The 264927-nt window shown below is 54.3% G+C and overlaps 14 protein-coding genes and 2 long non-coding RNA genes across 29 annotated transcripts; 10 read left to right on the top strand and 6 right to left on the bottom strand.

The window, feature by feature from the left end:
- Window positions 1–95064: 95064 nt before the first annotated feature.
- On the bottom strand, window positions 95065–96171 carry LOC308187150 (olfactory receptor 14C36-like). Its single transcript, XM_080609303.1, has one exon. It carries the CDS (start codon window positions 96072–96074, stop codon window positions 95148–95150), a length of 927 nt encoding a protein of 308 aa, XP_080465429.1. The 5' UTR covers window positions 96075–96171; the 3' UTR covers window positions 95065–95147.
- An 8204-nt stretch (window positions 96172–104375) lies between these two features.
- On the bottom strand, window positions 104376–119733 carry LOC308187138 (ATPase family AAA domain-containing protein 2-like). The gene is given in 14 exon segments (XM_080609292.1): window positions 104376–105941; window positions 107359–107487; window positions 109749–109880; window positions 110219–110881; window positions 111545–111741; window positions 111892–111986; window positions 113747–113930; window positions 115394–115520; window positions 116529–116837; window positions 116840–116842; window positions 117266–117356; window positions 118207–118366; window positions 119170–119277; window positions 119389–119733. Coding segments are annotated over 9 exon segments (1167 nt in total). The 5' UTR covers window positions 119550–119733; the 3' UTR covers window positions 104376–105941; window positions 107359–107487; window positions 109749–109880; window positions 110219–110881; window positions 111545–111741; window positions 111892–111962.
- A 500-nt stretch (window positions 119734–120233) lies between these two features.
- On the top strand, window positions 120234–137768 carry LOC308187139 (uncharacterized protein). 8 transcript variants are annotated; one of them, XM_080609294.1, is made up of 8 exons: window positions 120234–120828; window positions 120934–121179; window positions 123454–123596; window positions 125041–125189; window positions 126518–130658; window positions 130863–130988; window positions 131259–131338; window positions 131664–137768. In XM_080609294.1, the coding sequence occupies exons 6-8, from the start codon at window positions 130878–130880 to the stop codon at window positions 131788–131790; spliced, it is 318 nt and encodes a 105-aa protein (XP_080465420.1). In that variant the 5' UTR covers window positions 120234–120828; window positions 120934–121179; window positions 123454–123596; window positions 125041–125189; window positions 126518–130658; window positions 130863–130877; the 3' UTR covers window positions 131791–137768. The 8 variants fall into 8 exon arrangements, 2 of the variants coding, with proteins under 2 accessions (XP_080465420.1, XP_080465419.1); XM_080609293.1 differs by having other exon boundaries at window positions 126518–130988; XR_013944474.1 differs by having other exon boundaries at window positions 126518–126591; window positions 126780–137768.
- A 4515-nt stretch (window positions 137769–142283) lies between these two features.
- On the bottom strand, window positions 142284–153906 carry LOC308187140. Of its 4 annotated transcripts, none has more exons than XR_013944480.1 (7): window positions 153582–153906; window positions 152845–153158; window positions 151708–151834; window positions 149989–150244; window positions 143693–143787; window positions 143346–143542; window positions 142284–142362 (listed from the first exon to the last, which is right to left on the bottom strand). It is a non-coding gene; the product is annotated as an uncharacterized lncRNA (long non-coding RNA). The 4 variants fall into 4 exon arrangements; XR_013944481.1 differs by having other exon boundaries at window positions 142337–142359; XR_013944483.1 differs by lacking the exon at window positions 142284–142362 and adding an exon at window positions 142413–142682 and having other exon boundaries at window positions 153582–153905.
- Window positions 153907–154782: 876 nt separating this feature from the next.
- On the top strand, window positions 154783–170882 carry LOC308187148. The gene is made up of 3 exons (XR_013944484.1): window positions 154783–154808; window positions 162053–162181; window positions 163599–170882. It is a non-coding gene; the product is annotated as an uncharacterized lncRNA (long non-coding RNA).
- A 3030-nt stretch (window positions 170883–173912) lies between these two features.
- On the bottom strand, window positions 173913–176706 carry LOC308187147 (uncharacterized protein). Its single transcript, XM_080609301.1, has 3 exons — window positions 175219–176706; window positions 174869–174948; window positions 173913–174543 (listed from the first exon to the last, which is right to left on the bottom strand). Exons 1-3 carry the CDS (start codon window positions 175528–175530, stop codon window positions 174417–174419), a joined length of 519 nt encoding a protein of 172 aa, XP_080465427.1. The 5' UTR covers window positions 175531–176706; the 3' UTR covers window positions 173913–174416.
- A 7637-nt stretch (window positions 176707–184343) lies between these two features.
- LOC308187151 (uncharacterized protein) lies at window positions 184344–189270 on the top strand. The gene is made up of 7 exons (XM_080609304.1): window positions 184344–185831; window positions 186090–186169; window positions 186487–186598; window positions 186925–187014; window positions 187838–187942; window positions 188069–188224; window positions 188383–189270. The coding sequence occupies exons 1-7, from the start codon at window positions 185520–185522 to the stop codon at window positions 188548–188550; spliced, it is 1023 nt and encodes a 340-aa protein (XP_080465430.1). The 5' UTR covers window positions 184344–185519; the 3' UTR covers window positions 188551–189270.
- A 241-nt stretch (window positions 189271–189511) lies between these two features.
- Window positions 189512–194313, top strand: LOC308187152 (maestro heat-like repeat-containing protein family member 7). Its single transcript, XM_080609305.1, has 7 exons — window positions 189512–189643; window positions 190030–190206; window positions 190745–190900; window positions 191052–191153; window positions 191557–191659; window positions 191921–191980; window positions 192268–194313. The coding sequence occupies exons 1-7, from the start codon at window positions 189590–189592 to the stop codon at window positions 192429–192431; spliced, it is 816 nt and encodes a 271-aa protein (XP_080465431.1). The 5' UTR covers window positions 189512–189589; the 3' UTR covers window positions 192432–194313.
- A 2514-nt stretch (window positions 194314–196827) lies between these two features.
- Window positions 196828–210390, top strand: LOC308187153 (maestro heat-like repeat-containing protein family member 7). 4 transcript variants are annotated; one of them, XM_080609308.1, is made up of 10 exons: window positions 196828–197261; window positions 197406–197557; window positions 197922–198069; window positions 198526–198663; window positions 199050–199226; window positions 199765–199920; window positions 200072–200173; window positions 200576–200678; window positions 200940–200999; window positions 201287–203366. In XM_080609308.1, exons 1-10 carry the CDS (start codon window positions 197166–197168, stop codon window positions 201448–201450), a joined length of 1296 nt encoding a protein of 431 aa, XP_080465434.1. In that variant the 5' UTR covers window positions 196828–197165; the 3' UTR covers window positions 201451–203366. The 4 variants fall into 4 exon arrangements, 3 of the variants coding, with proteins under 3 accessions (XP_080465434.1, XP_080465432.1, XP_080465433.1); XM_080609306.1 differs by having other exon boundaries at window positions 196828–197557; XM_080609307.1 differs by lacking the exon at window positions 201287–203366 and having other exon boundaries at window positions 196828–197557; window positions 200576–200974.
- On the top strand, window positions 202159–208688 carry LOC308187149 (uncharacterized protein; the record flags this gene model as incomplete). Its single annotated transcript, XM_080609302.1, has 13 exons — window positions 202159–202428; window positions 203185–203344; window positions 203477–203556; window positions 203761–203886; window positions 204145–204224; window positions 204542–204653; window positions 204980–205069; window positions 205902–206006; window positions 206133–206288; window positions 206447–206601; window positions 206964–207111; window positions 207745–207882; window positions 208302–208688. The coding sequence occupies 13 exons, from the start codon at window positions 202159–202161 to the stop codon at window positions 208686–208688; spliced, it is 2007 nt and encodes a 668-aa protein (XP_080465428.1).
- A 5667-nt stretch (window positions 210391–216057) lies between the features above and the next one.
- On the top strand, window positions 216058–223283 carry LOC308187141 (uncharacterized protein; the record flags this gene model as incomplete). Its single annotated transcript, XM_080609295.1, has 17 exons — window positions 216058–216175; window positions 216308–216387; window positions 216592–216717; window positions 216976–217055; window positions 217731–217842; window positions 218001–218090; window positions 218605–218709; window positions 218928–219083; window positions 219228–219379; window positions 219744–219891; window positions 220348–220485; window positions 220872–221048; window positions 221587–221742; window positions 221894–221995; window positions 222399–222501; window positions 222763–222822; window positions 223110–223283. 17 exons carry the CDS (start codon window positions 216058–216060, stop codon window positions 223271–223273), a joined length of 2067 nt encoding a protein of 688 aa, XP_080465421.1. The 3' UTR covers window positions 223274–223283.
- Window positions 223284–223981: 698 nt separating this feature from the next.
- LOC308187142 (uncharacterized protein) lies at window positions 223982–226943 on the top strand (the record flags this gene model as incomplete). The annotated part of the gene is made up of 6 exons (XM_080609296.1): window positions 223982–224251; window positions 225008–225167; window positions 225300–225709; window positions 225968–226047; window positions 226365–226476; window positions 226803–226943. The coding sequence occupies 6 exons, from the start codon at window positions 223982–223984 to the stop codon at window positions 226941–226943; spliced, it is 1173 nt and encodes a 390-aa protein (XP_080465422.1).
- A 20656-nt stretch (window positions 226944–247599) lies between these two features.
- On the top strand, window positions 247600–248559 carry LOC308187145 (olfactory receptor 14C36-like; the record flags this gene model as incomplete). The annotated part of the gene is made up of 1 exon (XM_080609299.1): window positions 247600–248559. The coding sequence occupies one exon, from the start codon at window positions 247600–247602 to the stop codon at window positions 248524–248526; it is 927 nt and encodes a 308-aa protein (XP_080465425.1). The 3' UTR covers window positions 248527–248559.
- A 3935-nt stretch (window positions 248560–252494) lies between these two features.
- Window positions 252495–253564, bottom strand: LOC308187143 (olfactory receptor 14C36-like; the record flags this gene model as incomplete). The annotated part of the gene is made up of 1 exon (XM_080609297.1): window positions 252495–253564. Exon 1 carries the CDS (start codon window positions 253428–253430, stop codon window positions 252495–252497), a length of 936 nt encoding a protein of 311 aa, XP_080465423.1. The 5' UTR covers window positions 253431–253564.
- An 8410-nt stretch (window positions 253565–261974) lies between these two features.
- RNASEH2C (ribonuclease H2 subunit C) lies at window positions 261975–263746 on the top strand. The gene is made up of 4 exons (XM_080609300.1): window positions 261975–262152; window positions 262645–262766; window positions 262873–262992; window positions 263632–263746. The coding sequence occupies exons 1-4, from the start codon at window positions 262011–262013 to the stop codon at window positions 263677–263679; spliced, it is 432 nt and encodes a 143-aa protein (XP_080465426.1). The 5' UTR covers window positions 261975–262010; the 3' UTR covers window positions 263680–263746.
- On the bottom strand, window positions 263744–264872 carry LOC308187144 (histone acetyltransferase KAT5-like; the record flags this gene model as incomplete). The annotated part of the gene is made up of 2 exons (XM_080609298.1): window positions 263744–263952; window positions 264764–264872. Coding segments are annotated over 2 exons (244 nt in total), but the record flags the coding sequence as incomplete, so codon positions are not given.
- Between the last annotated feature and the right edge of the window lie 55 nt (window positions 264873–264927).

The following is a 264927-nucleotide window of genomic DNA, read 5'->3' on the forward strand; positions in this document are numbered from 1 at the left end:
CTCACTGCACTGCATCCCCATTGGTGCCAGTGCACTCTCTGGACTCACTGCACTGCATCCCCACTGGTGTCAGTGCACTCTCTGGACTCACTGCACTGCATCCCCACTGGTGCCAGTGCACTCTCTGGACTCACTGCACTGCATCCCCATTGGTGCCAGTGCACTCTCTGGACTCACTGCACTGCATCCCCACAGGTGCCTGTGCACTCTATGGACTCACTGCACTGCATCCCCAGCAGTGCCAGTGCACTCTCTGGAGTCAGTGCACTGTATCCCCAGTGGTGCAAGTGCACTCTCTGGACTCACTGCACTGCATCCCCAGTGGTGCCAGTGCACTCTCTGGACTCACTGCACTGCAACCCCACTGGTGCCAGTGCACTCTCTGGACTCACTGCACTGCATCCCCACTGGTGCCAGTGCACTCTCTCCACTCACTGCACTGCATCCCCACTGGTGCCAGTACACTCTATGGACTCACTGCACTGCATCCCCAGTGGTGCCCGTGCACTCTCTGGACTCACTGCACTGCATCGCCACTGGTGCCAGTGCACTCTCTGGAGTCACTGCAGTGCATCCCCAGTGGTGCCAGTGCACTCTATAGACTCACTGCACTGCATCCCCACTGGTGACAGTGCACTCTATGGAGTCACAGCACTGCATCCCCACTGGTGCCAGTGCACTCTCTGGAGTCACTGCAGTGCATCACCACTGGTGCCAGTGCACTCTCTGGACTCACTGCACTGCATCCCCAGTGGTGCCCGTGCACTCTCTGGACTCACTGCACTGCATCCCCACTGTTGCCAGTACACTCTCTGGACTCACTGCACTGCATCCCCAATGGTGCCAGTGCACTCTCTGGAGTCACTGCACTGCATCCCCACTGGTGCCAGTGCACTCTCTGGACTCACTGCACTGCATCCCCAGTGGTGCCAGTGCACTCTCTGGAGTCACTGCACTGCATCCCCACAGGTGCCAGTGCACTCTATGGACTCACTGCACTGCATCCCCAGCAGTGCCAGTGCACTCTCTGGAGTCACTACACTGCATCCCCAGTGGAGCCAGTGCACTCTCTGGACTCACTGCAGTGCATCCTCAGTGGTGCCAGTGCACTCTCTGGACTCACTGCACTGCATCCCCAGTGGTACCAGTGCACTCTCTGGAGTCACTGCACTGCATCCCCAGTGGTGCCAGTGCACTCTCTGGACTCACTGCACTGCATCCCCAGTGGTGCCAGTGCACTCTCTGGAGTCACTGCACTGCATCCCCACTGGTGCCAGTGCACTCTCTGGACTCACTGCAGTGCATCCCCACTGGTGCCAGTGCACTCTCTGGATTCACTGCACTGCATCCCCATTGGTGCCAGTGCACTCTCTGGACTCACTGCACTGCATCCCCACTGGTGCCAGTGCACTCTCTGGACTCACTGCACTGCATCCCCACTGGTGCCAGTGCACTCTGTGGACTCACTGCACTGCATCCCCAGTGGTGCCAGTGCACTCTCTGGAGTCACAGCACTGCATCCCCACTGGTGCCAGTGCACTCTCTGGACTCACTAGACTGCATCCCCACTGGTGCCAGTGCACTCTCTGGAGTCACTGCAGTGCATCTCCACTGCTGCCAGTGCACTCTCTGGACTCACTGCAGTGCATCCCCAGTGGTGCCAGTGCACTCTCTGGACTCACTGCACTGCATCCCCACTGGTGCCAGTGCACTCTCTGGACTCACTGCAGTGCATCTCCACTGCTGCTAGTGCACTCTCTGGACTCACTGCACTGCATCCCCACTGGTGCCAGTGCACTCTCTGGACTCACTGCAGTGCATCCCCACTGGTGCCAGTGCACTCTCTGGACTCACTGCACTGCATCCCCACTGGTGCCAGTGCACTCTCTGGAGTCACTGCACTGCATCGCCACTGGTGCCAGTGCACTCTCTGGACTCAGTGCAGTGCATCCCCAGTGGTGCCAGTGCACTCTCTGGACTCACTGCACTGCATCTCCACTGGTGCCAGTGCACTCTCTGGATTCACTGCACTCCATCCCCACTGGTGCCAGTGCACTCTCTGGACTCACTGCACTGGATCCCCCATGGTGCCAGTGCACTCAATGGACTCACTGCACTGCATCCCCAGTGGTGCCAGTGCACTCTCTGGACTCACTGCAGTTCATCCCCAGTGGTGCCAGTGCACTCTATGGACTCACTGCACTGCATCCCCAGTGGTGCCAGTGCACTCTCTGGACTCACTGCACTGCATCCCCAGTGGTGCCAGTGCACTCTCTGGAGTCACTGCACTGCATCCCCAGTGGTGCCAGTGCACTCTCTGGACTCACTGCAGTGCATCCCCACTTGTGTCAGTGCACTCTCTGGACTCACTGCACTGCATCCCCAGTGGTACCAGTGCACTCTCTGGACTCACTGCAGTGCATCCCGACTGGTGCCAGTGCACTCTATGGACTCACTGCAGTGCATCCCCAGTGGTGCCAGTGCACTCTCTGGAGTCACTGCAGTGCATCCCCAGTGGTGCCAGTGCACTCTCTGGACTCACTGCACTGCATCCCCACTGGTGCCAGTGCACTCTCTGGACTCACTTGACTGCATCCCCACAGGTGCCAGTGCACTCTCTGGAGTCACTGCAGTGCATCTCCAGTGCTGCCAGTGCACTCTCTGGACTCACTGCAGTGCATCCCCACTGGTGCCAGTGCACTCTCTGGACTCACTGCACTGCATCCCCACTGGTGCCAGTGCACTCTCTGGACTCACTGCACTGCATCTCCACTGCTGCTAGTGCACTCCCTGGAGTCACTGCAGTGCATCTCCACTGCTGCCAGTGCACTCTCTGGACTCACTGACTGCATCCCCAGAGGTGCCAGTGCACTCTCTGGACTCACTGCACTGCATCCCCAATGGTGCCAGTGCACTCTCTGGACTCACTGCACTGCATCCCCACTGGTGCCAGTGCACTCTCTGGACTCACTGCACTGCATCCCCAGTGGTGCCAGTGCACTCTCTGGAGTCACTGCACTGCATCCCCACAGGTGCCAGTGCACTCTATGGACTCACTGCACTGCATCCCCAGCAGTGCCAGTGCACTCTCTGGAGTCACTACACTGCATCCCCAGTGGAGCCAGTGCACTCTCTGGACTCACTGCAGTGCATCCTCAGTGGTGCCAGTGCACTCTCTGGACTCACTGCACTGCATCCCCAGTGATACCAGTGCACTCTCTGGACTCACTGCAGTGCATCCCGACTGGTGCCAGTGCACTCTATGGACTCACTGCACTGCATCCCCACTGGTGCCAGTGCACTCTCTGGAGTCACTGCACTGCATCCCCACTGGTGCCAGTGCACTCTCTGGACTCACTGCAGTGCATCCCCACTGGTGCCAGTGCACTCTCTGGATTCACTGCACTGCATCCCCATTGGTGCCAGTGCACTCTCTGGACTCACTGCACTGCATCCCCACTGGTGCCAGTGCACTCTCTGGACTCACTGCACTGCATCCCCACTGGTGCCAGTGCACTCTGTGGACTCACTGCAGTGCATCCCCAGTGGTGCCAGTGCACTCTCTGGACTCACTGCACTGCATCCCCACTGGTGCCAGTGCACTCTCTGGACTCACTAGACTGCATCCCCACTGGTGCCAGTGCACTCTCTGGAGTCACTGCAGTGCATCTCCACTGCTGCCAGTGCACTCTCTGGACTCACTGCAGTGCATCCCCACTGGTCCCAGTGCACTCTCTGGACTCACTGCACTGCATCCCCACTGGTGCCAGTGCACTCTCTGGACTCACTGCAGTGCATCTCCACTGCTGCTAGTGCACTCTCTGGACTCACTGCACTGCATCCCCACTGGTGCCAGTGCACTCTCTGGAGTCACTGCAGTGCATCCCCACTGGTGCCAGTGCACTCTCTGGAGTCACTGCACTGCATCCCCAGTGGTGCCCGTGCACTCTCTGGACTCACTGCACTGCATCGCCACTGGTGCCAGTGCACTCTCTGGACTCACTGCAGTGCATCCCCAGTGGTGCCAGTGCACTCTCTGGACTCACTGCACTGCATCTCCACTGGTGCCAGTGCACTCTCTGGATTCACTGCACTCCATCCCCACTGGTGCCAGTGCACTCTCTGGACTCACTGCACTGGATCCCCCGTGGTGCCAGTGCACTCAATGGACTCACTGCACTGCATCCCCAGTGGTGCCAGTGCACTCTCTGGACTCACTGCAGTTCATCCCCAGTGGTGCCAGTGCACTCTATGGACTCACTGCACTGCATCCCCACTGGTGCCAGTGCACTCTCTGGACTCACTGCACTGCATCCCCAGTGGTGCCAGTGCACTCTCTGGAGTCACTGCACTGCATCCCCAGTGGTGCCAGTGCACTCTCTGGACTCACTGCAGTGCATCCCCACTTGTGTCAGTGCACTCTCTGGACTCACTGCACTGCATCCCCAGTGGTACCAGTGCACTCTCTGGACTCACTGCAGTGCATCCCGACTGGTGCCAGTGCACTCTATGGACTCACTGCAGTGCATCCCCAGTGGTGCCAGTGCACTCTCTGGACTCACTAGACTGCATCACCACAGGTGCCAGTGCACTCCCTGGAGTCACTGCAGTGCATCCCCATTGGTGCCAGTGCACTCTCTGGACTCACTAGACTACATCCCCACTGGTGCCAGTGCACTCTCTGGACTCACTGCAGTGCATCCCCCATGGTGCCAGTGCACTCTCTGGACTCACTGCACTGCATCCACACTGGTGCCAGTGCACTCCCTGGAGTCACTGCACTGCATCCCCACTGGCGCCAGTGCACTCCCTGGAGTCACTGCACTGCATTCCCAGTGGTGCCAGTGCACTCTCTGGATTCACTGCACTGCATCCCCACTGGTGCCAGTGCACTCTCTGGACTCACTGCATTGCATCCCCACTGGTGCCAGTGCACTCTCTGGACTCACTGCCCTGCATCCCCAGTGGTGCCAGTGCACTCTCTGGACTCACTGCACTGCATCCCCACTGGTGCCAGTGCACTCTATGGACTCACTGCACTGCATCCCCACTGGTGCCAGTGCACTCTCTGGAGTCACTGCACTGCATCTCCAGCGGTGCCAGTGCACTCTCTGGACTCACTGCACTGCATCCCCACTGGTGCCAGTGCACTCTCTGGAGTTACTGCACTGCATCCCCACTGGTGCCAGTGCACTCACTGGACTCACTGCACTGCGTCCCCAGTGGTGCCAGTGCACTCTCTGGACTCACAGCACTGCATCCCCACTGGTGCCAGTGCACTCTCTGGACTCACTAGACTGCATCTCCACTGGTGCCAGTGCACTCTCTGGACTCACTGCACTGCATCCCCACTGGTGCCAGTGCACTCTCTAGAGTCACTGCACTGCATACCCAGTGGTGCCAGTGCACTCTCTGGACTCACTGCACTGCATCCCCAGTAGTGCCAGTGCACTCTCTGGACTCACTGCACTGCATCCCCACTGGTGCCAGTGCACTCTATGGACTCACTGCACTGCATCCCCAGCAGTACCAGTGCACTCTCTGGAGTCACTGCACTGTATCCCCAGTGGTGCCAGTGCACTCTCTGGACTCACTGCACTGCATCCCCAGTGGTGCCAGTGCACTCTCTGGACTCACTGCACTGCAACCCCACTGGTGCCAGTGCACTCTCTGGACTCACAGCACTGCATCCCCACTGCTGCCAGTGCACTCTCTGCACTCACTGCACTGCATCTCCACTGGTGCCAGTGCACTCTCTGGACTCACTGCAGTGCATCCCCAGTGGTGCCAGTGCACTCTCTGGAGTTACTGCACTGCATCCCCAGTGGTGCCCGTGCACTCTCTGGACTCACTGCACTGCATCCCAAGTGGTGCCAGTGCACTCTCTGGAGCCACTGCAGTGCATCCCCAGTGCTGTCAGTGAACTCTCTGGAGTCACTGCACTGCATCGCCACTGGTGCCAGTGCACTCTCTGGACTCACTGCACTGCATCCCCACAGGTGCCAGTGCACTCTATAGACTCACTGCACTGCATCCCCACTGGTGCCACTGCACTCTCTGGACTCACTGCACTGCATCCCCAGTGGTGCCAGTGCACTCTCTGGAATTACTGCACTGCATCCCCAGTGGTGCCCGTGCACTCTCTGGACTCACTGCACTGCATCCCCACTGGTGCCAGTGCACTCTCTGGACTCACTGCACTGCATCCCCAGTGGTGTCAGTGAACTCTCTGGAGTCACTGCACTGCATCCCCACTGGTGCCAGTGCACTCTCTGGAGTCACAGCACTGCATCCCCACTGGTACCAGTGCACTCTCTGGAGTCACTGCACTGCATCCCCAGTGGTGCCAGTGCACTCTCTGGCGTCACTGCACTGCATCTCCAGTGGTACCCGTGCACTCTCTGGACTCACAGCACTGCATCCCCACTGCTGCAAGTACACTCTCTGGACTCACTGCACTGCATCCCCAATGGTGCCAGTGCACTCTCTGGAGTCACTGCACTGCATCCCCACTGGTGCCAGTGCACTCTCTGGAGTCACTGCACTGCATCCCCACTGGTGCCAGTGCACTCTCTGGACTCACTGCACTGCATCCCCACAGGTGCCAGTGCACTCTCTGGACTCACTGCACTGCATCCCCAGCAGTGCCAGTGCACTCTCTGGAGTCACTGCACTGCATCCCCAGTGGAGCCAGTGCACTCTCTGGACTCACTGCAGTGCATGCCCACTGGTGCCAGTGCACTCTCTGGACTCACTGCACTGCATCCCCAGTGGTACCAGTGCACTCTCTGGACTCACTGCAGTGCATCCCCAGTGCTGCCAGTGCACTCTCTGGACTCACTGCACTGCATCCCCACTGGTGCCAGTGCACTCTCTGGAGTCACTGCAGTGCATCTCCACTGGTGCCAGTGCACTCTCTGGACTCACTGCACTGCATCCCCAGTGGTGCCAGTGCACTCTCTGGAGTTACTGCACTGCATCCCCAGTGGTGCCCGTGCACTCCCTGGACTCACTGCACTGCATCCCAAGTGGTGCCAGTGCACTCTCTGGAGCCACTGCAGTGCATCCCCAGTGGTGTCAGTGCACTGTCTGGAGTCACTGCACTGCATCGCCACTGGTGCCAGTGCACTCTCTGGAGTCACTGCACTGCATCCCCACAGGTGCCAGTGCACTCTATAGACTCACTGCACTGCATCCCCACTGGTGCCAGTGCACTCTCTGGACTCACTGCACTGCATCCCCAGTGGTGCCAGTGCACTCTCTGGAGTTACTGCACTGCATCCCCAGTGGTGCCCGTGCACTCTCTGGACTCACTGCACTGCATCCCCAATGGTGCCAGTGCACTCTCTGGAGCCACTGCAGTGCATCCCCAGTGGTGTCAGTGAACTCTCTGGAGTCACTGCACTGCATCCCCACTGGTGCCAGTGCACTCTCTGGAGTCACTGCACTGCATCCCCAAAGGTGCCAGTGCACTCTATAGACTCACTGCACTGCATCCCCACTGGTGCCAGTGCACTCTCTGGAGTCACAGCACTGCATCCCCACTGGTACCAGTGCACTCTCTGGAGTCACTGCACTGCATCCCCAGTGGTGCCAGTGCACTCTCTGGCGTCACTGCACTGCATCCCCAGTGGTGCCAGTGCACTCTCTGGTCTCACAGCACTGCATCCCCACTGCTGCCAGTACACTCTCTGGACTCACTGCACTGCATCCCCAATGGTGCCAGTGCACTCTCTGGAGTCACTGCACTGCATCCCCACTGGTTCCAGTGCACTCTCTGGAGTCACTGCACTGCATCCCCAGTGGTGCTAGTGCACTCTCTGGACTCACTGCACTGCATCCCCACTGGTGCCAGTGCACTCTCTGGAGTCACTGCACTGCATCCCCAGCAGTGCCAGTGCACTCTCTGGAGTCACTGCACTGCATCCCCAGTGGAGCCAGTGCACTCTCTGGACTCACTGCAGTGCATCCCCACTGGTGCCAGTGCACTCTCTGGACTCACTGCACTGCATCCCCAGTGGTACCAGTGCACTCTCTGGACTCACTGCAGTGCATCCCCAGTGCTGCCAGTGCACTCTCTGGACTCACTGCACTGCATCCCCACTGGTGCCAGTGCACTCTCTGGAGTCACTGCACTCCATCCCCAGTGGTGCCAGTGCACTCTCTGGACTCACTGCACTGCATCCCCACTGGTGCCAGTGCACTGTCTGGAGTCACTGCACTGCATATCCACTGGTGCCAGTGCACTCTCTGGACTCAGTGCAGTGCATCCCCAGTGGTGCCAGTGCACTCTCTGCACTCACTGCACTGCATCCCCACTGGTGCCAGTGCACTCTCTGGACTCACTGCACTGCGTCCCCAGTGGTGCCAGTGCACTCTCTGGACTCACTGCACTGCATCCCCACTGGTGCCAGTGCACTCTCTGGACTCACTGCACTGCATATCCACTGGTGCCAGTGCACTCTCTGGACTCACTAGACTGCATCCCCACTGGTGCCAGTGCACTCTCTGGGCTCACTGCACTGCATCTCCACTGCTGCCAGTGCACTCTCTGGACTCACTGCAGTGCATCCCCACTGGTGCCAGTGCACTCTCTGGACTCACTGCAGTGCATCCCCCATGGTGCCAGTGCACTCTCTGGACTCACTGCACTGATCCCCACACGTGCCTGTGCACTCTCTGGAGTCACTGCAGTGCATCCCCACTGGTGCCAGTGCACTCTCTGGAGTCACTGCAGTGCATCTCCACTGGTGCCAGTGCACTCTCTGGACTCACTGCACTGCATCCCCACTGGTGCCAGTGCACTCTCTGGAGTCACTGCACTTCATCCAAAGTGGTGCCAGTGCACTCCCTGGCGTCACTGCACTGCATCCCCAGTGGTGCCAGTGCACTCTCTGGACTCACTGCACTGCATCTCCACTGGTGCCAGTGCACTCTCTGGATTGACTGCACTGTGTCCCCCCTGGTGCCAGTGCACTCTCTGGACTCACTGCACTGCATCCCCACTGGTGCCAGTGCACTCTCTGGAGTCAGTGCACTGCATCCCCAGTGGTGCCAGTGCACTCTCTGGACTCACTGCACTGCATCCCCAGTGGTGCCAGTGCACTCTCTGGACTCACTGCACTGCATCCCCACTGGTGCCAGTGCACTCTCTGGACTCACTGCACTTCATCCCCACTGGTGCCAGTGCACTCTATGGACTCACTGCACTGCATCCCCAGCAGTACCAGTGCACTCTCTGGAGTCACTGCACTGTATCCCCAGTGGTGCCAGTGCACTCTCTGGACTCACTGCACTGCATCCCCAGTGGTGCCAGTGCACTCTCTGGAGTCACTGCACTGCAACCCCACTGGTGCCAGTGCACTCTCTGGACTCACTGCACTGCATCCCCACTGGTGCCAGTGCACTCTCTGCACTCACTGCACTGCATCTCCACTGGTGCCAGTGCACTCTCTGGACTCACTGCACTGCATCCCCATTGGTGCCAGTGCACTCTCTGGAGTTACTGCACTGCATCCCCAGTGGTGCCCGTGCACTCTCTGGACTCACTGCACTGCATCCCAAGTGGTGCCAGTGCACTCTCTGGAGCCACTGCAGTGCATCCCCAGTGGTGTCAGTGCACTGTCTGGAGTCACTGCACTGCATCGCCACTGGTGCCAGTGCACTCTCTGGAGTCACTGCACTGCATCCCCACAGGTGCCAGTGCACTCTATAGACTCACTGCACTGCATCCCCACTGGTGCCAGTGCACTCTCTGGACTCACTGCACTGCATCCCCAGTGGTGCCAGTGCACTCTCTGGAGTTACTGCACTGCATCCCCAGTGGTGCCCGTGCACTCTCTGGACTCACTGCACTGCATCCCCAATGGTGCCAGTGCACTCTCTGGAGCCACTGCAGTGCATCCCCAGTGGTGTCAGTGAACTCTCTGGAGTCACTGCACTGCATCCCCACTGGTGCCAGTGCACTCTCTGGAGTCACTGCACTGCATCCCCAAAGGTGCCAGTGCACTCTATAGACTCACTGCACTGCATCCCCACTGGTGCCAGTGCACTCTCTGGAGTCACAGCACTGCATCCCCACTGGTACCAGTGCACTCTCTGGAGTCACTGCACTGCATCCCCAGTGGTGCCAGTGCACTCTCTGGCGTCACTGCACTGCATCCCCAGTGGTGCCAGTGCACTCTCTGGACTCACAGCACTGCATCCCCACTGCTGCCAGTACACTCTCTGGACTCACTGCACTGCATCCCCAATGGTGCCAGTGCACTCTCTGGAGTCACTGCACTGCATCCCCACTGGTGCCAGTGCACTCTCTGGAGTCACTGCACTGCATCCCCAGTGGTGCCAGTGCACTCTCTGGACTCACTGCACTGCATCCCCACTGGTGCCAGTGCACTCTCTGGAGTCACTGCACTGCATCCCCAGCAGTGCCAGTGCACTCTCTGGAGTCACTGCACTGCATCCCCAGTGGAGCCAGTGCACTCTCTGGACTCACTGCAGTGCATCCCCACTGGTGCCAGTGCACTCTCTGGACTCACTGCACTGCATCCCCAGTGGTACCAGTGCACTCTCTGGACTCACTGCAGTGCATCCCCAGTGCTGCCAGTGCACTCTCTGGACTCACTGCACTGCATCCCCACTGGTGCCAGTGCACTCTCTGGACTCACTGCAGTGCATCCCCACTGGTGCCAGTGCACTCTCTGGAGTCACTGCACTGCATCCCCACTGGTGCCAGTGCACTGTCTGGAGTCACTGCACTGCATATCCACTGGTGCCAGTGCACTCTCTGGACTCAGTGCAGTGCATCCCCAGTGGTGCCAGTGCACTCTCTGCACTCACTGCACTGCATCCCCACTGGTGCCAGTGCACTCTCTGGAGTCACTGCACTGCATCCCCACTGGTGCCAGTGCACACTCTGGACTCACTGCAGTGCATCCCCAGTGGTGCCAGTGCACTCTCTGGACTCACTGCACTGCATATCCACTGGTGCCAGTGCACTCTCTGGACTCACTAGACTGCATCCCCACTGGTGCCAGTGCACTCTCTGGGCTCACTGCACTGCATCTCCACTGCTGCCAGTGCACTCTCTGGACTCACTGCAGTGCATCCCCACTGGTGCCAGTGCACTCTCTGGACTCACTGCACTGCATCCCCACTGGTGCCAGTGCACTCTCTGGAGTCACTGCAGTGCATCCCCCATGGTGCCAGTGCACTCTCTGGACTCACTGCACTGATCCCCACAGGTGCCTGTGCACTCTCTGGAGTCACTGCAGTGCATCCCCACTGGTGCCAGTGCACTCTCTGGAGTCACTGCAGTGCATCTCCACTGGTGCCAGTGCACTCTCTGGACTCACTGCACTGCATCCCCACTGGTGCCAGTGCACTCTCTGGAGTCACTGCACTTCATCCAAAGTGGTGCCAGTGCACTCTCTGGCGTCACTGCACCGCATCCCCAGTGGTGCCAGTGCACTCTCTGGACTCACTGCACTGCATCTCCACTGGTGCCAGTGCACTCTGTGGATTGACTGTACTGTGTCCCCCCTGGTGCCAGTGCACTCTCTGGACTCACTGCACTGCATCCCCACTGGTGCCAGTGCACTCTCTGGAGTCAGTGCACTGCATCCCCAGTGGTGCCAGTGCACTCTCTGGACTCACTGCACTGCATCCCCAGTGGTGCCAGTGCACTCTCTGGACTCACTGCACTGCATCCCCACTGGTGCCAGTGCACTCTCTGGACTCACTAGACTGCATCCCCAGTGGTGCCAGTGCACTCACTGGACTCACTGCACTGCATCCCCACTGGTGCCAGTGCACTCTCTGGACTCACTGCAGTGCATCCCCCCTGGTGCCAGTGCACTCTCTGGACTTCCTGCACTGCATCCCCACTGGTGCCAGTATACTCTCTGGACTCACTGCACTGCATCCCCACTGGTGCCAGTGCACTCTCTGGACTCACTGCACTGCGTCCCCAGTGGTGCCAGTGCACTCTCTGGACTCACTGCACTGCATCCCCACTGGTGCCAGTTCACTGTCTGGACTCACTGCACTGCATATCCACTGGTGCCAGTGCACTCTCTGGACTCAGTGCACTGCATCCCCACTGGTGCCAGTGCACTCTCTGCACTCACTGCACTGCATCCCCACTGGTGCCAGTGCACTCTCTGGACTCACTGCACTGCATCCCCAGTGGTGCCAGTGCACTCTCTGGACTCACTGCACTGCATCCCCAGTGGTGCCAGTGCACTCTCTAGACTCACTGCACTGAATCCCCACAGGTGCCAGTGCACTCTCTGGAGTCACTGCAGTGCATCTCCACTGCTGCCACTGCACTCTCTGGGCTCACTACACTGCATCCCCACTGGTGCCAGTGCACTCTCTGGAGTCACTGCACTTCATCCAAAGTGGTGCCAGTGCACTCACTGGACTCACTGCACTGCATCCCCACTGGTGCCAGTGCACTCTCTGGACTCACTGCTGTGCATCCCCCCTGGTGCCAGTGCACTCTCTGGACTCACTGCACTGCATCCCCACTGGTGCCAGTGCACTGTCTGGACTCACTGCACTGCATCCCCACTGGTGCCAGTGCACTCTCTGGAGTCACTGCACTTCATCCCCACTGTTGCCAGTGCACTCTCTGGACTCACTGCAGTGCATCCCCACTGGTGCCAGTGCACTCTCTGGACTCACTGCACTGCATTCCCACTTATGCCAGTGCACTGTCTGGAGTCACTGCACTGCATCCCCACTGGTGCCAGTGCACTCTCTGGACTCACTGCAGTGCATCCCCAGAAGTGCCAGTGCACTCTCTGGACTCACTGCACTGCATCCCCACTGGTTCCAGTGCACTCTCTGGACTCACTGCACTGCATCCCCACTGCTGCCAGTGCACTCTCTGGAGTCACTGCAGTGCATCCCCACTGGTGCCAGTGCACTCTCTGGAGTCACTGCACTTCAACCCCAGTGGTGCCAGTGCACTCTCTGGACTCACTGCACTGCATCCCCACTGGTGCCAGTGCACTGTCTGGACTCACTGCACTGCATATCCACTAGTGCCAGTGCACTCTCTGGACTCACTGCACTGCATCCCCACTGGTGCCAGTGTACTCTCTGGACTCACTGCACTGCATCCCCACTGGTGCCAGTGCACTCTCTGGACTCACTGCACTGCATCCCCAGTGGTGCCAGTGCACTCTCTGGAGTTACTGCACTGCATCCCCACTGGTGCCAGTGCACTCTCTGGAGTCACTGCACTGCATCCCCACTGGTGGCAGTGCACTCTCTGGAGTCACTGCACTGCATCCCCAGTGGTGCCAGTGCACTCTATAGACTCACTGCACTGCATCCCCACTGGTGCCAGTGCACTCTCTGGAGTCACTGCACTGCATCCCCACTGGTGGCAGTGCACTCTCTGGAGTCACTGCACTGCATCCCCACAGGTGCCAGTGCACTCTATAGACTCACTGCACTGCATCCCCACTGGTGCCAGTGCACTCACTGGACTCACTGCACTGCATTCCCAGTGGTGCCAGTGCACTCTCTGGACTCACTGCACTGCATCCCCCATGGTGCCAGTGCACTCCCTGGAGTCACTGCAGTGCATCCCCATTGGTGCCAGTGCACTCTCTGGACTCACTAGACTACATCCCCACTGGTGCCAGTGCACTCTCTGGACTCACTGCAGTGCATCCCCCATGGTGCCAGTGCACTCTCTGGACTCACTGCACTGCATCCACACTGGTGCCAGTGCACTCCCGGGAGTCACTGCACTGCATCCCCACTGGCGCCAGTGCACTCCCTGGAGTCACTGCACTGCATTCCCAGTGGTGCCAGTGCACTCTCTGGATTCACTGCACTGCATCCCCACTAGTGCCAGTGCACTCTCTGGACTCACTGCATTGCATCCCCACTGGTGCCAGTGCACTCTCTGGACTCACTGCCCTGCATCCCCAGTGGTGCCAGTGCACTCTCTGGACTCACTGCACTGCATCCCCACTGGTGCCAGTGCACTCTATGGACTCACTGCACTGCATCCCCACTGGTGCCAGTGCACTCTCTGGAGTCACTGCACTGCATCCCCAGCGGTGCCAGTGCACTCTCTGGACTCACTGCATTGCATCCCCACTGGTGCCAGTGCACTCTCTGGACTCACTGCACTGCATCCCCAGTGGTGCCAGTGCACTCTCTGGAGTTACTGCACTGCATCCCCACTGGTGCCAGTGCACTCACTGGACTCACTGCACTGCGTCCCTAGTGGTGCCAGTGCACTCTCTGGACTCACTGCACTGCATCCCCACTGGTGCCAGTGCACTCTCTGGACTCACTGCACTGCATCCCCAGTGGTGCCAGTGCACTCTCTGGACTCACTGCACTGCATCCCCACTGGTGCCAGTGCACTCTCTAGAGTCACTGCACTGCATACCCAGTGGTGCCAGTGCACTCTCTGGACTCACTGCACTGCATCCCCAGTAGTGCCACTGCACTCTCTGGACTCACTGCACTGCATCCCCACTGGTGCCAGTGCACTCTATGGACTCACTGCACTGCATCCCCAGCAGTACCAGTGCACTCTCTGGAGTCACTGCACTGTATCCCCACTGGTGCCAGTGCACTCTCTGGACTCACTGCACTGCATCCCCAGTGGTGCCAGTGAACTCTATGGACTCACTGCACTGCAACCCCACTGGTGCCAGTGCACTCTCTGGACTCACAGCACTGCATCCCCACTGCTGCCAGTGCACTCTCTGCACTCACTGCACTGCATCTCCACTGGTGCCAGTGCACTCTCTGGACTCACTGCACTGCATCCCCACTGGTGCCAGTGCACTCTCTGGAGTTACTGCACTGCATCCCCAGTGGTGCCCGTGCACTCTCTGGACTCACTGCACTGCATCCCCACTGGTGCCAGTGCACTCTCTGGAGCCACTGCAGTGCATCCCCAGTGGTGTCAGTGAACTCTCTGGAGTCACTGCACTGCATCCCCACTGGTGCCAGTGCACTCTCTGGAGTCACTGCACTGCATCCCCACAGGTGCCAGTGCACTCTATAGACTCACTGCACTGCATCCCCACTGGTGCCAGTGCACTCTCTGGAGTCACAGCACTGCATCCCCCCTGGTACCAGTGCACTCTCTGGAGTCACTGCACTGCATCCCCAGTGCTGCCAGTGCACTCTCTGGCGTCACTGCACTGCATCCCCAGTGGTACCCGTGCACTCTCTGGACTCACAGCACTGCATCCCCACTGCTGCAAGTACACTCTCTGGACTCACTGCACTGCATCCCCAATGGTGCCAGTGCACTCTCTGGAGTCACTGCACTGCATCCCCACTGGTGCCAGTGCACTCTCTGGAGTCACTGCACTGCATCCCCACTGGTGCCAGTGCACTCTCTGGACTCACTGCACTGCATCCCCACAGGTGCCAGTGCACTCTCTGCAGTCACTGCACTGCATCCCCAGTGGAGCCAGTGCACTCTCTGGACTCACTGCAGTGCATGCCCACTGGTGCCAGTGCACTCTCTGGACTCACTGCACTGCATCCCCAGTGATACCAGTGCACTCTCTGGACTCACTGCAGTGCATCCCCAGTGCTGCCAGTGCACTCTCTGGAGTCACTGCACTGCATCCCCAGTGGTGCCAGTGCACTCTCTGGAGTCACTGCACTGCATCCCCAGTGGTGCCAGTGCACTCTCTGGAGTCACTGCACTGCATCCCCACTGGTGCCAGTGCACTCTCTGGACTCACTGCACTGCATCCCCACTGGTGCCAGTGCACTCTCTGGAGTCACTGCACTGCATCCCCACTGGTGCCACTGCACTCCCTGGAGTCACTGCAGTGCATCCCCAGTGGTGCCAGTGCACTCTCTGGAGTCACTGCACTGCATCCCCAGTGGTGCCAGTGCACTCTCTGGAAACAGTGCACTGCATCCCCAGTGGTACCAGTGCACTCTCTGGACTCACTGCACTGCATCCCCACTGGTGCCAGTGCACTCTCTGGACTCACTGCCGTGCATCCCCAGTGGTGCCAGTGCACTCTCTGGAGTCACTGCACTGCATCCCCACTGGTGCCAGTGCACTCTCTGGAGTCACTGCAGTGCATCTCCACTGGTGCCAGTGCACTCTCTGGACTCACTGCAGTGCATCCCCAGTGGTGCCAGTGCACTCTCTGGACTCACTGCACTGCATCCCCAGTGGTGCCAGTGCACTCTCTGGACTCACTGCACTGCATCCCCACTGGTGCCAGTGCACTCCCTGGAGTCACTGCAGTGCATCCCCAGTGGTGCCAGTGCACTCTCTGGACTCACTGCACTGCATCCCCACTGGTGCCACTGCACTCCCTGGAGTCACTGCAGTGCATCCCCAGTGGTGCCAGTGCACTCTCTGGACTCACTGCACTGCATATCCACTGGTGCCAGTGCACTCTCTGGACTCAGTGCAGTGCATCCCCAGTGGTGCCAGTGCACTCTCTGGACTCACTGCACTGCATCCCCAGTGGTGCCAGTGCACTCTCTGGACTCACTGCACTGCATCCCCACTGGTGCCAGTGCACTCTCTGGACTCACTGCACTGCATCCCCAGTGGTGCCAGTGCACTCTCTGGAGTCACTGCACTGCATATCCACTGGTGCCAGTGCACTCTCTGGACTCACTGCACTGCATCCCCACTGGTGCCAGTGCACTCTCTGGAGTCACTGCACTGCATCTCCAGTGGTGCCAGTGCACTCTCTGGAGTCACTGCACTGCATCCCCACTGGTGCCAGTGCACTCTCTGGACTCACTGCACTGCATCCCCACTGGTGCCAGTGCACTCTCTGGACTTACTGCAGTGCATCCCCACTGGTGCCAGTGCACTCTCTGGACTAACAGCAGTGCATCCCCAGTGGTCCCAGTGCACTCTCTGGACTCACTGCAGTGCATCCCCAGTGGTGCCAGTGCACTCTCTGGACTCACTGCACTGCATCCCCAGTGGTGCCAGTGCACTCTCTGGACTCACTGCACTGCATCCCCACTGGTGCCAGTGCACTCTCTGGAGTCACTGCACTGCATCCCCACTGGTGCCACTGCACTCCCTGGAGTCACTGCAGTGCATCCCCAGTGGTGCCAGTGCACTCTCTGGAGTCACTGCACTGCATCCCCAGTGGTGCCAGTGCACTCTCTGGAAACAGTGCACTGCATCCCCAGTGGTGCCAGTGCACTCTCTGGACTCACTGCACTGCATCCCCACTGGTGCCAGTGCACTCTCTGGACTCACTGCCGTGCATCCCCAGTGGTGCCAGTGCACTCTCTGGAGTCACTGCACTGCATCCCCAGTGGTGCCAGTGCACTCTCTGGAGTCACTGCAGTGCATCTCCACTGGTGCCAGTGCACTCTCTGGACTCACTGCAGTGCATCCCCAGTGGTGCCAGTGCACTCTCTGGACTCACTGCACTGCATCCCCAGTGGTGCCAGTGCACTCTCTGGACTCACTGCACTGCATCCCCACTGGTGCCAGTGCACTCCCTGGAGTCACTGCAGTGCATCCCCAGTGGTGCCAGTGCACTCTCTGGACTCACTGCACTGCATCCCCACTGCTGCCAGTGCACTCCCTGGAGTCACTGCAGTGCATCCCCAGTGGTGCCAGTGCACTCTCTGGAGTCACTGCACTGCATCCCCAGTGGTGCCAGTGCACTCTCTGGACTCACTGCACTGCATCCCCACTGGTGCCAGTGCACTCTCTGGACTCACTACCGTGCATCCCCAGTGGTGCCAGTGCACTCTCTGGAGTCACTGCACTGCATCCCCAGTGGTGCCAGTGCACTCTCTGGAGTCACTGCAGTGCATCTCCACTGGTGCCAGTGCACTCTCTGGACTCACTGCAGTGCATCCCCAGTGGTGCCAGTGCACTCTCTGGACTCACTGCACTGCATCCCCAGTGGTGCCAGTGCACTCTCTGGACTCACTGCACTGCATCCCCAGTGGTGCCAGTGCACTCTCTGGACTCACTGCACTGCATCCCCACTGGTGCCAGTGCACTCTATGGACTCACTGCACTGCATCCCCAGCAGTACCAGTGCACTCTCTGGACTCACTGCACTGCATCCCCAGTGGTGCCAGTGCACTCTCTGGACTCACTGCACTGCATCCCCACTGTTGCCAGTGCACTCTCTGGACTCACTGCAGTGCATCCCGACTGGTGCCAGTGAACTCTATGGACTCACTGCACTTCATCCCCACTGGTGCGAGTGCACTCTCTGAAGTCACTGCACTGCATCCCCAGTGGTGCCAGTGCACTCTCTGGACTCACTGCACTGCATCCCCACTGGTGCCAGTGCACTGTCTGGACTCACTGCACTGCATATCCACTGGTGCCAGTGCACTCTCTGGACTCACTGCACTGCATCCCCACTGGTGCCAGTGCACTCTCTGGACTCACTGCACTGCATCCCCACTGGTGCCAGTGCACTCCCTGGAGTCACTGCAGTGCATCTCCAGTGGTGCCAGTGCACTCTCTGGAGTCACTGCACTGCATCCCCAGTGGTGCCAGTGCACTCTCTGGACTCACTGCACTGCATCCCCACTGGTGCCAGTGCACTCTCTGGACTCACTAGACTGCATCCCCACTGGTGCCAGTGCACTCTCTGGAGTCACTGCAGTGCATCTCCTCTGCTGCCAGTGCACTCTCTGGACTCACTGCAGTGCATCCCCACTGGTGCCAGTGCACTCTATGGACTCACTGCACTGCATCAGCACTGGTGCCAGTGCACTCTCTGGACTCACTGCACTGCATCTCCACTGCTGCTAGTGCACTCTCTGGACTCACTGCAGTGCATCCCCACTGGTGCCAGTGCACTCTCTGGACTCACTGCACTGCATCCCCAGTGGTGCCAGTGCACTCTCTGGAGTCACTGCAGTGCATCTCCACTGGTGCCAGTGCACTCCCTGGAGTCACTGCAGTGCATCCCCAGTGGTGCCAGTGCACTCTCTGGAGTCACTGCACTGCATCCCCAGTGGTGCCAGTGCACTCTCTGGACTCACTGCACTGCATCCCCAGTGGTGCCAGTGCACTCTCTGGAGTCACTGCACTGCAACCCCACTGGTGCCAGTGCACTCTCTGGACTCACAGCACTGCATCCCCACTGGTGCCAGTGCACTCTCTGCACTCACTGCACTGCATCTCCACTGGTGCCAGTGCACTCTCTGGACTCACTGCACTGCATCCCCAGTGGTGCCAGTGCACTCTCTGGAGTTACTGCACTGCATCCCCAGTGGTGCCCGTGCACTCTCTGGACTCACTGCACTGAATCCCAAGTGGTGCCAGTGCACTCTCTGGAGCCACTGCAGTGCATCCCCAGTGGTGTCAGTGCACTGTCTGGAGTCACTGCACTGCATCGCCACTGGTGCCAGTGCACTCTCTGGAGTCATTGCACTGCATCCCCACAGGTGCCAGTGCACTCTATAGACTCACTGCACTGCATCCCCAGTGGTGCCAGTGCACTCTCTGGACTCACTGCACTGCATCCCCAGTGGTGCCAGTGCACTCTCTGGAGTTACTGCACTGCATCCCCAGTGGTGCCCGTGCACTCTCTGGACTCACTGCACTGCATCCCCAATGGTGCCAGTGCACTCTCTGGAGCCACTGCAGAGCATCCCCAGTGGTGTCAGTGAACTCTCTGGAGTCACTGCACTGCATCCCCACTGGTGCCAGTGCACTCTCTGGAGTCACAGCACTGCATCCCCACTGGTACCAGTGCACTCTCTGGAGTCACTGCACTGCATCCCCAGTGGTGCCAGTGCACTCTCTGGCGTCACTGCACTGCATCCCCAGTGGTGCCAGTGCACTCTCTGGCGTCACTGCACTGCATCTCCAGTGGTACCCGTGCACTCTCTGGACTCACAGCACTGCATCCCCACTGCTGCAAGTACACTCTCTGGACTCACTGCACTGCATCCCCAATGGTGCCAGTGCACTCTCTGGAGTCACTGCACTGCATCCCCACTGGTGCCAGTGCACTCTCTGGAGTCACTGCACTGCATCCCCACTGGTGCCAGTGCACTCTCTGGAGTCACAGCACTGCATCCCCACTGGTACCAGTGCACTCTCTGGAGTCACTGCACTGCATCCCCAGTGGTGCCAGTGCACTCTCTGGCGTCACTGCACTGCATCCCCAGTGGTGCCAGTGCACTCTCTGGCGTCACTGCACTGCATCTCCAGTGGTACCCGTGCACTCTCTGGACTCACAGCACTGCATCCCCACTGCTGCAAGTACACTCTCTGGACTCACTGCACTGCATCCCCAATGGTGCCAGTGCACTCTCTGGAGTCACTGCACTGCATCCCCACTGGTGCCAGTGCACTCTCTGGAGTCACTGCACTGCATCCCCACTGGTGCCAGTGCACTCTCTGGACTCACTGCACTGCATCCCCACAGGTGCCAGTGCACTCTCTGGACTCACTGCACTGCATCCCCAGCAGTGCCAGTGCACTCTCTGGAGTCACTGCACTGCATCCCCAGTGGAGCCAGTGCACTCTCTGGACTCACTGCAGTGCATGCCCACTGGTGCCAGTGCACTCTCTGGACTCACTGCACTGCATCCCCAGTGGTACCAGTGCACTCTCTGGACTCACTGCAGTGCATCCCCAGTGCTGCCAGTGCACTCTCTGGACTCACTGCACTGCATCCCCACTGGTGCCAGTGCACTCTCTGGAGTCACTGCAGTGCATCTCCACTGGTGCCAGTGCACTCTCTGGACTCACTGCACTGCATCCCCAGTGGTGCCAGTGCACTCTCTGGAGTTACTGCACTGCATCCCCAGTGGTGCCCGTGCACTCCCTGGACTCACTGCACTGCATCCCAAGTGGTGCCAGTGCACTCTCTGGAGCCACTGCAGTGCATCCCCAGTGGTGTCAGTGCACTGTCTGGAGTCACTGCACTGCATCGCCACTGGTGCCAGTGCACTCTCTGGAGTCACTGCACTGCATCCCCACAGGTGCCAGTGCACTCTATAGACTCACTGCACTGCATCCCCACTGGTGCCAGTGCACTCTCTGGACTCACTGCACTGCATCCCCAGTGGTGCCAGTGCACTCTCTGGAGTTACTGCACTGCATCCCCAGTGGTGCCCGTGCACTCTCTGGACTCACTGCACTGCATCCCCAATGGTGCCAGTGCACTCTCTGGAGCCACTGCAGTGCATCCCCAGTGGTGTCAGTGAACTCTCTGGAGTCACTGCACTGCATCCCCACTGGTGCCAGTGCACTCTCTGGAGTCACTGCACTGCATCCCCAAAGGTGCCAGTGCACTCTATAGACTCACTGCACTGCATCCCCACTGGTGCCAGTGCACTCTCTGGAGTCACAGCACTGCATCCCCACTGGTACCAGTGCACTCTCTGGAGTCACTGCACTGCATCCCCAGTGGTGCCAGTGCACTCTCTGGCGTCACTGCACTGCATCCCCAGTGGTGCCAGTGCACTCTCTGGTCTCACAGCACTGCATCCCCACTGCTGCCAGTACACTCTCTGGACTCACTGCACTGCATCCCCAATGGTGCCAGTGCACTCTCTGGAGTCACTGCACTGCATCCCCACTGGTTCCAGTGCACTCTCTGGAGTCACTGCACTGCATCCCCAGTGGTGCTAGTGCACTCTCTGGACTCACTGCACTGCATCCCCACTGGTGCCAGTGCACTCTCTGGAGTCACTGCACTGCATCCCCAGCAGTGCCAGTGCACTCTCTGGAGTCACTGCACTGCATCCCCAGTGGAGCCAGTGCACTCTCTGGACTCACTGCAGTGCATCCCCACTGGTGCCAGTGCACTCTCTGGACTCACTGCACTGCATCCCCAGTGGTACCAGTGCACTCTCTGGACTCACTGCAGTGCATCCCCAGTGCTGCCAGTGCACTCTCTGGACTCACTGCACTGCATCCCCACTGGTGCCAGTGCACTCTCTGGAGTCACTGCACTCCATCCCCAGTGGTGCCAGTGCACTCTCTGGACTCACTGCACTGCATCCCCACTGGTGCCAGTGCACTGTCTGGAGTCACTGCACTGCATATCCACTGGTGCCAGTGCACTCTCTGGACTCAGTGCAGTGCATCCCCAGTGGTGCCAGTGCACTCTCTGCACTCACTGCACTGCATCCCCACTGGTGCCAGTGCACTCTCTGGACTCACTGCACTGCGTCCCCAGTGGTGCCAGTGCACTCTCTGGACTCACTGCACTGCATCCCCACTGGTGCCAGTGCACTCTCTGGACTCACTGCACTGCATATCCACTGGTGCCAGTGCACTCTCTGGACTCACTAGACTGCATCCCCACTGGTGCCAGTGCACTCTCTGGGCTCACTGCACTGCATCTCCACTGCTGCCAGTGCACTCTCTGGACTCACTGCAGTGCATCCCCACTGGTGCCAGTGCACTCTCTGGACTCACTGCAGTGCATCCCCCATGGTGCCAGTGCACTCTCTGGACTCACTGCACTGATCCCCACACGTGCCTGTGCACTCTCTGGAGTCACTGCAGTGCATCCCCACTGGTGCCAGTGCACTCTCTGGAGTCACTGCAGTGCATCTCCACTGGTGCCAGTGCACTCTCTGGACTCACTGCACTGCATCCCCACTGGTGCCAGTGCACTCTCTGGAGTCACTGCACTTCATCCAAAGTGGTGCCAGTGCACTCCCTGGCGTCACTGCACTGCATCCCCAGTGGTGCCAGTGCACTCTCTGGACTCACTGCACTGCATCTCCACTGGTGCCAGTGCACTCTCTGGATTGACTGCACTGTGTCCCCCCTGGTGCCAGTGCACTCTCTGGACTCACTGCACTGCATCCCCACTGGTGCCAGTGCACTCTCTGGAGTCAGTGCACTGCATCCCCAGTGGTGCCAGTGCACTCTCTGGACTCACTGCACTGCATCCCCAGTGGTGCCAGTGCACTCTCTGGACTCACTGCACTGCATCCCCACTGGTGCCAGTGCACTCTCTGGACTCACTGCACTTCATCCCCACTGGTGCCAGTGCACTCTATGGACTCACTGCACTGCATCCCCAGCAGTACCAGTGCACTCTCTGGAGTCACTGCACTGTATCCCCAGTGGTGCCAGTGCACTCTCTGGACTCACTGCACTGCATCCCCAGTGGTGCCAGTGCACTCTCTGGAGTCACTGCACTGCAACCCCACTGGTGCCAGTGCACTCTCTGGACTCACTGCACTGCATCCCCACTGGTGCCAGTGCACTCTCTGCACTCACTGCACTGCATCTCCACTGGTGCCAGTGCACTCTCTGGACTCACTGCACTGCATCCCCATTGGTGCCAGTGCACTCTCTGGAGTTACTGCACTGCATCCCCAGTGGTGCCCGTGCACTCTCTGGACTCACTGCACTGCATCCCAAGTGGTGCCAGTGCACTCTCTGGAGCCACTGCAGTGCATCCCCAGTGGTGTCAGTGCACTGTCTGGAGTCACTGCACTGCATCGCCACTGGTGCCAGTGCACTCTCTGGAGTCACTGCACTGCATCCCCACAGGTGCCAGTGCACTCTATAGACTCACTGCACTGCATCCCCACTGGTGCCAGTGCACTCTCTGGACTCACTGCACTGCATCCCCAGTGGTGCCAGTGCACTCTCTGGAGTTACTGCACTGCATCCCCAGTGGTGCCCGTGCACTCTCTGGACTCACTGCACTGCATCCCCAATGGTGCCAGTGCACTCTCTGGAGCCACTGCAGTGCATCCCCAGTGGTGTCAGTGAACTCTCTGGAGTCACTGCACTGCATCCCCACTGGTGCCAGTGCACTCTCTGGAGTCACTGCACTGCATCCCCAAAGGTGCCAGTGCACTCTATAGACTCACTGCACTGCATCCCCACTGGTGCCAGTGCACTCTCTGGAGTCACAGCACTGCATCCCCACTGGTACCAGTGCACTCTCTGGAGTCACTGCACTGCATCCCCAGTGGTGCCAGTGCACTCTCTGGCGTCACTGCACTGCATCCCCAGTGGTGCCAGTGCACTCTCTGGACTCACAGCACTGCATCCCCACTGCTGCCAGTACACTCTCTGGACTCACTGCACTGCATCCCCAATGGTGCCAGTGCACTCTCTGGAGTCACTGCACTGCATCCCCACTGGTGCCAGTGCACTCTCTGGAGTCACTGCACTGCATCCCCAGTGGTGCCAGTGCACTCTCTGGACTCACTGCACTGCATCCCCACTGGTGCCAGTGCACTCTCTGGAGTCACTGCACTGCATCCCCAGCAGTGCCAGTGCACTCTCTGGAGTCACTGCACTGCATCCCCAGTGGAGCCAGTGCACTCTCTGGACTCACTGCAGTGCATCCCCACTGGTGCCAGTGCACTCTCTGGACTCACTGCACTGCATCCCCAGTGGTACCAGTGCACTCTCTGGACTCACTGCAGTGCATCCCCAGTGCTGCCAGTGCACTCTCTGGACTCACTGCACTGCATCCCCACTGGTGCCAGTGCACTCTCTGGACTCACTGCAGTGCATCCCCACTGGTGCCAGTGCACTCTCTGGAGTCACTGCACTGCATCCCCACTGGTGCCAGTGCACTGTCTGGAGTCACTGCACTGCATATCCACTGGTGCCAGTGCACTCTCTGGACTCAGTGCAGTGCATCCCCAGTGGTGCCAGTGCACTCTCTGCACTCACTGCACTGCATCCCCACTGGTGCCAGTGCACTCTCTGGAGTCACTGCACTGCATCCCCACTGGTGCCAGTGCACACTCTGGACTCACTGCAGTGCATCCCCAGTGGTGCCAGTGCACTCTCTGGACTCACTGCACTGCATATCCACTGGTGCCAGTGCACTCTCTGGACTCACTAGACTGCATCCCCACTGGTGCCAGTGCACTCTCTGGGCTCACTGCACTGCATCTCCACTGCTGCCAGTGCACTCTCTGGACTCACTGCAGTGCATCCCCACTGGTGCCAGTGCACTCTCTGGACTCACTGCACTGCATCCCCACTGGTGCCAGTGCACTCTCTGGAGTCACTGCAGTGCATCCCCCATGGTGCCAGTGCACTCTCTGGACTCACTGCACTGATCCCCACAGGTGCCTGTGCACTCTCTGGAGTCACTGCAGTGCATCCCCACTGGTGCCAGTGCACTCTCTGGAGTCACTGCAGTGCATCTCCACTGGTGCCAGTGCACTCTCTGGACTCACTGCACTGCATCCCCACTGGTGCCAGTGCACTCTCTGGAGTCACTGCACTTCATCCAAAGTGGTGCCAGTGCACTCTCTGGCGTCACTGCACCGCATCCCCAGTGGTGCCAGTGCACTCTCTGGACTCACTGCACTGCATCTCCACTGGTGCCAGTGCACTCTGTGGATTGACTGTACTGTGTCCCCCCTGGTGCCAGTGCACTCTCTGGACTCACTGCACTGCATCCCCACTGGTGCCAGTGCACTCTCTGGAGTCAGTGCACTGCATCCCCAGTGGTGCCAGTGCACTCTCTGGACTCACTGCACTGCATCCCCAGTGGTGCCAGTGCACTCTCTGGACTCACTGCACTGCATCCCCACTGGTGCCAGTGCACTCTCTGGACTCACTAGACTGCATCCCCAGTGGTGCCAGTGCACTCACTGGACTCACTGCACTGCATCCCCACTGGTGCCAGTGCACTCTCTGGACTCACTGCAGTGCATCCCCCCTGGTGCCAGTGCACTCTCTGGACTTCCTGCACTGCATCCCCACTGGTGCCAGTGCACTCTCTGGACTCACTGCACTGCATCCCCACTGGTGCCAGTGCACTCTCTGGACTCACTGCACTGCGTCCCCAGTGGTGCCAGTGCACTCTCTGGACTCACTGCACTGCATCCCCACTGGTGCCAGTTCACTGTCTGGACTCACTGCACTGCATATCCACTGGTGCCAGTGCACTCTCTGGACTCAGTGCACTGCATCCCCACTGGTGCCAGTGCACTCTCTGCACTCACTGCACTGCATCCCCACTGGTGCCAGTGCACTCTCTGGACTCACTGCACTGCATCCCCAGTGGTGCCAGTGCACTCTCTGGACTCACTGCACTGCATACCCAGTGGTGCCAGTGCACTATCTGGACTCACTGCACTGCATATCCACTGGTGCCAGTGCACTCTCTGGACTCACTAGACTGCATCCCCACTGGTGCCAGTGCACTCTCTGGACTCACTGCACTGCATCTCCACTGCTGCCAGTGCACTCTCTGGACTCACTGCAGTGCATCCCTACTGGTGCCAGTGCACTCTCTGGACTCACTGCACTGCATCCCCACTGGTGCCAGTGCACTCTCTGGACTCACTGCAGTGCATCCCCCATGGTGCCAGTGCACTCTCTAGACTCACTGCACTGAATCCCCACAGGTGCCAGTGCACTCTCTGGAGTCACTGCAGTGCATCTCCACTGCTGCCACTGCACTCTCTGGGCTCACTACACTGCATCCCCACTGGTGCCAGTGCACTCTCTGGAGTCACTGCACTTCATCCAAAGTGGTGCCAGTGCACTCACTGGACTCACTGCACTGCATCCCCACTGGTGCCAGTGCACTCTCTGGACTCACTGCTGTGCATCCCCCCTGGTGCCAGTGCACTCTCTGGACTCACTGCACTGCATCCCCACTGGTGCCAGTGCACTGTCTGGACTCACTGCACTGCATCCCCACTGGTGCCAGTGCACTCTCTGGAGTCACTGCACTTCATCCCCACTGTTGCCAGTGCACTCTCTGGACTCACTGCAGTGCATCCCCACTGGTGCCAGTGCACTCTCTGGACTCACTGCACTGCATTCCCACTTATGCCAGTGCACTGTCTGGAGTCACTGCACTGCATCCCCACTGGTGCCAGTGCACTCTCTGGACTCACTGCAGTGCATCCCCAGAAGTGCCAGTGCACTCTCTGGACTCACTGCACTGCATCCCCACTGGTTCCAGTGCACTCTCTGGACTCACTGCACTGCATCCCCACTGCTGCCAGTGCACTCTCTGGAGTCACTGCAGTGCATCCCCACTGGTGCCAGTGCACTCTCTGGAGTCACTGCACTTCAACCCCAGTGGTGCCAGTGCACTCTCTGGACTCACTGCACTGCATCCCCACTGGTGCCAGTGCACTGTCTGGACTCACTGCACTGCATATCCACTAGTGCCAGTGCACTCTCTGGACTCACTGCACTGCATCCCCACTGGTGCCAGTGTACTCTCTGGACTCACTGCACTGCATCCCCACTGGTGCCAGTGCACTCTCTGGACTCACTGCACTGCATCCCCAGTGGTGCCAGTGCACTCTCTGGACTCACTGCACTGCATCCCCACTGGTGCCAGTGCACTCTCTGGAGTCACTGCACTGCATCCCCACTGGTGGCAGTGCACTCTCTGGAGTCACTGCACTGCATCCCCAGTGGTGCCAGTGCACTCTATAGACTCACTGCACTGCATCCCCACTGGTGCCAGTGCACTCTCTGGAGTCACTGCACTGCATCCCCACTGGTGGCAGTGCACTCTCTGGAGTCACTGCACTGCATCCCCACAGGTGCCAGTGCACTCTATAGACTCACTGCACTGCATCCCCACTGGTGCCAGTGCACTCTCTGGAGTCACAGCACTGCATCCCCACTGGTACCAGTGCACTCTCTGGAGTCACTGCACTGCATCCCCAGTGGTGCCAGTGCACTCTCTGGCGTCACTGCACTGCATCCCCAGTGGTACCCGTGCACTCTCTGGACTCACAGCACTGCATCCCCCCTGGTGCCAGTGCACTCTCTGGAGTCACTGCAGTGCATCCCCATTGGTGCCAGTGCACTCTCTGGACTCACTAGACTACATCCCCACTGGTGCCAGTGCACTCTCTGGACTCACTGCAGTGCATCCCCCATGGTGCCAGTGCACTCTCTGGACTCACTGCACTGCATCCACACTGGTGCCAGTGCACTCCCGGGAGTCACTGCACTGCATCCCCACTGGCGCCAGTGCACTCCCTGGAGTCACTGCACTGCATTCCCAGTGGTGCCAGTGCACTCTCTGGATTCACTGCACTGCATCCCCACTGGTGCCAGTGCACTCTCTGGACTCACTGCATTGCATCCCCACTGGTGCCAGTGCACTCTCTGGACTCACTGCCCTGCATCCCCAGTGGTGCCAGTGCACTCTCTGGACTCACTGCACTGCATCCCCACTGGTGCCAGTGCACTCTATGGACTCACTGCACTGCATCCCCACTGGTGCCAGTGCACTCTCTGGAGTCACTGCACTGCATCCCCAGCGGTGCCAGTGCACTCTCTGGACTCACTGCATTGCATCCCCACTGGTGCCAGTGCACTCTCTGGACTCACTGCACTGCATCCCCAGTGGTGCCAGTGCACTCTCTGGAGTTACTGCACTGCATCCCCACTGGTGCCAGTGCACTCACTGGACTCACTGCACTGCGTCCCCAGTGGTGCCAGTGCACTCTCTGGACTCACTGCACTGCATCCCCACTGGTGCCAGTGCACTCTCTGGACTCACTGCACTGCATCCCCAGTGGTGCCAGTGCACTCTCTGGACTCACTGCACTGCATCCCCACTGGTGCCAGTGCACTCTCTAGAGTCACTGCACTGCATACCCAGTGGTGCCAGTGCACTCTCTGGACTCACTGCACTGCATCCCCAGTAGTGCCACTGCACTCTCTGGACTCACTGCACTGCATCCCCACTGGTGCCAGTGCACTCTATGGACTCACTGCACTGCATCCCCAGCAGTACCAGTGCACTCTCTGGAGTCACTGCACTGTATCCCCACTGGTGCCAGTGCACTCTCTGGACTCACTGCACTGCATCCCCAGTGGTGCCAGTGCACTCTCTGGACTCACTGCACTGCAACCCCACTGGTGCCAGTGCACTCTCTGGACTCACAGCACTGCATCCCCACTGGTGCCAGTGCACTCTCTGGACTCACTGCACTGCATCTCCACTGGTGCCAGTGCACTCTCTGGACTCACTGCACTGCATCCCCACTGGTGCCAGTGCACTCTCTGGAGTTACTGCACTGCATCCCCAGTGGTGCCCGTGCACTCTCTGGACTCACTGCACTGCATCCCCACTGGTGCCAGTGCACTCTCTGGAGCCACTGCAGTGCATCCCCAGTGGTGTCAGTGAACTCTCTGGAGTCACTGCACTGCATCCCCACTGGTGCCAGTGCACTCTCTGGAGTCACTGCACTGCATCCCCACAGGTGCCAGTGCACTCTATAGACTCACTGCACTGCATCCCCACTGGTGCCAGTGCACTCTCTGGAGTCACAGCACTGCATCCCCCCTGGTACCAGTGCACTCTCTGGAGTCACTGCACTGCATCCCCAGTGCTGCCAGTGCACTCTCTGGCGTCACTGCACTGCATCCCCAGTGGTACCCGTGCACTCTCTGGACTCACAGCACTGCATCCCCACTGCTGCAAGTACACTCTCTGGACTCACTGCACTGCATCCCCAATGGTGCCAGTGCACTCTCTGGAGTCACTGCACTGCATCCCCACTGGTGCCAGTGCACTCTCTGGAGTCACTGCACTGCATCCCCACTGGTGCCAGTGCACTCTCTGGACTCACTGCACTGCATCCCCACAGGTGCCAGTGCACTCTCTGCAGTCACTGCACTGCATCCCCAGTGGAGCCAGTGCACTCTCTGGACTCACTGCAGTGCATGCCCACTGGTGCCAGTGCACTCTCTGGACTCACTGCACTGCATCCCCAGTGATACCAGTGCACTCTCTGGACTCACTGCAGTGCATCCCCAGTGCTGCCAGTGCACTCTCTGGAGTCACTGCACTGCATCCCCACTGGTGCCAGTGCACTCTCTGGAGTCACTGCACTGCATCCCCAGTGGTGCCAGTGCACTCTCTGGAGTCACTGCACTGCATCCCCACTGGTGCCAGTGCACTCTCTGGACTCACTGCACTGCATCCCCACTGGTGCCAGTGCACTCTCTGGAGTCACTGCACTGCATCCCCACTGGTGCCACTGCACTCCCTGGAGTCACTGCAGTGCATCCCCAGTGGTGCCAGTGCACTCTCTGGAGTCACTGCACTGCATCCCCAGTGGTGCCAGTGCACTCTCTGGAAACAGTGCACTGCATCCCCAGTGGTACCAGTGCACTCTCTGGACTCACTGCACTGCATCCCCACTGGTGCCAGTGCACTCTCTGGACTCACTGCCGTGCATCCCCAGTGGTGCCAGTGCACTCTCTGGAGTCACTGCACTGCATCCCCAGTGGTGCCAGTGCACTCTCTGGAGTCACTGCAGTGCATCTCCACTGGTGCCAGTGCACTCTCTGGACTCACTGCAGTGCATCCCCAGTGGTGCCAGTGCACTCTCTGGACTCACTGCACTGCATCCCCAGTGGTGCCAGTGCACTCTCTGGACTCACTGCACTGCATCCCCACTGGTGCCAGTGCACTCCCTGGAGTCACTGCAGTGCATCCCCAGTGGTGCCAGTGCACTCTCTGGACTCACTGCACTGCATCCCCACTGGTGCCACTGCACTCCCTGGAGTCACTGCAGTGCATCCCCAGTGGTGCCAGTGCACTCTCTGGACTCACTGCACTGCATATCCACTGGTGCCAGTGCACTCTCTGGACTCAGTGCAGTGCATCCCCAGTGGTGCCAGTGCACTCTCTGGACTCACTGCACTGCATCCCCAGTGGTGCCAGTGCACTCTCTGGACTCACTGCACTGCATCCCCACTGGTGCCAGTGCACTCTCTGGACTCACTGCACTGCATCCCCAGTGGTGCCAGTGCACTCTCTGGAGTCACTGCACTGCATATCCACTGGTGCCAGTGCACTCTCTGGACTCACTGCACTGCATCCCCACTGGTGCCAGTGCACTCTCTGGAGTCACTGCACTGCATCTCCAGTGGTGCCAGTGCACTCTCTGGAGTCACTGCACTGCATCCCCACTGGTGCCAGTGCACTCTCTGGACTCACTGCACTGCATCCCCACTGGTGCCAGTGCACTCTCTGGACTTACTGCAGTGCATCCCCACTGGTGCCAGTGCACTCTCTGGACTAACAGCAGTGCATCCCCAGTGGTCCCAGTGCACTCTCTGGACTCACTGCAGTGCATCCCCAGTGGTGCCAGTGCACTCTCTGGACTCACTGCACTGCATCCCCAGTGGTGCCAGTGCACTCTCTGGACTCACTGCACTGCATCCCCACTGGTGCCAGTGCACTCTCTGGAGTCACTGCACTGCATCCCCACTGGTGCCACTGCACTCCCTGGAGTCACTGCAGTGCATCCCCAGTGGTGCCAGTGCACTCTCTGGAGTCACTGCACTGCATCCCCAGTGGTGCCAGTGCACTCTCTGGAAACAGTGCACTGCATCCCCAGTGGTGCCAGTGCACTCTCTGGACTCACTGCACTGCATCCCCACTGGTGCCAGTGCACTCTCTGGACTCACTGCCGTGCATCCCCAGTGGTGCCAGTGCACTCTCTGGAGTCACTGCACTGCATCCCCACTGGTGCCAGTGCACTCTCTGGAGTCACTGCAGTGCATCTCCACTGGTGCCAGTGCACTCTCTGGACTCACTGCAGTGCATCCCCAGTGGTGCCAGTGCACTCTCTGGACTCACTGCACTGCATCCCCAGTGGTGCCAGTGCACTCTCTGGACTCACTGCACTGCATCCCCACTGGTGCCAGTGCACTCTCTGGACTCACTGCACTGCATCCCCAGTGGTGCCAGTGCACTCTCTGGACTCACTGCACTGCATCCCCACTGCTGCCAGTGCACTCCCTGGAGTCACTGCAGTGCATCCCCAGTGGTGCCAGTGCACTCTCTGGAGTCACTGCACTGCATCCCCAGTGGTGCCAGTGCACTCTCTGGACTCACTGCACTGCATCCCCACTGGTGCCAGTGCACTCTCTGGACTCACTACCGTGCATCCCCAGTGGTGCCAGTGCACTCTCTGGAGTCACTGCACTGCATCCCCAGTGGTGCCAGTGCACTCTCTGGAGTCACTGCAGTGCATCTCCACTGGTGCCAGTGCACTCTCTGGACTCACTGCAGTGCATCCCCAGTGGTGCCAGTGCACTCTCTGGACTCACTGCACTGCATCCCCAGTGGTGCCAGTGCACTCTCTGGACTCACTGCACTGCATCCCCAGTGGTGCCAGTGCACTCTCTGGACTCACTGCACTGCATCCCCACTGGTGCCAGTGCACTCTATGGACTCACTGCACTGCATCCCCAGCAGTACCAGTGCACTCTCTGGACTCACTGCACTGCATCCCCAGTGGTGCCAGTGCACTCTCTGGACTCACTGCACTGCATCCCCACTGTTGCCAGTGCACTCTCTGGACTCACTGCAGTGCATCCCGACTGGTGCCAGTGAACTCTATGGACTCACTGCACTTCATCCCCACTGGTGCGAGTGCACTCTCTGAAGTCACTGCACTGCATCCCCAGTGGTGCCAGTGCACTCTCTGGACTCACTGCACTGCATCCCCACTGGTGCCAGTGCACTGTCTGGACTCACTGCACTGCATATCCACTGGTGCCAGTGCACTCTCTGGACTCACTGCACTGCATCCCCACTGGTGCCAGTGCACTCTCTGGACTCACTGCACTGCATCCCCACTGGTGCCAGTGCACTCCCTGGAGTCACTGCAGTGCATCTCCAGTGGTGCCAGTGCACTCTCTGGAGTCACTGCACTGCATCCCCAGTGGTGCCAGTGCACTCTCTGGACTCACTGCACTGCATCCCCACTGGTGCCAGTGCACTCTCTGGACTCACTAGACTGCATCCCCACTGGTGCCAGTGCACTCTCTGGAGTCACTGCAGTGCATCTCCTCTGCTGCCAGTGCACTCTCTGGACTCACTGCAGTGCATCCCCACTGGTGCCAGTGCACTCTATGGACTCACTGCACTGCATCAGCACTGGTGCCAGTGCACTCTCTGGACTCACTGCACTGCATCTCCACTGCTGCTAGTGCACTCTCTGGACTCACTGCAGTGCATCCCCACTGGTGCCAGTGCACTCTCTGGACTCACTGCACTGCATCCCCAGTGGTGCCAGTGCACTCTCTGGAGTCACTGCAGTGCATCTCCACTGGTGCCAGTGCACTCCCTGGAGTCACTGCAGTGCATCCCCAGTGGTGCCAGTGCACTCTCTGGAGTCACTGCACTGCATCCCCAGTGGTGCCAGTGCACTCTCTGGACTCACTGCACTGCATCCCCAGTGGTGCCAGTGCACTCTCTGGAGTCACTGCACTGCAACCCCACTGGTGCCAGTGCACTCTCTGGACTCACAGCACTGCATCCCCACTGGTGCCAGTGCACTCTCTGCACTCACTGCACTGCATCTCCACTGGTGCCAGTGCACTCTCTGGACTCACTGCACTGCATCCCCAGTGGTGCCAGTGCACTCTCTGGAGTTACTGCACTGCATCCCCAGTGGTGCCCGTGCACTCTCTGGACTCACTGCACTGAATCCCAAGTGGTGCCAGTGCACTCTCTGGAGCCACTGCAGTGCATCCCCAGTGGTGTCAGTGCACTGTCTGGAGTCACTGCACTGCATCGCCACTGGTGCCAGTGCACTCTCTGGAGTCATTGCACTACATCCCCACAGGTGCCAGTGCACTCTATAGACTCACTGCACTGCATCCCCAGTGGTGCCAGTGCACTCTCTGGACTCACTGCACTGCATCCCCAGTGGTGCCAGTGCACTCTCTGGAGTTACTGCACTGCATCCCCAGTGGTGCCCGTGCACTCTCTGGACTCACTGCACTGCATCCCCAATGGTGCCAGTGCACTCCCTGGAGCCACTGCAGAGCATCCCCAGTGGTGTCAGTGAACTCTCTGGAGTCACTGCACTGCATCCCCACTGGTGCCAGTGCACTCTCTGGAGTCACAGCACTGCATCCCCACTGGTACCAGTGCACTCTCTGGAGTCACTGCACTGCATCCCCAGTGGTGCCAGTGCACTCTCTGGCGTCACTGCACTGCATCCCCAGTGGTGCCAGTGCACTCTCTGGACTCACAGCACTGCATCCCCACTGCTGCCAGTACACTCTCTGGACTCACTGCACTGCATCCCCAATGGTGCCAGTGCACTCTCTGGAGTCACTGCACTGCATCCCCACTGGTGCCAGTGCACTCTCTGGACTCACTGCACTGCATCCCCGCTGGTGCCAGTGCACTTTCTGGACTCACTGCACTGCATCCCCACTGGTGCCAGTGCACTCTCTGGAGTCACTGCACTGCATCCCCAGCAGTGCCAGTGCACTCTCTGGAGTCACTGCACTGCATCCCCAGTGGAGCCAGTGCACTCTCTGGACTCACTGCAGTGCATCCCCACTGGTGCCAGTGCACTCTCTGGACTCACTGCACTGCATCCCCACTGGTGCCAGTGCACTCTCTGGACTCACTGCAGTGCATCCCCCATGGTGCCAGTGCACTCTCTGGACTCACTGCACTGATCCCCACAGGTGCCTGTGCACTCTCTGGAGTCACTGCAGTGCATCCCCACTGGTGCCAGTGCACTCTCTGGAGTCACTGCAGTGCATCTCCACTGGTGCCAGTGCACTCTCTGGACTCACTGCACTGCATCTCCACTGGTGCCAGTGCACTCTCTGGATTGACTGCACTGTGTCCCCCCTGGTGCCAGTGCACTCTCTGGACTCACTGCACTGCATCCCCACTGGTGCCAGTGCACTCTCTGGAGTCAGTGCACTGCATCCCCAGTGGTGCCAGTGCACTCTCTGGACTCACTGCACTGCATCACCAGTGGTGCCAGTGCACTCTCTGCACTCACTGCACTGCATCCCCAGTGGTGCCAGTGCACTCTCTGGACTCACTAGACTGCATCCCCAGTGGTGCCAGTGCACTCACTGGACTCACTGCACTGCATCCCCACTGGTGCCAGTGCACTCTCTGGACTCACTGCACTGCATCCCCCCTGGTGCCAGTGCACTCTCTGGACTTCCTGCACTGCATCCCCACTGGTGCCAGTATACTCTCTGGACTCACTGCACTGCATCCCCACTGGTGCCAGTGCACTCTCTGGACTCACTGCACTGCGTCCCCAGTGGTGCCAGTGCACTCTCTGGACTCACTGCACTGCATCCCCACTGGTGCCAGTGCACTGTCTGGACTCACTGCACTGCATCTCCACTGGTGCCAGTGCACTCTCCGGACTCAGTGCACTGCATCCCCACTGCTGCCAGTGCACTCTCTGCACTCACTGCACTGCATCCCCACTGGTGCCAGTGCACTCTCTGGAGTCACTGCACTGCATCCCCAGTGGTGCCAGTGCACTCTCTGGACTCACTGCACTGCATACCCAGTGGTGCCAGTGCACTCTCTGGACTCACTGCACTGCATCCCCACTGGTGCCAGTGCACTCCCTGGACTCACTGCACTGCATCCCCAGAGGTGCCAGTGCACTCTCTGGACTCACTGCACTGCATCTCCACTGCTGCCAGTGCACTCTATGGACTCACTGCAGTGCATCCCCACTGGTGCCAGTGCACTCTCTGGACTCACTGCACTGCATCCCCACTGGTGCCAGTGCACTCTCTGGACTCACTGCAGTGCATCCCCCATGGTGCCAGTGCACTCTCTGGACTCACTGCACTGAATCCCCACAGGTGCCAGTGCACTCTCTGGAGTCACTGCAGTGCATCTCCACTGCTGCCAGTGCACTCTCTGGGCTCACTACACTGCATCCCCACTGGTGCCAGTGCACTCTCTGGAGTCACTGCACTTCATCCAAAGTGGTGCCAGTGCACTCACTGGACTCACTGCACTGCATCCCCACTGGTGCCAGTGCACTCTCTGGACTCACTCCTGTGCATCCCCCCTGGTGCCAGTGCACTCTCTGGACTCACTGCACTGCATCCCCACTGGTGCCAGTGCACTGTCTGGACTCACTAGACTGCATCCACTCTGGTGCCAGTGCACTCTCTGGAGTCACTGCACTTCATCCCCACTGTTGCCAGTGCACTCTCTGGACTCACTGCAGTGCATCCCCACTGGTGCCAGTGCACTCTCTGGACTCACTGCACTGCATCCCCACTAATGCCAGTGCACTCTCTGGAGTCACTGCACTGCATCCCCACTGGTGCCAGTGCACTCTCTGGACTCACTGCAGTGCATCCCCAGAAGTGCCAGTGCACTCTCTGGACTCACTGCACTGCATCCCCACTGGTTCCAGTGCACTCTCTGGACTCACTGCACTGCATCCCCACTGCTGCCAGTGCACTCTCTGGAGTCACTGCAGTGCATCCCCACGGGTGCCAGTGCACTCTCTGGAGTCACTGCACTTCAACCCCAGTGGTGCCAGTGCACTCTCTGGACTCACTGCACTGCATCCCCACTGGTGCCAGTGCACTCTCTGGACTCACTGCACTGCATCCCCAGTGGTGCCAGTGCACTCTCTGCACTCACTGCACTGCATCCCCACTGGTGCCAGTGCACTCTCTGGGGTCACTGCATTGCATCCCCACTGGTGTCAGTGCACTCTCTGGACTAACTGCATTGCATCCCCAGTGGTGCCAGTGCACTCTCTGCACTCACTGCACTGCATCCCCACTGGTGCCAGTGCACTCTCTGGAGTCACTGCACTGCATCCCCAGTGGTGCCAGTGCACTCTCTGGACTCACTGCACTGCATCCCCGCTGGTGCAAGTGCACTCTCTGGACTCACTGCACTGCATCTCCAGTGGTGCCAGTGCACTCTCTGGACTCACTGCACTGCATCCCCACTGGTGCCAGTGCACTGTCTGGACTCACTGCACTGCATCCCCACTGGTGCCAGTGCACTCTCTGGACTTACTGCAGTGCATCCCCACTGGTGCCAGTGCACTCTCTGGACTAACAGCAGTGCATCCCCAGTGGTCCCAGTGCACTCTCTGGACTCACTGCAGTGCATCCCCAGTGGTGCCAGTGCACTCTCTGGACTCACTGCACTGCATCCCCAGTGGTGCCAGTGCACTCTCTGGACTCACTGCACTGCATCCCCACTGGTGCTAGTGCACTCTCTGGACTCACTGCACTGCATCCCCACTGGTGCCACTGCACTCCCTGGAGTCACTGCAGTGCATCCCCAGTGGTGCCAGTGCACTCTCTGGAGTCACTGCACTGCATCCCCAGTGGTGCCAGTGCACTCTCTGGACTCAGTGCACTGCATCCCCAGTGGTGCCAGTGCACTCTCTGGACTCACTGCACTGCATCCCCACTGGTGCCAGTGCACTCTCTGGACTCACTGCCGTGCATCCCCAGTGGTGCCAGTGCACTCTCTGGAGTCACTGCACTGCATCCCCACTGGTGCCAGTGCACTCTCTGGAGTCACTGCAGTGCATCTCCACTGGTGCCAGTGCACTCTCTGGACTCACTGCACTGCATCCCCACTGGTGCCAGTGCACTCTCTGGAGTCACTGCACTGCATCCCCAGTGGTGCCAGTGCACTCTCTGGACTCCCTGCACTGCATCCCCACAGGTGCCAGTGCACTCCATGGACTCACTGCACTGCATCCCCAGCAGTGCCAATGCACTCTCTGGAGTCACTGCAGTGCACCCCCACTGGTGCCAGTGCACTCTCTGGACTCACTGCAGTGCATCCCCAGTGGTGCCAGTGCACTCTCTGGACTCACTGCACTGCATCCCCACTGGTGCCAGTGCACTCTCTGGACTCACTGCACTGCATCCCCAGTGGTGCCAGTGCACTCTCTGCACTCACTGCACTGCATCCCCACTGGTGCCAGTGCACTCTCTGTGGTCACTGCATTGCATCCCCACTGGTGTCAGTGCACTCTCTGGACTCACTGCACTGCATCCCCACTGGTGCCAGTGCACTCTCTCGACTCACTGTACTGCATCCCCACTGGTGCCAGTGCACTCTCTGGAGTCACTGCACTGCATCCCCAGTGGTGCCAGTGCACTCTCTGGACTCACTGCACTGCATCCCCGCTGGTGCAAGTGCACTCTCTGGACTCACTGCACTGCATCTCCAGTGGTGCCAGTGCACTCTCTGGACTCACTTCACTGCATCCCCACTGGTGCCAGTGCACTGTCTGGACTCATTGCACTGCATCCCCAGTGGTGCCAGTGCACTCTCTGGACTTACTGCAGTGCATCCCCACTGGTGCCAGTGCACTCTCTGGACTAACAGCAGTGCATCCCCAGTGGTCCCAGTGCACTCTCTGGACTCACTGCAGTGCATCCCCAGTGGTGCCAGTGCACTCTCTGGACTCACTGCACTGCATCCCCAGTGGTGCCAGTGCACTCTCTGGACTCACTGCACTGCATCCCCACTGGTGCCAGTGCACTCTCTGGAGTCACTGCACTGCATCCCCACTGGTGCCACTGCACTCCCTGGAGTCACTGCAGTGCATCCCCAGTGGTGCCAGTGCACTCTCTGGAGTCACTGCACTGCATCCCCAGTGGTGCCAGTGCACTCTCTGGACTCAGTGCACTGCATCCCCAGTGGTGCCAGTGCACTCTCTGGACTCACTGCACTGCATCCCCACTGGTGCCAGTGCACTCTCTGGACTCACTGCCGTGCATCCCCAGTGGTGCCAGTGCACTCTCTGGAGTCACTGCACTGCATCCCCAGTGGTGCCAGTGCACTCTCTGGAGTCACTGAAGTGCATCTCCACTGGTGCCAGTGCACTCTCTGGACTCACTGCACTGCATCCCCACTGGTGCCAGTGTACTCTCTGGAGTCACTGCACTGCATCCCCAGTGGTGCCAGTGCACTCTCTGGACTCCCTGCACTGCATCCCCACAGGTGCCAGTGCACTCCATGGACTCACTGCACTGCATCCCCAGCAGTGCCAGTGCACTCTCTGGAGTCACTGCACTACATCCACAGTGGAGCCAGTGCACTCTCTGGACTCACTGCACTGCATCCCCACTGGTGCCAGTGCACTCTCTGGACTCACTGCACTGCATCCCCACAGGTGCCAGTGCACTCTCTGGACTCACTGCAGTGCATCCCGACTGGTGCCAGTGCACTCTATGGACTCACTGCACTTCATCCCCACTGGTGCCAGTGCACTCTCTGAAGTCACTGCACTGCATCCCCAGTGGTGCCAGTGCACTCTCTGGACTCACTGCACTGCATCCCCAGTGGTGCCAGTGCACTCTCTGGACTCACTGCACTGCATATCCACTGGTGCCAGTGCACTCTCTGGACTCACTGCACTGCATCCCCAGTGGTGCCAGTGTACTCTCTGGACTCACTGCACTGCATCCCCACTGGTGCCAGTGCACTCTATGGACTCACTGCACTGCATCCCCAGTGGTGCCAGTGCACTCTCTGGACTCACCAGAGTGCATTCCCAGTGGTGCCAGTGCACTCTCTGGAGTCACTGCACTGCATCCCCACTGGTGGCAGTGCACTCTCTGGACTCAGTGCACTGCATTCCCAGTGGTGCCAGTGCACTCTCTGGACTCACTGCACTGCATCACCACTGGTGCCAGTGCACTCTCTGGAGTCACTGCAGTGCACCCCCACTGGTGCCAGTGCACTCTCTGGACTCACTGCAGTGCATCCCCAGTGGTGCCAGTGCACTCTCTGGAGTCACTGCACTGCATCCCCAGTGGTGCCAGTGCACTCTCTGGACTCACTGCACTGCATCCCCAGTGGTGCCAGTGCACTCTCTGCACTCACTGCACTGCATCCTCACTGGTGCCAGTGCACTCTCTGGGGTCACTGCATTGCATCCCCACTGGTGTCAGTGCACTCTCTGGACTCACTGCACTGCATCCCCAGTGGTGCCAGTGCACTCTCTGGACTCACTGCACTGCATCCCCACTGGTGCCAGTGCACTCTCTGGAGTCACTGCACTGCATCCCCAGTGGTGCCAGTGCACTCTCTGGACTCACTGCACTGCATCCCCGCTGGTGCAAGTGCACTCTCTGGACTCACTGCACTGCATCTCCAGTGGTGCCAGTGCACTCTCTGGACTCACTGCACTGCATCCCCACTGGTGCCAGTGCACTCTATGGACTCACTGCACTGCATCCCCACTGGTGCCAGTGCACTCTCTGGACTTACTGCAGTGCATCCCCACTGGTGCCAGTGCACTCTCTGGACTAACAGCAGTGCATCCCCAGTGGTCCCAGTGCACTCTCTGGACTCACTGCAGTGCATCCCCAGTGGTGCCAGTGCACTCTCTGGACTCACTGCACTGCATCCCCAGTGGTGCCAGTGCACTCTCTGGACTCACTGCACTGCATCCCCACTGGTGCCAGTGCACTCTCTGGAGTCACTGCACTGCATCCCCACTGGTGCCACTGCACTCCCTGGAGTCACTGCAGTGCATCCCGAGTGGTGCCAGTGCACTCTCTGGAGTCACTGCACTGCATCCCCAGTGGTGCCAGTGCACTCTCTGGACTCAGTGCACTGCATCCCCAGTGGTGCCAGTGCACTCTCTGGACTCACTGCACTGCATCCCCACTGGTGCCAGTGCACTCTCTGGACTCACTGCCGTGCATCCCCAGTGGTGCCAGTGCATTCTCTGGAGTCACTGCACTGCATCCCCAGTGGTGCCAGTGCACTCTCTGGAGTCACTGCAGTGCATCTCCACTGGTGCCAGTGCACTCTCTGGACTCACTGCACTGCATCCCCACTGGTGCCAGTGCACTCTCTGGAGTCACTGCACTGCATCCCCAGTGGTGCCAGTGCACTCTCTGGACTCCCTGCACTGCATCCCCACAGGTGCCAGTGCACTCCATGGACTCACTGCACTGCATCCCCAGCAGTGCCAGTGCACTCTCTGGACTCACTGCAGTGCATCCCGACTGGTGCCAATGCACTCTATGGACTCACTGCACTTCATCCCCACTGGTGCCAGTGCACTCTCTGAAGTCACTGCACTGCATCCGCAGTGGTGCCAGTGCACTCTCTGGACTTACTGCAGTGCATCCCCACTGGTGCCAGTGCACTCTCTGGACTAACAGCAGTGCATCCCCAGTGGTCCCAGTGCACTCTCTGGACTCACTGCAGTGCATCCCCAGTGGTGCCAGTGCACTCTCTGGACTCACTGCACTGCATCCCCAGTGGTGCCAGTGCACTCTCTGGACTCACTGCACTGCATCCCCACTGGTGCCAGTGCACTCTCTGGAGTCACTGCACTGCATCCCCACTGGTGCCAGTGCACTCTCTGGACTCACTGCACTGCATCCCCAGTGGTGCCAGTGCACTCTCTGGACTCACTGCACTGCATCCCCACTGGTGCCAGTGCACTCTCTGGAGTCACTGCACTGCATCCCCACAGGTGCCAGTGCACTCTCTGGACTCACTGCACTGCATCCCCACTGGTGCCAGTGCACTCTCTGGACTCACTGCCGTGCATCCCCAGTGGTGCCAGTGCATTCTCTGGAGTCACTGCACTGCATCCCCAGTGGTGCCAGTGCCCTCTCTGGAGTCACTGCAGTGCATCTCCACTGGTGCCAGTGCACTCTCTGGACTCACTGCACTGCATCCCCACTGGTGCCAGTGCACTCTCTGGAGTCACTGCACTGCATCCCCACTGGTGCCAGTGCACTCCCTGGAGTCACTGCAGTGCATCTCCAGTGGTGCCAGTGCACTCTCTGGAGTCACTGCACTGCATCCCCAGTGGTGCCAGTGCACTCTCTGGACTCACTGCACTGCATCCCCACTGGTGCCAGTGCACTCTCTGGACTCACTAGACTGCATCCCCACTGGTGCCAGTGCACTCTCTGGAGTCACTGCAGTGCATCTCCTCTGCTGCCAGTGCACTCTCTGGACTCACTGCAGTGCATCCCCACTGGTGCCAGTGCACTCTATGGACTCACTGCAGTGCATCCCCACTGGTGCCAGTGCACTCTCTGCACTCACTGCACTGCATCCCCACTGGTGCCAGTGCACTCTCTGGGGTCACTGCATTGCATCCCCACTGGTGTCAGTGCACTCTCTGGACTCACTGCACTGCATCCCCAGTGGTGCCAGTGCACTCTCTGGACTCACTGCACTGCATCCCCACTGGTGCCAGTGCACTCTCTGGACTCACTGCACTGCATCCCCAGTGGTGCCAGTGCACTCTCTGGACTCACTGCACTGCATCCCCGCTGGTGCAAGTGCACTCTCTGGACTCACTGCACTGCATCTCCAGTGGTGCCAGTGCACTCTCTGGACTCACTGCACTGCATCCCCACTGGTGCCAGTGCACTCTCTGGACTCACTGCACTGCATCCCCACTGGTGCCAGTGCACTCTCTGGACTTACTGCAGTGCATCCCCACTGGTGCCAGTGCACTCTCTGGACTAACAGCAGTGCATCCCCAGTGGTCCCAGTGCACTCTCTGGACTCACTGCAGTGCATCCCCAGTGGTGCCAGTGCACTCTCTGGACTCACTGCACTGCATCCCCAGTGGTGCCAGTGCACTCTCTGGACTCACTGCACTGCATCCCCACTGGTGCCAGTGCACTCTCTGGACTCACTGCACTGCATCCCCACTGGTGCCACTGCACTCCCTGGAGTCACTGCAGTGCATCCCGAGTGGTGCCAGTGCACTCTCTGAAGTCACTGCAGTGCATCTCCACTGGTGCCAGTGCACTCCCTGGAGTCACTGCAGTGCATCCCCAGTGGTGCCAGTGCACTCTCTGGAGTCACTGCACTGGATCCCCACTGGTGCCAGTGCTCTCCCTGGAGTCACTGCACTGCATCCCCAGTGGTGCCAGTGCACTCTCTGGAGTCACTGCAGTGCATCCCCAGTGGTGCCAGTGCACTCTCTGGACTCACTGCACTGCATCCCCAGTGGTGCCAGTGCACTCTCTGGACTCACTGCACTGCATCCCCACTGGTGCCAGTGCACTCTCTGGACTCACTGCACTGCATCCCCATTGGTGCCAGTGCACTCTCTGGACTCACTAGACTGTATCCCCACTGGTGCCAGTGCACTCTCTGGAGTCACTGCACTGCATCCCCACTGGTGCCAGTGCACTCTCTGGACTCACTGCACTGCATCCCCACAGGTGCCAGTGCACTCCCTGGAGTCACTGCACTGCATTCCCAGTGGTGCCAGTGCACTCTCTGGACTCACTGCACTGCATCCCCACTGGTGCCAGTGCACTCTCTGGAGTCACTGCACTGCATCCCCACTGGTGCCACTGCACTCCCTGGAGTCACTGCAGTGCATCCCCAGTGGTGCCAGTGCACTCTCTGGAATCACTGCACTGCATCCCCAGTGGTGCCAGTGCACTCTCTGGACTCACTGCACAGGATCCCCCATGGTGCCAGTGCACTCACTGGACTCACTGCACTGCATCGCCACTGGTGCCAGTGCACACTGTGGACTCACTGCACTGCATCCCCACTGGTGCCAGTGCACTCTATGGACTCACTACACTGCATCCCCACTGGTGCCAGTGCACTCTCTGGACTCACTGCACTGCATATCCACTGGTGCCAGTGCACTCTCTGGACTCACAGCACTGCATCCCCACTGCTGCCAGTGCACTCTCTGGAGTCACTGCACTGCATCCCCAGTGGTGCCAGTGCACTCTCTGGCGTCACTGCACTGCATCCCCAGTGGTGCCAGTGCACTCTCTGGAGTTACTGCACTGCATCCCCACTGGTGCCAGTGCACTCACTGGACTCACTGCACTGCGTCCCCAGTGGTGCCAGTGCACTCTCTGGAGTCACTGCAGTGCATCCCCACTGGTGCCAGTGCACTCTCTGGACTCACTGCACTGCATCCCCACAGGTGCCAGTGCACTCTCTGGACTCACTGCACTGCATCCCCACTGGTGCCAGTGCACTCTCTGGACTCACTAGACTGCATCCCCACTGGTGCCAGTGCACTCTCTGGACTCACAGCACTGCATCCCCAGTGGTGCCAGTGCACTCTCTGGACTCACTGCACTGCATCCCCACTGGTGCCAGTGCACTCTCTGGACTCACTGCACTGCATCCCCACTGGTGCCAGTGCAATCTGTGGACTCACTGCACTGCATCCCCAGTGGTGCCAGTGCACTCTATGGACTCACTGCAGTGCATCCCCATTGTTGCCAGTGCACTCTCTGGACTCACTGCACTGCATCCCCACAGGTGCCTGTGCACTCTATGGACTCACTGCACTGCATCCCCAGCAGTGCCAGTGCACTCTCTGGAGTCACTGCACTGTATCCCCAGCAGTGCCAGTGCACTCTCTGGAGTCACTGCACTGCATCCCCACTGGTGCCACTGCACTCCCTGGAGTCACTGCAGTGCATCCCCAGTGGTGCCAGTGCACTCTCTGGAATCACTGCACTGCATCCCCAGTGGTGCCAGTGCACTCTCTGGACTCACTGCACAGGATCCCCATTGGTGCCAGTGCACTCACTGGACTCACTGCACTGCATCGCCACTGGTGCCAGTGCACACTGTGGACTCACTGCACTGCATCCCCACTGGTGCCAGTGCACTCTATGGACTCACTACACTGCATCCCCACTGGTGCCAGTGCACTCTCTGGAGTCACTGCACTGCATATCCACTGGTGCCAGTGCACTCTCTGGACTCACAGCACTGCATCCCCACTGCTGCCAGTGCACTCTCTGGAGTCACTGCACTGCATCCCCAGTGGTGCCAGTGCACTCTCTGGCGTCACTGCACTGCATCCCCAGTGGTGCCAGTGCACTCTCTGGAGTTACTGCACTGCATCCCCACTGGTGCCAGTGCACTCACTGGACTCAGTGCACTGCGTCCCCAGTGGTGCCAGTGCACTCTCTGGAGTCACTGCAGTGCATCCCCACTGGTGCCAGTGCACTCTCTGGACTCACTGCACTGCATCCCCACAGGTGCCAGTGCACTCTCTGGACTCACTGCACTGCATCCCCACTGGTGCCAGTGCACTCTCTGGACTCACTAGACTGCATCCCCACTGGTGCCAGTGCACTCTCTGGACTCACAGCACTGCATCCCCAGTGGTGCCAGTGCACTCTCTGGACTCACTGCACTGCATCCCCACTGGTGCCAGTGCACTCTCTGGACTCACTGCACTGCATCCCCACTGGTGCCAGTGCAATCTGTGGACTCACTGCACTGCATCCCCAGTGGTGCCAGTGCACTCTATGGACTCACTGCAGTGCATCCCCATTGTTGCCAGTGCACTCTCTGGACTCACTGCACTGCATCCCCACAGGTGCCTGTGCACTCTATGGACTCACTGCACTGCATCCCCAGCAGTGCCAGTGCACTCTCTGGAGTCACTGCACTGTATCCCCAGCAGTGCCAGTGCACTCTCTGGACTCACTGCACTGCAACCCCACTGGTGCCAGTGCACTCTCTGGACTCACTGCACTGCATCCCCACTGGTGCCACTGCACTCTCTGCACTCACTGCACTGCATCCCCAGTGGTGCCAGTGCACTCTATGGACTCACTGCACTGCATCCCCAGTGGTGCCAGTGCACTCTCTGGACTCACTGCACTGCATCGCCACTGGTGCCAGTGCACTCTCTGGAGTCACTGCACTGCATCCCCACAGGTGCCAGTGCACTCTATAGACTCACTGCACTGCATCCCCACTGGTGCCAGTGCACTCTCTGGACTCACTGCACTGCATCCCCACTGGTGCCAGTGCACTCTCTGGAGTCACTGCAGTGCATCCCCAGTGGTGCCAGTGCACTCTCTGGACTCACTGCACTGCATCCCCAGTGGTGCCCGTGCACTCTCTGGACTCACTGCACTGCATCCCCACTGTTGCCAGTGCACTCTCTGGACTCACTGCACTGCATCCCCACTGGTGCCAGTGCACTCTCTGGAGTCACTGCACTGCATCCCCAGTGGTGCCAGTGCACTCTCTGGACTCACTGCACTGCATCCCCACAGGTGCCAGTGCACTCTCTGGACTCACTGCACTGCATCCCCAGTGGAGCCAGTGCACTCTCTGGACTCACTGCAGTGCATCCCCAGTGGTGCCAGTGCACTCTCTGGACTCACTGCACTGCATCCCCAGTGGTGCCAGTGCACTCTCTGGACTCACTGCAGTGCATCCCGACTGGTGCCAGTGCACTCTATGGACTCACTGCACTGCATCCCCACTGGTGCCAGTGCACTCTCTGGAGTCACTGCACTGCATCCCCAGTGGTGCCAGTGCACTCTCTGGACTCACTGCACTGCATATCCACTGGTGCCAGTGCACTCTCTGGACTCAGTGCAGTGCATCCCCATTGGTGCCAGTGCACTCTCTGGAGTCACTGCACTGCATCCCCACTGGTGCCAGTGCACTCTCTGGAGTCACTGCAGTGCATCACCACTGGTGCCAGTGCACTCTGTGGACTCACTGCAGTGCATCCCCAGTGGTGACAGTGCACTCTCTGGACTCACTGCACTGCATCCCCACTGGTGCCAGTGCACTCTCTGGACTCACTAGACTGCATCCCCACTGGTGCCAGTGCACTCTCTGGAGTCACTGCAGTGCATCTCCACTGCTGCCAGTGCACTCTCTGGACTCACTGCAGTGCATCCCCACTGGTCCCAGTGCACTCTCTGGACTCACTGCAGTGCATCTCCACTGCTGCTAGTGCACTCTCTGGAGTCACTGCAGTGCATCCCCACTGGTGCCAGTGCACTCTCTGGACTCACTACACTGCATTCCCTGTGGTACCAGTGCACTCCCTGGAGTCACTGCACTGCATCGCCACTGGTGCCAGTGCACTCTCTGGACTCAGTGCAGTGCATCCCCAGTGGTGCCAGTGCACTCTCTAGACTCACTGCACTGCATCCCCACTGGCGCCAGTGCACTCCCTGGAGTCACTGGACTGCATTCCCAGTGGTGCCAGTGCACTCTCTGGACTCACTGCACTGGATCCCCCGTGGTGCCAGTGCACTCTCTGGACTCACTGCACTGCATCCCCAGTGGTGCCAGTGTACTCTCTGGAGTCACTGCACTGCATCCCCAGTGGTGCCAGTGCACTCTATGGACTCACTGCACTGCATCCCCACTGGTGCCAGTGCACTCTCTGGACTCACTGCACTGCATCCCCAGTGGTGCCAGTGCACTCTCTGGAGTCACTGCATTGCATCTCCACTGGTGCCAGTGCACTCTCTGGACTCACTGCACTGCATCCCCACTGGTGCCAGTGCACTCTCTGGAGTCACTGCACTGCATCCCCACTGCTGCCAGTGCACTCTCTGGAGTCACTGCACTGCATCCCCGCTGCTGCCAGCGCACTCTCTGGAGTCACTGCACTGCATCCCCAGTGGTGCCAGTGCACTCTCTGGACTCACTGCACTGCATCCCCACTGGTGCCAGTGCACTCTCTGGAGTTACTGCACTGCATCCCCAGTGGTGCCAGTGCACTCACTGGACTCAATGAACTGCGTCCCCAGTGGTGCCAGTGCACTCTCTGGAGTCACTGCACTGCATCCCCACTGGTGCCAGTGCACTCTCTGGAGTCACTGAACGGCATCCCCACTGGTGCCAGTGCACTCTCTGGACTCACTGCACTGCATCCCCAGTGGTGCCTCTGCACTCCCTGGAGTCACTGCAGTGCATCCCCACTGGTGCCACTGCACTCCCTGGAGTCACTGCAGTGCATCTCCACTGCTGCCAGTGCACTCTCTGGACTCACTGCACTGCATCCCCACTGGTGCCAGTGCACTCTCTGGAGTCACTGCACTTCATAACCAGTGGTGCCAGTGCACTCTTTGGTGTCACTGCACTGCATCCCCACTGGTGCCAGTGCACTCTCTGGACTCACTGAAGTGCATCCCCAGTGGTGCCAGTGCACTCTCTGGACTCACTGCACTGCATCCCCAGTAGTGCCAGTGCACTCTCTGGACTCACTGCACTGCATCTCCACTGGTGCCAGTGCACTCTCTGGAGTCACTGCACTGCATCCCCACAGGTGCCAGTGCACTCTATAGACTCACTGCACTGCATCCCCACTGGTGCCAGTGCACTCTCTGGAGTCACTGCACTGCATCCCCACTGGTACCAGTGCACTCTCTGGAGTCACTGCACTGCATCCCCAGTGGTGCCAGTGCACTCTCTGGCGTCACTGCACTGCATCCCCAGTGGTGCCAGTGCACTCTCTGGACTCACAGCACTGCATCCCCACTGCTGCCAGTACACTCTCTGGACTCACTGCACTGCATCCCCAATGGTGCCAGTGCACTCTCTGGAGTCACTGCACTGCATCCCCACTGGTGCCAGTGCACTCTCTGGACTCACTGCACTGCATCCCCAGTGGTGCCAGTGCACTCTCTGGACTCACTGCAGTGCATCCCCACTGGTGCCAGTGCACTCTATGGACTCACTGCACTGCATCCCCAGCAGTGCCAGTGCACTCTCTGGAGTCACTGCACTGCATCCCCAGTGGAGCCAGTGCACTCTCTGGACTCACTGCAGTGCATGCCCACTGGTGCCAGTGCACTCTCTGGACTCACTGCACTGCATCCCCAGTGGTACCAGTGCACTCTCTGGACTCACTGCAGTGCATCCCCAGTGCTGCCAGTGCACTCTCTGGACTCACTGCACTGCATCCCCACTGGTGCCAGTGCACTCTCTGGAGTCACTGCACTCCATCCCCAGTGGTGCCAGTGCACTCTCTGGACTCACTGCACTGCATCCCCACTGGTGCCAGTGCACTGTCTGGACTCACTGCACTGCATATCCACTGGTGCCAGTGCACTCTCTGCACTCAGTGCAGTGCATCCCCAGTGGTGCCAGTGCACTCTCTGCACTCACTGCACTGCATCCCCACTGGTGCCAGTGCACTCTCTGGAGTCACTGCACTGCATCCCCACTGGTGCCAGTGCACACTCTGGACTCACTGCAGTGCATCCCCAGTGGTGCCAGTGCACTCTCTGGACTCACTGCACTGCATATCCACTGGTGCCAGTGCACTCTCTGGACTCACTAGACTGCATCCCCACTGGTGCCAGTGCACTCTCTGGGCTCACTGCACTGCATCTCCACTGCTGCCAGTGCACTCTCTGGACTCACTGCAGTGCATCCCCACTGGTGCCAGTGCACTCCCTGGACTCACTGCACTGCATCCCCACTGGTGCCAGTGCACTCTCTGGACTCACTGCAGTGCATCCCCCATGGTGCCAGTGCACTCTCTGGACTCACTGCACTGATCCCCACAGGTGCCTGTGCACTCTCTGGAGTCACTGCAGTGCATCCCCACTGGTGCCAGTGCACTCTCTGGAGTCACTGCAGTGCATCTCCACTGGTGCCAGTGCACTCTCTGGACTCACTGCAGTGCATCCCCACTGGTGCCAGTGCACTCTCTGGAGTCACTGCACTTCATCCAAAGTGGTGCCAGTGCACTCTCTGGCGTCACTGCACTGCATCCCCAGTGGTGCCAGTGCACTCTCTGGACTCACTGCACTGCATCTCCACTGGTGCCAGTGCACTCTCTGGATTGACTGCACTGTGTCCCCCCTGGTGCCAGTGCACTCTCTGGACTCACTGCACTGCATCCCCACTGGTGCCAGTGCACTCTCTGGAGTCAGTGCACTGCATCCCCAGTGGTGCCAGTGCACTCTCTGGACTCACTGCACTGCATCCCCAGTGGTGCCAGTGCACTCTCTGGACTCACTGCACTGCATCCCCACTGGTGCCAGTGCACTCTCTGGACTCACTAGACTGCATCCCCAGTGGTGCCAGTGCACTCACTGGACTCACTGCACTGCATCCCCACTGGTGCCAGTGCACTCTCTGGACTCACTGCAGTGCATCCCCCCTGGTGCCAGTGCACTCTCTGGACTTCCTGCACTGCATCCCCACTGGTGCCAGTATACTCTCTGGACTCACTGCACTGCATCCCCACTGGTGCCAGTGCACTCTCTGGACTCACTGCACTGCATCCCCAGTGGTGCCAGTGCACTCTCTGGACTCACTGCACTGCATCCCCACTGGTGCCAGTGCACTGTCTGGACTCACTGCACTGCATATCCACTGGTGCCAGTGCACTCTCTGGACTCAGTGCAGTGCATCCCCAGTGGTGCCAGTGCACTCTCTGCACTCACTGCACTGCATCCCCACTGGTGCCAGTGCACTCTCTGGAGTCACTGCACTGCATCCCCAGTGGTGCCAGTGCACTCTCTGGACTCACTGCACTGCATACCCAGTGGTGCCAGTGCACTCTCTGGACTCACTGCACTGCATATCCACTGGTGCCAGTGCACTCTCTGGACTCACTAGACTGCATCCCCACTGGTGCCAGCGCACTCTCTGGACTCACTGCACTGCATCTCCACTGCTGCCAGTGCACTCTCTGGACTCACTGCAGTGCATCCCCACTGGTGCCAGTGCACTCTCTGGACTCACTGCACTGCATCCCCACTGCTGCCAGTGCACTCTCTGGACTCACTGCAGTGCATCCCCCATGGTGCCAGTGCACTCTCTGGACTCACTGCACTGAATCCCCACAGGTGCCAGTGCACTCTCTGGAGTCACTGCAGTGCATCTCCACTGCTGCCAGTGCACTCTCTGGGCTCACTACACTGCATCCCCACTGGTGCCAGTGCACTCTCTGGAGTCACTGCACTTCATCCAAAGTGGTGCCAGTGCACTCACTGGACTCACTGCACTGCATCCCCACTGGTGCCAGTGCACTCTCTGGACTCACTGCTGTGCATCCCCCCTGGTGCCAGTGCACTCTCTGGACTCACTGCACTGCATCCCCACTGGTGCCAGTGCACTGTCTGGACTCACTGCACTGCATCCCCACTGGTGCCAGTGCACTCACTGGACTCACTGCACTGCGTCCCCAGTGGTGCCAGTGCACTCTCTGGACTTGCCGGGGTGCATCCCCAGTGGTGCCAGTGCACTCTCTCGACTCACTGCACTGCATCCCCAGTGGTGCCAGTGCACTCTCTGGACTCACTGCACTGCATCCCCACTGATGCCAGTGCACTCTCTGGACTCACTGCACTGCATCCCCACTGGTGCCAGTGCACTCTCTGGAGTCACTGCAGTGCATCCCCACTGGTGCCAGTGCACTCTCTGGACTCACTGCACTGCATCCCCACTGGTTCCAGTGCACTCTCTGGACTCACTGCACTGCATCCCCACTGCTGCCAGTGCACTCTCTGGAGTAACTGCACTGCATCCCCACTGGTGCCAGTGCACTCTCTGGAGTCACTGCACTTCAACCCCAGTGGTGCCAGTGCACTCTCTGGACTCACTGCACTGCATCCCCACTGGTGCCAGTGCACTGTCTGGACTCACTGCACTGCATATCCACTGGTGCCAGTGCACTCTCTGGACTCACTGCACTGCATCCCCACTGGTGCCAGTGTACTCTCTGGACTCACTGCACTGCATCCCCACTGGTGCCAGTGCACTCTATGGACTCACTGCACTGCATCCCCAGTGGTGCCAGTGCACTCTCTGGACTCACCAGAGTGCATTCCCAGTGGTGCCAGTGCACTCTCTGGAGTCACTGCACTGCATCCCCACTGGTGGCAGTGCACTCTCTGGACTCACTGCAGTGCATCCCCAGTGGTGTCAGTGCACTCTCTGGACTCAGTGCACTGCATTCCCAGTGGTGCCAGTGCACTCTCTGGACTCACTGCACTGCATCACCACTGGTGCCAGTGCACTCTCTGGAGTCACTGCAGTGCACCCCCACTGGTGCCAGTGCACTCTCTGGACTCACTGCAGTGCATCCCCAGTGGTGCCAGTGCACTCTCTGGACTCACTGCACTGCATCCCCACTGGTGCCAGTGCACTCTCTGGACTCACTGCACTGCATCCCCAGTGGTGCCAGTGCACTCTCTGCACTCACTGCACTGCATCCCCACTGGTGCCAGTGCACTCTCTGGGGTCACTGCATTGCATCCCCACTGGTGTCAGTGCACTCTCTGGACTCACTGCACTGCATCCCTAGTGGTGCCAGTGCACTCTCTGGACTCACTGCACTGCATCCCCACTGGTGCCAGTGCACTCTCTGGAGTCACTGCACTGCATCCCCAGTGGTGCCAGTGCACTCTCTGGACTCACTGCACTGCATCCCCGCTGGTGCAAGTGCACTCTCTGGACTCACTGCACTGCATCTCCAGTGGTGCCAGTGCACTCTCTGGACTCACTGCACTGCATCCCCACTGGTGCCAGTGCACTCTCTGGACTCACTGCACTGCATCCCCACTGGTGCCAGTGCACTCTCTGGACTTACTGCAGTGCATCCCCACTGGTGCCAGTGCACTCTCTGGACTAACAGCAGTGCATCCCCAGTGGTCCCAGTGCACTCTCTGGACTCACTGCAGTGCATCCCCAGTGGTGCCAGTGCACTCTCTGGACTCACTGCACTGCATCCCCACTGGTGCCAGTGCACTCTCTGGAGTCACTGCACTGCATCCCCACTGGTGCCACTGCACTCCCTGGAGTCACTGCAGTGCATCCCCAGTGGTGCCAGTGCACTCTCTGGAGTCACTGCACTGCATCCCCAGTGGTGCCAGTGCACTCACTGGACTCAGTGCACTGCATCCCCAGTGGTGCCAGTGCACTCTCTGGACTCACTGCACTGCATCCCCACTGGTGCCAGTGCACTCTCTGGACTCACTGCCGTGCATCCCCAGTGGTGCCAGTGCACTCTCTGGAGTCACTGCACTGCATCCCCAGTGGTGCCAGTGCACTCTCTGGAGTCACTGCAGTGCATCTCCACTGGTGCCAGTGCACTCTCTGGACTCACTGCAGTGCATCCCCACTGGTGCCAGTGCACTCTCTGGAGTCACTGCACTGCATCCCCAGTGGTGCCAGTGCACTCTCTGGAGTCACTGCACTGCATCCCCACAGGTGCCAGTGCACTCCATGGACTCACTGCACTGCATCCCCAGCAGTGCCAGTGCACTCTCTGGAGTCACTGCAGTGCACCCCCACTGGTGCCAGTGCACTCTCTGGACTCGCTGCAGTGCATCCCCAGTGGTGCCAGTGCACTCTCTGGACTCACTGCACTGCATCCCCACTGGTGCCAGTGCACTCTCTGCACTCACTGCACTGCATCCCCAGTGGTGCCAGTGCACTCTCTGGACTCACTGCACTGCATCCCCGCTGGTGCAAGTGCACTCTTTGGACTCACTGCACTGCATCTCCAGTGGTGCCAGTGCACTCTCTGGACTCACTGCACTGCATCCCCACTGCTGCCAGTGCACTGTCTGGACTCACTGCACTGCATCCCCACTGGTGCCAGTGCACTCTCTGGACTTACTGCAGTGCATCCCCACTGGTGCCAGTGCACTCTCTGGACTAACAGCAGTGCATCCCCAGTGGTCCCAGTGCACTCTCTGGACTCACTGCAGTGCATCCCCAGTGGTGCCAGTGCACTCTCTGGACTCACTGCACTGCATCCCCAGTGGTGCCAGTGCACTCTCTGGCGTCACTGCACTGCATCCCCACTGGTGCCAGTGCACTCTCTGGAGTCACTGCACTGCATCCCCACTGGTGCCACTGCACTCCCTGGAGTCACTGCAGTGCATCCCCAGTGGTGCCAGTGCACTCTCTGGAGTCACTGCACTGCATCCCCAGTGGTGCCAGTGCACTCTCTGGACTCATTCCACTGCATCCCCAGTGGTGCCAGTGCACTCTCTGGACTCACTGCACTGCATCCCCACTGGTGCCAGTGCACTCTCTGGACTCACTGCCGTGCATACCCAGTGGTGCCAGTGCACTCTCTGGAGTCACTGCACTGCATCCCCAGTGGTGCCAGTGCACTCTCTGGACTCACTGCAGTGCATCTCCACTGGTGCCAGTGCACTCTCTGGACTCACTGCACTGCATCCCCACTGGTGCCAGTGCACTCTCTGGAGTCACTGCACTGCATCCCCAGTGGTGCCAGTGCACTCTCTGGACTCCCTGCACTGCATCCCCACAGGTGCCAGTGCACTCCATGGACTCACTGCACTGCATCCCCAGCAGTGCCAGTGCACTCTCTGGAGTCACTGCACTACATCCACAGTGGAGCCAGTGCACTCTCTGGACTCACTGCACTGCATCCCCACTGGTGCCAGTGCACTCTCTGGACTCACTGCACTGCATCCCCAGTGGTACCAGTGCACTCTCTGGACTCACTGCAGTGCATCCCGACTGGTGCCAGTGCACTCTATGGACTCACTGCACTTCATCCCCACTGGTGCCAGTGCACTCTCTGAAGTCACTGCACTGCATCCCCAGTGGTGCCAGTGCACTCTCTGGACTCACTGCACTGCATCCCCACTGGTGCCAGTGCACTCTATGGACTCACTGCACTGCATCCCCAGTGGTGCCAGTGCACTCTCTGGACTCACCAGAGTGCATTCCCAGTGGTGCCAGTGCACTCTCTGGAGTCACTGCACTGCATCCCCACTGGTGGCAGTGCACTCTCTGGACTCACTGCAGTGCATCCCCAGTGGTGTCAGTGCACTCTCTGGACTCAGTGCACTGCATTCCCAGTGGTGCCAGTGCACTCTCTGGACTCCCTGCACTGCATCACCACTGGTGCCAGTGCACTCTCTGGAGTCACTGCAGTGCACCCCCACTGGTGCCAGTGCACTCTCTGGACTCACTGCAGTGCATCCCCAGTGGTGCCAGTGCACTCTCTGGACTCACTGCACTGCATCCCCTCTGGTGCCAGTGCACTCTCTGGACTCACTGCACTGCATCCCCAGTGGTGCCAGTGCACTCTCTGCACTCACTGCACTGCATCCCCACTGGTGCCAGTGCACTCTCTGGGGTCACTGCATTGCATCCCCACTGGTGTCAGTGCACTCTCTGGACTCACTGCACTGCATCCCCAGTGGTGCCAGTGCACTCTCTGGACTCACTGCACTGCATCCCCACTGGTGCCAGTGCACTCTCTGGAGTCACTGCACTGCATCCCCAGTGGTGCCAGTGCACTCTCTGGACTCACTGCACTGCATCCCCGCTGGTGCAAGTGCACTCTCTGGACTCACTGCACTGCATCTCCAGTGGTGCCAGTGCACTCTCTGGACTCACTGCACTGCATCCCCACTGGTGCCAGTGCACTGTCTGGACTCACTGCACTGCATCCCCACTGGTGCCAGTGCACTCTCTGGACTTACTGCAGTGCATCCCCACTGGTGCCAGTGCACTCTCTGGACTAACAGCAGTGCATCCCCAGTGGTCCCAGTGCACTCTCTGGACTCACTGCAGTGCATCCCCAGTGGTGCCAGTGCAATCTCTGGACTCACTGCACTGCATCCCCAGTGGTGCCAGTGCACTCTCTGGACTCACTGCACTGCATCCCCACTGGTGCCAGTGCACTCTCTGGAGTCACTGCACTGCATCCCCACTGGTGCCACTGCACTCCCTGGAGTCACTGCAGTGCATCCCCAGTGGTGCCAGTGCACTCTCTGGAGTCACTGCACTGCATCCCCAGTGGTGCCAGTGCACTCTCTGGACTCAGTGCACTGCATCCCCAGTGGTGCCAGTGCACTCTCTGGACTCACTGCACTGCATCCCCACTGGTGCCAGTGCACTCTCTGGACTCACTGCCGTGCATCCCCAGTGGTGCCAGTGCACTCTCTGGAGTCACTGCACTGCATCCCCAGTGGTGCCAGTGCACTCTCTGGACTCCCTGCACTGCATCCCCACTGGTGCCAGTGCACTCTCTGGAGTCACTGCACTGCATCCCCAGTGGTGCCAGTGCACTCTCTGGACTCCCTGCACTGCATCCCCACTGGTGCCAGTCCACTGTCTGGACTCACTGCACTGCATATCCACTGGTGCCAGTGCACTCTCTGGACTCACTGCACTGCATCCCCACTGGTGCCAGTGTACTCTCTGTACTCACTGCACTGCATCCCCACTGGTGCCAGTGCACTCTATGGACTCACTGCACTGCATCCCCAGTGGTGCCAGTGCACTCTCTGGACTCACCAGAGTGCATTCCCAGTGGTGCCAGTGCACTCTCTGGAGTCACTGCACTGCATCCCCACTGGTGGCAGTGCACTCTCTGGACTCACTGCAGTGCATCCCCAGTGGTGTCAGTGCACTCTCTGGACTCAGTGCACTGCATTCCCAGTGGTGCCAGTGCACTCTCTGGACTCACTGCACTGCATCACCACTGGTGCCAGTGCACTCTCTGGAGTCACTGCAGTGCACCCCCACTGGTGCCAGTGCACTCTCTGGACTCACTGCAGTGCATCCCCAGTGGTGCCAGTGCACTCTCTGGACTCACTGCACTGCATCTCCACTGGTGCCAGTGCACTCTCTGGACTCACTGCACTGCATCCCCAGTGGTGCCAGTGCACTCTCTGGACTCACTGCACTGCATCTCCTCTGCTGCTAGTGCACTCTCTGGACTCACTGCAGTGCATCCCCACTGGTGCCAGTGCACTCTCTGGACTCACTGCACTGCATCCCCACTGGTGCCAGTGCACTCTCTGGAGTCACTGCAGTGCATCTCCACTGGTGCCAGTGCACTCCCTGGAGTCACTGCAGTGCATCCCCAGTGGTGCCAGTGCACTCTCTGGAGTCACTGCACTGGATCCCCACTGGTGCCAGTGCACTCCCTGGAGTCACTGCACTGCATCTCCAGTGGTGCCAGTGCACTCTCTGGAGTCACTGCAGTGCATCCCCAGTGGTGCCAGTGCACTCTCTGGACTCACTGCACTGCATCCCCAGTGGTGCCAGTGCACTCTCTGGACTCACTGCACTGCATCACCAGTAGAGCCAGTGCACTCTCTGGAGTCACTGCACTGCATCTCCACTGGTGCCAGTGCACTCTCTGGATTGACTGCACTGTGTCCCCCCTGGTGCCAGTGCACTCTCTGGACTCACTGCAGTGCATCCCCACTGGTGCCAGTGCACTCACTGGACTCACTGCACTGCATCCCCAGTGGTGCCAGTGCACTCTCTGGACTCACTGCACTGCATCCCCAGTGGTGCCAGTGCACTCTCTGGACTCACTGCACTGCATCCCCATTGGTGCCAGTGCACTCTCTGGACTCACTAGACTGTATCCCCACTGGTGCCAGTGCACTCTCTGGAGTCACTGCACTGCATCCCCACTGGTGCCAGTGCACTCTCTGGACTCACTGCACTGCATCCCCACAGGTGCCAGTGCACTCTCTGCACTCACTGCACTGCATTCCCAGTGGTGCCAGTGCACTCTCTGGACTCACTGCACTGCATCCCCACAGGTGCCAGTGCACTCTCTGGACTCACTGCACTGCATTCCCAGTGGTGCCAGTGCACTCTCTGGAGTAACTGCACTGCATCTCCACTGGTGCCAGTGCACTCTCTGGAATCACTGCACTGCATCCCCAGTGGTGCCAGTGCACTCTCTGGACTCACTGCAGTGCATCCCCCATGGTGCCAGTGCACTCACTGGACTCACTGCACTGCATCGCCACTGGTGCCAGTGCACACTGTGGACTCACTGCACTGCATCCCCACTGGTGCCAGTGCACTCTATGGACTCACTACACTGCATCCCCACTGGTGCCAGTGCACTCTCTGGAGTCACTGCACTGCATATCCACTGGTGCCAGTGCACTCTCTGGACTCACTGCACTGCATCCCCACTGCTGCCAGTGCACTCTCTGGACTCACTGCAGTGCATCCCCAGTGGTGCCAGTGCACTCTCTGGCGTCACTGCACTGCATCCCCAGTGGTGCCAGTGCACTCTCTGGAGTTACTGCACTGCATCCCCACTGGTGCCAGTGCACTCTCTGGACTCACTGCACTGCGTCCCCAGTGGTGCCAGTGCACTCTCTGGAGTCACTGCAGTGCATCCCCACTGGTGCCAGTGCACTCTCTGGACTCACTGCACTTCATCCCCACTGGTGCCAGTGCACTCTCTGGACTCACTAGACTGCATCCCCACTGGTGCCAGTGCACTCTCTGGACTCACAGCACTGCATCCCCAGTGGTGCCAGTGCACTCTCTGGACTCACTGCACTGCATCCCCACTGGTGCCAGTGCACTCTCTGGACTCACTGCACTGCATCCCCACTGGTGCCAGTGCACTCTCTGGACTCACAGCACTGCATCCCCAGTGGTGCCAGTGCACTCTCTGGACTCACTGCACTGCATCCCCACTGGTGCCAGTGCACTCTCTGGACTCACTGCACTGCATCCCCACTGGTGCCAGTGCACTCACTGGACTCACTGCACTGCGTCCCCAGTGGTGCCAGTGCACTCTCTGGAGTCACTGCAGTGCATCCCCACTGGTGCCAGTGCACTCTCTGGACTCACTGCACTGCATCCCCACTGGTGCCAGTGCACTCTCTGGACTCACTAGACTGCATCCCCACTGGTGCCAGTGCACTCTCTGGACTCACAGCACTGCATCCCCAGTGGTGCCAGTGCACTCTCTGGACTCACTGCACTGCATCCCCACTGGTGCCAGTGCACTCTCTGGACTCACTGCACTGCATCCCCACTGGTGCCAGTGCAATCTGTGGACTCACTGCACTGCATCCCCAGTGGTGCCAGTGCACTCTCTGGACTCACTGCAGTGCATCCCCATTGTTGCCAGTGCACTCTCTGGACTCACTGCACTGCATCCCCACAGGTGCCTGTGCACTCTATGGACTCACTGCACTGCATCCCCAGCAGTGCCAGTGCACTCTCTGGAGTCACTGCACTGTATCCCCAGCAGTGCCAGTGCACTCTCTGGACTCACTGCACTGCAACCCCACTGGTGCCAGTGCACTCTCTGCACTCACTGCACTGCATCCCCACTGGTGCCAGTGCACTCTCTGCACTCACTGCACTGCATCCCCAGTGGTGCCAGTGCACTCTATGGACTCACTGCACTGCATCCCCAGTGGTGCCCGTGCACTCTCTGGACTCACTGCACTGCATCCCCACTGGTGCCAGTGCACTCTCTGGAGTCACTGCACTGCATCCCCACAAGTGCCTGTGCACTCTATAGACTCACTGCACTGCATCCCCACTGGTGCCAGCGCACTCTCTGGAGTCACAGCACTGCATCCCCACTGGTGCCAGTGCACTCTCTGGAGTCACTGCAGTGCATCCCCAGTGGTGCCAGTGCACTCTCTGGACTCACTGCACTGCATCCCCAGTGGTGCCCGTGCACTCTCTGGACTCACTGCACTGCATCCCCACTGTTGCCAGTGCACTCTCTGGACTCACTGCACTGCATCCCCACTGGTGCCAGTGCACTCTCTGGACTCACTGCACTGCATCCCCAGTGGTGCCAGTGCACTCTCTGGACTCACTGCACTGCATCCCCACTGGTGCCAGTGCACTCTCTGGAGTCACTGCACTGCATCCCCAGTGGTGCCAGTGCACTCTCTGGACTCCCTGCACTGCATCCCCACAGGTGCCAGTGCACTCCATGGACTCACTGCACTGCATCCCCAGCAGTGCCAGTGCACTCTCTGGACTCACTGCAGTGCATCCCGACTGGTGCCAGTGCACTCTATGGACTCACTGCACTTCATCCCCACTGGTGCCAGTGCACTCTCTGGACTCACTGCACTGCATCCCCAGTGGTGCCAGTGCACTCTCTGGACTCACTGCACTGCATCCCCAGTGGTACCAGTGCACTCTCTGGACTCACTGCAGTGCATCCCGACTGGTGCCAGTGCACTCTATGGACTCACTGCACTTCATCCCCACTGGTGCCAGTGCACTCTCTGAAGTCACTGCACTGCATCCCCAGTGGTGCCAGTGCACTCTCTGGACTCACTGCACTGCATCCCCACTGGTGCCAGTCCACTGTCTGGACTCACTGCACTGCATATCCACTGGTGCCAGTGCACTCTCTGGACTCACTGCACTGCATCCCCACTGGTGCCAGTGTACTCTCTGGACTCACTGCACTGCATCCCCACTGGTGCCAGTGCACTCTATGGACTCACTGCACTGCATCCCCAGTGGTGCCAGTGCACTCTCTGGACTCACCAGAGTGCATTCCCAGTGGTGCCAGTGCACTCTCTGGAGTCACTGCACTGCATCCCCACTGGTGGCAGTGCACTCTCTGGACTCACTGCAGTGCATCCCCAGTGGTGTCAGTGCACTCTCTGGACTCAGTGCACTGCATTCCCAGTGGTGCCAGTGCACTCTCTGGACTCACTGCACTGCATCACCACTGGTGCCAGTGCACTCTCTGGAGTCACTGCAGTGCACCCCCACTGGTGCCAGTGCACTCTCTGGACTCACTGCAGTGCATCCCCAGTGGTGCCAGTGCACTCTCTGGACTCACTGCACTGCATCTCCACTGGTGCCAGTGCACTCTCTGGACTCACTGCACTGCATCCCCAGTGGTGCCAGTGCACTCTCTGCACTCACTGCACTGCATCCCCACTGGTGCCAGTGCACTCTCTGGGGTCACTGCATTGCATGCCCACTGGTGTCAGTGCACTCTCTGGACTCACTGCACTGCATCCCCAGTGGTGCCAGTGCACTCTCTGGACTCACTGCACTGCATCCCCACTGGTGCCAGTGCACTCTCTGGAGTCACTGCACTGCATCCCCAGTGGTGCCAGTGCACTCTCTGGACTCACTGCACTGCATCCCCGCTGGTGCAAGTGCACTCTCTGGACTCACTGCACTGCATCTCCAGTGGTGCCAGTGCACTGTCTGGACTCACTGCACTGCATCCCCACTGGTGCCAGTGCACTCTCTGGACTTACTGCAGTGCATCCCCACTGGTGCCAGTGCACTCTCTGGACTAACAGCAGTGCATCCCCAGTGGTCCCAGTGCACTCTCTGGACTCACTGCAGTGCATCCCCAGTGGTGCCAGTGCAATCTCTGGACTCACTGCACTGCATCCCCAGTGGTGCCAGTGCACTCTCTGGACTCACTGCACTGCATCCCCACTGGTGCCAGTGCACTCTCTGGAGTCACTGCACTGCATCCCCACTGGTGCCACTGCACTCCCTGGAGTCACTGCAGTGCATCCCCAGTGGCGCCAGTGCACTCTCTGGAGTCATTGCACTGCATCCCCAGTGGTGCCAGTGCACTCTCTGGACTCAGTGCACTGCATCCCCAGTGGTGCCAGTGCACTCTCTGGACTCACTGCACTGCATCCCCACTGGTGCCAGTGCACTCTCTGGACTCACTGCCGTGCATCCCCAGTGGTGCCAGTGCACTCTCTGGAGTCACTGCACTGCATCCCCAGTGGTGCCAGTGCACTCTCTGGACTCCCTGCACTGCATCCCCACTGGTGCCAGTGCACTCTCTGGAGTCACTGCACTGCATCCCCAGTGGTGCCAGTGCACTCTCTGGACTCCCTGCACTGCATCCCCACAGGTGCCAGTGCACTCCATGGACTCACTGCACTGCATCCCCAGCAGTGCCAGTGCACTCTCTGGACTCACTGCAGTGCATCCCGACTGGTGCCAGTGCACTCTATGGACTCACTGCACTTCATCCCCACTGGTGCCAGTGCACTCTCTGCACTCACTGCACTGCATCCCCATTGGTGCCAGTGCACTCTCTGGACTCACTAGACTGCATCCCCACTGGTGCCAGTGCACTCTCTGGACTCACTGCACTGCATCTCCTCTGCTGCCAGTGCACTCTCTGGACTCACTGCAGTGCATCCCCACTGGTGCCAGTGCACTCTATGGACTCACTGCACTGCATCCCCACTGGTGCCAGTGCACTCTCTGGACTCACTGCACTGCATCTCCTCTGCTGCTAGTGCACTCTCTGGACTCACTGCAGTGCATCCCCACTGGTGCCAGTGCACTCTCTGGACTCACTGCACTGCATCCCCACTGGTGCCAGTGCACTCTCTGGAGTCACTGCAGTGCATCTCCACTGGTGCCAGTGCACTCCCTGGAGTCACTGCAGTGCATCCCCAGTGGTGCCAGTGCACTCTCTGGAGTCACTGCACTGGATCCCCACTGGTGCCAGTGCACTCCCTGGAGTCACTGCACTGCATCCCCAGTGGTGCCAGTGCACTCTCTGGAGTCACTGCAGTGCATCCCCAGTGGTGCCAGTGCACTCTCTGGACTCACTGCACTGCATCCCCAGTGGTGCCAGTGCACTCTCTGGACTCACTGCACTGCATCACCAGTAGAGCCAGTGCACTCTCTGGAGTCACTGCACTGCATCTCCACTGGTGCCAGTGCACTCTCTGGATTGACTGCACTGTGTCCCCCCTGGTGCCAGTGCACTCTCTGGACTCACTGCAGTGCATCCCCACTGGTGCCAGTGCACTCACTGGACTCACTGCACTGCATCCCCAGTGGTGCCAGTGCACTCTCTGGACTCACTGCACTGCATCCCCAGTGGTGCCAGTGCACTCTCTGGACTCACTGCACTGCATCCCCATTGGTGCCAGTGCACTCTCTGGACTCACTAGACTGTATCCCCACTGGTGCCAGTGCACTCTCTGGAGTCACTGCACTGCATCCCCACTGGTGCCAGTGCACTCTCTGGACTCACTGCACTGCATCCCCACAGGTGCCAGTGCACTCTCTGCACTCACTGCACTGCATTCCCAGTGGTGCCAGTGCACTCTCTGGACTCACTGCACTGCATCCCCACTGGTGCCAGTGCACTCTCTGGACTCACTGCACTGCATTCCCAGTGGTGCCAGTGCACTCTCTGGAGTAACTGCACTGCATCTCCACTGGTGCCAGTGCACTCTCTGGAATCACTGCACTGCATCCCCAGTGGTGCCAGTGCACTCTCTGGACTCACTGCAGTGCATCCCCCATGGTGCCAGTGCACTCACTGCACTCACTGCACTGCATCGCCACTGGTGCCAGTGCACACTGTGGACTCACTGCACTGCATCCCCACTGGTGCCAGTGCACTCTATGGACTCACTACACTGCATCCCCACTGGTGCCAGTGCACTCTCTGGAGTCACTGCACTGCATATCCACTGGTGCCAGTGCACTCTCTGGACTCACTGCACTGCATCCCCACTGCTGCCAGTGCACTCTCTGGACTCACTGCAGTGCATCCCCAGTGGTGCCAGTGCACTCTCTGGCGTCACTGCACTGCATCCCCAGTGGTGCCAGTGCATTCTCTGGAGTTACTGCACTGCATCCCCACTGGTGCCAGTGCACTCTCTGGACTCACTGCACTGCGTCCCCAGTGGTGCCAGTGCACTCTCTGGAGTCACTGCAGTGCATCCCCACTGGTGCCAGTGCACTCTCTGGACTCACTGCACTTCATCCCCACTGGTGCCAGTGCACTCTCTGGACTCACTAGACTGCATCCCCACTGGTGCCAGTGCACTCTCTGGACTCACAGCACTGCATCCCCAGTGGTGCCAGTGCACTCTCTGGACTCACTGCACTGCATCCCCACTGGTGCCAGTGCACTCTCTGGACTCACTGCACTGCATCCCCACTGGTGCCAGTGCACTCTCTGGACTCACTAGACTGCATCCCCACTGGTGCCAGTGCACTCTCTGGACTCACAGCACTGCATCCCCAGTGGTGCCAGTGCACTCTCTGGACTCACTGCACTGCATCCCCACTGGTGCCAGTGCACTCTCTGGACTCACTGCACTGCATCCCCACTGGTGCCAGTGCACTCTCTGGACTCACAGCACTGCATCCCCAGTGGTGCCAGTGCACTCTCTGGACTCACTGCACTGCATCCCCACTGGTGCCAGTGCACTCTCTGGAGTTACTGCACTGCATCCCCACTGGTGCCAGTGCACTCACTGGACTCACTGCACTGCGTCCCCAGTGGTGCCAGTGCACTCTCTGGAGTCACTGCAGTGCATCCCCACTGGTGCCAGTGCACTCTCTGGACTCACTGCACTGCATCCCCACTGGTGCCAGTGCACTCTCTGGACTCACTAGACTGCATCCCCACTGGTGCCAGTGCACTCTCTGGACTCACAGCACTGCATCCCCAGTGGTGCCAGTGCACTCTCTGGACTCACTGCACTGCATCCCCACTGGTGCCAGTGCACTCTCTGGACTCACTGCACTGCATCCCCACTGGTGCCAGTGCAATCTGTGGACTCACTGCACTGCATCCCCAGTGGTGCCAGTGCACTCTCTGGACTCACTGCAGTGCATCCCCATTGTTGCCAGTGCACTCTCTGGACTCACTGCACTGCATCCCCACAGGTGCCTGTGCACTCTATGGACTCACTGCACTGCATCCCCAGCAGTGCCAGTGCACTCTCTGGAGTCACTGCACTGTATCCCCAGCAGTGCCAGTGCACTCTCTGGACTCACTGCACTGCAACCCCACTGGTGCCAGTGCACTCTCTGCACTCACTGCACTGCATCCCCACTGGTGCCAGTGCACTCTCTGCACTCACTGCACTGCATCCCCAGTGGTGCCAGTGCACTCTATGGACTCACTGCACTGCATCCCCAGTGGTGCCCGTGCACTCTCTGGACTCACTGCACTGCATCCCCACTGGTGCCAGTGCACTCTCTGGAGTCACTGCACTGCATCCCCACAAGTGCCTGTGCACTCTATAGACTCACTGCACTGCATCCCCACTGGTGCCAGCGCACTCTCTGGAGTCACAGCACTGCATCCCCACTGGTGCCAGTGCACTCTCTGGAGTCACTGCAGTGCATCCCCAGTGGTGCCAGTGCACTCTCTGGACTCACTGCACTGCATCCCCAGTGGTGCCCGTGCACTCTCTGGACTCACTGCACTGCATCCCCACTGTTGCCAGTGCACTCTCTGGACTCACTGCACTGCATCCCCACTGGTGCCAGTGCACTCTCTGGACTCACTGCACTGCATCCCCAGTGGTGCCAGTGCACTCTCTGGACTCACTGCACTGCATCCCCACTGGTGCCAGTGCACTCTCTGGAGTCACTGCACTGCATCCCCAGTGGAGCCAGTGCACTCTCTGGACTCACTGCAGTGCATCCCCAGTGGTGCCAGTGCACTCTCTGGACTCACTGCACTGCATCCCCAGTGGTGCCAGTGCACTCTCTGGACTCACTGCAGTGCATCCCGACTGGTGCCAGTGCACTCTCTGGACTCACTGCACTGCATCCCCACTGGTGCCAGTGCACTCTCTGGAGTCACTGCACTGCATCCCCAGTGGTGCCAGTGCACTCTCTGGACTCACTGCACTGCATCCCCACTGGTGCCAGTGCACTCTCTGGACTCAGTGCAGTGCATCCCCATTGGTGCCAGTGCACTCTCTGGACTCACTGCACTGCATCCCCACTGGTGCCAGTGCACTCTCTGGAGTCACTGCAGTGCATCACCACTGGTGCCAGTGCACTCTGTGGACTCACTGCAGTGCATCCCCAGTGGTGCCAGTGCACTCTCTGGACTCACTGCACTGCATCCCCACTGGTGCCAGTGCACTCTCTGGACTCACTAGACTGCATCCCCACTGGTGCCAGTGCACTCTCTGGAGTCACTGCAGTGCATCTCCACTGCTGCCAGTGCACTCTCTGGACTCACTGCAGTGCATCCCCACTGGTCCCAGTGCACTCTCTGGACTCACTGCAGTGCATCTCCACTGCTGCTAGTGCACTCTCTGGAGTCACTGCAGTGCATCCCCACTGGTGCCAGTGCACTCTCTGGACTCACTGCACTGCATTCCCTGTGGTACCAGTGCACTCTCTGGAGTCACTGCATTGCATCTCCACTGGTGCCAGTGCACTCTCTGGAGTCACTGCACTGCATCCCCTCTGCTGCCAGTGCACTCTCTGGAGTCACTGCACTGCATCCCCGCTGCTGCCAGTGCACTCTCTGGAGTCACTGCACTGCATCCCCAGTGGTGCCAGTGCACTCTCTGGACTCACTGCACTGCATCCCCACTGGTGCCAGTGCACTCTCTGGAGTTACTGCACTGCATCCCCAGTGGTGCCAGTGCACTCACTGGACTCAATGAACTGCGTCCCCAGTGGTGCCAGTGCACTCTCTGGAGTCACTGCACTGCATCCCCACTGGTGCCAGTGCACTCTCTGGAGTCACTGAACGGCATCCCCACTGGTGCCAGTGCACTCTCTGGACTCACTGCACTGCATCCCCAGTGGTGCCTCTGCACTCCCTGGAGTCACTGCAGTGCATCCCCACTGGTGCCAGTGCACTCTCTGGAGTCACTGCAGTGCATCTCCACTGCTGCCAGTGCACTCTCTGGACTCACTGCACTGCATCCCCACTGGTGCCAGTGCACTCTCTGGAGTCACTGCACTTCATCCCCAGTGGTGCCAGTGCACTCTTCGGCGTCACTGCACTGCATCCCCACTGGTGCCAGTGCACTCTCTGGACTCACTGAAGTGCATCCCCAGTGGTGCCAGTGCACTCTCTGGACTCACTGCACTGCATCCCCAGTAGTGCAAGTGCACTCTCTGGACTCACTGCACTGCATCTCCACTGGTGCCAGTGCACTCTCTGGATTGACTGCACTGTGTCCCCCCGGTGCCAGTGCACTCTCTGGACTCACTGCACTGCATCCCCACTGGTGCCAGTGCACTCTCTGGAGTCACTGCACTGCATCCCCACTGGTGCCAGCGCACTCTCTGGACTCACTGCACTGCATCCGCACTGGTGCCAGTGCACTCTCTGGACTCACTAGACTGCATCCCCACTGGTGCCAGTGCACTCACTGGACTCACTGCACTGCATCCCCACTGGTGCCAGTGCACTCACTGGACTCACTGCACTGCATCCCCAGTGGTGCCAGTGCACTCTCTGGACTTCCTGCACTGCATCCCCACTGGTACCAGTGCACTCCCTGGAGTCACTGCACTGCATTCCCAGTGGTGCCAGTGCACTCTCTGGACTCACTGCACTGCATCCCCAGTGGTGCCAGTGCACTCTCTGCACTCACTGCACTGCATCCCCGCTGGTGCCAGTGCACTCTCTGGACTCACTGCACTGGATACCCCGTGGTGCCAGTGCACTCACTGGACTCACTGCACTGCATCCCCAGTGGTGCCAGTGCACTCTCTGGACTCACTGCACTGCATCCCCAGTGGTCCAGTGCACTCTCTGGACTCACTGCAGTGCATCCCCACTGGTCCCAGTGCACTCTCTGGACTCACTGCAGTGCATCTCCACTGCTGCTAGTGCACTCTCTGGAGTCACTGCAGTGCATCCCCAGTGGTGCCAGTGCACTCTCTGGACTCACTGCACTGCATTCCCTGTGGTACCAGTGCACTCTCTGGAGTCACTGCATTCCATCTCCACTGGTGCCAGTGCACTCTCTGGAGTCACTGCACTGCATCCCCACTGCTGCCAGTGCACTCTCTGGACTCACTGCACTGCATCCCCGCTGCTGCCAGTGCACTCTCTGGAGTCACTGCACTGCATCCCCAGTGGTGCCAGTACACTCTCTGCACTCACTGCACTGCATCCCCACTGGTGCCAGTGCACTCTCTGGAGTTACTGCACTGCATCCCCAGTGGTGCCAGTGCACTCACTGGACTCAATGAACTCCGTCCCCAGTGGTGCCAGTGCACTCTCTGGAGTCACTGCACTGCATCCCCACTGGTGCCAGTGCACTCTCTGGAGTCACTGAACGGCATCCCCACTGGTGCCAGTGCACTCTCTGGACTCACTGCACTGCATCCCCAGTGGTGCCTCTACACTCCCTGGAGTCACTGCAGTGCATCCCCACTGGTGCCAGTGCACTCTCTGGAGTCACTGCAGTGCATCTCCACTGCTGCCAGTGCACTCTCTGGACTCACTGCACTGCATCCCCACTGGTGCCAGTGCACTCTCTGGAGTCACTGCACTTCATCCCCAGTGGTGCCAGTGCACTCTTTGGCGTCACTGCACTGCATCCCCACTGGTGCCAGTGCACTCTCTGGACTCACTGAAGTGCATCCCCAGTGGTGCCAGTGCACTCTCTGGACTCACTGCACTGCATCCCCAGTAGTGCCAGTGCACTCTCTGGACTCACTGCACTGCATCTCCACTGGTGCCAGTGCACTCTCTGGATTGACTGCACTGTGTCCCCCCGGTGCCAGTGCACTCTCTGGACTCACTGCACTGCATCCCCACTGCTGCCAGTGCACTCTCTGGAGTCACTGCACTGCATCCCCACTGGTGCCAGCGCACTCTCTGGACTCACTGCACTGCATCCGCACTGGTGCCAGTGCACTCTCTGGACTCACTAGACTGCATCCCCACTGGTGCCAGTGCACTCTCTGGAGTCACTGCACTGCATCCCCGCTGCTGCCAGTGCACTCTCTGGAGTCACTGCACTCCATCCCCAGTGGTGCCAGTGCACTCTCTGAACTCACTGCACTGCATCCCCACTGGTGCCAGTGCACTCTCTGGAGTCACTGCACTGCATCACCAGTGGTGCCAGTGCACTCTCTGGACTCACTGCACTGCATCCCCACTGCTGCCAGTGCACTCTCTGGACTCACTGCACTGCGTCCCCACTGGTGCCAGTGCACTCTCTGGAGTCACTGCACTGCATCCCCACTGCTGCCAGTGCACTCTCTGCACTCACTGCACTGCATCCCCAGTGGTGCCAGTGCACTCTCTGGAGTTACTGCACTGCATCCCCGCTGCTGCCAGTGCACTCTATGGACTCACTGCACTGTGTCCCCAGTGGTGCCAGTGCACTCTCTGGACTCACTGCACTGCATCCCCACTGGCGCCAGTGCACTCTCTGGAGTCACTGCACTGCATCCCCACTAGTGCCAGTGCACTCTCTGGACTCACTACACTGCATCCCCACGTGTGCCAGTGCACTCTCTGGACTCACTGCACTGCATCCCCACTGGTACCAGTGCACTCTCTGGAGTCAGTGCACTGCATCCCCAGTGGTGCCAGTGCACTCTCTGGACTCAGTGCACTGCATCCCCACTGTTGCCAGTGCACTCTCTGGACTCACTGCACTGCATCCCCACTGGTGCCAGTGCACTCTCTGGAGTCACTGCACTTCATCCCCACTGTTGCCAGTGCACTCTCTGGAGTCACTGCACTGCATCTCCACTGCTGCCAGCGCACTCTCTGGACTCACTGCACTGCATCCCCACTGGTGCCAGTGCACTCTCTGGAGTCACTGCAGTGCATCCCCACTGGTGCCAGCGCACTCTCTGGACTCACTGCACTGCATCCCCGCTGGTGCCAGTGCACTCTCTGGACTCACTGCAGTGCATCCCCACTGGTGCCAGTGCACTCTCTGGACTCACTGCAGTGCATCCCCAGTGGTGCCAGTGCACTCTCTGGACTCACTGCACTTCATCCCCACTGTTGCCAGTGCACTCTCTGGAGTCACTGCACTTCAACCCCAGTGGTGCCAGTGCACTCTATGGACTCACTGCAGTGCATCCCCACTGGTGCCAGTGCACTCTCTGCACTCACTGCACTGCATCCCCAGTGGTGCCAGTGCACTCTCTGGACTCACTGCACTGCATCTCCACTGCTGCCAGTGCACTCTCTGGATTCACTGCACTGCGTCCCCACTGGTGCCAGTGCACTCTCTGCACTCACTGCACTGCATCCCCACTGGTGCCAGTGCACTCTCTGGACTCACTGCACTGCATCCCCACTGGTGCCAGTGCACTCTCTGGACTCACTGCACTTCATCCCCACTGTTGCCAGTGCACTCTCTGGAGTCACTGCACTGCATCCCCACTGGTGCCAGCGCACTCTCTGCACTCACTGCACTGCATCCCCACTGGTGCCAGTGCACTCTCTGGAGTCACTGCACTGCATCCCCACTGGTGCCAGTGCACTCTCTGCACTCACTGCACTGCAACACCAGTGGTGCCAGTGCACTCTATGGACTCACTGCACTGCATCCCCAGTGGTGCCAGTGCACTCACTGGACTCACTGCACTGCGTCCCCAGTGGTGCCAGTGCACTCACTGGAGTCACTGCACTGCATCCCCAGTGGTGCCAGTGCACTCTCTGGACTCACTGCACTGCATCCCCACTGGTGCCAGTGCACTCTCTGGAGTTACTGCACTGCATCCTCAGTGGTGCCAGTGCACTCACTGGACTCACTGAACTGCGTCCCCAGTGGTGCCAGTGCACTCTCTGGAGTCACTGCAGTGCATCCCCACTGGTGCCACTGCACTCCCTGGAGTCACTGCACTGCATCCCCAGTGGTGCCAGCACACTCTCTGGACTCACTGCAGTGCATCCCCAGTGTTGCCAGTGCACTCTCTGGAGTCACTGCACTGCATCCCCACTGGTGCCAGTGCACTCTCTGGAGTCACTGCACTGCATCCCCACTGGTGCCAGTGCACTCTCTGGAGTCACTGCACTGCATCCCCACTGGTGCCAGTGCACTCTCTGGAGTCACTGCACTGCATCCCCACTGGTGCCAGTGCACTCTCTGGACTCACTGCACTGCATCCCCACTGGTGCCAGTGCACTCTCTGGAGTCACTGCACTTCATCCCCACTGTTGCCATTGCACTCTCTGGAGTCACTGCAGTTCATCCCCACTGGTGCCAGCGCACTCTCTGGACTCACTGCACTGCATCCCCACTGGTGCCAGTGCACTCTCTGGACTCACTGCACTGCATCCCCAGTGGTGCCAGTGCACTCTCTGGACTCACTGCACTGCATCCCCACTGCTGCCAGTGCACTCTCTGGAGTCACTGCACTGCATCCCCACAGGTGCCAGTGCACTCTCTGGAGTCACTGCACTGCATCCCCAGTGGTGCCAGTGCACTCTCTGGACTCACTGCACTGCATCCCCACTGCTGCCAGTGCACTCTCTGGAGTCACTGCACTGCATCCCCACAGGTGCCAGTGCACTCTCTGGAGTCACTGCACTGCATCCCCAGTGGTGCCAGTGCACTCTCTGGACTCACTGTACTGCATCCCCACTGGTGCCAGTGCACTCTCTGGACTCACTGTACTGCATCCCCACTGGTGCCAGTGCACTCTCTGGAGTCACTGCACTGCATCCCCACTGCTGCCAGTGCACTCTCTGCACTCACTGCACTGCATCCCCAGTGGTGCCAGTGCACTCTCTGGAGTTACTGCACTGCATCCCCAGTGGTGCCAGTGCACTCACTGGACTCACTGCACTGCGTCCCCAGTGGTGCCAGTGCACTCTCTGGACTCACTGCACTGCATCCCCACTGGTGCCAGTGCACTCTCTGGACTTACTGCAGTGCATCCCCACTGGTGCCAGTGCACTCTCTGGACTCAGTGCACTGCATCCCCACTGGTGCCAGTGCACTCTCTGGACTCACTGCACTGCATCCCCACTGGTGCCAGTGCACTCTCTGGAGTCACTGCACTTCATCCCCACTGTTGCCAGTGCACTCTCTGGAGTCACTGCACTGCATCCCCACTGGTGCCAGCGCACTCTCTGGAGTCACTGCACTGCATCCCCACTGGTGCCAGTGCACTCTCTGGAGTCACTGCACTGCATCCCCACTGGTGCCAGCGCACTCTCTGGACTCACTGCACTGCATCCCCAGTGGTGCCAGTGCACTCTCTGGAGTCACTGCACTGCATCCCCACTGGTGCCAGTGTACTCTCTGGACTCACTGCAGTGCATCCCCAGTGGTGCCAGTGCACTCTCTGGACTCACTGCACTTCATCCCCACTGTTGCCAGTGCACTCTCTGGAGTCACTGCACTTCAACCCCAGTGGTGCCAGTGCACTCTCTGGAGTCACTGCAGTGCATCCCCACTGGTGCCAGTGCACTCTCTGGACTCATTGCACTACATCCCCCTGGTGCCAGTGCACTCTCTGGACTCACTGCACTGCATCCCCACTGGTGCCAGTGCACTCACTTGACTCACTGCACTGCATCCCCACTGGTGCCAGTGCACTCTCTGGACTCACTGCACTGCATCCCCACTGGTGCCAGTGCACTCACTTGACTCACTGCACTGCATCCCCACTGGTGCCAGTGCACTCTCTGGACTCACTGCACTGCATCCCCACTGGTGCCAGTGCACTCTCTGGACTCACTGCACTGCATCCCCACTGGTGCCAGTGCACTCTCTGGAGTCACTGCACTGCATCTCCACTGCTGCCAGTGCACTCTCTGGACTCACTGCACTGCATCCCCACTGGTGCCAGTGCACTCTCTGGACTCACTGCACTGCATCCCCAGTGGTGCCAGTGCACTCTCTGGAGTCACTGCACTGCATCCCCACAGGTGCCAGTGCACTCTCTGGACTCACTGCACTGCATCCCCACTGGTGCCAGTGCACTCTCTGGAGTCACTGCACTTCAACCCCAGTGGTGCCAGTGCACTCTCTGGAGTCACTGCACTACATCCCCACTGGTGCCAGTGCACTCTCTGGAGTCACTGCACTGCATCCCCACTGGTGCCAGTGCACTCTCTGGACTCACTGCCGTGCATCCCCAGTGGTGCCAGTGCACTCTCTGGAGTCACTGCACTGCATCCCCACTGGTGCCAATGCACTCTCTGGATTCACTGCACTGCGTCCCCACTGGTGCCAGTGCACTCTCTGGAGTCACTGCACTGCATCCCCACTGGTGCCAGTACACTCTCCGGACTCACTACACTGCATCCCCAGTGGTGCCAGTGCACTCTCTGCACTCACTGCACTGCATCCCCAGTGGTGCCAGTGCACTCTCTGGACTCACTGCACTGCATCCCCACTGGTGCCAGTGTACTCTATGGCCTCACAACACTGCATCCCCACTGGTGCCAGTGCACTCTCTGGAGTCACTGCAGTGCATCCCCAGTGGTGCCAGTGCACTCTCTGGACTCACTGCATTGCATCTCCACTGGTGCCAGTGCACTCTCTGGACTCACTGCACTGCATCCCCACTGGTGCCAGTGCACTCTCTGGAGTCACTGCACTTCATCCCCAGTGGAGCCAGTGCACTCTCTGGAGTCACTGCACTGCATCCCAACTGCTTCCAGTGCACTCTCTGCACTCACTGCACTGCATCCCCAGTGGTCCCAGTGCACTCTCTGGACTTCCTGCACTGCATCCCCACTGGTGCCAGTGCACTCTCTGGACTCACTGCACTGCATCCCCACTTGTTCCAGTGCACTCTCTGGACTCACTGCACTGCATCCCCACTGGTGCCAGTGCACTCTCTGGAGTCACTGCACTGCATCCCCACTGGTGCCAGTGCACTCTCTGCACTCACTGCACTGCATCCCCAGTGGTGCCAGTGCACTCTCTGGAGTTACTGCACTGCATCCCCAGTGGTGCCAGTGCACTCACTGGACTCACTGCACTGCGTCCCCAGTGGTGCCAGTGCACTCTCTGGACTCACTGCACTGCATCCCCACTGGTGCCAGTGCACTCTCTGGAGTCACTGCACTTCATCCCCACTGTTGCCAGTGCACTCTCTGGAGTCACTGCACTGCATCCCCACTGGTGCCAGCGCACTCTCTGGAGTCACTGCACTGCATCCCCACTGGTGCCAGTGCACTCTCTGGAGTCACTGCAGTGCATCCCCACTGGTGCCAGCGCACTCTCTGGACTCACTGCACTGCATCCCCAGTGGTGCCAGTGCACTCTCTGGAGTCACTGCACTGCATCCCCACTGGTGCCAGTGTACTCTCTGGACTCACTGCAGTGCATCCCCAGTGGTGCCAGTGCACTCTCTGGACTCACTGCACTTCATCCCCACTGTTGCCAGTGCACTCTCTGGAGTCACTGCACTTCAACCCCAGTGGTGCCAGTGCACTCTCTGGAGTCACTGCAGTGCATCCCCACTGGTGCCAGTGCACTCTCTGGACTCATTGCACTACATCCCCACTGGTGCCAGTGCACTCTCTGGACTCACTGCACTGCATCCCCACTGGTGCCAGTGCACTCACTTGACTCACTGCACTGCATCCCCACTGGTGCCAGTGCACTCTCTGGACTCACTGCACTGCATCCCCACTGGTGCCAGTGCACTCTCTGGACTCACTGCACTGCATCCCCACTGGTGCCAGTGCACTCTCTGGACTCACTGCACTGCATCCCCACTGGTGCCAGTGCACTCTCTGGAGTCACTGCACTGCATCTCCACTGCTGCCAGTGCACTCTCTGGACTCACTGCACTGCATCCCCACTGGTGCCAGTGCACTCTCTGGACTCACTGCACTGCATCCCCAGTGGTGCCAGTGCACTCTCTGGAGTCACTGCACTGCATCCCCACAGGTGCCAGTGCACTCACTGGACTCACTGCACTGCATCCCCACTGGTGCCAGTGCACTCTCTGGAGTCACTGCACTTCAACCCCAGTGGTGCCAGTGCACTCTCTGGAGTCACTGCACTGCATCCCCACTGGTGCCAGTGCACTCTCTGGAGTCACTGCACTGCATCCCCACTGGTGCCAGTGCACTCTCTGGACTCACTGCCGTGCATCCCCAGTGGTGCCAGTGCACTCTCTGGAGTCACTGCACTGCATCCCCACTGGTGCCAATGCACTCTCTGGATTCACTGCACTGCGTCCCCACTGGTGCCAGTGCACTCTCTGGAGTCACTGCACTGCATCCCCACTGGTGCCAGTACACTCTCCGGACTCACTACACTGCATCCCCAGTGGTGCCAGTGCACTCTCTGCACTCACTGCACTGCATCCCCAGTGGTGCCAGTGCACTCTCTGGACTCACTGCACTGCATCCCCACTGGTGCCAGTGTACTCTATGGCCTCACAACACTGCATCCCCACTGGTGCCAGTGCACTCTCTGGAGTCACTGCAGTGCATCCCCACTTGTTCCAGTGCACTCTCTGGACTCACTGCACTGCATCCCCACTGGTGCCAGTGCACTCTCTGGAGTCACTGCACTGCATCCCCACTGGTGCCAGTGCACTCTCTGCACTCACTGCACTGCATCCCCAGTGGTGCCAGTGCACTCTCTGGAGTTACTGCACTGCTTCCCCAATGGTGCCAGTGCACTCACTGGACTCACTGCACTGCGTCCCCAGTGGTGCCAGTGCACTCTCTGGACTCACTGCACTGCATCCCCACTGCTGCCAGTGCACTCTCTGCACTCACTGCACTGCATCCCCAGTGGTGCCAGTGCACTCTCTGGAGTTACTGCACTGCATCCCCAGTGGTGCCAGTGCACTCTCTGGACTCACTGCACTGCATCCCCACTGGTGCCAGTGCACTCTCTGGAGTCACTGCACTGCATCCGCACTGGTGCCAGTGCACTCTCTGGAGTCAGTGCACTGCATCCCCAGTGGTGCCAGTGCACTCTATGGACTCAGTGCACTGCATCCCCAGTGGTGCCAGTGCACTCTCTGGACTCACTGCACTGCATCCCCACTGGTGCCAGTGCACTCTCTGGAGTCACTGCACTTCATCCCCACTGTTGCCAGTGCACTATCTGGACTCACTGCAGTGCATCCCCACTGGTGCCAGCGCACTCTCTGGACTCACTGCACTGCATCCCCACTGGTGCCAGTGCACTCTCTGGAGTCACTGAACGGCATCCCCACTGGTGCCAGTGCACTCTCTGGACTCACTGCACTGCATCCCCAGTGGTGCCTCTGCACTCCCTGGAGTCACTGCAGTGCATCCCCACTGGTGCCAGTGCACTCTCTGGAGTCACTGCAGTGCATCTCCACTGCTGCCAGTGCACTCTCTGGACTCACTGCACTGCATCCCCACTGGTGCCAGTGCACTCTCTGGAGTCACTGCACTTCATCCCCAGTGGTGCCAGTGCACTCTTTGGCGTCACTGCACTGCATCCCCACTGGTGCCAGTGCACTCTCTGGACTCACTGAAGTGCATCCCCAGTGGTGCCAGTGCACTCTCTGGACTCACTGCACTGCATCTCCACTGCTGCCAGTGCACTCTCTGGACTCACTGCACTGCATCTCCACTGGTACCAGTGCACTCTCTGGAGTCACTACACTTCATCCCCACTGTTGCCAGTGCACTCTCTGGAGTCACTGCACTGCATCTCCACTGCTGCCAGCGCACTCTCTGGACTCACTGCACTGCATCCCCAGTGGTGCCAGTGCACTCTCTGGAGTCACTGCAGTGCATCCCCACTGGTGCCAGTGCACTCTCTGGACTCACTGCACTGCATCCCCACTGGTGCCAGCGCACTCTCTGGACTCACTGCACTTCAACCCCAGTGGTGCCAGTGCACTCTCTGGAGTCACTGCACTGCATCCCCAGTGGTGCCAGTGCACTCTCTGGACTCACTGCACTGCATCCCCACTGGTGCCAGTGCACTCTCTGGAGTCACTACACTTCATCCCCACTGTTGCCAGTGCACTCTCTGGAGTCACTGCACTGCATCTCCACTGCTGCCAGCGCACTCTCTGGACTCACTGCACTGCATCCCCAGTGGTGCCAGTGCACTCTCTGGAGTCACTGCAGTGCATCCCCACTGGTGCCAGCGCACTCTCTGGACTCACTGCACTGCATCCCCACTGGTGCCAGTGCACTCTCTGGACTCACTGCAGTGCATCCCCACTGGTGCCAGTGCACTCTCTGGACTCACTGCAGTGCATCCCCAGTGGTGCCAGTGCACTCTCTAGACTCACTGCACTTCATCCCCACTGTTGCCAGTGCACTCTCTGGAGTCACTGCACTTCAACCCCAGTGGTGCCAGTGCACTCTCTGGACTCACTGCAGTGCATCCCCACTGGTGCCAGTGCACTCTCTGCACTCACTGCACTGCATCCCCAGTGGTGCCAGTGCACTCTCTGGACTCACTGCACTGCATCTCCACTGCTGCCAGTGCACTCTCTGGATTCACTGCACTGCGTCCCCACTGGTGCCAGTGCACTCTCTGCACTCACTGCACTGCATCCCCAGTGGTGCCAGTGCACTCTCTGGACTCACTGCACTGCATCCCCACTGGTGCCAGTGCACTCTCTGGACTCACTGCACTTCATCCCCACTGTTGCCAGTGCACTCTCTGGAGTCACTGCACTGCATCCCCACTGGTGCCAGCGTACTCTCTGCACTCACTGCACTGCATCCCCACTGGTGCCAGTGCACTCTCTGGACTCACTGCACTGCATCCCCACTGCTGCCAGTGCACTCTCTGGACTCACTGCACTGCATCCCCACTGGTGCCAGTGCACTCTCTGGAGTCACTGCACTGCATCCCCAGTGGTGCCAGTGCACTCTCTGGAGTCACTGCACTGCATCTCCACTGGTGCCAGTGCACTCTCTGGACTCACTGCACTGCATCCCCACTGGTGCCAGTGCACTCTCTGGACTCACTGCACTTCATCCCCACTGGTGCCAGTACACTCTCTGGACTCACTGCACTGCATCCCCACTGGTGCTAGTGCACCCTCTGGAGTCACTGCACTGCATCCCCGCTGCTGCCAGTGCACTCTCTGGAGTCACTGCAGTGCATCCCCACTGGTGCCAGTGCACTCTCTGCACTCACTGCACTGCAACACCAGTGGTGCCAGTGCACTCTATGGACTCACTGCACTGCATCCCCACTGGTGCCAGTGCACTCACTGGACTCACTGCACTGCGTCCCCAGTGGTGCCAGTGCACTCACTGGACTCACTGCACTGGATCCCCACTGGTGCCAGTGCACTCTCTGGAGTCACTGCACTGCATCCCCACTGGTGCCAGTGCACTCTCTGGAGTCACCGCACTGCATCCCCAGTGGTGCCAGTGCACTCTCTGGACTCACTGCACTGCATCCCCACTGGTGTCAGTGCACTCTCTGGAGTTACTGCACTGCATCCTCAGTGGTGCCAGTGCACTCACTGGACTCACTGAACTGCGTCCCCAGTGGTGCCAGTGCACTCTCTGGACTCACTGCACTGCATCCCCAGTGGTGCCACTGCACTCCCTGAAGTCACTGCACTGCATCCCCAGTGGTGCCAGCGCACTCTCTGGACTCACTGCACTGCATCCCCACTGGTGCCAGCGCACTCTCTGGAGTCACTGCACTGCATCCCCACTGGTGCCAGTGCACTCTATGGACTCACTGCAGTGCATCCCCAGTGGTGCCAGTGCACTCTCTGGAGTCACTGCACTGCATCCCCACAGGTGCCAGTGCACTCTCTGGAGTCACTGCACTGCATCCCCAGTGGTGCCAGTGCACTCTCTGGACTCACTGTACTGCATCCCCACTGGTGCCAGTGCACTCTCTGGACTCACTGCACTGCATCCGCACTGGTGCCAGTGCACTCTCTGGAGTCACTGCACTGCATCCCCACTGGTGCCAGTGCACTCTCTGCACTCACTGCACTGCATCCCCAGTGGTGCCAGTGCACTCTCTGGAGTTACTGCACTGCATCCCCAGTGGTGCCAGTGCACTCACTGGACTCACTGCACTGCGTCCCCAGTGGTGCCAGTGCACTCTCTGGACTCACTGCACTGCATCCCCACTGGTGCCAGTGCACTCTCTGGAGTCACTGCACTGCATCCCCAGTGGTGCCAGTGCACTCTCTGGACTCACTGCACTGCATCCCCACTGGTGCCAGTGCACTCTCTGGACTCACTGCACTGCATCCCCACTGGTGCCAGTGCACTCTCTGGACTCAGTGCACTGCATCCCCACTGGTGCCAGTGCACTCTCTGGAGTCACTGCACTGCATCCCCACTGGTGCCAGTGCACTCTCTGGAGTCACTGCACTTCATCCCCACTGTTGCCAGTGCACTCTCTGGAGTCACTGCACTGCATCCCCACTGGTGCCAGCGCACTCTCTGGAGTCACTGCACTGCATCCCCACTGGTGCCAGTGCACTCTCTGGAGTCACTGCACTGCATCCCCACTGGTGCCAGCGCACTCTCTGGACTCACTGCACTGCATCCCCAGTGGTGCCAGTGCACTCTCTGGAGTCACTGCACTGCATCCCCACTGGTGCCAGTGTACTCTCTGGACTCACTGCAGTGCATCCCCAGTGGTGCCAGTGCACTCTCTGGACTCACTGCACTTCATCCCCACTGTTACCAGTGCACTCTCTGGAGTCACTGCACTTCAACCCCAGTGGTGCCAGTGCACTCTCTGGAGTCACTGCAGTGCATCCCCACTGGTGCCAGTGCACTCTCTGGACTCATTGCACTACATCCCCCTGGTGCCAGTGCACTCTCTGGACTCACTGCACTGCATCCCCACTGGTGCCAGTGCACTCACTTGACTCACTGCACTGCATCCCCACTGGTGCCAGTGCACTCTCTGGACTCACTGCACTGCATCCCCACTGGTGCCAGTGCACTCACTTGACTCACTGCACTGCATCCCCACTGGTGCCAGTGCACTCTCTGGACTCACTGCACTGCATCCCCACTGGTGCCAGTGCACTCTCTGGACTCACTAGACTGCATCCCCACTGGTGCCAGTGCACTCTCTGGAGTCACTGCACTGCATCTCCACTGCTGCCAGTGCACTCTCTGGACTCACTGCACTGCATCCCCACTGGTGCCAGTGCACTCTCTGGACTCACTGCACTGCATCCCCAGTGGTGCCAGTGCACTCTCTGGAGTCACTGCACTGCATCCCCACAGGTGCCAGTGCACTCTCTGGACTCACTGCACTACATCCCCACTGGTGCCAGTGCACTCTCTGGAGTCACTGCACTTCAACCCCAGTGGTGCCAGTGCACTCTCTGGACTCACTGCAGTGCATCCCCACTGGTGCCAGTGCACTCTCTGGAGTCACTGCACTGCATCCCCACTGGTGCCAGTGCACTCTCTGGACTCACTGCCGTGCATCCCCAGTGGTGCCAGTGCACTCTCTGGAGTCACTGCACTGCATCCCCACTGGTGCCAGTGCACTCTCTGGATTCACTGCACTGCGTCCCCACTGGTGCCAGTGCACTCTCTGGAGTCACTGCACTGCATCCCCACTGGTGCCAGTGCACTCTCCGGACTCACTGCACTGCATCCCCAGTGGTGCCAGTGCACTCTCTGCACTCACTGCACTGCATCCCCAGTGGTGCCAGTGCACTCTCTGGACTCACTGCACTGCATCCCCACTGGTGCCAGTGCACTCTATGGACTCACTACACTGCATCCCCACTGGTGCCAGTGCACTCTCTGGAGTCACTGCAGTGCATCCCCAGTGGTGCCAGTGCACTCTCTGGACTCACTGCATTGCATCTCCACTGGTGCCACTGCACTCTCTGGACTCACTGCACTGCATCCCCACTGGTGCCAGTGCACTCTCTGGAGTCACTGCACTGCATCCCCAGTGGAGCCAGTGCACTCTCTGGAGTCACTGCAGTGCATCCCAACTGCTGCCAGTGCACTCTCTGCACTCACTGCACTGCATCCCCAGTGGTGCCAGTGCACTCTCTGGACTCACTGCACTGCATCCCCACTGGTGCCAGTGCACTCTCTGGACTCACTGCACTGCATCCCCACTGCTGCCAGTGCACTCTCTGGAGTCACTGCACTGCATCCCCACAGGTGCCAGTGCACTCTCTGGAGTCACTGCACTGCATCCCCACTGCTGCCAGTGCACTCTCTGGACTCACTGCACGGCATCCCCAGTTGTGCCAGTGCACTCTCTGGAGTTACTGCACTGCATCCCCAGTGGTGCCAGTGCACTCACTGGACTCACTGCACTGCGTCCCCAGTGGTGCCAGTGCACTCTCTGGACTCACTGCACTGCATCCCCACTGGTGCCAGTGCACTCTCTGGACTCACTGCACTGCATCCCCACTGGTGCCAGTGCACTCTCTGGAGTTACTGCACTGCATCCCCAGTGGTGCCAGTGCACTCACTGGACTCACTGCACTTCAAACCCAGTGGTGCCAGTGCACTCTCTGGAGTCACTGCAGTGCATCCCCACTGGTGCCAGTGCACTCTCTGCACTCACTGCACTGCATCCCCACTGGTGCCAGTGCACTCTCTGGACTCACTGCACTGTATCTCCACTGCTGCCAGTGCACTCTCTGGATTCACTGCACTGCGTCCCCACTGGTGCCAGTGCACTCTCTGGAGTCACTGCAGTGCATCCCCACTGGTGCCAGTGCACTCTCCGGACTCACTGCACTGCATCCCCACTGGTGCCAGTGCACTCTCTGGAGTCAGTGCACTGCATCCCCAGTGGTGCCAGTGCACTCTCTGGACTAACTGCAGTGCATCCCGACTGGTGCCTGCGCACTCTCTGGACTCACTGCACTGCATCCCCACTGGTGCCAGTGCACTCTCTGGACTCACTGACTGCATCCCCAGTGGTGCCAGTGCACTCTCTGGACTCACTGCAGTGCATCCCCACTGGTGCCAGTGCACTCTCTGGAGTCACTGCACTGCATCCCCACTGGTGCCAGCGCACTCTCTGGACTCACTGCACTGCATCCCCACTGATGCCAGTGCACTCTCTGGACTCACTGCACTGCATCCCCACTGGTGCCAGTGCACTCTCTGGAGTCACTGTACTGCATCCCCACTGGTGCCAGTGCACTCTCTGGAGTCAGTGCACTGCATCCCCACTGGTGCCAGTGCACTCCCTGGAGTCACTGCACTGCATCCCCACTGGTGCCAGTGCACTCTCTGGACTCACTGCACTGCATCCCCACTGGTGCAAGTGCACTCTCTGGAGTCACTGCACTGCATCCCCACTGGTGCCAGTGCACTCTCTGGACTCACTGCACTGCATCCCCAGTGGTGCCAGTGCACTCTCTGGACTCACTGCACTGCATCCCCACCGGTGCCAGTGCACTCTCTGGACTCACTGCACTGCATCCCCACTGGTGCCAGCGCACTCTCTGCACTCACTGCACTGCATCCCCACTGATGCCAGTGCACTCTCTGGACTCACTGCACTGCATCCCCACTGGTGCCAGTGCACTCTCTGGAGTCACTGTACTGCATCCGCACTGGTGCCAGTGCACTCTCTGGACTCACTGCACTGCATCCCCACTGCTGCCAGTGCACTCTCTGGACTCACTGCACTGCATCTCCACTGGTGCTAGTGCACCCTCTGGAGTCACTGCACGGCATCCCCGCTGCTGCCAGTGCACTCTCTGCACTCACTGCACTGCAACACCAGTGGTGCCAGTGCACTCTCTGGAGTTCCTGCACTGCATCCCCAGTGGTGCCAGTGCACTCACTGGACTCACTGCACTGCGTCCCCACTGGTGCCAGTGCACTCTCTGGACTCACTGCACTGCATCCCCACTGGTGCAAGTGCACTCTCTGGAGTCACTGCACTGCATCCCCACTGGTGCCAGTGCACTCTCTGGACTCACTGCACTGCATCCCCACTGGTGCAAGTGCACTCTCTGGAGTCACTGAACGGCATCCCCACTGGTGCCAGTGCACTCTCTGGAGTCACTGCACTGCATCCCCACTGGTGCCAGCGCACTCTCTGGACTCACTGCACTGCATCCCCACTGATGCCAGTGCACTCTCTGGACTCACTGCACTGCATCCCCACTGGTGCCAGTGCACTCTCTGGAGTCACTGTACTGCATCCGCACTGGTGCCAGTGCACTCTCTGGAGTCAGTGCACTGCATCCCCACTGGTGCCAGTGCACTCCCTGGACTCACTGCAGTGCATCCCCACTGGTGCCAGTGCACTCTCTGGACTCACTGCAGTGCATCCCCAGTAGTGCCAGTGCACTCTCTGGACTCACTGCACTGCATCCCCACTGGTGCCAGTGCACTCTCTGGACTCACTGCAGTGCATCCCCAGTGGTGCCAGTGCACTCTCTGGACTCACTGCACTGCATCCCCACTGGTGCCAGTGCACTCTCTGGAGTCACTGCACTTCATCCCCACTGTTGCCAGTGCACTCTCTGGAGTCACTGCACTGCGTCCCCACTGGTGCCAGTGCACTCTCTGGAGTCACTGCAGTGCATCCCCACTGGTGCCAGTGCACTCTCCGGACTCACTGCACTGCATCCCCAGTGGTGCCAGTGCACTCTCTGGAGTCAGTGCACTGCATCCCCACTGGTGCCAGTGCACTCTCTGGACTCACTGCACTGCATCCCCACTGGTACCAGCGCACTCTCTGGACTCACTGCACTGCATCCCCACTGATGCCAGTGCACTCTCTGGACTCACTGCACTGCATCCCCACTGGTGCCAGTGCACTCTCTGGAGTCACTGTACTGCATCCGCACTGGTGCCAGTGCACTCTCTGGAGTCACTGCATTGCATCTCCACTGGTGCCAGTGCACTCTCTGGAGTCACTGCACTGCATCCCCAGTAGTGCCAGTGCACTCTCTGGACTCACTGCACTGCATCCCCACTGCTGCCAGTGCACTCTCTGGAGTCACTGCAATGCATCCCCACTGTTGCCAGTGCACTCTCTGGACTCACTGCACTGCATCCCCACTGGTGCCAGCGCACTCTCTGCACTCACTGCACTGCATCCCCAGTGGTGCCAGTGCACTCTCTGGACTCACTGCAGTGCATCCCCAGTAGTGCCAGTGCACTCTCTGGACTCACTGCACTGCATCCCCACTGGTGCCAGTGCACTCTCTGGAGTCACTGCATTGCATCTCCACTGGTGCCAGTGCACTCTCTGGACTCACTGCACTGCATCCCCACTGGTACCAGTGCACTCTCTGGAGTCACTGCACTGCATCCCCACTGGTGCCAGTGCACTCTCTGGAGTCACTGCACTGCATCCCCACTGGTGCCAGTGCACTCTCTGGAGTTACTGCACTGCATCCCCACTGGTGCCAGTGCACTCACTGGACTCACTGCACTGCGTCCCCAGTGGTGCCAGTGCACTCTCTGGACTCACTGCACTGCATCCCCAGTGGTGCCAGCGCACTCTCTGGACTCACTGCACTGCATCCCCAGTGGTGCCAGCGCACTCTCTGAAGTCACTGCAGTGCATCCCCAGTGGTGCCAGTGCACTCTCTGGAGTCAGTGCACTGCATCCCCACTGGTGCCAGTGCACTCTCTGGACTCAGTGCACTGCATCCCCACTGCTGCCAGTGCACTCTCTGGACTCACTGCACTGCATCTCCACTGGTGCTAGTGCACCCTCTGGAGTCACTGCACGGCATCCCCGCTGCTGCCAGTGCACTCTCTGCACTCACTGCACTGCAACACCAGTGGTGCCAGTGCACTCTCTGGAGTTCCTGCACTACATCCCCAGTGGTGCCAGTGCACTCACTGGACTCACTGCACTGCGTCCCCACTGGTGCCAGTGCACTCTCTGGACTCACTGCACTGCATCCCCACTGGTGCAAGTGCACTCTCTGGAGTCACTGCACTGCATCCCCACTGGTGCCAGTGCACTCTCTGGACTCACTGCACTGCATCCCCACTGGTGCAAGTGCACTCTCTGGAGTCACTGAACGGCATCCCCACTGGTGCCAGTGCACTCTCTGGAGTCACTGCACTGCATCCCCACTGGTGCCAGCGCACTCTCTGGACTCACTGCACTGCATCCCCACTGATGCCAGTGCACTCTCTGGACTCACTGCACTGCATCCCCACTGGTGCCAGTGCACTCTCTGGAGTCACTGTACTGCATCCGCACTGGTGCCAGTGCACTCTCTGGAGTCAGTGCACTGCATCCCCACTGGTGCCAGTGCACTCCCTGGACTCACTGCAGTGCATCCCCACTGGTGCCAGTGCACTCTCTGGACTCACTGCAGTGCATCCCCAGTAGTGCCAGTGCACTCTCTGGAGTCACTGCACTGCATCCCCACTGGTGCCAGTGCACTCTCTGGAGTCACTGCATTGCATCTCCACTGGTGCCAGTGCACTCTCTGGACTCACTGCACTGCATCCCCACTGGTGCCAGTGCACTCTCTGGACTCACTGCACTGCATCCCCACTGCTGCCAGTGCACTCTCTGGAGTCACTGCACTGCATCCCCACTGGTGCCAGTGCACTCTCTGGAGTCACTGCACTGCATCCCCACTGGTGCCAGTGCACTCTCTGGAGTTACTGCACTGCATCCCCACTGGTGCCAGTGCACTCACTGGACTCACTGCACTGCGTCCCCAGTGGTGCCAGTGCACTCTCTGGACTCACTGCACTGCATCCCCAGTGGTGCCAGCGCACTCTCTGGACTCACTGCACTGCATCCCCAGTGGTGCCAGCGCACTCTCTGAAGTCACTGCAGTGCATCCCCAGTGGTGCCAGTGCACTCTCTGGAGTCAGTGCACTGCATCCCCTGTGGTGCCAGTGCACTCTCTGGACTCAGTGCACTGCATCCCCACTGGTGCCAGTGCACTCTCTGCACTCACTGCACTGCAACACCAGTGGTGTCAGTGCACTCTCTGGAGTTCCTGCACTGCATCCCCAGTGGTGCCAGTGCACTCACTGGACTCACTGCACTGCGTCCCCAGTGGTGCCAGTGCACTCTCTGCACTCACTGCACTGCATTCCCACTGGTGCCAGTGCACTCTCTGGAGTCACTGCACTGCATCCCCAGTGGTGCCAGTGCACTCTCTGGACTCACTGCACTGCATCCCCACTGGTGCCAGTGCACTCTCTGGAGTTACTGCACTGCATCCCCACTGGTGCCAGTGCACTCTCTGGAGTCACTGCAGTGCATCCCCACTGGTGCCAGTGCACTCTCTGGACTCACTGCACTGCATCCCCACTGCTGCCAGTGCACTCTCTGGACTCACTGCACTGCATCCCCACTGGTGCCAGTGCACTCTCTGGAGTCACTGCACTGCATCCCCACTGGTGCCAGTGCACTCTCTGGACTCACTGCACTGCATCCCCACTGGTGCCAGTGCACTCTCTGGACTCACTGCACTGCATCCCCACTGGTGCCAGTGCACTCTCTGGACTCACTGCACTGCATCCCCACTGGTGCCAGTGCACTCACTTGACTCACTGCACTGCATCCCCACTGGTGCCAGTGCACTCTCTGGACTCACTGCACTGCATCCCCACTGGTGCCAGTGCACTCTCTGGACTCACTGCACTTCATCCCCCCTGTTGCCAGTGCACTCTCTGGACTCACTGCACTGCATCCCCAGTGGTGCCAGCGCACTCTCTGGACTCACTGCACTGCATTCCCAGTGGTGCCAGTGCACTCTCTGGACTCACTGCAGTGCATCCCCACTGGTGCCAATGCACTCTCTGGAGTCACTGCACTGCATCCCCACTGGTGCCAGTGCACTCTCTGGACTCACTGCACTGCATCCCCACTGGTGCCAGTGCACTCTCTGCAGTCACTGCACTGCATCCCCACTGGTGCCAGTGCACTCTCTGGACTCACTAGACTGCATCCCCACTGGTGCCAGTGCACTCTCTGGAGTCACTGCACTGCATCTCCACTGCTGCCAGTGCACTCTCTGGACTCACTGCACTGCATCCCCACTGGTGCCAGTGCACTCCCTGGAGTCACTGCACTGCATCCCCACTGGTGCCAGTGCACTCTCTGGACTCACTGCAGTGCATCCCCACTGGTGCCAGTGCACTCTCTGGAGTCACTGCACTTCAACCCCAGTGGTGCCAGTGCACTCTCTGGAGTCACTGCAGTGCATCCCCACTGGTGCCAGTGCACTCTCTGGAGTCACTGCACTGCATCCCCACTGGTGCCAGTGCACTCTCTGCACTCACTGCACTGCATCCCCAGTGGTGCCAGCGCACTCTCTGGACTCACTGCACTGCATCTCCACTGGTGCCAGTGCACTCTCTGGATTCACTGCACTCCATCCCCACTGGTGCCAGTGCACTCTCCGGAGTCACTGCACTGCATCCCCACTGGTGCCAGTGCACTCTCTGGACTCACTGCACTGCATCCCCAGTGGTGCCAGTGCACTCTCTGGACTCACTGACTGCATCCCCACTGGTGCCAGTGCACTCTCTGGACTCACTGTACTGCATCCCCAGTGGTGCCACTGCACTCTCTGGAGTCACTGCACTGCATCACCAGTGGTGCCAGTGCACTCTCTGGACTCACTGCACTGCATCCCCACTGGTGCCAGTGCACTCTCTGGACTCACTGCACTGCATCCCCAGTGGTGCCAGTGTACTCTCTGGACTCACTGCACTGCATCCCCTCTGGTGCCAGTGCACTCTCTGGAGTCACTGCACTGCATCCCCACTGGTGCCAGTGCACTCTCTGGACTCACTGCACTGCATCCCCACTGGTGCCAGTGCACTCTCTGAACTCACTGCAGTGCATCCCCAGTGGTGCCAGTGCACTCTCTGGACTCACTGCAGTGCATCCCCAGTGGTGCATTCCCCTTCTTCTTGGAAGACCCAAGCACCTCTCTATGGAAGAGTAGCATCAACCATGGGCACCCAAGCATCTCCATGGGGCACACAAGAAAATCTTTGCAGGACCCAAGCATCTCCACACAGCAATGAAGTATCTCCTTGGAGAAACCACACAAGCGTCTCCCTGGGGAACGCAAACACCTTCCTGGAGGACCCAAGGATCTCCGTGGAATCCCCAAGCATTTTTCCAGGGCACGCTAGCATCTCCTCGCTTGATCCACGCAACCTTCCTGGAGCACACAAGCATCTTTCTGGAGCACCCAAGCACCACCCCAGCCCATCCATGCACTTTTGTGAGACACCCAGGCTCCTCCCATTGAAGACAAATGTCCCAGGGCACACAAGCACTACTTTGGGCACCCAAGTAATTCCCGGATAACACAAGCATCTCCCAGAGGCACCCAAGTACATTCTGAAAACACCCAAGCATCTATTTGGAGCAATAAAGCACTCACTGGGTCACCCAGGTATGTCTCTGGAGCACCCAGACGTGCCCCTGGGGCACCCAGGCATCTCCTTTGAGCATTTTAACATCTCCGCAGGGTACCCAAGTGCCTCCTGGTACAAACAAAGATTGCCCTGGACACAGAAGCCTTGACATGGAACTCAGAAGCATCTCCCCAGGGTACACAAGCACCTCCAGGGACAGCCAAGATCCCCCATGGGGACCTCCAGCCCCTCCCCATGGTTCACAAATACCTCCCTGGGGTACACAGACATGTCTCTGGAAACCCAGTGCATCTCCATAGAGCATCCAAGGTTCTCTCTGGATCACTAGGAACCTCCCTGGGGTATAAAAGCATTACAGGGGCACCCAAGAACCTCCCTAAGGTACATCCGTCCCCAGGCAGAGCTCCAGGCACTCCAGCTGCTCACTGACAGGGAGGGCGTTGCCCCCTCCTTGTGTCCCCAGCCTGTCCTTCCTAAAGAGCCCGTGTCCTTCCATTCCAACACACCAGTCATGGGAGGCATCCCCCCGCATCTCCTCAGTGCCAAAGAGGTCATTTCATAGCAGCAGGCACAGATGGGGCTGAGGGACTCAGTGCCTTCTTTTTGCTGTAGTCTTTGCCAAAAATCTGCCTCTTCTCTGTGTTCAGGGATATGGGAAAGAATCAGAAAATGGAAAAAAATGTGGGTTGAGGTAAAAACAGTTGAAGAGGACAGAAAAGGAAGGGAGCATAATAACAAAAGAATTGTAACAAGCAAGGACAGCCAGCAGCATCCTGAGCTGTGTGAGCTGGAAATGGCCAGGGGATGCAGGGAAGAGATGATCCAGAAGATGGCATCCAGATTTCAGGTCCCCAGGACAGGAGGGATGTCAGCAAGCTGCAGTGGGTTTAGCACAGGGCCCCCAAGATGCTCTGGAGCAGTCTGCCTGTGAGGAGAGGCTGAGGGTGCTGGGCTTGTCCAGCCTGGAGAAGGGCAGGATGAGGGGGACCTCCTCTGGCTGTATCTCTGAGGGGGTTGTGGAGGATGCAGAGTCAGGATCTTCAGCTGGCTTCAGAGTGGGAGGACAAAAGACAACAGCTGTGAGGGTGAAAGAGGAGAGCTTCAGGCTGGAGAGAAGGCAAAAAGCCTTTTAATCATGAGCTCAACCAGGTGTCACCCAGAGGCTGTGCAGTCTCTGTCTTGCCGGTTTTGCAAAATGCAACAGGATCAAGCCTTGAACAGCCTGTTCTGACCCTGTGCTTGTGACAATGTGGGCTGGAGACCTCCTGAGGTCTCTGCCAACATGCCTTATGGTCCTTTGACCTCAGGCCCAATTTCTGGTGGCGAACGAGGACATGCTATGGGGTCTGAATCTTCCTGTGCTGTAGGGGACCATCTAAAGCCAGGCAGGTGAACTCCTTCTCTTCTCCCTTGGCTATAATTGAAGCCTGGCAGGCACTGCCTCAGCCACCTCTGCATTACACCTCAAGCTCCTATCTTCCAGCTGTAAGCACGTGAAAGTCCATTGTCTGGATGTGCTCTGAGGTGTGGGAAGAAATCTGAACTTTTCTGGGGTGTTAATTCTCTCCTTCTTCATTCTGCTTCTCTTGTAGATTGCTTCGTTTTTCACTTTCTTTCCTACCTGAAGGGAAATGCATACTCTGTGCTGGCCATAAAGCTGAGCAAGTTTTCTACTTTTGCTACATTTCCACATCTCCTGGACTTTTCACCTGGAAAAGTGAACATTGCATAGATTTTCGTGGCCCTGCTTTCCTCCATCTCTGCAGAGAGATCAACATTTCAGTGTGATTTGCTTTATGCAAAGACTGTGAATTGCCATGGACATTCCTGGGCAGATAAGGTTTTTAGGGGGGCACAGGGCTTTGTACAAGACACAGAATAATCTTATTTAATGTTGTTGGCCTAACAGTACTAGAAATGTTTAGAAAAATGTCAATAAAAATGAAAACAAAACAAAACAACAAAACAAAAAAGACAAAGCCAAAGTTCTAAAATATTGATACATTGCTCTCCATGGGAAGCCTGTCCCTCTCCATTGCTCTCAGTGTCTGTGTGCAGACAGTTCTGTGGGGAAAAGGGATGGGAGCTGGTGCAAAGGAGATGTAACATGCAGCTGCAGACCTGAGTGGAGAAGTCTGATGGGAGGAGAAGTGCTGCAAGTCCCAGGTGGCTCCTGAGAGAAATGGTGGGGCTGGGGAGGTGAGCAGCAAGGTTGCCCACAGAGTGCCTAGCCTCAAAGGACTGCTTTTCCAAGCTGACCAGGCCTCCTTAGGAGACCCTCTGGATCAATAGCAATGGGAGAGGGCAGGGAATTGAAATAAATCAATAAAGAATCCAACTTGAAGGGAAAACTCCCTTATTATCAACTGCTCATTGAAATCTGCCTCATTCACTATCCTCCTGAAATCTCCCCAATTAGATGTACAAGCCCTGAAGCCCTGAAGGAACTGCTGGGCAGAAAGAGGGCACAGGAGGGCTCTCTGCATTATAATGAGCCCCAGGGTGTATTTGGTGCTGACTCCATGGGCCTCTGATGCTGAGAGGAGAAGCACAGGCTGTTCAAGAGGTTAAGGCCAGAAGAAACACCGAAGTTTCCTGTAGTGTTAATGGATCCCACTGGGGCCCATTACCACCACAGCTCCCCTATGGACTTGTTAGTGAAGAAAATGGGAGGCAGTGATGTTAGACAGGCAAAGGCAAAGTAAAGGTGGCCCTGACGCCAAGGAAAACTTGATGTGTTTTATCAAAGCAAACACCAAGGCCTGACACCCAGCCTCTGGGAAGAGAGCTTCTGTCCCTCACACTGCTCTTCAAGAGGCAGTGGGATATGGGGTGTGTGATGACAACTAAAGGACAACAGTACAACACTACTGGACGGGGCTGCAAGGAGGCCACATGGTTCCAGTGCCAGGAGCACAATGTGTCATCTCATAGGCCCCAGCGGCAGAGACAACAGCCATAGCCAAGGGGATAAAGACCTCTGCTCTGTCAGGGTCTTCCAGCCCTGTCAGTGCCCTTGGCCATCTCCCCACAGGTTGTCCTATCCTGTACCACGTCTGAATCATTTTCCCTTCATCCTGGAGACATCCAACCTGCTTCCCCACCACAGCACCTCCCTACCCGTACCAGGGACTCCTTGTCCTCACTGCCTTTGACTTGAAACACAAAGCCATGGGCTGAACCAGACTCCCTCTGACTCACCACAGCACTGACTTTGGAGTGGCATTTCCTTCTCCTCATCACCACACTGGACATCCAAAACAGCAGATTATGGTGGCTTTCCTTTCTCATGCTCTTTCTCCCTCCCCAAAATGTGCCATCATCTCTGAAAACAGATTTCCAGCTCTCGGGAGCTCCTACAAGTCTGCCCTGAACCTGTGCTTCACCAGGCCTAAGAAACACAGGTCTCTCAGCCTCCACACACATGACTCCTAGCCCTGTCTTGGCGCACCTTCTCTGAAACCTCTCCTTTCCTCCCTATTCCTTCAGAATAGGAGCCCCACACTGGGAAGCTCTCTACCAGTTAGGGCCACACCAGTGTGGTGTCATGGAAGATGATAAGTTCCTTGCCCGGGTGGTCACACTCCTCCTAGTGCAGCCCAGTGTGGACATGACGATATCTGTGTTTAGCACTGCCGGCTCATATGGCATCCCTAGTTGTGCCCAGGCTCTTTTCCTCCAAGTTGCTCTTCCTGCAGTCCAGTCCAAGCCTGCTGTGATGTATGGAGCTGTTCTGACTCTGATGCAGAGCATCAGAAGATGGGAAAGAGAGGCTCTCTTCTCCTTGGAAGACAGAATGACATTAATTCACCAAATCCCAGTGTTTCACAAGGTCCTCTGCAAGGAAGACTTACCCTTGATGGACGAGTCTCAGGTTAGGAACCATGTAAAGAAACTGGGAACCGTGAGCACGGCAGCCACAAGCCCTGCCTGCCCTCCTCCTGCCACGCTCCGTCAGGCGGCTGCAGCAGAGGGGACCCACATCCAGCCCCTGTCTGGGCTCTGCCACCCACCTCGCCAGTGCCATCACTGCTGCCTTGCAGTGCTCTGTGATGCACTGGGTGACCTCACAAGGCCTGCTGGCCAGCACATCTCCTGGGGGGCAACCAGGCCACACAGCGGCAGGGACCTCACCACCAGGGCCCTTCCAGCCCCCTCCCCTCCCCTCAGCCCCGGCCTTGTCTCTACTGTCAGGAGCGACCTTGGGAGGTGCTTCCTGGCCTCCCCTCAATACTGAGCTGAAAGGACAAATGGTCTCTCCCTTGACAGAACAATGGAGTCAAATTTGAAAAGCTTCATTAGCAGATAGGTGAAACCTTTACTAGGTTTTGTTAGATAGAAGGAAGTTTAGAAATTTTGTATCCCTGATGTTACTTTAGTCACTAATTAGTCAGCTTTATCTATAAGAGCCTACAGACTTGTATCTCAGAATGAGGGCAAGGTGACCCAGGCTTGGAGGATGTGTCAGAAGAAGATTAGGTGAGGAACTCATGCCATGCATATATTCTTGGATGTGTAACTGACTAAACTTTGTATGCATGCCTAATATGAAAGAATAAGAGAAGAAAGATTTAGACGGTTTGAGCCTGGACAAGAACTGGGTTCAACTAGCGAACATAGTGAGGAAGACTACCGATGACCACCAGGGACCCCTGAAAGACAATGAAAACAAATGTGCATGTGTCAGAGACATTTACTTATTTTAATGACTTACAGGAAATAGTATGAATATGTCAACCTTTTTTGGGAAATCTGATTAAAATGTATGTTTTGATAGTATATAACCCCTATAGCTTGAACAGTTCTGTACGCACACTAGGTGGAGTGATCCCCTGTGTATCCAGCACTGCAACAGAAGAATGCATGCTTTCTAAAACTCCAAATTGAGTCTTAGAGAGTTACTTTGACTGGCTTTTACAGTATTACCCTTGCCTGCTGCCAGCTGCTGCCCACTCAGGCTCCTGGCACAAACATGGCCCTGCACTAACACCACCACTTGTACTGCCTTTGCTGCCTTACCCTGACCTCTGCCTCAACTCCTTGTCTCTACTGGGCCCCCCTTTCCACACCCAAACGCATCCCTTTGCTGTCACCATCCTCTCTCCTGTCCCACGGGATGGCATAGCCAGGGCAGGACATGGTACAGTTAGGCCCTGTAGTGTCCATGCAGAACGCTTGTGGCAAAGTGGGAGCTGAGACTGGGCTCTGTGGTGCAGAGGAGGCCCCATGCAGAAAATATGAGGTTAAACAGCAGCTTTGCAGAAGGGGTCTCCATCTTGGTTTGGCACAGGAGGTTTCTGGCCACGAAGGGGCAAGGGATGGGTCAGCCACAACTTCTCTGGGCAACCTGTTCCAGTGACCACCACCCCCAAAGGAAAGAATTTCTTCCTTATATCTAATTTTAAAGTACCCTCTTTTAGTTTTAAGACATTATGTAAAGGCCCCCTTTAGGTACTGGAAGGCTGCTATAGGGTCTCTCCAGGCTGAAGAGAACCAGCTTTCTCAGCCTGTCTTCATTGAAAAGGTGCCCCAGCCTCTCTATCATGTTCTTGGCATCTTCTAGACTCCTTCTAATTCTTCCATGTCCTTCTTGAGTTTGGGGCCCTAGAGTTGAACACAGTACTCCAGAAGGTGTCTCGCGAGAACAGAGTTGAGGGAGAAAATCACCTCCCTCAACCTTTGGGCCAAACTTTGATGCAGCCCAGAATACGGTTGGCTTTCTGGGCTGCAAACTCACATTGCCGGCACAGGTTGAGCTTCTCATCCACCAACACCCCAGGTCCTTTTCCTCAGAGCTGCTCTCTAGCCATTCTCCACCCAGCCAGTATTTGTGCTTGGGGTTGCCCCAGTCCAGTTGCAGGACCTTGCACTTGGCCTTTGTGAACCTCATGAGGTTCTCACAGGAAAATCTCTCAAGCCTGTCCAGGTCCATCTGCATATCATCTCTTCCCTCCAGTGTATTGACTGCACCACCCAGCTTGGTGTCATCAGCATACTCACTGTGACTGCACTCAATCACACTGTCCATGTCACTGACAAAGTGTTAAACAGTGCTGGTCCCAATACTGACCCCTGAGGAACACTACTCTTTACTGATCTCCACTTGGACATTGAGCTGTAGACTCCAGCTCCTTGAGGGTGACCATCTAGCCAATTCCTTACCCACCAGGTGATCCATCCATCACATCCATGTATCTCCAATTTAGAGACAAGGATATCGTGTGGGACAGTGTCAAATGATTTGCACAAGTCAAGATTCATGACACTGAGTTGTTCTTCCCCTCTCCACCAATGTCGTAAGCCCATCGTAGAAGGCCACCAGATTTGTCGGGCACGATATGCCCTTAGTGAAGCCATGTTGGCTGTCACCAACAGCCACCAGTTTGCTGTCACCACCAGACCAGAAGGCAAGGTAGCGTGATGTATCAGAGAGAGGCATTTGCAATGAACCTGTGCAAGGAGGGTGACAGAAATGTCATGTGAACACTGGGGATAATTACTGAGTTCCGCACAGAGAAATGTCAGGGCTCTGTGAGGTGCCCACATCTGAGCTGGCCTTGTGCACTGCTCATCCACACTGGGCTGTTCAGAGACATGAGTCCCTGCCTTGCACACACGCAGGCAGTGCACTGCAGCACTTGCAGGGTCCCTCTGGCTCCTGCAGCCACTGCCAGAGGCTGGGAGGCACCTCAGCCCTGCGGTGCCTCACCCTGCTCTGCCTTCCTCTGAGATGCCCCACGGCATGAAGAATGGTCACAGGGGCCTTGGGGGTTCAAGGAAGCACATCCCAGAGCTGCAATCAGGTCTTGCACTTCGGACTAGATGGTCTCTGAAGGTGCCTTCCACCTGAACTATTCTGTGCTATTCAGGCAGTTGCCCAGTGGTTGTTTCTCTCAGGATGAAGGGACCTGGAGACGATGTCTGCCCCACTGGCCTTCATGACTCCCCCAGGAATAGCTGATGGTCTTTGTGCCCAGTCATCTTCCTCTCTGTGCCTGCTGGCAGCAGCAGCAAAGTGTTTCTGTTCCCATGTCTTCTCTGCACATGGACAGGGCCCTTCTCTTCTCCCGAGACAACCCATCGCCCAGGGAGCCTTTCCCAGGTGAGCACGTCTGTGCTGGCCTGGCCGGCCACTGCTGCAGCCCCTCACCACTCTCCCCACAGCCCCAGCTGGTGGTGCTGCTCTGCAGAGTGAGGGGGCTGTGGTGACTGGGGCACTCTGCAGGGCCATGGTGGGCAGGCTGGGGGGCAGAGCCAGCTGGTGGGGGCCCTGCCACTGACCAGCTCCCACAGCTCTTCTGTGGCCATGGGGTGCTCAGAGGTGCCTGGCCTAGCAGAGCGAGGAGCCTCTTTGGACTTTCTTCCTTCAGCATGTTCTGAGACGTCAGCAGCTCTGAAAGCAGATGTGAGCCTTCAGGCATGGTCCTTTCAGGAGGGAAATGCTGTTCTGGAGGCCAGCTGTGTCACCCAAGTGCCCACTGCCTGTCCCTGCCTGCAGTCCAAGCGTAGCCACACAGCAGCTCTGGCATCAAGCTACAGGAGCAGCCAGGCCTTACACCGCCAGCAGGGCTCAGAAGGAGAGGGTGGCAGTGGCAAGAGAGCAGCTCTGCATGGACCCAGCGCTGGTGCTCCCTGGCTGTGCTGCTGGGCTGGGACTATTTTTCTCTCCACCTCCGCACACGGGCATTGCCCATGCAGAAAAGGTCTCCCAGGAAAGATATACCAAAAAAAAAAAAAAATCACTTTAATTGGATAAAATACACAGACAAAATGCAGAATTATATTTCTTTCTGGACAACTTTTGTAAGAATAAAATTGGGGGGGAAATAATCAGCACAAGAACATAAGACAAGCTTTGCTTGTCATGAGTACTTTTAAGAGTGATTTGCAGAACAGGGCAGGCAGTTTATTGCTTACGAAATATTGCCAGTCATCAATTTCTGCACAGCATCCTTGAGATGCTGGTTCCTCATGCTGTAGATGAGGGGGTTCACTGCTGGAGGCACCAGCAAGTACAGAACTGCCACCACCAGGTTCAGGGAAGGGGAAGAGATGGAGGGGGGCTTCAGGTGGGCAAACATGACTGTGCTGAAATTCAGAGAGACCACGGTCAAGTGAGGGATGCACGTGGAAAAGGCTTTGTGCCGTCCCTGCTGCGAGGGGATCCTCAGCACAGCCCTGAAGATCTGCACATAGGACAGAACAATCAAAACAAAACACCCACAGAGTAGAAAAGCACTAGCCATAGTAATTCGAACTTCCCTTAGGTACAAGTCTGAGCAAGAGAGCTTGAGGATCTGGGGAATTTGACAGAAGAACTGGTCCAGGGCATTGCCACAGCTGAGAGGTAATGAAAATGTATTGGCAGTGTGCAGCACAGCGTGGAGAAAGCCACTGCCCCAGGCAGCTGCTGCCATGGTGGCACAAGCTCTGCTGCCCAGGAGGGTCCCATAGTGCAGGGGCTTGCAGATGGCAACGTAGCGGTCATAGGCCATGACAGTGAGAAGAGAAAATTCTGCTGAAAAGAACAAGATTAGCAAAAAGACCTGTGCAGCACATCCTGCATAGGAAATGGTCTTCATGTTCCAGAGGGCATTGGCCATGGCTTTGGGGAGAGTGGTGGAAATGAAGCCCAGGTCGAGGAGGGCGAGGTTGAGGAGGAAGAAGTACATGGGGGTGTGAAGGCGGTGGTCGCAGGCTACGGCAGTGAGGATGAGGCCGTTGCCCAGGAGGGCAGCCAGGTAGATGCCCAGAAAGAGCCCGAAGTGCAGGAGCTGTAGCTCTCGCGTGTCTGTGAATGCCAGGAGGAGGAACTCATTGTTGGAACTGCTGTTACACATTTACACTGAGCAAGGGAGCCTGACAAAATGAAGAAATGACAGTGCAAAATTTAATTACTTCTCTGACCAAAAGCCATCACATGTCTCAAAGAACACCTTCCCACGCAATAATCTGTGCCTCATTCCTTTCAGGAAGAGCTTTCTGCAGCTCCTTGACTTATCTGTGGTTGGTGCTCTGAGGGTGCCACAACAAAGCAGGGGGCTGTGCTGTGTGCTCTGCAGCAGTCAGTCCTGGTCTACAGCATCATGTAAAAGGGAACCCAGAGTGATCTGAGAAGTCCACTGGCCAGGGACATCTCCCTGTTTGCAGGACATGAGGAGAAAGTCAAATAATTCCTCAAGAAACAACAAAGGTGATGTTGGTACTGTCTGTAGGGTGAGGTTTGTGAAGGGATTTTCTGAGGTGCCTCACGGACGTGTAGCAATGCTCAAGGAGCCTTAGTATCCAATATGGATGTTACTACTCCATTACCATCCCTCTGCCTCAGCACATGGGCGGGAAACTGAAGCAGATTCTAAAAAGTGCATTGCCTTCTGGTAGACCTTGCCTTGCAGTTCTGCTTCAGCTTGGGGATGTGTGGGGCTGTGAGTGGCCTGTCTCAGGCAGCAGGCTCTGGGCAGCAGCAGGACCCTGCCCTGCCCTGCCGGGGGGTCTCCTTCCACCCGCAGCTTCTCCCCACTGCCCCTGGGCAGCTCCCCAGGCAGGCTGAGTGCTGAGCCTGCAGGCGGCAGGGGCCCTGCCCTGGCACACAGCCCCTGGGGTACATTAGGGACCCTGCTCTGCACCACAGCCCTGGGTACCCCAGCCTGCACCCCCAGCTGCACAGCCTGCAGCTGGCCCCAAGAGAAGCGAGTCCTCAGGCCCTGCATGCTGACCCTGCAGCACACAGGCCCTGCGTACCCTTCAACTCCAACACCGAGCATCCTCCTGACAGCTCCCATCAGCTGAGGGATGTGCCAGCTCCAGGAGAGCCTGGCAGGGTGCGCAGCGGCATTGCCCTGCACCCAGAAACTTACTGTGGGGAGGTGGCTGGGAAGATTTCTCCCCAGCGAGCTCTCCTCTGCCTTCCCCTTCCCCGCCCAGGCTGCCCTGAACTTCTCTCCCCCTTCTCTCCTCTCCCCATGCCAGCTGCAGGCAGTGCCCCCAGCCCTGCTGCGCCCTGCAGAGGAGCTGCTCCTGGGCAGAGCTGTCTCTCTGCAGCGCTGCCTGCTTCCCAGGAGCTCCCTCCCTCCATCCCACGAGCCATCACAGCTCAGCAGCACAGGCCCAGCCCAAGGCATTTACTGACCTCCCCCGGTGGGTTTGGGCAGAGCCCAGGAGCCTCAGACACTGAGAGGAAATGGAAGACATTTCTCAAGTAGAGAACGCAGATGCAAACACCAAAGCCTCTCACAGCATCAATGAGTCCCACTGAGGGACATTACTGACAAAGTCTCCCCATGGACTTGTTAGAACAGAAAAGTGCAGGCAGTGATGATGGGGAGACCTAGGCCAAGTAAAGGTGGCCCTGATGCTGAGGAAACCTTCACAGTATCACAGATTTCTAGGTTGGAAGAGACCTCAAGATCATCGAGTCCAACCTTCGACCTAACACTAAGTACTCCACTAAACCATATCGCTGAGCTCTACATCTAAACGTCTTTTAAAGACCTCCAGGGATGGTGACTCCACCACCTCCCTGGGCAGCCCGTTCCAATGCTTAATAACCCTTTCGGTAAAGAAGTACTTCCTAACATCCAACCTAAAACTCCCCTGTCGCAACTTTCGCCCATTCCCCCTCGTCCTGTCACCAGGCACGCAGGAGAACAGACCAACCCCCACCTCTCTACAGCCTCCTTTAAGGTAACTGTAGAGAGCGATAAGGACGCCCCTGAGCCTCCTCTTCTCCAGGCTGAACAAGCCCAGCTCCCTCAGCCGCTCCTCGTAAGACTTGTTCTCCAGACCTCTCACCAGCTTGGTCACCCTTCTCTGGACTCGCTCGAGCACGTCCATGTCCTTCCTGTAGCGAGGGGCCCAAAACTGAACACAGTACTCAAGGTGCGGCCTCACCAGAGCCGAGTACAGGGGCACAATCACTTCCCTAGACCTGCTGGCCACACTGCTCCTTATGCAGGCCAGGATGCTGTTGGCCTTCTTGGCCACCTGGGCACACTGCTGGCTCATATTCAGCCGACTATCAACCAATACTCCCAGGTCCTTCTCGGCCAGGCAGCTTTCCAGCCACTCATCTCCCAGCCTGTAGCTCTGCTTGGGGTTGTTGCGCCCCAGGTGCAGGACCCGGCACTTGGCCTTGTTAACCTTGATGTGTCCCATGAAGTCCAAGAGTTGGGCCCTGACCCCAGCCTCTGGGAAGGGAGATCCTGTCCCTCCATCGGGGTTTAGGGCTCTTCCTGGGTCAGTGCAATGTGGGTAAGGGCAATGCCAAGTACAAGGCTACAGGAGGACAGCTCCTGGAGGGGGATGAGGAGGCATTGAGACCCTATTGCTGTAAGGATGATTTGTTTCCTCATAGGCATCATTGACAAAGACGAGAGTCAGAGATCAGCAGACAAAGGTGTTCCCTCTGTTGGGGACCTTCAGCTGTGCAAAAAAAACTTGACCATAACCACCACACGCTGTCCTATGCTGTCCCATGTCTGCAACTGTTTCCCTGCAGGACTTTGGTATCCACACTGCTTCCCCACCTTGCTCTCACCTGAGCACCTCCCTGCCTTGACTGATGTCTTTCCATCTGCCCTCAGTAATACCTGAAACACAAAGCCAGGGCTCTGGGTGACCTCCATCCTTCAATAAACCTTTCTCTTCCACCTCAGTCTCAGTGCCTGCAGCTGCATTTTGTGATATTCATTCTTTCTCATGCTCTTTTCTACTGGGAGGAAAAGCACCTACATATCTGAAACCACCCCTCAAACAGTCTCTGCGTACTTCTCTACTGCCTGGAGCCTCCATACCCCAGGGCCGAAGGAGCCTAGGTCTCTCAAACTGTCCATCTCATGTGCTTCTCGGCCTTTTGGCTAAGATCAAGTGCAGTATCTATTCTTATCAGTTTAATATCTGATACGTCCTCGATGAGAGGACTTCATATTAAAGGGATTTTTGGACTCAGGAGTTGGATCCGGAGCTTGCTCTTTATCTTCATCTTTTTCCACAAGGAAATGGTTGGCGACCTGCTGCAGCACTTAGATGTACGCAAGTCAATGGGACCGGATAGGATCCACCCGAGGGTACTGAGAGAACTGGCAGAAGAGCTGGCCAAGCCACTTTCCATTATTTATCATAAGTCTTGGCTATCAGGGGAGGTCCCAGTAGACTGGCAGCTAGAAAACGTGATGTCCGTCTACAAGAAGTGCCGGAGGGTAGACCCAGGAAACTATTGGCCTCTTAGTTTGACTTCAGTGCCAGGGAAGCTCATGGAGCAGATTATCTTGAGTGTCATCATGTGGCACTTGCAGGGCAACCAGGCGATCAGGCTCAGTCAGCATGGGTTTATGAAAGGCAGGTCCTGCCTGATGAACCTGATTTCCTTCTATGACAAAGTGACATGCTTGGTGGATGAGGGAAAGGCTGTGGACGTGGTCTACCTTGACTTCAGTAAGGCTTTTGACACTGTTTCCCACAGCATTCTCCTCAAAAAACTGGCTGCTCATGGCTTGGACTGGTGTACGCTTCGTTGGGTTAAAAACTGGCTGGATGGCCGGGCCCAAAGAGTTGTGGTGAATGGAGTCAAATCCAGTTGGAGGCCGGTCACTAGTGGAGTCCCCCAGGGCTCAGTACTGGGGCCAGTCCTCTTCAATATCTTTATCGATGATCTGGATGAGGGGATCGAGTGCACCCTCAGTAAGTTTGCAGATGACACCAAGCTAAGTGCGTGTGTCGATCTGCTCGAGGGCAGGAAGGCTCTGCAGGAGGATCTGGATAGGCTGGAGCGATGGGCTGAGGTCAACTGCATGAAGTTCAACAAGGCCAAGTGCCGGGTCCTGCACCTGGGGCACAACAACCCCAAGCAGAGCTACAGGCTGGGAGGTGAGTGGTTAGAAAGCTGCCTGGCAGAGAAGGACCTGGGATTACTGGTTGATAGTCGGCTGAATATGAGCCAGCAGTGTGCTCAGGTGGCCAAGAAGGCCAACAGCATCCTGGCTTGCATAAGAAACAGTGTGGCCAGCAGGTCTAGGGAAGTGATTGTCCCCCTGTACTCTGCTCTGGTGAGGCCAAACCTCGAGTACTGTGTTCAGCTTTGGGACCCTGTGGTGCAATTGCCTAAAGTAACTAGGAAAATAAAACTAACATTCACATTTTAAAGAAAATGTACAGCATTGAAGAGGCTTTCAGGGTAGGGCGTAGCTGCATTACCTGAGCATTCCCTAGGCTTCCAAGCTTAGATGCTGTCGCACTGGGGGAACCTGGTGTGCTGGCTCTAAGGAACAGTACGGAGCGCAGAGTGGAGTGGAGACACCACGGCTAGGCTCTGTGACCAGGTGGGGACTCAACTGTTCTTGTGCACACCGAGACCGATAAGCTGCACTTTTTGCTACCCTGAGTCAATGACCTGTCATGTTTTGACAAACGCTGTACTCTAGTGTACTTTTGCTCATTATAGTATCATTATAATATCAAAACACACCTCCATCCCAAAAGCTACCCACCTCCAAGGTGCGACTACCCCTCACTGAGTACGCGCTCTGAATTTCTCGGAGCCTATACCTTTAACAGAGACAGGAAAACTTTTCACCAATAATAGCTAAGATATGCTTGACTAGAGTCACTCAAGCTCCACCTAAAAGATAGAAAATAGTATAAATTGGCCTAAGAGAGAGGGGATGTCAAGGGAAGATCCCACCATCAGGGGAGATACCATCATGAGGGCATACACCATCCCGAGGACCTCCTGACTCCTGGGATCAGTCGACGGGCTGAGCCTCTCTTCCCCCCTACTGGAACGCCTTTGGGTGAGATTTGAACACTCGGTTATACAGTGTGTCTCCGAGGAAACTTAGAAATCTCTATAGAGTCTTTGTGCCTTTTAACACGTTAATTTCCAGGCTGCGCACCTGTGTATTTCACGCATGCTAGCTTGCTTTTGCAGACAGTAACTATTGCTGGCAATCTAAAGAACCTGTGTACCTGTTGCTGTAATAAATTGCACTTAACTTCATTGTTCCTAGCTGTGATAGTTCTCACTGAACACGGCTAGAGTAAGGGCGGTTATACGTTATTGGTGAATCCATGACCATGGTAGTTCAGTGCTCTGAATGCGACCAGACCCCTATCGGTTAATGCCTTATTGGTGAATCTGTGATTGTGATAGTTCAGTATCCTGAATCCGACCGGACCCGTAACGGTTAATCGGCTACACCCCTTAACGCAACAGACCCTCACTACAAGAAGGATATGGAGGTGCTTGAGTGTGTCCAGAGAAGGGTAACAAAGCTGGTGAGGGGTCCGGAGAACAAGTCTTACGAGGAGCGGCTGAGGGAGCTGGGATTGTTCAGTCTGGAGAAGAGGAGGCTCAGGGGTGGCCTTGTCACACTCTACAGGTACCTTAAAGGAGGCTGTAGCGAGGTGGGGGTTGGTCTGTTCTCCCATGTGCCTGGTGACAGGACGAGGGGGAATGGGCTAAAGTTGCAACAGGGGAGGTTTAGGTTAGATATTAGGAAGAATTTCTTTACCGAAAGGGTTGTTAGGCATTGGAATGGGCTGACCAGGGAAGTGGTTGAGTCACCATCCCTGGAGGTCTTTAAAAGACATTTAGATGTAGAGCTTAGTGATATGGTTTCGTGGAGGACTTGTTAGTGTTAGGTCAGAGTTTGGACTAGGTGATCTTAGAGGTCTCTTCCAAACTAGATGATTCTGTGATTCTGTGCCCACCTTGGCAGACCTCCCCTCCACACTCTCCAGTTTCTCTGTACTCCTCCAAAACCAGGAGATGCACCCTAGGACACACTGCTCCACAGGTAGCCACAGCAGCACTGAGTCGAGGGGGATGATAACCCAAGTGGTCTAGGTGGCCCCTGCTGCCTCTAGTGCAGCCCTGTAAGGTGCTGCTTCCTGTCAGCATGTCCCACTGGCTCCTACGGTGTCCTCGTAGCACCCAGCCCCTTCTCCTCAGGGTCCCCCCTCAGCTGCTCAGGTCCCACCCTGTCCTGATGGATGCAGGTATTCTGCCCCACGTGCAGCAGTGGCCACTTCTCCTTGGCACCTTCAGGGGGTTTCTGTTGGCTGAAGGCTGGAGATTCTCAATGCTCTGAAGCTCCATTTTGTCACCTGTTCATGGATGGGTGCAGATGGCTCACCCTGATGGTGGTGACTCTCACAAGATAACAGCGTGAGGAGTGTCACGAGTCTACAGGCACTAAGGGACGTAATTTAGAGGAATTTCTGACCCAGGCAAGAATTACCATGAGAACCATCTCTGAAAAAAACAATGACACTATAAAGCAAGCAAAGCCAGGACCAACTGAATGGATGTTGGGCTTGTTCTCTTCTAGGGTATTTTCTGGGAAAACATATACCTCTACAGACACACATGCAATATGGATCCATCCAACAGCTGGACTTGGACCCTCTGTCTAGCCAGGAGCTTGCCCCACGTCCCCTCCCATTCCCTAAACACACAAACCATAATGAGTCTCCCCTGTACAGAATCACCGAACCTTTGATGCTGGGAGGCAGCAAGCTCCAAGCATTATCTGCCTCCTTCTCCCGTTGATTTTGGTCAGGAGTTCTTTTTTCATCTGTGTCAGCCTCCTGCCACTTTGCTTACTTCCTGTGTGTCAGGTTGGATCGTTCATGAGCTTGACGAGGACATGGTAGAAAAAGGAGCGACGGTTTGGATCCCAAAGAAGGGTAGATTTAGATTAGATATGAGGAAGAAATTATTTTCTTATCAGGGTGGTGAGTCCTAGGAAGAGGTTGCCCAGAGAAACTGTGGATGCCCCATCCCAGAAAGCGTTCAAGACCAGGTTGGATGGGGCTTTGAGCAAGCAGGTCTAGCGGAAGGTGTCCCTGCCCATGGCAGGGGGGTTGGAATTAGATGACCTTGATGATCCCTTCCAACCCAGTCCATTCTATCAGTCAATGCTCAAACATCAGCCACCTCCCTGCAGCCCTCCTCTCTACAGGGCAATATCCCAAAGGAATCCTCCAAGCAGGTCCCTCAGCAGGCCCAACTCTGCTCACCTCAAGTTCTCTCCTTTGCCTTGTTCCCCTCTCTCAGCATCCTCAACTCTACGTTCTCACCTCTTTCAAATCCCTGAGCAATTCATGTTGAGTTCTAAGGATGAGGTCCTATAAGGTGCCAGTTGATAAGGAAAGGGACAGGATGTGGGGATGCTGACTCACACAAGGCTGTCTGATTGAGGGGTTCTAAACTGAGATAACAGCAAGAAGTAGCATCAAAAGGGGTAACAAATACAGGACAAAAAAAAAAAAAAAAAAAAGAACAATATGAGTATGAGACGTGAGTGTGCTCAGGTGGCCAATAAGGCCACCAGCATCTTGTCTGGGATCAGAAACAGTGCAGCCATCAGGGCAAGGAAAGTGACCGTCTCCTGTAGTCAGCTCTGGTGAGGCCGCACCTCGAATACTGTGTTCAGTTTGGGGCCCCTCACTGCAGGAAGGACATCGAGGTGTTGCAGCATGTGGAAAGGAGGGCAATAGAGCTGGTAAATGCTCTAGAGAACAAGTTTGATGGGAGAGGCTGAGGGAGCTGGGGTTGTTTAGCCTGGAGAAAAGGAGGCTCGGGGAGACCTTTCCGCTCTCACAACTCCCTCCTAATGGGTTGTAGCAGGATGAGGGTCAGTCTTTCTCCCAAGTAGCAAGCAATAGGAGAAGAGGAAATGGCTTCAAGTTTCACCAGGGGAGGTACGGGATGGGTATGAGGAACAATTTCTTCCCTGAAAGGGTTGTGAGGCCTTGAAAGAGGCTGCCTAGGGAAGGAGTTAAGTCACTGTCCCTGCAGCTATGCAAAAGACGTGTAGATGCGGTGCTTGGGGACGTGGTTTAGTGGTAGACTTGGCAGGGCTGGGTTAGCGCTTGGACTTGATGACCTCAGAGCTCTTTTCCAGTCTAAATGATTCTACGATTCTGTGATAATAAGCAGAAGTGCTGAGACACAGACCTGACCAAGCAAACATAGAGACAAGGACAAGACACAGACCATGAGGATTCTTCTTAACAGAAGAGTAGAGAAAGCAGCTAGAAATAGAAGGTATCTTTGTAAGAGAACTTTCCAAGCTAGAGAAAGAGAAAAGCATATGCATGTAACTTTAATAAGAAAAGGACAAGAAACACGCAAAGAAATAAAAACACCAACACTTTTAATTAGAACTTCAAGAATTATTTGGTATTCATTACCGGTGAGCTTTACAGAAGTTGCCAGAAATATTTTTTTCTGGGGGTGAATCTGACAAATTCTTTTAAATTTTATTTTCACTGACAAACCTGTGAGTGTAAAAAAAGAGATATTGAGTGGTGTCCCAGTAGGTGGGATGGCAGCTGTGGCTGTGTAATCGAGGTGTCACATTGGGCGGGAGGGCAGAGGTGGCTGTGTCACCCAGGTGTTACCGTGGGCAGGAGGGCAGCGGTGGCTGTGTCACCCAGGTGTCACAGCGGGGCCGTGACATGGCAGCCCAGTTGGGATAAAGGGCCAGGGGTGTGGGCAGGCCCCAGCTGGGACAGAAGACCCTGGTAGCAGGCAGCAGAGTGCAGAGCAGGGCAGGACAGGGAGGTGAGTGCGCGATGGAGCAGGGGCTGAAGCCGTGTCTGAGGCTGAGCAGGGCCAGAGTCCCGCTGCAGCCTGAGCAGGGGCTGGAGCTCAGCAGCTGCTCAAGCAGGGGCTGGCTTTGAGCAGCCCCCCCAGCAGAACGGGAACCAAGTGTCTGCTGCAGAAACGGTGTTGCAGACCTTCAGCCCAAGTTTTTGGGTGTCCTGGGAAGATGCTTGGGTATCTTAGGGAGATCCTTGGGTGCTCCACGAAGAGGCATGGGTGCTCCAGGTATAGGTTTTGGTGTCAAGGGAAGTGCTTGCTTGCCCTGAGCAAGACAGTTGGGTGTTCCAGGAAGGTGCTGGATTCCTTGGGGAGATGTCTGCAGGTCCACAAAGATGGGTGGTGTCCCCAGGGAGGTGCTTGTGTGTTCCACCAAGATGTTTTAGGATCTCCAGGGAGATGCCTGAGTGACCAGGGGAGAACCTTGGGTGCAGCAGGGATATGCTTATGTGCTCTGAGGAGGGAGGTGCTTGTGTGCCCTGGGAATGTCCTTGGGCTCTCTAGGAAGATGCTCCTATTAACCTGGGAGATACGTGGGTGCCCCAGGAGGTGCTTGAGTACTGCAGAGAGCAGTTTGTCTCCTCCAGGAAGGGGCCTGATTACTACAAGTGTCGTTGCGTTCCCTGGGCAAGTGCTTGTTTGCCCCGTTAACATGCCTGGGTGCTCCGAGATTGCTGAGTGCTTGAGAACAATACTTGGGTGCTTCAGGGAGATGTATGTGTCCTCAGGTAAGATGCGCTGCTTATCTGGAAACAAGCTTGTTGTTCTAGAAGGGCAGCGGTGGCTGTGTCACCCAGGTGTCACAGTGGGCAGTATGAAGAATTTCCTCCAAAAATCTAATGGAAATGAATCCTCTGTTAGTTTAAGACCACATCCAAGAAGAAGCTTGGGTGCTCCAGAATGGTGATTGAATGCACCGGGAAGATGCTTTGGTGCTCAAACACGGAACTTGTGTTCTCTGGTTATGTGCTTGGGTACCCTGGGATGATGGTTTTTTCTTATTTTTCACTGCCTTGAAACTTGGGTGCCTTGGAGAGTAGAAATCATGTTGAAGATCCCACTACTTGAAATACTGGAAGACTGCGATTCCTTTCTTAATCTCCTAATAAGAAAAACAAAGACAAATTAGCAGCAAGCACAAATGAAAGCTTAAGAACACTTTCTATTACTATAAAAATAAAGACTCTGTCATACAGAGTCAGTAATATTTAGCAAAATAGTGTGCTACCACCATCACAATGACCTATTACCCCTTCTAGCTTCAGATGCATCCTTATGCATCCAAAATAGAGGGTAGGATATAAACTGTATGGACCTGTATCAGCAGTGGTTTCACAACAATTAAGAAGAGTTAGAAACAGTTCCTGAAAAGCCACAACAAGCTCAAGAAGTTAATTTCTAGACTTTGAATAATTACCCGTTAAGTTCTCTCTCTTCCTACAGCAGAGCACGCTCCTGACTAACTTGTACAGTGCCCTCTGAATAGGAGAGATTTGTTTGTTAAAGCTAAAGGAAGAAATAGAAAACCAAGAAAGCTAATTACTTTTAATTTAAGTATTAAAAGTTAAGTTACAAAAGTTCACAGGCCCTGAGATAACAGAAGGGAAGCCCTTCTCAAGCTAAAAGATCTCATTTCTTCAGGAGCGGCCTCCCTGAATCCAAAGAATCCTCTCTCTTTCACAGGCGGAACAGAGCGTCCGTTCTAACTCCTTCTCAGATGTGGAAGAAGAGATCGAGATGACCAGTGCCTGAAAAAAGAGGCACTCTCTTTTTAGGGCAGACAGATAGGCATAACAACTTTTATCTGTTCTCAAGCACAAGCGACCCCAAGACAAATGGGTTCAAGGATCTTGAATCAGAAGACTGAATAGCCAACGTACACTGGGAACACCTGACTTGGACCACGGATGCCTCATGCAGATTTCTGCTGAGTTCTGACAACTCGGAAAGCATCTTTTACAGGAAGAGACCAGAGAATTTGACTCATTAGTGTAAAACTGGCACAGGCAGAAATCTCCCAAATTACAGATGGTCAAGCATATTAGTTAAAAAGAGATTAGAGTGTGACTAGAGAGAAGTCTCAAACTCTTGTTATATACTTCAATTTCTCTCCAAGGATGGAACGACTACGAAGTATTACCATGCCTGACTGGCCGTAGAGGGAGAGAGAGGAAGCGAAAGACTTAGAAAAGCACCTTCCCTTCATGGCCCTCCCGCCCCCAAGAAAAACTACTGACAGACTAAGGTTAACTGCTTTGAAAGGGCTGTGTGGGTGAACCCACTGTCTTCGAGTTCCACCTTTCTCCTGCTGAAACTGCCAACAATTATGCCAAGTACAACAATGGTTTTGCAATACGGATAAACGTCTTCCAGACTGAAACGAAAAAGTCTGACTTGTGTTTTTGTCTGTGCACAGACAACTAAGCAGTAAAGAGCAATGCTAAATTACCGTGATAGCCAGAATGCACAAATACTGCAGAACGGTGACAGAAAGTGCTATAACACAAACCAAAAATTACCTCCACCAAATCGGTTTTGTCATAGTCTTCCCGATGTTTGTAAATACATTGATTAATCGTGCCATATACTTTTTCCAAGTGAAACACGTCAAATCCCCTGGTTAGCTCAATGACAGTGTGCAACAGTTTCTGAAGAAAACAATGGGAAAAAAAACAAAGAACCTTACAAGAGCACGAGATCCTTTGAATACGCTCTTTATGTTTCCAGAGGTTCAACAGTAACAAGTGACATCCTACTTTTCTTACGCTCTTAAATAAAATGTGACGCTTCAGAGAACAGATTAAATATCCCATGTGATTTCAGTGGAGAAAATGAGTTCATTTTTCATACTTCAGAGAAAGGAAAGGCTTACATTTCAGACAATCTTTTATTACTAATCAATCTATCACATCTATGGTCATAATTGCAAGTCAGCTGCTTCCAAAGCAGCAGGGAATGACACGATCCTCTTTGTAGGATAGTTGCTGCCACAGCAAAGCCACTGTTGCATTTCACTAGAGAAGCCGTTGCAGCAGCACAGGGCGCTGTAAAAAGCATGTTTTGAAGCTGGGCTACAGATCTTGTAGATACAGCTGTGCCAGCTGGAGAAGGAAGCATCCTTAGGCGATTCCCTTTACCCTTTAGCCAAATGTGTACCATGCCTACAACTCTGCTGGCAGAACAGATTGCTCAAGCACCCAAAGCAAAGTTAGCCTAGTTAGCTCAATCCTACCTTTCAATTCAGGGCTGGATAAATAGTAGAGACTGCTTGTAGCAATTACCAATCTCTCACACAGTCGTTTCTATTACCAAAGATGCAGAGATGATAATCTCTGGCACAGCCACAGTGACAAGCTAGTGGCAGCACCTTCTTCCACCGCCACAGCTGTTCACTATCGCTGTGAGACTGTGAGTATGTAGCTTTAGAGAGCAGCCATGCCAAACGGAAATACTACTGCGCCCTGGAAATACTGCTGCTCATCATCTTACCATCAAACTCTGCCTCTGCCTGCCTCAGACCACCTAGCACAAAACCTGAGTATTCCCCTCAACTTCATTCTATACAACATGGAGATAAAACACACAGAAAACACCCAGAGCACTTTCAGCTGCAGTAAACACAAAAGGAAAATCTGAGAAAGGTCGAGGTCCCATGTGAAACTGTACCTAACTGCTGCCATGTAGATGGCTGCACGCTGATCAAGAAGTTCATCAAGTTCGAGGACAAAGGAGCAAACAACAACAACAAAAATCCAGCTACTTCTTGAGGTTTACCTAGCTGACTCTGTGAAAAACCTCTATGGCTTTTCCATATATATTGGCAGACACGAACAACAGAGAAACCTGGAATCTGCTTCCTTAGGAACACACCTTTAAAAAGTTAGTATCGCCTCTACAAATTAGGTCACAGCTTAAGGATGTGACAAAAATTGTGTTGACAAGCCCCTTTACCAAAGAGGATTCTTATCTGCTCATAATCTCCCCACACAGGATTCATGCAGCACAGAAACAGCAGTCCTAATCTGTTTTGGGCCAACCTCCATGACTCCTAGCAATTTTCCTAAATTCTAATTTCCTCGTTCTAATTTCTAATTTCCCTCATTCTGCTCTCCCCTCAAGATGGTCCTTACTCATGCCCTCTCCAACTCATGCAAAGGAACCTTTCTCCTCACGTACCTAGGGCCACTCTTACCCATTTCCCCCACTGGAGCCTAGGATAACCACCTTCCTCCCGTGAGGGATTGGCAAACCCTTATTACACTGCAATAGTATGGATGGGAAATATTAATACTGCATTTTGAAGGAATTTCAGAAAAGTAGTCGCTTATCCATGACTAGCTAGTTTATGTCAACCTGCTATCTTCAGGTTTAAAATCATCACTGCAAGAAATAAAGATCCTTTTCAGGTTCCTAATACATCAAAGCATGCAAAAAAAAATTAAATACATAATAAACATCCCCAAAGAAAAGCCCTCAAACCCATCATAAAAATTGTTAAAACAACAATCATAACCAATAGTACTAGCAGCTCATCAGTGCAGTATTTTAAAATTCAACGAGGCCTTTTACCTTAAAAATTAGGCAAAGAAACTGTCTCCTCAGCTACAGTTGACCAAAAGCAAACGGTAGCCTACAGAAATCTACACGAGGTGTGGAAACTAAACAGTCACAGTGCATTATAGGTTGAATTACTTCACAATCTATATGTCCTTCCAATTGTTTTAACTGGCATTGCTTAACAACTGACTTAATTTGCAGTTGTACAGGTCGCAAGAATATGTCCTATTTGAGTATTACAAAAACTTGGAATTAGACATACTTTGAGCTCATAGTGATCCACAATAACTACATTGTCTGGCTCTGTGGAAGCTTCCACAGTGTTCTCAACACTCATCTGTTGCTGTCCTACCTGAGAATGTCCAGTAGGAGTCAGTTGAAGTGTCTAAGAATCTGGAATGACACAAATGTCTTCAGTCAGGTTTTCTGTTTATGTAGAATACAGTCTCAATGAAGTATCCTGTACCTGCAAAACAATCTCTTTCTACAAATACAGAGACAGAATTGTTATCATCTTCACTGAGAAATACTTGGCTTCTCCCTTCTTTCCAGCTAACGTCACTGCTCCATACAAATTTGAAACTGAGACAGAAAACAAACACCCCCCAATCAAACAAAAAGCAGATGTTCCTTGTGAACACTTAGATCCCAATTCCATGCCCAAGTAGCAAAATGCTGAAATATTTACAACTCGGTAAGAAATGTTCTCTGTGGATATCCAAAATCATCTAATCCATCCAAAGGCTACTGTCCGCACACAGCATTTATCCATCTATACATCTGACAGATTTTTTAAACTAGGCATAAAAAGCACATCCTCACCTGCAGGTCTTTGATCTGGGTTGTATTCTAAGGCATTGTTACAGATTAGATCAATATCCTTCAGAAAGTCTCCTGCACTTAGGTATTGGGGCGAGTCAATTTTACTGAGAACTGGTGAAAGGTCCATTGCCTCTTTAATGACTGTTGCATAACCAGGTACCTGCCAATCAAATAGATGTGTTCAGAGGTTTTCTTACACTTGCACGCTGTCTACCAAAATCATTTGGACTTTCAATAAATGTCTTCTTAAAACCCTGAATACTTGTGACGCATCAGAAGATGCTGAAATTAACCACTTCGCTTCTCAAAAACGGAAGGGCTCTTTCAACTGGCGTTACAGCTGCTACGAGAAGAAAAAATGAAGTAGGGAGGTCAGAAGCATAGTAGAGAAGGAACACCGAGGGTGGGAGAGTCATTTCACTTTGCTTCAGAAAAATCACAGCAATGAAATCTGAGTAAGCCATCCGACATTCTCTTTGTCGTTGACATTGAGAAAAAGGCGCACAAATTGCACCTCTGAGGCGTCTATTCCAGGCATCTGCTTTAGAATGAGATAACTGGGCTCAGGGGTGCTCATTTCTTTACTCAGACCGTAAGAGGCGCCTAATGACTAGTTTGCATGAGGACATATGTATTTGTCTAGATGTTTCACACCTCAAGAACCTAGGAGGAAAGGGGAAGAAAAGTCAGCGCATGCCTACGTGAACAGGACTTTGCTGATACGCGGGCATATTCCAGTTACATCTGTCTTTGAAGTATATGCCCCTAGTTTAGACTTTTTGAATACATGAAAGGAGAAAAAGGGACCTAAGCAGCAAATGGGAGGAAAAAGAAAACACACAGCACTTCAGGCTGATCTCATATTGAGGAGTTCCAGATGAAACAGAGAACAGAATCTCAAAACTTCTTTTACAAACTGCTGCTTCTACTCCTGTTCCCACAGAAACTGACAGTCCAATAAAGAGCTTCAGACTTCACTAACATAGTCCTGTAAATACTGTTTGTAATTATAAAGAAAGATCTCTGTGCTTTTCAGTGCTCTAACATGCCTACATATCAAAGCCTTTTCATGAGCAAGCCGTGGTGGCATTTGGTCTGACGGTTTAGAATGAAACCAGGGCTTTCAGCGAATAATCCAATCACAGATATTGGAGAGTCAGCAGAAGTAAAAGCCCTGCCTGCTTCTTGCAAAATCACAACAGTGCACTAGAGCAGTCCTAAAAACAAAGTTAAACCTTCCTTCCCCAAAATGCTGAGAAATACAAACACTGAGAAATTACAAGTACACACAGATAAGATGCTACGCACAGATCAACGCTTGTTTACCTTCTGTGGGTCAACGGGCTTTGTAAATTCCACGAAACGTCTGTCAGTGGCAAGTCTCTGAGTAAGCTCCCTTAAGAAAACTCTAAGTTCACGCAACGTATCCTCCAATTCCTCCTCCAGCAGTCCTACTTCTTCCTCTGTCGGCTCTTGAGGCTCAGCTGGTGATGCTACAGGCAGGACTTCCAATGTCCGGCGAACTTCAATTAACCAGGAAAAATTAGCCAATTCACAGTACTCAAATACAAGCAGATGAAAAATTACCGATAGAAAATGACCAGCAAAGAAAATACCAAAGAGCTAGTAACTTTCAGTTAGGAGGGTTTTAGATGTACTTCTTAGATCCTCACCTGCTTTCTTTACCGGAGGCTTAGCAGTTCCATTTAGAGTTAGGTCCTCAAAAAATTTTGTTCTGTCTTCCTTACTCGTAAACTTCTCCAAATTCCTTAATAAATAATTTTTGGATCGAAAGCAGAAGGAGAAAAAACATTTCAGATTTAAGGCCACAAAGAAATCATACTCTATTCCAAAAAGATGAGTACCTGTTAAAATTACTAATAACCTGAAGAAGACAAACTGAAGTTATCTTCTTGGCCTTAAAAGGCTACATTTTCACAGCTTAGCATGGCAAGTTCAAATATCACCTTTAAGAAACACCTGCAGAATTACATTTCAATGAAAGGATTGTGCAATGATAAAGTAATGGCATTCACCACATCCAAGATCGCTTACTTTGTATTTACTTGCCTTGCTGCCCTTTAGTTAGAACCTTTATGGCTATAGAGGGAAGAGAAAGGCTTCAGTAGACAAGTGAGGGCTTTTTGCTGAGTTTTTATTTCTGTACCAAAAGAAGGTGTCTGAAGTAGCTAGCACTTCTTGGGTTTCCTCCATTATTCAATTTCTAGTATCAAAAGGGAGGTAAGGAATTTCAAGACTTATTTTAGAAGGAATTTAGAACCAGCACACAAACTGCTGCGGAAACTTAAGCACTTTCAAAGCAGTTGACAATAAACACACCTACGTAAGACCCATTCTCTCCCCCAATAACTGAGACAAAATAATCAGAAGGAGAACAGCTTGTTCCTGTTTTGAACACCTTCCTTTAATGTAAACGCTCAGAAGTCATCCAAGTTATGCATGTACTTTTACTACAGTTTGTTTAGGAATACAACTATAAATTGATTTCAAAGTTACTTAAGCAGAAACTGGATCTCGGCTTTCCAGCTTAGAAAGCTTTGGCTCATATGAAGAAAGAAGCTGATTTTTTTATTAAAGCGTTTCAATTCTCTACTAAATTGCATTATTAGCAGTTTACCCAGTACAGCATGAAATGACAGACTGCAGAAGAAATCTCTTCAGTAAAAATATCTTTTTGTCATTTACATTTCAAGCACTGCATATTTTGCACAAATTATGCTGGTGCTGTCTTCTGAGCATTTTGGATCAGCTAGCGAAAAGGAAAGCTTGGAGAAGAAAACTAAAACACTAAAAAAACTAAAACACGTAGAGTAGCCTGTTAAGACACAACTATCCAGTCATGTAACGGGTCTGTCCTTACTTGTATGGCTCACAAATGTTTTTACTAAAGGTGATGTCAAACAACAATTTCCTGCCTAAATGTAAAAACACCAAATCTGCTTATGTTTATTTTTTCGAGTTAAAACCACATCAGTTTGTAAATGAAGCGTTTTGTGAATTTTAATGCTTTGATTGCACATACTGCAACAGCACAAGTTGTATATGTACATGTAAAAACAAAACAAACAGAAGCCCCAGACCTTAGCTGCCTTACAAACAGAATAAAAAACAAGGCTACAAAAAGTACACGACATGCAGTCTGATACAGAGCCATCTACTGAGAGCACACAGTCTTATGAGGCAAGGAAAACTACTTTCTGGATCCCACTGAGACCAGCATTTCTTTCCACAGACAGAGCTCTATTAACAGCACCTCCCAGCTTCCTGAGCTGCTAGCAACATCCTCACTGTAAAATTCGGTATGGAAAATGTGGATGTGTACAACATCCATAATGTTTATGCTTTTCTCTAAAAGAAAAGTGGATTTTCAGACAGAAGCAAACATAACAGCACATGAAAACAAGGCCACCTCCATTACCAATGAATTTTGCTTACCTTACTTGCAACTCAATTGATCCTTTACATACAGTCAATGAATCCTATGAGAAGAAAAAGAAAAGAACATACCACTCTGCATATTTCTTCTGGCGGTGCAATATTAGTAAACAGAATGGATAGGTCCAGGGTGTGAATGGGAAACTTCTCCAAAGCATGCAACACCGCGGGTGCCAAATAAGAAACCTGGCCATATCCTGCTTTTCCTACTATTAGCAGATGAGGCTGACACGATGTTGGTTTGTAGTAAGCACTCCTAGAACAAGAGTCATAAGAAAACAAGTTTAGAAATGAGGTGCTGAATAGACACACAGATGTTCCAAGTACTTTTCCTATATACTTCCCCATCCCCCCTCCCCCCCCCAAATAATCTCCATTTTCCAGCAAGTAATAAGCTGTTCTGTGATCAGGAAGACTATCAAAGCCCATTTTCTTACAATCTTGTGCCATTACTCCCCCTCAGAAATCCCGCCCATCTCTATCGTGTCTGCTGTCCATTTGGCTGGGCTACGTAATGACTCCTCAAGTGTACACATGGACTGTCTAACCAAATACACAGACGACACCTGATCTGCTACCTGATATGGGGGAGCACAGCAACTTTCTCTCTCAGCACACACCAATCTGGATCTCATCACTTCCCATATACACCAGTCTTCAGAAGGTCTCAAGTTGAAGTACCCGAGAGATCTCTACATCTGTCAAGTTTAGCCGAAATGTGGCCCTAGTTACTGGAGAAGGTAGCAAGAAAGGAGCAGAACAGCTTTTCTAGAAAAAAATGGATGTGGGCGCTGAACCACATGGGCCATATCTAAAGCAGCACACAACTGGATTGGTTAAATGACAGCGGTACATTAAACACATGTAAGATTTCCAGTTAATTTATTCAGTCATTCTAATTGTTTCATCTTCTTCCCTTCTGTTTCCTATTCGTTACTAAACCAAGACTGCAAATTAATAGCCTGGCAATCTTGCTTTCCTACTAGGAAATATATTTGCGAGAAGCATTTGCTTTTTTTCCACTACAATAAGGCTGTACCTTTACTGGCTTAAATCAAGGATGCTAGAGAGTTAACTTTGCTCAAAAGGACAGAACATTTCCTGGACAGCACAGCAACAGAAAGTGAGAAAAATAACTGACGCGACTGTGACAACATAATCTAACTTTCCAACCGTGGGCTTACGTGACTTCCACATTAAAATACCAAAAGATAACACAATTTGGTAGCTTAATGGTAACAAATAAAAACACCGTTTGAATTTGTCTCAAGGTGTTTTAACAAGCCATTTCTCAGTTTTCCTTCTGCTACAGAATTCACTACTTGTTTAGCAGTCCTGCAAAACAGAAGGGCAAAAGGTGGCAACACAAATCCAGAAAGTTGCTTATTTTTAGCTGAAAGGACAGACAGCACGTTTATGTGGTCTTGAATCTTTCAAAGAATGCCATGGATTAAGTAGACATGTTCTAGTAGTCTGCGGATCACTTTGGCTCAGGAAGAGAAGCCTGGGCTTTTCACTTTGATCATTTAGAGCAACTTACTTCATTAGAACTTTAGTCCCTTCACACTTTCTTCTTGAGAATACCGAGCACCCCTTCAACACACAAACTTGATGTTCCCCCTTCATCTACCAACCCTCACGCTTTTAAAGGCTGAAACTGTTTACAAAGGCTCAGCAGTCCTAAGAATGTAAACATAATGGGGACCCATCTTTCTTTACCTGCAGAAACAGAGGAATTTTTCCGCTCGTCTGTCAGGCATTTTATCTGGTAGTTCATCTCCAGAGATTGAGGATGCGTCGTCATCACTGTCAAGTATATCATCTTGTAAAATAGGATTTAAATTGTCTGAAAGACAAAAGAGGTTTGTTAACTTTCCTGAATAGCCTGTGCCTCTTTCTCTTGCATTAATACAGCTTCTAAATCAGTGCCAAAACCCTTGCTTCATTTGAGGGCACACACACAATGCTACTTCCTAGAGTTCATCCCACCACAGATCTAAGGAGATGGCACAAGTCTCAATAAAGCTGTCTTATGTCCCACTGATGTGTATGTATAAGGTACGCTACTCTGTTGGTGATTTTTTTCCCCCTTAGAATAAAGAAGATTAGGAACAATTTCTGTAGCTGCTAAATAGCTATAAAAACAAGACCCTTTCTTTCTGGAGGAGGTTCCCACAATGAAAGCACGGGGATTAAGGGTGTGATGGTCACAGAATTCCATTCGTCTAGGACTACTGAGACCTGACAGAGAGACCAATGCATCTTCCATGTAAGGCTCCTTAAAGATCACTGAAGGAGAAGATAGAAGGCAGACAGCAGAGCGGGAGCGCAATTACCAATCCCCTAGCCTCTCTGCTTCCACAATCATTTAAATTAGGAGACTGGTGAAAAATCACGATAGCTAAAACAATATTTAGCTTAAACCAGTTATACTTGTATCCTGGTCCCGATGTTCTTCAGAAAGGAATTAAAAACACCAACCTAAAAATGCTTCCCCTCCACGTATCGGAGTTTTTATTTTTAAAGGAAAAGAGGTGCCTTATACTTCAAACCTTCAGTCAACCTCTACAAATGCTAATTGTCTTAGCTACTGTCAGAAGCAGGATGCTTTAGCAGAGAACGCATAGTCCTCTACCGGGTGTTGGGTCATTCAGAGCTTCCATTTGGCATTGCAGTTTAGAATCCAGAATAAAACCTATGCATTATATTCCAGATATTCCCAAAATAAACACACGCACATGCAAATAATAAAATTCTACCATCACTATGTCTGGAAGGTTTCTGTATGCTGATTGCACAAACCACAAGCTTTCGCTCTGGCAGAATTTTAAAGAAGTGGATGCTACGGTTATACCTTGCTGTCGGTCCTTCTTTAGTGCAAGCTCTGCATGCAGGAATGTCTTCTGCACGGCTTGTAAAATATTTGCTACTGAATTTTCAAAAAGCGGCTTAAAAATGGGTGACAGTGCTTGTCCAGGTGAAGCCACAATCCTGTTTAAAGCTGGAACAACCTTCTTCAGAGCCATAAAAAAAGCCTTTGCTTTTATTTTCATGGAATTAACGTCTAGTCGCAATTTCTCCCCACTTGCACAGATCGGAGGATAGCGTCGACACACAGAGCACAGCGCAGCTTCAGCACATAAGGATTTTATATCTGCACCACATTACCTTAATAAACAAAAACCAAATGTTACATTAGTCAAGGCCCAGGTTTACAATATGCAACATTTAAAGAATTTGTAATGCCAAAACTAAACAGGTTAACAGGGACTTGAAAGTGCTACCGCCCTGCAGGGAAGTTTTGTTATGTTGCTCACTGCCTGATATCCTGTGCTTATTAAGCAGAAGCAGGCCCCTCATCAAAACTGTACTCTTGAGGAAGATGCCCCAAAACCATTCAATGTTCTCAGACAACATGAAGAACGACAACAAAAATAAATAGATGAAAGCACCTGATTGCTACGAAGGCGTGCCAGCTGACTCATGGACTAGTTGTGCAGAAAGGCACAAGAGCTTGGGTACTGCCTGGCACAAGCTAAGATTCTTCAGAACTTAGTCACAAGCATTAATCCATTTTGTTTTCAGTCTTACCAATGCATTTCTCAGCTAGCTCATCAAGCAACAGGTGCGGTGGCTTAGGGATCCGGTCACGAGTATGAATCTTGAAAATTTCTTTTCTAGCCTGGAAACAAAATCATCGCATTTTAGCTTGTCCTAAGTTTTCCTTAAAAACACCCACAAAAACAAACAAACCAAAAATCAAACAAACAAAAAACAGTCTTCCCTCAAAACCCCCCATATATTAATATACTTTTCTTGTTTGCTAAACTTTCAAGTATTGTACAGTTACGTAATATACACTCTGCATTTTCAACCAGGAAATCCAGTATTTCTTAATTTGTTACACTGAACTTTTGATAGGAACCTGCAATGAAAGTAAAGGCATTTATACCTTCTATAATAGGTTTCCAAAATATGAGACCTAATGACCCAGAGGAAAACACTGGAATGAAAAATTTATCCAGAAACAGATCTTTTTTCTCCAAAAAACTTCTCTAAAATTGAGCAAACTTTCATTGTGACAGTCTCATCAGGTCATCAAATTTGCTTTTCAGTCAGTAAAGTCGCAGAAAGCACTTCTAGCGCTGTGTTTCAAGCTGCTACAATTACTATAAAGAAGAAAATAATTATGACTCAAACTACTACCACCGATCCGGGGAACAATCAAATGCAAATACGTCCCCTATCCATTCATAAAGGAAGTACTGAGACCAAGAACACAATGTCAAGATGAAAGCGCCTACGTGGATTAAATAATTAAGCAAACGGGAACAACTTCGGGAATCAAAGATTTGATTACAGAACTAACTACTTGGTGGTATCATCTTGACCATATATACTCAGTACCACATTTGCCGACCACGGTATGACACGGTGTCTCCACATATCACTCTTTTGCTCACGTTGTAAATTTTTTTTCTATAAAGTTGGACTTTGCCACATTAGCATTAATGTTGAATTTAAGTTCTCACCTCTTTATCTGGCAAGTTGAAGAGGAACTCTCTGTCAAAGCGTCCTGGTCTCCGTAAAGCAGGATCTATAGAATCTAGTCTGTTGGTGGCTCCGACTACCACAATCTCCCCTCTGTTGTCCATGTCATCCAGAAGTGTCAGAAGTGTTGAGATAATGGAACTAGTAGAAAAACATAATTTAGACTTACCAGTTCAGTAAATTTTGTTACATTCCACATGACTTTCTACCATGAGTAGTCAAAAAGGACAAGCTTTTTAAGGACAAGATTCATTTTAAGACATAAAAAAATGGGTAAGTTAACACAGACCACGTGCTGATATCTGGCTTAGTGTATTGTTTTCAACTATCGTTTAAAATCACCTTTAGTGACATTGAGTTACGAGTTTTCAGGATAAATTAATGTGTTCACAGGAAATTAAGCAGGTCATCATCCTTTTTTTTATTCCCCAAAAATCAAGCAGATTTTAGGTAGGTGCAAAAATGTACTGCCTATGAATTTGGTCTTGTTTACTGGACTGCACAGGAGCGAGGCCATCTACCTCATCAAAGAATATAACTGAAGGTCGCATCTGATAGGCCCAGAATGAAAACACAGAGTAAAACAGCAGTATTTGAAGAAAAAAATGCACAAAAACATTATGGTTGGAATGTCACCTAAACGCGATTTTTCACTTTAGCATCTGGGACCTCTACTGATAGAGCTAATGGACTATCTGGCATGACTAACAGAAGATGGCAGTCTGTGGCAACCCACTGTTACTGGGCGACACAAAACAAATCAGACCAGTACTTACTACAGCTTTTTGGCTACCATAAAAAAACAAACAAACAAACAAGAAAAAAAAAAAAAACACGAGTCAGAACTTAATTCAATTACAGGTTCGGGAAGCAAGCTTCCTTTATGAATTTAAATAACCATGCTTCCAGCCTGCATCTGTTTCCCTCTCATCCAAAGCCATCACCTCTTGCCTCCTGCAGACTTTTCAGTGGCTGTTTTGGTGGGAGGTAATTTCTTGCTTTGCAAAGATTTCTCGTTTTGTTCCTTCCCCACACAACTCAGTTTCAAGCCCCTGATCCAAAGTAACAAAAAAAGAAAAAAAGAGCAAGTTCTACTTAAAAATGTTGACCATAAAAATGATGGTTTCAACTCTGACAGAATACATTGCACATTTCAACCTTACCTGTCCAAATACCGAGCGAAGCTGACGTTCTGATTCCCCCACCCATTGTCCCAGGCACTCTGAAGCTTTTCTCGTAAAAAACGGTATTTTTCTGTCACCTCGGCTACATTCGTTAGCAAGAGCACGAACAACCAGCGTCTTTCCCGTTCCTGGGGAGCCATAGAACAAACGGCCTCTGCAAGAAAAAAGATTTTCTTTTCAATCCCCCTTGCAGCTTCACCTCCAGCAACACAAACCGGGCCGGGAAGGTCTCCCCGGGGGCTTTAGCTCCGCTTCCAGCTCCCCCTTTCTGGCGCCTCCCTTCCCAGCAGCAGCCGCTTGGGCTCAGGCGGCCCGGGGCGGCCCCACCGGCCGGTACCGGGCCCCGGCCGGCCCCGCCGTGCCCGGGGGAGGTTGCCGTGAGGGGACGCGGCTGGGACGCCCTTTCCTCAATAAATAAATCAATAAATCTCCCAAATCAAATGAAAAAAAGACAAATAAATTTAGAAAACCGACCAAAGCCGCAGCATTCCCACCCCCCCCCAAAAGGGGGGCAGAGCACAAGGCTGAGGAGGGCCTAAGCCTCAGGGCGGGGAGCGGGGCGGCGGCAGAGCCGAGGCACGGAGGGAGGGAGGGAGGAAAGGAGAGGGAGGGGAGGAGAAAGGTGATGAGAAGGAGGCGGGGGGAACCGCAGAGGTGCAGGGCTAAGAACCAGGGTTTAGAATCAGTGTTTAAGTAAAAACGCTTCCTTGGGGGGCTTCATCTGGTTACAACTTTCCTTAAGGTTTTGATGGTTCGGGGGAAAACCCTGCTTTGTTCTTAGGGGCAACCTGCGCGGCTGCAGAGGCCGTCTAGTATTCCACACCGTTTCCAGCTCCGTCTTGCTGCTTCCATCCCCGATCAGCATCACTTGGAGGAGTTGGCTGCTTTAAGCGCAGCTCTCCGGAGCTAAAGCTCTGCTCTTCGCAAGGCAGGCTCCGTGCAGCGGGGCGTCCCGCATAGCCATGGCATGGCAAAGCAGAGCGGATCCGGCCCACAGCTCTTGGGGCGAGCCCTGCCTCCAAGGGGTGCTTTCAGTGCCCTGGGTCTCCGTGCAGCTGAGCTCAGGATTCTCCGTTGTTTGGATTCAGGTTGTGGTTTTGTTTTGTTTGTTTTGCTTTTCTCTTCCCCTCCTCTTTTCAAGACTACTGAGCTAAGAAGGAAGAAGTCCTTGGGGTGGCTTCTCTTTGCAAACAGGCACTGGAGGCTGCGTAAAGATCTCGACTTTGCTTTTGCAGTGTACCCGAGAAGTGGTTGTCAAAGCCTGCAAGGACTTGAGCTGCCTGTGGCACTTGAAGGAAGGCGATACAAAGTTAGGCAGAGAAAACAGCTGGCCCGCTTTCATTGTGGGAACAGGAATGAGGAAGTTAAACGTCAAATTTTCCCTGAAGTGAAAGCAGAATCCTTATTATGAAATGGGTTGTAAGTTTTTGTTTCTTTGTTTTGGTTTCTTTCTTTGTGCTTTTCCCCTCGTTGCAGAACTTTCCCATGCTTCGAGGCACAGAGCCATTCTTGTTTCATTTGTAGGACTGCCAGGCTTTGCCGAAGCACTCAAATTGCGGAGACGTGTGGAAGTGCCCTAGACGACAGAGATGATGATCCTGCACCTAGCTGCGTGTTCAAGTCCTGATGTCTCTTCCCTTACTTTCTGATGCACAAAGACTTGGCAGTAGCAGCTTTTGCAGTTTCCCCGATATCAGCAAGCTGTTTATCTCCAGTTATTCAGCATATTTCCTCCATCTAGGTTAAGAAGCATGCAGCAGAAAGTCTAAGGTAAACTGGAATCTGATGGCTTTATCTTCTCCCAGATCTCCAGTCCCAAGGAGTCCCGTGGCAGACCGTAAGCGGCTGCTGTCCCTGTGGAGGCTGTGCCTCTCTAGCTTTGCAACCCCGGTGTAATTCCTCAGGCCAAACGAGGTGGTTTTATTGTGACCTGTACTTGACACCTGTGTGCTCCAGAGTTCCCTTTTGGTTTGGGCAAAGTGGAAAGTGGCCCTTTTCCGTGCTGAGCCTTCCTAAGTCACCTGTGTAGGGACTCGGCACCAGAGCTCCCAGCCTCGTAGCCTAAACACACTTATCTGTTTGGCTGGCACTTGAGCATCCGCTTACTTCCTTAGAGACACCCAACAGCTAACTTTTCAGAAGCAATTGTTGATCGCTTCTCATAGTAGCAGGAAAGTAAGTTTCAAAATACAAAATAGTTCACAGAATAGTTCACGGAATTCCTTCCTCCAGTTTCCTTGTTGTTCTGCTTTAGCCACTTGCTTCTACTGGATTTCACTTCTTGAGTGCATTTTTTCAACCTTGTACGGTTGATATGGGCTAGTTCTCCTGCTCTGCTGGCAGCTTGCTGCAGTTAACGTAGTGCTTCTCAGTGTCTGCTGTCTCGGTGAGTTGGGATGCCTTTGTAGGAGTGGAGGATGGTCAGAGTTAGCAATGTCCATTGTTCCTGCTTTGGCTGTGCCCTCGTTTGAGACAAGGTGAAGATAAAAGAAGAGCCGATAAAGAATAACACAAGTCCATGGCACTGTGCTTGTTGGAGAGATGTCAACGAACAAATGCATAACTATATGTACAAAGATTTCCCGAGTTACTGCACTTTTTTTCCCCCTACCATCAATACTGGCATTCCCTAAGGGTTTGTTCTTCTTTCAGTCTGGAGTTTAGCTTTCCTCAGATAAGCTCGGGGCCACTTTCAAGAATCACATCGGAGCTGGTTTCTTTCTCCGTTCCCCTCGTACTTTGTGGACTGGAGTCGCACTCCATTTGTGTCAGGGAATGGCGTTTTGTCTGGGGGCTTCCTTCCAGAACTGGGCTGCGTGTGCGGGGCTGCCCAGGCAGCCCACCCTGCGCACCGCCTGAACTGTCCCGGTCCCCGCGGGCCTTTGGCCAGAGCTCAAACCGAAGCAGTCAGAGCTGACCGATGTGCTCGGGTCAGCTGGCAGCTCCTTGCGTTGCATTTCAGCCTGGGGAGCATGGTGTGCAAATAAATGCATTTGAAAATCCTAAGAGGCAGTAAAGTTTTATTAAGTTTAGGCGACGACCGCTGTCATATAAAACAATAAGTTGTAAGGCTTTCTATTCTGATTTCTTTCTTAAGCCTCCCAGAGGAAAAACATCACTGTGACAGACCAGGCTGGCTCTCGTCACGCTTTAGATCTTGTTACATCTCTGCTGGATCTGGGAAACAAAAAATGTCTTCAAGAGTTGTTTCAGGTGCTTGGATTCAAACACGTGCTAGGGCAAGCATCTCATGAGGCCCCTTTCCATCAGCACGGAGAACAGGAGGAAGAAAGGTGCTCTTCCACATGCCCTTGCCAGTGGCCTCTTCTAACAGTCTTCTTCATGCCTTTGCCATTATCTTGAGCAAGCACTAACTAAGCTCTTAGTAAAGTGGGTGCCAAGGAGTAGAAGAATCTTGTCTATTTTCTGACTTTAGACCAAAATTTAGTTTGATATACTCTCAATGAAACTTCATTTTTTAAGCAGAACGAGCGCCCCCCAGGTTTTCACAACTTCCCTCCTGTAGTAAAAATGATAGTAGTCATCCTTGTAGGAGCAGCGATATGACGAAGGTCAACAGCAATAAGAAAGGTTCTAAGCTTTGATATAATGACCCTTGCTCTTTTCTGGAGAGAGCTCCTAATAAACATATTTGGCAAGGTATGGAGATATGGAGATTTTAATTCTAGGATGTATAATGTCAAGCTTGACTGTTCCTCTGACCAATTGAAATTTAAGTGTTTTTTTGTTTGTTTGTTTTTTTCATGAAACACTAAGTTTTTGTGAAAGGTTTTGCTTATCCAAAGAATATATTTTTATCCACGAGAAAACGGTTAGTTTTAAAAGCTGGGTTTTTTCTTTCTTTTTTTTCTCTTCTGTGTTTTTCTTGGGCACAGCAGTGGTTCCATGGTTCAGTGGTTCTACCTGCCATTAGTTGCCCCACTACCAAATCACGAGAGCTAACTAAACCTGCGCGAGGCAGAATTTCTTTATCTGAATCTACGTGGTTCACATAAATAAATCCATATTTCCTTCTTTTCATAGGATTATTCTTCTGGCAGTATTGAATGTTTCAATGGACACTGTTTAAGATCAATGAGAAAAAGCATCCTGCCACATTCAGACTCTAGCTTTGAGGAAAGTATGACAATATTGAGTGAAAATGTCACTAGAGGACACTTTTCAAGGTATTGTATTTCTCTAGGTTCAGTCTCCGTTCAATGTATAGATTGAAAAGCAAGAGTGAAAGCACGTCCAGTGAGTCGTGTCTTGATAAACCTCCAGCTAAAAGCAGCACTGGTTACTGAAGAGGATGGCACTTGGTCACTCCATCTATTTCATTTGGCCCCAGAACCTTCTTAACTCGTCAGCTCGTTCACTCATCAGTGACTTTTCTGTGAAGAGAGGTAGGTGCAAATAGGAGGCTATTTTATGAATTCCTTGAAGGCTTGGGGAGAGAGCAGTGTGAATTCCAGCTTGTTCGTAGGCACAAAGGAATCTGTTCCTTACCTCAGGTTTGTCTATTACGTGGATTTTCTGAAGTCTGCAGGACACAAAATAATTGAAAATTGCTCTTGCAGATAGGAGGGAATACTACAGTGTTACAGTATGCGTAAGTTAACGAGTAATTCAGTGAGGAGATGCACAGAGCCACTGATGTTTGGAAGCTTTCACTGAAGTTGAGCAGTTTGACTTGAAACCAAAGTGCAATGCTAAGTTAACAGGCACGCTTGGTGCGGTGAGGCCACTTGCTGATGGCTGGAAAAATCCCTTAGTTGCAGGTAGTGTCCTAGCAGCTGTGGGCCAAAGGGGGACAAGGGGCCTGAAATACAGCATTTCACATGCTGTAATTCAAATTCTCATTGTGCAAAGTAAATTGTTATTTAGTAAGCTCAAACTTAGTTTTATAGTTGGCAATCAGCAAATTAAATCTTAGCTGTGATGCTACTACCACAGTGGTGTAGCTCTTACCTTCCCCTTGTGCTCTTGGCTATTTTAATGAGAGTGCAAGCAACAAACCTGTGCCAAAGGATGCTGTATGGTAAACAGTGGGCAGAGTTTTTTTCTGAAAAGCAATGGGTTGGGGTTATCTGGTATTTGGGTATCTCTCTTGAAACGGTTCTTATCTCCTTGAGCTGTTAGATCATAATGCAGGAAATGAAAGTGCTGCATGCTTAAACAGGGTAATAAAACATATACACCTTAGGAAGAGACTTACAATGTAATAGTTTCTTTGAACAGTTAGAGTTTTACATAAACGGACTGAAAACACCTTGGAGAAAGGTGTTGATTGTTTTCGCTTTTCCAAAAAAGAAGTAACTGAGGTAAACTTCCCTCCTGCGTGGAACAAAAGTTGCACATTTGTTTTTGCCAGACTAGCTTTCAGTCTATGAAAACGTTTCTCTACAGGTCACGCTTTTAAGTGGATAGTTTAAATGTGCAGAACGATAAATAAGAGGAATGCAGTGGTCATGACAAGGACTTCTAATTTGGTATTTAAAGAAAAATCAGTGCGCTTCAGGGCGTCTTTTTTTTTTTATTTGTTTGTTTACATTTTACAAGAGCAACGGTGAAATCAAGATAATCCCATCTTTACTGTCTCAAAATATTTTATATGTTTCTGCATTTCAGTCACCAGAACGCTGAGGACCAGAGCTGACGCAAAAGCTGCAAGGCGAGCCCATGGAGCAAATGGGAATTTGGAGCCGAAGCTGCAGACTTCGACGAAGTCGTTACCTTACTACAAATCCATCCCTTCTGTTTGACAAACTTATAACAAAGTAAGTCGTCTTTTCTTGCAAACCTACTAAAATGATCCTTCTTAGCAAGCCTTTGTGCTATGGCACGATATTGGCCTCTTTATTGTGACAACAGAGAGGTATTGTCACTCCTGGCATTGAGAGTTCAGTATATTCGGGTGTAGGCTGAGACTTCCTTACGTGCCCCCGTGTATGCGATGCGTTGCTACTGGTAACTACTGGCCACCAGTGACCATTACTGGTCAGGTATCACAGGCTTTTGGAATGTTTGGTCCGAGCATTCCACTGCTTAGCAGTTTTCCTAGCTGGTAAGCGTAGGTGGTGCTCTCTTCATTGCTCTACTGACGGTCACCTCTTTCCTTGGCCTACACTGGTAGCTCATTGCCAAGCTGTTTAACCTGACTTTTTTGGAATTGGGTAGTCATGGCTCGTTAAGTCTGCCTGGACTGAGAGGGTGTGGGAGAGGATGAGCTTGGAAGGTGCTTCATGTCTAAAGAATTTGGGCCCAATTGGTTTAATTTGCCGCTGAGGTTGTAGTTGTGGGACTGCCGTTTGATGAGAGATCTTCATCCTGAGCATCTTTTATATATGGGCCTAGTGGGTTTCTGGGTTGTCTTCTGAACCAAAACGATTACTTTACCTGTGACTTTCATTAGATTTAACTTTCCCCACGCAGCAGTTTTCTTAGTATCAGAAGTGCCTTCATTTTCAATGAACTTTTTGTTCCATACTTACAAAAGGGAATGTAACGTTTGCTTAAGAAACTGAGGACGGTTTGATACAGTCAAAGCAAAGTAGTCCTAGCGATTCCGCGTTTCTGTCTGTGGTTTATTTCTGTTTCTGAAGCCACAATTGTTTTCTGCTTCAGAATTCCCTTTCCTTTTGTTTCATTGTTTTCTACAACATGAAACTTAGATTACTATTAAGAGAAGAGCAAACAGCCTTTCCTCGGTTAACAAAAAATGACTTAATGCTACTGTGCAGAGCAACTTAAGTAGTATTAAAAGCTGACATAAATTCTTTCTAATGTCTTACTATGTTATTCAGAATTCTTATTTTCCTCCTGCATTTAAATATATGTATTTTTTAATGTGCTCAGTAAGAGGGAAAACAAACCTGAAAACAGTGTATGTTTGCAAATCCTCAAACGTTTGTTCTTAAATCTCCCTCAAAAATAAAGATTTGACCTAATTTTTTGGTAGCGTCTAAAATCTTGGCTAAGTATCAATGACTTTTGCTTTGTGTGTACTATATTAAAATGTCCTATTGATGATGTGTAGTATTTTAATTTTTTTCATCCATGCCTAACTTTGCTCTTCTATGTCAACTTTTTAATCTTCGTACTGCAGAAGTTGTGTTGCCAAAAATGGATGAAATGGAGAAGGTCCATAGATGCCAAATCTTGAATTTGGAAGATGTTGAGGTGCGCAGCAACCCAGAAGCAAATACTCCTTTATTTTGCCATTTTTGTTTAAGTAGAGTATTTCACCTAGGGAAGTAATGTAGTTGTAATTTTAATTGAACTGAAATGGCTTCCTTCCAAAGAATAGTGTGGTCTAAAGTAACATACAGTCTTGCTCTCTAATTCTAACTTCATGTCTTGTTGTCCAGATATCTTTTAAGAGTGGAGGAAGTATCTTCTGCAGAAGACGTGAGATAACAGGGAGATGCTGGAATGCATGTCTTCTATTCCAGTTTCTGAATTGCCTTCTGCTTTTTGAATGGACACTGTTTACAAACAGCTGTTTTGGACTTGGGTTTTTACTCCAAATCTTACTAAAAGCTCTGACTGGGGGACTGAATATGCCAAAAGACTGGTGCTTTCCATCACCTTGACAGTTTAAGCTGTTTATCTTTTTATCCTTAGCTCCTAAATCATATTTCTCATCCTGCTCAGGAACACATTTCCTTGGAAAGCTTAATAAAAGTTAGTGCATAGCTGCCTGTGTTTGTCACTCACTCAAATTTTCATTCCTGTTAACATGTTTTTTTTCTTGATAGCTCACAAAGAATCTCCAGTATCATTGGTGAGCAATTGGCTGACAGGCAGGGCTCAAAGGGTTATGGTAAATGGGGCCACATCAGGCTGGCAGACGGTCACCAGTGGGGTCCCCCAAGGCTCCATTTTAGGGCCAGTCCTCTTCATTGCTTTTATAAACGATTTGGATGTAGGACTAGAAGGTGTTTTGAGCAAATTTGCCAATGACATTAAACTCGGAGGAGTTGTGGACTCTGTTGAGGGTGGAAAGGCCTTGCAGAGAGATCTGGACAGATTGGAGAGCTGGGCGATCACCAACCGCATGAAGTTTAACAAGAGCAAGTGCCGGGTCCTGCACCTGGGACGGGGCAACCCTGGCTATACGTACAGACTGGGCGACAAAACAGTGGAGAGCAGCCCCGCAGAGAGGGATCTGGGGGTTGTGGTTGATAGCAAGTTGAATATGAGCCAGCAGTGCGCCCTGGCAGCCAGGAGGGCCAACCGCATCCTGGGGTGCATCAAGCACGGCATCTCTAGTCGGTCGAGGAAAGTGATTGTCCCGCTCTACTCTGCGCTGGTGCGGCCTCACCTCGAGTACTGTGTGCAGTTCTGGGCACCACAGTGAAAAAACGACGTAAAACTGTTGGAGTGTCCAGAGAAGGGCTACAAAGATGGTGAATGGCCTAGAAGGGAAGACGTATGAGGAGCAGGTGAGGTCACTTGGCCTGTTCAGCCTGGAAAAGAGGAGGCTGAGGGGAGACCTCATCATGGCCTGCAGCTTCCTCACAAGGGGGAGTGGAGAGGCAGGCGCCGATCTGTTCTCCTTAATCACCAACGATAGGACCCGCAGGAATGGTGTCAAGCTGAGGCTGGGGAGGTTTAGGCTAGACACCAGGAAGAGGTTCTTCACTGAGAGGGTGGTTGCGCACTGGAACAGGCTCCTCAGGGGAGTAGTCACTGCACCAAGCCTGTCTGAATTTAAGAAGTGTTTGGACTGTGCACTTAGTCACATGGTCTGATTTTTTGGGTAGACTTGTGTGGTGCCAGGAGTTGGACTCGATGATCCTTATGGGTCCCTTCCAACTTGGCATATTCTATGATTCTATGATTCTAAAAGGCTGGCAGAATGCTTGAAAAAGGTGTGGCATCACCCTGGCAATTCCAAAGAGACAAAAAACACTGCAATGTGCTGGAGCTTGGCCTGTGCTCACTGGGTCACAGTCAATGCCACTGCAACGCCTGTGACAGACCCTGCGGCAACTCCAACCCCTGTTACAGTCCCTGTGCCATACAACACAATTCTGAAAACAAACACAGGAAACCCAACATAAAAAAAAATCAACCTTTTGATCGGCAACTATTAAACTGATCTAATGCTTGTAAGAAATTCCTTTTAACACACTCAACCTTTCAGGCTCCGCATTGGGTGCCAGAAAGGACTGTTGTGGTTTAACTTGGCAGGAAGCTCAGCACCACACAGCCGTTCGCTCACCCTCCTCCCAACCCTGTGGAATGGGGAAGAGAATCGGGAAAAGAAAGAAACAAAGAGGAAAAAACAAAACTTGTGGGTTGAAATAAAAACAGTGTAGTAGGCCAAAAAGGGAAGGAATAATGATGATGATGATGATGATGATGATAGTGAAGAAGAAAATGATAAGAATAAGAATAATCAAATGTACAAAGCACTGCTCTAGAAGCCTGCCCTTATCCTCCCACACTCCCTGCCACTCATAACTATCCTGCCTCAGGACAGATCTCTGGATGGCATTCTTAAGCAGTTGTTTAATTTTAAACGAAACACAAAGTGCATTCAGGAGACATAAGAATAAGAACACGCTGGTCTGAACATCCCAAGGATTGTCAAAGTTTTGAAGAGCCATCGTAACTAGCTCTTCAAGTAGAAGGGAAAGTGAAGGAGAAAGGCAGAGTGAAGAGGGAGGAAAAGTATTCCTCCCTTATACCCCCTCCCAGCCCCCCCATTGGCTCCTTGAGGAGAAAAGGTAAAAGTGTAATTATTAATAGTTTCTGAGATATGGTTTTGTAAGTATGGTGTTACTGTAAAAGTCAGTCAAAGAAACTCTCTAGTAATCAGTTTGGAATTTTAGAAACCAGGCATTCTGTAATTGCGGCGCCAGATGCACAGGGGATCACTCCACCCAGTGTGCGTGCTGACTTTTTCAAGCTACGAGGGTTATATACAATAAAAACATGCATATTCATCAGCTTGCTAAGAAATAGTTAACATATCCATACTATTTCCCATAACTCATTAAAATTTGAAAATGTCTCTGGCGCATGCACATTTGTTTCCACTGGTGGTGTTTTGGGGGTCTCTGGTGGTCATCGGTAGTCTTCCTCACTGTGTTCTGACACACGGAAAAGAAACTTTACAACTCAAGGAGAGTTATAAAGCAGGTATGTTTATTGCAGCGCTGGGTGCAAGGGGGATCGTTCCACCTAGCTTGTGCACCAAGGCTTACTACCAGGGTGCTTATACTGATAGGATATATACATATTCATTTCAGTTCCCCCGTAAGTCTCTTGCATATTCATTAGGTATCGGAAGAATCATTAACATAGGTTCCCGCCCCTATTTGCATGTGCGCTGGAGTCCTCGGGTGGTCGTCCAGCGTACTCTGTTGGTCTTTTGATGAAGGCCAGAAGTCTTCCTTGCTGCTAAACTTTAGTTACCGGGGCAGCTGGTAAATCGCGCAGAGATCAGCTGTCAAGCTGATCTTAAGCTGGTCTAAAACAGAAAATTAAGTCTATCCTAGCTGAAACCAAGACAACCTGGCTGGAAATGGCTGTGCAAACTACGCAAACAGGCAGGAGCTGGTGGATGCAGGAGTCAGGAAGCCACAGGTGACAGTGGCTGCGCAGTGATCTTGAGCCCTTCCTGGCCATTCTGTCTGCACTGTTGTTGCTCTTGCTGTGCCCCAGCAGTGCTGCCCCACCGAGTGGGGGCGTGAGGTCACAGAGAGGCCCTTTGTGACACAGGCCGGTGTCACCTGGCAATAGCTGGTGCTGGCACAGTGGCCCCGCACTGTCCGTCAGGACAGCGAGGGGACAGGGCAGGAGCGAGTGGGACTGGCGAGGAGCCCCCGAGTGCAGCCCACGTCTTTCCCCACTGCCCGTGGCAGTCCCGAGCCTGCCCCCTCCTGACCCTCACCCCTCATCACTCAATGGAGCAGAGACCCCCAAGCCGCCCCAGGGTGGCCTGGGAAGAGGATGAGAGCTCCCAGGAGAGCAGCTCTCTAATGGAGCCCATCGAGGTGTGCGAGGTGGAGCCGCTGCAGCCTGGTGAGCGAGGGTCTGCGCTGGGGTGGGCAGGGCTGGGGCCAGCCGCGCCCCCTGCTTGAAGCCAGGGCCCCCTTCCCTTGCTTCATCCTTAAGCCCCTCTCTACAGCAATGCTTGCTCTCCTTCTGTCTTAGACGCTATCTGGCTACCTGTGTATGAAGAGGAAGAGGAAGCTGTGGTCTTCATCGAGGCCTACGTCAGAAACCTGGAAAGGGTAAGAGCAGCCCTTTCCATGGCGGCTGTGCCTGCATGTCCTGGCCGTGCCCCGGCTCTGCTGCCAGGCTGCTGGAGGGCTGCTGGCTGGGCAGAGCTGCTGCCCTCCAGGCGTCCCGCACAGCTCCGCACCCCGCAATGCTGCGGTCCTGCTGGCTGTGGCTCCCCCCCTCACGCTCCCTCTTGGTATCTCTGTGGCTGCCAGGATGAGGTGCAGAAGATGAAGTTCCTGAGGAACATCGTCACTGTGTGCACAACTGCCCAACAGAAGGGCTTGTTAGAGGGCCTGGACATCTTCTGCAGCAGAAATAAGCTGGCACAGAACATCCAGGTGAGGGGACGTCTGGCGGGCTGGGGAAGGGAGCGAGGCTCCCTGGGCATTGGGCAGGGGTGACTGGGGGCCAAATGCATGGACGCCAAGCTGCTCCCAGTGAGATTGTGGATGCTGCTGGGACCTCAGTGTTGGAAGGTGCAGGGGACACTCTGGGTGCCGGTGCTGGGCTGGGGCCACCAGGGCTCCTCTGGTCCTGCCCAGCAGTGCTGGCTCTGCTGGTGCTGAGTATCAGCGGCTGCCAGGTCCTATCCCGGTTGTGCTCTGCAGGTGCTGCTGGAGGACGAGCCCAAGGACAAGCTGTTCACAGCGGTGCGGCAGCAAGCCATGCTTGCTGTCTCTGCCTTGAGGTACGTGCCCTGTCCTTGGCTCAGCTGGCATATCCCTAGGGCATGGTCCTGGCAGATCTGACCCTGGCAAGGAGGCATTCACCATCCAGGCAGGGCCTCTGCTCTCCCCTGCTCGGGGCTTGTCCAGAGGACAAAGGGAGCACTGAAGCTTTCTGCTGGGAGGTGTCAGGACCGTCCTCTGGCCCAGGCCAGCCTCATGGAGAAGGACACTGATCCCAGCAGGGCTCCCCAGCCCTCCCTTCGAGTTCTGCCTATGGGAGGTCTGTGTCCACCTCCCTTTGTCATGGAGGCACTGCTGCCAGCACCAGTGTCTCTCTCTTTGCAGCACAGTGGAGATGGCGGTGGAGGATGAAATGACGTTTCTGTTACTTGCATCCTTCAAGAGCATCTTCTTCCTTCCTCCGGAAGAGGAACTCAACATTCGCCTCTACAGTATGGTATGTGCTGTGTGAGCAACAGGAGCGCCCATATCTCTTTGAGCTACCTCCTGGCTTGCCTGTATTTACAGATGACTGAAGATCCTTGCTGGGCAGGGTCTCAGCCTTGCTTCACCCCATCACGTCCCTCTCACCCTTTGCATCTGCCTGGCTGTATCCAATGCTTGAGGCCTGGTCTGCACACAGCACCTTTTCTGCCCTGAGGCCTCCCGTGGGCAGCGCACAGAGCTGCAGCTGTCCTTCCTTGGCAGTAAGGGATGTGGTGGTTTTGCCCTGCAGGACATCTGAGTTCCACCACAACTGCTCTCTCACTTTCCCTCCCCAAAGGGAAAGGTGGAGAAAATATGATGGAAAGGGCTCAAGGGTTGAGCTAAGGACAGGGAGATCCCTCAACAACTATCATCAAGGGCAAAACAGGCTCAGAGCAGGGAGATTAGTAACATTTATTACCTATTTCTAACAAGCTAGAGCAGTGAGTAACTCAAAAAAAAAAAAGGAAACACCTTCCCCCATCCACCCTATTTGACGTCCTCCCCTCCAGGGGAACGGGGGAATGGGGGTTGCAGTCAGTCTATAACACTTTGTCTCCACCGCTCCTTCACGGTCCCTCTCTGCCCCTGCTCCGGTGTGGGGTCCCTCCCATGGGATGCCGTCCTTCACAAAGTGATCCTGTGTGGGCTTCCCACAGGCAGCAGCTCTTCAAAAACTGCTCCAGTATGGGTCCGTACCATGGGGTCCATCTGTCAGGAGCAAACTGTTCCAACATATGTCTCCCATAGGTAGCAGATGCCCCCACATCAACTGCTCCTGCGTGGGCTCCTCTCCACAGGCTGCAGCTCCGGCCCAGGGCCTGCTCCTGCGGGGGCTCTCCATGGGCCGCAGCCTCCTCCAGGCCACATCCACCTGCTCCACCGGGGGCTCCTCCACGGGCTGCAGCGTGGAGATCTGCTCCGTGTGGGACCCGTGGGCTGCAGGGGGACAGCCTGCTCCACCAGGGGCCTCTCCCCAGGCCGCAGGGGAACTTCAGTTCTTGCACCTGGAGCACCTCCTGCCCTCCTGCTGCACTGACCTTGGTGTCTGCAGGGCCGCTTCTCACTCCTTGCTCTCCCAGCTGCTGTTGTGCAGCTATATGTATATATATATATATATATTTAATCCACCCTGTCTTAAGAATGCTCTCACAGAGGCATTTCAACATTGCTTATTAGCCTGGCTCTGGGCAGCGAGGGGGTCCCCTTGGAGCTGGTTGAAACAGGCCCTTATCTAACAAGGGGCTGCTTCTGAATTCTACTCACAGAGGCCCACCCTGCAGCCCCCCAAAACCTTGCTATGTAAACCCAGTACAAGGGGGAGTTCAGCACAGTCTCATAGAGCTTTGAAGGACCACTGAAAGCCTGCCACCACAACAATTTGTCCTTCTTGCAGACCCTGAAAAGTATGGACAACATGCTGCAGATGTTGCTGATCAGCCCTCCTGCCTCCAGCTTCGAGGAGAATTTGCATAAGATCTTGCAGGTTTGTCATTTTCACAGTGTGGGCTTCACAGTGGCTGTTCCTCACCCTAGAGGGAGGTGACATATAATAGTGGAGAGTGCCCCCTGTGCCGTGCACAGAGACCATAGTGCCTGCCGGGAGTGTGCCCAGCACGCTCAGGGGAGCCAGGGGCTGCCCACCAAGCTCTTCTAGGGCCCCAGTGTCCCCTGGCTGCTGTCAACGTCCCTTGCCCTCCACAGGTCCTTCCTGTGTCACAGCACAGCTTCCCCCCAGCACTTCTGGGCCTCCTCTGCCCCCAGAGCTCTCCTTGCAGCAAAGCAGTGGCAGAATTTGAGCCCTGTCCTTGTGCACCGCACTGGCAGCATCTGGAGCTGCCATCGCCCTGCTTCCCTGGTGCCCCGTGCTTTCCTTGCCAGGTGTGAATGGGGCAGAGTTCTCCTGGGACCTGCCCGTCCTGCACAGGAGCCCAGCCCCGAAACTCTGTTCTGGCCTCCTGGAGGACATATCACTGTGGCACTGCATAAACCCAGGCCATTTCTGCCTGTTGTGGTTTAACCCAGCCGGCAGCCCAGCACCACATAGCAGTTCACTCACCCTCCCCACGCCTTCTTTGGGATGAGGGAGAGAATCAGAAAAAATGAAGCCTGCGGGTTGAGATAAAGCCAGTTTATCAGGACAGAAAAGAAAGGAAGATAATAATAATAATGATTATAGTACTACTAATAATACACAATGCAATTGCTCACCACCTGCTGACCGATGCCCAGCCTATCCCCGAGCACCCGGTCCCCCCAGCCCAGCCAGCCCCCCCATATAATTGTTCAGCATGACATCAGATGGCATGGAATCCCCCTTTGGCCAGTTTGGGTCAGCTGTCCTGGGTCTGTCTCCTCCCAGCTCCCGCTGCACCCCCAGCCTGCTCGCTGGCAGGACAGAGCGAGAAGCTGAAAAGTCCTTGGCTTGGTGTAAGCACTGCTCTGCGACAATTAAAACATCAGTGTGTTACCAACATTATTCTCACCCTAACTGCAAAACACAGCACCACACCAGCTACCAGGAGGAAAATTAACTCTATCCCAGCTGAAACCAGGACATTGCTCCAAAAGCCAGCCTTCATGGAGAGGGGACAGGGAACTGTGTTCTGGGGGCGGGAATGGGAAGGAGCTAGGGCTTCCCTGGGATGGCATCTGCCTACTTGCCTGGCTACAGGGTTGGCCTTGGGATTTGTGTGAAGGGACCCCATGGCTCAGTGACCCACTGAGGGCTTTGCTCCAGCTCTGGGAATCCCTAATGAACATCGTGACTCCAGCTAGGAGTTCAGCAGTGCTGCTTCTGCTGGAGCAGTTGTCAGCTCCCAGAGCAGACCAGCAGCTTTGCTTCCTGCAGGTGCTGCTACGCTTTGCGAACTCTCAGAACAAACTTGCAAAGGAGAGAGCCATGGAAAGGATCTGGAGGCTGACTGGTTTCATTTTTAGCTGTTCTGATCAGGAGGTAAGGACGCAGGCACCCTCCAGCCAGGCCATCTCCCCTTCCCTGTGTTCCAGAGCAGCCTGCAGCTCAGGGGTGCCTGCGAGGCAAAGCTGGGCACAGGTGGGGGCTGTCAGCACAGCTCTGCCCTGAAGGGAGGGTCTTTCTTCCTCCTTTCCCCTGATCTTCCCTCCCCAGGCGCTGCTCTCTGACTCAATGTGTCATGTCTTCCTTCCTTCCTTCCTTCCTTCCGTAGCCATTTGGAAAATACCTCCAGCCTCCTCAGAGGACAGCCATCGTCCTCAGGACACTTGAGACCATGAGAGACTGCTGCATCGATAACAAGAAGAACCAGTGGGCCAAGTTCATGGTGGAAGTGGCCGTGAGAGACTCTGCCTCTTGGCTGATGGAAGTAAGCAGCCCGTGGCTGGATTGCCCTGCCCCTGAGCCCTTTCAAGCCTTGCTCACATCCTGCCTCGCACACCCAGCAGCAATTTCAGCGGCAGCTGGGCAACTGGCTGCAGTCCAGTGGCAGCTACATTCTCTTCTGTGTCCCCTCCAGGTGCAAAAGATTCTGAGATTCCTCCATGAAAACCTAAAAAAGAGCAACAGCACATCTTTACTCCGGCAGAGCTTCTTCTTAGTACTGAAGGCACTGACTAACCAGTTTCCCAGGGAAGCTCTCAGAAGTGTGCTGACCAGCCTTCCGTCACTTGACAGGTACCAGCCCCAACAGTTCCCTAAGCACGGGGTGGGTCAGGGCCAGGGCTGCAGGATAGCCTGGGACCTGCGGGGCTTGTCTGGGTCACAGCTCTGCGGGCGGGGCAGCCCTGCCAACAGAGTGTTCTGGGCTTGCAGCACTACGCTGGACATCTGGAAGGCGATGCTTTCCCTTCCAATGACTTCAGGGAAGATCTTGCAAGAGCTACAGAACGTTCTCCAGGACGAACGGGTGTGCTGGTCTTTGCACGTCCAGACAGAGCACACCAGCCTTCTTAACCTGGCTGTGAGTAACCAGAGGACACACCTTGCTCCTCTTCAGGGCTGTGTGCTCTCCTCCAGGAAAGAGGCACAGGCCTTTCCCCGCCCCATCTTCCCCAAACTGTCACTTCTTCCAGGACTCATAGACACAGCCCCTTAGGGCCAGCACCAGCCCCCCTACATCAACCGTATGGGGTCCCTGTGCACGAAGACGAAGCCTACCCCTTTATACGCAGTGCTCACTTTTCGCCATCTTCGGCACCCCCCTACCTTGCCCTTCAGACTGGAAACCTGTGGCAGTGGCAGGGCCAGGGGTATTGTCACAGCAACGGCTGGGGCTGGGGCGGAGCCATGGTCTTTGCACAGTCTGGGCAGGCTGTGAGACCGGGCACAAGTAGCACCTGTAGCCACCTGCTTCCAGTGCCTGCTTTGTGCCAGTTCATGCTGGTCTGTTGCTCCTCAGAGGCATGGCAGCAAGAGGCTGCGGACAGCCAGAGGGCAGGAGGAGCAGGCAAAGAAAAGGTGCTGCGTGGTGCCACGCACAGGGCACAGAAGGGCCCTGTTTTCTTCTGCAGGCACAGCTGCCCCAGGACGGGCACCTGGACGGGCACCAGGGTTTGTGTCCCCTGCATCCTGCCCTGAGCTGCCAGGGGAGCCAGGAGCTGCAGGGTGACGGGCATGCTGCAGGCTCTGCCCATCTCTCACGGCTGTGTTCATTTCAGATGATGTGTCCAACTGAACGTGTACTAGCGGATTTATGTGACACAGAAAAGCTCCTGCTGCTTCTGAGTCTTGACAACCTGCCGATTCTCTGGCTGGTGCTCAGAGCCCTCGTCATGTTGTCAGAGAGATCTGAGATGGTGAGTCGCACTTTGCCAAGCAAAGCCCTGTTGGCAGCCTGGTGCTGGGACAGGAGGCACCGCCATGGCTTGTCATTAGCTGGGAGTCAGGAGGTGGGGTGATGGTGGTGGTGGGGCCTGGTGTCTGCCTGTGGAGGATCCCAGGAGCTTTCCAGATGGCTTCCCTGGGGGACATTTGCAAAAGGGGCGACTCGGTGGGGGAAACGGAGCCCTTGCTCTCATCACCTCCCTTCCCCGTGCCCTGCTCTCCCAGCTACTTAATCACCACACTCATGGCCATTGCCTGACGGAAGGTTGTTGGTGAGATTCCCATGGCAGCTGCCAGGAAGCGAGCAGGATGATGGTGCTCTGTAACCAGAGCATCTTGGCTAAGGTGGCCATTTTCTTCACTAAAAGCAATGGTGTCTTTCTGTACAGGTGAGGGTAGTGCAGCTCCTGCTGCCAGAAGTCATGGAGACTCTGCAGTATGACAACACACACATCACTGAGAAGGCCCTGACTGTCTTTGAAAACGTGATCGGTCATCTGGAGAAGAGGGAGGCCAGCCCCATCGCTCTGGCACTGGCTGAGAGACTCCTGCCTCTTTTTAACAACGTAAGGCTGCTGTGGGTGACTGAGCCCTGCAGACGGGCACTCCGCAATGGCGTTGCCCTTCAGCCCAGGCCTGTGGGCAGCACTCGGGCAGGGCCTTCTTCTCTCTCTGCTCCTCTGGGCACTTGTGGGCTGTCTTCTGGGCTCTGCAGTCCAACAGGGCTTCTCCCTGTCAGGTTGACAACTCAGCACAGTCAAAAGTTCCCTGTGCTGAGGCAGAAAGGCAGAAGCTGAGGAGACAGAGTGTGCCCCAGAAGCCTTATCGAAGGCCAGCCATATATCCTCCTCAGCCCTTTCCCTGGGTGAGCTGTACTTTGACATGGCTGGTGCAGCTAGTAGTAAAAGTGGGCTGGCTTGGAGCACACTCTACGGTACAGGCACCCCGTGCAGGAAACCTGTTAGTTTGCCTTGTGTGGGCCTCCAGCTCCTTTGTTCGCAATACAAGGCTTCACCCTTCACATCAGCCACCCTACGGCCCTTGCTCCCCATGGGCAGGGGAGGCTGGCAGTTGCTGAAATCCTCCTTTTGTCCTCCTTAGCAGGTGTCCAGTGAGGTGCGGGAGCGCTCCATGCTCCTCTTCAAAGACCTGATGGAGTCTGTGGTGTGGTGGAAAAAAGGAGCAATGAAAACGACCGTGCGCAGGGCCCTTATTCCACTGTTGTTCCGGATGAGTGACGAGACTCAGAGCGTGGCCAAGGTACAGATTTCACACCTGGCCGTTGATGTGGGCACTGGGTGTGCTGACACCAGAGGGGTATTCTGGGCATGGGGGGGGGCAGGGCAGCAGGCAATCAGACACTTTAGAGATGTGTGTGCGGTGCCACCTCCCTGCCTCTGCTTCTCCACAGGCCTCTGCAGTAGTCCTACTTGCCTGTGCAAAGTTCCTGAAGTGGAAACAGCTTGAGCAGCTGACTCAGACTGAGGACATCTGGAGGATTTGGGAGTACTTGGTAAGGAGAACCGCCCAGCCCCAACCCCAGATGGACAAGCCTGCCCGACATGCCCAGGCTGCTGCAGCCCAGAGCCCACCACTTGCAGCTGCATTGTGGCTCCCTTCCCTCCAGCACAGAGCCCCGGGGGGGCTCTTCTGCAGGCCCCTTGACCCTCCCCTCCCCCGATGCTGGAGGAGACCCTAGCCCATCTGGGCCTTGGCAGCGGGACAGAAGGGTCTCCTAACTCTCTCCAAACCTCGGCCCCACAGAGCTCCTGGCTGGGAGCTGGGGATGGCCTGGGGGAAAGGGGGAGGGGGGTGCTGGCAGGAGGGACTGGTCCGGCTGGCTGGGGAGGGTATGTGAGCCCCGCGCCCTTGTGCTTTCTCCAGCTCAAGCGGAAGATCAGCAGGGTGGAAGGATGCCTGCCATACCTGGAGGATGCTCAGGCCAACTTGCGACAGGAGGCTGTCAAATTCATCGGTGAGCCCAGGCCCCACTTCCCTGTCTGGGCCCTGCCCTGGCAGCAAGGCGCAGCCCTGTGGGCCCTGAAGCCCCTGATTGTAGCCCCAGGAGCCCTGTGCCTCCCTCAGCCCCCTGCCCATGCAGGTGGGCCTGGTGTGTGCCTTGCTCAGGTTCCTCCTTGGGCACCGTGCTTGCAGGGGTGCTGGGGGCAGGGGGGGAGGGCACAGCCCTGTCTATACCAGGGGCTGTAATGGGGAGCAGGATCTGACTGGTGCTCTTTTCCTAGCGTTTGCTGCATTGCACTCCGGGGACCTAGACAAAGAGAAGCTGCGTATGATCATCACCTGTGAGTGAGGGCAGTGCTGGGGGTACTGGGACCAAGTGACAGGGGGCACAGCCCCTGCAGTCTGCAGCTCCATGCCTTGACCTGCTCCAAGGAGATGCTGCAGGGGCAAAGGGACATGCTAGTCTGACCTGTTCCTGCTGGCCCTAGAAGTATATGATGGGGTTGGCATGGTCCAGAGTGATGCTGGATGGTCTCTGTAGGTCAACGGGTTTCATCTCTGCTCTGTGTCTTTCTGTCGCAGACCTCCAAATTCATTCGGAATACGACATCCATCCATCGATCCGTCACCTGGCAGCTGGGACCATAGAGATCCTGCAACGTCAAGTACAGCAGCAACCCGCATCAAGATGGGCTAGGCTGGCAGCACTGCGCTGCTGGCCCTGAACAGCCAGGGAGCCACAGAGCTTCCCTGGGGAAGATCTCTCTGAATAAAACTCGAACTACAAGACCAGTCCCCTTGGTGTCCTTCTGGATGTCTTATGTGGCAAGGTTTTGATAGGGGGGTTCTGCAGGGGCAGCTTGTGTGAGAAGAGCCCAGGAGATGCCGCAAGGCAAGCAAGAACCATCCCCAGATGGCTCCAAAAAGGACCCGCCGCCAGAGGAGCCCATGGAGGAGCAGGTGGATCTGGCCTGAAGGAGGCTGCCGTCCATGGAGAGGCCCCAGAGAAGCAGACTCTGGAGTGGAGCTGCTGCCTGTGGAGAGCAGCCCACAGTGGAGCAGGAGGCCCGGGCCCCCCTTCCCCATTCTCCTGTGCTGCTTGCGGGAAGGAGGTAGAAGAGTGCGTAAGGGAGGAAGGTGTTTCTAGTTTGCTTTTGATTCTCACTGCTGTAGTTTGTTATTGACAGGAATAAAGAGAACAATGTTTGGGTGCTTCGGGGAGATGTATGTTTCCTCAGATGAGAAGCACTGGTTTACTGGAAACAAGCTCGTGTCCCCCTGGGAGGTGCTTGTGGACCGCTTGAGGGTCCCCAGGTCCCCAGGAAGATGTCTGGATGCCCCTGGAGGTGCTTGTGTACCTTGAGGAGATGCTACATTGCACAAAGGAGATGCTTGCGTGCTCCAGAGACATGCCTGGGTGCCCCTGTGTTGTGCTTTCTTGCTCCAAATCTATGCTTGGGTGCTCTGGGCACGTTCTTGTGTGCCTCCAGGAGAAGATGTTGTGCTCCTGGAAGGTGCTCGGATGCCCTGAGGAGATGCCAGCATGCCCTGGGAAAATGCTTGGGTACACCAGGGAGATCCTTGGTCTTCAAGGGAGGTGATTGTGTTCCCCAGCGAGGTGTTTGGCTGTCCCGTGCTGGTTTGCCTTAGGGAGATGCTTGGGTGCTACAAGGATGTTCTTGGGTGCCCCTTTTACACAGCTGGGTGCCCACAGTTGATGCTACTCTTTCCCAGGGAGGTGCTTGGGTCCTCCAAGGAGATGCTTCTTTTCTAAGGGGAGATGCTTTTGGGTAATGCAAAGAGGGGTTGGGATGCAACAGGAGAGATGCCTGAAGGATGTACTTGGGTGCCCAAGGGAGATGATTCGGTGCCTTAGGTAGAATCCTAACTTCTCCAAGGAGATGTTTTTGTGGTGTGGGAGAATTTTTCAGTGCATCCATAGTGAGATGCTTGAGTGCCAATAGGAGATGCATGGGTCCACCAGGAAAATGCTTACGTGCTTGGGTGCCCTGTGGACATACTTGAATGACCCAGGGAGGGGCTCCTGCACCCCACAGAAGCTCTGGGGTTCCAAGGGAGGTGCTTCCCATCTCCAATCAGATACCTGTGTGCCCCAGGTGGTATTTTGGAGCCTTGGGGAGACGGTTGGATTCTCCAGTCAGATGCAGGAGTATCTTGGAGTATGTGACATGCAGGAGATGCTTGCGTGTCCCTGTGAGATATTTGAGTGCTCCTGGGAGGAGCTTGTGACCCAGAGGCACATGGTGGCAGCCTCCAGGGAGGTGCTTAGGTGCCACTTGCGGTGCTTGGGGGCCATGGGGAAATGCTTGCATACCCCGAGAAGCTCCTTGGGTCCTCCAGGAAGGTGCTTGGATTCCCCAGGGAGATGCTTGTGTACCTAGGGAGATGTTTGACTGACCCAGGGCGATGTATGGTTTCTCCAGTGAGGTGTTCCATTGCTGGAGGGAAATTCCTGGGTGCTCCCGAGAGATGATTATGTGCCCCAGGCCATTCTGTGCCCATAGGAGATTCCTGTGTGCCCTTGGAAATGCTTTTCTGCTTCTGTGGACTGCTTGGGTCCTGCAAATATTCATGTTTGGGTGCCCAGCAGTAATGCTTGGGTGGTCCAGGGAGATTCCTGGGGCCTTCAGGGACACGCAAAGTGCCTTAGAATGTTCCTTGGGTGGTCCAGAAACATGCTGGGGACACTGTGGGAGATTTTAGGATCCCCCGGTGACATCCTTACGTGTCCCAAAAAGTTATTTGAGTGTTCCAGGAAGGTGCGTGGATGCTCTGGGGAGATGTTTGGGTTCTGCAGGAATGTGCTTGTATGTCCTGACGGAGATGCTTCTGTCGCCTGGGGAGATACTTGATTGCTGCAGTGGGATTTCTGAATGTTGTGCAGAGACGCTTGCTGCCTCAAGAGAGGTGCTTGTTTCCCTTGGGAAGATGATTGGGTGCCCTGTGGAAATGCCTGGCTACCCCAGGGAGGTCCTTGGCTCCTCAAGGAAGATGCTTGTCTACCCTTTGGATATGCTTTGTTGCTCCAAAGAGATGCCTGAGTGCCCCAGAGACATGCGGTGTGCCAGACCAAGGGGCTCCAGGAGTCCACGGAGGTTTGTGGGTGACCCAGGAAGATCCTTGGGCATCCCAGGGAGATGTGTGTCTTCTCCTGGGAGGTGCTCGATGGCTGTAGGGAGGTGCTTGGGAGCTCCAAGGATGTTCTTGCATGCCCTATGGAGATGCTGGGATAGCTATGAGCAATGCTTTTGTGCCCCGAGGAGGTGCTTGGTTGCCGCAGGCTCTAGCAATTCCCTGTATGCCACAGTCATCTCACTCAGGCAGGCAGGAATTTCCCAGGGAACTCAAGCATCTCCACATTTCTCTGATTCTCTCATCCATGGAGTTGCTTGTTGGCCCCACAGCCATTCTTGGTTTCTCCAGTGTGGACCTTGGGTGTTCCAGGGAGATGCTTGGTGAGTCAGCAAGATTCTAAGCACCCCTGGGGAGGTGTCTGAGTACATCAGGAGGTGCTTGGTTTTCCTGGGGATATGCTTAGGTGCCCAAAGAGGTGCTTGTGTTCCCCTGGAGGAGCTTGGGCGCTCCAGGGCAGGAGCCTGGTTCTTAACGATTGAGTGCTCCAGGAAGATACTTATGTGTGTCCAGGCAGAGAGAGAGTCAGGTGCTGCAGGGAGCTGCTTGGGTGCTCCAGGGTGGTGACGCATCAGAAGATGCTGAAATTAACCACTTCGCTTCTCAAAAACGGAAGGGCTCTTTCAACTGGCGTTACAGCTGCTACGAGAAGAAAAAATGAAGTAGGGAGGTCAGAAGCATAGTAGAGAAGGAACACCGGGGGTGGGAGAGTCATTTCACTTTGCTTCAGAAAAATCACAGCAATGAAATCTGAGTAAGCCATCCGACATTCTCTTTGTCGTTGACATTGAGAAAAAGGCGCACAAATTGCACCTCTGAGGCGTCTATTCCAGGCATCTGCTTTAGAATGAGATAACTGGGCTCAGGGGTGCTCATTTCTTTACTCAGACCGTAAGAGGCGCCTAATGACTAGTTTGCATGAGGACATATGTATTTGTCTAGATGTTTCACACCTCAAGAACCTAGGAGGAAAGGGGAAGAAAAGTCAGCGCATGCCTACGTGAACAGGACTTTGCTGATACGCGGGCATATTCCAGTTACATCTGTCTTTGAAGTATATGCCCCTAGTTTAGACTTTTTGAATACATGAAAGGAGAAAAAGGGACCTAAGCAGCAAATGGGAGGAAAAAGAAAACACACAGCACTTCAGGCTGATCTCATATTGAGGAGTTCCAGATGAAACAGAGAACAGAATCTCAAAACTTCTTTTACAAACTGCTGCTTCTACTCCTGTTCCCACAGAAACTGACAGTCCAATAAAGAGCTTCAGACTTCACTAACATAGTCCTGTAAATACTGTTTGTAATTATAAAGAAAGATCTCTGTGCTTTTCAGTGCTCTAACATGCCTACATATCAAAGCCTTTTCATGAGCAAGCCGTGGTGGCATTTGGTCTGACGGTTTAGAATGAAACCAGGGCTTTCAGCGAATAATCCAATCACAGATATTGGAGAGTCAGCAGAAGTAAAAGCCCTGCCTGCTTCTTGCAAAATCACAACAGTGCACTAGAGCAGTCCTAAAAACAAAGTTAAACCTTCCTTCCCCAAAATGCTGAGAAATACAAACACTGAGAAATTACAAGTACACACAGATAAGATGCTACGCACAGATCAACGCTTGTTTACCTTCTGTGGGTCAACGGGCTTTGTAAATTCCACGAAACGTCTGTCAGTGGCAAGTCTCTGAGTAAGCTCCCTTAAGAAAACTCTAAGTTCACGCAACGTATCCTCCAATTCCTCCTCCAGCAGTCCTACTTCTTCCTCTGTCGGCTCTTGAGGCTCAGCTGGTGATGCTACAGGCAGGACTTCCAATGTCCGGCGAACTTCAATTAACCAGGAAAAATTAGCCAATTCACAGTACTCAAATACAAGCAGATGAAAAATTACCGATAGAAAATGACCAGCAAAGAAAATACCAAAGAGCTAGTAACTTTCAGTTAGGAGGGTTTTAGATGTACTTCTTAGATCCTCACCTGCTTTCTTTACCGGAGGCTTAACAGTTCCATTTAGAGTTAGGTCCTCAAAAAATTTTGTTCTGTCTTCCTTACTCGTAAACTTCTCCAAATTCCTTAATAAATAATTTTTGGATCGAAAGCAGAAGGAGAAAAAACATTTCAGATTTAAGGCCACAAAGAAATCATACTCTATTCCAAAAAGATGAGTACCTGTTAAAATTACTAATAACCTGAAGAAGACAAACTGAAGTTATCTTCTTGGCCTTAAAAGGCTACATTTTCACAGCTTAGCATGGCAAGTTCAAATATCACCTTTAAGAAACACCTGCAGAATTACATTTCAATGAAAGGATTGTGCAATGATAAAGTAATGGCATTCACCACATCCAAGATCGCTTACTTTGTATTTACTTGCCTTGCTGCCCTTTAGTTAGAACCTTTATGGCTATAGAGGGAAGAGAAAGGCTTCAGTAGACAAGTGAGGGCTTTTTGCTGAGTTTTTATTTCTGTACCAAAAGAAGGTGTCTGAAGTAGCTAGCACTTCTTGGGTTTCCTCCATTATTCAATTTCTAGTATCAAAAGGGAGGTAAGGAATTTCAAGACTTATTTTAGAAGGAATTTAGAACCAGCACACAAACTGCTGCGGAAACTTAAGCACTTTCAAAGCAGTTGACAATAAACACACCTACGTAAGACCCATTCTCTCCCCCAATAACTGAGACAAAATAATCAGAAGGAGAACAGCTTGTTCCTGTTTTGAACACCTTCCTTTAATGTAAACGCTCAGAAGTCATCCAAGTTATGCATGTACTTTTACTACAGTTTGTTTAGGAATACAACTATAAATTGATTTCAAAGTTACTTAAGCAGAAACTGGATCTCGGCTTTCCAGCTTAGAAAGCTTTGGCTCATATTTGGCTCGACTTGCTGAGGCGACCGGCTCTGGGGCAGACGTGTGCTGCAGCGGAGCGCGGGATCGGGACAGGCAGGGCTATTTTTCGGGCATCGAGCCTACGTGAGGGAGCCGCCAGGCACCGGCAGCCCTCGTGAGGGAGGCTGACGAGGCGTAGGCGGAGCCAGCAGCGTCAGCGACAGCTCCTCCCCCCGGCCGTTCAAAGGCAGCCCTTAGGGAGCGCGAGCGACCAGGAGCGCGGCGACCAGGGCCGGCAAACAGGGAGTGATGCGGGGGGAGTGACGCGGCAGTTAGCGAGGCAGTGAGCGCGGGCAGGGCGGGCGGGGACCCATCGTCGCTCTGTTGCAGCTGCCTCTCCCTTCGGTGCTTGTAACCTGCTTGCGTAGAACCTGACCATGGTATCAACCAGGCAGAAAACCGTGGCCTCCGCATCTCGTGCGGCATCTCCAGCCACGGTCACCAGGGTGGCTACTCAGACGGAGGGATCCGGGAAACACGCAGCCGTCCAGGTCCTGGGCTGCAGAGTGTGCCCCAGCCTTCTGTCGGTCTCCGACAGCAGTGGTGGGTATGCCTGTGGGAGGTGTGCCGAGGTTGAAGAACTGCTCAGCCAGGTAGCGGTGCTCTGGGAGGAGGTGAACAGGCTCAGGAGCATCAGGGAATCGGAGATGGAAATTGAATGGTGGAGGTGCACTCTACCCTCTCTGAGGCAGGCTCACGAGCCTGCCACAGCACAGGCGTCTCCTGTTATGCAGAAGACGGAGGTTCCCTCCTCCTGCCAGGCAGCGGGAGGAGACCTAGATCAAGGGGAGGAATGGAGGCAGGTGCCTATTCGGGGTGGTAGGCGAGCCCTCTCTCTGCCCACCTCACCTTCTCATCTACCCTTAAATAATCGATATGAAGGACTAGAACAAGACAACCCGAATGACAAAGTAGATAAAAACCCGTCCCAGTTGGAGGGGGCGCCTAAGACAAGGCGACCTACACATCGCATTGCCACATCATCCTTCAAAAAAGAAAGAAGGGCTATTGTTATGGGGGGCTCCCTTCTGAAAGGGACAGAGGGACCGATATGCCGACCGGACCCAACCCGCAGAGAAGTCTGTTGCCTCCCTGGGGCTCGGGTGAGAGACTTCGCCAAGAAAGTCAAGCGCCTGGTACGGCCCACTGACTACTACCCGGTACTGGTCTTTCAGGCTGGTAGCGATGAAGTAGCAACGAGAAGTCCGAAGGCGATCAAAAGAGACTTTAGGGACTTGGGGTGACTACTTAGAGGATCAGGGGCGCAGGTTGTGTTTGCCTCTGTCCTTCCAATAGGGGGGATCGAAGCTGAAAGGCGTGCTGCTCACATAAACTCGTGGCTTCGAGACTGGTGTGACCGGCAGAACTTTGGGTTCTTTGATCACGGGAAGGTCTATGCTACACAGGGCCTGATGGCACCGGATGGGATGTGCCTCTCTCGGAGAGGGGTAAGGATCTTTGGTCAGGAGTTGGCAGGGCTGATAGATAGGGCTTTAAACTAGAGTCGAAGGGGGAAGGGGCTAAAACCAGGCACGCCGGTGAAGACCTAAGGGAAGGTACGCTAGAATCAGAGGGGCTGTGTGCCAGTGAGGTCCTTCGGGCAGATCCACAAGGTGCTGAGTGTAAGGAGACACACCTGAAGTGCTTCTACACGAACGCATGCAGTATGAGGAATAAAATGGATGAGCTAGAAGTCCTGGCCCAGTCCCGCAACTACGACATCATCGGCATAAGCGAAACCTGGTGGGATGAGTCCTGTGACTGGGGTGTTGCAATAGATGGTTACAGGCTCTTCAGGAGGGACAGGCAGGGTAGGCGAGGTGGTGGGGTGGCGATGTATGTGAAGCAGGGGCTGGACTGTGTGGAACTTCAGGTCGGCGATGGCGAAGTTGAGAGCCTCTGGGTAAGGATCAAGGGACGAACGAATAAAGGGGATGTCGTTGTGGGAGTCTATTACAGACCGCCTGGCCAGGACGATAGCGCCGATAAATTATTCTTTACAGAACTAAGAGAGGCCTTGGGATTAACTCCCCTTGTCCTTATGGGGGACTTCAACTTGCCAGACGTTAACTGGGAGTGCCACACGGCTGACACGAGCAAGTCCAGGAGGTTCATGAAGCACCTAGATGATAACTTCTTGGTGCAGGTGCTAACGGAGCCAACTAGGAAAGGTGCCCTCCTAGACCTGTTGCTAGAAAACAGGGAGGGTCTGGTGGGAGATGTGGTGATTGGTGGCCGCCTTGGTCATAGCGACCATGAAGTGGTTGAATTCAAAATTTACGGTGACAGAAGGAAAAGTGCCACCAAAACCTCATCCCTAGATATGGGGAAAGCGGACTTCAGGCTGCTCAGGGAACTAGTCAGCAAGGTCCCCTGGGAAACTGCTCTTGAAGGCCTCGATGTCCACCAGTGCTGGTCATTCTTTAAGCGATGCCTCCTAGAAGCACAAGATCAGGCAATTCCTAAATATCGCAAGTCAGGCAGGCGGGGCAGGAGGCCGGCGTGGCTGACCAGGAACATTCTAATGGAGATTAGGCGGAAACAGAGAGTGTTTCGCTACTGGAAGGAGGGCCAGGTGTCATGGAAAGGATACAGGGATGCTGTTCGTGTTTGTAGGGAGAAAATTCGTGTGGCCAAAGCACACCTAGAGTTGAAGCTGGCTGTGTCTGTGAGAGAAAATAAAAAGGGCTTTTTCAGATATGTGAATGGAAAAAAGAGAACTAAAGAATACATAGGGCCGCTCCTTGATAGGGAAGGTCTCCTCACAGACAATGACATAGGCAAAGCAGAGACGCTTAACGCCTTCTTTGCCTCTGTCTTCAATGCCAATGATGGGCTTCGGGACCCAGGGTGCCCTGAGCTGGAGGACCGGGACAGTGGGGATGACAAACTCCCAACCGACCCTGAACGTGTGCGGGATTTGCTACTCCACCTGGATCCCTACAAATCCATGGGTCCGGATGGGATTCATCCCCGGGTGCTGAAAGAGCTGGCGGACGTCATCGCGGAACCTCTCTCAATTATTTTTCAACGATCCTGGGAATTTGGAGAGGTCCCAGTAGACTGGAAGCTGGCAAATGTTGTGCCGATTTACAAGAAGGGTCAGAAAGAAGACCCTAGCAATTACAGGCCTGTCAGTCTCACGTCAGTGCCTGGTAAAATCATGGAGAAGATGGTTCTCGAACTTATTGAGGTGCACCTGGGGGACAAAGCAGTCATTGGTCCCAGCCAGCATGGGTTTGTGAAGGGTAGGTCCTGCCTAACTAACCTGATTTCCTTTTATGATAAGATCACCCGTATGATGGACCAAGGGAAACCAGCTGATGTGATTTTTTTGGACTTCAGCAAGGCTTTTGACACGGTTTCCCATAGGATCCTACTGGACAAAATGTCCACCATACAGCTAAATAAAAACATCATACGATGGGTGAGCAATTGGCTAACGGGCAGGGCCCAAAGGGTTATGGTAAATGGGGCTGCGTCAGGCTGGCGGGCGGTCACCAGTGGGGTCCCTCAAGGCTCCATTTTAGGGCCGGTACTTTTCAATATTTTTATAAACGATCTGGATGTAGGAATAGAAGGTATTTTGAGCAAGTTTGCTGATGACACCAAACTTGGAGGAGTTGTGGACTCGAATGAGGGTGGAAAGGCCTTGCAGAGGGATCTGGATAGGTTGGAGAGCTGGGCGATCACCAATCGCATGAAGTTCAATAAGAGCAAGTGCCGGGTCCTGCACCTGGGACGGGGAAACCCTGGCTGCACGTACAGACTGGGCGATGAGACGCTGGAGAGCAGCCTAGAAGAGAGGGATCTGGGGGTCGTGGTTGACAGCAAGTTGAATATGAGCCAGCAGTGTGCCCTGGCGGCCAGGAGGGCCAACCGTGTCCTGGGGTGCATCAAGCACGGCATCGCTAGTAGGTCAAGGGAGGTGATTGTCCCGCTCTACTCTGCGCTGGTGCGGCCTCACCTCGAGTACTGTGTGCAGTTCTGGGCACCACAGTATAAAAAGGACATGAAACTGTTGGAGAGTGTACAGAGGAGGGCTACGAAGATGGTGAAAGGCCTGGAGGGGAAGACATACGAGGAACGGCTGAGGTCACTGGGCCTGTTCAGCCTGGAGAAGAGGAGGCTGAGGGGAGACCTCATCACAGTCTACAACTTCCTCGTAAGGGGGTGTCGAGAGGCAGGAGACCTTTTCTCCATTAACACCAGTGACAGGACCCGCGGGAACGGGGTTAAGCTGAGGCAGGGGAAATTTAGGCTTGACATCAGGAGGGGGTTCTTCACAGAGAGGGTGGTTGCACACTGGAACAGGCTCCCCAGGGAAGTGGTCACTGCACCGAGCCTGTCTGAATTTAAGAAGAGATTGGACTGTGCACTTAGTCACATGGTCTGAACTTTTGGGTAGACCTGTGCGGTGTCAAGAGTTGGACTTGATGATCCTTAAGGGTCCCTTCCAACTCAGGATATTCTATGATTCTATGATTCTATGATATGAAGAAAGAAGCTGATTTTTTTATTAAAGCGTTTCAATTCTCTACTAAATTGCATTATTAGCAGTTTACCCAGTACAGCATGAAATGACAGACTGCAGAAGAAATCTCTTCAGTAAAAATATCTTTTTGTCATTTACATTTCAAGCACTGCATATTTTGCACAAATTATGCTGGTGCTGTCTTCTGAGCATTTTGGATCAGCTAGCGAAAAGGAAAGCTTGGAGAAGAAAACTAAAACACTAAAAAAACTAAAACACGTAGAGTAGCCTGTTAAGACACAACTATCCAGTCATGTAACGGGTCTGTCCTTACTTGTATGGCTCACAAATGTTTTTACTAAAGGTGATGTCAAACAACAATTTCCTGCCTAAATGTAAAAACACCAAATCTGCTTATGTTTATTTTTTCGAGTTAAAACCACATCAGTTTGTAAATGAAGCGTTTTGTGAATTTTAATGCTTTGATTGCACATACTGCAACAGCACAAGTTGTATATGTACATGTAAAAACAAAACAAACAGAAGCCCCAGACCTTAGCTGCCTTACAAACAGAATAAAAAACAAGGCTACAAAAAGTACACGACATGCAGTCTGATACAGAGCCATCTACTGAGAGCACACAGTCTTATGAGGCAAGGAAAACTACTTTCTGGATCCCACTGAGACCAGCATTTCTTTCCACAGACAGAGCTCTATTAACAGCACCTCCCAGCTTCCTGAGCTGCTAGCAACATCCTCACTGTAAAATTCGGTATGGAAAATGTGGATGTGTACAACATCCATAATGTTTATGCTTTTCTCTAAAAGAAAAGTGGATTTTCAGACAGAAGCAAACATAACAGCACATGAAAACAAGGCCACCTCCATTACCAATGAATTTTGCTTACCTTACTTGCAACTCAATTGATCCTTTACATACAGTCAATGAATCCTATGAGAAGAAAAAGAAAAGAACATACCACTCTGCATATTTCTTCTGGCGGTGCAATATTAGTAAACAGAATGGATAGGTCCAGGGTGTGAATGGGAAACTTCTCCAAAGCATGCAACACCGCGGGTGCCAAATAAGAAACCTGGCCATATCCTGCTTTTCCTACTATTAGCAGATGAGGCTGACACGATGTTGGTTTGTAGTAAGCACTCCTAGAACAAGAGTCATAAGAAAACAAGTTTAGAAATGAGGTGCTGAATAGACACACAGATGTTCCAAGTACTTTTCCTATATACTTCCCCATCCCCCCTCCCCCCCCCAAATAATCTCCATTTTCCAGCAAGTAATAAGCTGTTCTGTGATCAGGAAGACTATCAAAGCCCATTTTCTTACAATCTTGTGCCATTACTCCCCCTCAGAAATCCCGCCCATCTCTATCGTGTCTGCTGTCCATTTGGCTGGGCTACGTAATGACTCCTCAAGTGTACACATGGACTGTCTAACCAAATACACAGACGACACCTGATCTGCTACCTGATATGGGGGAGCACAGCAACTTTCTCTCTCAGCACACACCAATCTGGATCTCATCACTTCCCATATACACCAGTCTTCAGAAGGTCTCAAGTTGAAGTACCCGAGAGATCTCTACATCTGTCAAGTTTAGCCGAAATGTGGCCCTAGTTACTGGAGAAGGTAGCAAGAAAGGAGCAGAACAGCTTTTCTAGAAAAAAATGGATGTGGGCGCTGAACCACGTGGGCCGTATCTAAAGCAGCACACAACTGGATTGGTTAAATGACAGCGGTACATTAAACACATGTAAGATTTCCAGTTAATTTATTCAGTCATTCTAATTGTTTCATCTTCTTCCCTTCTGTTTCCTATTCGTTACTAAACCAAGACTGCAAATTAATAGCCTGGCAATCTTGCTTTCCTACTAGGAAATATATTTGCGAGAAGCATTTGCTTTTTTTCCACTACAATAAGGCTGTACCTTTACTGGCTTAAATCAAGGATGCTAGAGAGTTAACTTTGCTCAAAAGGACAGAACATTTCCTGGACAGCACAGCAACAGAAAGTGAGAAAAATAACTGACGCGACTGTGACAACATAATCTAACTTTCCAACCGTGGGCTTACGTGACTTCCACATTAAAATGCCAAAAGATAACACAATTTGGTGGCTTAATGGTAACAAATAAAAACACCGTTTGAATTTGTCTCAAGGTGTTTTAACAAGCCATTTCTCAGTTTTCCTTCTGCTACAGAATTCACTACTTGTTTAGCAGTCCTGCAAAACAGAAGGGCAAAAGGTGGCAACACAAATCCAGAAAGTTGCTTATTTTTAGCTGAAAGGACAGACAGCACGTTTATGTGGTCTGGAGTCTTTCAAAGAATGCCATGGATTAAGTAGACATGTTCTAGTAGTCTGCGGATCACTTTGGCTTGGGAGGAGAAGCCTGGGCTTTTCACTTTGATCATTTAGAGCAACTTACTTCATTAGAACTTTAGTCCCTTCACACTTTCTTCTTGAGAATACCGAGCACCCCTTCAACACACAAACTTGATGTTCCCCCTTCCTCGACCAACCCTCACGCTTTTAACGGCTGAAACTGTTTACAAAGACTCAGCAGTCCTAAGAATGTAAACATAATGGGGACCCATCTTTCTTTACCTGCAGAAACAGAGGAATTTTTCCTCTCGTCTGTCAGGCATTTTATCTGGTAGTTCATCTCCAGAGATTGAGGATGCGTCGTCATCACTGTCAAGTATATCATCTTGTAAAATAGGATTTAAATTGTCTGAAAGACAAAAGAGGTTTGTTAACTTTCCTGAATAGCCTGTGCCTCTTTCTCTTGCATTAATACAGCTTCTAAATCAGTGCCAAAACCATTGCTTCATTTGAGGGCACACACACAATGCTACTTCCTAGAGTTCATCCCACCACAGATCTAAGGAGATGGCACAAGTCTCAATAAAGCTGTCTTATGTCCCACTGATGTGTATGTATAAGGTACGCTACTCTGTTGGTGATTTTTTTTTCCCCCTTAGAATAAAGAAGATTAGGAACAATTTCTGTAGCTGCTAAATAGCTATAAAAACAAGACCCTTTCTTTCTGGAGGAGGTTCCCACAATGAAAACACGGGGATTAAGGATGTGATGGTCACAGAATTCCATTCGTCTAGGACTACTGAGACCTGACAGAGAGACCAATGCGTCTTCTACGTAAGGCTCCTTAAAGATCACTGAAGGAGAAGATAGAAGGCAGACAGCAGAGCGGGAGCGCAATTACCAATCCCCTAGCCTCTCTGCTTCCACAATCATTTAAATTAGGAGACTGGTGAAAAATCACGATAGCTAAAACAATATTTAGCTTAAACCAGTTATACTTGTATCCTGGTCCCGATGTTCTTCAGAAAGGAATTAAAAACACCAACCTAAAAATGCTTCCCCTCCACGTATCGGAGTTTTTATTTTTAAAGGAAAAGAGGCGCCTTATACTTCAAACCTTCAGTCAACCTCTACAAATGCTAATTGTCTTAGCTACTGTCAGAAGCAGGATGCTTTAGCAGAGAACGCATAGTCCTCTACCGGGTGTTGGGTCATTCAGAGCTTCTATTTGGCATTGCAGTTTAGAATCCAGAATAAAACCTATGCATTATATTCCAGATATTCCCAAAATAAACACACGCACATGCAAATAATAAAATTCTACCATCACTATGTCTGGAAGGTTTCTGTATGCTGATTGCACAAACCACAAGCTTTCGCTCTGGCAGAATTTTAAAGAAGTGGATGCTACGGTTATACCTTGCTGTCGGTCCTTCTTTAGCGCAAGCTCTGCATGCAGGAATGTCTTCTGCACGGCTTGTAAAATATTCGCTACTGAATTTTCAAAAAGCGGCTTAAAAATGGGTGACAGTGCTTGTCCAGGTGAAGCCACAATCCTGTTTGAAGCTGGAACAACCTTCTTCAGAGCCATAAAAAAAGCCTTTGCTTTTATTTTCATGGAATTAACGTCTAGTCGCAATTTCTCCCCACTTGCATAGATCGGAGGATAGCGTCGACACACAGAGCACAGCGCAGCTTCAGCACATAAGGATTTTATATCTGCACCACATTACCTTAATAAACAAAAATCAAATGTTACATTAGTCAAGGCCCAGGTTTACAATATGCAACATTTAAAGAATTTGTAATGCCAAAACTAAACAGGTTAACAGGGACTTGAAAGTGCTACCGCCCTGCAGGGAAGTTTTGTTATGTTGCTCACTGCCTGATATCCTGTGCTTATTAAGCAGAAGCAGGCCCCTTATCAAAACTGTACTCTTGAGGAAGATGCCCCAAAACCATTCAATGTTCTCAGACAACATGAAGAACGACAACAAAAATAAATAGATGAAAGCACCTGATTGCTACGAAGGCGTGCCAGCTGACTCATGGACTAGTTGTGCAGAAAGGCACAAGAGCTTGGGTACTGCCTGGCACAAGCTAAGATTCTTCAGAACTTAGTCACAAGCATTAATCCATTTTGTTTTCAGTCTTACCAATGCATTTCTCAGCTAGCTCATCAAGCAACAGGTGCGGTGGCTTAGGGATCCGGTCACGAGTATGAATCTTGAAAATTTCTTTTCTAGCATGGAAACAAAATCATCGCATTTTAGCTTGTCCTAAGTTTTCCTTAAAAACACCCACAAAAACAAACAAACCAAAAATCAAACAAACAAAAAACAGTCTTCCCTCAAAACCCCCCATATATTAATATACTTTTCTTGTTTGCTAAACTTTCAAGTATTGTACAGTTACGTAATATACACTCTGCATTTTCAACCAGGAAATCCAGTATTTCTTAATTTGTTACACTGAACTTTTGATAGGAACCTGCAATGAAAGTAAAGGCATTTATACCTTCTATAATAAGTTTCCAAAATATGAGACCTAATGACCCAGAGGAAAACACTGGAATGAAAAATTTATCCAGAAACAGATCTTTTTTCTCCAAAAAACTTCTCTAAAATTGAGCAAACTTTCATTGTGACAGTCTCATCAGTCATCAAATTTGCTTTTCAGTCAGTAAAGTCGCAGAAAGCACTTCTAGCGCTGTGTTTCAAGCTGCTACAATTACTATAAAGAAGAAAATAATTATGACTCAAACTACTACCACCGATCCGGGGAACAATCAAATGCAAATACGTCCCCTATCCATTCATAAAGGAAGTACTGAGACCAAACAAGACTGAGTCTTGTTTACTGGACTGCACAGGAGCGAGGCCATCTACCTCATCAAAGAAAATAACTGAAGGTCGCATCTGATAGGCCCAGAATGAAAACACAGAGTAAAACAGCAGTATTTGAAGAAAAAAATGCACAAAAACATTATGGTTGGAATGTCACCAAAACGCGATTTTTCACTTTAGCATCTGGGACCTCTACTGATAGAGCTAATGGACTATCTGGCATGACTAACAGAAGATGGCAGTCTTCTTGGCAAACAAGAAAAAAAAACCACGAGTCAGAACTTAATTCAATTACAGGTTCGGGAAGCAAGCTTCCTTTATGAATTTAAATAACCATGATTCCAGCCTGCATCTGTTAGATGCTTTCATCTATTTACATTTTGTTGTCGTTCTTCGTGTTGTCTGAGAACATTGAATGGTTTTGGGGCATCTTCCTCAAGAGTATAGTCTTGATGAGGAGTCTGCTTCGGCTTAATAAGCACAGGATATCAGGCAGTGAGCAACATAACAAAACTGACTCCTACTGGACATTCTCAGGTAGGACAGCAACAGATGAGTGTTGAGAACACTGTGGAAGCTTCCACAGAGCCAGACAATGTAGTTATTGTGGATCACTATGAGCTCAAAGTATGTCTAATTCCAACTTTTTGTAATACTCAAATAGGACATATTCTTGCGACCTGTACAACTGCAAATTAAGTCATTTGTTAAGCAATGCCAGTTAAAACAGTTAATTGGAAGGACATTTAGATTGTGAAGTAATTCAACCTATAATGCACCATGACTGTTTAGTTTCCACACCTCGTGTAGATTTCTGTAGGCTACCGTTTGCTTTTGGTCAACTGTAGCTGAGGAGACAGTTTCTTTGCCTAATTTTTAAGGTAAAAGGCCTCGTTGAATTTTAAAATACCGCACTGATGACCTGCTTAGTACTATTGGTTATGATTGTTGTTTTAACAATTTTTATGATGGGTTTGAGGGCTTTTCTTTGGGGATGTTTATTATGTATTTAATTTTTTTTGCATGCTTTGATGTATTAGGAACCTGAAAAGGATCTTTATTTCTTGCAGTGATGATTTTAAACCTGAAGATAGCAGGTTGACATAAACTAGCTAGTCATGGATAAGCGACTACTTTTCTGAAATTCCTTCAAAATGCAGTATTAGGATTTCCCATTGTTGTGGTTTAACCCAGCCGGCAGCTAAACACCACACAGCCGTTCGCTCACCCTCCCCCCTCCCTCTCAGGGCTGGGGGGAGAAACGGGAAAGTGAAGCCTGCGAGTTGAGATAAAGACAGTTTATTAAGACAGGAAAATAAGAATAACAATAATAATAATGATGATAATAGTATTACTAACAATAATGTGTACGAAACAAGTGATGCACTATGCAATTGCTCTCCACCCACTGACCGATGCCCAGCCTATCCCCGAGCAGCCGGCCCCCACCCCGGCCAGCCACCCCTATATATTGTTTAGCATGACGTCAGATGGCATGGAATCCCCCTTTGGCCAGTTTGGGTCAGCTGTCCTGGGTCTGTCCCCTCCCAGCTCCCGCTGCACTCCCAGCCTGCTCGCTGGCAGGACAGAGTGAGAAGCTGAAAAGTCCTTGGCTTGGTGTAAGCACTGCTCTGCGACAATTAAAACATCAGCATGTTATCAGTGCTCTTCTCATCCTAATCCAAAACATAGCACCCTACCAGCTACTAGGAGGAAAATTAACTCTGTCCTAACTGAAACCAGGACACCCATCCATACTATTGCAGTGTAATAAGGGTTTGCCAATCCCTCACGGGAGGAAGGTGGTTATCCTAGGCTCCAGTGGGGGAAATGGGTAAGAGTGGCCCTAGGTACGTGAGGAGAAAGGTTCCTTTGCATGAGTTGGAGAGGGCATGAGTAAGGACCATCTTGAGTGGAGAGCAGAATGAGGGAAATTAGAAATTAGAATGAGGAAATTAGAATTTAGGAAAATTGCTAGGAGTCATGGAGGCTGGCCCAAAACAGATTAGGACTGCTCTTTCTGTGCTGCATGAATCCTGTGTGGGGAGATTATGAGCAGATAAGAATCCTCTTTGGTAAAGGGGCTTGTCAACACAATTTTTGTCCCATCCTTAAGCTGTGACCTAATTTGTAGAGGCGATACTAACTTTTTAAAGGTGTGTTCCTAAGGAAGCAGATTCCAGGTTTCTCTGTTGTTCGTGTCTGCCAATATATATGGAAAAGCCATAGAGGTTTTTCACAGAGTCAGCTAGGTAAACCTCAAGAAGTAGCTGGATTTTTGTTGTTGTTGTTTGCTCCTTTGGCCTCGAACTTGATGAACTTGCCGAGGCGACCGGCTCCGGGGCAGACGCGTGCTGCAGCGGAGCGCGGGATCGGGACAGGCAGGGCTATTTTTCGGGCATCGAGCCTACGTGAGGGAGCCGCCAGGCACCGGCAGCCCTCGTGAGGGAGGCTGACGAGGCGTAGGCGGAGCCAGCAGCGTCAGCGACAGCTCCTCCCCCCGGCCGTTCAAAGGCAGCCCTTAGGGAGCGCGAGCGACCAGGAGCGCGGCGAACAGGGAGTGACACGGGGGGAGTGACGCGGCAGTTAGCGAGGCAGTGGGCGCGGGCAGGGCGGGCAGGAAGGGCGGAGCGCTCACACCCGCCCATAGGGACAACTCCTCCAACGGCACTCTCCCGTCAGCTGGGCTGCGATGGTCTCCACCAGGCACGGTGCTTTCTCTAGGAAGTCAGTGCACACCCAGACCGACTGCCCGTCCAAACGTGCGGCAGTTCAGGTCTCCGGGTGCGGGGAGTGTCTGAGCCTCTTGCTGCCATCGGCGGGAGGCAGAGAGACTGCTTGCGTGAGGTGCGAGCAGGTGGACGACCTGGTCCGCATGGTGGCGGAGCTCAAGGAGGAGGTGCAGAGGTTGAGGGATATCAGGGAGTGCGAGCGGGAGATAGACTGGTGGAGCGACTCCCTGCAGGACCGGAGGGAGAGGGACCAGGGTGAGACGCTCCAAAGGGGGGTGGACCCCCTGCCCTGTCGCCATCGGGCAGAGGGAGGGGACCTGCGAGTTGAGGAGGAATGGAGGCAGGTCCCTGCTCGACCTCGCAGGAGATGCCCTCCCCTTCCGGTGCCGCCTTCCCAGGTGCCCTTGAACAATAGGTTTGAGGCCCTGGAGCTTGAGAGACCGGTGGGTGACGATGAGGTAGGAAGCCTACCCAGGAGGATGCCTGAGGTGAGGAAGTTGACTCCACGCCTCAGGACTGCCTCCACCAAGAAAGAAAGAAGGGTGATTGTTGTGGGCGACTCCCTCCTCAGGGGAACGGAGGGCCCTATTTGTCGGCCTGACCCCACACATAGGGAAGTCTGCTGCCTCCCTGGGGCCAGGGTCAGAGACGTTACCAGGAAGCTTCCAAACGTGGTTCGCCCCTCTGACTATTACCCGCTTTTGATAGTCCAGGCTGGCAGTGACGATGTTGAAAAGAGAAGCCTCAAGGCTATCAAACAGGACTATAGGGGGCTGGGATGATTGGTGGAGGGAGCGGGAGTGCAGGTGGTGTTTTCATCTATCCCTATGCGGGAAGGGAGAGGCACGGAGAGGACACGGAAAGCTCGCGTGGTTAATAGGTGGCTCAGAGGCTGGTGCCAGCACAGAAATTTTGTTTTTTTTCACCATGGGGAGCTTTACTCGGCACCTGGCCTGATGGCCCCAGACGGGTCCCTATCTCCAAGGGGAAAACGGATCCTAGGCCAGGAGCTGGCGGGGCTCATAGAGAGCGCTTTAAACTAGGGAAGAAGGGGGACGGGGCTCAAACAAGGCTTGTTGGAGCTGTGCCAGGGGAAACAATGGCTAGGCCGGGGAAGAAGGCGATGGCCCAGCTGAAGTGCATCTACACTAATGCACGCAGCATGGGTAACAAACAGGAGGAGCTGGAAGCCATCGTGCAGCAGGCAGGCTACGACTTGGTTGCCATCATGGAGACGTGGTGGGACCGCTCCCACGACTGGAGTGCTGCAATGCCTGGCTATCGGCTCTTCAGGAGGGACAGGCAGCACAGAGGGGGTGGTGGCGTGGCTCTCTACATTAGAGAATCTTTCGATGTTGTGGAACTCCAGGCTGGAAATGATAAGGTTGAATCCCTGTGGGTTAGGATCCGCGGGAAGGCCGGCAAGGCTAGCATCCTGGTCGGGGTCTGTTACAGACCGCCGAACTAGGATGAGGAGACGGATGAGGAGTTTTATAGGCAACTGACAGAAGTTGCAAAATCGTCGGCGCTTGTCCTCGTGGGGGACTTCAACTTCCCGGACATATCCTGGAAACACAACACGGCACAGAGAAAGAAGTCTAGGAGGTTTCTGGAGAGCGTGGGAGATAGCTTCCTGACGCAGCTGGTCAGTGAACCTACCAGGGGTGGTGCCCCGCTAGACCTTCTCTTCACAAACAGAGAAGGACTGGTGGGAGATGTGGTGGTTGGAAACTGTCTTGGGCAGAGTGACCACGAAATGGTAGAGTTCTCTATTCTTGGCGAGGCCAGGAAGGGGACCAGTAAAACTGCTGTATTGGACTTCCGGAGGGCTGACTTTGAGCTGCTCAGGACGCTGGTTGGCCGAGTCCCTTGGGAGGCGGTTCTGAAGGGCAGAGGAGTCCAGGAAGGCTGGGCGCTCCTCAAGAAGGAAATCGTGATGGCACAGGAGCGGTCCGTCCCCACGTGCCCAAAGACGAGCCGGCGTGGAAGAAGACCGGCCTGGCTCAACAGAGAGTTGCGGCTTGTGCTTAGCAGAAAAAAGAGGGTTTATAATCTTTGGAAAAAAGGGCGGGCCACTGAGGAGGACTACAAGGATGTAGCGAGGCTGTGCAGGGAGAAAATTAGAAAGGCCAAAGCTCATCTGGAGCTCAACCTGGCTACTGCCGTGAAAGACAACAAAAAATCCTTCTACAAATATATCAACGCGAAACGGAGGACTAAGGAGAATCTCCATCCTTTACTGGATGCGAGAGGAAACCTAGTTACTAAGGATGAGGAAAAGGCTGAGGTGCTTAATGCCGCCTTTGCCTCAGTCTTTAGCGGCAATACCGGTTGTTCTCTGGATACCCAGTGCCTTGAGCTGGTGGAAGGGGATGGGGAGCAGGATGTGGCCTTCGCTATCCATGAGGAAATGGTTGGCGACCTGCTACGGAGCTTGGATGTGCGCAAGTCGATGGGACCGGATGGGATGCACCCGAGGGTACTGAAAGAACTGGCGGAGGAGCTGGCCGAGCCGCTTTCCATCATTTATCGGCAGTCCTGGCTATCAGGGGAGGTCCCAGTTGACTGGCGGCTAGCCAATGTGACGCCCATCTATAAGAAGGGCTGCAGGGCAGACCCGGGGAACTATAGGCCTGTCAGTTTGACCTCAGTGCCAGGAAAGCTCATGGAGCAGATTATCTTGAGGGTCATCACGCGGCACTTGCAGGGCAAGCAGGCGATCAGGCCCAGTCAGCATGGGTTTATGAAAGGCAGGTCCTGCTTGACGAACCTGATCTCCTTCTATGACCAAGTGACGCGCTTGGTGGATGAGGGAAAGGCTGTGGATGTGGTTTACCTTGACCTCAGTAAGGCTTTTGACACAGTTCCCCACAACATTCTCCTCAAGAAACTGGCTGCTCGGGGCTTGGACTGGCGTACGCTTCGCTGGGTTAGAAACTGGCTGGGTGGCCGGGCCCAGAGAGTTGTGGTGAATGGAGTCAAATCTGGTTGGAGGCCGCTCACTAGTGGTGTCCCCCAGGGCTCGGTACTGGGGCCGGCTCTCTTTAATATCTTTATCGATGATCTGGATGAGGGCGTCCAGTGCACCCTCAGTAAGTTTGCAGATGACACCAAGCTAAGTGCGTGTGTCGATCTGCTCGAGGGCAGGAAGGCTCTGCAGGAGGATCTGGATAGGCTGGAGCGATGGGCTGAGGTCAACTGCATGAAGTTCAACAAGGCCAAGTGCCGGGTCCTGCACCTGGGGCGCAACAACCCCAAGCAGAGCTACAGGCTGGGAGATGAGTGGCTGGAAAGCTGCCTGGCCGAGAAGGACCTGGGAGTATTGGTTGATAGTCGGCTGAATATGAGCCAGCAGTGTGCTCAGGTGGCCAAGAAGGCCAACAGCATCCTGGCCTGCATAAGAAGCAGTGTGGCCAGCAGGTCGAGGGAAGTGATTGTGCCCCTGTACTCGGCTCTGGTGAGGCCGCACCTCGAGTACTGTGTTCAGTTTTGGGCCCCTCGCTACAGGAAGGACATGGACGTGCTCGAGCGAGTCCAGAGAAGGGCGACCAAGCTGGTGAGGGGTCTGGAGAACAAGTCTTACGAGGAGCGGCTGAGGGAGCTGGGCTTGTTCAGCCTGGAGAAGAGGAGGCTCAGGGGCGACCTTATCGCTCTCTACAGTTACCTTAAAGGAGGCTGTAGAGAGGTGGGGGTTGGTCTGTTCTCCTGCGTGCCTGGTGACAGGACGAGGGGGAATGGGCGAAAGTTGCGACAGGGGAGTTTTAGGTTGGATGTTAGGAAGTACTTCTTTACCGAAAGGGTTATTAAGCATTGGAACGGGCTGCCCAGGGAGGTGGTGGAGTCACCATCCCTGGAGGTCTTTAAAAGACGTTTAGATGTAGAGCTTAGCGATATGGTTTAGTGGAGTACTTAGTGTTAGGTCGAAGGTTGGACTCGATGATCTTGATGTCTCTTCCAACCTAGAAATCTGTGATACTGTGATACTGTGAACTTCTTGATCAGCGTGCAGCCATCTACATGGCAGCAGTTAGGTACAGTTTCACATGGGACCTCGACCTTTCTCAGATTTTCCTTTTCTGTTTACTGCAGCTGAAAGCGCTCTGGGTGTTTTCCGTGTGTTTTATCTCCATGTTGTATAGAATGAAGTTGAGGGGAATACTCAGGTTTTGTGCTAGGTGGTCTGAGGCAGGCAGAGGCAGAGTTTGATGGTAAGATGATGAGCAGCAGTATTTCCAGGGCGCAGTAGTATTTCCGTTTGGCATGGCTGCTCTCTAAAGCTACATACTCACAGTCTCACAGCAATAGTGAACAGCTGTGGCGGTGGAAGAAGGTGCTGCCACTAGCTTGTCACTGTGGCTGTGCCAGAGATGATCATCTCTGCATCTTTGGTAATAGAAACGACTGTGTGAGAGATTGGTAATTGCTACAAGCAGTCTCTACTATTTATCCAGCCCTGAATTGAAAGGTAGGATTGAGCTAACTAGGCTAACTTTGCTTTGGGTGCTTGAGCAATCTGTTCTGCCAGCAGAGTTGTAGGCATGGTACACATTTGGCTAAAGGGTAAAGGGAATCGCCTAAGGATGCTTCCTTCTCCAGCTGGCACAGCTGTATCTACAAGATCTGTAGCCCAGCTTCAAAACATGCTTTTTACAGCGCCCTGTGCTGCTGCAACGGCTTCTCTAGTGAAATGCAACAGTGGCTTTGCTGTGGCAGCAACTATCCTACAAAGAGGATCGTGTCATTCCCTGCTGCTTTGGAAGCAGCTGACTTGCAATTATGACCATAGATGTGATAGATTGATTAGTAATAAAAGATTGTCTGAAATGTAAGCCTTTCCTTTCTCTGAAGTATGAAAAATGAACTCATTTTCTCCACTGAAATCACATGGGATATTTAATCTGTTCTCTGAAGCGTCACATTTTATTTAAGAGCGTAAGAAAAGTAGGATGTCACTTGTTACTGTTGAACCTCTGGAAACATAAAGAGCGTATTCAAAGGATCTCGTGCTCTTGTAAGGTTCTTTGTTTTTTTCCCCATTGTTTTCTTCAGAAACTGTTGCACACTGTCATTGAGCTAACTAAGGGATTTGACATATTTCACTTGGAAAAAGTATATGGCACGATTAATCAATGTATTTACAAACATCGGGAAGACTATGACAAAACCGATTTGGTGGAGGTAATATTTGGTTTGTGTTATAGCACTTTCTGTCACCGTTCTGCAGTATTTGTGCATTCTGGCTATCATGGTAATTTAGCATTGCTCTTTACTGCTTAGTTGTCTGTGCACAGACAAAAACACAAGTCAGACTTTTTCGTTTCAGTCTGGAAGACGTTTATCCGTATTGCAAAACCATTGTTGTACTTGGCATAATTGTTGGCAGTTTCAGCAGGAGAAAGGTGGACCTCGAAGACAGTGGGTTCACCCACACAGCCCTTTCAAAGCAGTTAACCTTAGTCTGTCAGTAGTTTTTCTTGGGGGCGGGAGGGCCATGAAGGGAAGGTGCTTTTCTAAGTCTTTCGCTTCCTCTCTCTCCCTCTACGGCCAGTCAGGCATGGTAATACTTCGTAGTCGTTCCATCCTTGGAGAGAAATTGAAGTATATAACAAGAGTTTGAGACTTCTCTCTAGTCACACTCTAATCTCTTTTTAACTAACATGCTTGACCATCTGTAATTTGGGAGATTTCTGCCTGTGCCAGTTTTACACTAATGAGTCAAATTCTCTGGTCTCTTCCTGTAAAAGATGCTTTCCGAGTTGTCAGAACTCAGCAGAAATCTGCATGAGGCATCCGTGGTCCAAGTCAGGTGTTCCCAGTGTACGTTGGCTATTCAGTCTTCTGATTCAAGATCCTTGAACCCATTTGTCTTGGGGTCGCTTGTGCTTGAGAACAGATAAAAGTTGTTATGCCTATCTGTCTGCCCTAAAAAGAGAGTGCCTCTTTTTTCAGGCACTGGTCATCTCGATCTCTTCTTCCACATCTGAGAAGGAGTTAGAACGGACGCTCTGTTCCGCCTGTGAAAGAGAGAGGATTCTTTGGATTCAGGGAGGCCGCTCCTGAAAAAATGAGATCTTTTAGCTTGAGAAGGGCTTTCCTTCTGTTATCTCAGGGCCTGTGAACTTTTGTAACTTAACTTGTAATACTTAAATTAAAAGTAATTAGCTTTCTTGGTTTTCTATTTCTTCCTTTAGCTTTAACAAACAAATCTCTCCTATTCAGAGGGCACTGTACAAGTTAGTCAGGAGCGTGCTCTGCTGTAGGAAGAGAGAGAACTTAACGGGTAATTATTCAAAGTCTAGAAATTAACTTCTTGAGCTTGTTGTGGCTTTTCAGGAACTGTTTCTAACTCTTCCTAATTGTTGTGAAACCACTGCTGATACAGGTCCATACAGTTTATATCCTACCCTCTATTTTGGATGCATAAGGATGCATCTGAAGCTAGAAGGGGTAATAGGTCATTGTGATGGTGGTAGCACACTATTTTGCTAAATATTACTGACTCTGTATGACAGAGTCTTTATTTTTATAGTAATAGAAAGTGTTCTTAAGCTTTCATTTGTGCTTGCTGCTAATTTGTCTTTGTTTTTCTTATTAGGAGATTAAGAAAGGAATCGCAGTCTTCCAGTATTTCAAGTAAAGGGGTCTTCAACATACTTGATTTCTACTCTCCAAGGCATCCAAGTTTCAAGGCAGTGAAAAATAAGAAAAAACCATCATCCCAGGGTACCCAAGCACATAACCAGAGAACACAAGCTCCCCGTTTGAGCACTCAAAGCTCATCCAAGTACCTTCCTGGAGCAGCCAAGCAACTTCCTGGGGCACTCAAGCATCTCCCCAGAGAAAGCAAGCAGCTTTATGGATCACACAAAGCACTCAGCGGAGCACTCGTGTATCAGTCCAGGGCACCCCAGCACCTCCAGGGAAAAGAAGGCACCACCCTGGAGCACCCAAGCAGCTCCCTGCAGCACCTGACTCTCTCTCTGCCTGGACACACATAAGTATCTTCCTGGAGCACTCAATCGTTAAGAACCAGGCTCCTGCCCTGGAGCGCCCAAGCTCCTCCAGGGGAACACAAGCACCTCTTTGGGCACCTAAGCATATCCCCAGGAAAACCAAGCACCTCCTGATGTACTCAGACACCTCCCCAGGGGTGCTTAGAATCTTGCTGACTCACCAAGCATCTCCCTGGAACACCCAAGGTCCACACTGGAGAAACCAAGAATGGCTGTGGGGCCAACAAGCAACTCCATGGATGAGAGAATCAGAGAAATGTGGAGATGCTTGAGTTCCCTGGGAAATTCCTGCCTGCCTGAGTGAGATGACTGTGGCATACAGGGAATTGCTAGAGCCTGCGGCAACCAAGCACCTCCTCGGGGCACAAAAGCATTGCTCATAGCTATCCCAGCATCTCCATAGGGCATGCAAGAACATCCTTGGAGCTCCCAAGCACCTCCCTACAGCCATCGAGCACCTCCCAGGAGAAGACACACATCTCCCTGGGATGCCCAAGGATCTTCCTGGGTCACCCACAAACCTCCGTGGACTCCTGGAGCCCCTTGGTCTGGCACACCGCATGTCTCTGGGGCACTCAGGCATCTCTTTGGAGCAACAAAGCATATCCAAAGGGTAGACAAGCATCTTCCTTGAGGAGCCAAGGACCTCCCTGGGGTAGCCAGGCATTTCCACAGGGCACCCAATCATCTTCCCAAGGGAAACAAGCACCTCTCTTGAGGCAGCAAGCGTCTCTGCACAACATTCAGAAATCCCACTGCAGCAATCAAGTATCTCCCCAGGCGACAGAAGCATCTCCGTCAGGACATACAAGCACATTCCTGCAGAACCCAAACATCTCCCCAGAGCATCCACGCACCTTCCTGGAACACTCAAATAACTTTTTGGGACACGTAAGGATGTCACCGGGGGATCCTAAAATCTCCCACAGTGTCCCCAGCATGTTTCTGGACCACCCAAGGAACATTCTAAGGCACTTTGCGTGTCCCTGAAGGCCCCAGGAATCTCCCTGGACCACCCAAGCATTACTGCTGGGCACCCAAACATGAATATTTGCAGGACCCAAGCAGTCCACAGAAGCAGAAAAGCATTTCCAAGGGCACACAGGAATCTCCTATGGGCACAGAATGGCCTGGGGCACATAATCATCTCTCGGGAGCACCCAGGAATTTCCCTCCAGCAATGGAACACCTCACTGGAGAAACCATACATCGCCCTGGGTCAGTCAAACATCTCCCTAGGTACACAAGCATCTCCCTGGGGAATCCAAGCACCTTCCTGGAGGACCCAAGGAGCTTCTCGGGGTATGCAAGCATTTCCCCATGGCCCCCAAGCACCGCAAGTGGCACCTAAGCACCTCCCTGGAGGCTGCCACCACGTGCCTCTGGGTCACAAGCTCCTCCCAGGAGCACTCAAATATCTCACAGGGACACGCAAGCATCTCCTGCATGTCACATACTCCAAGATACTCCTGCATCTGACTGGAGAATCCAACCGTCTCCCCAAGGCTCCAAAATACCACCTGGGGCACACAGGTATCTGATTGGAGATGGGAAGCACCTCCCTTGGAACCCCAGAGCTTCTGTGGGGTGCAGGAGCCCCTCCCTGGGTCATTCAAGTATGTCCACAGGGCACCCAAGCACGTAAGCATTTTCCTGGTGGACCCATGCATCTCCTATTGGCACTCAAGCATCTCACTATGGATGCACTGAAAAATTCTCCCACACCACAAAAACATCTCCTTGGAGAAGTTAGGATTCTACCTAAGGCACCGAATCATCTCCCTTGGGCACCCAAGTACATCCTTCAGGCATCTCTCCTGTTGCATCCCAACCCCTCTTTGCATTACCCAAAAGCATCTCCCCTTAGAAAAGAAGCATCTCCTTGGAGGACCCAAGCACCTCCCTGGGAAAGAGTAGCATCAACTGTGGGCACCCAGCTGTGTAAAAGGGGCACCCAAGAACATCCTTGTAGCACCCAAGCATCTCCCTAAGGCAAACCAGCACGGGACAGCCAAACACCTCGCTGGGGAACACAATCACCTCCCTTGAAGACCAAGGATCTCCCTGGTGTACCCAAGCATTTTCCCAGGGCATGCTGGCATCTCCTCAGGGCATCCGAGCACCTTCCAGGAGCACAACATCTTCTCCTGGAGGCACACAAGAACGTGCCCAGAGCACCCAAGCATAGATTTGGAGCAAGAAAGCACAACACAGGGGCACCCAGGCATGTCTCTGGAGCACGCAAGCATCTCCTTTGTGCAATGTAGCATCTCCTCAAGGTACACAAGCACCTCCAGGGGCATCCAGACATCTTCCTGGGGACCTGGGGACCCTCAAGCGGTCCACAAGCACCTCCCAGGGGGACACGAGCTTGTTTCCAGTAAACCAGTGCTTCTCATCTGAGGAAACATACATCTCCCCGAAGCACCCAAACATTGTTCTCTTTATTCCTGTCAATAACAAACTACAGCAGTGAGAATCAAAAGCAAACTAGAAACACCTTCCTCCCTTACGCACTCTTCTACCTCCTTCCCGCAAGCAGCACAGGAGAATGGGGAAGGGGGGCCCGGGCCTCCTGCTCCACTGTGGGCTGCTCTCCACAGGCAGCAGCTCCACTCCAGAGTCTGCTTCTCTGGGGCCTCTCCATGGACGGCAGCCTCCTTCAGGCCAGATCCACCTGCTCCTCCATGGGCTCCTCTGGCGGCGGGTCCTTTTTGGAGCCATCTGGGGATGGTTCTTGCTTGCCTTGCGGCATCTCCTGGGCTCTTCTCACACAAGCTGCCCCTGCAGAACCCCCCTATCAAAACCTTGCCACATAAGACATCCAGAAGGACACCAAGGGGACTGGTCTTGTAGTTCGAGTTTTATTCAGAGAGATCTTCCCCAGGGAAGCTCTGTGGCTCCCTGGCTGTTCAGGGCCAGCAGCGCAGTGCTGCCAGCCTAGCCCATCTTGATGCGGGTTGCTGCTGTACTTGACGTTGCAGGATCTCTATGGTCCCAGCTGCCAGGTGACGGATCGATGGATGGATGTCGTATTCCGAATGAATTTGGAGGTCTGCGACAGAAAGACACAGAGCAGAGATGAAACCCGTTGACCTACAGAGACCATCCAGCATCACTCTGGACCATGCCAACCCCATCATATACTTCTAGGGCCAGCAGGAACAGGTCAGACTAGCATGTCCCTTTGCCCCTGCAGCATCTCCTTGGAGCAGGTCAAGGCATGGAGCTGCAGACTGCAGGGGCTGTGCCCCCTGTCACTTGGTCCCAGTACCCCCAGCACTGCCCTCACTCACAGGTGATGATCATACGCAGCTTCTCTTTGTCTAGGTCCCCGGAGTGCAATGCAGCAAACGCTAGGAAAAGAGCACCAGTCAGATCCTGCTCCCCATTACAGCCCCTGGTATAGACAGGGCTGTGCCCTCCCCCCCTGCCCCCAGCACCCCTGCAAGCACGGTGCCCAAGGAGGAACCTGAGCAAGGCACACACCAGGCCCACCTGCATGGGCAGGGGGCTGAGGGAGGCACAGGGCTCCTGGGGCTACAATCAGGGGCTTCAGGGCCCACAGGGCTGCGCCTTGCTGCCAGGGCAGGGCCCAGACAGGGAAGTGGGGCCTGGGCTCACCGATGAATTTGACAGCCTCCTGTCGCAAGTTGGCCTGAGCATCCTCCAGGTATGGCAGGCATCCTTCCACCCTGCTGATCTTCCGCTTGAGCTGGAGAAAGCACAAGGGCGCGGGGCTCACATACCCTCCCCAGCCAGCCGGACCAGTCCCTCCTGCCAGCACCCCCCTCCCCCTTTCCCCCAGGCCATCCCCAGCTCCCAGCCAGGAGCTCTGTGGGGCCGAGGTTTGGAGAGAGTTAGGAGACCCTTCTGTCCCGCTGCCAAGGCCCAGATGGGCTAGGGTCTCCTCCAGCATCGGGGAAGGGGAGGGTCAAGGGGCCTGCAGAAGAGCCCCCCCGGGGCTCTGTGCTGGAGGGAAGGGAGCCACAATGCAGCTGCAAGTGGTGGGCTCTGGGCTGCAGCAGCCTGGGCATGTCGGGCAGGCTTGTCCATCTGGGGTTGGGGCTGGGCGGTTCTCCTTACCAAGTACTCCCAAATCCTCCAGATGTCCTCAGTCTGAGTCAGCTGCTCAAGCTGTTTCCACTTCAGGAACTTTGCACAGGCAAGTAGGACTACTGCAGAGGCCTGTGGAGAAGCAGAGGCAGGGAGGTGGCACCGCACACACATCTCTAAAGTGTCTGATTGCCTGCTGCCCTGCCCCCCCCCATGCCCAGAATACCCCTCTGGTGTCAGCACACCCAGTGCCCACATCAACGGCCAGGTGTGAAATCTGTACCTTGGCCACGCTCTGAGTCTCGTCACTCATCCGGAACAACAGTGGAATAAGGGCCCTGCGCACGGTCGTTTTCATTGCTCCTTTTTTCCACCACACCACAGACTCCATCAGGTCTTTGAAGAGGAGCATGGAGCGCTCCCGCACCGCACTGGACACCTGCTAAGGAGGACAAAAGGAGGATTTCAGCAACTGCCAGCCTCCCCTGCCCATGGGGAGCAAGGGCCGTAGGGTGGCTGATGTGAAGGGTGAAGCCTTGTATTGCGAACAAAGGAGCTGGAGGCCCACACAAGGCAAACTAACAGGTTTCCTGCACGGGGTGCCTGTACCGTAGAGTGTGCTCCAAGCCAGCCCACTTTTACTACTAGCTGCACCAGCCATGTCAAAGTACAGCTCACCCAAGGAAAGGGCTGAGGAGGATATATGGCTGGCCTTCGATAAGGCTTCTGGGGCACACTCTGTCTCCTCAGCTTCTGCCTTTCTGCCTCAGCACAGGGAACTTTTGACTGTGCTGAGTTGTCAACCTGACAGGGAGAAGCCCTGTTGGACTGCAGAGCCCAGAAGACAGCCCACAAGTGCCCAGAGGAGCAGAGAGAGAAGAAGGCCCTGCCCGAGTGCTGCCCACAGGCCTGGGCTGAAGGGCAACGCCATTGCGGAGTGCCCATCTGCAGGGCTCAGTCACCCACAGCAGCCTTACGTTGTTAAAAAGAGGCAGGAGTCTCTCAGCCAGTGCCAGAGCGATGGGGCTGGCCTCCCTCTTCTCCAGATGACCGATCACGTTTTCGAAGACAGTCAGGGCCTTCTCAGTGATGTGTGTGTTGTCATACTGCAGAGTCTCCATGACTTCTGGCAGCAGGAGCTGCACTACCCTCACCTGTACAGAAAGACACCATTGCTTTTAGTGAAGAAAATGGCCACCTTAGCCAAGATGCTCTGGTTACAGAGCACCATCATCCTGCTCGCTTCCTGGCAGCTGCCATGGGAATCTCACCAACAACCTTCCGTCAGGCAATGGCCATGAGTGTGGTGATTAAGTAGCTGGGAGAGCAGGGCACGGGGAAGGGAGGTGATGAGAGCAAGGGCTCCGTTTCCCCCACCGAGTCGCCCCCTTTGCAAATGTCCCCCAGGGAAGCCATCTGGAAAGCTCCTGGGATCCTCCACAGGCAGACACCAGGCCCCACCACCACCATCACCCCACCTCCTGACTCCCAGCTAATGACAAGCCATGGCGGTGCCTCCTGTCCCAGCACCAGGCTGCCAACAGGGCTTTGCTTGGCAAAGTGCGACTCACCATCTCAGATCTCTCTGACAACATGACGAGGGCTCTGAGCACCAGCCAGAGAATCGGCAGGTTGTCAAGACTCAGAAGCAGCAGGAGCTTTTCTGTGTCACATAAATCCGCTAGTACACGTTCAGTTGGACACATCATCTGAAATGAACACAGCCGTGAGAGATGGGCAGAGCCTGCAGCATGCCCGTCACCCTGCAGCTCCTGGCTCCCCTGGCAGCTCAGGGCAGGATGCAGGGGACACAAACCCTGGTGCCCGTCCAGGTGCCCGTCCTGGGGCAGCTGTGCCAGAAAACAGGGCCCTTCTGTGCCCTGTGCGTGGCACCACGCAGCACCTTTTCTTTGCCTGCTCCTCCTGCCCTCTGGCTGTCCGCAGCCTCTTGCTGCCATGCCTCTGAGGAGCAACAGACCAGCATGAACTGGCACAAAGCAGGCACTGGAAGCAGGTGGCTACAGGTGCTACTTGTGCCCGGTCTCACAGCCTGCCCAGACTGTGCAAAGACCATGGCTCCGCCCCAGCCCCAGCCGTTGCTGTGACAATACCCCTGGCCCTGCCACTGCCACAGGTTTCCAGTCTGAAGGGCAAGGTAGGGGGGTGCCGAAGATGGCGAAAAGTGAGCACTGCGTATAAAGGGGTAGGCTTCGTCTTCGTGCACAGGGACCCCATACGGTTGATGTAGGGGGGCTGGTGCTGGCCCTAAGGGGCTGTGTCTATGAGTCCTGGAAGAAGTGACAGTTTGGGGAAGATGGGGCGGGGAAAGGCCTGTGCCTCTTTCCTGGAGGAGAGCACACAGCCCTGAAGAGGAGCAAGGTGTGTCCTCTGGTTACTCACAGCCAGGTTAAGAAGGCTGGTGTGCTCTGTCTGGACGTGCAAAGACCAGCACACCCGTTCGTCCTGGAGAACGTTCTGTAGCTCTTGCAAGATCTTCCCTGAAGTCATTGGAAGGGAAAGCATCGCCTTCCAGATGTCCAGCGTAGTGCTGCAAGCCCAGAACACTCTGTTGGCAGGGCTGCCCCGCCCGCAGAGCTGTGACCCAGACAAGCCCCGCAGGTCCCAGGCTATCCTGCAGCCCTGGCCCTGACCCACCCCGTGCTTAGGGAACTGTTGGGGCTGGTACCTGTCAAGTGACGGAAGGCTGGTCAGCACACTTCTGAGAGCTTCCCTGGGAAACTGGTTAGTCAGTGCCTTCAGTACTAAGAAGAAGCTCTGCCGGAGTAAAGATGTGCTGTTGCTCTTTTTTAGGTTTTCATGGAGGAATCTCAGAATCTTTTGCACCTGGAGGGGACACAGAAGAGAATGTAGCTGCCACTGGACTGCAGCCAGTTGCCCAGCTGCCGCTGAAATTGCTGCTGGGTGTGCGAGGCAGGATGTGAGCAAGGCTTGAAAGGGCTCAGGGGCAGGGCAATCCAGCCACGGGCTGCTTACTTCCATCAGCCAAGAGGCAGAGTCTCTCACGGCCACTTCCACCATGAACTTGGCCCACTGGTTCTTCTTGTTATCGATGCAGCAGTCTCTCATGGTCTCAAGTGTCCTGAGGACGATGGCTGTCCTCTGAGGAGGCTGGAGGTATTTTCCAAATGGCTACGGAAGGAAGGAAGGAAGGAAGACATGACACATTGAGTCAGAGAGCAGCGCCTGGGGAGGGAAGATCAGGGGAAAGGAGGAAGAAAGACCCTCCCTTCAGGGCAGAGCTGTGCTGACAGCCCCCACCTGTGCCCAGCTTTGCCTCGCAGGCACCCCTGAGCTGCAGGCTGCTCTGGAACACAGGGAAGGGGAGATGGCCTGGCTGGAGGGTGCCTGCGTCCTTACCTCCTGATCAGAACAGCTAGAAATGAAACCAGTCAGCCTCCAGATCCTTTCCATGGCTCTCTCCTTTGCAAGTTTGTTCTGAGAGTTCGCAAAGCGTAGCAGCACCTGCAGGAAGCAAAGCTGCTGGTCTGCTCTGGGAGCTGACAACTGCTCCAGCAGAAGCAGCACTGCTGAACTCCTGGCTGGAGTCACGATGTTCATTAGGGATTCCCAGAGCTGGAGCAAAGCCCTCAGTGGGTCACTGAGCCATGGGGTCCCTTCACACAAATCCCAAGGCCAACCCTGTAGCCAGGCAAGTAGGCAGATGCCATCCCAGGGAAGCCCTAGCTCCTTCCCATTCCCGCCCCCAGAACACAGTTCCCTGTCCCCTCTCCATGAAGGCTGGCTTTTGGAGCAATGTCCTGGTTTCAGCTGGGATAGAGTTAATTTTCCTCCTGGTAGCTGGTGTGGTGCTGTGTTTTGCAGTTAGGGTGAGAATAATGTTGGTAACACACTGATGTTTTAATTGTCGCAGAGCAGTGCTTACACCAAGCCAAGGACTTTTCAGCTTCTCGCTCTGTCCTGCCAGCGGGCAGGCTGGGGGTGCAGCGGGAGCTGGGAGGAGACAGACCCAGGACAGCTGACCCAAACTGGCCAAAGGGGGATTCCATGCCATCTGATGTCATGCTGAACAATTATATGGGGGGGCTGGCTGGGCTGGGGGGACCGGGTACTCGGGGATAGGCTGGGCATCGGTCAGCAGGTGGTGAGCAATTGCATTGTGTATTATTAGTAGTACTATAATCATTATTATTATTATCTTCCTTTCTTTTCTGTCCTGATAAACTGGCTTTATCTCAACCCGCAGGCTTCATTTTTTCTGATTCTCTCCCTCATCCCAAAGAAGGCGTGGGGAGGGTGAGTGAACTGCTATGTGGTGCTGGGCTGCCGGCTGGGTTAAACCACAACAGGCAGAAATGGCCTGGGTTTATGCAGTGCCACAGTGATATGTCCTCCAGGAGGCCAGAACAGAGTTTCGGGGCTGGGCTCCTGTGCAGGACGGGCAGGTCCCAGGAGAACTCTGCCCCATTCACACCTGGCAAGGAAAGCACGGGGCACCAGGGAAGCAGGGCGATGGCAGCTCCAGATGCTGCCAGTGCGGTGCACAAGGACAGGGCTCAAATTCTGCCACTGCTTTGCTGCAAGGAGAGCTCTGGGGGCAGAGGAGGCCCAGAAGTGCTGGGGGGAAGCTGTGCTGTGACACAGGAAGGACCTGTGGAGGGCAAGGGACGTTGACAGCAGCCAGGGGACACTGGGGCCCTAGAAGAGCTTGGTGGGCAGCCCCTGGCTCCCCTGAGCGTGCTGGGCACACTCCCGGCAGGCACTATGGTCTCTGTGCACGGCACAGGGGGCACTCTCCACTATTATATGTCACCTCCCTCTAGGGTGAGGAACAGCCACTGTGAAGCCCACACTGTGAAAATGACAAACCTGCAAGATCTTATGCAAATTCTCCTCGAAGCTGGAGGCAGGAGGGCTGATCAGCAACATCTGCAGCATGTTGTCCATACTTTTCAGGGTCTGCAAGAAGGACAAATTGTTGTGGTGGCAGGCTTTCAGTGGTCCTTCAAAGCTCTATGAGACTGTGCTGAACTCCCCCTTGTACTGGGTTTACATAGCAAGGTTTTGGGGGGCTGCAGGGTGGGCCTCTGTGAGTAGAATTCAGAAGCAGCCCCTTGTTAGATAAGGGCCTGTTTCAACCAGCTCCAAGGGGACCCCCTCGCTGCCCAGAGCCAGGCTAATAAGCAATGTTGAAATGCCTCTGTGAGAGCATTCTTAAGACAGGGTGGATTAAATATATATATATATACATATAGGTGCACAACAGCAGCTGGGAGAGCAAGGAGTGAGAAGCGGCCCTGCAGACACCAAGGTCAGTGCAGCAGGAGGGCAGGAGGTGCTCCAGGTGCAAGAACTGAAGTTCCCCTGCGGCCTGGGGAGAGGCCCCTGGTGGAGCAGGCTGTCCCCCTGCAGCCCACGGGTCCCACACGGAGCAGATCTCCACGCTGCAGCCCGTGGAGGAGCCCCCGGTGGAGCAGGTGGATGTGGCCTGGAGGAGGCTGCGGCCCATGGAGAGCCCCCGCAGGAGCAGGCCCTGGGCCGGAGCTGCAGCCTGTGGAGAGGAGCCCACGCAGGAGCAGTTGATGTGGGGGCATCTGCTACCTATGGGAGACATATGTTGGAACAGTTTGCTCCTGACAGATGGACCCCATGGTACGGACCCATACTGGAGCAGTTTTTGAAGAGCTGCTGCCTGTGGGAAGCCCACACAGGATCACTTTGTGAAGGACGGCATCCCATGGGAGGGACCCCACACCGGAGCAGGGGCAGAGAGGGACCGTGAAGGAGCGGTGGAGACAAAGTGTTATAGACTGACTGCAACCCCCATTCCCCCGTTCCCCTGGAGGGGAGGACGTCAAATAGGGTGGATGGGGGAAGGTGTTTCCTTTTTTTTTTTTGAGTTACTCACTGCTCTAGCTTGTTAGAAATAGGTAATAAATGTTACTAATCTCCCTGCTCTGAGCCTGTTTTGCCCTTGATGATAGTTGTTGAGGGATCTCCCTGTCCTTAGCTCAACCCTTGAGCCCTTTCCATCATATTTTCTCCACCTTTCCCTTTGGGGAGGGAAAGTGAGAGAGCAGTTGTGGTGGAACTCAGATGTCCTGCAGGGCAAAACCACCACATCCCTTACTGCCAAGGAAGGACAGCTGCAGCTCTGTGCGCTGCCCACGGGAGGCCTCAGGGCAGAAAAGGTGCTGTGTGCAGACCAGGCCTCAAGCATTGGATACAGCCAGGCAGATGCAAAGGGTGAGAGGGACGTGATGGGGTGAAGCAAGGCTGAGACCCTGCCCAGCAAGGATCTTCAGTCATCTGTAAATACAGGCAAGCCAGGAGGTAGCTCAAAGAGATATGGGCGCTCCTGTTGCTCACACAGCACATACCATACTGTAGAGGCGAATGTTGAGTTCCTCTTCCGGAGGAAGGAAGAAGATGCTCTTGAAGGATGCAAGTAACAGAAACGTCATTTCATCCTCCACCGCCATCTCCACTGTGCTGCAAAGAGAGAGACACTGGTGCTGGCAGCAGTGCCTCCATGACAAAGGGAGGTGGACACAGACCTCCCATAGGCAGAACTCGAAGGGAGGGCTGGGGAGCCCTGCTGGGATCAGTGTCCTTCTCCATGAGGCTGGCCTGGGCCAGAGGACGGTCCTGACACCTCCCAGCAGAAAGCTTCAGTGCTCCCTTTGTCCTCTGGACAAGCCCCGAGCAGGGGAGAGCAGAGGCCCTGCCTGGATGGTGAATGCCTCCTTGCCAGGGTCAGATCTGCCAGGACCATGCCCTAGGGATATGCCAGCTGAGCCAAGGACAGGGCACGTACCTCAAGGCAGAGACAGCAAGCATGGCTTGCTGCCGCACCGCTGTGAACAGCTTGTCCTTGGGCTCGTCCTCCAGCAGCACCTGCAGAGCACAACCGGGATAGGACCTGGCAGCCGCTGATACTCAGCACCAGCAGAGCCAGCACTGCTGGGCAGGACCAGAGGAGCCCTGGTGGCCCCAGCCCAGCACCGGCACCCAGAGTGTCCCCTGCACCTTCCAACACTGAGGTCCCAGCAGCATCCACAATCTCACTGGGAGCAGCTTGGCGTCCATGCATTTGGCCCCCAGTCACCCCTGCCCAATGCCCAGGGAGCCTCGCTCCCTTCCCCAGCCCGCCAGACGTCCCCTCACCTGGATGTTCTGTGCCAGCTTATTTCTGCTGCAGAAGATGTCCAGGCCCTCTAACAAGCCCTTCTGTTGGGCAGTTGTGCACACAGTGACGATGTTCCTCAGGAACTTCATCTTCTGCACCTCATCCTGGCAGCCACAGAGATACCAAGAGGGAGCGTGAGGGGGGGAGCCACAGCCAGCAGGACCGCAGCATTGCGGGGTGCGGAGCTGTGCGGGACGCCTGGAGGGCAGCAGCTCTGCCCAGCCAGCAGCCCTCCAGCAGCCTGGCAGCAGAGCCGGGGCACGGCCAGGACATGCAGGCACAGCCGCCATGGAAAGGGCTGCTCTTACCCTTTCCAGGTTTCTGACGTAGGCCTCGATGAAGACCACAGCTTCCTCTTCCTCTTCATACACAGGTAGCCAGATAGCGTCTAAGACAGAAGGAGAGCGAGCATTGCTGTAGAGAGGGGCTTAAGGATGAAGCAAGGGAAGGGGGCCCTGGCTTCAAGCAGGGGGCGCGGCTGGCCCCAGCCCTGCCCACCCCAGCGCAGACCCTCGCTCACCAGGCTGCAGCGGCTCCACCTCGCACACCTCGATGGGCTCCATTAGAGAGCTGCTCTCCTGGGAGCTCTCATCCTCTTCCCAGGCCACCCTGGGGCGGCTTGGGGGTCTCTGCTCCATTGAGTGATGAGGGGTGAGGGTCAGGAGGGGGCAGGCTCGGGACTGCCACGGGCAGTGGGGAAAGACGTGGGCTGCACTCGGGGGCTCCTCGCCAGTCCCACTCGCTCCTGCCCTGTCCCCTCGCTGTCCTGACGGACAGTGCGGGGCCACTGTGCCAGCACCAGCTATTGCCAGGTGACACCGGCCTGTGTCACAAAGGGCCTCTCTGTGACCTCACGCCCCCGGCTGGGTGAGGCTGGCTCGGGGCCCTCCCTTGTGCTCAGCTCCTCTCAGGGCTGCTCTTGCACGCAGGCCCAGAAAATGGCTCCATAAATTTTAATATCGTCTTGCAGTTGATGCTATTTTTTAGGAGCCAAGGAAAATGGGATAAGTTAAGGCATGCTCAAGGGTTTTGCATCTTACTGGGATCAAAAGACCCAAGCTGATTGCGGGCTGAGTCGTGATCATATCATGACATGCATTCAACCGAAATCTAAAGAGAGGCCTGAGCTTCATTATCTCCCCTGAGTGAAAAACAAATCATGACTATTCATGCATATTATTCTCTTTAGAGCCATTTAAAAAGAAAAAAAATCTGTATATTTCACTTGTTTAAATATTTGCGGTAAAGATCTGTGTACTTAAATAATTCTATTTCATGAGGACATAAACCTTCAGCTCTGTGGGAACGCAGATAAATGTTTATGAACTGCCACACTTCAAACAGGACTTTAGTTGATGGATAAACAAACAGCAAAGAATCCATAAACTTTTTTTTTCATTATTTTTTTTTTCTTAGCAAACACTGCTTTTGAAAATGTTTTTGGCTTTTGACATGGAAAGCATGATCCTCATTGTTCATCTTGCACTAGGAGATGTGCTTTTACCCATTATCAGAAATAAGCCTTTGCTCATGTGAAGTATTAAGGCAGCCTTACAGTCCCCATGAAGAAATTCTGACTTTGCACTAAGTAGGTGTTAGAGAATTAACACCTTAGTGAGCATTAGGCTCATACGTAAGCTACCATGCTGATAGTATGATGCCACCATTGCAGTTATTTTCGGTTCATATTCATGGGAAAAGCACTAGTTTCTCACGTCGTGGGGCAGATCACCTGTTGGCACTATGAGCTTCCACGTTGGCCGCCATGCTCTCATGACCCTACAGTGGGCAGAGCCATAGGATGTCGGGGAAAAGAAACCAATGAACTTCACCAGCAATTAAAGGGGTTTTGAAGAATCATTCTTAAGCTCTTTAAAAATCATAGAGATTTACACGACTAATAATAGAATTGTGTGAGGATCTTAAAATTTCATTTAGAAGATTTGTTATCAATATTCCCTAGGATTCTCTTCATTCAGTTTGCAATATATGCTCAGAGCCAGACCAGAGATTTTTCAGTGTTATTTCATGCTGCTTACATTCCGGAAGAGGTTAAATTTTTGAATGTTCTGTAGCCTAGGGGGAAAAATAGCCACTATAAGTACAGTCCTTAAAGCAGTAGTATTTGATTTGCTATAAAGTACATTGTATAAAAGTTTTTGTATTCTTGGTTTCAAACTCTTAGGTTAGTGACTATTCAGCTCATCTTTACCACTCTATTGGGAAAGATAAATTGCAATTGAAGTATTTTGATTTCTGGTGTTTGTACAGTCTGAGCATTTCGAATACAGCATTTGTGCTGCATATTCCTAATGTTCTCAAAAAAATGCGGTGCACAAGGACAGGGCTCAGATTCTCCTAATGTTCTCAAAAAAATATAGATCTTCTGTGAGAGAGCTGAATAAAATTTCCTTTGTTTTTAGATTTGCATATTTTTGTCAATTTTTTTCTATAGAAGTTCATGATTCAGTGGTGTGGCACAACTTATTTGCAATTGCAAATGCAAATTGCAAATGCAAATTGCAAATTGCAAATGCAAATGCAAATGCAATTACTCCCATCCTAAAGAACCAGTATAAGTCACCCCCTCAAATTGTTTCTCCCTCCATTGACTACAGAGTGTCTTTCTTTTTCAATATATGCTTCCCTCTTAAGTGCTCGTAGTAAAGTGAATGAATTAATCTTTGTACACCTAAAGTAGATTGTGCAGACAATCACACATCACTGCAAATCTTATTAGAATTATTTACTCTAGTTGCTGCTTTGTGCTTACTGTGCAAAGCATGTAGTAAGCTTTCAGTACGTTGCACCAAGGTAGCAAAGTTGCCGTTCTTATTTTAAATCTTTTAGTTGCATGAGTTCAATAAGACTTTTTTTTTTTTTTCCCTTCCAAGGAAAATACTAAATCTCAGCACACCATTTTATCCATTCTACCAGAATTGTTTAGCATTTCATGCATTTTTAGCAGACACTGGAGGCAGGTGAAGCTGTGTTTTTTAGAACTGTACACTCTCGGACACACCTCCTATAGACCTGCCCCAACTGCAAAGTGTAATACATCAACTTAGAAACAGTACTTTGAATTTAGGATGGACTTGAACTATGTGCTCAGTAGGTGTGGCCTAGCTGGTGGGAGGTAACTGCTGGGACTCACTTCCTGCATGCAATCTTCCCAGTCCACCAGCTTTGCAGTCTGTTCATGTATGGATATTGCACAACCATATAGCTGCGTTAGAGTTGTTCAAAGATTTTGAATATTGGTCCTCTTGTGCTGTTTCTCCACAACATGAATTTCAACCAAATTTCCAGAAATTATTAGACCCTCTTAACTGAATGTTGAAAATCCCAGTTTGAAACACGGTGATGGAGTGTAGTGTTGGGATTGTTTAATATGCTCACTTGCTCTCTGACTGTACTTAAGCTGCCTGATTTTGAAGCTTGACTTGAGTGTGTGTGTTCAGAAAATGACACCACATGCAGCATTGTGAATAGCTGCTGACATTTCTCATCTGAATGTTTGCTTTGGTTCCTCAGATTAATTTCCCAAACTCCCTCTGAACTATAGGGATCATGAGCTTTGCAGTATAATATGATACAGCAACAGTTTTATTTATTTTTATTCACCAAAGGCAGATCTTGCCTAACCAATCTGGTGGCCTTCTAGGATGGTGTGACGGCATTGGTGGACAAAGGAAGGGCGATGGATATCATCTACCTGGACTTGAGCAAAGCCTTTGATTTGGTCCCTCACCACATTCTTCTCCCTAAATTGGAGAGGTATGGGTTTGAAGGATGGACTGTTAGGTGGATAAAGAATTGGTTGGCTGGTCGCAGCCAAAGGGTTGTGGTCAATGGTTCTATGTCTGGGTGGAGGCCTGTCACAAGTGGTGTCTCTCAGGGGTCGGTCTTGGGTCCAGTGCTCTTCAACATTTTTATCAATGACACAGATGACGGAATCGACCTGGACAGGCTGGAGAAGTGGAGAATGCTGTCAGAAATAGTGTCAAAAGCTTTACTGAAGTCTCCACACAAGTGTCCACGGGGAAAGAAAAAGAAGGTGAAAAGAGGAGGTGAGGAGCATAATTTGATTATGTTGGAAGATTTAGACTCAGAATGATGGAGACCAGGGAATGAAATTCCAGTCTCTAAACCCTGGTTCCTGTTAAGACTGGGGGAGACACAACTGATTTCCTTTTAGACAGTGGCACAACCCATTCAGTAGTGACAACTGTAAAGAACCTTTGCTTGAGGCAAAAATCCCGATTGTTTGTGCTGGAGGGCAACAGGCCCTAAGACCACTCCTGCAGCCAATGGACTGTAAAAGCGGGGGAAGAATGCTAGTACACCAGTTTCTATGTATGCCTGAGTGACCTCTCCCTTTGCTGGGAAGAGACAAATTAAATGTCCAAGTGAGTTTTTCTACAGACAAGATAAAAGTTAAGATTTCACCTGAAAATGCTTGGAAAGCCCAAATTTGCCTGCTGCTAGAGCTGGGAGGGCACCAGTAGGTACCTGAATAGGTTTTAAATGTAGTAACTCAATTTTCCAGGGCAGGAAAACAACCTGGGAGAGCAAAAAAATGTGTCCCCAGTCCAGGTTGAGTTAAATCTGGAGCAATGGCTTTATGGGTACCCCAATATCAAATTAGTTTTGCAGCAAGAAAAGGAGAAGAGCTGTTGATAGACAAGTTTCTATCACATGGATTCATTTGTGCATGCCAGTCCAGCTTTAATGCCCCTATTCCACCGGTGAAGAAACTAAGCACTAGAGAATACAGGTTTGTGCAGGACCTGTGGGCCATAAATAAAATAACCAAAGACATACACCGACTGGTACCTAATCCTGATACTCTTCTGGCGACTATATCTGATGAAGATTCATTTTCTTCAGCATTGGTTCTACAGATATACAGAAGACATCTTCTTCTGTGTACCGTTGGAACCCAACAGTCAGACCACACTTCTTCGTGGAAGTAGTCCAGGGGATCGCCAAAGCACTAGGAGCCAAATAGATTTTATACACCACACAGAGACCACAGGCAAGCAGACGGATGCCTGTTCCCATACACTCAGCAACCCCACAACAGAAGGGTCCTCTGAGAGACCAAGCAACGCAGACAAGTTTTAATGCCCTCTGTCTCCAAGGCATCTGGAGAGGGTAGGAGTGGCTGCAGAGCCTGTCACAGGGGCTGGAATGGCTGCAGGGCCTGTCACAGGGGTTGGAGTTGCTGCAGGGCCACTCCCTGCCACTCATAACTATCCTGCCTCAGGACTGATCTCTGGATGGCATTCTTAAAGTAGTTGTTTAATTTTAAGCAAAACACAAAGTTTTGTTTAACATGATCAGCAGGTGCTGATCACAACCCCAACAGTGCACCGGCAGTGATATTGCACTAGACAGAGACCTGACTTCCATCCATAAGCTGATTTGTCAACTGGAGAGCCAAGGAGTGACCAGCAAGACTCACTCTTTAACAGTCCCATATGGCCACTGCAAAAGTCTAATGGTGAGTGGAGACCTACAGTGGACTACTGAGGCCCAAATCAAGTCAAGCGCTGCAATGCTAGACACGCTCGAACTTCAATATGAACTGGAATCAAAGGCAGCCAAGTGGTATGCCACAATATATATTGTTTTTCTCCACCCCTTTGGCAGCAGAGTGCAGGCCACAGTTTGCTTTCCCTTGGAGGAGCATCTGGTACACCCGGAATCAACTGCCCCAGGGGTGGAAACAGGGGTGGCTGCCTCCTGGCTTTCTTCTATTTACAGACGAGTGAAGATCCTTGCAGGGCAGGGTCTTGGCCTTCCCTTCCCTCTCATCCCTTGCCATCAGCCTGGATGCATCCAGTGCTTGAGGGCTGGTCTGCACACAGCAGCTTTTCTGCCCCGTGGCCTCCCCTGGGTAGCGCACGGAGCTGTGGCTGTCCTTTCTTGGCAGTAAGGGGGAATTCAGAACGCTCTCTTGGAGGGGTGTGGGACTGTTAGCGTTCATGAAGACACATAATCCACAAAGTGATTATATGAAGGTGCTTTATTAGGCGCCGGAAGTTAGGGGCATGCCTGCCCAAATCTAACTTCGTCTGATTTGTTTTCTTAGTTCTCTTTTATCTCCTAAGATACTACATATGCATTAGGTTTCACAACTCATCTATGCATATTCATTTCCTAGCTCCACCTAGCCTCGCTTCGTATGCTAATTATCTTATCAGTCCTTCTGCGCTTGCGTATCACTCTCTGGTGGTCGTCCGGGTGGTCGTCGGGATGAAGTAAGATGTCTTCATCAGAGTTGAACTTTTTAACCTTTCCTTTTCACGCATGCTCTCTGAGCCCTTGGTCTCAGTCCAAACCGCAAGGTTGGTTTGACCCAGTTCCCAGAGTCCAAGAAGCCCCAGTTATCTAGATGTCTTGCAAATTGAGCATTCTTTTAATCCTCCTTACTCCTCATCATGAATTGGTGCATTCTCATGTTACCCTTGCACATATATTTTGTTTCTTCCAAGCGCAGCCTCGGAACAGTACATCGCAAATGTAACATACTAAACAATATTGTATTATTTCTTCTTCTATTGCTAACAGGACCACTGAAATCCTGCCACAACTTCTTGTCCTTCAAGCAGGCCCTGCACAATACAGACAGCATGCTGCAGATGTTGCAGATCAGCCCTCCTGCCTCCAGCCTCTGGGAAAAGTAGCAGAGTTCCTCATTCCGGAGGGAGGTGACACGGTGTGGTGGAGAGTGCCCCCTGTGCCATGCACAGAGACCATAGTGCCTGCCGGGAGTGTGCCCAGCACGCTCAGGGGAGCCAGGGCCTGCCCACCAAGCTCTTCTAGGGACCCAGTGTCCCTTGCCCTCCACAGGTCCTTCCTGTGTCACAGGACAGCTTCCTCCCAGCACTTCTGGGCCTCCTCTGCCCCCAGAGCTCTCCTTGCTCCAAAGCAGTGGGAGAATTTGAGCCCTGTTGAGGTTTAGGCCGGCCCGGCAGCTCAGCACCACACAGCCGTTCGCTCCCCTGAGCCCCTCCTTCTCTGGGATGAGGAAGAGAATCAGAAAAAATTAAGCCTGTGGAAACACAGCCCCACCATTTGCCAGGGACTGCTCCAGTCCTTTTTCTCAGCCAGGTTCTTCCAAATGTTCATTTCTGTCCCACTTTGGGGTATATAAAGCATCTATGCAGCTCAAAGTTATAATCAACAACCACCACAGGGATGTCTAACGGAACCAGTAATCGTTCCTGTATATACCTGAGGAGAGACAATAATACAGGAGACAGAGCAGATATTGACTAACCCAGTTTTCTCCCCTTACATGCATTTGTCTCCCTTCTATCACCAATTCATTCACAGCGTATGGTTTACCATACAATAATTAAAACGGACTAACTTTCTCTTTAGCTCTAGGGGCTATTCTAGTTCTCAGCAAAGCTATTGTCAAGGTCTCCAGCCATTTCACATTTTGGTCAAGATATAATCGCCAGAAGAGTATCAGGATTAGGTACCAGTCGGTGTACTTGTCCCCAGCCTTGCAGACCGCCCAGCCTGTGCAGAGACCATGGCTCTGCCCCTGCCCCAGCCATTGCCACAGGTTTCCAGTCTGAAGGGCAAGGCAGAGGGATGCCGGCAGATGAGAGAAAGAGACCACTGCCTTGAAAGGGGCAGGGATGCCGTCACAGCAGTTGCAACGGCCACAGGGCCCATTGTAGGGGTTAGAGTGGCTGCAGGGCCTGTCACAGCGAATGTAGTGACCACAGGGCCCGTCACAGGGGTTGCAGTGGCCACAGGGACTGTAACAGGGGTTGCAATGGCCACAAGGACTGTAACAGGGGATGGAGTGGCATTGACTGTGGCCCAATGAGCACAGGCCAAGCCCCAGCACGTTGCAGCGTTTTTTGTCTCTTTGGAAGTGCCAGGGTGATGCCACACCTTTTTCAAGCATTCTGCCAGCGTTTTAGAATTTTGCACTTGTTCAGGGGTGAATTTCCAAAGCACTGGAGGTGCCCGCTGCTCTAGAAGCCTGCCCTTATCCTCCCACCATGCGTGCCACTCATAACTATCCTGCCTCAGGACAGATCTCTGGATGGCATTCTTAAGTAGTTGTTTAATTTTAAACAAAACCCGAAGTGCATTCAGGAGACATAACAACAAGAACATGCTGGTCTGAACATCCCAAGGATATTCAGTTTTGAAGAGCTATCATAACTCGCCTGGAGGAGAAGGGGGTAAAGCAGAAAGGGAGAGTGAACAAGTAGGAAAAAATATCTCCCCCTGTCCCCTCCATAGATTGGCTCCCTGAAGAAAAAGGGGAAAAGCTGCAATTATTAATAGTTTCTGAGGTAGGGTTTCCAAAGCATGGAGTTAACGGCAATGCTGAGTACAAATACCAGCTTAGTCTCATGGCCAGTAATTTTATCATATCATAAGCCAGTGTTACGCAGAAGTGATAAACAACACGGCAGAGAACACATACAGTAAGTAATGTGCTATATAACTCGGTTCAGAAAACAGGTATTTAAAATTTAACCTCTTCCGGAATGTAAGCAGCATGAAATAACACTGAAAAATCTCTGGTCTGGCTCTGAGCATATATTGCAAACTGAATGAAGAGAATCCTAGGGAATATTGATAACAAATCTTCTAAATGAAATTTTAAGATCCTCACACAATTCTATTATTAGTCGTGTAAATCTCTATGATTTTTAAAGAGCTTAAGAATGATTCTTCAAAACCCCTTTAATTGCTGGTGAAGTTCATTGGTTTCTTTTCCCCGACATCCTATGGCTCTGCCCACTGTAGGGTCATGAGAGCATGGCGGCCAACGTGGAAGCTCATAGTGCCAACAGGTGATCTGCCCCAGGACGTGAGAAACCAGTGCTTTTCCCATGAATATGAACTGAAAATAACTGCAATGGTGGCATCGTACTATCAGCATGGTAGCTTACGTATGAGCCTAATGCTCATTAAGGTGTTAATTCTCTAACACCTACTTAGTGCAAAGTCAGAATTTCTTCATGGGGACTGTAAGGCTGCCTTAATACTTCACATGAGCAAAGGCTTATTTCTGATAATGGGTAAAAGCACATCTCCTAGTGCAAGATGAACAATGAGGATCATGCTTTCCATGTCAAAAGCCAAAAACATTTTCAAAAGCAGTGTTTGCTAAGAAAAAAAAAATAATGAAAAAAAAAGTTTATGGATTCTTTGCTGTTTGTTTATCCATCAACTAAAGTCCTGTTTGAAGTGTGGCAGTTCATAAACATTTATCTGCGTTCCCACAGAGCTGAAGGTTTATGTCCTCATGAAATAGAATTATTTAAGTACACAGATCTTTACCGCAAATATTTAAACAAGTGAAATATACAGATTTTTTTTCTTTTTAAATGGCTCTAAAGAGAATAATATGCATGAATAGTCATGATTTGTTTTTCACTCAGGGGAGATAATGAAGCTCAGGCCTCTCTTTAGATTTCGGTTGAATGCATGTCATGATATGATCACGACTCAGCCCGCAATCAGCTTGGGTCTTTTGATCCCAGTAAGATGCAAAACCCTTGAGCATGCCTTAACTTATCCCATTTTCCTTGGCTCCTAAAAAATAGCATCAACTGCAAGACGATATTAAAATTTATGGAGCCATTTTCTGGGCCTGCGTGCAAGAGCAGCCCTGAGAGGAGCTGAGCACAAGGGAGGGCCCCGAGCCAGCCTCACCCAGCCGGGGGCGTGAGGTCACAGAGAGGCCCTTTGTGACACAGGCCGGTGTCACCTGGCAATAGCTGGTGCTGGCACAGTGGCCCCGCACTGTCCGTCAGGACAGCGAGGGGACAGGGCAGGAGCGAGTGGGACTGGCGAGGAGCCCCCGAGTGCAGCCCACGTCTTTCCCCACTGCCCGTGGCAGTCCCGAGCCTGCCCCCTCCTGACCCTCACCCCTCATCACTCAATGGAGCAGAGACCCCCAAGCCGCCCCAGGGTGGCCTGGGAAGAGGATGAGAGCTCCCAGGAGAGCAGCTCTCTAATGGAGCCCATCGAGGTGTGCGAGGTGGAGCCGCTGCAGCCTGGTGAGCGAGGGTCTGCGCTGGGGTGGGCAGGGCTGGGGCCAGCCGCGCCCCCTGCTTGAAGCCAGGGCCCCCTTCCCTTGCTTCATCCTTAAGCCCCTCTCTACAGCAATGCTCGCTCTCCTTCTGTCTTAGACGCTATCTGGCTACCTGTGTATGAAGAGGAAGAGGAAGCTGTGGTCTTCATCGAGGCCTACGTCAGAAACCTGGAAAGGGTAAGAGCAGCCCTTTCCATGGCGGCTGTGCCTGCATGTCCTGGCCGTGCCCCGGCTCTGCTGCCAGGCTGCTGGAGGGCTGCTGGCTGGGCAGAGCTGCTGCCCTCCAGGCGTCCCGCACAGCTCCGCACCCCGCAATGCTGCGGTCCTGCTGGCTGTGGCTCCCCCCCTCACGCTCCCTCTTGGTATCTCTGTGGCTGCCAGGATGAGGTGCAGAAGATGAAGTTCCTGAGGAACATCGTCACTGTGTGCACAACCGCCCAACAGAAGGGCTTGTTAGAGGGCCTGGACATCTTCTGCAGCAGAAATAAGCTGGCACAGAACATCCAGGTGAGGGGACGTCTGGCGGGCTGGGGAAGGGAGCGAGGCTCCCTGGGCATTGGGCAGGGGTGATTGGGAGCAAACATACATGGACACCAAGCTTCCCCCAGTGGGATCTCGGGTGCTGCTGGGACCTCAGCATTGCGAGGTGCAGGGGGGCACTCTTGGCGGGGGATACCGGGACTCTGCCAACCCTGCCGACAGTGCTGGCTCTGCTGGCGCTGTGTGCCTGTGGCTGCCAGGTCCCATCCAATTTGTGCTCTCCAGGTGCTGCTGGACGAGGAGCCCAGGGACAAGCTGTGCACAGCGGTGCGGCAGCAAGCCATGCTTGCTATCTATGCCTTAAGGTACGGACCCTGTCCCTGGCTGATCTGGCACTTCCCCAGAGCATGGGCCTGGCAGATCTGGAAAGGAGGCATCCACCATCCAGGCAGGGCCTCTGCTCTGCCCTGCTCGGGGCTTGCCCAGAAGGTGTAGGGAGCACTGAAGCTCTCTGCTGGGAGGTGTCAGGACTGTCCTCTGGCCCAGGCCAGCCTCGCGGAGGAAGATGCTCCTCCCAGCAGGACTCCCCATCCCTTACAGGGAATCTTGCCCACGGGAGGTGCGTGTCCATTTCCCTTTGTCATCGGGGCACTGATCCCAGCACCATTGTCTCTCTTTCCAGCGTGGTGGAGATGGTGTTGGAGGACAAAATGATGTCTCTTGTAGCTGCGTGTTCCAGCAGTGTCTTCTTCCTTCCTCCGGAAGAGGAACTGGACATTCACCTCTACAATATGGTATGTGCTGGGTGAGCCACAGGAGCCCCCATCCCTCTGGCTCCGTGCAGTTTCCCTGTGTTTAGAGATGACTGAAGATCCTTGCAGAGCAGGGTCTCAGCCTTGCTTTACCCCATTCCTTCCCTCTCACCCTTGTCATCCGCCTGGCAGCAGCCAGTGCTTGAGGCCTGGTCTGCACACAGCAGCTTTTCTGCCCTGTGGCGTCCCCTGGGCAGTGCATGGAGCTGCAGCTGTCCTTTCTTGGCAGCAAGGAGAAGTTCAGCACAGTTTCTTAGCAGCGTGAGGAACTGCTGAAAGCCTGTCACAACCTCTTGTTCTTCTTCCAGACCCTGAACAATCTGGACATCATGCTGAGAACATTGCTGATCAGCGCTCCTGCCTCCAGCCTCTGGGACAGGGTGAACATTATCTTTCAGGTCTGCAATTCGCACAGCGTGGGCTTCACAAGGGGCTGTTCCTCACCCTAGAGGGAGGTGACATATAATAGTGGAGAGTGCCCCCTGTGCCGTGCACAGAGACCATAGTGCCTGCCGGGAGTGTGCCCAGCACGCTCAGGGGAGCCAGGGGCTGCCCACCAAGCTCTTCTAGGGCCCCAGTGTCCCCTGGCTGCTGTCAACGTCCCTTGCCCTCCACAGGTCCTTCCTGTGTCACAGCACAGCTTCCCCCCAGCACTTCTGGGCCTCCTCTGCCCCCAGAGCTCTCCTTGCAGCAAAGCAGTGGCAGAATTTGAGCCCTGTCCTTGTGCACCGCACTGGCAGCATCTGGAGCTGCCATCGCCCTGCTTTCCTGGTGCCCCGTGCTTTCCTTGCCAGGTGTGAATGGGGCAGAGTTCTCCTGGGACCTGCCCGTCCTGCACAGGAGCCCAGCCCCGAAACTCTGTTCTCCTGGCCTCCCACTGGCAATATCTCCACCCCACTGCAGACCCCTGCAGGGCAGTTCATGCTCCAGAAGCCAGGCTTCATGGAGAGGGGACAGAGGGCCGTGTTCTGGGGGAGGGCACGGGAAGGGAAAGGAGCTGAGCCTCCACCAGGGGTGGAATGTACCTACTTGCCTGGCTGCAATGTTGGCCACGGGATCTGTGTCAAGGGACCCGGCGGCTTGGTGCCCCACTGAGGGCTTTGCCCCAGCTCTGGGGAATCCCTGATGAACAGTGCAAGTCCAGCCAGGAGTTCAGCAGCGCTGCTTTGGCTGGAGCAGTTGTCAGCTCCCAGAGCAGATCAGCAGCTTTGCTTCCTGCAGGTGCTGCTGCAATTCACCACCTCCGAGACTAAAATTGTAAAGGACAGAGCCATGGAGAGGATCTGGAAGGTTATTTTTTTCCTGTACGTTTTTTCCGGGAAGCAGGTAAGGAGCCAGACACCCTCCAGCCAGGGACTTTGTCCCTCCTTTTCCCCTGATCTTCCCTCCGCAGGCCTTGCTCTCTGACTCAGTGTGACATGTCTTCCTTTCCTTCCTTCCTTTCTCCAATAGATATTTGGAAACTACATCCAGCCTTCTCATAGAAAAGACATTGTCCGCATGACACTTGAGATCATTCGAGAATCCAGCATCGATAACAACAAGAAGCACTGGGCCAATTTCATGCTGGAAGTGGCCATCCAAGACCCTGAAGTCTGGCTGATGGAAGTAAGCAGCCCATGGCTGGATTGCCCTGCCCTCGAGCCCTTTCATCCCTCGCTTGTATCCTGCCTCGCATTCCCAGCACTTGGGCAGCAGTTTCAGTGGCCCCCGGGCAAGTGGCTGCAGTCCAGTGGCGGCTACATTCTCTCCTGTGTCCCCTCCAGGTGCCAAAGATTCTGAGGTTCCTCCATGAAAACCTAAATAGCAACAGCACATCTTTACCCCGGAACATCTTCACTTCAGTACTGCATGCGCTGACCGGCCAGTTTCCCAGACAAGCGGTCATAAGCGTGTTGACTGACCTTCCGTCACTTGACAGGTACCAGCTCTGACAGTCCTCGGGGCCTGTTCCATACTGGGAGAGGGTTCCAGAGACTCTCTGGCTGCCAGAGCCAAGGAAAGCTGCACGACATCCCTGAGATGTGGGCCCCTCCATCGCACGGTGCTCGCCAGCCCTGTTGGGGCAGCCAGGGCCTCAGCATCCAGACCGGACCAAGGCAGCCCAGAGAGCCCGTCACGCTCCCTCCTGCCCCTCCTGCTTGCCCAGCCTGGTCCCCCAGGGCTCCCTAAGCACATGGTGGGGAGGTCCAGGGCTGCAGGACAGCCTGGGGCCTGCGGGGTTGGTCTGGGTCACGGCGCTGTGACCAGGGCAGCCCTGCCAACAGCGTGTTCTGGGCTTGCAGCACTACTCTGGACATCTGGAAGGCGACGCTTTCCCTGCCAATGAATTCAGAGGAGATCTTGCAAGAGCTACAGAATGTTCTCCGGGACAAACGGGTGTGCAGCTTCTTTGAAGTCAACACCGTGGACTTAAGCACCGTTCACTTGGCTGTGAGTAACCAGACAACACACCTTGTTCCCCTTTGGGGCTATGCGTGCTCCTCCAGGAAAACAGGCACAGTCCTCTCCACATCCCATCTTCCCCAAACTGTCACCTCTTCCAGGACACAAGGACACTGTCCCTTAGGGCCAGCACCAGCCCCCCTCCACCAGCCATGCGGGGTCCGTGTGCTCAGACATGAAGCCTGCCCCTTTCCTGGCAGTGCTCTCTTTACCCCGGCTCCTGGCAATGGCTGGGGCAGAGTCAGGACAATGGCTGGGGCTGGGGCAGAGCCATGGCCTCTGCACGGGCTGAGCAAGCTGTGAGGCCAGGGACTAGTGGCACCTGTAGCCACCTGCTTCCAGCGCCTGCTTTGTGCCAGCTCACGCTGGTCACGGAGCCAGGAGCTGCAGGGTGCGGGGTATGCTGCAGGCTCTGCCCATCTCTCACGGCTGTGTTCGTTTCAGATGATGCGCCCCAAGGATCAGGCACTAGTGGAATTATGTGACCCAGAAAGGCTCCAGGTGTGTCTGAGGCTTCAAAGCCTGCCGATGCTCTCTCTGGCGCTCAGAGCCCTCACCATGTTGTCAGAGAGACCTAAGATGGTGAGTGGGACATTGCCAAGTGAAGCCCTGTTGGCAGCCTGGTGCTGGGGCAGGAGGCACCGCCATGGCTTGGCTTGGCTGGGAGGCAGGAGGTGGGGTGGGTCGTGGTGTGGCGGGTTGTGGTGGGGTGGGGTTGTGGCTGCCTGTGGAGCTTTCCAGAAGCTTTCCCGATGGGTTCCCTGGGAGCAGGTGGCAAAGAGGGTGACTCAGCAGGGGATACAGCATCTTTGCTCTCCTGAAGACCCTTCCCTGTGCCCTGCTGTCCCCACAACACCATCAGTGCTAGCAGGAAACAGGGCAGGAGTCTGGTGCTGCGTAATCAGAGTATTTTGGCCAGGGTGGCCATTCACCTCTTGACTAAAAGCAAATGGTGTCGTTCTGTACAGGGAAGAAAATTGTTGGTCCTGCTGCCGGACGTGATGAATACACTGCTGTATGACAACAGGCACATCACTGAGAAGGCCCTGACTGTCTTCGAAAATGTGATCGGTTACCTGGAGAAGACAGAGGCCAGCCCCATCGCTCTGGCACTGGCTGAGAGACTCCTGCCTCTTTTTAACAACGTAAGGCTGCTGTGGGTGACTGAGCCCTGCAGACGGGCACTCCGCAATGGCGTTGCCCTTCAGCCCAGGCCTGTGGGCAGCACTCGGGCAGGGCCTTCTTCTCTCTCTGCTCCTCTGGGCACTTGTGGGCTGTCTTCTGGGCTCTGCAGTCCAACAGGGCTTCTCCCCGTCGAGTTGAGAGCTCTGGGCAGCCAAAGGCTTCTGTTCTGGGGGCAGGAAGATGGAGGCTGAGCAGTCTGAGCATGCCCCAGAGGCATTATCCAGGGCCAGCTACGTCTCCTCTTCAGCCCATTCCCAGGAGAGCTCTGCTTTGACATGGCTTGTGCGGCTGGTAGTAAAAGTGGGTCGGCTGGGACTGCACTCTGAGGCACAGGCACCCCGTGCAGGAAACCTGTTGCTTTGCCTCATGTGGGCCTCCAGCTCCTTTGTTCGCAATACAAGGCTTCACCCTTCACATCAGCCACCCTACGGCCCTTGCTCCCCACGGGCAGGGGGAGGCTGGCAGTTGCTGAAATCCTCCTTTTGTCCTTCCTAACAGGAGTCCAGTGAGGTGCAAGAGCGCTCCATTCTTCTCTTCAAAGACTTGATGGAGTGTGTGGTGTGGTGGAAAAAAGGAGAAATGAAGAAGACCGTGCGCAGGGCCCTTATTCCACTGTTTTTCCGGATGAGTGATGAGACTGAGAGCGTGGCCAAGGTACAGATTTTGGATGTGAACATTGATGTGGGCAGTGGGCGATCTGACACCGCAGGGGTGGTCTGGGCATCAGGGGCCAAGGCAACAGGCAATTAAAGATGCCTGGAATGTGTGTCTGTGGTGCCACCTCCCTGCCTCTGCTTCTCCACAGGCGTCAGCAGTAGTCCTACTTGCTTGTACAATGTTCCTGAAGTGGAAACAGCTTGAGCACCTGGCTCAGAACGAAGACATCACTAGGATTAGGGAGTACTTGGTAAGGAGAACCGCCCAGCCCCAGGCCCCAAATGGACAAGCCTGCCCGATGTGCCCAGGCTGTGGGCTGTGCAGCTGTGCGTGGCCTGCGCTGCTCCAGCCCAGAGTCCACCGCCTGCTGCTGCCCTGTGGCTCCCTTCCCTCCAGCACAGAGCCCCAAGGGCTCTTCTGCAGGCCCCCCTGCCTTCCCCACCCCCAGGATGCGGGAGGAGAGCCTAGCCCATCTGGGCCTTGGCAGCGGGACAGAAGGGTCTCCTAACTCTCTCCAAACCTCGGCCCCACAGAGCTCCTGGCTGGGAGCTGGGGATGGCCTGGGGGAAAGGGGGAGGGGGGTGCTGGCAGGAGGGACTGGTCCGGCTGGCTGGGGAGGGTATGTGAGCCCCGCGCCCTTGTGCTTTCTCCAGCTCAAGCAGAAGAGCAGCAGGGTGGACGAATACCTGCAGCAGAGCCTGCCATACCTGGAGGATGCTCAGGCCAACTTGCGACAGGAGGCTGTCAAATTCATCGGTGAGTCCAGGCCCCGCTTCCCTGTCTGGGCCCTGCCCTGGCAGCAAGGCGCAGCCCTGTGGGCCCTGAAGCCCCTGATTGTAGCCCCAGGAGCCCTGTGCCTCCCTCAGCCCCCTGCCCGTGCAGGTGGGCCTGGTGTGTGCCTTGCTCAAGCCCCCCCTTAGGCTCCGTCCTTGGCGGGGAGCTGGAGGGGACGCAGCCAGGCTGGCTGGACATGGGGCTGTGCTGGGAAGCAGGCTCTGACCGTAACACTGTGCCTAGGGCTTGCTGTCTACCATGCTGGCATCCAGAGTGAGGAGAAGCTGAATGAGCTCATCCAAGGTGAGTGCGGGCGGTGCTGGGGGTGCTGCGCCCAGTGGACAGGGGGCAGAGCCCACGCAGTGTGCAGCCATGCCTTGCCCTGCTCCAGGGAAATGCTGCAGTGGCAGAGGGATGTGGGGGGACATGTGGGATGCTCCTGAGCAGCAGCTTCCAGCTGATCCCTTTATCCCACTTGGTCCCCGTGGCCAGGGAAGGAGACAGGTGGGGCTGGCATGGTCTGGAGGCATGCCGGGGGGGTCTCTGAAGGTCGGTGGGTTTCATCTCTGCTCTGTTTCTTTCTGTTGCAGCCCTCCAACTTGTCACGAAGGATGTCGATTCATCACTCTGTGTTCTGGCAGCTCAGACCATCCTATGCCTGAGAAGTCGAATTAAGAGGCCAATACCTCTATGGGTTCAGCTTGCAGAACTTTTCTGCTGGCCCTGCATAGCCAGGGCATACGGCTCTGTTTGATTAAAGCTGGAACAGCAAATCCAGTCTCGTTGTGTCCTTTACATGGGCAGCAGCCTGAGTGCCGTTCCTGGCCTCTGCCACTGTGGGCTATCTGTCAGCACAGCCTGGCTGCAGGATTGTTTGAGAAGTTCAGCCCTTCATTACGCTTTGCCCTCCAAGTGGCTGAGTTTCTTCACCCGTGTGGAAGTCTTTTATTTCAGGAAACAGAGGGTAAAAGCAGCCTCTGGAGGAATGAGGATTGCCCCAAGAGCTGCCTGATGCCCACGCTTTCCAGCAGCCCATGGCAGCGCAGCATGTACTGGGCCACTGTGCCCTTGCAGCAACCTCCCCTGGCTGCCCTGCTGCACCTTAACACTCCAAGGGGAGGAGGAGAGAAGCTTGGGCCCAGCCTGCCCAAGCCTCCTGAGCCGTCCCAGGGCACACACAGGCACCTGTTGTCTGCCACGGATTTGTGGGCTGCCCGTGATCCCTGCTGCACAGGAAATGTCTTGACTGCTCCAAGCTGGAGATATTGTGGAGAGCCATATGTCTTGTCCTTAGGTCGCTGCCCACTGCGAGCAGGGAGGGGCGACCAGCGCATGCGCACCACCCGCAGCGTGCCGCAGTGTCGGGTGTGGGAGCCCGTGCAGCAGGGCACAGGGATGCTGTCCCTCCTCCCTTTCGAGTCCATCCTATACACGGGCAGTCCCTGTGACCGCAGTTCTTACCATGGTCTCCACCAGGCAGAGAGCTTGCTCCAAAAAGGCTGTGGTGCCCCAAAGGGAGGGCCTGTCCAGAACCGTGGCCGTACAGGTCTCTGGCTGCAGGGAGTGCCAGAGCCTGCGGCTGCCAGGGGAGGGAGGCAGGTATTGCACCTGCGTGAGGTGCAAGCAGGTGGGAGATCTGGTCAGCGTGGTGGCAGAGCTGATCGAGGAGGTTGAGAGACTGAGGGCCATCAGGGACTGTGAGCGGAAGGTCGACTGGTGGAGTAGCTCCCTGGTGTGCCAGAGGGAAAGGCGCCGGGGAGATACCCCACAATTGGTGGTGGACGCCCTGCCCTGCCCCTGTCGGGCAGAGGAGGGGAACCTGAGGGATGGGGAGGGTTGGGAGAGGGCCCCTGCTCAGCATGGTGGGCGACCCCCCCTCTACTTCGCTCACGTCCCCAGGTCCCCCCAAGCAATGGGTTTGTAGCATTGAACATTGAAAGTGGAGGTAAGTGGGGAGGTGCAGGAAGGTTCCCCAAAGAGCTTACCAAGGACGAGGCAGTCGACTCCACGCATTCAGACTGCCTCTGCCAGGAAAGAAAGAAGGGCGGTTGTGGCAGGCGACTCCCTTCTCAGAGGAACGGAGGGCCCCATTTGCAGACCAGATCCGAGCCGTAGGGAAAGTGTGCTGCCTAGCTGGGGCCCGGCTCAAGGACATAACTAGAAAACTCCTGGAGCTGGTTGACCCCACTGATTACTACCCATTGCTCATAGTTCAGGAGGGCAGTGATGAAATCGTTCAGAGAAGCCTGCGAACGATGAAGAGGGATTTCAGGGGTTTGAGAGGAGCTGAGCACAAGGGAGGGCCCCGAACCAGCCTCACCCAGCCGGGGACATGAGGTCATGGACGGATCCTTTGTGGCCCACACTGGTGACACCTTGCCGGTGCTGGCAGTGTCCGTCAGGACAGCGAGGGGACAGGGCAGGAGCGAGTGGGACTGGCGAGGAGCCCCCGAGTGCAGCCCACGTCTTTCCCCACTGCCCGTGGCAGTCCCGAGCCTGCCCCCTCCTGACCCTCACCCCTCATCACTCAATGGAGCAGAGACCCCCAAGCCGCCCCAGGGTGGCCTGGGAAGAGGATGAGAGCTCCCAGGAGAGCAGCTCTCTAGTGGAGCCCATCGAGGTGTGCGAGGTGGAGCCGCTGCAGCCTGGTGAGCGAGGGTCTGCGCTGCAGTGGGCAGGGCTGGGGCCAGCCGCGCCCCCTGCTTGAAGCCAGGGCCCCCTTCCCTTGCTTCATCCTTAAGCCCCTCTCTACAGCAATGCTCGCTCTCCTTCTGTCTTAGACGCTATCTGGCTACCTGTGTATGAAGAGGAAGAGGAAGCTGTGGACTTCATCGAGGCCTACGTCAGAAACCCGGAAAGGGTAAGAGCAGCCCTTTCCATGGCGGCTGTGCCTGCATGTCCTGGCCGTGCCCCGGCTCTGCTGCCAGGCTGCTGGAGGGCTGCTGGCTGGGCAGAGCTGCTGCCCTCCAGGCGTCCCGCACAGCTCCGCACCCCGCAATGCTGCGGTCCTGCTGGCTGTGGCTCCCCCCCTCACGCTCCCTCTTGGTATCTCTGTGGCTGCCAGGATGAGGTGCAGAAGATGAAGTTCCTGAGCAACGTCGTCACTGTGTGCACAACCGCCCAAGAGAAGGGCTTGTTAGAGGGCCTGGACATCTTCTGCAGCAGAAATAAGCTGGCGGAGAACATCCAGGTGAGGGGACGTCTGGCGGGCTGGGGAAGGGAGCGAGGCTCCCTGGGCATTGGGCAGGGGTGATTGGGAGCAAACATACATGGACACCAAGCTTCCCCCAGTGGGATCTCGGGTGCTGCTGGGACCTCAGCATTGCGAGGTGCAGGGGGGCACTCTTGGCGGGGGATACCGGGACTCTGCCAACCCTGCCGACAGTGCTGGCTCTGCTGGCGCTGTGTGCCTGTGGCTGCCAGGTCCCATCCAATTTGTGCTCTCCAGGCGCTGTTGGAAGAGAAGCCTGTGGATTACCTGTGCACAGACGTGTGGCAGGAAGCCTTGCTTGCTACTGCCGCCTTGAGGTACGTGCCCAACCCCGTCCCTGGCTCGGCTAGCACAACCCCAGGGCATGAGCCAGGTGGCCCTGACCCTGGCAAGCATACATCCTCCATCCGGGCAGGCCTTTGCTCTTCCATGCTCGGGACTTGTCCAGAGGGCAGAGGGAGCCTTGCAGCTTCCTGACTCGTCTCAGCCTTTGCCCCAAAGCAGGAGGTGTCAGGACTGTCCTCTGGCCCAGGCCAGCCTTGCGGAAGAGGATGCATCCCCCAGCAGGGCTCCTCATCCCTCCTGTGAAGTCCTGCCCATGGGAGGATGTGGCGTAATGACGACACGGACACCAGGGTTCTTTAAGGGATCAATAACTTCTTTACTGAGGGCATAACTTCCACTCCCTTAGTGAGGCCAGGCTCCCTTCTTATACCGTTCGCTCTACAGCAGTACTTTTCTAATAATTATTCATTGATCAACAACTTTGTCTTAATGGCTGGAGAACAGGCAGTCCGAGCCAGCAAGGCGTCTCCCTTCTTTGTTCCTTCTAAACTCTTTACATTCCTCATGGCCTCATTGTTAAGAGTCCAATGTTATCACCAACCATGGGGCTTGTCAACCCCCATGGCCACGCTTCCACTGGAGGACTGTGTCTATCTCCCGTTGTCATCGAGGCACCGTTCCCACCAACAATGTCTCTCTCTCTGCAGCAATGTGGAGACGGCACTGGAGGGTGAAATGTTGTCTCTCGTTGCTGCATGCATTAGCAGAGTCTTCTTTCTTCTGAGAAATGAGGATCTGGACACTCAGATCACGGTGATGGTATGTGCTGCTGAGCCACAAGAGCCCCCATCCCCTGCACTGCGCGCAGTTTCCTCCTGCTTAGAAACAACTGAAGATCCCTGATGAGGCAGGTCTTGGACTGCTTCCCTCCACCCCTTCCCTCTCACCCTTGCCACAACACTTTGTCCTTCTTGCAGATCCTGGAAAATCTGGACATCATGCTGAAATCATTGCTGATCAGCTCTCCTGGCTCCAGCGTCTGGGAAAAGTTTCAGAGTATCTTGGAGGTCTGCAATTTGCACAGCATCAGCCTTACAGTGGCTGTTCCTCACCCTAGAGGGAGGTGACATGTTATAGCAGAGAGTGCCCCCTGTGCCGTGCACAGAGACCATAGTGCCTGCCGGGAGTGTGCCCAGCACGCTCAGGGGAGCCAGGGGCTGCCCACCAAGCTCTTCTAGGGCCCCAGTGTCCCCTGGCTGCTGTCAACGTCCCTTGCCCTCCACAGGTCCTTCCTGTGTCACAGCACAGCTTCCCCCCAGCACTTCTGGGCCTCCTCTGCCCCCAGAGCTCTCCTTGCAGCAAAGCAGTGGCAGAATTTGAGCCCTGTCCTTGTGCACCGCACTGGCAGCACCTGGAGCTGCCATTGCCCTGCTTTCCTGGTGCCCCGTGCTTTCCTTGCCAAGTGTGAATGGGGCTTTGCTCCAGCTCTGAGGAATTCCATGGTGGACAGTGCGAGTCCAGGCAGTTCTGCTGGAGCAGTTGTCAGCTCCCAGAGCAGACCAGCAGCTTTTCTTCCCGCAGATGCTGCTGTATTTCACCACCTCTTCGAGCATAGTTGTGCAGGCAAACGCCACGGAAAGGATCTGGAAGCTGGTTGGTTTCCTGCACAGCTGTTTCTGTGAAGAGGTAAGGAGCCAGGCACCCACCAGCCAGGCCATCTCCCTTTCCCTTCTCACAGATTCCTGCGAGGCAAACCTGGGCCCAGCACAGGTGGGGGCCATCAGCATGGCTCTGCCCTGAAGGGAAGGGAGGGTCTTTGCTCCTCCTTTCCCCTGACTCAATGTGTCATGTCTTCCTTCCTTCCTTCCTTTCTTCCTTTCTTCCTTCCTTCCTTCCTTTCTTCCTTTCTTCCTTCCTTCCTTCCTTCTGTAGCCATTTGGAAAATACATCCAGCCTTCTCAGAGGACAGCCATCGTCCTCAGGACTCTTGAGATGATGAGAAACTACAGCATGTATGATGATGAGTATGGTTATGCCGAATTCATTCTAGACATAGCCATTCAAGACCCTGCCTCCTGGCTGATGGATGTAAGTAGCCTGTGGCTGGATTGCCCTGCCCTCGAGCCCTTTCATCCCTCGCTCGTATCCTGCCCCGCATTCCCAGCTCTTGGGCAGCAGTTTCAGTGGCCCCTGGGTAAGTGGCAGCTACATTCTCTCCTGTGTCTCCTCCAGGTGCCAAATATCCTGAGGTTCATCCATGAAAGCCTGAGCAATTGCACAACTGCAGAACACCTGAAACTCTTCTCAGTACTTTGCATACTGGCCAACGAGTTTCCTAGGGAACTGCTCATAAGCATCTTGACAGACCTTCCAACACTTGACAGGTACCAGCTCCGAGAGTCCTGGGGGCTTGTTCCATACTGGGAGAGGGTTCCAGAGACTCTCTGGCTGCCAGAGCCAAGGAAAGCTGCACGACATCCCTGAGATGTGGGCCCCTCCATCGCACGGTGCTCGCCAGCCCTGTTGGGGCAGCCAGGGCCTCAGCATCCAGACCGGACCAAGGCAGCCCAGAGAGCCCGTCACGCTCCCTCCTGCCCCTCCTGCTTGCCCAGCCTGGTCCCCCAGGGCTCCCTAAGCACATGGTGGGGAGGTCCAGGGCTGCAGGACAGCCTGGGGCCTGCGGGGTTGGTCTGGGTCACGGCGCTGTGACCAGGGCAGCCCTGCCAACAGCGTGTTCTGGGCTTGCAGCACTACTCTGGACATCTGGAAGGCGACGCTTTCCCTGCCAATGAATTCAGAGGAGATCTTGCAAGAGCTACAGAATGTTCTCCGGGACAAACGGGTGTGCAGCTTCTTTGAAGTCAACACCGTGGACTTAAGCACCGTTCACTTGGCTGTGAGTAACCAGACAACACACCTTGTTCCCCTTTGGGGCTATGCGTGCTCCTCCAGGAAAACAGGCACAGTCCTCTCCACATCCCATCTTCCCCAAACTGTCACCTCTTCCAGGACACAAGGACACTGTCCCTTAGGGCCAGCACCAGCCCCCCTCCACCAGCCATGCGGGGTCCGTGTGCTCAGACATGAAGCCTGCCCCTTTCCTGGCAGTGCTCTCTTTACCCCGGCTCCTGGCAATGGCTGGGGCAGAGTCAGGACAATGGCTGGGGCTGGGGCAGAGCCATGGCCTCTGCACGGGCTGAGCAAGCTGTGAGGCCAGGGACTAGTGGCACCTGTAGCCACCTGCTTCCAGCGCCTGCTTTGTGCCAGCTCACGCTGGTCACGGAGCCAGGAGCTGCAGGGTGCGGGGTATGCTGCAGGCTCTGCCCATCTCTCACGGCTGTGTTCGTTTCAGATGATGCGCCCCAAGGATCAGGCACTAGTGGAATTATGTGACCCAGAAAGGCTCCAGGTGTGTCTGAGGCTTCAAAGCCTGCCGATGCTCTCTCTGGCGCTCAGAGCCCTCACCATGTTGTCAGAGAGACCTAAGATGGTGAGTGGGACATTGCCAAGTGAAGCCCTGTTGGCAGCCTGGTGCTGGGGCAGGAGGCACCGCCATGGCTTGGCTTGGCTGGGAGGCAGGAGGTGGGGTGGGTCGTGGTGTGGCGGGTTGTGGTGGGGTGGGGTTGTGGCTGCCTGTGGAGCTTTCCAGAAGCTTTCCCGATGGGTTCCCTGGGAGCAGGTGGCAAAGAGGGTGACTCAGCAGGGGATACAGCATCTTTGCTCTCCTGAAGACCCTTCCCTGTGCCCTGCTGTCCCCACAACACCATCAGTGCTAGCAGGAAACAGGGCAGGAGTCTGGTGCTGCGTAATCAGAGTATTTTGGCCAGGGTGGCCATTCACCTCTTGACTAAAAGCAAATGGTGTCGTTCTGTACAGGGAAGAAAATTGTTGGTCCTGCTGCCGGACGTGATGAATACACTGCTGTATGACAACAGGCACATCACTGAGAAGGCCCTGACTGTCTTCGAAAATGTGATCGGTTACCTGGAGAAGACAGAGGCCAGCCCCATCGCTCTGGCACTGGCTGAGAGACTCCTGCCTCTTTTTAACAACGTAAGGCTGCTGTGGGTGACTGAGCCCTGCAGACGGGCACTCCGCAATGGCGTTGCCCTTCAGCCCAGGCCTGTGGGCAGCACTCGGGCAGGGCCTTCTCCTATCTCTGCTCCTCTGGGCTCCTGTGGGCTGTCTTCTGGGCTCTGCAGTCCAACAGGGCTTCTCCCCGTCGAGTTGAGAGCTCTGGGCAGCCAAAGGCTTCTGTTCTGGGGGCAGGAAGATGGAGGCTGAGCAGTCTGAGCATGCCCCAGAGGCATTATCCAGGGCCAGCTACGTCTCCTCTTCAGCCCATTCCCAGGAGAGCTCTGCTTTGACATGGCTTGTGCGGCTGGTAGTAAAAGTGGGTCGGCTGGGACTGCACTCTGAGGCACAGGCACCCCGTGCAGGAAACCTGTTGCTTTGCCTCATGTGGGCCTCCAGCTCCTTTGTTCGCAATACAAGGCTTCACCCTTCACATCAGCCACCCTACGGCCCTTGCTCCCCATGGGCAGGGGGAGGCTGGCAGTTGCTGAAATCCTCCTTTTGTCCTTCCTAACAGGAGTCCAGTGAGGTGCAAGAGCGCTCCATTCTTCTCTTCAAAGACTTGATGGAGTGTGTGGTGTGGTGGAAAAAAGGAGAAATGAAGAAGACCGTGCGCAGGGCCCTTATTCCACTGTTGTTCCGGATGAGTGATGAGACTGAGAGCGTGGCCAAGGTACAGATTTTGGATGTGAACATTGATGTGGGCAGTGGGCGATCTGACACCGCAGGGGTGGTCTGGGCATCAGGGGCCAAGGCAACAGGCAATTAAAGATGCCTGGAATGTGTGTCTGTGGTGCCACCTCCCTGCCTCTGCTTCTCCACAGGCGTCAGCAGTAGTCCTACTTGCTTGTACAATGTTCCTGAAGTGGAAACAGCTTGAGCACCTGGCTCAGAACGAAGACATCACTAGGATTAGGGAGTACTTGGTAAGGAGAACCGCCCAGCCCCAGGCCCCAAATGGACAAGCCTGCCCGATGTGCCCAGGCTGTGGGCTGTGCAGCTGTGCGTGGCCTGCGCTGCTCCAGCCCAGAGTCCACCGCCTGCTGCTGCCCTGTGGCTCCCTTCCCTCCAGCACAGAGCCCCAAGGGCTCTTCTGCAGGCCCCCCTGCCTTCCCCACCCCCAGGATGCGGAGGAGAGCCTAGCCCATCTGGGCCTTGGCAGCGGGACAGAAGGGTCTCCTAACTCTCTCCAAACCTCGGCCCCACAGAGCTCCTGGCTGGGAGCTGGGGATGGCCTGGGGGAAAGGGGGAGGGGGGTGCTGGCAGGAGGGACTGGTCCGGCTGGCTGGGGAGGGTATGTGAGCCCCGCGCCCTTGTGCTTTCTCCAGCTCAAGCAGAAGAGCAGAAGGGTGGACGAATACCTGCAGCAGAGCCTGCCATACCTGGAGGATGCTCAGGCCAACTTGCGACAGGAGGCTGTCAAATTCATCGGTGAGTCCAGGCCCCGCTTCCCTGTCTGGGCCCTGCCCTGGCAGCAAGGCACAGCCCTGTGGGCCCTGAAGCCCCTGATTGTAGCCCCAGGAGCCCTGTGCCTCCCTCAGCCCCCTGCCCATGCAGGTGGGCCTGGTGTGTGCCTTGCTCAAGCTCCCCCTTAGGCTCCGTCCTTGGCGGGGAGCTGGAGGGGACGCAGCCAGGCTGGCTGGACATGGGGCTGTGCTGGGAAGCAGGCTCTGACCGTAACACTGTGCCTAGGGCTTGCTGTCTACCATGCTGGCATCCAGAGTGAGGAGAAGCTGAATGAGCTCATCCAAGGTGAGTGCGGGCGGTGCTGGGGGTGCTGCGCCCAGTGGACAGGGGGCAGAGCCCACGCAGTGTGCAGCCATGCCTTGCCCTGCTCCAGGGAAATGCTGCAGTGGCAGAGGGATGTGGGGGGACATGTGGGATGCTCCTGAGCAGCCGCTTCCAGCTGATCCCTTTATCCCACTTGGTCCCCGTGGCCAGGGAAGGAGACAGGTGGGGCTGGCATGGTCTGGAGGCATGCCGGGGGGGTCTCTGAAGGTCGGTGGGTTTCATCTCTGCTCTGTTTCTTTCTGTTGCAGCCCTCCAACTTGTCACGAAGGATGTCGATTCATCACTCTGTGTTCTGGCAGCTCAGACCATCCTATGCCTGAGAAGTCGAATTAAGAGGCCAATACCTCTATGGGTTCAGCTTGCAGAACTTTTCTGCTGGCCCTGCATAGCCAGGGCATACGGCTCTGTTTGATTAAAGCTGGAACAGCAAATCCAGTCTCGTTGTGTCCTTTACATGGGCAGCAGCCTGAGTGCCGTTCCTGGCCTCTGCCACTGTGGGCTATCTGTCAGCACAGCCTGGCTGCAGGATTGTTTGAGAAGTTCAGCCCTTCATTACGCTTTGCCCTCCAAGTGGCTGAGTTTCTTCACCCGTGTGGAAGTCTTTTATTTCAGGAAACAGAGGGTAAAAGCAGCCTCTGGAGGAATGAGGATTGCCCCAAGAGCTGCCTGATGCCCACGCTTTCCAGCAGCCCATGGCAGCGCAGCATGTACTGGGCCACTGTGCCCTTGCAGCAACCTCCCCTGGCTGCCCTGCTGCACCTTAACACTCCAAGGGGAGGAGGAGAGAAGCTTGGGCCCAGCCTGCCCAAGCCTCCTGAGCCGTCCCAGGGCACACACAGGCACCTGTTGTCTGCCACGGATTTGTGGGCTGCCCGTGATCCCTGCTGCACAGGAAATGTCTTGACTGCTCCAAGCTGGAGATATTGTGGAGAGCCATATGTCTTGTCCTTAGGTCGCTGCCCACTGCGAGCAGGGAGGGGCGACCAGCGCATGCGCACCACCCGCAGCGTGCCGCAGTGTCGGGTGTGGGAGCCCGTGCAGCAGGGCACAGGGATGCTGTCCCTCCTCCCTTTCGAGTCCATCCTATACACGGGCAGTCCCTGTGACCGCAGTTCTTACCATGGTCTCCACCAGGCAGAGAGCTTGCTCCAAAAAGGCTGTGGTGCCCCAAAGGGAGGGCCTGTCCAGAACCGTGGCCGTACAGGTCTCTGGCTGCAGGGAGTGCCAGAGCCTGCGGCTGCCAGGGGAGGGAGGCAGGTATTGCACCTGCGTGAGGTGCAAGCAGGTGGGAGATCTGGTCAGCGTGGTGGCAGAGCTGATCGAGGAGGTTGAGAGACTGAGGGCCATCAGGGACTGTGAGCGGAAGGTCGACTGGTGGAGTAGCTCCCTGGTGTGCCAGAGGGAAAGGCGCCGGGGAGATACCCCACAATTGGTGGTGGACGCCCTGCCCTGCCCCTGTCGGGCAGAGGAGGGGAACCTGAGGGATGGGGAGGGTTGGGAGAGGGCCCCTGCTCAGCATGGTGGGCGACCCCCCCTCTGCTTCGCTCACGTCCCCAGGTCCCCCCAAGCAATGGGTTTGTAGCATTGAACATTGAAAGTGGAGGTAAGTGGGGAGGTGCAGGAAGGTTCCCCAAAGAGCTTACCAAGGACGAGGCAGTCGACTCCACGCATTCAGACTGCCTCTGCCAGGAAAGAAAGAAGGGCGGTTGTGGCAGGCGACTCCCTTCTCAGAGGAACGGAGGGCCCCATTTGCAGACCAGATCCGAGCCGTAGGGAAAGTGTGCTGCCTAGCTGGGGCCCGGCTCAAGGACATAACTAGAAAACTCCTGGAGCTGGTTGACCCCACTGATTACTACCCATTGCTCATAGTTCAGGAGGGCAGTGATGAAATCGTTCAGAGAAGCCTGCGAACGATGAAGAGGGATTTCAGGGGTTTGAGAGGAGCTGAGCACAAGGGAGGGCCCCGAACCAGCCTCACCCAGCCGGGGACATGAGGTCATGGACGGATCCTTTGTGGCCCACACTGGTGACACCTTGCCGGTGCTGGCAGTGTCCGTCAGGACAGCGAGGGGACAGGGCAGGAGCGAGTGGGACTGGCGAGGAGCCCCCGAGTGCAGCCCACGTCTTTCCCCACTGCCCGTGGCAGTCCCGAGCCTGCCCCCTCCTGACCCTCACCCCTCATCACTCAATGGAGCAGAGACCCCCAAGCCGCCCCAGGGTGGCCTGGGAAGAGGATGAGAGCTCCCAGGAGAGCAGCTCTCTAGTGGAGCCCATCGAGGTGTGCGAGGTGGAGCCGCTGCAGCCTGGTGAGCGAGGGTCTGCGCTGCGGTGGGCAGGGCTGGGGCCAGCCGCGCCCCCTGCTTGAAGCCAGGGCCCCCTTCCCTTGCTTCATCCTTAAGCCCCTCTCTACAGCAATGCTCGCTCTCCTTCTGTCTTAGACGCTATCTGGCTACCTGTGTATGAAGAGGAAGAGGAAGCTGTGGACTTCATCGAGGCCTACGTCAGAAACCCGGAAAGGGTAAGAGCAGCCCTTTCCATGGCGGCTGTGCCTGCATGTCCTGGCCGTGCCCCGGCTCTGCTGCCAGGCTGCTGGAGGGCTGCTGGCTGGGCAGAGCTGCTGCCCTCCAGGCGTCCCGCACAGCTCCGCACCCCGCAATGCTGCGGTCCTGCTGGCTGTGGCTCCCCCCCTCACGCTCCCTCTTGGTATCTCTGTGGCTGCCAGGATGAGGTGCAGAAGATGAAGTTCCTGAGCAACGTCGTCACTGTGTGCACAACCGCCCAAGAGAAGGGCTTGTTAGAGGGCCTGGACATCTTCTGCTGCAGAAATAAGCTGGCGGAGAACATCCAGGTGAGGGGACGTCTGGCGGGCTGGGGAAGGGAGCGAGGCTCCCTGGGCATTGGGCAGGGGTGATTGGGAGCAAACATACATGGACACCAAGCTTCCCCCAGTGGGATCTCGGGTGCTGCTGGGACCTCAGCATTGCGAGGTGCAGGGGGGCACTCTTGGCGGGGGATACCGGGACTCTGCCAACCCTGCCGACAGTGCTGGCTCTGCTGGCGCTGTGTGCCTGTGGCTGCCAGGTCCCATCCAATTTGTGCTCTCCAGGTGCTGCTGGACGAGGAGCCCAGGGACAAGCTGTGCACAGCGGTGCGGCAGCAAGCCATGCTTGCTATCTATGCCTTAAGGTACGGACCCTGTCCCTGGCTGATCTGGCACTTCCCCAGAGCATGGGCCTGGCAGATCTGGAAAGGAGGCATCCACCATCCAGGCAGGGCCTCTGCTCTGCCCTGCTCGGGGCTTGCCCAGAAGGTGTAGGGAGCACTGAAGCTCTCTGCTGGGAGGTGTCAGGACTGTCCTCTGGCCCAGGCCAGCCTCGCGGAGGAAGATGCTCCTCCCAGCAGGACTCCCCATCCCTTACAGGGAATCTTGCCCACGGGAGGTGCGTGTCCATTTCCCTTTGTCATCGGGGCACTGATCCCAGCACCATTGTCTCTCTTTCCAGCGTGGTGGAGATGGTGTTGGAGGACAAAATGATGTCTCTTGTAGCTGCGTGTTCCAGCAGTGTCTTCTTCCTTCCTCCGGAAGAGGAACTGGACATTCACCTCTACAATATGGTATGTGCTGGGTGAGCCACAGGAGCCCCGATCCCTCTGGCTCCGTGCAGTTTCCCTGTGTTTAGAGATGACTGAAGATCCTTGCAGAGCAGGGTCTCAGCCTTGCTTTACCCCATTCCTTCCCTCTCACCCTTGTCATCCGCCTGGCAGCAGCCAGTGCTTGAGGCCTGGTCTGCACACAGCAGCTTTTCTGCCCTGTGGCGTCCCCTGGGCAGTGCATGGAGCTGCAGCTGTCCTTTCTTGGCAGCAAGGAGAAGTTCAGCACAGTTTCTTAGCAGCGTGAGGAACTGCTGAAAGCCTGTCACAACCTCTTGTTCTTCTTCCAGACCCTGAACAATCTGGACATCATGCTGAGAACATTGCTGATCAGCGCTCCTGCCTCCAGCCTCTGGGACAGGGTGAACATTATCTTTCAGGTCTGCAATTCGCACAGCGTGGGCTTCACAAGGGGCTGTTCCTCACCCTAGAGGGAGGTGACATATAATAGTGGAGAGTGCCCCCTGTGCCGTGCACAGAGACCATAGTGCCTGCCGGGAGTGTGCCCAGCACGCTCAGGGGAGCCAGGGGCTGCCCACCAAGCTCTTCTAGGGCCCCAGTGTCCCCTGGCTGCTGTCAACGTCCCTTGCCCTCCACAGGTCCTTCCTGTGTCACAGCACAGCTTCCCCCCAGCACTTCTGGGCCTCCTCTGCCCCCAGAGCTCTCCTTGCAGCAAAGCAGTGGCAGAATTTGAGCCCTGTCCTTGTGCACCGCACTGGCAGCATCTGGAGCTGCCATCGCCCTGCTTTCCTGGTGCCCCGTGCTTTCCTTGCCAGGTGTGAATGGGGCAGAGTTCTCCTGGGACCTGCCCGTCCTGCACAGGAGCCCAGCCCCGAAACTCTGTTCTCCTGGCCTCCCACTGGCAATATCTCCACCCCACTGCAGACCCCTGCAGGGCAGTTCATGCTCCAGAAGCCAGGCTTCATGGAGAGGGGACAGAGGGCCGTGTTCTGGGGGAGGCAACGGGAAGGGAAAGGAGCTGAAGGAGCTGAGCCTCCACCAGGGGTGGAATGTACCTACTTGCCTGGCTGCAAGGTTGGCCACGGGATCTGTGTCAAGGGACCCGGCGGCTTGGTGCCCCACTGAGGGCTTTGCCCCAGCTCTGGGGAATCCCTGATGAACAGTGCAAGTCCAGCCAGGAGTTCAGCAGCGCTGCTTCGGCTGGAGCAGTTGTCAGCTCCCAGAGCAGATCAGCAGCTTTGCTTCCTGCAGGTGCTGCTGCAATTCACCACCTCCGAGACTAAAATTGTAAAGGACAGAGCCATGGAGAGGATCTGGAAGGTTATTTTTTTCCTGTACGTTTTTTCCGGGAAGCAGGTAAGGAGCCAGACACCCTCCAGCCAGGGACTTTGTCCCTCCTTTTCCCCTGATCTTCCCTCCGCAGGCCTTGCTCTCTGACTCAGTGTGACATGTCTTCCTTTCCTTCCTTCCTTTCTCCAATAGATATTTGGAAACTACATCCAGCCTTCTCATAGAAAAGACATTGTCCGCATGACACTTGAGATCATTCGAGAATCCAGCATCGATAACAACAAGAAGCACTGGGCCAATTTCATGCTGGAAGTGGCCATCCAAGACCCTGAAGTCTGGCTGATGGAAGTAAGCAGCCCATGGCTGGATTGCCCTGCCCTCGAGCCCTTTCATCCCTCGCTTGTATCCTGCCTCGCATTCCCAGCACTTGGGCAGCAGTTTCAGTGGCCCCCGGGCAAGTGGCTGCAGTCCAGTGGCGGCTACATTCTCTCCTGTGTCCCCTCCAGGTGCCAAAGATTCTGAGGTTCCTCCATGAAAACCTAAATAGCAACAGCACATCTTTACCCCGGAACATCTTCACTTCAGTACTGCATGCGCTGACCGGCCAGTTTCCCAGACAAGCGGTCATAAGCGTGTTGACTGACCTTCCGTCACTTGACAGGTACCAGCTCTGACAGTCCTCGGGGCCTGTTCCATACTGGGAGAGGGTTCCAGAGACTCTCTGGCTGCCAGAGCCAAGGAAAGCTGCACGACATCCCTGAGATGTGGGCCCCTCCATCGCACGGTGCTCGCCAGCCCTGTTGGGGCAGCCAGGGCCTCAGCATCCAGACCGGACCAAGGCAGCCCAGAGAGCCCGTCACGCTCCCTCCTGCCCCTCCTGCTTGCCCAGCCTGGTCCCCCAGGGCTCCCTAAGCACATGGTGGGGAGGTCCAGGGCTGCAGGACAGCCTGGGGCCTGCGGGGTTGGTCTGGGTCACGGCGCTGTGACCAGGGCAGCCCTGCCAACAGCGTTTTCATCTTGCAGCACTACCCTGGACATGTGGGAAGAGATGATTTCCCAGGCTAAAATTTCAAGAACCGTCTTGAGGGAGCTGTGCGCTGTGGTCCGTAGTCGAAGGAGCCGCAAGCTTTTCAGAGCCAACACAATCAACAGCAGCATCGTTCATATAATTGTGAGTTACCCTAGCAGGCCTAGCTCCCATCCATGGCCGTGCGTACCCCCCCAGGAAAACCATCACAGCTCTCTGCCTTTCCCATCTTCCTCAACCTGTCACCTCTTCCGGGGTTTATGGACACAGCCCGTTAGGGCCAGCACCAGCACCCCTCCACCAGCCATGTGGGGTCCGTGTGCTCAGACATGAAGCCTGCCCCTTTCCTGGCAGTGCTCTCTTTACCCCGGCTCCTGGCAATGGCTGGGGCAGAGTCAGGACAATGGCTGGGGCTGGGGCAGAGCCATGGCCTCTGCACGGGCTGAGCAAGCTGTGAGGCCAGGGACTAGTGGCACCTGTAGCCACCTGCTTCCAGCGCCTGCTTTGTGCCAGTTCATGCTGGTCTGTTGCTCCTCAGAGGCATGGCAGCAAGAGGCTGCGGACAGCCAGAGGGCAGGAGGAGCAGGCAAAGGAAGGATGCTCTGTGTTGCCAGGCGCAGGGCACGGAGGAGCCACACAGTCCTCTGCAGGCATGGCTGCTCCAGGACAGGCTGCGTGTCCCTCATGCCCTGCCCTGAGCTGCCAGGGGAGCCAGGAGCTGCAGGCTGCGGGGCTTGCTGCGGGTGTACCCACCTCTCCCATTTGTGTTCACTTCAGAGAGTGATCCGTGGGCGTCGAACACCAGAGGATTTCTACGAGTCAAAGTACCTCCAGAGGTGTCTGAGGCTTCAAAGCCTGCCGATGCTCTCTCTGGCGCTCAGAGCCCTTGTCATGGAGTCAGAGAGATGTGAAGCGGTGAGTAGTATTTGGCCAAGTGAAGACCTTTTGGCAGCCTGGTGCTGGGGCAGGAGGCAACGCCATGGCTTGGCTTGGCTGGGAGGCAGGAGGCGGGGTGATGGTGGTGATGGGGCCTGGTGTCTGCCTGTGGAGCTTTCCAGAAGCTTTCCAAGTGGGTTCCTGGGGGCTGTTTGCAAAGGGGCTGACTCGGGAGGGGACGCAGAGCCTTTGCTCTCCTGACCTCCTTTTCCCGTGCCCTGCTCTCCCCACATCCCCATCACTATGTCCATGGCCACTGCCTGCCAGGAGGCTGCTGGTGAGATTCCCATGGCAGCTGCCAGGAAGTGAGCAGGAGGCTGGTGCTCTGTAACCAGAGCGTCCTGGCCGGGGTGGCCATTCACCTCTTGACTAAAAACAAATGGTGTCTTTCTGCACAGGTGAGGGAAGTGCGGGTCCTGCTGCCAGAAGTCATGGAGACTCTGCAGTATGACAACACACACATCACTGTGAAGGCCCTGACTGTCTTCGAAAACGTGATCGGTCATCTGGAGAAGAGGGAGGCCAGCCCCATCGCTCTGGCACTGGCTGAGAGACTCCTGCCTCTTTTTAACAACGTAAGGCTGCTGTGGGTGACTGAGCCCTGCAGACGGGCACTCCGCAATGGCGTTGCCCTTCAGCCCAGGCCTGTGGGCAGCACTCGGGCAGGGCCTTCTTCTCTCTCTGCTCCTCTGGGCACTTGTGGGCTGTCTTCTGGGCTCTGCAGTCCAACAGGGCTTCTCCCTGTCAGGTTGATAGATATGGGTGGTTCGGGGCCCATGTGCTGAGGCCCAGCCCAGCCTCTCAGCAAACCATCTGCCCCCCAAGAGTTGCTTTCAGACCATCAAGTGCTGCCTCCACCACCAGTGCCAGGCAGGACCAGGTGACCTCCCCATGTGCTGAGGCAGAAAGGCAGAGGCTGAACTGGCGGAGCATGCACCAGAGGCCTTACCAAAGGCCAGCCATATATCTCTCCTCATTTGCCTATTCCCAGGAGAGTTGTGCTTTGGTATGACTGGTGCAGCTGGTAGTATATGTGGGCTTGCTGGGAGGCACAGGCACCCGATGCTGGAAACCTGGTGCTTTGCTTTGCATAGGCCCCCATCTCCTTTCTGTAGAAAAGGAGACACATCGCCTTTCACAACTGCCACCCTACGGCCCTTGCTCCCCACGGGCAGAGGGAGGCTGGCAGTTGCTGAAATCCTCCTTTTGTCCTCCCTAACAGGTGTCCAGCGAGGTGCGAGTGTTCTCCATGCTCCTCTTCCAAGACCTGATGGAGTCTGTGGTGTGGTGGAAAAAAGGAGCAATGAAAACAACCGTGCGCAGGGCCCTTATTCCACTGTTTTTCCGGATGAGTGACGAGACTCAGAGCGTGGCCAAGGTACAGATTTCACACCTGGCCGTTGATGTGGGCACTGGGTGTGCTGACACCAGAGCGGTATTCTGGGCATGGGGGGGGGGGCAGGGCAGCAGGCAATCAGACACTTTAGAGATGTGTGTGCGGTGCCATCTCCCTGCCTCTGCTTCTCCACAGGCCTCTGCAGTAGTCCTACTTGCCTGTGCAAAGTTCCTGAAGTGGAAACAGCTTGAGCAGCTGACTCAGACTCAGCAAGCAGAAACCTGTATTACTGGGGAGTACTTGGTAAGGAGAAACATACAGCAACAGCCCAACCCCAGGCCCCAAAGGGACAATACTGCAGCTGCATCGTGGCTCCCTTCCCTCCAGCACAGAGCCCCAAGGGCTCTTCTGCAGGCCCCCCTGCCTTCCCCACCCCCAGGATGCGGGAGGAGAGCCTAGCCCATCTGGGCCTTGGCAGCGGGACAGGAGGGTCTCCTAACTCTCTCCAAACCTCAGCCCCACAGAGCTCCTGGCTGGGAGCTGGGGATGGCCTGGGGGAAAGGGGGAGGGGGGTGCTGGCAGGAGGGACTGGTCCGGCTGGCTGGGGAGGGTATGTGAGCCCCGCGCCCTTGTGCTTTCTCCAGCTCAAGCAGAAGAGCAGCAGGGTGGACGGATACCTGCAGCAGAGCCTGCCATACCTGGAGGATGCTCAGGCCAACTTGCGAAAGAAGGCTGTCAAATTCATCGGTGAGTCCAGGCCCCGCTTCCCTGTCTGGGCCCTGCCCTGGCAGCAAGGCGCAGCCCTGTGGGCCCTGAAGCCCCTGATTGTAGCCCCAGGAGCCCTGTGCCTCCCTCAGCCCCCTGCCCATGCAGGTGGGCCTGGTGTGTGCCTTGCTCAAGCTCCCCCTTAGGCTCCGTCCTTGGCGGGGAGCTGGAGGGGACGCAGCCAGGCTGGCTGGACATGGGGCTGTGCTGGGAAGCAGGCTCTGACCGTAACACTGTGCCTAGGGCTTGCTGTCTACCATGCTGGCATCCAGAGTGAGGAGAAGCTGAATGAGCTCATCCAAGGTGAGTGCGGGCGGTGCTGGGGGTGCTGCGCCCAGTGGACAGGGGGCAGAGCCCACGCAGTGTGCAGCCATGCCTTGCCCTGCTCCAGGGAAATGCTGCAGTGGCAGAGGGATGTGGGGGGACATGTGGGATGCTCCTGAGCAGCCGCTTCCAGCTGATCCCTTTATCCCACTTGCTCCCCGTGGCCAGGGAAGGAGACAGGTGGGGCTGGCATGGTCTGGAGGCATGCCGGGGGGGTCTCTGCCAGTCGATGGGTTTCATCTCTGCTCACTTTCTTACTGTCACAGCCCTCCAGCCTTTGGAAGATGATGCCCATGAGCGGATCCGTCACCTGGCAGCTGGGACCATCGAGATCCTGAGACATCATAGGCAGCAGCCAGCATCACAAAGGACTTGGCTCGCAGCACTGTGCTGCTGGCCCTGAAAAGCCAGGGGTCTGTCGAGCTCCCCTGCAAAAAATGTGTCTTTATAAAACTGTGTAGTGTGTTTACGTGGCAAGGTTTTGGTATCAGTGGACCATAGGGTTGGCTTCTGTGAGAAGAATCTAGATGCCCCATGTTAGATAAGGGCCCTGCTGCTGACCAGAGCCAAGCCAATAAACGATGTTGTTTGTGCCTCTGCAAGAGCATATTTAAGAAAGGGAAGAAAAAAAATGCTGCTACACAGCAGCTGGGAGAGTGAGAGGAGTGAGAAACAGCCTTGCAGGCGCCAAGGTCAGTGAAGAAGGAGGGGGAGAGTATACACTGCTGTGATCTGCACGTGTAGGTAGAAGAGCGTTGGTATCACACCAGTGTTGTGTTTACTGCTGAGCAATACTGGCACTGCATCAGGACTCCCTCTAATCCCCCAAGAGCCAGCAGGCTGGGGATGGGCAAGAGGTGAGGAAGGAACATCACCAGGGCAGCTGACCTAAACCAACCAAAGGGATATTCCATGCCATATGATGTCACACTCAGCAATAAAAGGTGGAAAAAGGAAGGAGAGGCGAGGGGTGGGCTCTCATTGTGGAAACGTCTGTCCTCCCGAATAACAGGAAATTCACCCCTGAACAAGTGCAAAATCCTAAAACGCTGGCAGAATGCTTGAAAAATGTGTGGCATCACCCTGGCACTTCCAAAGAGACAAAAAACACTGCAACGTGCTGGGGCTTGGCCTGTGCTCAATGGGCCACAGTCAATGCCACTGCAACCCCTGTGACAGACCCTGCGGCAACTCCAACCCCTGTTACAGTCCCTGTGGCCACTGCAACCCCTGTGACAGACCCTGCGGCAACTCCAACCCCTGTTACAGTCCCTGTGGCCACTGCAACCCCTGTGACAGACCCTGCGGCCACTCCAACCCCTGCAATGGGCCCTGCGGCCGTTGCAACCGCTTTGATGGGCCCTGTGGCCACTGCGTTCCCTGTGACAGGCCCTGCAGCCACTCCAACCTCTGCAATGGGCCCTGCGGCCGTTGCAACCGCTGTGACGGGCCCTGCAGCCATTCCAACCCCTGTGACAGGCCCTGCGGCCACTCCAACCCCTGCAATGGGCCCTGCGGCCGTTGCAACCGCTGTGACGGGCCCTGCAGCCATTCCAACCCCTGTGACAGGCCCTGCGGCCACTCCAACCCATGTGGCAGTCTCCAAGGCTGGTCCAAGGAAACAAACTGTGCCGGTGTCAGTTGCCCCTGTATCCAAGATGAAACAATGGATGTCAGGTCGTTCAGAAAGCAGAGGAACTCCTACTCAGACGGGGGGGGGGGGGGGGGGGGAAGACAAGACAGGATACTCCAAAGTGGCTGGGCCATCAGAGGAACAGGCATATGAAGAGCAAGACATCATAAGAGCATCAATGACTACCTGATGCCTATCCAATTGTGAGCTACGAGATATGCGAAAAGATTTCAGTCATCGTCCAAGTGAGTACCTTGTCACCTGGCTGCTCCGGTGCTCAGATAGCAGGGCCAATAGCCTGCAATTAGAGGTCAGGGAAGCCAGGCAGCTGGGATCCCTCACTAGGGAAGGGGGCATTGGCAAAGCACAAATGAAAAAAGGAAAAGGAGCACAAATGTTCACCCTCTGGAGGCGACTCCTGTCAGGCATGAAGGAAAGGTATCCCTTCAAGAAAGGTCTTGCATGTCAACTAGGCAAGAGGACCACCGTGGAGAAGGGTTTCCAGCACGTGAGGGTATTAGCCATGCTGGATGTGATTTAGGATGACCTAGACAACGAACAGCTATCCAAAGATCCAGATGAAGTCAAGTGTACGCGACCCATGTGGCGGACGTTTTTACAGAGAGCACCATCATAATATGCCAGCTCATTGGCAGCAATGACCTAGAGAAAACGAGAGGAACCTGTGGTGGACGAATTGACTAGACAATTCCAGCAGTACAAAGAAAGTCTCTCTTCTTCCTGCATCTTGGCTGGGGAGAAACTTTCCCAGGAGGTCGACCAATTTAAAGAGAATATATCTTCCTCCCCACCTATGTGAACCAGTGTCTCAGCTATCAGGAGCAAGCATCCCTCTGTTCAGGAAAGGAGATACAGGGAGTACACGCACCACGTGCTGTCCTGTGGTTTTACCTACGTGACCATGGAGAGGACATGAGAAAATGGGATGGAAAATCTGCCTCGACCCTAGAGGCATGGGTACGTGCAGCCCCCTCATTTGCCAGGGACTGCTCCAGACCGCACTGGAACAGGGGGAGTCTCCTGAACACCTGCAATACATCGATGAGATCATCATGTGGGGTGACACAGCAGAAGTTTCTGAGAAAGGGAAGAAAGTAGCCCAAATCCTTCTGAAAGCTGGCTTTGCCATAGAACAAAATAAAGTCAAGGGACCAGAACAGGAAATCCAGTTTTTAGGAATTAAATGGCAACGGGAACTTATTTGGATCCCAATGGATGTGATCAACAAAGTAACAGCTATGTCTCCTCTAAGTAGAAAAAAGGAAACTCAATCTTTCTGAAGCATTGATGTTTTTTGGAGAATGGACGTTACAAGTTACAGTCTGATTGTAAGCCCGCTCTATCAGGTGACACAGAAGAAGAATGATTTCAAATTGGGGCCGGAGTAACAGCAAGCCTTTGAACAAAGTAAACGGGAGAGAGTTTATGCAGCGGCCTTTGCGCCAGTCCAAGCAGGACAAGAAAAGAAAGTGAAGAAGTGAGGAAAGGATCCCCTCTCGTCTCCCCAGCAGATTTGCTCCCTGAGGAGATAAGATAAAGCGTATAATTCTTAACAGTTTCTGAGAGATGGTTCCGGGAGTATGGAGGTGATGGCCTGATTTGTCTCATGACCAGTAACTGTATCGTATCAGAAGCCAGTGTTACACAGCACAGCAAAATGATAACCTTACAACAGCCCCCCAAAATGATAAACAGCACAACAGGGAACACATAGAGCAAGTAATGTGCCATACAACACAATTCTGAAAACAAACACAGCAAACCCAACATAAAAAAAGAAAAAGTCAACCTCGTGATCGGCAACTATTAAACTGATCTAATGCTTGTAAGAAATTCCTTATAACACACTCAACCTTTCAGGCTCCGCATTGGGTGCCAGAAAGGACTGTTGTGGTTTAACTTGGCAGGAAGCTCAGCACCACACAGCCGTTCGCTCACCCTCCTCCCAACCCTGTGGAATGGGGAAGAGAATCGGGAAAAGAAAGAAACAAAGAGGAAAAAACCAAACTTGTGGGTTGAAATAAAAACAGTGTAGTAGGCCAGAAAGGGAAGGAATAATGATGATGATGATGATGATGATGATAGTGAAGAAGAAAATGATAAGAATAAGAATAATCAAATGTACAAAGCACTGCTCTAGAAGCCTGCCCTTATCCTCCCACACTCCCTGCCACTCATAACTATCCTGCCTCAGGACAGATCTCTGGATGGCATTCTTAAGCAGTTGTTTAATTTTAAACGAAACACAAAGTGCATTCAGGAGACATAAGAATAAGAACACGCTGGTCTGAACATCCCAAGGATTGTCAAAGTTTTGAAGAGCCATCGTAACTAGCTCTTCAAGTAGAAGGGAAAGTGAAGGAGAAAGGCAGAGTGAAGAAGGAGGAAAAGTATTCCTCCCTTATACCCCCTCCCAGCCCCCCCATTGGCTCCTTGAGGAGAAAAGGTAAAAGTGTAATTATTAATAGTTTCTGAGATATGGTTTTGTAAGTATGGTGTTACTGTAAAAGTCAGTCAAAGAAACTCTCTAGTAATCAGTTTGGAATTTTAGAAACCAGGCATTCTGTAATTGCGGCGCCAGATGCACAGGGGATCACTCCACCCAGTGTGCGTGCTGACTTTTTCAAGCTACGAGGGTTATATACAATAAAAACATGCATATTCATCAGCTTGCTAAGAAATAGTTAACATATCCATACTATTTCCTATAACTCATTAAAATTTGAAAATGTCTCTGGCGCATGCACATTTGTTTCCACTGGTGGTGTTTTGGGGGTCTCTGGTGGTCATCGGTAGTCTTCCTCACTGTGTTCTGACACACGGAAAAGAAACTTTACAACTCAAGGAGAGTTATAAAGCAGGTATGTTTATTGCAGCGCTGGGTGCAAGGGGGATCGTTCCACCTAGCTTGTGCACCAAGGCTTACTACCAGGGTGCTTATACTGATAGGATATATACATATTCATTTCAGTTCCCCCGTAAGTCTCTTGCATATTCATTAGGTAGCGGAAGAATCATTAACATAGGTTCCCGCCCCTATTTGCATGTGCGCTGGAGTCCTCGGGTGGTCGTCCAGCGTACTCTGTTGGTCTTTTGATGAAGGCCAGAAGTCTTCCTTGCTGCTAAACTTTAGTTACCGGGGCAGCTGGTAAATCGCGCAGAGACGTCTTGCATGCAGCATAGTCCCCGTAAGGGAGGAGGGTACCCCGCAGGCGTTGAGACAAAATATTGCTGTGAAGTGAGTTACTCCATGAGGAACACGGCCAGGGATGATACAAATAAGTTTGATTATTATTTTAAGTGATACATTCTTGTGGTACTTCGAATATGGCTGTTATTGTGTCAACGAAGAGACCGTTTGTCCTCTCAGCTTGGTATCAACGGAGGTGATGTCAATGCTGAGTACAAATACCAAATGAGTCTCATGACCAGTAATTTTATCATATCAAAAGCCAGTGTTACACAGTACAGCAAAATGATAACCTTAAACCATCCCCCAGAAACAATAAATAGCACAACAGGGACCACGTACAGTAAGTAAAGTGCTGTATAACTCACTTGGGAAAACAAACACAGCAGACCTGAGATTAAAAAAATCAACATTGTGGTCAGCAACTGTCAAGCTGATCTTAGGCTGGTCTAAAACAGAAAATTAAGTCTATCCTAGCTGAAACCAAGACAACCTGGCTGGAAATGGCTGTGCAAACTACGCAAACAGGCAGGAGCTGGTGGATGCAGGAGTCAGGAAGCCACAGGTGACAGTGGCTGCGCAGTGATCTTGAGCCCTTCCTGGCCATTCTGTCTGCACTGTTGTTGCTCTTGCTGTGCCCCAGCAGTGCTGCCCCACCGAGTGGGGGCGTGAGGTCACAGAGAGGCCCTTTGTGACACAGGCCGGTGTCACCTGGCAATAGCTGGTGCTGGCACAGTGGCCCCGCACTGTCCGTCAGGACAGCGAGGGGACAGGGCAGGAGCGAGTGGGACTGGCGAGGAGCCCCCGAGTGCAGCCCACGTCTTTCCCCACTGCCCGTGGCAGTCCCGAGCCTGCCCCCTCCTGACCCTCACCCCTCATCACTCAATGGAGCAGAGACCCCCAAGCCGCCCCAGGGTGGCCTGGGAAGAGGATGAGAGCTCCCAGGAGAGCAGCTCTCTAGTGGAGCCCATCGAGGTGTGCGAGGTGGAGCCGCTGCAGCCTGGTGAGCGAGGGTCTGCGCTGGGGTGGGCAGGGCTGGGGCCAGCCGCGCCCCCTGCTTGAAGCCAGGGCCCCCTTCCCTTGCTTCATCCTTAAGCCCCTCTCTACAGCAATGCTCGCTCTCCTTCTGTCTTAGACGCTATCTGGCTACCTGTGTATGAAGAGGAAGAGGAAGCTGTGGACTTCATCGAGGCCTACGTCAGAAACCTGGAAAGGGTAAGAGCAGCCCTTTCCATGGCGGCTGTGCCTGCATGTCCTGGCCGTGCCCCGGCTCTGCTGCCAGGCTGCTGGAGGGCTGCTGGCTGGGCAGAGCTGCTGCCCTCCAGGCGTCCCGCACAGCTCCGCACCCCGCAATGCTGCGGTCCTGCTGGCTGTGGCTCCCCCCCTCACGCTCCCTCTTGGTATCTCTGTGGCTGCCAGGATGAGGTGCAGAAGATGAAGTTCCTGAGCAACGTCGTCACTGTGTGCACAACTGCCCAAGAGAAGGGCTTGTTAGAGGGCCTGGACATCTTCTGCTGCAGAAATAAGCTGGCGGAGAACATCCAGGTGAGGGGACGTCTGGCGGGCTGGGGAAGGGAGCGAGGCTCCCTGGGCATTGGGCAGGGGTGATTGGGAGCAAACATACATGGACACCAAGCTTCCCCCAGTGGGATCTCGGGTGCTGCTGGGACCTCAGCATTGCGAGGTGCAGGGGGGCACTCTTGGCGGGGGATACCGGGACTCTGCCAACCCTGCCGACAGTGCTGGCTCTGCTGGTGCTGTGTGCCTGTGGCTGCCAGGTCCCATCCAATTTGTGCTCTCCAGGCGCTGTTGGAAGAGAAGCCTGTGGATTACCTGTGCACAGACGTGTGGCAGGAAGCCTTGCTTGCTACTGCCGCCTTGAGGTACGTGCCCAACCCCGTCCCTGGCTCGGCTAGCACAACCCCAGGGCATGAGCCAGGTGGCCCTGACCCTGGCAAGCATACATCCTCCATCCGGGCAGGCCTTTGCTCTTCCATGCTCGGGACTTGTCCAGAGGGCAGAGGGAGCCTTGCAGCTTCCTGACTCGTCTCAGCCTTTGCCCCAAAGCAGGAGGTGTCAGGACTGTCCTCTGGCCCAGGCCAGCCTTGTGGAAGAGGATGCATCCCCCAGCAGGGCTCCTCATCCCTCCTGTGAAGTCCTGCCCATGGGAGGATGTGGCGTAATGACGACACGGACACCAGGGTTCTTTAAGGGATCAATAACTTCTTTACTGAGGGCATAACTTCCACTCCCTTAGTGAGGCCAGGCTCCCTTCTTATACCGTTCGCTCTACAGCAGTACTTTTCTAATAATTATTCATTGATCAACAACTTTGTCTTAATGGCTGGAGAACAGGCAGTCCGAGCCAGCAAGGCGTCTCCCTTCTTTGTTCCTTCTAACCTCTTTACATTCCTCATGGCCTCATTGTTAAGAGTCCAATGTTATCACCAACCATGGGGCTTGTCAACCCCCATGGCCACGCTTCCACTGGAGGACTGTGTCTATCTCCCGTTGTCATCGAGGCACCGTTCCCACCAACAATGTCTCTCTCTCTGCAGCAATGTGGAGACGGCACTGGAGGGTGAAATGTTGTCTCTCGTTGCTGCATGCATTAGCAGAGTCTTCTTTCTTCTGAGAAATGAGGATCTGGACACTCAGATCACGGTGATGGTATGTGCTGCTGAGCCACAAGAGCCCCCATCCCCTGCACTGCGCGCAGTTTCCTCCTGCTTAGAAACAACTGAAGATCCCTGATGAGGCAGGTCTTGGACTGCTTCCCTCCACCCCTTCCCTCTCACCCTTGCCACAACACTTTGTCCTTCTTGCAGATCCTGGAAAATCTGGACATCATGCTGAAATCATTGCTGATCAGCTCTCTTGGCTCCAGCGTCTGGGAAAAGTTTCAGAGTATCTTGGAGGTCTGCAATTTGCACAGCATCAGCCTTACAGTGGCTGTTCCTCACCCTAGAGGGAGGTGACATGTTATAGCAGAGAGTGCCCCCTGTGCCGTGCACAGAGACCATAGTGCCTGCCGGGAGTGTGCCCAGCACGCTCAGGGGAGCCAGGGGCTGCCCACCAAGCTCTTCTAGGGCCCCAGTGTCCCCTGGCTGCTGTCAACGTCCCTTGCCCTCCACAGGTCCTTCCTGTGTCACAGCACAGCTTCCCCCCAGCACTTCTGGGCCTCCTCTGCCCCCAGAGCTCTCCTTGCAGCAAAGCAGTGGCAGAATTTGAGCCCTGTCCTTGTGCACCGCACTGGCAGCACCTGGAGCTGCCATCGCCCTGCTTTCCTGGTGCCCCGTGCTTTCCTTGCCAAGTGTGAATGGGGCTTTGCTCCAGCTCTGAGGAATTCCATGGTGGACAGTGCGAGTCCAGGCAGTTCTGCTGGAGCAGTTGTCAGCTCCCAGAGCAGACCAGCAGCTTTTCTTCCCGCAGATGCTGCTGTATTTCACCACCTCTTCGAGCATAGTTGTGCAGGCAAACGCCACGGAAAGGATCTGGAAGCTGGTTGGTTTCCTGCACAGCTGTTTCTGTGAAGAGGTAAGGAGCCAGGCACCCACCAGCCAGGCCATCTCCCTTTCCCTTCTCACAGATTCCTGCGAGGCAAACCTGGGCCCAGCACAGGTGGGGGCCATCAGCACGGCTCTGCCCTGAAGGGAAGGGAGGGTCTTTGCTCCTCCTTTCCCCTGACTCAATGTGTCATGTCTTCCTTCCTTCCTTCCTTTCTTCCTTTCTTCCTTCCTTCCTTCCTTCTGTAGCCATTTGGAAAATACATCCAGCCTTCTCAGAGGACAGCCATCGTCCTCAGGACTCTTGAGATGATGAGAAACTACAGCATGTATGATGATGAGTATGGTTATGCCGAATTCATTCTAGACATAGCCATTCAAGACCCTGCCTCCTGGCTGATGGATGTAAGTAGCCTGTGGCTGGATTGCCCTGCCCTCGAGCCCTTTCATCCCTCGCTCGTATCCTGCCCCGCATTCCCAGCTCTTGGGCAGCAGTTTCAGTGGCCCCTGGGTAAGTGGCAGCTACATTCTCTCCTGTGTCTCCTCCAGGTGCCAAATATCCTGAGGTTCATCCATGAAAGCCTGAGCAATTGCACAACTGCAGAACACCTGAAACTCTTCTCAGTACTTTGCATACTGGCCAACGAGTTTCCTAGGGAACTGCTCATAAGCATCTTGACAGACCTTCCAACACTTGACAGGTACCAGCTCCGAGAGTCCTGGGGGCTTGTTCCATACTGGGAGAGGGTTCCAGAGACTCTCTGGCTGCCAGAGCCAAGGAAAGCTGCACGACATCCCTGAGATGTGGGCCCCTCCATCGCACGGTGCTCGCCAGCCCTGTTGGGGCAGCCAGGGCCTCAGCATCCAGACCGGACCAAGGCAGCCCAGAGAGCCCGTCACGCTCCCTCCTGCCCCTTCTGCTTGCCCAGCCTGGTCCCCCAGGGCTCCCTAAGCACATGGTGGGGAGGTCCAGGGCTGCAGGACAGCCTGGGGCCTGCGGGGTTGGTCTGGGTCACGGCGCTGTGACCAGGGCAGCCCTGCCAACAGCGTGTTCTGGGCTTGCAGCACTACTCTGGACATCTGGAAGGCGACGCTTTCCCTGCCAATGAATTCAGAGGAGATCTTGCAAGAGCTACAGAATGTTCTCCGGGACAAACGGGTGTGCAGCTTCTTTGAAGTCAACACCGTGGACTTAAGCACCGTTCACTTGGCTGTGAGTAACCAGACAACACACCTTGTTCCCCTTTGGGGCTATGCGTGCTCCTCCAGGAAAACAGGCACAGTCCTCTCCACATCCCATCTTCCCCAAACTGTCACCTCTTCCAGGACACAAGGACACTGTCCCTTAGGGCCAGCACCAGCCCCCCTCCACCAGCCATGCGGGGTCCGTGTGCTCAGACATGAAGCCTGCCCCTTTCCTGGCAGTGCTCTCTTTACCCCGGCTCCTGGCAATGGCTGGGGCAGAGTCAGGACAATGGCTGGGGCTGGGGCAGAGCCATGGCCTCTGCACGGGCTGAGCAAGCTGTGAGGCCAGGGACTAGTGGCACCTGTAGCCACCTGCTTCCAGTGCCTGCTTTGTGCCAGCTCACGCTGGTCACGGAGCCAGGAGCTGCAGGGTGCGGGGTATGCTGCAGGCTCTGCCCATCTCTCACGGCTGTGTTCGTTTCAGATGATGCGCCCCAAGGATCAGGCACTAGTGGAATTATGTGACCCAGAAAGGCTCCAGGTGTGTCTGAGGCTTCAAAGCCTGCCGATGCTCTCTCTGGCGCTCAGAGCCCTCACCATGTTGTCAGAGAGACCTAAGATGGTGAGTGGGACATTGCCAAGTGAAGCCCTGTTGGCAGCCTGGTGCTGGGGCAGGAGGCACCGCCATGGCTTGGCTTGGCTGGGAGGCAGGAGGTGGGGTGGGTCGTGGTGTGGCGGGTTGTGGTGGGGTGGGGTTGTGGCTGCCTGTGGAGCTTTCCAGAAGCTTTCCCGATGGGTTCCCTGGGAGCAGGTGGCAAAGAGGGTGACTCAGCAGGGGATACAGCATCTTTGCTCTCCTGAAGACCCTTCCCTGTGCCCTGCTGTCCCCACAACACCATCAGTGCTAGCAGGAAACAGGGCAGGAGTCTGGTGCTGCGTAATCAGAGTATTTTGGCCAGGGTGGCCATTCACCTCTTGACTAAAAGCAAATGGTGTCGTTCTGTACAGGGAAGAAAATTGTTGGTCCTGCTGCCGGACGTGATGAATACACTGCTGTATGACAACAGGCACATCACTGAGAAGGCCCTGACTGTCTTCGAAAATGTGATCGGTTACCTGGAGAAGACAGAGGCCAGCCCCATCGCTCTGGCACTGGCTGAGAGACTCCTGCCTCTTTTTAACAACGTAAGGCTGCTGTGGGTGACTGAGCCCTGCAGACGGGCACTCCGCAATGGCGTTGCCCTTCAGCCCAGGCCTGTGGGCAGCACTCGGGCAGGGCCTTCTCCTATCTCTGCTCCTCTGGGCTCCTGTGGGCTGTCTTCTGGGCTCTGCAGTCCAACAGGGCTTCTCCCCGTCGAGTTGAGAGCTCTGGGCAGCCAAAGGCTTCTGTTCTGGGGGCAGGAAGATGGAGGCTGAGCAGTCTGAGCATGCCCCAGAGGCATTATCCAGGGCCAGCTACGTCTCCTCTTCAGCCCATTCCCAGGAGAGCTCTGCTTTGACATGGCTTGTGCGGCTGGTAGTAAAAGTGGGTCGGCTGGGACTGCACTCTGAGGCACAGGCACCCCGTGCAGGAAACCTGTTGCTTTGCCTCATGTGGGCCTCCAGCTCCTTTGTTCGCAATACAAGGCTTCACCCTTCACATCAGCCACCCTACGGCCCTTGCTCCCCATGGGCAGGGGGAGGCTGGCAGTTGCTGAAATCCTCCTTTTGTCCTTCCTAACAGGAGTCCAGTGAGGTGCAAGAGCGCTCCATTCTTCTCTTCAAAGACTTGATGGAGTGTGTGGTGTGGTGGAAAAAAGGAGAAATGAAGAAGACCGTGCGCAGGGCCCTTATTCCACTGTTGTTCCGGATGAGTGATGAGACTGAGAGCGTGGCCAAGGTACAGATTTTGGATGTGAACATTGATGTGGGCAGTGGGCAATCTGACACCGCAGGGGTGGTCTGGGCATCAGGGGCCAAGGCAACAGGCAATTAAAGATGCCTGGAATGTGTGTCTGTGGTGCCACCTCCCTGCCTCTGCTTCTCCACAGGCGTCAGCAGTAGTCCTACTTGCTTGTACAATGTTCCTGAAGTGGAAACAGCTTGAGCACCTGGCTCAGAACGAAGACATCACTAGGATTAGGGAGTACTTGGTAAGGAGAACCGCCCAGCCCCAGGCCCCAAATGGACAAGCCTGCCCGATGTGCCCAGGCTGTGGGCTGTGCAGCTGTGCGTGGCCTGCGCTGCTCCAGCCCAGAGTCCACCGCCTGCTGCTGCCCTGTGGCTCCCTTCCCTCCAGCACAGAGCCCCAAGGGCTCTTCTGCAGGCCCCCCTGCCTTCCCCACCCCCAGGATGCGGGAGGAGAGCCTAGCCCATCTGGGCCTTGGCAGCGGGACAGAAGGGTCTCCTAACTCTCTCCAAACCTCGGCCCCACAGAGCTCCTGGCTGGGAGCTGGGGATGGCCTGGGGGAAAGGGGGAGGGGGGTGCTGGCAGGAGGGACTGGTCCGGCTGGCTGGGGAGGGTATGTGAGCCCCGCGCCCTTGTGTTTTCTCCAGCTCAAGCAGAAGAGCAGAAGGGTGGACGAATACCTGCAGCAGAGCCTGCCATACCTGGAGGATGCTCAGGCCAACTTGCGACAGGAGGCTGTCAAATTCATCGGTGAGTCCAGGCCCCGCTTCCCTGTCTGGGCCCTGCCCTGGCAGCAAGGCGCAGCCCTGTGGGCCCTGAAGCCCCTGATTGTAGCCCCAGGAGCCCTGTGCCTCCCTCAGCCCCCTGCCCGTGCAGGTGGGCCTGGTGTGTGCCTTGCTCAAGCCCCCCCTTAGGCTCCGTCCTTGGCGGGGAGCTGGAGGGAACGCAGCCAGGCTGGCTGGACATGGGGCTGTGCTGGGAAGCAGGCTCTGACCGTAACACTGTGCCTAGGGCTTGCTGTCTACCATGCTGGCATCCAGAGTGAGGAGAAGCTGAATGAGCTCATCCAAGGTGAGTGCGGGCGGTGCTGGGGGTGCTGCGCCCAGTGGAGAGGGGGCAGAGCCCACGCAGTGTGCAGCCATGCCTTGCCCTGCTCCAGGGAAATGCTGCAGTGGCAGAGGGATGTGGGGGGACATGTGGGATGCTCCTGAGCAGCAGCTTCCAGCTGATCCCTTTATCCCACTTGCTCCCCGTGGCCAGGGAAGGAGACAGGTGGGGCTGGCATGGTCTGGAGGCATGCCGGGGGGGTCTCTGAAGGTCGGTGGGTTTCATCTCTGCTCTGTTTCTTTCTGTTGCAGCCCTCCAACTTGTCACGAAGGATGTCGATTCATCACTCTGTGTTCTGGCAGCTCAGACCATCCTATGCCTGAGAAGTCGAATTAAGAGGCCAATACCTCTATGGGTTCAGCTTGCAGAACTTTTCTGCTGGCCCTGCATAGCCAGGGCATACGGCTCTGTTTGATTAAAGCTGGAACAGCAAATCCAGTCTCGTTGTGTCCTTTACATGGGCAGCAGCCTGAGTGCCGTTCCTGGCCTCTGCCACTGTGGGCTATCTGTCAGCACAGCCTGGCTGCAGGATTGTTTGAGAAGTTCAGCCCTTCATTACGCTTTGCCCTCCAAGTGGCTGAGTTTCTTCACCCGTGTGGAAGTCTTTTATTTCAGGAAACAGAGGGTAAAAGCAGCCTCTGGAGGAATGAGGATTGCCCCAAGAGCTGCCTGATGCCCACGCTTTCCAGCAGCCCATGGCAGCGCAGCATGTACTGGGCCACTGTGCCCTTGCAGCAACCTCCCCTGGCTGCCCTGCTGCACCTTAACACTCCAAGGGGAGGAGGAGAGAAGCTTGGGCCCAGCCTGCCCAAGCCTCCTGAGCCGTCCCAGGGCACACACAGGCACCTGTTGTCTGCCACGGATTTGTGGGCTGCCCGTGATCCCTGCTGCACAGGAAATGTCTTGACTGCTCCAAGCTGGAGATATTGTGGAGAGCCATATGTCTTGTCCTTAGGTCGCTGCCCACTGCGAGCAGGGAGGGGCGACCAGCGCATGCGCACCACCCGCAGCGTGCCGCAGTGTCGGGTGTGGGAGCCCGTGCAGCAGGGCACAGGGATGCTGTCCCTCCTCCCTTTCGAGTCCGTCCTATACACGGGCAGTCCCTGTGACCGCAGTTCTTACCATGGTCTCCACCAGGCAGAGAGCTTGCTCCAAAAAGGCTGTGGTGCCCCAAAGGGAGGGCCTGTCCAGAACCGTGGCCGTACAGGTCTCTGGCTGCAGGGAGTGCCAGAGCCTGCGGCTGCCAGGGGAGGGAGGCAGGTATTGCACCTGCGTGAGGTGCAAGCAGGTGGGAGATCTGGTCAGCGTGGTGGCAGAGCTGATCGAGGAGGTTGAGAGACTGAGGGCCATCAGGGACTGTGAGCGGAAGGTCGACTGGTGGAGTAGCTCCCTGGTGTGCCAGAGGGAAAGGCGCCGGGGAGATACCCCACAATTGGTGGTGGACGCCCTGCCCTGCCCCTGTCGGGCAGAGGAGGGGAACCTGAGGGATGGGGAGGGTTGGGAGAGGGCCCCTGCTCAGCATGGTGGGCGACCCCCCCTCTACTTCGCTCACGTCCCCAGGTCCCCCCAAGCAATGGGTTTGTAGCATTGAACATTGAAAGTGGAGGTAAGTGGGGAGGTGCAGGAAGGTTCCCCAAAGAGCTTACCAAGGACGAGGCAGTCGACTCCACGCATTCAGACTGCCTCTGCCAGGAAAGAAAGAAGGGCGGTTGTGGCAGGCGACTCCCTTCTCAGAGGAACGGAGGGCCCCATTTGCAGACCAGATCCGAGCCGTAGGGAAAGTGTGCTGCCTAGCTGGGGCCCGGCTCAAGGACATAACTAGAAAACTCCTGGAGCTGGTTGACCCCACTGATTACTACCCATTGCTCATAGTTCAGGAGGGCAGTGATGAAATCGTTCAGAGAAGCCTGCGAACGATGAAGAGGGATTTCAGGGGTTTGAGAGGAGCTGAGCACAAGGGAGGGCCCCGAACCAGCCTCACCCAGCCGGGGACATGAGGTCATGGACGGATCCTTTGTGGCCCACACTGGTGACACCTTGCCGGTGCTGGCAGTGTCCGTCAGGACAGCGAGGGGACAGGGCAGGAGCGAGTGGGACTGGCGAGGAGCCCCCGAGTGCAGCCCACGTCTTTCCCCACTGCCCGTGGCAGTCCCGAGCCTGCCCCCTCCTGACCCTCACCCCTCATCACTCAATGGAGCAGAGACCCCCAAGCCGCCCCAGGGTGGCCTGGGAAGAGGATGAGAGCTCCCAGGAGAGCAGCTCTCTAGTGGAGCCCATCGAGGTGTGCGAGGTGGAGCCGCTGCAGCCTGGTGAGCGAGGGTCTGCGCTGGGGTGGGCAGGGCTGGGGCCAGCCGCGCCCCCTGCTTGAAGCCAGGGCCCCCTTCCCTTGCTTCATCCTTAAGCCCCTCTCTACAGCAATGCTCGCTCTCCTTCTGTCTTAGACGCTATCTGGCTACCTGTGTATGAAGAGGAAGAGGAAGCTGTGGACTTCATCGAGGCCTACGTCAGAAACCCGGAAAGGGTAAGAGCAGCCCTTTCCATGGCGGCTGTGCCTGCATGTCCTGGCCGTGCCCCGGCTCTGCTGCCAGGCTGCTGGAGGGCTGCTGGCTGGGCAGAGCTGCTGCCCTCCAGGCGTCCCGCACAGCTCCGCACCCCGCAATGCTGCGGTCCTGCTGGCTGTGGCTCCCCCCCTCACGCTCCCTCTTGGTATCTCTGTGGCTGCCAGGATGAGGTGCAGAAGATGAAGTTCCTGAGGAACATCGTCACTGTGTGCACAACCGCCCAAGAGAAGGGCTTGTTAGAGGGCCTGGACATCTTCTGCAGCAGAAATAAGCTGGCGGAGAACATCCAGGTGAGGGGACGTCTGGCGGGCTGGGGAAGGGAGCGAGGCTCCCTGGGCATTGGGCAGGGGTGATTGGGAGCAAACATACATGGACACCAAGCTTCCCCCAGTGGGATCTCGGGTGCTGCTGGGACCTCAGCATTGCGAGGTGCAGGGGGGCACTCTTGGCGGGGGATACCGGGACTCTGCCAACCCTGCCGACAGTGCTGGCTCTGCTGGCGCTGTGTGCCTGTGGCTGCCAGGTCCCATCCAATTTGTGCTCTCCAGGTGCTGCTGGACGAGGAGCCCAGGGACAAGCTGTGCACAGCGGTGCGGCAGCAAGCCATGCTTGCTATCTATGCCTTAAGGTACGGACCCTGTCCCTGGCTGATCTGGCACTTCCCCAGAGCATGGGCCTGGCAGATCTGGAAAGGAGGCATCCACCATCCAGGCAGGGCCTCTGCTCTGCCCTGCTCGGGGCTTGCCCAGAAGGTGTAGGGAGCACTGAAGCTCTCTGCTGGGAGGTGTCAGGACTGTCCTCTGGCCCAGGCCAGCCTCGCGGAGGAAGATGCTCCTCCCAGCAGGACTCCCCATCCCTTACAGGGAATCTTGCCCACGGGAGGTGCGTGTCCATTTCCCTTTGTCATCGGGGCACTGATCCCAGCACCATTGTCTCTCTTTCCAGCGTGGTGGAGATGGTGTTGGAGGACAAAATGATGTCTCTTGTAGCTGCGTGTTCCAGCAGTGTCTTCTTCCTTCCTCCGGAAGAGGAACTGGACATTCACCTCTACAATATGGTATGTGCTGGGTGAGCCACAGGAGCCCCCATCCCTCTGGCTCCGTGCAGTTTCCCTGTGTTTAGAGATGACTGAAGATCCTTGCAGAGCAGGGTCTCAGCCTTGCTTTACCCCATTCCTTCCCTCTCACCCTTGTCATCCGCCTGGCAGCAGCCAGTGCTTGAGGCCTGGTCTGCACACAGCAGCTTTTCTGCCCTGTGGCGTCCCCTGGGCAGTGCATGGAGCTGCAGCTGTCCTTTCTTGGCAGCAAGGAGAAGTTCAGCACAGTTTCTTAGCAGCGTGAGGAACTGCTGAAAGCCTGTCACAACCTCTTGTTCTTCTTCCAGACCCTGAACAATCTGGACATCATGCTGAGAACATTGCTGATCAGCGCTCCTGCCTCCAGCCTCTGGGACAGGGTGAACATTATCTTTCAGGTCTGCAATTCGCACAGCGTGGGCTTCACAAGGGGCTGTTCCTCACCCTAGAGGGAGGTGACATATAATAGTGGAGAGTGCCCCCTGTGCCGTGCACAGAGACCATAGTGCCTGCCGGGAGTGTGCCCAGCACGCTCAGGGGAGCCAGGGGCTGCCCACCAAGCTCTTCTAGGGCCCCAGTGTCCCCTGGCTGCTGTCAACGTCCCTTGCCCTCCACAGGTCCTTCCTGTGTCACAGCACAGCTTCCCCCCAGCACTTCTGGGCCTCCTCTGCCCCCAGAGCTCTCCTTGCAGCAAAGCAGTGGCAGAATTTGAGCCCTGTCCTTGTGCACCGCACTGGCAGCATCTGGAGCTGCCATCGCCCTGCTTTCCTGGTGCCCCGTGCTTTCCTTGCCAGGTGTGAATGGGGCAGAGTTCTCCTGGGACCTGCCCGTCCTGCACAGGAGCCCAGCCCCGAAACTCTGTTCTCCTGGCCTCCCACTGGCAATATCTCCACCCCACTGCAGACCCCTGCAGGGCAGTTCATGCTCCAGAAGCCAGGCTTCATGGAGAGGGGACAGAGGGCCAGAGGGGACAGAGTGTCCGTCAGGACAGCGAGGGGACAGGGCAGGAGCGAGTGGGACTGGCGAGGAGCCCCCGAGTGCAGCCCACGTCTTTCCCCACTGCCCGTGGCAGTCCCGAGCCTGCCCCCTCCTGACCCTCACCCCTCATCACTCAATGGAGCAGAGACCCCCAAGCCGCCCCAGGGTGGCCTGGGAAGAGGATGAGAGCTCCCAGGAGAGCAGCTCTCTAATGGAGCCCATCGAGGTGTGCGAGGTGGAGCCGCTGCAGCCTGGTGAGCGAGGGTCTGCGCTGGGGTGGGCAGGGCTGGCTCCAACCCCTGCAATGGGCTCTGCGGCCGTTGCAACCGCTTTGATGGGCCCTGTGGCCACTGCGTTCCCTGTGACAGGCCCTGCAGCCACTCCAACCCCTGCAATGGGCCCTGCGGCCGTTGCAACCGCTGTGACGGGCCCTGCAGCCATTCCAACCCCTGTGACAGGCCCTGCGGCCACTCCAACCCATGTGGCAGTCTCCAAGGCTGGTCCAAGGAAACAAACTGTGCCGGTGTCAGTTGCCCCTGTATCCAAGATGAAACAATGGATGTCAGGTCGTTCAGAAAGCAGAGGAACTCCTACTCAGACGGGGGGGGGGGGGGGAAGACAAGACAGGATACTCCAAAGTTACTCCAAACACCGATTACTACCCATTGCTCATAGTTCAGGAGGGCAGTGATGAAATCGTTCAGAGAAGCCTGCGAACGATGAAGAGGGATTTCAGGGGTTTAGGGTGAATAGTTCAAGGAGGGGGAGTGCAAGTTGTGTTTTGTTCTATTCCTTCTGGGGAGGTGAAGGACACGGAGAGGGCTAGGAAAACACAGGTAATGAATAATTGGCTGAGAGGCTGGTGTCAGGACAGAAACTTTGTGTTCTTTGACCATGGGGCAGTTTAGTCGACCCCTGGCCTCTTTTCGATGGATGGAACTCAACTGTCTCAAAGGGGAAACAAATCCTAGCACAGGAGCTAGCAGGACTTGTGGAGCTTTAAACTAGCTATGACAGGGGAAGTCGGTAAAACAGGGCTCACTGGAGAAGTGCCTAGGGGAACAATGCTGAAGCTGGAGGTGAGGCAGATGTCTCATCTGAAGTGCATCTACGCCAATGCATGCAGCACGGGCAACAAACAGGAGAAGCTAGAAGCAATTGTGCAACAGGCAAACTGCGACCTAGTTGCAATAACTGAAACATGGTGGGATCAGTCCCACGACTGGAGTACTGTGATGGATGGCTACAAGCTCTTCAGAAGGGACAGACAAGGTAGGAAGGGTGGTGGTGCGGCTCTTTATATTAAAGAGTGTTTTGATGTTGAAGAGCTTGCGGTTGGGAATGATAAAGTTGAGTGTCTATGGATAAGGATCAAGGGGAAGGCCTGTAGGGGTGACATCTTGGTGGGGGTCTGTTATAGACCGCCTCATCAGGATGAAGAGATGGATGAGGCTTTCTATGAACAGCTTGCAAAAGTTACACGATCACCAGCACTCATTCTCATGGGAGACTTCAACTTCCCTGATGTATGCTGGAAGTATAATACTGCATAGAGTAACCAGTCCAGGAGGTTTCTAGAATGTGTGGAAGATAGCTTCCTGACACGGCTGGTATGAGAGCCTACCAGGGGACGTGCCCCACTAGACCTGCTCTTCATAAACAGAGAAGGACTGGTGGGAGATGTGAAAGCTGGGGACTGTCTTGGGCAGAGTGACCACGAAATTGTAGGGTTTTCTATCCTTGGTGATGTCAGAAGGGTAACGAGCAAAACTGATGTCTTGATCTTCCGGAGGGCAGACTTTGACCTGTTCGGGACACTTGTTGCAGGGGTCCCTTGGGAGTCACTCCTGAAGGGCAAAGGGGTCCAGAAAGCCTGGATGCTCCTCAAGAAGGAGAACTTAAGGGCACAGGAGCAGGCTGTTCCTGAGTCCTGTAAGGTGAGCCAGAGCAGAAGACCGGTGTGGATGAACCGTGAACATTTGTTGAGCCTCTGGGAGAAAAAGAGTCTATGTCCACTGGAAGAAGGGACAGGCTACTTGGGGCAACTACAAGGAACTTGCTAAGATATTCAGAGAGGAAGTTAGAAAGGCAAAAGTCCAGCTCGAACTCAGATTGGCCACTGCAGTAAAAGAGAACAAGAAATCCTTTTACAATTATATTAACAGCAAGAGAAGAACCAAGGAAAATTCCCATCCTTTACTTGATGCAGCAGGAAATGTGATCACTGAGGATAAGGATAAGGCTGAGGTCCTCAACGCCTTCTTTACATCTGTCTTTAATAGTCAGATCAGTTATCCTCAGGGTACTTTACGCCCTGACCTGGACGTCCCCTGTGTTTCAGGTAGAAAATCACCCCCTGTGATCCAGGAAGAGACAGTGAGAGACCTGCTCCTCCATCTGGAACGTCACAAGTCCATGGGACCAGACGAGCTCCACCCTAGGGTGCTGAGGGAGCTGGCGGAGATAATCGCCAAGCCACTTTCCACCATCTACCAGTGTTCATTGTTATCTGGGGAGGTCCCAGAGGACTGGAGGCTTGCTGATGTGACTCCCATCTACAAGAAGGGCCGTAAGGAGGACCAAGGGAACTACAGGCCAGTCGGCCTGACCTCGGTTCCGGGGAAAGTTATGGAGCAAATCATCTTGGGTGAGATCACACGGCACTTGCATGGCATCCAGGGGGTCAGGCCCAGCCAGCACAGGTTCACAAAAGGCAGGTCATGCTTGTCCGACCTCATCTCCTTCTATGATCGTGTGACCAGACTGGTAGATGAGGGAAAGGCTGTTGATTTAGTCTACTTAGACTTCAGCAAAGCCTTTGACGCGGCCTCCCACAGTATTCTCCTGGGGAAACCGGCTGCCCATGTCCTGGACAGGTATAATCTTCTCTGGGTAAAGAACTGGCTGGAGGGCCATGCCCAGCAGGTTGTGGTTAAAGGAGTTAAGTCCGGCAGGCGTCTCGTTACAAGTGGTGTCCCCCAGGGGTCGGTACTGGGGCCTATCTTATTTAATATCTTTATTAATGATCAAGTTGAGGGAATCGAGTGTACCCTCAGTAAGTTTGCAGACGACACCAAGTTGAGAGGTAGTGTTGATCTGCCTGAGGGTAGGGTGGCCCTTCATTGGGATCTGGATAGGCTGGACTGCTGAGCTGAGGTGAATGGGATGAGATTTAACAAGGCCAAGTGCCAGGTCCTGCACTTTGGCCACAACAACCCCATGCAGCACTATTGGCTTGGGGCAGAGCGGCTAGAAGACTGTGAAGAGGAAAGGGACCTGGGAGTTACTTTTCCTACTAGTACCTTCTATGCTGCTGTACTTTGGATTTAGGATGAGAATAATGCTGACAACACGCTGATGTTTAAGTTGTTGCAGTGCAGTGCTTATACTAAGCCAAGGATTTTTCAGCTTCTCATACCACCCTGCCAGTGAGGGGCTGTGAGTGCACAAGAAGCTGGGAGGGGACAGAACCAGGACAGCTGACCCGAACTGGCCAAAGGGATATCCATACCATATGGCATCATGCTGAACAATATATATAGGATGTCTGGCTGGGGGGGAGGAGGGAGCAGGGGCAACGACCTCTGCTCGGGCATGGACTGGGCACTGGTCAGCAGGTAGTGAGCAATTGCATCGTGCATCATTTGCTTTTTACATTCTATTATTCTTATCATCATCCTTATTATTATTCTCCCTTCCTTTTTTGTGCTACTACACTGCCTTTGGAACAACCTTTGGTGGTTTTACTCAGGTGGGCAGCCAAGCTCCACCACGGCCACTCTCTCACTCCCCCTCCTCAAAAGGAAAGGGGGAGCAAATAGGACACAAAGGGCACAAGGGTTGAGATAAGGACAGGGAGATTGCTCAACAATTATCGTGACAGGCAAAACAGTCTCAGAGTAGGGAGACATGGGGTTCCACGTGCATCTGGAGAACACGGTGTGCGTCTTGAGTTCAGGGATAGAGCTGAGTAGTTCCCGAATTACCCACACGGTGCCGGAATTACCCGAACGGCTTGGCGGGAGATGGGTGACCACTGCTTGGGGGTGGGATGGGCATCAGTCAGAGTGTGTGGAGTAACAATTAACTTGTTCGTCACTTGCTTTGCACATCCTATTATTCTTATCATCATCATCACCATCATTCCCCCTTCCTTTTTTGTCCTACTAAACTGTCTTTATATCAAGCCACCAGCTTTTACTTTTTTTTTTTCTTTTCCCAATTCTCTCCTCCATTCCACTGGGTTGGGGGGGAGGATGAGCAAACAGCTGTGTGGTGCTTAGCTGCCTGCCACAAAAGTCCTTTTTGGCACACAATGTGGGGCCTGACGGGTAGAGATAAAGACAGATCACAGAATCACAGAATGATTGAGGTTGGAAGGGACCTCTGATGGTCATCTAGTCCAACCCCCTGCCAAGCAGGATCACCTAGAGCACGTTGTGCAAGATGGCATCCAGGTGACTTTTGAATATCTCCAGAGAAGGAGACTCCACAGCCTCTCTAGGCAACCTGTTCCAGTGCTCTGCTGCCCTCACAGTAAAGTGCCCCCTCATATTGAGCTGGAACCTCCTGGGTTTTAGTTTGTGCCCACTGCCTCTCACCCTGTCGCTGGGCACAACTGAAAAGAGTTGGGTTCCATCCTCTCAATACCCTCCCCTCAGATATTTATATACATTAATGAGGTTTCCCCTCAGTCTTCTCTTTTCCAGGCTAAACAGACAAAGTTCTTCCGGTCTGTCCTAGTATGACAGGTGCTTCAGTCCTCTAATCATCTTCATAGCCCTAATCGTAGCCCTGATCTCCTTTGTAACCCTTTGCAGATCTGACCAGAGCATGTTAAAAGAAGTTATAAGCATTAGATCAGTTTAATAGTTGCTGATCACATTTTTTTTTGATGTTGGGTTTGCTGTGTTTGTTTTCAGATGTTGTGCTGTTTATCATTTCTGGGGGCTGGTTTAGGGTTATCATATTGCTCTGCCGTGTAACACTGCCTTCTGATATGATAAAATTACTGGTCATGAGACTAATCGGGCCGTCACCTCTGTATTTCTGGAACCATCTCTTTTAATATGTCGTGGTTTAACCTAGCTGGCAGCTAAGTACCACACAGCCGTTCACTCACCCTCCCCCCTCCCTCTCTGGGATAGGGGAAGAGAATCAGAAAAACAATGAAAACCTGTGGGTTGAGATAGAGACAGTTTATTAGGACAGGAAAGAAAGGAAAACAATAATAATAATGATAATAGTACTACTAATAATCATGTGTGCAAAACAAGTGAAGCACAATGCAATCGCTCGCCACCCACTGACCGATGCCCAGCCTATCCCCGAGCACCCGGTCCCCCCAGCCCAGCCACCCCTATATATTGTTCAGCATGACATCAGATGGCATGGAATCCCCCTTTGGCCAGTTTGGGTCAGCTGTCCTGGGTCTGTCCCCTCCCAGCTCCCGCTGCACCCCCAGCCTGCCCGCTGGCAGGACAGAGCGAGAAGCTGAAAAGTCCTTGGCTTGGTGTAAGCACTGCTCTGCGACAATTAAAACATCAGCATGTTATCAGCGCTCTTCTCATCCCAATCCAAAACATAGCACCCTACCAGCTACTAGGAGGAAAATTAACACTATCCTAGCTGAAACCAGGACACTACCCTAGTAGATCACATTCAGTATTCATTTGTGTGTGTCAGTTTCTCCATTCCCATACTCGACTTGTGTGTAACACGTGTGCATATCTACATGCTAAAGATTCTTCCCACTGAGGTTTTCTTAGGACTCGCGTTTGGAGAAATGCCACTACCGTGGGTTTTGTGTTGTTGCTGGGGAAAAGCACAGCTTTGTCCATCCAGTTGCATTAGGATATTGTCTCAGAATCCTGATAGTGCACTGGGCTCCTGTCATGTCAGATGCTGGGCCTAGCCAGGCAAGAATGCAGAGGAGACAATATCATGCATTTACTTTTGTTAGTCTAACCTCACTGATCTTCATTTAATTTTCAATCCCTCGGTGCCACCATCCTTTGCCACCCTATTGTGCCCCATTCTTTATCTCACCAAATGGCTGACGCAGGCAAAGGAGGGGATTAGTTGAGGCAACCAAGCGGTGAGACCAAGAGCAGTGTCTCTCCACAGAACTAGACCACTCGTACGACTGTGCATCACTAGGAGGGTTGCTGTTCACCAGGTGAACTAAAGTGCAGGCACACTGATTCTGACATAAATTTGCATTGTCCCACCTCTGTGTATCATCCGCTCCATTCTCGCTTGTTGGTAAAGTGAGATTTAGTCCCTCTCACTTATTTGCTGATAGAAGGTGAGGTCCTCTATGCAGAAGTATTACGTTCTCCCTTAATCCCACTTTAAATCCAAGTTGGAAACAAAAATGTTAAAGGTGTTGAGTTACAACAGTGTCTGATTGTGAAAACTAGCTTGTTAGGATGACACGACATGATAAAGATAGGTTACGTACAATCTTTTAAACTCACCCTTGTCTAGTAGGAATGCATTTGATGTTACCTTGGGAGGATAATGATGAAATAAAGCACACATTAGAAAAAAGATAATTATCTGATACAGAACAAGAGACACCCATTTATTTTCACTTTTCCAGTTGTTTGTCTGTCTTTGTTAGTTTGGATGGGTTTATTTGGTTGTTTGCTTGGTGTCACTGCCCCAAGGGACTGAGGAATCCTCAGTATTTGCAGTACAAGAGAGTGCTGTAAGTGAAACAGCTACAGATTTTACTTAGTGCTTATACTTAGGGGCTGGGCTTTGGGTCCCCCTTTCCCGTGCCACCCTTGAAGCAAAGGCCAGGCACCCCCAGCTCTCCTCATGGTCAGTTTGGACATGGCCGCCCAGCTACCCCATGCATGCGCAGCTGTACCTGTACCTGGGCCAAAGCCCAAGGGTAATAAAGGAGCTGGTGGAAGTGTTCACCAGCTGCTTCCCCTCATTTATCAGCAGTCCTGGCTAATGGGGGGGGGGGGGGGGGTCCCAGTTGACTGGTGGCTAGCAAACATGATGCCCACATACAAGAAAGGCCAGAAGGAGGATCCGTGAAACCACAGGCCTGTCAGTCCGACCTCAGTGCCAGGGAAGCTCATGAAGCAGAACATTGAGTTTTATCAAGCAGCACGTACAGGGCAACCAGGTGATCAGGCCCAGTCAGCATGGGTTTATCAAAGGCAGGTCCTGCTTGACGAACCTGATCTTTTCTACAACAAGGTGACACGCTTAGTGGATGAAGAAAACACTGTGGATGTGGTCTACCTAGGCTATAAGTCTCTTCCCAGCAAAGGGAGAGGTCACTCAGGCATACATAGAAACTGGTGTACTAGCATTCTTCCCCCGCTTTTACAGTCCATTGGCTGCAGGAGTGGTCTTAGGGCCTGTTGCCCTCCAGCACAAACAATCGGGATTTTTGCCTCAAGCAAAGGTCCTTTACAGTTGTCACTACTGAATGGGTTGTGCCACTAAAGGCATGGGTTGTGTCTAAAAGGAAATCAGTTGTGTCTCCCCCAGTCTTAACAGGAACCAGGGTTTAGAGACTGGAATTTCATTCCCTGGTCTCCATCATTCTGAGTCTAAATCTTCCAACATAATCAAATTATGCTCCTCACCTCCTCTTTTCACCTTCTTTTTCTTTCCCCGTGGACACTTGTGTGGAGACTTCAGTAAAGCTTTTGACACTATTTCTGACAGCATTCTGCTGAAGATTCTGGCTACTCAGGGCTTGGATGGGTATATGCTTCACTAGGTAAAGAACTGGCTGGCTAGCTTGGCGCAAAGAGTTATGGTGAATGAATTTAAATCCAGTTGGAGGCCAGTCACTAGTGGTGCCCCCCAGGGCTCAGTACTGGGCCCAGTTCTCTTCAATATCTTTATCGATGATCTGGACGAGGGCATCGAGTGCAGCCCCAGTAAGCGCTAAAACAACACCAAGTTGGGCACAAGTGTTGATCAGCTTGAGGGTAGGAAGGGCTCTACAGGGGGGTCTCGATAGACTAGACCAATGGGCTGAGACCAAGTGTATGAGGTTCAAGACGGCTAAGTGCTGGGTCCTGCATTTGGGGCACAACATCCCCATGCAACTCTGCAGGCTGGGGGAAGAGTGGAGAAAAGGAGGCTCAGGGGAGACCTTATTGCACTCTCCAATTACCTTAAAGGAGGTTGTAGTGAGGTGGGAGTCAGTCCCTTCTGACTGGTGCTAGGGACATGGTTTAGTGGTGGACTTGACAGTGCTATGTTAATGGTTAGACTTGATGATCTCAGAGGTCTTTTCAAACTTAAATGATTCAATGATTTAGTCACAGAATGGTTGAGGTTGGAAGGGACCTCTGAAGATCATCTAGTCCAACCCCCTGCCAAGCAGGATCACCTAGTGCATTGGGCAGGATTGCATCCAGGTGGATTTTGAATATCTCCACAGAAGGAGACTCCACAACCTCTCTGGGCAACCTGTTCCAGTGCTCTGTGGCCCTCACAGTTGTGGTGGTTTTACCTTGGTAGAGCTGAACTCCACCATAACCACTCCCTCATTCCTCCTCCTTAGAAGAGAAGGGGAAGAAGAAAAGGAAAGAAATAACTCACGGGTTGAGACAAGGATGATTTAATTAAAGGAAAAGATAATTATTAGGGAAAAAATATTATTAATTAAATAATTTAACTAAAGGGAAAAAAGGGAAAGGGGAAAAGGAGACAAAAAAAAAAAAGCAAAGGCTGACTTCCCACAAACCAGCGATGCTTGACCACATCCTTGATGAGGACAGTTGTTTTCACAACGAGAGCCCGCCCCTCCCCTCTTCTTTCATTTTCCACCTTTTATTGCTGAGTGTGACAAAAATATGGCATGGAATATCCCTTTGGTTGGTTTAGGTCAGCTGCCCTGGTGATGTTCCTTCCTCACCTCTTGCCCATCCCCAGCCTGCTGGCTCTTGGGGGATTAGAGGGAGTCCTGATGCAGTGCCAGTATTGCTCAGCAGTAAACACAACACTGGTGTGATACCAACGCTCTTCTACCTACACGTGCAGATCACAGCAGTGTATGGGCTGCTGCAGGGAAAGTTAACATCCCAGCCACACCCAGTACAGCTGCCCAGGGGTACTGTGGAGTCTCCTTCTCTGGAGACATTCAAAACCCTCCTGGACACGTTCCTGTGTGACATGATCTAGGTGTTCCTGCTCTGGCAGGGGATTGGACTAGATGATCTTTCAAGGTCCTTTCCAATCCCTAAAATTCTGTGATTATGTGATTCTGTGTAATACCATCATGATTATACTGGCTATAGCCACAACTACACATTAAGACTTCTTAACAACGCACAGTCAATACTTTAACACCATATATACATAACAAACAATTAAGCTGAATATCACTAACAATATCAATCCTATGGCTGGGATCTTGTCAATTCTTTAACATAATACTTACATATCAACAGTGATTGGTGCCTTTATCACAAACAGATGGCCCAGCTTCGCCTCTGCAAAAACCTCCTGTGTCCTGGGCCGCAAAGTTTGAGAAACCAAGTTGTGTTTTTGCAGTAGAACATGTTTTTGAAGTAGAATGTTTTTTGCAGCAGGACATGTTTTTGAAATAGAATGTGCTTTTGCAGTAGAACTTGTTTTTGAAATAGAATGTGTTTTTGCAGTAGGAAACTAACCTTGTGTATTCAAAGATAGTTGTGTAGTTATAACAAAGGGAAATGCTAAGTAGGTAAGTGGACAGTAGAAGGCTTCACTGTTCCAAAATAAAGAGGAAGACTGAGAAAAACAGGACGAGCAGTGTGAGAACAGTAAAAACAAAAATCACAGGCTCTCTAACCATGAGAAAAGAGGGGAAAAGGAGAAATTAGAGGATTGATCAAATAAAATTGTACATATATGGTATAGAAAGGCTCTATGGAGCACTAGGGAGAAGGGAGAACAGTAGGCACAGGCACTGTTATTGAAATAGACCCGGTAATTCCGTGCACTGACCAAGGTAAGACAAGCTTTAATGTATTGCCTTGGGGGGGGTGGGGGGGAGGAGGGAGGGGGAAGTCTGGGTGGCTCTTTTGTGGGGTGTGAATGAGATGCACTTTTAGTGCGAAGTGAGTGTGGAGTCCTGATCCGCGGTTCCATAGTCCTGTGAGGGGCGCGGCTGGAGACAGACAAAGCAAAAGAGAAAAGGGCGAAAGAGAGTCTCAGGGAATTAGGAGCCTTTAGTTGTATGGTACCCCGGGTATGGTAAAGTGTTCAGCAGTACGCTGTTCAGCAGTACACCTCTCTGCTTATCCTAGGTACAGGTATGTGGTACCCCCATGAACAGTAAAGTCCACAGCAGCACGTCAGGAAGAGATGGGGCATAAGGGCTCCAAGGAAGAGCAGAATGGGGATGGAGACTCCGGAATTGTGTCTAAAGATAGTCCTTTGGGAAGAATGATAAGGAATTGGAAAAACAACCCAAAAACCAGGGAAAAAGATAAAAAACAATGGTTAGATATTGTGTAATTGCCTGGCCTAAAAAGCCAATAAAAGGAACTTCAGCATTTTGGCCAAAATACGGGTCTGATGAAGACTGTGTTTATCAGACTCATATTTGTATGTAAATGATAAGGTTCCTTTTTTGGAGGAGGAATCAAATTATGCTGCTTGCTGGGTGCAGGAGGTGAATCAGCTTTTACTGAAAAAGGGTCAGGATCAGGGGAAAGAGGAGTTAGAAGAAAGGACTGGTCAGTGAGAACCCTTGGATAATTTACTCCCTCCCTATAATCCTAATATTGTACTGACAGCAGCAGCAGCTGCCCTGGGGGGGGGAGGCGGGTGGAAGGGGGCCGATCTTGGAGATCTCTTCCAACCTAGATGATTCTGTGATTCTGTGATTCTGTCACTAAAAAGAAAGTGCACTCTAAGCTCTGACGAGAATTAGAACAATGTAAAAATGACATTGAAAAATTTCCCTTTCCTGATACTAATAGTGCTGGCACTTCTATGTATCCTCTTATAGAGGTCCTGACTGGACCAGGGCAAATAGGTTATGTGAACTCCCCCCTCACCAGCGGAGAGGTTAAGAGTTTTAAGAAGGAAATTAAACCTTTAATTGAGGATCCCATTGGACTAGCAGAACAATTAGATCAGTTTCTACAGCCCAATTGATATTCCTGGGGGGAGATGATGTCAATCCTGAGTATGGTATTTACTGGAGAAGAGCAGGGACTGATTAGGAGGGCAGCTATGCGAGAATGGGAAAGAGCTACCTCCCCCACCCCCGGATCAGAAGCGATTCCAGTAGAGCAGAAATATCCACTTGATAACCCCAATCAGAATAATAACAACCTGCAGCACAGAACTCCTATGAGAGACTTAAGGGGCATAATAATAATGGGGATTAAGGAAGCTGTACCAAAGTCCCAGAATTTTACTAAAGCATTTGAAATACAACAACAAGAGGATGAATCCCCTAATAACTTTCTGCAAAGACTGAGGGATAGAATGAGGAAATACTCAGGGATGAATTCTGAGGACCGTCTAGCCCAAGGGCTTCTGAAAGTACACTTTGTGACTAAAGCCTGGCCGGACATACAAAAAAAGCTCCAGAAGATGGAAGGATGGAGTGAACAGCCACTAGAGACCCTCCTGCAGGAGGCCCAAAAGGCGTATGTCAGGAGGGGAGAGAAGAAGGAAAGACAGAGAGCAAAACTAATGATATCCACACTGCAACAGGTAATGAAGCAGAGGATTGGAGAAGAAGGGAGAAATTCTCAGGAGGAGAAGTCAGACCCAGAGCAGAAGGGAGAGGAAGAGAGATGAAAGAATGACTGTGGTGGGTTTACGTGGCAAGGTTTTGGTAGCAGGGGGCCATAGGGGTGGCTTCTGCAAGAAGAATCCAGAAGCTGCCCCATGTTAGATAACAGCCTTGCCGCTTGCCAGAGCTGAGACGATAAGCGATGTTGTTTGTGCCTCTGTAAGAGCATATTTAAGACAGGTTAAATATGCCCACCTGAGTAAAACCAGCACAATGACAAGCAGAGAAAGCTACCTGTGTTGCAGCCTAAATCATGACAGGGACAAAGACGATGCTTCAAGTGTGGTCAGGCTGGTCACTTGAAACGGGAGTGTCCAGACTGGAAAAAGAAGAGATTGCTTGCTGTTATAAATTCAGAACAGAGGAGTCAGGGGTTCTCAGAAAGCTGGTCCCACCTAGAGCCCTTGATGACCTAATGAAGGAGAAGTTGTATTATTAGTAGATACTGGGGCAGTTAGATCATCACTGGCCCATAAAGTATCAGGGCTTAAATTAACTGATAAAACCCTAAGGGCGACGGGGATAGAAGAGATGGGGATAACAGTGCCACTTTTTGGGGATACCAAACCGAGCCCGTGGGATAAAACAATCACTGGGCAATTACTGAGGCAGGGACTAATTTGTTGGGGAGGGATTTGATGATGAAACTGGATATACAAATAGTAAGTTGTAAGACAGGAATTTCGGTATCAGTGAAGTTATTGACAGAAGATGATGAGAAAGAAATAGACCCCATAGTGTGGGTAAAGGAGGGAAATAGAGGAGGAATTAATATTACTCCACTAAAGATAGCTATGCAGGAAGGATATGAGGCAATAAAGCAGACGCTATACCCTATTTCAACTGAGAGATGAAATGGTCTTAAATCAGTAATAAGAGAATTGATTAAGGATGGTTTACTGGAACCATGCATGTCTCTCTTTAACACTCCTATTCTGCCAGTAAGAAAGGCTGACAGTTCTTACCGACTGGTACAGAATCAAAGAAAAATTAATGAAATAGCGTGGAAGCACCACCCTGTGGTTCCAAATCCATATACTCCGAGAGCAAGATCCCACATGAGCATTAAGTGGTGCAGACGCCTTGTGGCTGGGCTCTTCCCCGAAGCTGAGGCTGAAGAAATGGCCCCTCCAAGGCCCTGCTGCTCTGCTGGGGCTCTCTCTCCACGGGCCGAGGGGAGGAGGGCATGGGGCGATGCGCTGGGGAACGGGCCTGGCCCGAGCCTTCCCGTGCGGGTGCCCAGTGCCCCTGGGGACGGTGAATGATCCAAAGGGATCTGCCTTGAACTGTCTTTTGTACCCACAGCCCCCTTTCTGTGCACTGTAGCACTACTGGCAGAGGGGCCTCTCCTCCTGCCCAGAGCCCAGCCAAGGCCAGAGCAGGGCTCAGAGGTCAAGGAGAGGAGCATGCATTCTGCAGCCATGCCCATGGGCCTTCCACACATTGCTGCTGTCCAGGGCCTTTGTCTCTGGCATGGTCTGCACCGCTCACAGCTCCAGAAAGACAGGTCTTTCACCATCTTCCTGTTGGGCTACAGCACCGTGTCCTTCACTCTGCTCAGAGTGCTTCGTCTTAGCTCACAAATGAAGTGCACTCCATCGCCTTGAATATTCTCAGGCATGATCCAAAATCTTTGTCTTCTGCCACTATAGCACAACAAATAGAACTTTCTCTAACTTCCTGTAAGCTGATGGGGTTTGTCTCAGCCACTTGTAGAATCACGGAATCATAAAGGTTGGAAAAGACCTCCAAGATCATCTGGTCCAACCATCGCCCTACCACCAGTGTCACCCACTAAACCCTGTCCTTGAGCACCACGTCCAACACTGCCTTAAACGCCCCCAGGGACGGTGACCACCACTTTTCAGCAGTCTGTCTGTTTGTCCTTATCCAGCTCCTCACCTTTCAAATTTGTTTGATATTACATTAACTAATAGTAATATGTATAATTCCCTACCTATCAGTACACAACGCTCCCTGAAGAGTAATCCTTTTTGGGTAGGTGAACCTCAATGGAGCCATAAAGCTGAGGAGTGTTTTATTATCTGGTAAATTGCCTTGTGTTTTTCTGTTGTTGGCTTTAAAATAGGAAAAACCCTTCTGTGCCTGTGTGCAGCCAGTTCTCTGAGGAAAGCAGGTGGGATCTGGAGCAAAGGAGCAATGAAATGTGGCTGCTGATTTCAGTGGAGAAGCCTGGTGTAAGGAAGAGTGATGCAAGCCCCAGGTGGCCAAGGAGAGAAATGGCTGTCCTGGGAGGGTGAGGAGCAAGGTTCTCCATCCAGTGTCCGGCCCCAAGACACCGCGTTGCCAACCTGCCCAGACCTCCTTAGGAGAAACACCACCTAGGGAATGCTGCTGTCGCTATTTGCCTACACTGGAGAGCAACGAAAAATACCTATCCATCGAGTGCTCGCTGAAGTTTTCCTCTTCACCTACACTCCCGGAGCCTCACTAATTAGGTGTACAAGATTTAAAGGCTTGAAGAAAATTGTCGGAACAGACGTGGCGTGTTAGGCCTTTCTGCATTTTAATGACCCTGTGGGGCATTTGGTGCTCTGCTACCTCAGACACTGAGAGAAAACTGAAGAAATCTCTCGAGGAGCTAAAGTTCGAAGCAAACGCCAAAGTTCCTCGGAGCATTAAATTGGCCTCACTGAAGGCCATTAAAAGACAAAGCTTCCCCATGGATTTGTTAGAGCAGCTTAGCTGGAGGCAATGCCTGCAGGTAGGCAAGGGCATATCCATCTCCCTTCCCCACCCTGCTCTCACCAGGGCATTTCACAGAATCACAGAATCACAGAATTGTAGGGGTTGGAAGGGACCTCGAAAGATCATCGGGTCCAATCCCCCTGCCAAAGCAGGTTCCTTAGAGCAGGCTGCCCAGGTAGGCGTCCAGATGGGCCTTGAATATCTCCAGAGCAGGAGACTCCACAACCTCCCTGGGCAGCCTGTCCCAGTGCTCCGTCACTCTCACCGTGAAGAAGTTCTTTCTCTTGTTGGTGCGGAACTTCCTGTGCTCCATCTTGTGGCCATTACCTCTTCTCCTGTCCCCACAAACCACTGAAAAGAGGTTGGCCAAATCCCTCTGTCTCCCACGCCTCAGGCATTTATACACATCGATGAGATCCCCTCTCAGTCTTCTTTTCTCCAGGCTGAACAGACCCAGGTCTCTTAGCCTTTCTTCATAGGGAAGATGCTCCAGGCCCCGTATCATCTTTGTGGCCCTCCGCTGGACTCTTTCCAGGAGATCCCTGACTTTTTTCTTTATTTCCGTACCTTCGGAAATATCTCTGGACTCTCACTGACTGTTCCTTCAAAGACACAGCCATGGTCTGACCCCCGACTTCCAAACGTCCTTTGAGGGACATTTCTTTCTTCCTCATTCCCACTCCCAACCTTCAGAGCTGCACCTTGTGACTCTTTATCTTCTTCCTACTGTTTTCTACTGCCAAGCAAAGCTTCCCCATCAGGGAAATCTCACCCCTCGAGCGGGCGTCCCGACTCATCAGGCTTCCTGTGGTGTATCATGAGAGCAGGCAGAAGTTGCCTCACCATCATCTTCCAAGCTCTGGGTCTAGTACTGGCCTTGGAGCTCCTTGGACAGATGCGGCCAAGCCGTGTGCCCCAGCTCTGCAGTCCTGTACTCACGTGCAAGGGATATGACAGCCCGTCCGCAAGCCTTTTTCCTCTATGTGCTTATCAGGTGCTCAGGCAAAGGAGATCCCACAGCCACCATGCCAGCCACACACCTGCTGCTGGACTGTCAGGAACACTGGCAAACAGAGCCTAAATGCACAGATCCCAGCCAGGCTCCTAGAAATTTTCATGCTAGGGATAAGGGCTAGGGATTAGGGTGAGCAAGAGGGTAAAAGCAAAGGTAAGGCTCTAAGGGTCTGCATCTTGGCTTCCAGGTAAGGGTGGAAGTGCTGGGGATTAGAGTATTAGGCTCCTGTCAGGCCGAGTGGTGACATTTAGGGCCAGGCTTAGGGCAAACTTGACACAGGGTTAGTCCCTACCACGAACGCTTTCCCAGTCAGTGCTGCAGCAGTAACAAGGTGACCCAAATGCCTTTTATATCTCCAAAAAATCTTTGCTCTCCATTGGCAAAGAACCCCTTCTCTCCCATGTTCTCACGTTTCCCTCCTGACATCCCATGTCCTCCTGTTATAGTTTCACTCCAACTCTAACTCCAGCTCAATCTAACTCCAACTCCAATTCCAACTCTAAAGGTAAAAAGAAAAATAAAGAATAATCTCGGTGTGCTGATGGACTTAGCAATAGAAGGAGCAGACATTGATGAGGTTTGTCATGGTTTCTTTGCCTCCATCTTCTCTCAGGCCTCTGTGCCTGCAGGCAGGGCTCTGGAGGAGAACAGCCAGCAGTGCATGGGGATCAGTCAGGGGTTTCTTGGGCAATTTCAGCCTGTAACTGCTCATGGGAGGAACATTGTCCATGAGTGCTGGAGAACAAACCAAATAACTCAATACGGAGGGATCGGGGTAGTTCCTGAAGTCTGGCAGAAAGCCGGCAGGGACAGCCACCTCGTCTGGCTGATCTCTCCTTGGCCTCTTCCAGGGGGGCCTGCAAACACCCTCAGAAACTGGGAGGTTGGCTCCTGACTGTTACTTCTTCAGAGGCTTGCTCAAGCTTTCAGTAGCTGCAGGTCAGGAACACCTGAGGGCTCATTGTCATGCAAACTTCCAAACAAAGTAAGTCTCAGTGCATCATTTTCCTTAAGTCTTCAGCTCCTAGAAGGTTAGCTAAAGAGGCTTTAGGAGAACAGTCAAAGTGAAAAGAGTTCTGTATTCATAATGGCAAGAGAAGATTTCTTCTTCCTTCTTTTTTCCCCAGTTTTCTTTGCTTTTCTTTCTACAGATTACGTGATATCAGCAGCCTCCAATGTATCTTGATCCTGAGTGTCTTCTGACGGAGTCTGAACATGTTGAGACAGCAAGACCTTTTCTGGCAGACATTCTGTGGGCAGTGTTCTTCCCTACCCTCAAGCCCTCATCAGTCACCTGGGAAAGGCATCAACCTTGTGAAACTCTGAGCTTCCTCCACTGCACTCGGTAGCTGCTTGTTTCAGCCTGCTGGCACTGATTCCCACCTGCTTTACAAGAAGGAGTTGCATGCGGGTGCAGGAGGATTCTTAACTGCCAGCAGACAAAACGCAAGAGAGAGATAGCTGACTAAAGCACAAAAGACATTCCGCAGCTCTCTGTTTCCACGTTACCTCCACTGAAATCCAGTTTCCACCGTGGATAGTCATGGAGCAGAAACAGAACAGAAAACACATTTTTGGGTCAAGCACAGGCACTCCACGCCCTGGACTCTGCCCATATCCACTCTTTGCACACCCACGGAAGTCGGGAACTTCTGCGAATCATACAGGGAAGCAAAGCAGCCAAGTGAATAATATGCTCTATTTTGATCAGCCAAATCAGCATTAATCTCAACATATCTGCCTATCAGGAGTATCTTCAGGCAGAGTCTCAAACATTTAGACCCTCTCCTTTTTCATTCCCTGCAGGGTAAATGACAGGCAGCACAGCTGTAGGTGAAGGCAGGCATGAGAGGGATCTCCTCTAGCATTGGACGCCTTGGGTGCAATTGCCCCGATTTCCTTCTCTAGTCAATGCAGAAAAAACAGTTGTTTCCACTGAGATGCCTTGCCACCCTCTGCCTGCCCACCAGCTCCTGCTCCAGAAGGACTCCTGAATGGCCTGGGTCACATTTCCATGTCACACATTGGGTTTCGGCTGCTCCTCGGGATCCTGGCAGCAGTAGCCACCTCTGGGTGGGCAACAGAATCAACGCCTGAATAAGGATTTTAGGCAAAACCTGAATCATAAAAAAATAAATAAATAGATAAATTGTCCTTGATGTAAGAAGTATGTAAGAGGTCTTCATTTTCAAAAGTTTGAGGGTTGTCTATACATTCCCGTGACTGGTTTCCTAGGCCAAGGGCACGGGCCAGCAATATGATGAGTCTTTGGCACTTCCCTTGTATGGAAATATAAATTCATCTAGCCATTACCAAAAATGCATTTCCTCCCCACTCTTTGAATGGAGACACTGTGTTCCCAGGACATTTTGTTTAAGGGCACACTGCACATCTGCATTTCCGATCTAAATGGAACTGGGAGCAGCAGAGGTGAAAAAGGTTGGCTGGGTTCTGCCACACGTGAGTGGAGAAGGATTTTGTGGATGGGACCGGTGCTGTCCCGGCGAGCCACACGGAGCTCTGTGTGAGAGCACTGGCATCTCACATCCTGCATCTCATACGGCCTGTATTTGTCCAGTTGAAGGAGTAACTGCCCTGAGCTGGATCAGGCAGCGTGGGGATGTTTATGAGAGCACCGTCACTGCAGTCAGAGGTTATCTAGCAAATGCAGCTGATGGAACCAGGGGAAGCTTGTATCTCCCTTTTGGGAATGACTCCATACGGTCAGCTGAAAACCGGCTTGGGCTACACAAAATCACAACAAAATGGACAGGTTCACTTGTCCTAAAAGTGAATGGACGTCGCCTACCATTTGTAGGTTGTCCAGAAGAAATCTGCTCGATACTTAAAACTGATGGCCTCAGATACCTGCACCAGGTACCCCCAGGTACCTGCACACACCTGGGACCACGTCTGGAACCCCGAATGTCAGCGGGTGTTTGCATCTCAGGGAGCTGAGACAAGGAGCTCACACGAGTGCCTCTTTTGTGCACACCTGAACTCAGCCAGAAGGAATCCCACCTCCTGTGGGTCTGTGGGGTGCAGAGGAGGGAGCTGAGTACCCTTCCAGCCTCAGGACTGCAAACCTAGGATGAGATGCCTCAGCTGATGGAGCTGAATGCCTTCCCTTGGCAGAGGTCGAGGTGGTCTCTCCTGTCACTTTCTGGATGCCCTGTGCAGGACGGGGCAAGGAAAGATGACTCTTGAATGAAACTATTTGAGTGATGTAAGCCCTAACACTGTTGGAAAGCAGTCTCTTTCCCCAGCTGAGGGAGGGAACACGTGCGATTACTTTGTCTTGTTTCCAAGGAGGTTCCCCAGGAGCCCTGTGGACATCTCGAGGGAGCCCAGAGGGGCAAAGGAAGGGAGGCCGTGTCTGCAGACAGACAGCTCTGCCCAGGAGCAGCTCCTCTGCAAGGCACAGCAGGGCTGGGGGCACTGCCTGCACGTGGTGAGGAGATGTGAGACAGAAAGCGATTAAAAGCTTTCTGAATGTGGAATCCAACTTAGAGCTCATTGTAGGAGAAACCCGCACAGCAGCGGGCACGGCCGACCTCTTGCTGCACTGCAAGGAGGATTTTCCTGCACACACCAAGAGGAGAAAGGCATGAAAACAGCGGTCAGCATCACTGGGGCATGGAGGGATGCTGACAGCTGGCTGGAGGAGAAATCTACACAACCCTTGACATGGCAAGTCTCGGTCTGCAGGATCATGTGGATGAATATCCTGGTGGGACAGTTTAAAGCTGGCGTATCCCGCATCATAGGAGATCTGTCAGGAGGGTGCTCATGGTTTCTCTGCTGTGGAGGAAAAGGATGTGAACAGACAGAGATGCCCCTGGGCGGTGCCTCTGCTTCCAGGATGTGTCTGCAGGGCAGAGAGGAGCACAAAGTGTTTGCGGTGAGCTCTGTGAACCTGTGCAGGGAGCAGACACAGGGACGGAGCAACAGCTCCCGGCAGGGCCAGCTCCAGGTAGCAGAGACACGGGCAGGGAGGGAGAGGGAGCTGTTCCCAGAAACGCAGCGTGAGTGGGGCTTGGGCACCTCTCTGCCATCCCCTGCAGGGCACATTTCCTCCCTGGAGCAAGCCCCGCTCTCCCCTGCTGCCCAGAAGACCCCAGGTCTGGAGCCGTCTCCTCTGTGGTTGGACCTCCACGAGAGGAGAGGTGCCTGTCTCCTGCAGCATGGCACACAGCCACGAGGCTAAAAGCCTCCGTCCTTCAGTGTCACTGCGAGGTGGTGAGCATAGCTGGGCGAGGAAAGGGCTTTGCTGCACGCCCTTCTCCTGGCTGAATTATTGGGAGCACTGCAGTATCCATCCTTGGTTTGCCACCTCTGGTGTGTGCTTTTGCTCCCTGGGGTGGGCTGCTGGGTGTGGATCAGCTTCCGTTCTGACACTGACTTGCCCTGGAGGTGTCCTGATGAGAATTCAGGGCAAAAGTCCACTTCTCAAATAGAAAAGCACTGTGTCTGCAGGGCTGGTGAATGGGATGGCTTCTTCCTCTTTCATCTCCAGGCATGGGATTTCCAAAAAAACGGCACGGGTTTTCATCAGAGAAGTCTCTCCTTAACTTGTCATTATCATTTCCTCCTTGGACAGCTCGCCCATTCCCAGAGAAACCAAATGCCCAACAGCAGCTCCATCACCGAGTTCCTCCTGCTGGCATTCGCAGACACACGGGAGCTGCAGCTCCTGCACTTTGGGCTCTTCCTGGGCATCTACCTGGCTGCCCTCCTGGGTAACGGCCTCATCGTCACCGCCGTAGCCTGCGACCACCGCCTCCACACCCCCATGTACTTCTTCCTCCTCAACCTCGCCCTCCTCGACCTGGGATCCATCTCCACCATCCTCCCAAAAGCCATGGCCAACTCCCTCTGGGACACCAGGGCCATCTCCTACGCAGGATGTGCTGCTCAGATCTTCTTTTCAGTCTTCTTGCTTGGGGGAGAGTATTCCCTTCTCGCCGTCATGGCCTACGACCGCTACATTGCCATCTGCAAGCCCCTGCACTATGGGAGCCTCCTGAGCAGCAGAGCTTGTGCCCAGATGGCAGCAGCTGCCTGGGGCAGTGGCTTTCTCAATGCTGTCCTGCACACGGCCAGCACATTTTCACTGCCCCTCTGCCAAGGCAATGTCCTGGACCAGTTCTTCTGTGAAATCCCCCAGCTCCTCAAGCTCTCCTGCTCAGATTCAGGCTATCACAGGGAAGTTGGGCTCATTGCCCTTAGTGGCTGTTTAGCCTTTGGGTGTTTTGTTTTCATCGTGCTGTCCTACGTGCAGATCCTCAGGGCCGTGCTGAGGATGCCCTCCGAGCAGGGCCGGCACAAAGCCTTCTCCACGTGCCTCCCTCACCTGGCCGTGGTCTCCCTTTTTGTGGCCACCTCAATGTTTGCCTACCTGAAGCCCCCCTCCATCTCCTCCCCAGCCCTGGATCTGTTTCTGACTGTGCTGTACGTAGTGCTGCCTCCAGCTGTGAACCCCCTCATCTACAGCATGAGGAACAAGAAGCTCAAGGAAGCCCTCCAGAAAATATTCGAGTACCCTTTGTGATCCAATATTTCAGGATCACTAAGGTGCCCCTCGTCCCCTTATGATGCCCAGGAGGTCAGGCACAGCCCAGCATTAACTGTGTTATCCATAGGTTGGTGGCCGGTGTGCCTGGCCAGTAAGCCTACAGAGTCGTAATCCACACAAAGGTCATAATAATTCATTAATTATTAGTTAATTCTGCAGAATCAGGCGCTTGGCAGTCTTTCAGAAAGCAAGTACGCCTCCGACTCGAAGCACCGTTTTTTATGCAGAGCTGATTTGTGAAACTCTTTCTCTGGCTACTTCCGATTGCTTGTTTCAGCTCACCTAACTGATCTCCATTGAGCACTCACGTCAGAGAGGATCAGTGGGGGGGATACCAAATCCCACATTTCCAAACATTTCTGTTTTGATGGGTGTGCTTTTTTAATGTATTAATGACCTTCAGTGAGCAAAAGGTTACTCTGGGTCAGTCTGGAATCTTTCTTCAGCTCTTTTCCTCGTTTCCTGGTTTTCAGCCCTTACCTCCTTTGCTTTTGCTAGCTCAAGGCTCTCAGTCTCCTCGCTTTCTACAGCCTAGGACTACAACTGTTGTTCTTTTTTTCCCTTTCCTTTCTTTCTTTTACTTTTGCTTTGTTGTTGTTGTTATACCGATGTTGTTATACCCATGACTATTAATTGCAATTAAACAATATTACTCATCCAACTTCTTCCTAATCTTTCATGTCTACAATACAATTTTTTATTTCATGATTATTTTTTATTTTGTTTCCCTTTTACCTGCGTATTTAATATGCCTAAGGAAGCAGGGACTTTGCAGAGATAAAGATACCAGCAGAAAATCATTTCGTGGCAGATGCCAACCCGGGCAGGGACCCGGAGCTGCCAGAAGTCAGGGGATCTCCGGGGGTGATGTGTGAGTCTGTGTGGGCAGAGAGGGGATCCTCACAGAGCGTGTGACCATCTGATGGAGTGGCCCAAAGGTGAACCCGAGCAGCTCACAGGCCGACAAGGGCTCCGCAACACCAGGGGAGGCTGTGAGGAGCTAGAAGACAAAGGCACGTGAGACTGGAGTGTGTTTCAGGACACCCTCTTTGAAAGTCCACAGGCGGGAGCCTTCCTGGGCCTGCAGGGAGGACTAAGTGAGGAAGAGAAAGCTCTTTCTGCAGGCATCTGCTCAGGGCAGCCTCCTCTGTCTGGGCCAGGACATTGTGATGGCCTGGGGACAGGAGCTGCCACTGAGGGGCACGGGCACTCTGTGGTGGAGATGTCCTGGATCTCATGCTGGATGTCCTGCAGTTTCTCTGGCCTCTGTTTCCTAGGGCCACGGCCAGAACCTTCCTCATTTACCACAGCCAGAAACTAAGCACCACCAGCCAGCTGCGTGCTCACTTCCCTGGGCAGTGAGGGAAGTGTTTGTTTCCTCACAAACGCTTCTTGAATTCTGGCCGGCTCAGTGCCGTGACCGCTTGCTGGGGGAGCCTGCTCCAGTGGCAGCCGCCCTCTGGGTAAAGAACATTTTCCTGATATCCAGCCCCAAACTCCTGAGTCACAGCTTCAAGCCGTTCCCTCGGGTCCTATCGCTGGTCACCAGAGCAAAGAGATCAGCGCCTGCCCCTCCGCTCCCCTTGTGAGGAGGTTGTAGGCCGCCATGAGGTCTCCTCAGGGCTCAACAATCCAAGTGACTTTAGCTGCCCCTCATACGCCTTCCCCTCTAGGCCCTTCACCATCTCTGTTGCCCTCCTTTGGACACTCTCTAACAGTTCTACATTATTCTTCTACCGTGGCACCCAGAACTGCACGCAGTGCTCAAGGTGAGGCCGCACCGACTCCTGTTCAGCTTGCTGCTGACCACAACCCCCAGATCCCTCTCTGTGAGGCTGCTCTCCAGCATCTCGTCCCCCCGTCTGTACGTGTAACCAGCATTGCCCCTTCCCAGGTGCAGGACCTGGCACTTGCTCTTCTTAAACTTCACACCATTGGTGATTGCCCAGCTCCTTCCTTTGTCCAGGTCTCTCTGCAAGGCCTTCCCACCCTCGATGGAGTCAACAGCTCCATCCAGTTCGGCATCGCCCGTGACTTTGCTCAAAAACTCTGCAAGTCCTTCATCCAAATCGCTTATGCAAACATTGAAGAGGACTGATCCTGAAATGGAGCCCTGCAGAACGCCCCCAGTGACAGGTCACCAGCCTGATGTAACCCCATTTACAAGAACCCTCTGGGCCCGACCCACCAGCCGATTGTTCTCCCATCTTATTATGCTTTTATCTAACTGTATTCTGGTCATCTTGTCCAGAAGGATATGGTGAGAGACGGTATCGAAAGTTTTTCTGAAATCCAGAAAGATTACATTGCCTGGCCTCCTTTAGTCACCTAGCTGGGTGAAGTCATTGTAGAAGGAAATTAAATTGGTTAGACATGACATTCCCCTGGAGAGTCCACGTTAGCTCTGACCAATGACTGCATTGTCCTTTAGGTGTTTTTCAACAACTCCCAGAATAATCTTCTCCATAATCGTACCATCATTTTGTCGGCTCAGCTCTGATCAGCGGTGAGTGTCTTTGGAGCCATCTGAAACTGGCCCTTATCTAACATGGGGCAGCCTCAGGACTCCTCTCACAGAGGTCACCTCTGCAGCCCCCAAAACCTCGCTTCAGAAGCCCAGTACAGCAGCTTAGATGTGTGCACGGTGTGCATGTGCCCGCTGGGAATAACACTTCAACGTTGCTGCTGGTTGGGCCTTGCTGGGGACACTGAGTGGCAGCAGCCTCTTCTCTCTTGGGATGCTGGATTCAGTATGAGATATTTTCCTCTGACATCCTCAGCAGTGCCTGGGGACAGGACAAGACCTGGAAATACATGAAATTCCACCTAGAAAAACATCTTTTTTACTGTGAGGGATACCAAACACTGAATCAAGTTTCCCTAAGAGGTGATGGAGTCTCCATCAGTGGAGATACCCAAAACCCAACTGGAAATGGGCCTGGGCTACCTGTTTTTAGACGTCCATGCTTGAGTAGGGGGGTGGACTAGATGATCTTTGGAGGTCCCTTCCAGTCTCAGTGAATCTGGGACTCTGAAATGCCTGGCAGTGTTTGGAGAACTTTTCTGCAGTATCTCCAAACCAGGTGGACAGCCGGTGCCCATGGAGCAGAGCCTTCTTTTGAGGTGGGACTCATTCACTGTGTAAACCCGAGGACAATGTGGAGCAGGGATTACAAATGCCAGCAATGCCTCAACCCACAGCAGTGTTCCCTACTCCTGCCTCCACTCCCCAGCCCCTTTTCTCCTCGAGGATTTGAGTTGGAAGAGACCTCTGGAGGATTCTAGTACCGAGATCTGCTCTGAGCAGGGAGAGCTGTAGCATTAGGTCAGGTCAGTAAGTGCTTTCCCCACTGCAGTTTGGAAAACCATACTTCTGGTGGTGCTAACCAGTTCTGATTCAGTGATGACACAAGAGGACAGCATGGATGAAAAGGATGACCAGCACCAAAAGGGCCATGTCCTGTTGCTGTCAGTGTTTGTGGGTCCAAGAAAGCGGCAGTCCTGACTCAAAGGCTGTACAGAGGGGGTGTCTCATGGTGCAGAATGGAGCAACCCCAAAGGCCAGCAGGGCTTTTTGTCCACGTTGCAGCTGGGTTTTTCATCCCACAACCATTCCTGTACCTGAAGAGAAGTTATGAGAAGCCAGAGCTGAGGTAAATGCCCATCGGATGGATCCTTTATTTAGTCTGTTATAGAGAAAGCTCAGCTGTACATGCATCCGAGGTCTTTGGGTTAGAAAAACAGGTAGAAGTGGGATAAAAGAAAAAAAATACATTTTAAATAGGCCTGATATTGCCAAAAAGAAACAAAACTTTGAAATATATGTGAACAAAGATGTTCCTGTCTTGTCCCAGTCTGTGCTGGGTGTGACATAGAATCATTAAGGTTGGAAAAGACCTCCAGGATTATCTGGTCCAACCATCAACATGAGCAATATGGATACCTTAGCGATGCTGAAGCCTTGTACACTGCAATAGCTTCCTCAGTGCCTCCTTAAGCTCCTTGTTCCTCATGGAGTAGATGAGGGGGTTCACAGCTGGGGGCACCACCGAGTACAGGAATGACACCAGAAGGTTTAGAGATGGAGAGGAGGTGGAGGGGGGCTTCAGGTAGGCAAACATGCCTGTACTGACGAAGAGGGAGACCACGGCCAGGTGAGGGAGGCACGTGGAGAAGGCTTTGTGCCGGCCCTGCTCGGAGGGCATCCTCAGCACGGCCCTGAGGATCTGCACGTAGGACAGCACAATGAAAACAAAACACCCAGTACCTACACAGAAACTAAATGTGATGAGCCCAGCTTCCCTGAGGTAGGCATGTGAGCAGGAGAGCTTGAGGATGTGAGGGATTTCACAGAAGAACTGGTCCAGGACATTGCCTTGGCAGAGGGGCAGTGAAAATGTGCTGGCCGTGTGCAGGACAGCATTGAGAAAGCCACTGCCCCAGGCAGCTGCTGCCATCTGGGCACAAGCTCTGCTGCTCAGGAGGCTCCCGTAGTGCAGGGGCTTGCAGATGGCAATGTAGCGGTCGTAGGCCATGATGGTGAGAACATAAAACTCTGCTGCAATGAAGAAAACAAAGAAAGAGACCTGGGCAGCACATCCTTGGTAGGAAATGGCCCTGGTGTCCCAGAGGGAGTTGGCCATGGCTTTTGGGAGGATGGTGGAGATGGATCCCAGGTCGAGGAGGGCGAGGTTGAGGAGGAAGAAGTACATGGGGGTGTGGAGGCGGTGGTCGCAGGCTACGGCAGTGAGGATGAGGCCGTTGCCCAGGAGAGCAGCCAGGTAGATGCCCAGGAAGAGCCCGAAGTGCAGGAGCTGCAGCTCCCGCGTGTCTGCGAATGCCAGCAGGAGGAACTCGGTGATGGAGCTGCTGTTGGGCATTTGGTTTCTCTGCGAATGGGCGAGCTGTCCAAGGAGGAAATGATATCGACAAGTTAAGGAGAGACTTCTCTGATGAAAACCCGTGCCGTTTTTTTGGAAATCCCATGCCTGGAGATGAAAGAGGAACAAGCCATCCCATTCACCAGCCCTGCAGACACAGTGCTTTTCTATTTGAGAAGTGGACTTTTGCCCTGAATTCTCATCAGGACACCTCCAGGGCAAGTCGGTGTCAGAACGGAAGCTGATCCACACCCAGCAGCCCACCCCAGGGAGCAAAAGCACACACCAGAGCTGGCAAACCAAGGATGGATACTGCAGTGCTCCCAATAATTCTGCCAGGAGAAGGGTGTGCAGCGAAGCCCTTTCCTCGCCCAGCTATGCTCACCACCTCGCAGTGACACTGAAGGACGGAGGCTTTTAGCCTCGTGGCTGTGTGCCACGCTGCAGGAGACAGGCACCTCTCCTCTCGCGGAGGTCCAACCACAGAGGAGACGGCTCCTGACCTGGGGTCTTCTGGGCAGCAGGGGAGAGCGGGGCTTGCTCCAGGGAGGAAATGTGCCCTGCAGGGGATGGCAGAGAGGTGCCCAAGCCCCACTCACGCTGCGTTTCTGGGAGCAGCTCCCTCTCCCTCCCTGCCCGTGTCTCTGCTACCTGGAGCTGGCCCTGCCGGGACCTGTTGCTCCGTCCCTGTGTCTGCTCCCTGCACAGGTTCACAGAGCTCACCGCAAACACTTTGTGCTCCTCTCTGCCCTGCAGACACATCCTGGAAGCAGAGGCACCGCCCAGGGGCATCTCTGTCTGTTCACATCCTTTTCCTCCACAGCAGAGAAACCATGAGCACCCTCCTGACAGATCTCCTATGATGCGGGATACGCCAGCTTTAAACTGTCCCACCAGGATATTCATCCACATGATCCTGCAGACCGAGACTTGCCATGTCAAGGGTTGTGTAGATTTCTCCTCCAGCCAGCTGTCAGCCTCCCTCCATGCCCCAGTGATGCTGACCGCTGTTTTCATGCCTTTCTCCTCTTGGTGTGTGCAGGAAAATCCTCCTTGCAGTGCAGCAAGAGGTCGGCCGTGCCCGCTGCTGTGCGGGTTTCTCCTACAATGAGCTCTAAGTTGGATTCCACATTCAGAAAGCTTTCAATTGCTTTCTGTCTCACATCTCCTCACCACGTGCAGGCAGTGCCCCCAGCCCTGCTGTGCCTTGCAGAGGAGCTGCTCCTGGGCAGAGCTGTCTGTCTGCAGACACGGCCTCCCTTCCTTTGCCCCTCTGGGCTCCCTCGAGATGTCCACAGGGCTCCTGGGGAACCTCCTTGGAAACAAGACAAAGTAATCGCACGTGTTCCCTCCCTCAGCTGGGGAAAGAGACTGCTTTCCAACAGTGTTAGGGCTTACATCACTCAAATAGTTTCATTGAAGAGTCATCTTTCCTTGCCCCGTCCTGCACAGGGCATCCAGAAAGTGACAGGAGAGACCACCTCGACCTCTGCCAAGGGAAGGCATTCAGCTCCATCAGCTGAGGCATCTCATCCTAGGTTTGCAGTCCTGAGGCTGGAAGGGGACTCAGCTCCCTCCTCTGCACCCCACAGACCCACAGGAGGTGGGATTCCTTCTGGCTGAGTTCAGGTGTGCACAAAAGAGGCACTCGTGTGAGCTCCTTGTCTCAGCTCCCTGAGATGCAAACACCCGCTGACATTCGGGGTTCCAGACGTGGTCCCAGGTGTGTGCAGGTACCTGGGGGACAGGGCAGCATCTGAGGCCATCAGTTTTAAGTATCGAGCAGATTTCTTTTGGACAACCTACAAATGGTAGGCGACGTCCATTCACTTTTAGGACAAGTGAACCTGTCCATTTTGTTGTGATTTTGTGTAGCCCAGGCCGGTTTTCAGCTGACCATACGGAGTCATTCCCAAAAGGGAGATACAAGCTTCCCCTGGTTCCCCATCAGCTGCATTTGCTAGATAACCTCTGACTGCAGTGACGGTGCTCTCATAAACATCCCCACGCTGCCTGATCCAGCTCAGGGCAGTTACTCCTTCAACTGGACAAATACAGGCCGTATGAGATGCAGGATGTGAGATGCCAGTGCTCTCACACAGAGCTCCGTGTGGCTCGCCGGGACAGCACCGGTCCCATCCACAAAATCCTTCTCCACTCACGTGTGGCAGAACCCAGCCAACCTTTTTCACCTCTGCTGCTCCCAGTTCCATTTAGATCGGAAATGCAGATGTGCAGTGTGCCCTTAAACAAAATGTCCTGGGAACACAGTGTCTCCATTCAAAGAGTGGGGAGGAAATGCATTTTTGGTAATGGCTAGATGAATTTATATTTCCATACAAGGGAAGTGCCAAAGACTCATCATATTGCTGGCCCGTGCCCTTGGCCTAGGAAACCAGTCACGGGAATGTATAGACAACCCTCAAACTTTTGAAAATGAAGACCTCTTACATACTTCTTACATCAAGGACAATTTATCTATTTATTTATTTTTTTATGATTCAGGTTTTGCCTAAAATCCTTATTCAGGCGTTGATTCTGTTGCCCACCCAGAGGTGGCTACTGCTGCCAGGATCCCGAGGAGCAGCCGAAACCCAATGTGTGACATGGAAATGTGACCCAGGACATTCAGGAGTCCTTCTGGAGCAGGAGCTGGTGGGCAGGCAGAGGGTGGCAAGGCATCTCAGTGGAAACAACTGTTTTTTCTGCATTGACTAGAGAAGGAAATCGGGGCAATTGCACCCAAGGCGTCCAATGCTAGAGGAGATCCCTCTCATGCCTGCCTTCACCTACAGCGGTGCTGCATGTCATTTCCCCTGCAGGGAATGAAAAAGGAGAGGGTCTAAATGTTTGAGACTCTGCCTGAAGATACTCCTGATAGGCAGATATGTTGAGATTAATGCTGATTTGGCTGATCAAAATAGAGCATATTATTCACTTGGCTGCTTTGCTTCCCTGTATGATTCGCAGAAGTTCCCGACTTCCGTGGGTGTGCAAAGAGTGGGTATGGGCAGAGTCCAGGGCATGGAGTGCCTGTGCTTGACCCAAAAATGTGTTTTCTGTTCTGTTTCTGCTCCATGACTATCCACGGTGGAAACTGGATTTCAGTGGAGGTAACGTGGAAACAGAGAGCTGCGGAATGTCTTTTGTGCTTTAGTCAGCTATCTCTCTCTTGCGTTTTGTCTGCTGGCAGTTGAGCCCTTCTGCACCTGCATGCAACTCCTTCTTGTAAAGCAGGTGGGAATCAGTGCCAGCAGGCTGAAACAAGCAGCTACCGAGTGCAGTGGAGGAAGCTCAGAGTTTCACAAGGTTGATGCCTTTCCCAGGTGACTGATGAGGGCTTGAGGGTAGGGAAGAACACTGCCCACAGAATGTCTGCCAGAAAAGGTCTTGCTGTCTCAACATATTCAGACTCCGTCAGAAGACACTCAGGATCAAGATACATTGGAGGCTGCTGATATCACGTAATCTGTAGAAAGAAAAGCAAAGAAAACTGGGGAAAAAAGAAGGAAGAAGAAATCTTCTCTTACCATTATGAATACAGAACTCTTTTCACTTTGACTGTTCTCCTAAAGCCTCTTTAGCTAACCTTCTAGGAGCTGAAGACTTAAGGAAAATGATGCACTGAGACTTACTTTGTTTGGAAGTTTGCATGACAATGAGCCCTCAGGTGTTCCTGACCTGCAGCTACTGAAAGCTTGAGCAAGCCTCTGAAGAAGTAACAGTCAGGAGCCAACCTCCCAGTTTCTGAGGGTGTTTGCAGGCCCCCCTGGAAGAGGCCATGGAGAGATCAGCCAGACGAGGTGGCTGTCCCTGCCGGCTTTCTGCCAGACTTCAGGAACTACCCCGATCCCTCCGTATTGAGTTATTTGGTTTGTTCTCCAGCACTCATGGACAATGTTCCTCCCATGAGCAGTTACAGGCTGAAATTGCCCAAGAAACCCCTGACTGATCCCCATGCACTGCTGGCTGTTCTCCTCCAGAGCCCTGCCTGCAGGCACAGAGGCCCGAGAGAAGATGGAGGCAAAGAAACCATGACAAACCTCATCAATGTCTGCTCCTTCTATTGCTAAGTCCATCAGCACACCTAGATTATTCTTTATTTTTCTTTTACCTTTAGAGTTGGAATTGGAGTTGGAGTTAGAGTTAGAGTTAGAGTTAGAGAGGGTTAGGGTTAGAGTTAGAGAGGGTTAGGGTTAGAGTTAGAGAGGGTTAGGGTTAGAGTTAGTTAGGGTTAGGGTTAGGGTTAGGGTTAGAGTTAGGGTTAGAGTTAGAGTTAGAGTTAGAGTTAGAGTTAAAGTTAGAGTTAGAGTTAGAGTTAGAGAGGGTTAGGGTTAGGGTTAGAGTTAGGGTTAGGGTTAGGGCTAGGGTTAGGGTTAGGGTTAGGGTTAGGGTTAGGGTTAGGGTTAGAGTTAGAGTTAGGGTTAGGGTTAGGGTTAGGGTTAGGGTTAGGGTTAGGGTTAGGATTAGAGTTAGAGTTAGAGTTAGAGTTAGAGTTAGAGTTAGAGTTAGAGTTAGAGTTAGAGTTAGAGTTAGAGTTAGAGTTAGAGTTAGAGTTAGAGTTAGAGTTAGAGTTAGTTAGAGTTAGAGTTAGAGTTAGAGTTAGAGTTAGAGTTAGAGTTAGAGTTAGAGTTAGAGTTAGAGTTAGAGTTAGAGTTAGAGTTAGAGTTAGAGTTAGAGTTAGAGTTAGTTAGGAAAAAAGAAGAGCAGGAGAGAGAAAGAAGAAAGTGGAAACCTAGGAGAGGCAGTCAATGGCTGGGAAACGGACTCAGTGAATGTCCTTGGCAGGGCTCTGAAACAGGCAAACATTTGGTTCTGGTAAGTCCCAGATATGTGACAACATCTGATGATGTTTTTTGAACATCATTTTGAACATTTTCATCTCATCTGTGGATGATGCCCAGCTGGGTCTAGAGCTACAAAATCAGCTTTTGTGTCTTGATTCGGTTGCCTGCACAAAAATGGCCAGTGCCACCAGGATGCCCTGATTTAGCTGTAGCACCCGGGGGGACAAGTGACACAGCACCTAGGGGAGACCTTCTGGAGCATAAGCTGGTAGGCATGGACCAAGTCTGGGCCCTTCAAGGGCTGTGCAGGGTCTTCCTACACCATCTCACATCCTTTTGATGCCACTGTGAGGTCCCTTCTGACCCAGAAACTGACTGGGTCCCTGCCAGGAGACAGATCCTCAGAAGTCGTGGAAATCTTCAGAGTGCTGCCCCTGACAGGAGGACACATGTGGAGGTCAAGAGGGGCCTGGAGAAGGGAAATGTGAGAACATGGGAGAGAAGGGGTTCTTTGCCAACGGAGAGCAAAGATTTTTTGGAGATATAAAAGGCATTTGGGTCACCTTGTTACTGCTGCAGCACTGACTGGGAAAGCGTTCGTGGTAGGGACTAACCCTGTGTCAAGTTTGCCCTAAGCCTGGCCCTAAATGTCACCACTCGGCCGGACAGGAGCCTAATACTCTAATCCCCAGCACTTCCACCCTTACCTGGAAGCCAAGATGCAGACCCTTAGAGCCTTACCTTTGCTTTTACCCTCTTGCTCACCCTAATCCCTAGCCCTTATCCCTAGCATGGAAATTTCTAGGAGCCTGGCTGGGATCTGTGCATTTAGGCTCACGTTTGCCAGTGTTCCTGACAGTCCAGCAGCAGGTGTGTGGCTGGCATGGTGGCTGTGGGATCTCCTTTGCCTGAGCACCTGGTAAGCACATAGAGGAAAAAGGCTTGTGGACGGGCTGTCATATCCCTTGCACGTGAGTACAGGACTGCAGAGCTGGGGCACACGGCTTGGCCGCATCTGTCCAACGAGCTCCAAGGCCAGTACTAGGCCCAGAGCTTGGAAGATGATGGTGAGGCAACTTCTGCCTGCTCTCATGATACACCACAGGAAGCCTGATGAGTCGGGACGCCCGCTCGAGGGGTGAGATTTCCCTGATGGGGAAGCTTTGCTTGGCAGTAGAAAACAGTAGGAAGAAGATAAAGAGTCACAAGGTGCAGCTCTGAAGGTTGGGAGTGGGAATGAGGAAGAAAGAAATGTCCCTCAAAGGACGTTTGGAAGTCGGGGGTCAGACCGTGGCTGTGTCTTTGAAGGAACAGTCAGTGAGAGTCCAGAGATATTTCCGAAGGTACGGAAATAAAGAAAAAAGTCAGGGATCTCCTGGAAAGGGTCCAGCGGAGGGCCACAAAGATGATACGGGGCCTGGAGCATCTTCCCTATGAAGAAAGGCTGAGAGACCTGGGTCTGTTCAGCCTGGAGAAAAGAAGACTGAGAGGGGATCTCATCGATGTGTATAAATGCCTGAGGCGTGGGAGACAGAGGGATTTGGCCAACCTCTTTTCAGTGGTTTGTGGGGACAGGAGAAGAGGTAATGGCCACAAGATGGAGCACAGGAAGTTCCGCACCAACATGAGAAAGAACTTCTTCACGGTGAGAGTGACGGAGCACTGGAACAGGCTGCCCAGGGAGGTTGTGGAGTCTCCTGCTCTGGAGATATTCAAGGCCCATCTGGACGCCTACCTGGGCAGCCTGCTCTAAGAAACCTGCTTTGGCAGGGGGGTTGGACCCGATGATCTTTCGAGGTCCCTTCCAACCCCTACAATTCTGTGATTCTGTGAAATGCCCTGGTGAGAGCAGGGTGGGGAAGGGAGATGGATATGCCCTTGCCTACCTGCAGGCATTGCCTCCAGCTAAGCTGCTCTAACAAATCCATGGGGAAGCTTTGTCTTTTAATGGCCTTCAGTGAGGCCAATTTAATGCTCCGAGGAACTTTGGCGGTTGCTTCAAACTTTAGCTCCTCGAGAGATTTCTTCAGTTTTCTCTCAGTGTCTGAGGTAGCAGAGCACCAAATGCCCCACAGGGTCATTAAAATGCAGAAAGGCCTAACACGCCACGTCTGTTCCGACAATTTTCTTCAAGCCTTTAAATCTTGTACACCTAATTAGTGAGGCTCCGGGAGTGTAGGTGAAGAGGAAAACTTCAGCGAGCACTCGATGGATAGGTATTTTTCGTTGCTCTCCAGTGTAGGCAAATAGCGACAGCAGCATTCCCTAGGTGGTGTTTCTCCTAAGGAGGTCTGGGCAGGTTGGCAACGCGGTGTCTTGGGGCCGGACACTGGATGGAGAACCTTGCTCCTCACCCTCCCAGGACAGCCATTTCTCTCCTTGGCCACCTGGGGCTTGCATCACTCTTCCTTACACCAGGCTTCTCCACTGAAATCAGCAGCCACATTTCATTGCTCCTTTGCTCCAGATCCCACCTGCTTTCCTCAGAGAACTGGCTGCACACAGGCACAGAAGGGTTTTTCCTATTTTAAAGCCAACAACAGAAAAACACAAGGCAATTTACCAGATAATAAAACACTCCTCAGCTTTATGGCTCCATTGAGGTTCACCTACCCAAAAAGGATTACTCTTCAGGGAGCGCTGTGTACTGATAGGTAGGGAATTATACATATTACTATTAGTTAATGTAATATCAAACAAATTTAAAAGGTGAGGAGCTGGATAAGGACAAACAGACAGACTGCTGAAAAGTGGTGGAGTCACCGTCCCTGGGGGCGTTTAAGGCAGTGTTGGACGTGGTGCTCAAGGACAGGGTTTAGTGGGTGACACTGGTGGTAGGGCGATGGTTGGACCAGATGATCTTGGAGGTCTTTTCCAACCTTTATGATTCCGTGATTCTGTGATTCTTAACTCTAACTTAACTCCAACTCCAAATACAACTCCAACTCTAACTCCAACTCCAAGTCCAACTTTATCTCCAACCACTCCAACTCCAACTGTAACTCAGACTCTAACTCCAAAGCTAACTCTAATTCTAACTCCAACTCTTAACTTGAAAAACCCTAACCCCAACTTGAAAAAGAAAAAAAGAAAAAAAAAAGAAAAAAAAAAACCTCAAACTCCAACTCCAAGTTTAGGTATTCATTTAGGGTTTTTCCAAACCTTTTGTTTGGGAAGAGAGAAGGCGCAGAGTCCTGTGGTGTGTGGGATTTCATAAAGTCTCCCAAAGCTGAGTTCAGGCGTACCCAAAGGCTTCCGTTAGGAGCACTTTTTGATGGGAGAAAGTGGCGCCGTCCGTGTTTTTTAAGGTCATAATTAGGATAACGGTTACAGTTAGGGTTGTTTGGAGAGAGAAAGTGCAAAGTCCTGTTGTGTGTGGTTGCGTAAAGGCTCCCAAAGGGACTTCAGGTGTACCCAAAGGTTCCCTGGCGTATAAATGGGTCTGTGGGGTGGGGTCCATGGGGTATTAGTGTGGCTGGGGGGGGGGTCATGGGGTATAAATGGGGTTGGGGGGGGGGAGAGAGGGGCCCATGGAGTATAAATGGGGCTGGGAGCTTCTCCTGGGGTGTTAATGAGGCTGGGGGTTGGTTCACTGGTGTATAAATGGGGCTGGAGGGGTTCCCTGGGGTACAAACGGGGGTGAGAGGGGGGTCGCTGGGGTATAAACGGGGCTGGGAGCGTCCCCCGGAGGCCCGAACTACAATTCCCGTCGTCCCCCGCGCGCGCGGAGGGAGGGAGGGCGCGCGCGTCCTGACGTCACTTCCTGCGCGCTGCCGGTCCTCCTCGTCACGGAATGGCGGCGCCCGTGCGGGTGCGGGCGGCCCCGGGGGCGGCCCGGGAGCGGCTCCGGGCCCAGCTCCTGCCCTGCCGCGTCGGCCGCGACGGCCCCGCGCCCGTGGGAGCCTTCCTCAGGGTCCAGCCCGGCCCGGGCGGCGGTGGGGAACCGGGGAGGGCACCGGGGGGGCACCGGGGCCTGGTTGGGAGGCACCGGGGGCGGGTTGAGGGGTACCGGGGGTGGGTACCGGGGGTTTGGGGGCACCGGGAAGGGGGGTATTGGGGTTTGGGGGGGGCACCGGGAACAGTTGGGGGGTACCGGGGGGCGGTTGGGGGGTACCGGGGGTCTGCCGGGTACCGGGGGCGGGTTGAGGGGCAGCGGGGGGTGGTACCGGGGGTTTGGGGGTGGGTTTCGTAGCACCGGGGGGGCACCGGGGCTTGATTGGGAGACACCGGGATCCGGTTTTGGGGCACTTGTTGGGGGGGGGGGGGGGCACCGGGGGCCGGTTGGGGAATACCGGGAGGGGGTAGCAGGGGTTTGGGGGGGTACCGGGAAGGGTTCGGGGGGGCTCCGGGGGGAGGGGTTCCAGGGATTCGGGGTCACCGGGACCCGGTTTGGGGGGGGTCCTACCCCCCCCCCTTCCCGTTTGCAGAGCTCTGGGCCTCGTTCCGCGGGCGCCGCCTGGGGGGCCGGGAGCTGCCCCTACCCCCTGGCTACCGGGGGGAGCTGCTGAGGCGGGAGCCCCCCCCCGGCGATGACGAGGAGGACCCCAAGGTGACGCTGCCCCCCCCCGCCCCATGCACCCCCCCCGCCCCATGCACCCCCCCCCATGGTGCCCCCACCCTGACCCGTGTGTTGTCCCGTCCCGTCCCCCCCCCAGGAGCAGTGGGTGACAGTGACGGCGACGTTCGGGGCCATCACGGAGTGGGGGGCCGACGCCGTGCCCCCCCCCGCGGGGGGGCTGGCGCAGGCGCTGCAGTGGGGGCCCCTGGCCCATGCGGTGCGTTGTTTTTGGGGGGGGGATCCCTAAATTGGGAGGGGGGGGCAAAAGTGGGGTGCCCATGGTCCTCAAATGGGGGGGGGCTTCTCGTAGAAGGGGTCTTGGGGGGGAAAATGGGGGGGGCTGTTTGGACCCCAAGGGAAGGGGGGGGACGACACAGGGGTCCCAAAATGTGTTTTTGGGGGGCGAGGGTAGGTGAGTAAATTTTTTTGGGGGGGGGTCCCTAAATTTTTGGGGGGAGGGTCCCTAAATTGGGAGGGGGGAGGGCAGAAGTGGGGTGCCCACGGTCCTCCAATGGGGGGGGCTTCTCGTAGAAGGGGTCTTGGGGGGAAAACGGGGGGGGGCTGCTCGGACCCCAGGGTGGGGGGGACACAGGGGTCCCAAAATGTGTTTTTGGGGGGTGGGGGGGGGGAGGTGAGTAAATTTTGGGGGATGGGGGGGGTGTCCCTAAATTTTGGGAGGTCCCTAAATTTGGGGGGGGGTCCCTAGGGGTGGGGGGGGGATGTTGGGGTGGGAGGGGGGGCCTTTAGGTCCCTAAACTGTGGGGAGGGACCCCAAAAATGTGTGGAAGGAGACCCCAAAAGGTGCCGGGCTGGGGGGGGGGGAGGTCCCTAAAATTATGTGTGCCCCTCCCCCCAGATCCATGCCCCAGTCCCCGATGACAGCGAAGAGGAGGTGGAGCCTTGATGGGGCCCCGCCCACGCGTGGGCGGGGCTTATTTTGCCCCCCCCAAAAATAAAGGTCTGGTAACCAGTGGGTGGAGCCATTTAATGAATGGGGGGCGTGGCCTGGGCGGGGGGCGTGGCCTGGGCGGGGGGCGTGGCCTCACCACTTGCCCCGCTTGCTCCAGTCCTTGGGGGTGAAGTGCAGGCACTTGGCGTCGATGCGCAGCACCCGCTTGAGCATCGCCCGCTCGTGGCCCTCCACGATGTCCCCCGAGAGCGTCAGGATGTACTGGCCCTGCGGGGGGAGGGCGTTTGGGGTTTCTTTTGGGGTGCGGGGGAAGTGTTTTGGGGGGAGCTTGGGGGGGCGTCGTTTGGGGGTTTTGGGGGGGGGTTGGGGGTTTTGGGGGGGGTTTAGGGTTGTTTTTTTGGGGGGTGGGAGGGTTTGGGGGGGGGTTTGGGGGTTTAGGGTTGGTTTTTTGGGGGAGTGGGAGGGTTTGGGGTTTTTTTTGGGGGGGGTTGGGGTTTGGGGGGGATTTTTGGGGTTTGGGGTTTTTTTTTGTGGTTTAGGGTTGTTTTTTTTGGGGGGTGGGAGGGTTTAGGGGGGTTGTTTGAGATTTGGGGGGGTCGTTTGGGGTTTAGGGTTGGTTTTTTTGGGGGGGTGGGAGGGTTTGGAGGGGTTGGGGTTTGGGAGGGCATTGGGGTTGTTTGGGGGGGTAGTTTGGGGTTTAGGGTTGGTTTTTTTGGGGGGTGGGAGGGTTTGGGGGGTTGTTTGGGGTTTGGGAGGGCATTGGGGTTGTTTGGGGGGGTAGTTTGGGGTTTAGGGGTGGTTTTTTGGGGGGGTGGGAGGGTTTGGGGGGTTGTTTGGGGTTTGGGAGGGCACTGGGGGTTGTTTGGGGGGTTGGGGGGTTTGTTTGGGGTGGGATTGTTTTTGTGAGGGGGTTGGGGGGCTTGGGTGGGATTGTTTTGGGGTTTGGGAGGCTTACTTGGGGTTGTTGTCTTGAGGGTGTTGGTTGGGCTTTGGGGGGGCTTGATTGGGGTTCGGCGTTGTTTTGGGGGGGCTTGTTTGGGGTTTGGATTTGGTGTTTTTTTTGGGGGGGGGGGCGCACCTTGTAGTAGTTGATGAGGTTGAGGTACTGCAGGGTGGAGATGACGTCCTCCTTCTTGATGCTGGTGATCTCGCTGATCTCGCTGGGGTTTGGGGGGGAGGGATCAGAGCTGCAACCCCCCCCCCTCACCCCTTCAGGACCCCCCCCCCCGAGACCCCCATACA

This window comes from Anser brachyrhynchus, assembly GCF_964034855.1.
Source record: "Anser brachyrhynchus genome assembly, contig: SCAFFOLD_145, whole genome shotgun sequence".
Taxonomy (NCBI): Eukaryota; Metazoa; Chordata; class Aves; order Anseriformes; family Anatidae; genus Anser; species Anser brachyrhynchus.

What these genes read in the sequence shown, in the direction of transcription:
- LOC308187150 (XM_080609303.1), bottom strand. Translation starts at nt 96,074, where the DNA reads ATGTGTAACAGCAGTTCCAACAATGAGTTCCTCCTCCTGGCATTCACA.
- LOC308187139 (XM_080609293.1), top strand. Translation starts at nt 130,677, where the DNA reads ATGGCGGCTGTGCCTGCATGTCCTGGCCGTGCCCCGGCTCTGCTGCCA. An exon ending in AGCTGGCACAGAACATCCAG is followed by an intron (nt 130,989 to 131,258) that starts GTGAGGGGACGT and finishes TGTGCTCTGCAG; the next exon opens with GTGCTGCTGGAGGACGAGCC. An exon ending in CTTGCTGTCTCTGCCTTGAG is followed by an intron (nt 131,339 to 131,663) that starts GTACGTGCCCTG and finishes CTCTCTTTGCAG; the next exon opens with CACAGTGGAGATGGCGGTGG.
- LOC308187147 (XM_080609301.1), bottom strand. Translation starts at nt 175,530, where the DNA reads ATGGCGGCTGTGCCTGCATGTCCTGGCCGTGCCCCGGCTCTGCTGCCA. An exon ending in AGCTGGCACAGAACATCCAG is followed by an intron (nt 174,949 to 175,218) that starts GTGAGGGGACGT and finishes TGTGCTCTGCAG; the next exon opens with GTGCTGCTGGAGGACGAGCC. An exon ending in CTTGCTGTCTCTGCCTTGAG is followed by an intron (nt 174,544 to 174,868) that starts GTACGTGCCCTG and finishes CTCTCTTTGCAG; the next exon opens with CACAGTGGAGATGGCGGTGG.
- LOC308187151 (XM_080609304.1), top strand. Translation starts at nt 185,520, where the DNA reads ATGGCGGCTGTGCCTGCATGTCCTGGCCGTGCCCCGGCTCTGCTGCCA. An exon ending in AGCTGGCACAGAACATCCAG is followed by an intron (nt 185,832 to 186,089) that starts GTGAGGGGACGT and finishes TGTGCTCTCCAG; the next exon opens with GTGCTGCTGGACGAGGAGCC. An exon ending in CTTGCTATCTATGCCTTAAG is followed by an intron (nt 186,170 to 186,486) that starts GTACGGACCCTG and finishes CTCTCTTTCCAG; the next exon opens with CGTGGTGGAGATGGTGTTGG.
- LOC308187152 (XM_080609305.1), top strand. Translation starts at nt 189,590, where the DNA reads ATGCTCTCTCTGGCGCTCAGAGCCCTCACCATGTTGTCAGAGAGACCT. An exon ending in TGTCAGAGAGACCTAAGATG is followed by an intron (nt 189,644 to 190,029) that starts GTGAGTGGGACA and finishes CGTTCTGTACAG; the next exon opens with GGAAGAAAATTGTTGGTCCT. An exon ending in TCCTGCCTCTTTTTAACAAC is followed by an intron (nt 190,207 to 190,744) that starts GTAAGGCTGCTG and finishes CCTTCCTAACAG; the next exon opens with GAGTCCAGTGAGGTGCAAGA.
- LOC308187153 (XM_080609306.1), top strand. Translation starts at nt 197,166, where the DNA reads ATGATGAGAAACTACAGCATGTATGATGATGAGTATGGTTATGCCGAA. An exon ending in TCCTGCCTCTTTTTAACAAC is followed by an intron (nt 199,227 to 199,764) that starts GTAAGGCTGCTG and finishes CCTTCCTAACAG; the next exon opens with GAGTCCAGTGAGGTGCAAGA. An exon ending in GGAGGCTGTCAAATTCATCG is followed by an intron (nt 200,679 to 200,939) that starts GTGAGTCCAGGC and finishes CACTGTGCCTAG; the next exon opens with GGCTTGCTGTCTACCATGCT.
- RNASEH2C (XM_080609300.1), top strand. Translation starts at nt 262,011, where the DNA reads ATGGCGGCGCCCGTGCGGGTGCGGGCGGCCCCGGGGGCGGCCCGGGAG. An exon ending in ATGACGAGGAGGACCCCAAG is followed by an intron (nt 262,767 to 262,872) that starts GTGACGCTGCCC and finishes TCCCCCCCCCAG; the next exon opens with GAGCAGTGGGTGACAGTGAC. An exon ending in GGGGGCCCCTGGCCCATGCG is followed by an intron (nt 262,993 to 263,631) that starts GTGCGTTGTTTT and finishes CCCTCCCCCCAG; the next exon opens with ATCCATGCCCCAGTCCCCGA.